General features: G+C 49.6%; 8 protein-coding genes and 1 long non-coding RNA gene across 19 annotated transcripts; 4 read left to right on the top strand and 5 right to left on the bottom strand.

The window, feature by feature from the left end:
* The first annotated feature begins 12,780 nt into the window (after window positions 1–12,780).
* Window positions 12,781–29,765, top strand: FOXH1 (forkhead box H1). Its single transcript, XM_026723173.2, has 3 exons — window positions 12,781–13,069; window positions 20,198–20,302; window positions 28,827–29,765. The coding sequence occupies exons 1-3, from the start codon at window positions 12,794–12,796 to the stop codon at window positions 29,763–29,765; spliced, it is 1,320 nt and encodes a 439-aa protein (XP_026578958.2). The 5' UTR covers window positions 12,781–12,793.
* Window positions 29,766–55,896: 26,131 nt separating this feature from the next.
* On the bottom strand, window positions 55,897–95,278 carry KIFC2 (kinesin family member C2). Its single transcript, XM_087931855.1, is given in 20 exon segments — window positions 55,897–57,129; window positions 59,182–59,411; window positions 62,239–62,368; window positions 62,866–62,989; window positions 64,247–64,380; window positions 65,150–65,254; window positions 66,799–66,939; window positions 66,942–66,997; window positions 71,549–71,642; window positions 73,724–73,872; window positions 74,767–74,914; window positions 76,705–76,881; window positions 78,820–79,017; window positions 80,124–80,261; window positions 81,182–81,247; window positions 82,946–83,133; window positions 85,479–85,734; window positions 88,304–88,446; window positions 89,300–89,390; window positions 94,875–95,278. Coding segments are annotated over 20 exon segments (2,814 nt in total). The 5' UTR covers window positions 94,992–95,278; the 3' UTR covers window positions 55,897–57,000.
* Window positions 95,279–98,949: 3,671 nt separating this feature from the next.
* Window positions 98,950–118,476, bottom strand: LOC113451793 (flap endonuclease 1-like). Of its 6 annotated transcripts, none has more exons than XR_015743342.1 (11): window positions 118,341–118,476; window positions 117,397–117,487; window positions 116,155–116,257; window positions 114,985–115,030; window positions 114,824–114,900; window positions 113,935–114,068; window positions 111,702–111,762; window positions 110,257–110,388; window positions 104,499–104,650; window positions 102,475–102,692; window positions 98,950–100,925 (listed from the first exon to the last, which is right to left on the bottom strand). XR_015743342.1 is itself a non-coding variant. In XM_087931879.1 (11 exons), the coding sequence occupies exons 1-11, from the start codon at window positions 118,420–118,422 to the stop codon at window positions 100,863–100,865; spliced, it is 1,095 nt and encodes a 364-aa protein (XP_087788005.1). In that variant the 5' UTR covers window positions 118,423–118,476; the 3' UTR covers window positions 98,950–100,862. The 6 variants fall into 6 exon arrangements, 5 of the variants coding, with proteins under 5 accessions (XP_087788005.1, XP_087788004.1, XP_087788008.1 ...); XM_087931879.1 differs by having other exon boundaries at window positions 102,475–102,628; XM_087931878.1 differs by having other exon boundaries at window positions 102,475–102,628; window positions 114,824–115,030.
* A 190-nt stretch (window positions 118,477–118,666) lies between these two features.
* TMEM276 (transmembrane protein 276) lies at window positions 118,667–122,490 on the top strand. 6 transcript variants are annotated; one of them, XM_087931885.1, is made up of 4 exons: window positions 118,667–118,868; window positions 118,987–119,239; window positions 119,734–119,839; window positions 119,985–122,490. In XM_087931885.1, exons 3-4 carry the CDS (start codon window positions 119,747–119,749, stop codon window positions 120,501–120,503), a joined length of 612 nt encoding a protein of 203 aa, XP_087788011.1. In that variant the 5' UTR covers window positions 118,667–118,868; window positions 118,987–119,239; window positions 119,734–119,746; the 3' UTR covers window positions 120,504–122,490. The 6 variants fall into 6 exon arrangements, with proteins under 6 accessions (XP_087788011.1, XP_087788013.1, XP_087788014.1 ...); XM_087931887.1 differs by having other exon boundaries at window positions 118,731–118,868; window positions 119,055–119,239; XM_087931888.1 differs by lacking the exon at window positions 118,987–119,239 and having other exon boundaries at window positions 118,734–118,868.
* LOC148126500 (uncharacterized) lies at window positions 122,123–123,602 on the bottom strand. Its single transcript, XR_015743343.1, has 2 exons — window positions 123,334–123,602; window positions 122,123–122,243 (listed from the first exon to the last, which is right to left on the bottom strand). It is a non-coding gene; the product is annotated as an uncharacterized LOC148126500 (long non-coding RNA).
* Window positions 123,603–125,367: 1,765 nt separating this feature from the next.
* ZFTRAF1 (zinc finger TRAF-type and ring finger containing 1) lies at window positions 125,368–147,304 on the top strand. The gene is made up of 4 exons (XM_026723175.2): window positions 125,368–126,018; window positions 137,024–137,262; window positions 138,414–138,625; window positions 141,642–147,304. Exons 2-4 carry the CDS (start codon window positions 137,042–137,044, stop codon window positions 142,031–142,033), a joined length of 825 nt encoding a protein of 274 aa, XP_026578960.2. The 5' UTR covers window positions 125,368–126,018; window positions 137,024–137,041; the 3' UTR covers window positions 142,034–147,304.
* Window positions 147,305–152,586: 5,282 nt separating this feature from the next.
* On the top strand, window positions 152,587–212,482 carry TONSL (tonsoku like, DNA repair protein). Its single transcript, XM_087931889.1, is given in 27 exon segments — window positions 152,587–152,630; window positions 154,695–154,790; window positions 157,991–158,133; window positions 161,259–161,442; window positions 162,514–162,643; window positions 163,638–163,809; window positions 164,950–165,064; window positions 165,902–166,050; window positions 167,837–167,989; window positions 169,474–169,599; window positions 171,597–171,792; window positions 174,225–174,286; window positions 175,119–175,208; window positions 178,530–178,602; window positions 190,587–190,750; window positions 193,423–193,546; window positions 195,504–195,813; window positions 195,815–196,166; window positions 198,848–198,918; window positions 200,510–200,666; window positions 201,283–201,361; window positions 204,294–204,595; window positions 206,447–206,618; window positions 208,373–208,551; window positions 208,690–208,763; window positions 210,272–210,405; window positions 211,536–212,482. Coding segments are annotated over 27 exon segments (4,023 nt in total). The 5' UTR covers window positions 152,587–152,608; the 3' UTR covers window positions 211,730–212,482.
* Window positions 212,481–220,739, bottom strand: VPS28 (VPS28 subunit of ESCRT-I). Its single transcript, XM_087928723.1, has 8 exons — window positions 220,070–220,739; window positions 219,928–219,961; window positions 218,247–218,336; window positions 215,193–215,298; window positions 214,969–215,070; window positions 214,778–214,831; window positions 213,822–213,913; window positions 212,481–213,016 (listed from the first exon to the last, which is right to left on the bottom strand). Exons 1-8 carry the CDS (start codon window positions 220,737–220,739, stop codon window positions 212,899–212,901), a joined length of 1,266 nt encoding a protein of 421 aa, XP_087784849.1. The 3' UTR covers window positions 212,481–212,898.
* Window positions 220,740–223,135: 2,396 nt separating this feature from the next.
* Window positions 223,136–266,405, bottom strand: EFR3A (EFR3 homolog A). Its single transcript, XM_087931866.1, is given in 24 exon segments — window positions 223,136–225,507; window positions 226,352–226,401; window positions 228,201–228,304; window positions 229,280–229,328; window positions 229,927–230,015; window positions 231,854–231,981; window positions 233,821–233,851; window positions 233,854–233,887; window positions 236,770–236,901; window positions 237,120–237,281; window positions 238,540–238,615; window positions 239,802–239,974; window positions 241,918–241,969; window positions 243,909–244,023; window positions 245,985–246,149; window positions 253,308–253,443; window positions 255,614–255,692; window positions 257,670–257,804; window positions 258,828–258,977; window positions 261,053–261,174; window positions 261,718–261,868; window positions 263,140–263,267; window positions 264,520–264,596; window positions 266,090–266,405. Coding segments are annotated over 24 exon segments (2,547 nt in total). The 5' UTR covers window positions 266,193–266,405; the 3' UTR covers window positions 223,136–225,401.
* Window positions 266,406–281,965: the final 15,560 nt, after the last annotated feature.

The following is a 281,965-nucleotide window of genomic DNA, read 5'->3' as shown; positions in this document are numbered from 1 at the left end:
GCCAGCCCTGCGAGGTAGGATTCATGAAGCCACGAAGGTCAGGACTAACAAATCTGAATGCGCTTCTCCCCTTCCTCCCTGCAAACTAAGGAGGGGTTTTATTTATTGATTTATATTTTCTTTAGTTTGTCAAGCATGTATGAGAAAACAAGAATAAGTATGAATATAGCATATAAACATAACACGTATAAACAGGTATAAGCAGTGGTGGGATTCAGCCAGTTCGCACCAATTTGGGAGAACTGGGTTGTTAACTTTCTGAGCAGTTTGGTGAACTGGTTGTTGGAAAAAATAATTAGGGCGGAGAACCGGTTGTTAAATGATGTGAATCCCACCACTGGGTATGTACATAATAAATGCGCACAAATAAAAGGGAATATTAGGACAGGGACGGTGAGCACGCTGGTGCACTTATGCATGCTGTCAACTAAAAAGATTCTCCTTGTGTCTTTTTAGCTGCCAGCAGAAAGGGAATTGGGCGGGGAACAGTGCATTCCTCAAATGCTTCAGATAATTGCTAGGCAGCCGAAGCTGTTGGCACGCAAGATTATTACTGGAGAGCAGCATGCTTGATGACTCTTGGCTATGGATGGGTCCCATTGGAGAATATACATCCAGGGAGCGGGAGGAAGACCAGGATCAAAGGGGAAATGAATGATGTATCTTAGTGTCGGCTGTACCCAGGTAACATCAACATGGTCACTCCTAAGAAATCAATTTTATTTTCTCTGAGAGATGTGGCTAGAGATGTAAGATTTGAACAGGGGTGGATTTGTTGGAATCCAGACATATGCCTGTTACAGGCCTCTTAGGAATGGGGCGAGGTTCATGGTGAAAGTTTTGGGGGTTTGAGGCTGTAACAACAGAGTCAGGAAGTCCAGATCCAGGCATTGACCACTCTGTTGCTGAAGTCGTGTTTCCTGCAATCAAGTTCGGAGCGGATTACTTTGAATTTGTATCTATTGTTTGCCTGTGCGTTGTTGTGGTGGAAAGCTGAAGTAGTCGCTGACAGGGAGGACGTTGTAGCAGACAAGTTTGTTTACTAAGCTTAAGTCAGACCGTAGGCGGCGTAGTTCTAAGTTATCGAGGTTTCTCTCAGACTTTAACCAGGTTACTTCCTATGCCAGATCATTTTCTCTGTGATTTGCTTAACAAGAGCAGCAAAAAATAAAATAAAAAACTCATTTAACAACGACTCTGTGCTTAGCCATGGAAATTCTGGGCCCCGTGATGGTTTTAAGTTAAGAATTACTTATAAGGACTATTTTTGTGCCAGGGTGTGATTTATTGCTTGACTGGCTGCCCTGAAGGACAACTCACAAATGCCCGAACTAGTCAGTCATTGGGTTCACGCAGGGGTGGGCTTCAAACGGTGTAACAACCGGTTCGTCGGAGAGAACTGGTTCATCTGAACCAGGCCAAACCAGTGGAATTCCACCCCTGGGTTCACACACCTTGCCCTAAACCAGGGGTCTCCAACCTTGGCTACTTTAAGACTGGTGGACTCCAACTCCCAGAATTCCTCAGCCAACCTTGGCCACTTTAAGACTGGTGGACTTCAACTCCCAGAATTCCGCAGCCAACCTTGGCCACTTTAAGACTGGTGGACTTCAACTCCCAGAATTCCTCAGCCAACCTTGGCTACTTTAAGACTGGTGGACTCCAACTCCCAGAATTCCGCAGCCAACCTTGGCCACTTTAAGACTGGTGGACTCCAATTCCCAGAATTCCTCAGCCAACCTTGGCTACTTTAAGACTGGTGGACTCCAACTCCCAGAATTCCTCAGCCAACCTTGGCCACTTTAAGACTGGTGGACTTCAACTCCCAGAATTCCTGGCTGGGGAATTGCTGGCTGGGGAATTCTGGGAGTTGAAGTCCACCCAGTCTTAAAGCGGCCAAGGTTGGAGACCCCTTCCCTGGTTTGACTGCCTTTCCTTAGCTCAGAATTATGGGAGTTGAAGTCCACCCATTTTAAACTTGGGCTCAGTTCGAAACCCGCTGCCTTCGCGCATCAGGGCCACGGGCGATGGGCAAAGTCAACCAACCACAGTGGTGTATGTGATACGTACCGTGATGAGTTCACACATGAAGTTAGGGTTTCCATGATGGCTTGTTCCTTAATCAGGCGGGGGGTGGGCAGAGTTTAGCTGACCCTGGCAGATCAAGGGATCGAAACAGGTGTATGGGAATGGGGAATCGCTTGGCACCACCAGGGCTGCCAGGAAAGTCCAAACAACTTCTCAGAAGAAACCTTGGAGGTTCCTCCTTGGATAGTTCACAGGAGTTGAGTTGAAATCAGAAGCAACGATGTGGTGGAAACTAAGCCTCCTAAGCATGTAAATTCCGGTTGTGTCTACCCACCGGAGCTGGGAGGTAGGGAATGTTATGGGCCTGTCTCTGAGGGAAGTCCATCTGGTGAGATACAGAAGAAGGGCCTTCTCCATGGTGGCTCCCTCCCTGTGGAACGTCATCCCTGCAGAGATAAGATTGTGAGCTCCTGGGTGCTCTCTGAGCTTGGTTGTTTTCTTGCAGACGTTTCATTACCAAACTAGGTAACCTCATCAGGGATGTTTCTTCCCTCCCTCTCCTTCCTTCCTTCCTTCCTTCCTTCCTTCCTTCCTTCCTTTCCCTTTCTCCTTCTTTCTTCCATCCCTACCTCCCATCTCTCCCTCCCCTTCCTTCCTTCCTTCCTTCCTTCCTTCCTTCCTTCCTTCCTTCCTTCCTTCCTTCCTCCCTTCCTCTCCTTCCTTCCTTCCTTCCTTCCTTCCTTCCTTCCTTCCTTCCTTCCTTCCTTCCTTCCTTCTTTCCTTCCTTCCTTCCTTCCCTTAATGCTCTCTGAGCTTGGTTGTTTTCTTGTAGATGTTTCATTACCAAACTAGGTAACATCATCAGGGATGTTTCTTCCCTCCCTCTCCTTCCTTCCTTCCTTCCTTCCTTCCTTCCTTCCTTCCTTCCTTCCTTCCCTTTCCCTTTCTCCTTCTTTCTTCCATCCCTACCTCCCATCTCTCCCTCCCTTCCTTCCTTCCTTCCTTCCTTCCTTCCTTCCTTCCTTCCTTCCTTCCTTCCTTCCTTCCTTCCTTCCTTCCTTCCCCTTAATGCACTTTGAGCTTGGTTGTTTTCTTGTAGACGTTTCATTACCCAACTAGGTAACATCATCAGGGAGGTTTCTTCCCTCCCTCCCTCCCTCCCTCCCTCCCACCTTCCTTCCTTCCTTCCTTCCTTCCTTCCTTCCTTCCTTCCTTCCTTCCTTCCTTCCTTCCTTTCCTTTCCTTTCCTTTCCTTTCCTTCCTTTCCTCTCCCTTTTCCTTTCCTTTCCTCTCCTTCCCGTCCTTCTCTTTGGTGCTCTCTGAGCTGGGTTGTTTTCTTGGAGACCTTTCATTACCCAGCTAGGTAACGTCACCAGTGCTAGCAGTGCTAGGAGATAAGATGGCCCCCACCTTGACCCTCATCCAAACAGGCCTGAAGGAGGCATGGTTTGACCAGTCTGTGGGGCCCGCCAGGAGTGACCTGGAGCCCATAAAGTCTTTGCGATGACAGTGTGGCCAGAGGCGGGAGGAGGTTGATGCGTTTTACATTTGGGGTTCTGTTTCTGCCCAGGCGTCCTCGTGAATTGAGTTGGGCGACCATACAAATCTTCTTAAATAAATAAAGGGATGAAAAGCGGAGGGGGCTTCGAGGAAGAGCCCTTGATGGCCCCTTGGAGACCCTCATTCCCAGCTGGCACAGCAGCCCAACACACCTGGGGACCCCTGAGCATCCGTGGCCAACTCGCCCAAAGAAGATCGCGCAATGACGTTGGGTCTCTGCTTGACTTGCTTTCAGATCTCTCCAGGTCCATCCGAGACCTCAGCCTTGGCAACTCCAGCCCAGCGGGCACCAAGTACGGCGCTGATCCCCACGGCCACCGCCTGGTTTACCGAGATCCCGGTGGGAAGCCCAAGAAAGCGGCAGAGGGCCACCAACCCCCGTGTTGCCCTCATGTGCGTTCCTCGCCCAGCCTGGGCATCGAGCGATCCTCCCTCTTCCGCCACAACGCTGCCGAAAAGTTGGACACCTTCTTCTCGGAAAAGCTCAAAGCTTGGGCGAGCGACACCGCCCGCCTCTCGGACACGGAGGGTGCCCAGGAAGAGACTCCCAGCTCCAATGTGGCCTGGAAGGCTGCCCAGAACGGACCTGCCAGCCACCACCCAAAACCTGGTGGACAGAATCCACGACGGGTGGCAGCCCATGGAAACCTGGTAGCGGAGCAGGTCAATAGTTCGCGTGATAATTACGACCCTGGGGGCAAGCGCTGGCTAAGATGCCCCAGGCACAGGGTGGTGGGCAAAGACAAAGCTTCAGATGGTTTCTCCCGCCAGCAGGAGGGCAGCCGGCTCTCCACAAGCGCCAGCAGCTCCGCCAGGATCCTGCCGCAGTGCCGCATCAGCCACGTCCAGCGCTGCCGAGCGTGCCAGGCTTTTAATCAGGACAAGCCGGCGGGCAAGGGGGGCATCTGGGCTCCACTGCAAGAGGAGGAGGGGGCCAGCACCAGCCTTTCCCCCCAAAAGGAGAGGCCGCGCCCACCTGGCCAGCCGCAGGTCCCCGACCGGATTGCCAAGGTGCAGCGCTGGCTGGGACAAACTCCCCTGGATCACCACACAGCCCCCAATCGCTGGCACGAGAAGCACAGAGACCCCAACCGGGCAGGACCAGGGGCCCGGGGGCAACGGCCTGTCTATGGTTGCCCAGCACACAGGAAAGGGGAGATGCGGCCCCAGGCCCCGGAGGCCACCAGAGACCACCAGAGTCAGGAGGTCCCTGCTGAAGCCAGGCACCTGAGGAAAAGCCACCACGAAGAAACTCCCAAGCCTCCTCCGGTGAGGATCCTGTCAGGGGTGGGCTGGGTGGGTGCGGCCATGGTGGGCATGGGCTAGTCAGTCTCCTGCACCATGGCAGTGAGGGGGTGTTTTGCTCTCCCCGGGCTCCAGAGGCTCTCTGGAGCAGTGGTCGCCAACCGGTGACCACTGGTGGTCGCTGAGAAAGTTTTGGTGGTCCACAGAGAAATGTCACCCCCAGAGCAATTAATCCAGGCTGCGCGGGAACAAGGCTGTGCCTCCCACATGGCCTGTGGGAACACAAGGCTTATGGTGCTTACACTGCGAACAACACGAGGTAGTGAGGGGAGGGGGAAAGGGTGGAGGGAGAATTTGCCCCATTCGCCCCACGTGCCTGGCCTGGCCACCGGGCTGCTTCTTTCCACTTCTTTCTTCTTCTGCTTTTAGCTGCATGCAAGGAAAGCAGCCAAAGTCTTTCTTTCTCTCCCCCAAACTCCGCCAGAAATGAATCTTTGGGACCCTGCAAGGCCTCCTCCTCCAAGAGGCTCCGCCGGCAAAGACCCATTTCTGGCGGAGTTTGGGGGAGAGAAAGAAAGACTTTTGCGGCTTCTGCTGCTTTCCTTGCATGAAGCCAAAAGTCTCTCCCTCTCTCTTTTTCTCCCCCTGAGAACGGAGCTGGAGACAGTCTCCTGCGATCCCAACTAAAGAACGATTGATCAGTAGGAAAACGGGGTGAGGGATTTTCCTGCAGACTTTTGGGGGGGATTTTCCCAGGGTCTCTGGTCCACAGGATTTAAAGGGATGAGTTTGATGGTCCCTGAGGTCCAAGGGGTTGGCGACCCCTGCTGTGGAGGCCAAAATCGGGCCCATTGCCGGCCTTCCAGAGCCTCCGGAAGGCCCATTTCTCTCCCTCCCTGAGCCTCCACGCAGGAGCTGCACTTACCTGGCACCCAAAATAGTCCACATCGAGACTCCTGGGGGGGCTCAGAGAGTTGGGCGGGGCCAGCCAGGGCTGGGATTTGCCGGTTTCTTGAACCGGTCTTTAAAACTAATAAAACTAGCTACCAGTTCGCATGAACCGGTGAGAACCGATAACAGCCCACCTCTGGTACCTGGAACTTCAGAGAAAACCGGGGAGTGGGGGTGTCTGGGTGTTGGCCATGTGACGGCACTATTTAGCGCGGAAGTGACTCCAGAGGGGAAGGGGGGCTTTCTCTCCTGGAAGGGGCTTTCCTCTGGGAAGTGGGGCGTTCTTGGCTCCGGGGTCCCTGCAACAAATGACGGTGGATCTCCATCTACAGGTGGTCCTCGACTTGCAACGGCCCATTTAGTGACCATTCAAAGTTATAACAGCGCTGATAAAAAGTGACTTACGACCTACGACCGTTGCGGCATCCGCGCGGTCACCTGATCCAAATTCAGCCGCTTGGCAACTGGCTCATACTTATGATGGTCGCAGGGTCCCAAGGTCATGCGATTCCCCTTTTGCGACCTGATGGGGGAGAAGCCGGATTCACTTAACGACCGGTGTTATTCATTTAACAATTGAAGGGATTCTCTTAATGACGGGGGCAGGAAAGATCATAAGATGGAGCAAAGCTCACTTAACCTCTGTCTCACTTGCCAAAGGAAATGTTTCAGTTCAGTTGTGGTCGTAAGTCGAGAACCACCTGTAAGAGATTCCTATGGAGTGTCGGAAAGAATTGGCTGCCAAAGAAAGCCAGGGTGTTCTGACCGAGGCTTCCCCAACAGCACGAAACCAAGTCCTCATCCCCATAAACCCTTTTTATTTAATTTACAATGCGTTTCCTCTCCAGCAAAGTCCCGGCCAACAGTCTCCCAATTACAGTTCCCAATTACAGACCTTTATCAGGCTTGGAGAACTGCCAGGCCGATCTCTTTCAGACGCCACAATACTTGGCAAGCATGCAGGGATGAACTAATGGTCGCCTGCAAAACCCCGCTCCCCATTTGGTCCTCTTTTATTCCCTCTGGGAGGGGCCATTTAACGTCCACCTGAGCCTTTACTCCCGAGTTGACCCTTGTTCCTTAATTGTTCCCTTCTTCTGGCAGCTCTGTGCATGAGCACACTGGGAACAGGCTCCAGCTGTTCTTCTTCCCTACTGATCTCCAGCTCCGAAGGCAGCTGATAACTGTCAGACAGCCCCGGCCCCATCTCTGTCTCTGATGCAGAGCCCTCGTCAGAGTCTTCCCCAGACTCCAGGACTGGCCCAGGTTCCTCCCCAACCTCCTCATTGTCCAAATCTGCCGCCAACTTTGCTGGCCACTCTCAAGCCACAACACAGATTGGTGCTCCCACGCAGGGACTGGGAATCGGGTTCAGGTGCCAAGAGAGAGTTTTTCTGACCCCGAATTAAGAGATGCCATCCTAAGGAGAGAGATGGCACCCCCACCAAGGGATGCCCACTTCTCCCCCAGGATTTGCCAACCCCGAGGCAGCGTCCTGCAACCTCTCCTCCTCTGCTCCCTCCCTACAGCCAACCACACGCCTCCTGCCCTGTGACGACACCAGCACCTCCCCGGCCACCTGCTCCTGCCTCTTCTGCGAACGGCAGCAACCCCGCGTCCAGCTGGTGTCCACCCAGGAAGGGCCGGACCTCTCAGCAGAGCAAGTGGCCGCCCGGCTGCAGGCCGAAAACCGGGTGCCCCGCATCGTGGAGGCCTTTGAGCGACGGTCGCTGCGGGAAGCCAAGATCGCCGAGCGGGAGAAGGCGCTCCAGGCCACCCTGCAGCAGGCGGTGGAGAGGAAGCCCCGGGCGCCCACGAGTCACGGGGACCTAAAGCGGGGGGCCTTGGCTAGAGCCCCCCTGAAAGCCCCAGCCTGTCCAGAGAAGAAGCGGGAGGAGCCTCTGCGGCGCAGGAAGGAAGGAGAGACGGTGGGAAAGCAACCCAGTTTTCTGGACAGGCTGCGAAGGCGGAGCTAGTGCTCGGGCGAAGAGAGCCACACCTGAGCGCGTGGCCAGGTGTGCGCAGGAGATTCTGTGCCTCGCCAGCAGCAGGAAGCTGCTGCCCCTGACAGAGCGGGGCGGGCCGGTCCTGTGCAAGGGGCAGAGGTGGCAGCAGGGTGGCGCAAGGACTGTCCCCTTGCCCGCATTCACTTGCCGTCCCAACCTCGATAGCTGCTGTCGCAGAACGCTACAGGGTGCGGATGGTGGAGAGAGCCACATGGCAGGGAGGGGGGCAGGTGCTGGTCTGCGGTGTGGACAAGAGGCCAGGGGGCAGCTGCCGGCACCTGGAAGCCCTGAGCTGGAAGCAGAATCTGCACCCCTCCCCACAGGTCTGCTTCTGGGCAGGAAGGGGGTGGCAGAGGCAGAGGGTGGGCGCCTGGGTGGGCAGGAAGGCCCTAGCCAAGCCCTGCAGAACGGATCTTCTCAAGGAAAAAAAGAATTGGCTTCAGGGTAGCCTGAAGAATAAATCTTGGTTATGATCCAGCCCGTGGTAACGTATTCCAAAGCTGAATCACTTGGCGCCTGGTGCTTGCTCTCAGCAAACCCCACTCCTGAGTAGCAGTGATGGCGTTCCCTAGATGGGTCACGAAACGTCTGCAAGAAAACAAACAAGCTCAGAAAGCAAGAAGGACCCCACACTTCTCCTCCTCCGATGTGGTTACCTAGAGGGGTCATGAAACGTCTGCAAGAAAACCACCAAGCTCAGAGAGCCACAAGGACCCCTCATTTCAACCCATATTCTCCTTTATTGATGCTTCCTGGTTCATCTCTGTGTCAGAGTGTTTGCAGTGGGACTACTATTGTGAAACAACCCAGGAGCAAAACACAGCACACACAGAGTCTTTTTTGTCTTTTAACAATGGTTTATATACACGACTACTATATACATACATATAGGTGGTAGGCAAATACCTGGCAAGCAATCAATCTTTATTACTCTGCACTGGAGAACCACAATGGAGTTAGAACACAAGGAGAGAGAGGTACTCCCTCTTGTGGCCTCATATATATAGGCAGCTTCTTAAAGTGGTAAAACCCTGTGGGGCCCATCCTCAGTCTTCAAGCGGCAATAACCACGCTGAGTGCATCAGCCTTACAACAGCTGGTCAGTTCTTAAATCTCAACACCTCGACACTCTGGTTAGTCCTTGACATACGTGATGGCAGCTGAATTTCAAAACCCATGGGTTCCCAACCTCCTTGGCCCACTACAAGCCGAGAACCCAGCCACAGGCCCAGGCACGTACGTGCGGTTCCACTTGCGCACACAGCAGGCAGAGGAGCCCAAGTGCATGACTCCAGTTGTGTGAGCGGTGGCCATTTGTGTGTGCAGAACCATCCTGTCCCCACCGCCCACCAGTCATTAAGATTGGAGAGCGACAACCATCACGGAGTCTCAATCATATGTCGTGATGTAGAGTGCAACAGGTCGATTTTACGACGCTGTTTTGCACCGGTCCAGAGGTAGGATTCAGCCAGTTTGGACCAGTTCTGGTAGTGGAACTTTTGAGTGGTTTGGAGAACCGGCCGATCCCCCCCTCCGACTGGCCCCGCCAAGCCCGTCTCTTCTCTGCCTCCCATTGAGTCCCAGCTGATCGGCTGGGTGTCCTTGGGTTGCCCTGCACAGGAGAACGGAGCTGGAAAGCAGGTCAGTGGGGTGGGGAGGGAAGGGGGATTTTGCAGTGACCTTCCCCTGCCACGCCCACCATGCCACACCCACGCCACACCCACCAAACCACGCCGACAGAACCACTCGTAAAAATTTTTGAATCCCACCACTGTACCGGTCACTACAAGAGCCCCTCCGTCATAAAACAAACCCTGCCATAGTTCAATGAATACCACGGTTGTTAAGCAAAGCAAGCCCTGAGTTCCCTGGGCCGCACTTGTGCAGAAGACCGATAGAAACTTCCACAAAAAGTGTTCTACAGGTAGTCCTCAACTTACAACGGTTCATTTAGCGACCTCCCAAAGTTCCAAAAATCCGATTTATGACCACTTTTCACACTGATGACCGGGGTCAAAATTCAGACCATTGGCCACTGACTTGTCTTTACGACGGTCTCAGCGTCCCCGGGATCACGTGATCCCCTTTTGCGACCTGCTGACAAACAAAGTCCATGGGGGGAAAACAGATTCACTTAACGACCGGGTTCCTCGCTGAACAACTGCAGTAACTCGCTTAATGATGGTGGCAGGAAAGGTCGTAAAACGAGGCCAAAGCTCACTTAACTCTCTCAGCAGCATATATTTTAGGCCCAGCTATGGCCATAAGTCGAAGACCACCTATGTCTACTTTACAAAACATAGTAGCAGCGTCCTCTAGTCGTTCAATGCGTTGTGGGAAGCTGTAAACAAGGGCTGAAGGTAGTCCTCAACTTATGACCACAAGGGAGCCCAAAACATCCGCTGCTAAGCAAGACGGTTGCTGTGGGTTTTGTCCCATGTTATGAACTCTCTTGCCCCGGTTGTTAAGTGAATCACTCCAGACGTTAAGTAAGTCACATGGTTGTTACGGGAATCTGGCCTCCCCTTTGACTTTGCTGGTCAAAAGGGGACCCCATGACCCCTCCCCTCCGGGACGCGGCACCCGTCGTAACTACGAGTCACTTGCCAAGCGCCTGAATTTTGATCCCATGACCCTGGGGAAGGCTGCAACGGTCATTAAGTGTGAAAAACGGTCCATCTCTCAAGTCATCTCTTTCGGTGCCATTATAACCCCCAGCGGTCACTAAATGGATCCAGGGCAGCCTGGCATTCGCACTAAGACGAGGGAGTTTTGTGGAGTCCCAAGCCAGAGAGCTTCGGGAGGAGCCCTTTGCAGCCTGGCCAGGTATTGGCCTGCAGCCCCACACCTGGGAGGCCCAGGTGAGAGGCTGCAGCCCAGAGGCTGCCCGAAGGAAGAGCACACCTGGAGCAGAGACAGGTGAGAGGGCCGGGGAAGCCAGTGGGAGGGGGGCATTAGGCCACACCTGGCTGGAAGGAGGGAGACGTGGCCTCCCCCTGGCCCTGGGTGGGGAGGGGTATTCCTGTCCCACCCAGGGCCCCTGGCAGCCAGACAAGCGTTTGAAGGCTCCCCGTGTGGATTGATGGGTTGCCTTGGCGTCTCTTCCTTGCAAAGCCCCCAAAATTTTCCCCTTGGGTGGCAGCTGCCAAGAGGTCCTTCCCTGCATGCCAGGCAGAGGACGATTCCCTTTCGGGGTTGGGGGGTGGGGGAGTGGGCCAGCAAGAAATGGGGAGGGGCTCCAACTGCAAAATGGAGAGGGGGGAGGGAGGGAGGAGGAAGGAGAAAGGAAGAGAAAGAGAGAAAGGAAGGAGAGCAAGAAGGAGAGAACGAAACAGAGAGAAAACAGGCCTTTTATTTATAAAATGCCCCTTCTTGCCGATTGAGTGGATGCGTCATAGTTCTTGCCATAGAATCGCCATAGAGTCCCATAAAAAGGACAATCTGACACCCCAAACATTGGGGGCAGCCAAAACAGAGCCAATGGGGACGGGGGAAGATTTCTCCAGATCCTGCCCAGCAGGGCCCAGCCAAGCCAGCTCTTCTGCCCACGGATGGAAAATGACGGACCGCAGCCAGAGAGAAAGCGGGGTGAGGGTGCTACAAAATGGGTCAAAACTCTTTTTGGGTGCCTGGTGGGGCACAGCTCTCTCTCTCTCTCCAGGCCCTTCCTGACAATTGAAGGGCTTCCTTAGTTGGTTGGTTGGTTGGTTGGTTGGTTGGCTGCCTGGCTGGTTGGTTGGTTGGTTGGTTGAGTGGATGCTGGTTGGTTGGTTGTCTGGCTGGCTGGTTGGTTGGTTGGTTGGTTGGTTGGTTGGTTGGTTGGTTGGTTGGTTGGCTGGCTGGCTGGCTGGCTGGATGGTTGGCTGGCTGGATGATTGGTTGGTTGGTTGGTTGGTTGGTTGGTTGGTTGGTTGGTTGTCTAGCTGGCTGGTTGTCTGGCTGGTTGGTTGTCTGGCTGGCTGGTTGTCTGGCTGGTTGGTTGTCTGGCTAGTTGTCTGGCTGGCTGGCTGGCTGGTTGGTTATCTGGCTGGCTGGTTGGTTGTTGGTCGGTCGGTTGGTTGGTTGGTTGTCTGGCTGGCTGGCTAGCTGGTTGGTTGGTTGGGATGATGTGCCATCAGGTTGAGGTTGGTTTTCTCCAGAAGGATCTGATCCCAGCCAGGTCCTCCAAAGGTGTAGCTGAGCCCACCTAATCTATCTTGTTAGCTGGTTGCTCCTTCCACCTTCCCCAGTATTAGGGACTTCTCACGGATCGTTCTCTAACCTTCATCACATCATATCCTCATAACCTTTATATCATATCATTATCTTCATCTTCATATTATCTTCATCATATCATTTTCATCTTCATATCATCATCTTCATATTATCTTCATCATATCATCATCTTCATATTATCTTCCTATCATTTTCATCTTCATATCATCATCATATCTTCATATTATCATTATATCATCTTCATATCATCATCATCATCATCACCATCTTCAGATCATCATCTTCATACTACCTTCATCATATCATCACCTTCCTCCTCCTCCTGCTCCCAGCCAGGAGAGGCCAAGCGGTAGCTGCAAGCAATGCAGCTTCTTCAGCCTCCTTGCCCAGGAGAGGGAGGGGTCCAAGTTTGGCCCAAAGGAGGCTTTGCCTGATATCTACCAGGACCCCCAACCCAGCTGGGCATAGCCTTGTCCTGGGGGTGGGGGGGGCATGCATGCTGAGCCCCTCCAGAGCAGAGGGCCCTCCTTCTGCCCAAGAAGAGGAGGAGGAGGAGGAGGGCTGGCCCTTTCCCCTCCGCTCACCCAGCCTGCCCCTCCTGCCCTGGCCCCTCCTTCCTGCTGCCCCCAGGGGGTCTGATGGGGTCCATCATCCGCATGAGAAAGGCCTGCATGGCCAGCCCCTTCCCCCTTCTCTCCCCCACCCACCCAACCAGGTTCCCAGCCAGAGCAGCCTCCTCGCTCTGAGACTGGACCTCAGAGCCCCGTGGCTGGGCCCCCTCCCCGGCCATGGACACCTGGACCTCCCTCCATTCTGGGCCTGGGGAGGGCAGCCTGGATCCCAGGGGTCCCCTCCTGGCTGTGGCCCAGATCCCCCCGCTGGACGAGGAGGGGCTGGAGGCGGCAGAGGGAGGGGACGAGGGCCCCGGGCAGGAGGGCCCCTCGGGTAGGAAAGGCAAGAAGAAGAAGAAGTACCACCGTCACCCCAAGCCCCCCTACACCTATCTGGCTATGATCGCCTTGGTCATCCAGGCCTCCCCGGAACGGAGGCTCACCTTGTCCCAGGTAAGGCTGAAGGAACCAGGAGGTGGGCTGGGGGCTTTTGTGAGTGGGGAGACCGGGGGGAGAGAGGACTCAATGCCTGCCCTTCTAGTGGGGTCCTGGGTGGCCCCTTGTCAACCTGGGTCCAGGGAGGGGGGTCCCCCAGGGAGGAGCCAGCGGAGGAAGAGCAGGGGTGCCCCCCATTTTAGGGCAGCCCAGGTCAAGGTAGCTTCCCTGGTGGGGCGGGGGTGGGGGTTGGGAGAGGGCAGAGGATGTGCCTGCCCTGCCTCCCCACCTCAGATAACCCAGGAAGGGAGGAGAGCCCCCCCCTCCTTATCTGGCTGGGCAGAGGGAGATTATCTGCAGCCTGTAATCCTCCCCGTAATCCATTATCTAGATCTGATCCGCAGGTCTTATCCAAGCATTATCCAAGCCTCCTCCCCAAAACACCAAAAGCCAAGGTTGTCTGGCTGGCTTTGTGTGTTTTGTGTGTGTGTGTGTGTGTGATTTCTGAATCTGCTGGGGGGGAGGGTGTCTCGGTCTGTCCCAAGAGTTTTATCCCAGCCTCTCCCTCTCCCACATAGTCCCCTTGGCTTGGAGGCCGAGAGACCCTGGATCCCTGGATCGGCCTTGCCCTCCTGAAGCCAGCCTGGTGGGATCCCTCCCCCGCCTCTCCCTCCCCAGGGCTGCTCTGCCCAGTGGGGTTGCATTCACCCCACAGCCCCCTCCCCATTGGACCAGTTTGTGGGTCTTCTCTTTGCAATTGGGGGCAGGGGTGGGTGGGGGAGAGGCCAGCCCCCCAACAAGGAAATGCTTGATCCTAAAATTTGCAAATAAAGGCACAAATTGAGCTGGGAACAGCTGCAGTCACTCTCTCTCTCCTTTCTTTTTCTTTCTTTCTTTCTTTCTTTCTTTCTTTCTTAACTTTCCTTCTCTCTTTCCTTCTCTCTCTTTCCTTCTCTCTCTTCTTCCTTCTCTTTTTCCTTCTCTCTTTCCTTCTCTCTTTCTTTCCTCTCTTTCCTTCTCTCTCTTTCCTTCTCTCTCTTTCTTTCCTTCTCTCTCTTTCCTTCTTTCTCTTTCTTTCCTTCTCTCTTTCCTTCTCTCTTTCTTTCCTCTCTTTCCTTCTCTCTTTTCTTCTCTCTCTTTCTTTCCTTCTCTCTTTCCTTCTCCCTTTCTTTCCTCTCTTTCCTTCTCTCTCTTCCTTCTCTCTCTTTCTTTCCTTCTCTCTTTCCTTCTCTTTCTTTCCTCTCTTTCCTTCTCTCTCTTCCTTCTCTCTCTTTCTTTCCTTCTCTCTTTCCTTCTCTCTTTCTTTCCTCTCTTTCCTTCTTTCTCTTTCTCTCTTTCTTTCCTTCTCTCCTTCTTTCTCCCTCTCCTTCTCTCTCTTTCTCCTTTCTCTTTCTTTCTCCAACTTTCCTTCTTTCTCTTTGTCTCTTTCCTTCTCTCTCTCTCTCTCTCTTCCTTCTCTTCCCCACCCCTCTCCTTCGACCTGAATCGGTTTAAGGGAGGACATCAAAGATGATAGGTCCAGGCTGGAAGGACAGAAGACCAAGGGGTGATCAGGGCTCAGGGTGCCTGGAGCTACATCCCACTGCCTCACTCTTGGGGCCACTGCAAGGCCAGAAGGTTTTGAAACGGGGGTCCTATTTTGGCCTTCCGGTCTCAGCTGCTTCTGGTTGGTTGTCTATTGTGGCACAGGCACACACACACACACACACTTTTCCCATGCACACACACCCCCCCCAAAGAATGAGAGAATGGGACATTTAAAGGGGCCCTCCTGATGGTCTGATTTTAATATGTGGGCAGGTAACCCAGATCCCCGAGTCTGGCGGGATCTAAGCAGACGGAAAGATTTATTATAGGTGGCAACTCCCGGCTGATCTCTGGCTGATCTCTTTGTTAAGCAGTTCTTAGTCCTGGGATGTTAGTCACGGAGGCGTCTGGGAACACCTTTGCCACCTATCAAACCTTAATAAAAGGCTAAATGTCTACGGAGGTTCCCCATCCTCCAGACCAGGGTTGCCCCCAAAAGGCCACTGGACTTTCTCACTTTTTTTCCTTGAAAAAAAGTTTCATCTTTCTTGGATGAGCAGGGAAAGTCCAGCGGCCTTTTAAAAGAACAGAATAAGAGGTGGAAGGGACCTTGGAGGTCTTCTAGTCCAGCCCCCTGCACCATTTCAGGCCAATTACTGTCCAGCCTCTTCCTCAAAACGTCCAGGGATGACGGAGCCCCCACGGCTTCTGGAGTCTGGCCGTCCCACCGGTTCACGGTCCTCACTGCAGGGAAATTCCTCGCGAGTTGCAGGTGGCTTCTCGCTTCGATTGGTTTCCACCCCTGGTCGCTTCTTCTCCTACCTTCTGGTTCTTTGTAGAATAATTTGACCCCCCTCTTCTTTGGAGCAGCCCCTCAAATACTAGAAGACCCCTACCATGTCCCCCCAAGTCCTTAGTTTCTCTAGACTGGCCAAACTCTAGTCCTGCCACCCTTCTTCCTATGTTTTTTTTAATCTCCAGGGTTTTCAATCATCTTAGTTGCTCTTCTTTACACTGTTTTTGAAATGCATCTCTGGGTTAATAAAAGCTCCCCCACACACACCCCAAAAAACCCCATGGCAAAACCACTTCCATCTGTCAGGCAGTTTGAAAACCCTGCAGGGATTCGTTGAACAGAGTTGCAAGGGACCTTGAAGGCCGTCTAGTCCAACCCCCTCTTTCAATGTCAGGAAAGTCCCTCCACTTGGGTATTCAGAAGGGGTCCCCCTGCACTTTCTCAGAAGTTAAGAGAAGAAAAGGAAGAATGCAGATGGTGGTTGGGGACGGGGGAAGGGGGAAAGTGTATTTAAAGGGGTTTTGCATATGCTGAAAGACCCCAGGGCCTGGGGAGGGGAGGGTGGGGGGAGGAAGCAGCCTTGGCAACTAGGAACAAATGCTAAGTTTGCATATTGGAGGAGCCCTGAAGCTCCCAAGGTGCCACCTGCCCTCCCGCTGTGAGCTGGCCTGGCTGAAAGGAGCAGAAAGGGGTGGGGGCTGAGTGGGGAGGGGGCTGCAGGCCAGTCTGATAGGAGCTGCCAACTTCTCCCTCCCACAATTAACACCTGAGCTGCCTCTGATCTTGGGTGAGGGGGGATTGGGGGGGGTTGATCCTCCCCCAGGTGAGTCAGGCCAGCTAGGGGCTTAGAGCCATCTTGGGGGTGGGGTGGGGGCTCTCACCGACTTCCCAGCCTCCTTGAGACTCTTTGCCAGAAAATTTTTCTAAGATTTTAATATTGTAAGCCACTTGCTGTGAGAGGGGTACCCAATAAATTAGATAGATAGATAGATAGATAGATAGATAGATAGATAGATAGATAGATAGATAGATAGATAGATAGATAGATATGATAGATAGATAGATAGATAGATAGATAGATAGATAGATAGATAGATAGATAGATAGATAGATAGATAGATAGATAGATAGATAGATAGATAGATAGATAGATAGATAGATAGATAGATATATAGATATAGATAGATAGATAGATAGATAGATAGATAGATAGATAGATAGATAGATAGATAGATAGATAGATAGATAGATCGATAGATGATAGATAGATAGATAGATAGATGATAGATAGATGATAGATAGATAGATAGATAGATAGATAGATAGATAGATAGATAGATAGATGATAGATAGATAGGCATAGATAGATAGATAGATGGATAGATAGATGATAGATAGATAGATAGATAGATAGATAGATAGATAGATAGATAGATAGATAGATAGATAGATAGATAATAGATTGATTGATTGATAGATAGATAGATGATAGATAGATAGATAGACAGATAGATAGATAGATAGATAGATAGATGATAGACAGACAGATGATAGATAGATAGATGAGAGATTGATGAGAAAGAATGATAATTGACAGATGATTGATAGATAGGTGATAGATTGACAGAGAGATACGATAGATTGACAGTTGATAGAGGGGCAGAGAGAGAGAGAGAAAGAAGAAAGAGAGTGGGGGAGAAAGATGAGAAGGAGACAGAGAGAGATATTACTTGGATGGAGAGACAGAGAGAGAGAGAGGTGTGAGACAGAGAAAGATGAGAAAGATGATAGATAGATGAGATGATAGATTGACAGATGGTAGATTGATGGATAGTTGACAAATTCACACACACATACACACAGGGGTGGGGGTGGGTGGGAGAGATGGCCTAAGGGTCAACAGCTGGCTCAGACCAGGGTTTTTTTTGGGGGTGGGGGCAATATTTGGCCTGCCTGCCAATTCAACCTCAGTTCCCCGCCCCCCCAAATGCAAAAGAGTCTGAGGAAGATCTGCAAAAGGTGCTAAGTGAAGTTTGCTTTGATGATCCAGTCAGGATCCCAAATGTGGGGAGGGGGGAGCCTCTCCAGACGGAGATGTTTGCAGCCCCCACCCCATTCCCTGATCCCAAGAGGTCCCCCCTCCCTCCCCCCCCAGAATTAAAAATAACTCCAAGGACTCCACCTTTCTTTCTTTTTTTAATTTTTTAAAATTAAATTTATACCCCCCCCATCTCGCAAACGAGCAACTCTGAGCACCATATCAAATAAATAGATAAAGAGGGAGGGGGAGAGAGATAGGGAGAGAGATGATAGATAGATAGATAGATAGATAGATAGATAGATAGATAGATAGATAGATATAGATAGATAATATAGATGATAGATATAGATAGATAGATAGATAGATAGATAGATAGATAGATAGATAGATAGATAGATAGATAGATGATAGATAGATAGATAGATAGAGATAGATAGATAGATAGATATATAGATAGATAGATAGATAGATAGATAGATAGATAGATAGATGATAGAAAGATAGATAGATGATAGATATACAGTTAGAGATAAATAGATACATTTATATATATATATAAACATTTATATATATGTGTGTGTGTGTGTGTTTGTATATATCTTAAGTTTTCGCGGGTACTTACATGTATGGTATTCAGCTTTGTTCGGGTATTTTCCCACGTCATTATAGTTGTGCTTTTAAAGTTGTAGCAACGTTTCAACAGTAAACGTCTGACTCACAGACGAACACAATACAGAAGCCTCTCCCCTCCTCCTCCCTTTAGCATTTTGGGCTTCTCAGCTTTGGTCTCACCAACAGATGGTCCTTGAACCTACAACGGTCCATTCAGCGACTGTTTCAAAGTTACTACGGCACTGAAAAAAGAGACTTATGACCATTTTTTCCCCACCCTTACGACGGTTGCAGCCTCCCCAATGGTCACCTGATTGAAATCCAGACGCTTGGTGAACAGACTCACAATTATGACGATTGCAGTGCCCAGGGTCACGTGACCAATTTTGGCCACCTTCGGATGCAGCAAAGTCCATGGGGAAGCCAGCTTCACTTAATGACCATGTGACTTATTTAACAACTGCACGGATGGCAAGAGAGGGCAAGCGTTTGCTGTTTAACAGACACCCCCAGATCTCTTTCGGGGGACAATGGCGGAGGTCCCGCCCCGCCACCTGTCATCTCTTCCAGAGTTTGCTCTGAGATCAGACGCCTCAAGCCAGGATATTCTTTAGATCAGGGGTCCCCAACCTTGGCCACTTTAAGCCTTGTGGACTTCAACTCCCAGAATTCCTGAGCTAACATGACTGGAGGAGGAGGAATTCTGGGAGTTGAAGTCCACAAGTCCTAAAGCTGTCAAGCTTGAAGTCTCCTGTTCTATCTTATATGCAGCTCTATCATTCCCCTCTATTGGAGTGGTTTCCTGTATCACATTGCCCCTCCAGGTTTCATCTCTATTGTTCCTGTGATGCATTTCCTGTTCTTGTATTACTCTAACACAAGGATCTTCAACCTTGGCAAGTTTAAGACTTGTGGACTTCAACTCCCAGAATTCCTGAGCTAACATGACTGGAGGAGGAGGAATTCTGGGAGTTGAAGTCCACAGGTCTTAAAGTGGCCAAGGTTCAGGACCTCTGCTCTAGCTGAAGAAGGATGGGATTGGAAATCCAGAGTATCTAGGGCAGGGGTCTCCAACCTTGGCAACTTTAAGCCGGGAGGACTTCAACTCCCAGAATTCCCCTTTCAGCTTTGCTGGATCTCAGAAAGTTAAGATGGGTGGACTTCAGTTCCCACAATTCCTCATGGATGGACTTCCAACTCCCAGAATTCCTCATGGATGGACTTCCAACTCCCACAATTCCCTGTTCAACTCTTCAGCTTTGCTGGCTGGGGAATTCTGGGAGTTGAAGTCCACAAGTCTTAAAAGTGGGCCAGGTTTGGAGACCTTTACCTTAGATTAGCGCTCCGCAACCTGTCCAGTTCGGCTGATGGGCAGTGGGGGTGGTATGGGGGGGGAGGAGAGGGTCCCCCAATGGGCCGAGCCACAGACTGAGGGTCGGGGGACCCATGCTTTAGATGCCAATGTGAAACAAACCGTGGTTTATTGCTTTGCTCTGTTCTGGAAATAAGCCATAATTTGTCACTTCTTTAACAAATCACAGCTAAGCCACAACTTAACCACAGCTTCGGGGAGACGTAGAGAACTGTCCTTCCCAACCAATTTTAGCCTTCCAGGCTCAAAAGAGTCCCAACATTTGCAGCCCCGGACCTGTTGCAGGCGAGAGGATGGAAAAGGTTTTAGTGGTTGAGGCATCAGGCTAGAAACCAAGCGGCTGGGAGTTCTAGTCCCGCCTTAGCCACGAAGGCCCTCTGGGTGACTTTGGGCCAATTACCAGGAGTCGATGAGTTCTAGTTTTGCCTTAGCCACGAAAGCCGGCTGGGCATTTGGGGGCCAGTCCTTCCATCTCTCCCCCTCTCTATTCCTCAGCCCAACCCACCTCACAGGGTTGTTGTGGGAGATGTAGGAGGGAGGAGGATTATTTCACTGCCTTAAGTGATGTATAAAAACAATAAAGGCGGGAACAAAATAAATTATTTTGGGAAAATAAACAAGCAACCCCAAATGCCCTTTTTGAGCAAAAGCCCTGCTAGCGGGTGGGGAACATAGCGTCCCCTCAAGGGAAAAGTTGGCTCAACTCCCAACCCCAACCAGAGTGGAACCCCCGATGTCCCCCCTGCCCGGCCAGTCTGCAGCCCACCTGGGCCCACCTGTCCTCCTCCTGCCTTTCAGATCATCAAGGAGATCAGCAACCTCTTCCCTTTCTTCAAAGAAGGCTACCAGGGCTGGAAGGACTCCATCAGGCACAACCTCTCGGCCAACGACTGCTTCCAGAAGGTGAGAGGACCTGGCTGAGGCTGCCTCCTTCCCCCTTCCCCTAATTCACTGTGTGAGGCCATACCACTCCCCACCTGCCAGGCAAGGCCCATCTCTGCCTCCTGCCTTCTGGATGCCCACTGAGTAGCTTTCTTGGAAGAGTCCACTTTTGATGGCGTGCCCCCTTCCCAGGCCCAGGCCTTGAGACCCTGGACTATCCCAGGCACCCTGGACAATCAGAAACTGCATCCTCCAAGAGACGGGCCTGGGTCAACCACAGAGCCGAGCTTGGAGAGGAGGTACAGGATAGGATTGAGCTGGGTTGTCAAGGTGAAGACGAACAGGAATCGACTCCATACAACACAACCCAGTGGAACATCTCTAGAAGAGAACAGTTGTCACTCAGTGTTGAAACAAGGGGTCCCTGGTGCTCTCTGAGCTTGGTAGTTTTCTTCCAGATGTTTCATGACCCAACTAGATAACATCATCAGTGCTAGAAGGGAGTGGGGTGTGTGGAGAGGAGGAGGAGGAGGTGGGCTGTGGGGTCCTTGGGGCTCTCTGGGCTTGGTGGTTTTCTTGCAGACTGTTCAGATATTCCCCGTTAGGAGAATGAGTGCACTCAGGGAAACGTAGTGAGAGTGATGTTGAATAACACATGACCAGCATACACTGAATAGTAAAATGTAGGTTTTACTTCCAGTAAACGGGTAAACAAAGTCCAATAAACAGTCCAAATCATACACGGTTAAAGCAGTTAGTATCAGTCCAGGGATAAACTAAAAACGAAGTCAAGTATTATAAACAAAGTTCAGTAAATGGAGTTTGCTAACAGTTGCAAAGACTCACAGCAATCCAAGCAGAATGCCGATCAGGCAAAATGGCAAAACAGGAAATGCAAGGAGAAAGAAACCAGGTTTTTGGCTCCATCTTATGGCCGTTGGAGGAACCTCAGCCAATTACAATTACAGCATTCTCTTAAAGATACAGTATTAAATTACTATCCTGGTTTATATATTTCCAACCCAACTGTTAGGTGACTATCATTCCTAACATTCTCCCCTTTGGGTAGGACAATATATAACTTTACAGTTTAAGTTCATATTTCTCACAGCAAGCGTATGTTTTACAGTGCCTTGGGTTTTCGTAAAATGATCTGCAATGTTATTTTCTGACATGTAGTACTCCCGTTTAATCATTTTACTTTGAACACATTGTCTCACATTTAGATATCTTAGATCGGTGTGTTTTGATCTTGTCTTTACAGCAAGATTGGAAGCCATCTGAATTGCTGATTGGTTGTCTTCCTACACAACAATAGGTTCCTTTACATTAATTCCCACATCTATCATTAGTTGTTTATAACAAACTAAATATGAACATAATAGAGGCAAAGATGAGGATTCAGCCTCCGTTGTTGATAAGCTTAGATATTTTTGTCGAATAGACCGCCATCCAATTAACACCTTTCCTAATAATATGACAGTATCTGACATTGATTTATGTGTAGATACGTCTGTAGCGAAACTTGCATCGGTATATGCAGTTAAACTTAGTTCATCCTTAGGCTCCAAATATAATGCATAATACATTGTTTGTTTAAGATATCTCAACACATGCTTAGCAGCTTGCCAGTGCCTTTCAGTAGGCTTAGTATTAAACCTGGCTAATTGGTTAACACCATATGCTATGTCTGGCCTTGACCAATTACTAAGATAAGATAAGCTACCAATTAAAGTTTAATAAATATCTTTATCAAAAACAGGACTTTGCACATCACTGTGGATAAACTCCTGGCTCATCGGTGTTTTAGCCAGTTTACAAAGTTCCATTTTAAAATTCTTTAGTAACTGGTTAATTTTATCTGCCTGTGAGATTTTGTAGCCTCCTTTAGTTTTATCTATTTTTAAACCAAGATATTGTTTAATCTCACCTAAATGTTTTATTTTAAATTTCTTCTTTAACAGTGAAATAATCTCAGTAGCTTCTTACTCAGTCTTAGTGATTAATGCTATGTCATCAGTGAACAATAGCAACAATGAAACTACACCATCACTTTCCTTTTTGAATAAACATGGATCAGCCATGACAGCTACAAAACCTATCTTAGTTAATTCCTTCACTATGCACTGGTTCCATTCATAGCCTGATTGCTTTAAGCCATAAAGACTCTTTTTTAATCTCCAGCAATCAGTTTTATTATCAGTTTTTATCGCCAAAGGCTTCTTTAAATATATAGTATGTTGCAACGGTGCATGAAGATATGCCGTCTCCACATCTAAATGGTTTATTGTGTGTTTATTTTTAGCTGCCCACACTAATGCTGCTCATAATGTGATAGCCTTTAGACTAGGTGCAAACACCTCATCATAGTTGTTGGCAGACTGATTGAACCCTTGTGCTACTAAGCTGGCTTTATGGGTAACAGTCCCATCTACACCTGTCTTAATTTTATAAATCCACTTACACCCTATGGCAGGGATGGGCAAACTTTTTGGCTCGGGGGCCTCATTGACTTTTAAAATTTGACAGACCGGCCGGGTCAGCACAAGATACGATACATATGAAAAACTGCATTTGTTAACAGTACATATCAAACATAAACAGAAAAAAGGTCCTTTTTTTCTTATAGGTCCTATAAGAATGTCAAGCAGGCCTTTGCTCTAGGGTACTTTCCAAGGGTGCCTAACTTTATCCCATTATCCCAAACTCTTCTTGCTGGGGATCATGGGCACTGTAGTTGAGATGCTTTGAAAATGCAGAAACCGCAAAATCCACCCCCTGTCAGTCAGTCAGACCCTACCTTGAACAGCGATCAAGAGAGGTTTTCCCCCAAGTAAGCACCCCTGGCGTAAACCCCATGCATTTTCACGGTTAGCATGGTCAAGCGGACGCTCTCACAAAACTGTTCATGGCTGGAAACAGAGCCCAGTCCACGAAGGGTGGGAATTGTGGAAATCTGAGCGCAATTCTCTCCAACGGTCCAGATTGACAGCGAAAGATTCTTTACGGAAGGGACAAAATGAACGTGCAGAGAATAGAGGTCATAGCGGCATATGACATCATCGGAGCTGTCACTACACACACATAAACATGTACACGAGAAATAACTAATGGTACTTTGGGGAGCTGGGTACCCCCAGATCTCCTCCCGAGCAGCCCTGCAAACACGCTCCCCAGCCAGCCACGGCAAGACCATTCCCCACCCCCCAACCCCCCACTCCCTTTGGCGTAAATAAAGGCAAGAGGTCGGTCGTCAGCCTGGGAGAACCAAGTAATACACCTCCCCTTGCAAAAACGGGGAGACCCAAAACACACACGCGAGCCCCAGATGTCAGATACCACCGCACCGGTCCTGGATATGGGAGAAATCTGCCCAGCAAGCACTGAAGCTGCTGCCCACCGCCCGGGCTCGATGCTCTCCAAGGATGGAGAGGCGGCACGCATCCGAGCCTGGACCCCCAACTTTGCCAGCATGGAAGGCAGGCAGCCAGCAAGGCAGGCAGACCCCATGAGGCTCCCAAGCCTGCCGCCCCGTCCGTCTGTCAGTCCGTCCCCGCCCGTAGTCACCCATGCCTGCCCGCTGCTCCATGGTTGCCAGGGGGTTCCCCCGTTGCCTTGGGCGCGCACCGGCTCCTCAAAGGGCAGCTGGTGAGTCTCTCTCCCTTTGGCCAGCAGGTGGACTGTCCTCCGTTCCCCTCTGCTGTTGGCCACCCCACTCAGCCGCCAAGCTGTCGTCCGGCCCGGATCTGTTGTTTCCCGGGTCCTGCTTGGGTGCTCCAACCGGGTGCCCCAATCTTTGGTGGGCCGGATTAAAAAGACCAATGGGCCGGATGTGGCCCATGGGCCGTGGTTTGCCCACCCCTGCTCTAGAAAAAGTGCAGAGAAGAGCGACCAGGATGATTGGAGGCTAAAACGTACGATGAACAGTTGCAGCAACTGGGCCTCGCTAATCTAGAGAAGAGAAGGACCAGGGGAGACAGGAGAGCAGCCTTCCAATATTTGAGGGGCTGCCCCAGAGATGAGGAAGGGGGTCAAGCTATTCTCCAAGGCACCTTTGAAGGCCGGACAAGGAACAATGGATTGAAACTGATCAAGGAGAGATTCAACCTGGAAATAAGGAGAAACTTTCTGACAGGGAGAACCATCAACCGATGGAACAGAAGTTGCCTTCAGAAGTTGTGGGAGCTTCATCCCTGGAAGGTTTCAAGGAGAGACTGGACTCCCATTCGTCAGAAATGGTGTAGGGTCTCCTGCTTGGGCGGGGGGTTGGACTAGATGACCTACAAGGTCCCTTCCAACTCTGATTATCTGTATCTGTATCTGGTTTGTGGTCAGTCTCCAGGCAGAAATGCTTTCCTAGGAGGAAATCCCGAAATCTTTCACATGCCCAGGCTAGAGCCAGGCCTTCTTTTTCTACCTGTGCATAGCGTTGTTCAGTTGGAGTGAGTGAACGTGACACATAAGCCACAGGCTTCCATTTATCTCCCCACTCTTGAAGAAGAGCGGCACCCAAGCCATATGACGATGCATCCGCTGACACTTTCGTCACTTTGTTCGGATCATACATGGCCGGCACCGGAGGGGAAGACAAAGCATCTTTCAATGTCTTAAATGCCCTGACCTGTTCCACATCCCAAACCCAACAGTTTTTCTTAGAAAGGAGATCACGAAGTGGCTTGTCTTTTTCTACCAACTTCCCCAACTGGCTTACCATGCCAAGAAAACTCCTCAGTTCGTTCACACTAGAAGGTTCCTTAATAGCTCTGATAGCCTCTGTTTTCCTTGGGTCAGGTCGTATCCCTGCAGATGACGTGACCCCAAAAGACCACCTCACTCCTGGAGAGTTCACACTTATCCACGTTCAGAGTGATTCCTGCCTTTTCCAGTTTTTTTAGCACTGTATGGAGTCGATTGTCATGTTCTTCTTGGTCCCGTCCCCACACCAGTAGATCATCAATGTGGCAAACTATACCTTCCAGCCCCTGTGTAACTTCTGCCATCATACATTGGAAATGTTCAGGCGCTGAGGCAATGCCAAATGGAAGATGGTTAAAAGTGGAACCGCCCAAAGGGTATAATGAATATGGTATACTTTTATTGCAGTCGACCCTTCCATTTACGAGAGTCCAGAATTTCTTTAACTTCAAAATGTTGTTCACCCTCAATCAGCAGTGGTACAGGAGGATCAGTTTGGGTTGGCCTCAGATTGGAAGTATGTTCAGGTTTTAACAAACTAACATGGAAGACCAGGTGAATACGTCGAAGAGTTTTTGGTAATTTCAATTGGACTGCCACGGGGTTTACAATCCTTTCAATCAAGAAAGAACCAACATACTTAGGACCAAGTTTCTTTGACTTTTGAGTAGTTTGTAGATATCTGGTGGGCAAGAAAACCTTGTCGCCTACTTGATATGGTTTTTGGGGAGTTCTCTTTTTGTCTGCAAACTTCTTATGAGCTTGATGCACATCATCTAATGCTTTACGAGTGACTGGCCAATTAAGTTTGAGTTGTGTTATCCATTCATCTAATGATTGAATGTTAGGCCTTTCATGAGGAAGTTCAGGTATGGGTACAAAATCTTGTCTTGATGCCACCTTGATTCATGGGGTGAATCCAGTACTGCTATGTACAGAATTGTTAAAAGCCACTTCAGCAAATGGCAATAGGTCAGCCCAATTGTCTTGCTGATAATTTATGTAACATCTAAGATATTGCTCTGAATCCTCCTTGGGGTTTTCAAAGAGAAAGGCACAGCATCGGGTTTTGAGCTTAATACAATAAGGTTGTCAAACCTCCCCTAGGCCGCTGCGTAACTTAGGGTAGCTTGACTTCAGGTTTCCCATGTCAATAGTGTCCACACGAACCAACAGACCAAGAGTTACAATAGCTGCTAGCAGTCCCAGCAAAGGCTTACTCAGGTTTTTGACCACATACACCTTCTCTGTAATTTGTTTTGCTCCTTTCTTTAGCCGTAGTTTGGCAAACCCCATCGCTTCCAGTGGCATTCTCCCTGGACCCAGTAGAGGTCTCTCTGCTTTTTTGCAGCACCGGCACTTGTGTGTTGTGAAAAATGTTGGCGAAATTCTTCTGTGAAACAACAGTGACGTCCGCTCCGGTATCCAACTTGAACGCGATGTCTTTATCCATCGTTCTGATTTCCACGGTCCACGGATCATCATGGGATGTCACAGAGCCAAGAAAGAAGCTTCTCTCCTCTTCCTCGCTTGCAAAACATACACGTTGATCGTGACCCTTTTCCCCACATGGATGGCATTTAGCATCCTCAGCAGGACATTCTTGTCGAGGGTGGAACGTGCCACCGCATTTGTGACACTGGGGGTCTTCAGCGTTTTTGTTCTGCCTGCTTTGAGGCTTCGCTCCATCGTTCTTTGATCTGCTGAATTTTGGCTTTTCTTTCTGATGCCTGCCTTTAAACAGTCTGTCCAAAGAGTTCACATCCTTTAGGTTTACAGCGCTAGCATCCCTTCTCAGTGTGGTTTGCTGTTTTTTAATCTCCTCTGATTGTCTTGCCATATGGATAGCTTTATCCAGGTCTGGGTCTTTTCCCATTGGCGTGCATTCTGATCGCCGTGTATCGACCAAGCCTACTACAATCCTGTCTCTGATGAGCTCGTCCTGTAGTGCTCCATAGTTACAGTGTTCTGCTAGTGCATGCAGCGCTGTGACAAATGCATCAACTGTCTCATGTGCTTCTTGTTCGCGCATATTAAATCTTGCACGCTCATACACAGTGTTCTTTTTTACTACAAAGAATGACTGAAAGCTGTCTCTTACTTTAGTACACCGACGCTGATCAGCTTCACCGAGCTTCAGGCCAGGCAGAACATCATCTGCTTCATCTCCCGTACAGTAAATCAAAGTGTTCACCTGATTTTCTTCGGAGTTTATTGCGAGGTTGCTTGCTTGCCTAAATCTCTCGAATCGCCGTATCCATTTTGTCCACACATTTGGTTTGGAGAAATCAAAGGGCTCTGGTGGTTGTGTGTTAAAAGTAGCGCTGGGTGTGCTAGCCAATCAACAGGTTCCATTTACCCTACTCCACACTCCCTTCTAGCACTGATGACGTTCCCTAGTTGGGTCATGAAACGTCTGCAAGAAAACCACCAAGCTCAGAGAGCACCAAGGACCCTCAGTCCTCCTCCTCCTCCTTCTCCTCACTTTCCTCCTCCTCTTTCTTTTCCTTCTCTTTCTCCTCCCTTCTAACCCTGATGACGTTCCCTAGTTGGGTCATGAAACGTCTGCAAGAAAGCCACCCAGCTCAGAGAGCACCAAGGAGCCCACAGTCCTCCTCCTCCTCCTCCTCCTCCTCCTCTCTTTCCTCCTCCTCTTTCTTTTCCTTCTCTTTCTCCTCCCTTCTAACCCTGATGACGTTCCCTAGTTGGGTCATGAAACGTCTGCAAGAAAGCCACCCAGCTCAGAGAGCACCAAGAACCCCACATTCCTCCTCCTCCTCCTCTCGGCAAACCCCTCCTCCTTTTTACCACTGAGGATGTCACTTAGCTGGGTCACGAAACGTCTGCAAGGAAGCCACCAAGGACCCAAAGCATCCACAGTGGAAGTTGGTGCTCCCAGAGTCTTGTGTGGCTCCTTCGCTCTCCGTTTCAGGAAAGCACTTAAAACTTGATGCCCGGTTGGGGTGTTTTCCAATCGATGGGCTGGAGAGTCCCTTTCAATAATGCTTTAGGGACAGGAGTGTCCTGCCCTGGCTACTTTAAGACTTGTGGACTTCAACTCCACTGGGAGTTAGAGTCCACAAGTCTTAAAGTAGCCAAGGCAATGGACACCCCCGTTTTAAGCCACCGCCAAGGGTCATCCCTCCAAACTCCTTTGACTGAGGTTCACTAAACGTTCCATATCATGTCAGTCTCATTGGACCCCAGTTCAGTGACGAAGGACTGGGAAATGACAGGTGGCCTCCAGTGTCCTCCTCCCACACCTACTAGGTCTAGGTTTGCTCATTCCCACTACCATCAGTGGCTCCTTACCTTCCCAACAGGTACAGTTGAGGACGGTGGCCAGGAGATCTTGGCCACCCATCCACCGGAACGCAACCAACCATGGACTTGGTAGGAAATCCAGAGATGTCTCTCCTTCTGGGACAGGCCTTCAGAAGATCCCCTTCCCTGTCATGCCCCTGTCAAGATCTGATTCGGAGGGGGAGGCCGAGCAGACAAGGAGTGGGAGTGTGGCTCCATTGGCTGTGGAAGAAGGGCACAGTCCAGCTGGGTAGAAGGGAAGGGAAGAGGTAGAACAAGGCAGAGGGAGTTCAGAGGAAGACCCAGCTCCACCCCGTCTTCATCCTAGGGCATGCAGGGAGGAATGGAGAAGGGAGCAATATGGGTTGCATGGCTTACAGGGGAGGAAAGGGCCCTGATACCCTTCATTAGCTGAAGGTAACCTGGACATTGGGGGGCAAAGTTGGAGATAATAAAGGGACTCTTCTTGCTTATCTGACTGTGTTGCCTTTGGGCCACGCCCCTTTGGGTCATCCTGCCCCCCCCTTTCCTCCTTCATCTCTTGCAGATCTTGAAAGACCCCGCCAAGCCCAAGGCCAAAGGAAACTTCTGGACCGTCGACGTGGACCTCATCCCCCCGGAAGCCCTGAAGCTGCAGAACACAGCGGTCTCCCGCCAAGAGGAGAGAACCTTCGCGGTGGACCTGGCTCCATTCGTCTACCATGGCTGGGCTTTCCAAGCCCCCCAGCCTCCCCTCAATGGGGCTGACCCAGAGGCGAGTGGGCTCCCAAGCAGCGAAGGGGGCCGCCAGAGCAGCCCCTTCAGCATCGATGCCTTGCTCCATGACTTCCAGGGGGTGGGTCTCTCAGGGAAAGCAAGGGCCGAGAGCCCCACAGCAGCCTCCAAAGTCTGGGGCACCATCCCCATCTTCCGGGTCTCCTCGGGTGCCCCCCTCCTCCCCTGGCAGGCCCCAGGCCCTCTGCCCATGCTCCGCTCCTTCTCGTCCTCCAGCAGCCCTGCCTCCCTCAGCTCCTTATCCCCCAACGAAGAGCCCAAAATGGCGGCCGGTGCCCCAATTTTGGCCAAGCGCCCCAGAATCCTCCAGCCGCCCCCCGAGACCAGTGATTCTGACTCCAGGGAGGGCACTCCACCCCCCGCTGCCCCATTCTGGGAGCAGCTCCCTACTTCCTACACCCCCTGTCTGGCTCCCAATGTGGTGGTGGCGGCACCTCAAAGCCACGGGCTGGCCTTCCCCCACAACCCAGCCTTCCCCGCTTACGGCCCCATGCCTTTCCCACACCCAGCCTACTGGGAGCTGATGCCCCGGTCCTCCCTGAGCCCAGGCTCCTCCTCCAGGGTGGACTTGGGCCTAGAAGAAGCCATGCCTCCCAACAAGACCGTCTTTGACGTCTGGATGAGCCATCCCATGGACATCGTCCACCCGGCCTTTCCCCAGAGAAGCCCTTCCCCCCAGAGCTCAGTCGTGACCCACTACAACCCCTCCTGAGGGCAGCCTTTGGCAAGAGGGGTGGATAGATGGTCAGACATGACAGCTAGGCTATTTGGCCAGCAATGACCACCCTATCTTCTTCTCGGCCTTTCAACTCCATAGGACAGGGGTCTCCAACCTTGGTCACTTTAAGACTGGTGGACTTCAACTCCCAGAATTCCTCCTCCACCAGTCAGGTTAGCTCAGGAATTCTGGGAGTTGAAGTCCACAAGTCTTAAACTTGCCAAGTGTGGGGACCCTTGGTTTAAAATATAAAGAGGCCTCTAGTCAGGGGTCTTCAACCTTGGCCACTTGAAACCTGGTGGATTTCAACTCCCAGAATTCTTGGAGTTGAAGTCCACCAGTCTTAAAGTGGCCAAGGTTGGAGACCCCTGTTCTAGCTAATCCAAGGAAGTTCTAGGTCAGAGGTCTCCAAACTTGGCCACTTTAAGAACTATGGACTTCAACTCCCAGAATTCTTCTTCCAGTCATGTAAGCTGAGGAATTCTGGGAGTTGAAGTCCACCAGTCTTAAACTTGCCAAGTTTGGGGACCCTGGTTTAAAATATAAAGGGGCCTCTAGTCAGGGGTCTCCAACCTTGGTCACTTGAAACCTGGTGGATTTCAACTCCCAGAATTCTGGGAGTTGAAGTCCACCAATCTTAAAGTGTCCAAGGTTGGAGACCCTGTTCTAGCAAGGAAGTTCTAGGTCAGAGGTCTCCAAACTTGGCCACTTTAAGAACTATGGACTTCAACTCCCAGAATTCTTCTTCCAGTCATGTAAGCTGAGGAATTCTGGGAGTTGAAGTCCACCAGTCTTAAACTTGCCAAGTTTGGGGACCCTTGGTTTAAAATATAAAGGGGCCTCTAGTCAGGGGTCTCCAACCTTGGTCACTTGAAACCTGGTGGATTTCAACTCCCAGAATTCTGGGAGTTGAAGTCCACCAATCTTAAAGTGTCCAAGGTTGGAGACCCCTGTTCTAGCAAGGAAGTTCTAGGTCAGAGGTCTCCAAACTTGGCCACTTTAAGAACTATGGACTTCAACTCCCAGAATTCTTCTTCCAGTCATGTAAGCTCAGGAATTCTGGGAGTTGAAGTCCATAGTTCTTAAAGTGGCCAAGTTTGGGGACCCCTGGCATAGAACAACCCAACAGTAACATAACAACCCAACCAGGACAACCCAATAGTTACATAAGAGCCCAACCAGGAGAAACCCATCCAGATGTTCCTGCTGTACCTCTTCAGGAGAACAGCAACCCTCGGTCCTTTGGACCAGCTATCTCCATCCGGAACCATCTTATCCACCATCCAGGTCATGGTTGTCCCCAAAGTCTTTTTCCAAAAGGCAACTCCTTGGTTTTCTTCCTGGAAAACATTTCACTTCTCATCAAAGAAGCTTCTTCAGTGCTGAGGACTGAATTCCAGGAGGAGAAGCCCACCAGATCTCCAAAGTTGCCAAGATTGGACACCCCTGGTTTAATCTATCATCCGCAAGACCAGGAAGCTGGTCTCCACCCATTGCCAGGATTCCAGGCTCGGGCCCAAAGTCACGGGTTCCAGGCTTTACCGAAGGCCAACAGGGAGGGAGCTAACTTGATCTCGGGGGAAGGGATGTTGGCAAGAGCCCTGCCAGCTGATCCTCCTCGATGGTACCCAGAGAACCCAAGAAGCGAAAGATGTCTCCAAGGAAACGGTCAAGAAAGCCCTTTGGGAGAACCAAATTCCGCTTTTCAAGAGGGGGCATCTCCCATAACCAATGCGAGAGGGAGAACCTGCTGGACCAGGTTCTGAGGACCCCCCGCACCCCGCAATAAAGCCAGAGGACCCCAGGAGGAGGAGGAGGAGGAGGGCTGGACCTTCCTCTTTGGATTGCTTGCTTGAGGTTGAAGGTTCAAACAATGGACCGGATGAGGACGAGTGCTTGGCTCTTCCACATCCTTCCTGCAGAGCTTCAGCATCCAGGGAAGAAATGCATTAATTGGAAGCTCCAAACTGGTGCAAAAAGCAGCGGTTACTGGTGCCGCTCGGCTTCGTGAGGGCTTCTGGGCGCAATTCAAGGTGCTGGTTTTCACCTTTATTGCCCTTCATGGCTTAGGATCGGGTTGCTTGAGGGACCGTCTCTTTGCCCAGTTGATTCTACCTGCCTTACCCAATTCGGCAGGAAGGGTCTTCTTTGGGTACCATCGACGAGGGAGGGTCAGCTGGCAGGAGCCTCAAAGGAGTCCCACGGAGATTCGATTTTCCGCCTCTCTCTTGGCCCCTCCTAAGGCCTGGAAAACTTTGTCCCCGAGTCTGGAGTTCTGGATATGAGTTAAACCCTGCCTCCTGGTCCTGTGGATGATAGGTTGAATCTGAAGTGGCCAAGATTGGACATCCTTGGGTTAGATTATGCCCAGTTGCTATACCTTTCTATCTCTATTGGTTTTTTTCATTGTGTTTTATGGTTCTTTCATTTTATTGTGAGCCACTTAAAGAGTCAGGCCAACCTAAAAGAGATGACTGCACCAATCAAGTCAATAAATAAAAACATCACTGTTAAAATGACTCTGCTCCTCGTTGTAAGTACTTCCATCATCTCAGAGAAACATCATCTCTGGGAGATGCCAGATTTTACACCACTTCCCTCCTGCCCCTGGAGAACCCGACTATATTCCCAGTAAGTCCTCAGGTTATAACCCTAATCTGGCCCAGGCTTTCCATTGCTAAGAGAAGCCGTCCTTAAGTGAAGCGCCACCTGACCACACAGCATTGCAACTACAGTTCCAACAAGTTATAAGTGCTCTATCCTGTTTTGAAGAAGAGACCGGACAACCATTGGTCTAGAAGGGTATAAAGACTGAGCCATGCTGGCTGGGGAATTCTGGGAGTTGAAATCCGGAAGTCTTAAAAGTTCCCAAGGTTGGACAGCCTTACCCTATACCGGGGGTCCTCAAACTTGGCAACTTTAAGACTAGTGGACTTCAACTCCCAGAATTCTCCATCCAGCTATGTTGGCTGGAGAATTCTGGGAGTTGAAGTCCACAAGTCTTAAAGTTGCCAAACAGATAGATAACAGATGATAGATAATCAGAGTTGGAAGGGACCTTGCAGGTTATCCAGTCCAACCCCCTGCCCAAGTGGGAGACCCTACACCATTTGTAACAGGTGGCAGTCCAATCTCTTCTTGAAAGCTTCCAGGGATGAAGCTCCCACAACTTCCGAAGGCAACTTCTGTTCCATGGGTTGATGGTTCTCACTGTCAGAAAGTTTCTCCTTATTTCCAGGTTGAATCTCTCCTGGATCAGTTTCCATCCATTGTTCCTTGTCTGGCCTTCGGGTGCCTTGGAGAATAGCTTGACCCCTTCCTCCTCTCCAGGACAGCCCCTCAAATATTGGAAGACTGTTATCCTGGCTCCCCTGGTCCTTCTCTTCACCAGACTAGCCAGGCCCAGTTCCTGCAACTGTTCATCGTAGGTTTTAGCCTCCAGTCCCCTCATCATCCTGGTTGCTCTTCTCTGTCCTTTTTCTACAGTCTCAACATCCAAGTTTGGAGAGCTCCGCCCTACCCCATTCTGGACCAGTGGTTGTCCAATTTTTCCTTAAAAACCTCCTTTGATGGAGTTCTCACAACTTCTGAAGGCCAACGGCGATGGCCTTCATCTCTTTTCTACCTTTTTCTATGATAAGGACCAGGAAAAAGAAATTAGAGGTAGTCCTCAGATTATGACCCTTTGAAGTTACGATGGTATTGAAAAAAAAACTGCCGTTGCATCCTCCTCTTGACCCTGTGATTGTAACTTAGGTGCATTTATGACAGCTGTCATGTCCCCCCACCAGCCACATTTTCCCGCTCTGTGCAATCTGCCCGTTTCAACTCCTTCCTCCCCCAACCTCTCTGCCCTTTTGGTCATCCTGCCCAAAATGGCTGAACTGGGAGCCCCTCAATTCTGCTGGTACCCCTTATCCTGACCACCCCTGTTCCCCGATCAGTGTGACAGGTGGCCTATAAATGTAATAAATATCTCTGACTACAACAATTGCTCTGGCTCCTTTCCTTTCCTCCTCAAGCGGGGGGCACGATGCTTTGGATGGAGGCCCCCGGAAGTCCCTGTTGCCTTGGCCACAGCTTCCCCTGGTCTTCTGTGAGGGCCAGACAGTCCTTGATCAGCCCTGATCCTGAATCCCAGAGGATTCCACGGGAGGGGGTGGAGGAGTTGTAAATAGGGGCTTCCTTCAACTCTTTCTCCCTCACACACCCTCCTTTCCCTCAGATAATTTACTCACTCCATCTAGGGAGATTCTCCATCCTTCAGGTCCACTTTTGTCCCCAAAAGTGAAGACGTTTCGTTTCTCATCCAAGAAGCTTCTTCAGCTCCTCTTCATCATCTGAAGAAGGTTCTTGGATGAGAAGCAAAATGTCTTCCAAGAAAAACAACAACAAGAAAAGTCCAGTTGCCTCTTGAAAAAAAAAAAAAAGGCAAAACAATTATAATAAAACCATATTTTTGTGACTGTCTGTAAGGTCCTTTCTTCTTCAAAACTATCGTCGGCGGTGCTTTTCTTTTATCTCTGCTTTGGGGGCCCTCGGCCTTAATTTTCTTAGAGGTGATCTATCTTTGGTTTAGCCAAATGTACAAAGGATTCCAATTGCTATAATAGGTTGAGGATTCTTTATTTTTTAATGCTTGGGTTAGTTTGTCCATTTCGGCGCATTGTAAAATTTTCTGAATAACCATAAGTTCAGTGGGGATAGAGGGTAGTTTCCAGCAAAATTAATAAAATTAATTAAATAAAATTAATAAAGTTTTTTCTAAAAAAAAAAAAAAAGAAAAAAAAGGCACTTTTGGGACAACCAGGACCTGGAGGACGGAGAATCTCCGTGGACATTTAGTGTTACCAGCTCAGCATTTCTCAGCCTGGGTGAGTTGAAGATGAGCAGACTTCAACTCCCAGAATTCCCCAGCCAGGACATGATTCCTGGGAGCTGAAGTCTGCCTGTCTCACATTTGTCAGGGTTGAGAAACACGGAAATGGCTGTAGGACAAAGAAAACACCTTCCCCTCTAAAAATAGAGGAACATAATAGAATAAAATAGAATTCTTTTATTGTCCAGGTGTGATTGGACACACAAGGAATTTGTCTTTGGTGCAAATGCTCTCAGTGTATATAAAAGAAAAGATACATTCGGCAAGAGTCAAGAATCATCAGGTACAACACTTAATGATAGTCACAGGGTACAATAAGCAATCAAATCAGATAGATATAGAAAACAAAAGAAAGAAAGAAAGAAAGAGAGAGAGAATAGAATAGAATAGAATAGAATAGAATAGAATAGAATAGAATAGAATAGAATAGAATAGAATAGAATAGAATTCTTTATTGGCCAAGTGTGATTGGACACACAAGGAATTTGTCTTGGTGCAAATGCTCTCAGTGTACACAAAAGAAGATACATTCATCAAGAGTCAAGAATCATCAAGGTGCAACACTTAATAATAATAGTCATAGGATACAAATAAGCAGTCAAATCATATTAGGAAATAGTCAATGTAAATCTTAAGGATACAAGCGACAAAGTTACAGTCATACAGTCACAAGTAGGAGGGGATGGGTGATAAGAAGTGATGAGAAGATTAATAGTAATAGTAGTGCAGATTTTGTAAATTGTTGGACAGTGTTGAGGGAATTATTTGTTTAGCAGAGTGATGGCTTTCGGGGGGAAACTGTCCTTGTGTCTAGTTCTGTGTGCAGGGCTCTATAGCGTCGTTTTGAGGGAAGGAGTTGAAACAGTTTCTGTCTGGGATGTGAGGGGTCTGTAGATATTTTCACAGCCCTCTTTTTGACTCGTGCAGGATATACAGGTCCTCCATGGAAGGCAGGTGGGTAGTAATTGTTTTTTCTGCAGTCCTAATTCCCCTCTGGAGTCTGTGTCTCTCCTGTTGGGTTGCAGAACCAAACCAGACAGTGATAGAGGTGCAGATGACAGACTCAATGATTCCTCTGTAGAACTGGATTAGCAGCTCCTTTTGGGCAGTTTGAGCTTCCTGAGTTGGCGCAGAAAGAACATTCTTTGTTGGGCTTTTTTGATGATGTTTTTTATGTTAGGGTGTCCATTTTAGTTCATGTGATATAGCAGAACCTAGAAATCTGAAGGTCTCTACTGTTGATACTGTGTTGTCTATTATTGTAAGAGGTGGTAGTATGGGAGGGTTTCTTCTAAAGTCTACCACCATTTCTACGGTTTTGAGTGTGTTCAGTTCCAGATTGTTCCGGTTACACCACAAGCTTAATTGTATATTCTCCTGTCTGTATGAAGATTCATCATTGTCTCGAATGAGACCAATCACTATTGTATCATCTGCAAACTTCAATATTTTAACAGAGGGATCGTTTGAGATACAGTCATTGGTATATAGGCAGAAGAGAATCAGTAACAAACTCTATATTTTTTGCAGATAAGATCTAGTTCCAATGTTCAGCTGAGTGCAGAGGCATCGTGGTCCAATTCTGGACGACTTTTCCATCAGTTCATTTGTGATGGAGACATTGCTTCCTTGTGATGATGGAGCCAACTGGACCGCTGACCTCTGCAGGGTGGAGGAGACACTAATTAAGATGGCCTAGGTGAGACCACGGATGGCTTGAGCAGCTTCCTCTCCACGCTGGAGGACTTTCCTGGCCCTTCTGTTCGGATTCCAAATTTTTTTTTACTACTGGTTCTGTTGGTGTGGTTTTTGGGGGGCGTGGTGTGGCTTATAAATAAATACAAATAATATAATGTAATGTAATGTAATATAATAAATATAATATAATATAATATAATATAATATAATATAATATAATATAATATAATATAATATACAATAAAATAATATAAAATAATATAATAAATATAATATAATATAATATAATATAATATAATATAATATAATATAATATAATATAATATACAATAAAATAATATAAAATAATATAAATATAAAATATAAACAAATAAAATAAATAAATACAATAAATAAATAAATAAATAAATAAATAAAACAAATAAATAAAATAAATACAATAAAATTAATAAATAAATACAATAAAAATAAATGCAAAATAAATGCAATCACTAAATAAAATAAACCACAAATAAACAAAATAAATAAAGGACAGGCAGGTACATGGGACAGACAGAACCTCTTGAGATGCCAAAGTGACATCTTGTGCGCCTGGGAGTTTTTTTTCTGCCAGTGGATCCCCCAAAAGAGAGTGTAGACCCCTGCAATCTTGTGGGTTGGACCTTTGCCCCACCTGCCCCAAAGCAGCCAACGAGAAGACCAGAAAACAGATCCAGGATGGACTCTGTGCCTCTTTGAGGGAGAAGGACCCCAGGGATCCTTCAAGGGATCCTGGATCACTCACTCCAGTCTGGATCCAACAAAATCGGACAATTCTCATGCTACCTTTAGCCTCGGGGTCCTTGGTGGTTTTCTAGCATACATTTCATTACTCAACTAGATCATATCAGTGGTAGAAGAGTGAGGGGGGAAGGAGGAGGAGGAGGAGGAGGAGAGGAGGAAGAGGAAGAGGAAGGAGGAAGGAGAAGAGGAGGAGGAAGATGAGGAAGGAGGAGGAGGAGAAGGAGAAAGAGGAAGAAGGAGGAAGGAGGGAGAAGAAGATCTATGGGGTCCTTGGTGCTCTCTGAACTTTGCTGTATTTCTTGCAGACATTTCATTAGCAAACTAGGTAATACCATCAGTAACCGTGGTTACCACCTCCCTTCCAGCACTGATGGTGTTCCCTAGTTGGGTCATGAAACCTCTGCAAGGAAACAACCAAGCTCAGAGAGCAGCAAGGACCTCTCACCCCTCCTCCTCCTCCTCCTCCCTGCAAATACCATTCCTTCCTAGCACTGATGATGTCACCTAGTTTGCTAATGAAATGTCTGCAAGGAAACAGCCAAGCCCAGAGAGCACCAAGGACTTCACAGCTCAAAGTTCCCTAAACTAGAGACTTCCCTAATTAAATAGTTCCCTAATCAAGGACCCATGAAAGGGAAACCAAGAAGTGGCAAAGCCTATTATACACAGACTGAGAGCAAACCCCACATCGATTAGCACTAATGAGGTTTCCGAGTTGGGTCACGAAACGGGTCTGGCACCCCACAGTCCTGCTCCTCCATCATCTCCTCCTCCTCCTCCTCTTCCCTCTCTCTCCTCCTCCTCCTCCTCTCCACGAATCCCACTCTCTTCTAGCACTGATACATTTACCTAGTTAGGTCATGAAATGTCTGCAACACAACCACCAAGCTCAGAGTGCACCAAGGACCCCATAGTCCTCCTCCTCCTCCTCCTTCTCCTCCTCCTCCTCCTCCCTTCTAGCACTGATGATGTTTGCTAGTTGGGTTATGAAATATCTGCAAGAAAACAACCCCAAGGACCCCACAGTCCTCCTCCTCCTCCTCTCTTCGGGTCACAAAACGTCTGCAAGAAAACCACCCAGCTCAGAGAGCCCCAAGGATCCCCCAGTTTGTCCTTCCTTCCTTCCTTCCTTCCTTCCTTCCTTCCTTCCTTCCTTCCTTCCTTCCTTCCTTCCTTCCTTCCTTCCTTCTCTCCCTCCCTCCCTCCCTCCCTCCCTCCCATTCTTTTCTCTCTGCAAACCCCACTCCCTGCTAACACTGATGATGTTCCCTAGTTGGGTCACGAAATGTCTGCAAGAAAACCACCCAGCTCAGAGAGCCCCATTTCCTCCCTGAACTACAAAAATTATCTTCTATTATCCCTAACCTCCTTTTTGGGGCGTGGGGGGCATAAAATTATGGAGGGGGGGGAAAGCCAGTCTCAGAGGCCTCTGGGGGACTGTTAGGGCTCTGGGCATCTGGCTCTGGTTCTGGCAGAAGGCAAATGGCAGCAGTGGGTGGGGCCTAGGAGGAGGGGGGGCACCTCCACAATGGTCCATAACCCCCCAAAATGGAAGCACCTCCCCGCCTTTCAATTCGGAGGAGGGGGCTGAAAAAAATTAAGCAAGGTCAGCTCAGCTGCTCCTCGACTTACAACCACAATTGAGTCCCAACGTTTCTGTTGCCAAGCGAAACATTTGTGAAGTGAATTCTGCTCTGTTTTACGACTTTCCTTGCCAGGGGTTGTTAAGTGAGTCACTGCGGTTAAGCTGTCAGAAGGTTGCCAAGGGGGATCATGTGACCCTGGGACTCTCTGCGCCCATCGTAAGTATGAGTCAGTTTGCCAAGCATGGGAATTTTGTCCACACGACCATGGGGGATGCTGCTGCAACGGGTTGTAAGTGTGAAACACGGTCGTAAGTCAAGTTTTTTTTTCAGTGACGTCACTTTGGTCACTAAATGAACTGTTGGAAGCCAAGGACTCTCTGAAGGACAAGTGAGAATTAAACTGGATTGGGAAAATTTACAATAAAAGTTACAAGAGAGGGCACTGTTGCGCCCCAAAACTCAGGAAATTCATTGCTTTTTTTTCTTAAAAAAGGACCTTTTTATACTCTAATAATGGTTTCTCCAGTACAGTATCTATTGAAAATCCCTCTTTGGGGAAATAATAAATATTTAAATGCAATCTCTAGCCTTCTCAAGGGTGAACATCCCATTTAAAAGACCTCTATGGCCACCTACTTTAAGCACAGCTCTGGGAGGCTACAGCTGCAATAAAATCACAAAACCCCAAAACATCACAAAACCTTAAAACAAAACTGGAAATCCAGGTCCTCCTTCATCCTCCCAGGGCACCTTTTCAGGTCTTGGGTGGCTGAATATATTCAGATTTAGCTTGGAAAAAGGTTGAGGAATTCTGGGAGCAGAAGTCCCCAAATCAACGCTGGCTGAGGAATTCTGGGAGCAGAAGAACCCAAATCCACGCTGGCTGAGGAATTCTGGGAGCAGAAGTCCCCAAATCCACGTTGGTTGAGGAATTCTGGGGGCAGAAGTCCCCAAATCCACGTTGGCTGAGGAATTCTGGGAGCAGAAGTCCCCAAATCCACGCTGGCTGAGGAATTCTGGGAGCAGAAGTCCCCAAATCCACGTTGGTTGAGGAATTCTGGGAGCAGAAGTCCCCAAATCCACGTTGGTTGAGGAATTCTGGGAGCTGAAGTCCCCAAATCCACGTTGGTTGAGGAATTCTGGGAGCTGAAGTCCCCATATCCACATTGGTTGAGGAATTCTGGGAGCAGAAGTCCCCAAATCCACGTTGGTTGAGGAATTCTGGGAGCAGAAGTCCCCAAATCCATGTTGGCTGAGGAATTCTGGGAGCAGAAGTCCCCAAATCCACGTTGGTTGAGGAATTCTGGGAGCAGAAGTCCCCAAATCCATGTTGGCTGAGGAATTCTGGGAGCAGAAGTCCCCAAATCCACGTTGGTTGAGGAATTCTGGGAGCAGAAGTCCCCAAATCCACGTTGGTTGAGGAATTCTGGGAGCTGAAGTCCCCAAATCCACGTTGGCTGAGGAATTCTGGGAGCTGAAGTCCCCAAATCCACGTTGGTTGAGGAATTCTGGGAGCTGAAGTCCCCAAATCCACGCTGGCTGAGGAATTCTGGGGCTGAAGTCCCCATATCCACGTTGGTTGAGGAATTCTGGGAGCAGAAGTCCCCAAATCCACGTTGGTTGAGGAATTCTGGGAGCAGAAGTCCCCAAATCCATGTTGGCTGAGGAATTCTGGGAGCAGAAATCCCCAAATCCACGCTGGCTGAGGAATTCTGGGAGCAGAAGTCCCCAAATCCACGCTGGCTGAGGAATTCTGGGAGCAGAAGTCCCCAAATCCACGTTGGTTGAGGAATTCTGGGAGCAGAATCCCCAAATCCACGCTGGTTGAGGAATTCTGGGAGCTGAAGTCCCCAAATCCACGCTGGCTGAGGAATTCTGGGAGCAGAAGTCCCCAAATCCACGTTGGTTGAGGAATTCTGGGAGCAGAATCCCCAAATCCACGCTGGTTGAGGAATTCTGGGAGCTGAAGTCCCCAAATCCACGTTGGTTGAGGAATTCTGGGAGCAGAATCCCCAAATCCACGCTGGCTGAGGAATTCTGGGAGCAGAAGTCCCCAAATCCACGCTGGCTGAGGAATTCTGGGAGCAGAAGTCCCCAAATCCACGTTGGTTGAGGAATTCTGGGAGCAGAATCCCCAAATCCACGCTGGTTGAGGAATTCTGGGAGCTGAAGTCCCCAAATCCACGCTGGCTGAGGAATTCTGGGAGCAGAAGTCCCCAAATCCATGTTGGTTGAGGAATTCTGGGAGCAGAAATCCCCAAATCCACGCTGGTTGAGGAATTCTGGGAGCTGAAGTCACCAAATCCACGCTGGCTGAGGAATTCTGGGAGCAGAAGTCACCAAATCCACGCTGGCTGAGGAATTCTGGGAGCAGAAGTCACCAAATCCACGCTGGCTGAGGAATTCTGGGAGCAGAAATCCCCAAATCCACGCTGGCTGAGGAATTCTGGGAGCAGAATCCCCAAATCCACGCTGGCTGAGGAATTCTGGGAGCAGAAGTCCCCAAATCCACGCTGGCTGAGGAATTCTGGGAGCAGAATCCCCAAATCCACGCTGGCTGAGGAATTCTGGGAGCAGAATCCCCAAATCCACGCTGGCTGAGGAATTCTGGGAGCAGAATCCCCAAATCCACGCTGGCTGAGGAATTCTGGGAGCAGAAGTCCCCAAATCCACGCTGGCTGAGGAATTCTGGGAGCAGAAGTCCCCAAATCCACGCTGGCTGAGGAATTCTGGGAGCAGAAGTCACCAAATCCACGCTGGCTGAGGAATTCTGGGAGCAGAATCCCCAAATCCATGCTGGCTGAGGAATTCTGGGAGCAGAATCCCCAAATCCACGCTGGCTGAGGAATTCTGGGAGCAGAAGTCCCCAAATCCACGCTGGCTGAGGAATTCTGGGAGCAGAAGTCCCCATATCCACGTTGGTTGAGGAATTCTGGGAGCTGAAGTCCCCAAATCCACGCTGGCTGAGGAATTCTGGGAGCAGAATCCCCAAATCCACGTTGGTTGAGGAATTCTGGGAGCAGAAGTCCCCAAATCCACGTTGGTTGAGGAATTCTGGGAGCAGAAGTCCCCAAATCCACGCTGGCTGAGGAATTCTGGGAGCAGAAGTCCCCAAATCCACGTTGGTTAAGGAATTCTCAGAGCAGAACTCCACAAAACCACGCTGGCTGAGGAATTCTGGGAGCAGAAGTCCCCAAATCCACGTTGGTTGAGGAATTCTGGGAGCTGAAGTCCCCAAATCCACGCTGGCTGAGGAATTCTGGGAGCTGAAGTCCCCAAATCCACGTTGGTTGAGGAATTCTGGGAGCAGAAGTCCCCAAATCCACGTTGGTTGAGGAATTCTGGGAGCTGAAGTCCCCAAATCCACGTTGGCTGAGGAATTCTGGGAGCTGAAGTCCCCAAATCCACGCTGGCTAAGGAATTCTGGGAGTTGAAGTCCCCAAATCCACGTTGGCTGAGGAATTCTGGGAGCAGAAGTCCCCAAATCCACGCTGGCTAAGGAATTCTGGGAGCTGAAGTCCCCAAATCCACGTTGGCTGAGGAATTCTGGGAGCAGAAGTCCCCAAATCCACGCTGGCTGAGGAATTCTGGGAGCAGAAGTCCCCAAATCCACGTTGGTTGAGGAATTCTGGGAGCAGAATCCCTAAATCCACGTTGGTTGAGGAATTCTGGGAGCTGAAGTCCCCAAATCCACGCTGGCTGAGGAATTCTGGGAGCTGAAGTCCCCAAACCCATGCTGGTTGAGGAATTCTGGGAGCTGAAGTCCCCAAATCCACGCTGGCTGAGGAATTCTGGGAGCAGAAGTCCCCAAATCCACGCTGGCTGAGGAATTCTGGGAGCTGAAGTCCCCAAATCCATGTTGGTTGAGGAATTCTGGGAGCAGAAGTCCCCAAATCCACGCTGGCTAAGGAATTCTGGGAGTTGAAGTCCACAACCATAAAGGGCCCATCGCCCCACAGCGCTCTTTTAGGGCAAAAGAAAAAATCTGGTCTTCTTTTTGCATTTCCAAGAGTCCCTTTCCAGATATAAATTAGTCTTCTGATATTTGGTTCACACACACACACACACACACACACACACACACACACACACACACACATACAGAGAGTATTGATAATTGTGATTGCATTTGTGTTGTCCTAAGGCACAACAGTTGTGTTGTTTTTTTTTTACAAACAACAGTGCCCGAGCCACAACTATTGTGATGGCTGTGTTTACACCAAGCATCTTAAGTCGTAGATGTGTTTGTGCACTGTGTGTCACCACAAAAAAGGAGACAACTTGCCAGGGGCCTATGTTTTGGAGTCCTCTTTGCGTCTTCTCCTGTTTTCTACACAAATAATTTCCAAATAACACAGGTGGTCCTCAACTTACAACAGTTCATGTAGTAGTGACCAGACTTGCAAAGGCACTGAAAAAAGTGACTTATGATGATTTTTCACACTTACAACGGTTGCATCACCACCCTAGTCACGTGGTTTGCATTCAGATGCTTGACAAGTGCTTCATATTTACAAGAGTTGCCGCATCCCCATGGCACATTTGAGACGCTTGGCAACTGGCATGTACTTATGACAGTTGCAGGTCATGTGATCAGCTTCTGAGAAGCACCATCCACGGGGGAAACCAGATTCATTTAACAACCGTGTTACTAGCTTAATAACAGTTGTGGTGCACTTAGCAACGCTGGCAAGAAAGGTGGAGAAATGGGGCAAAACCCGCCACAAATTTCTCACTTGGCAACGTAAATTGTGGTCATAAGTCAAGAACTACCTATATTTTACAAATGGTCAGCCCCTTGGAATAAAATAAGATAGAAAAGAGGGGCTGCAGGGGGACTGGGCTAGGCAGCCTCTGAGGTCCCCTTCCAGTTCTGTTTAGATTGGATTGATTGAATTCACAATTCAATCAAGTCCTTGAGCCCCGTTTAGACCGTTTCAATTGACCCAGGTGATTGTCATGGGAATCACACCTGATTTTTCAGTCTGGTTTTTGCCAGGTTCAATGGATCTCGCGGTTAAATGGATCACTCTGCTTGTTAAGTACGTTATGCGAACTCGCTAAGTATATTATGCGATCTTTATAAGGGGCAAAAATCAACTTCCTTCTTCACTGTTTAATGGAAACCGGCTGAGAAGATTGCAAAACTATAACCACCTGAGAGGGGGTTGCTGCGACAACCTTAAGGGCTTCAAGGACTTAGGGAGGAGCCCCTTTTTTCAGGGCTGTTGCAAACCTTGAGCAGCTGACAAATTAATGGTTACAAGCAGGCTGAGGACCTGGAAGCACCTCTCTTAAAGAGTCCCCAAAGGGGCTTTGTCCAAAAGGCCAACTGGACTTTCTGGGTTTTTAATTGTTCCCTGAAAATGTTTTGCTTCCCATCCAAGAAGCTTCAATCAATCAGAATAGACCTGGGTGGGGCCTTGGAGGTCTTCTAGTCCAACCCCTTGATGAAGCAGGAGACCCTATCCCATTTCAGACAAATGCCTGTCCACAGTCTCTTCTTTCAAACCTCCAGAGATGGATACAGGACCTGGAGCAGCCACCACTTCTGGAGTCAAGCCACTCCACTGGTTAAACTGGTTGCTTCTTTGGTGCTGGGATGAGAAGCGAAGTGTTTTCAAAGAAGGAAAAAAAAATTCCAGTTGCTTTTTTGGGAAAGCACCTTGGACTGGATGATGGAGAATCTCCATAGATTTCTCTCTTAGAGGCATCACCACTTCTGGTGGCAATCTGTCCCATTGGTGAGTAGTTAGGAAACACTTGGTTGTGGCCTGGCAGCAGACTCAGACAGTGAGGAGGAACCTGGGCCAATTCTGGAGTCTGGGGAAGGCTCTGCGTAGGAGGCAGAGGTGGGGCCAGGGCCGTCCGACAGTTATCAGCTGCCTTCGGAGTCAGAGATCAGTGGGGCAGAAGAACAGCTGGAGCCTGTTCCCAGGGTGCGCATGGGCAAAGCTGCCAGAAGGGAACAGCTGAGGAACAAGGGTCGACTTGGGAGTAAAGCCACAGGTGGCCGGTGAATGGCCCCTCCCATAGGCAATAAAAAGGAGCAAAAAGGGAGTGGGGTTTGAATTGAACAATTAGTTCAATTCATTGGGGGTGAAGATCTGTTCCTGACTTCTTGCCAAGTATTATCTGCTACAGTGTGGCGTTTGAAAGAGATCGGCCTGGCAGCTCTCCAAGCCTGAGAAAGGTCTGTAGTTGTGAAATCTCGTGAAAGACTGTTTGAGGGGACTTTGCTGGGGAGGAAATTCACTGTAAACTCAATAAAAGGGGTTCTATCGGGACGAGGAGTCGCCTTCATGCTGTTGGGGAACCTAGGTCAGAATGCACTTCCTGATGTCAGTCTGAAGTCTGCTTGTTTTTAAAATTATTGAAATCATTTGCTGACCAGTCTGCACTTTGACCCTCCTTTATAAGGCCCTGAAGCCACCAGGCCTGTGGGGGGAGTGCGATGGAACCCTATCAAGTGGCTTCATTGATTGATTGTTTTTGGGGGGTGGAGATTGTATTTAGTCTGTGTATATTGGGTTTTTATTGTAAGGAGGGGTCTCCAACCTTGGCCACTTTAAGCCTGGGGGACTTCAACTCCCAGAATTCCCCAGCCAGCACATACACATACATACATTATATACCCATACATATACATACACAAATATATGGTAATGTATAAACAAATATAACATCAATCATAACATATATTATCTTCCATCATAGTATTGATAATATATGTCAGAAATATTTACTCATCTGTTTTTCTTTCTCCTATAAACCATATTTCACCTAATTCCACTCCTCTAACCTCAATATCTGTCATTTAACCATTTATAGAACAGTTCTCATGAAATAGTCCAAATCATCTTTTCCTTTAATTTTTTAGGGTTAGCCTCTCCATCTCTGCACATTCTAGAATTTTTAAAATTATAATATCACCTGCAGAGGTTTCTGGGTTTTTCCAACATTGTGCACATGAGATCCTAGCTGCTGTTAGGATGTGTGGAACCAAATACGTGTCACCCTTATTGTAATTTCCTGGAATTGTGCCCAATAAAAATGTCTCAGGTTTCAGATCTATTTGTTGTCTTATCATAGTTTCCAGCCATGTTTGCATTTTCTTCCGGTATTGTTTGGCTTTTTGGGGCACCTCCGACTCTTCCAACCCTGCTTATTCAGCGAAGTTGGGTGAACTTCAACTCCCAGAATTCCCCTTCCACCCAACTTAACATGACCAAAGTAGGGAGGCTCCTGAGTTTGTGGAACTGTTATTGTGATTCAGTTGGTGCTTTGTGTGAATGTGTGTTCTTCCTTTCCATCGCCTCAGGCCAGCTTGTCCTACCCAAAGCGAAATAACCTCCTTCTGACCTGCCAGGTGGAGCCTCTCCCAACCAGCCATCAATGGCCGTTGATCGCCCCATTAGCGGCCTTTTTTTTTGTGTCCTTCTCTGGTGCTTAGCAGAAGAAAGGAAGGTAGCAGCTCAGCAGGGCAATCTACAAACAATGCAGCTCCAAGGAGGGGGACGGGTGAGGTCCAATAGTCAACCCCTTCTGCACTTCTTTCTCTTCCTGGAGGGGACCCCTCCTCCAACTTACACAGAATGGAGGCTGGCTTGCTACACAGAGGGGCTTCCTTGAGTAGGGCTGCCTTCCCTGGAGCTCCATTCACCATGCTCCTGGATTTTTTGGGGGGTGGGGGGGAGGTCTTTCAGATCAATCCAGGGTGCAAGTTGAGGCTACATTCAAGATCCAGCAGCACATTGATGTATCTTATTCATTACTGCTAGATCTATGGGTGTCATGGTCACTTCCCAGTTTTGAGCAAAAGAAATTCTTGCGGCGGTTATAATAGGTAATCTTAGATGTTGGTGTTTCTTATTCCACGTCGGTTCTAAGCAGAGCTAGCAAGAAAAGATCTCTGGATTGAACTTAATCTTTTGTTAACTCCTCTAACCATGTTTGAATTTGGAGCCAGTACTTTCGGACTCGGGGGTGAAGCCCACATCTCTTAAAGCTGCCAAGTTGGAAGACACCCCCCTGCGTTATAAAAGGGGGTATTAACATTTCACGTGATCTTGATGCTGTGGCTCTGTTAATGCAGCCTAGGATTATGTTGGCTTTTTTGGGGGGGGTGGGGGCAGCTGCAGCACACCTCTGGCTCCGATTTAAGGAAGCAAGGCCTTCCAGTGATAAATTGTTCTCAACTATCAGGAAATTCTCCTTTGATTCTCTCTTCAATGAGTTGCTGCTTGTCCTTCCCTTGGGTGCTTTGGGAAATATCTTCTACCCCCCTTTTCTTTGTGGCAGCCCCCCAAATATTGGAAGGCTGCTATCACGTCTCCCCGGGTCCTTCTCTTCCCTAGACCTACCCAGTTCCTGCAACCCAAGCTACCTGTCGGTTTAAGGAGAAGGCTGAGGGTTGGCCATAGTTTTCCTGTTTCAGGTGGCTGAAGAGAAGCAATTTCTTCAGCCTGCCCCCAACCTCCCGCCCCCCCACTGGCTTTTAGATGGGAACTGATAAAAATAAAAGCCCTGGAAGAGCTGTCTGGGGAGGGAGGGGCCCTCTTGAAGACACAATGTTATCTCAAGGGTGGAGGCAAGGGAAGGAAACTGCGCAGGAGCCACCAGATCTTAGCCAGGTGTGGGAAGCAAAACCTGGGAGCCGATCCCGCAGGTGATATAAAAGAATTTTCTTTCTTTCTTTTTTTTTTAAGCAAATTTTATGGATTTTTAACAACAAAGACACAAAACAAAACATCATTAAACGTTAAAAACACAAAACCTCTTTCCATTATAAATCTTTACAAGGCAGGTAACACGTTCTTTTATATCACCGTTCTTCTAATTTATCCCATTTCCATATAAACACGTAAATTCCCTTTAGAAAAGAATTCTTCCTTGGCCGAGTGCGATTGGACACACCAGGTATATTTGTCATTTGCAAGAGGGAATTTGTAAGCCAGGAAAGCAGTCTAAAAAGGGCCTAACTATCTCATATATATATCTATATACATACATACATACACACACACAGAGAGATAGAGATAGAGATAGAGATAGAGATAGAGATAGAGATAGAGAGAGAGAGAGAGAGAGAGAGAGAGAGAGAGAGAGAGAGACGGCGCGAGCAGTGCCTGGGATGGACAGGCCTGTGGCCAGAGGTCCGCACAGACCGGCAATAAGCTGGCCCCAGCTCAGCATCATGGGCTCTGCTGCACATCTTCCGGGCGAAGGTCCAGTGGAGATTCTCCACCCTCCACTTCCATCCAGGTACTTTTGCCCCCCTCAACTCCCCAAAAGGCAACTGGAATTTATTGGGGTTTTTATTTCTTCCCTTTGGAAAAAGGTTGAGTTTCTGATCCAAGAAGCTTCGGGATTTCTCCAGCACTGAAGCAGCTTCTTGGACGAGAAGCAAAACATTTTCAAAGGAAAGCCAGTTGGCTTTTTTAAAAAACAAACAAACACCCACCTTTGGGATTTTAACTGGGTAGACTGCTGCCTAACGGTTGGGAACGGAGAAATGTGCCAATTTGCCCTATTTTGGGGGGCTTTGGAACTTCTCCCAGCCTTTACTGGTTGAGTTGGCACCGTGCCAAACCGTGGTTTGTTTCATCACTGTCAAGCAGTCTAAAAAGCCAGGCGGCCTTTAATACCTCAAATGACCCTCTCTAGACTCTGTGGCTGGGTTCACACGACACCCTAAAGGCCAGATCAGCTGTGACATGCAAAGGCCAGGTAGTAAAAAAAGAAAAAAAAAATATTTGTAGGTCAGGGTTGAAATGAGGAGTCCTTGGGGCTCTGTGAGCTAGCAATGGTGATGCTGAACTTAGTCTGGGTCATGTCTGCAGGAAAACCACCATGCTCAGACAGCCCCAAAGGCCCCACAGTCTATCCCTCCTTCCTCCCCCACCCTATTTTTCCTTCCTTCCTTCCTTCCTTCCTTCCTTCCTTCCTTCCTTCCTTCCTTCCTTCCATGAAATGTGCAAGGAAACCAGGTTAAACTCAGCACCAAGGACCCCACAGTCCTTCCCTCCTTCCCTTCTCCCCTTTCCTTCCTTCCTCTCTGCAAACCCCGCTCCCTGCTAGCAATGGTGCTTAACCTAGTTTGGGCTATGAAACGCCTGCAAGAAAACCACCCAGCTCTGAGAGCCCCAAGGATCCCCCAGTTCTTCCTTCCTTCCTTCCCTTCCCTTCCCTTCCCTCTCCTTTCTCTCTGCAAACCCTGCTAGCAATGTTAACCTAGTTTAAATCATGAAATGTGCAAGGAAACCAGGTTAAACTAGGTTAAACCAGGTTAAACTCAGCACCAAGGACCCCACAGTCCTTCCCTCCTTCCTTCCTTCCTTCCCTTCCCCCCTTTCCTTCCTTCCTCTCTGCAAACCCCGCTCCCTGCTAGCAGTGGTGTTTAACCTAGTTTGGGCCAAGAAACGTCTGCAAGAAAACCACCCAGCTCAGAGAGCCCCAAGGATCCCCCAGTTCTTCCTTCCTTCCCTTCCCTCTTTCCTTCCTTCCTTCCTTCCTTCCTTCCTTCCTTCCTTCCTTCCTTCCTTCCTTCCTTCCTTCCTTCCTTCCTTCCTTCCTTCCTTCCCTTCCTTCCTCTCTTGCTAACCCAACTCCCTGCTGGCAATGATGATGTTAACCTAGTTTCAACCATGAAATGCGCAAGGAAGCCACCATGCTCAGACAGCCCCAAAGACCCCACAGTCCTTCCCTTCCTTTCCCTCCTTCCTTCCTCTCTGCAAACCCGGCTCCCCGTGGCGTTTAACCTAGTTTGGGCCATGTAACCTCTGCAAGGAAACCACCATTCTCAGGGAGCCCCAAGGACTCCCCGCCCCAAAGGCCCAGGGCGTTCTTATGCACCCCCACTTTTTCTCTGAACCGGGGAAGGCCAAAGAGCCAGGCTCTCAAAGAAGTGGAAAGGCTTAGGTGGGGTGGGGTTGGACTAGATGACCTATCAGGTCCCTTCCAACTCTGATTATCTGTTATTAGGAGGACTCTCTGCGAGGAGAGCCCCCTCCCCCATCCCACCCCCGCCAAACCTGGGCCACTTTGTGGGGGGGGGGAAAGGCGGGGGAAGCCACTTCCTGGCGGTGACCTGCCGCCCACTAATCCACAGCCCAGGGCGGTGGGCGCTGGGCTTTGGAGTTTCTCATTGGCTCTGCGGGGGGAGGGGGGAGGCCACGCCGCCCCTCGGCGCCTGGAGCCGCCCGGTCTGCCCCATCAGCATGAGAAAGCCGCCCCTCGCCCGCCCGCCCCCACCCCTGCCCATTATAACCCCCGCCCGACGGGGCGGCGGCGCTCTCCAGCCGGACCGGGGAACCATGCAGGAGGGCGACGGGGCCAGTCCTCCGGCCGGGCGACGGGGCAAGCGGAGGGCCGGGGGCTCCCCGGAGCGGCCTCCCCCGACGCGCCCCCGGCCCAAGAAGCGCTACAGCCGCCACGCCAAGCCCCCCTACAGCTACCTGGCCATGATCGCCCTGGTCATCACGGCCGCCCCGGGGAAGAAGCTGAAGCTCGCCCAGGTGAGCGGGACCCTCCCTGCCTGCCTTCCGGGGGGAGGCTGGAGGGGGCGGGAAGCCGCTTTGGGGGCCCCCATCCCCGCCCCCCAGGGCTGCCTCGCTTAGCGGCCGCTGGGGATGTCGGGGACGGGACCTGCTGCGGGCCGCATGCTGGACCGCGCCTCGCCCAGCCGCCCGTCCGTCCGTCCGCCTGCTCTTCATTGGCCATATTTGCAAGAGTTGGAAGGGACCTTGGAGGGTCATCTAGTCCAACCCCCTGTGCCCGCTCGGCTTTCGGCCGTCGAGGCTCGCCGGCGCCGCTCCTCCGCGCTTCCAGCCTCCCTCCTCCCCCCACCGGCGCTTTGGGGAGGGGGCTTCCTCGTGGGCTGCCAGGGCGCTGGACTCCCCTCCCGACGGCTCCGTCCGCTTGGTGGTTTCTTGAGAGAACTTTCTTGAAACGCCGCTTCTTCTCGCCCTGGCGACGGACGGAAGGCGCGGGCGGGGAAGGCAGCGGGCTTGGCTCCGCTTTTCTTTCCCTCCCCACCCACCCACCCCCGCCGGGAATCCTAGGGTTGGAAAGGGACCCTGGAGGTGGTCTAGTCCAACCCCTCCCCCCGCGCTCAAGCAGGAAGACCCTACCACCCCAGCGGTCTCCTCCAACCTTGGCCATTTTGAAGACTCGTGCTCTTCAACTCCCAGAGTCCCTCAGCCATCCTAGGGTTGGAAGGGGCCTCAGAGGTCCTCTAGCCAACCCCCCCTCCTCAAAACAGGAGACCCTACCCCAGCGGGTTTCCAACCTTGGCCATTTTGAAGACTCGTGGGCATCAACTCCCAGAGTCCCTCAGCCATCCTAGGGTTGGAAGGGACCTCAGAGGTCCTCTAGCCAACCCCCTCCTCAAAACAGGAGACCCTATACCAGCGGGGTTCCAACCGTGGCCACTTTTTAAAGACTTCAACTCCCACAATTCCACCGGTTGTAAAAGTGACTAAGGTCGGAGACCCCTGCCCTACACCATGCTGGCTGGCACAGGCGAGGATCCGGCCCTTGTCTCAGTGGACCCCTGAGGGCCACGGGGGTGGGGCATCCCTGCCCAGCCAGCAGTTCTAATACAGGGGGGGGGAGCTTTTTTTCTCCCCTCCCCCCCTTTTTCTCTCTTTCAGATTACCCGCCAGATCGGTGTGTTTTTCCCGTTCTTCCGAGATACTTACCACGGATGGAAGGATTCCATCAGGCACAACCTCTCTGCTAATGACTGCTTCCGGATGGTAACCAGGCATTCTGGGAGGGTGCCGGGTGGGGGTGCCGGGTGGGAAGGGGGCTTCCTCTTCAGAGAGGCTCTTCTCAGCCAGGTGGGCTCCCCTGCTGGGGGGGGGCATCTTTGGGGACTTCTGGGGAGGTTTTCCTGGGAAGGCTTCCATCCAGCGGTTGAAGTTTCTGGATCTCGGGAAAGTTAAGGTTGGGTGGACTTCGGTTCCCAGAATTCCCTGTTCAACTCTTCAGCTTTGCTGGCTGGGGAATTCTGGGAGTTGAAGTCCACCCCTCCGGACGCGTTCCTGAGATCCAGAAGGAAGGCTCTAGATTGGGGGTGTGGGGGGGGTCCCCAACCTTGGCCGCTTTAAGACTTGTGGACTTCAACTCCCAGAATTCTCCAGCCAGCAAAGCTGAAGAGTTGAACCGGGAATTCTGGGAACTGAAGTCCACCCCAAAACTTTCCCGAGATCCAGCAAAGCTGGCTGGGGAATTCTGGGAGTTGAAGTCCTCCCGGTTTAAAGTGGCCAAGGTTGGAGACCCCTGCCCTAGTTACTCTGGATTTCCAATCCTATCCTTCTTCAGCTAGCTCAGAGGTCTCCAAACTTGGCTACTTTAAGACTTCATCTCCCAGAATTCTCCAGCCAGCATAGCATAGCATAGCTGGCTGGAGAATTCTGGGAGTTGAAATCCACCAGCCTTAAAGTGGCTAAGTTTGGGGAACCCTTGAGCCTAGAGTAAGAACCTTGGGGTGGGGGCTGCCTCTCACAGAGACCCTGTCAACTTATAAAATATTTTTATGGTCTTTTCAGAGTTGCCAACAGAAAGGGAAGAAGGGGGAGCAGTGCGGCAGCTTGCAAACCGAACGCGCATTCCATAAATATTTTTCAAAGATAGTCACTAGGTGACTGAAGTGTCTGCCTTGCAAATATCTAACTGCAGAGCCTGATAGGTGATGACTCAGAGCTATGGATGTGTCCCATTGGAGAATATGAATTAGGATACACCCAGGGGGGGTGGGTGGGGGAAAAAATCAGGGTCAAGGGGGACAATGAATGATGGGCCTCAGAGAGTCGGCTGCACCCAGGCAGTGCCAGCATGTTTACTGTGTTTAATGTTTACATGTTTATCTTTAAGATTTGGAAGTCTTAAAAGTTTGAAACTCAGGATTTAAATGCGGGGGCGGGGGGACTGCCGGAGCCCTGACAGACCTTTCCCACCCCCACCCCAGGTGCTGAAGGATCCATCCAAACCCAAAGGGAAGGGGAACTACTGGACGGTAGACGTGGAACGGATCCCTGCCGGAGCGCTGAAGCTGCAGAACACGGCCATCTCCCGCCAAGGGGAAGTGACTTTCGCCCCCGACCTCAGCCCCTTCGTGCTGCAGGGACAACCCTACGTGCCTCCCGGTGGCGGCGCTACTGATGCTGATCCTCCGGACCCCCAGACGCCCCTCCCAGCCGAAGCCCACCACCTCATGAAAGAAGAGAGCCCCAAGCAGCCTCCCTGCAAGAAGGCCTTCACCATCAGCGCTCTGCTGAAGCCACCGAGCGAAGATGGCGGCGCTGAAGCCCGGCCCCGAGCGTGGACGGAGCCTCCGTCGGCTGCCTCCACCCTCCTCCTCTTCCTCCTCCTCCTCCTCTCGTGGAGGGTGGCCAAGGCCCCCCGCCAACCCTCCCCAGCTGCCCCCCACCTGCTGCACAGACTGTTTCCAGGTGCCCCTCTGGCACCCACATGGCACTTCGTCCCCGGCTGGGGGGGCCTTACCCCTGCCGACTTTCCTCACCATCCCAGCCTCGCTCAGCCTGCCCTGTTGCACTTTAGGGCCTGCTCCGTACGCCGGTTCTCCTTGCTGGAACTTGGTGGCGGGCCCCTGCCCACCCCACCCGTACCCAGGCCCCCCCACCGGCCCGGTGGAAGTCCAGCAAGCTGGCCACCTGCCGGACGCCTCCTGGCTAGCAACCCCTCTGCCTTGGGTAGTCCCCTTCCAACCTCTGCCCCCTCACCAGTACCCTTTCTGAGGCGGGGTGGGTGGGGGTCCCTATTCGAGGGAGGGGCTGGGCAGAGATTGCCCTGAATTGGAAGTGCACAAACCCGCTAATTTATTTAATTCTTGTTACGCCACAACTTCACAAGGTGGCTTTTTTTTCCTGGAGGGGGGGCTACCATCCCTGGTGTTGAGGGGGGGCTCCCCTTTCAATGGTTTTCCATGCCTGCACATAGAAACTTTTTATCACTGTCATCGTGGCGGCCGTTCACAAAGCCCACTATCCACGTCCCGGCCACGGTTCATGCTTTGCTCCGAAGGCACGTTGTTCCTGTGGGGGTGTGTGTGTGTCAGTCAAACGGGGATCTTGCCCACTGGTTACTTCCTGGGGAGGTGGGGGGGGGGACGCATTTTATAGCTGCTGGTTTGCAGTTCCGGTTGCAAGGATCAGCTTTTGATGGTGGGCGATTTCTGCCCGGTTTTCAAGGGCATGTTTGATATCGTTTATTAAATTAATAAACATTTTGCATTTCAAATACTGTTGCTCCCTTGTTTGGTTTTCCTCACTTCTTACAGGGTGCGCTTCAGCCAGAGCGCCATTCCATCATCTCTCTCCAGGTGGGAATCTGATATCGGGTGAAGCCACGATTAGGGTGAGGGGGTCCTTGGGGGCTCTTGAGCTTTTGAGGGTTTTCTTGCAGATGTTTCATGACCCAACTAGGTAACTTCGTCAGTGTTAGAAGGGGTGGGGGGTGAAGAGGAGCAGAGGAGGAGGAGGAATAATCGAGAAATAGGACAGGGAGGGGGGGTACTATGGGGTCCTTGGTACTCCTGGAGGTTGGTGGTTTTCTTGCGGGCGTTTTATGACCCAACTAGGGAACATCATCAGTGCTGGAAAGGAGAGGGGTTTTAGGAATGGTAGTGGTGATAATATAGGAGGAAGAGGAGCAGAACCGTGGGGTCCTTGGTGGTCTCTGAGCTTCTGGTGGTTTTTCTTGCAGGCGTTTCATGACCCAACTGGGTAACATCATCAGTGCTGGAAGAGAAGTGGGGTTTGTGGAGAGGAGGAGGAGGAGGACAGGAGGGGCCGAAAGGTCCCTGTTGCTCTCTGAGTTGGGAGATATTCTTGCAGACGTTTCATGACCCCACTAGGGAACATCATCAGGGATCAACTAGTTTGGGTCTCTACAAGCTCTGCAAGATTCTGCACCAAAATGGAAGGACACTTTGATCCTCACAGATGGATGAAGGGCTGCAAAAGTTGACTAGTTAGCAGAGATGCGAAATGGGCTGCTTTGATACAAGGGGAAAAAAAAACACAATTACTTTTGTTTCTACTTGGAAACCGCTTCTGGACTTTGTGCTTGAGGTGAAAAAAAAAAATACATATGAAACTTTGATTTGGGGTTTTACCGATTAGATGGGTTTGTTGTTATAAAAAGGACCAGTTTATATCACTCTGTAAAAGTAAAAAGTTGGAGTTTGATGGTATTATCTTATTTTGCTACACCAAAGGGAGTAGGAATTCCTTTTCCCTCCCTCCCCTGTTTTTCTTACTGTTTTCTTTTAGGTTCAGATTAACAAGAGTTGGAAGGGACCTTGTAGGTCATCTAGTCCAACCCCCCGGTCCAAGCGGGAGACCCTACACCATTTCTGACAGATGGCAGTCCAATCTCTTCTTGAAAGCCTCCAGTGATGAAGTTCCCACAACTTCTTTCTTTCTTTCTTTCTTTCTTTCTTTCTTTCTTTCTTTCTTTCTTTCTTTCTTTCTTTCTTTCTTTCTTTCTTTCTTTCTTTCTTTCTTTCTTTCCTTCCTTCCTTCTCTTTCCTTTCTTTCCTTCCTTTCTACCTTCCTTTCTACCTACCTACCTATCAGATTAACAAACTTGGAAGAGACCTTGTAGGTCATCTAGTCCAACCCCCAGCCCAAGTGGGAGACCCTACACCATTTCTGACAGAGGGCAGTCCAATCTCTCCTTGAAACTCTCAAGTGATGAAGCTCCCACAACCTCCAAAGGCAACTTCTGTTCCATGGATTGATTGTTCTCATTGTCAGAAAAATTCTCCTTATTTCCAGGTTGAATCTCTCCTTGTTCAGTTTCCATCCATTGTTCCTTGTCTGGCCTTCGGGGGCCTTGGAGAAGAGCTTGTATTTTTCTATTTTATATAATACGCCAACAAAAGAAAAAAACAAGCTCAAGAGAGCACGAAGGACCCCCCCCCCCCCTCATTTCAACCCTGCGCTCCAAATATTCCCCATTATTGGCTAACCTGATCGGGATGGATTGGGGCACAGCCACTTTCAGCTTAATTGCAAATGACGGTTGGAGCAAACCTACTTGTGTGTGAAGTGTGTGAGCCTGGCCAATGCCAGCGGCAGCACAAAAGGAGGGTATACACACACATCACACACACACACACACACACACACACAAAGATTGCCCACAAGGTGAGCTGGCAATACTGATTTATTGTCCTGAGCAGCGACAAAAGAGGTTTTCCCTTGGACAGGACACTGAGCCAGGAAAGGAAAGGAAGGGAAATTTTAAGGTCTCTTGACCCCCCACCCTCCACCCACCCCCCAGGCAGGGGGTTGGACTAGAAGACCTCCAAGATACCTTCGGGCTCTTGTGATTCAAACAAAACCACAATATATATTACAGGGATCATGGATAAAAAGGGGCCCACCGCAAATCGGGTCAGGCAGTTCCTGGCATCTGGGTGGGAAGCCTGGGCAGCCCTCTGATAAAAAGGATTTTTTGGGGGGTGGGGGTCCCCTCCCCCCCAAATGGGAGGGTGGGCCATCCCGCAGAGAGAAAAACCAGGCGGAGTTCCAAGGAATTGCAGTATAGACTCCTGGGTCTTAAGAGCAGGGGTCTCCAACCTTGGCAACTTTCATAGGATAACAAAGAGTTGGGAAGGACCTTGGAGGTCATCTAGCTCAACCCCCTGCTTGAGCAGGAGAGTCCGTTACAAAATAACGTTTAAGCCTGATGGACTTCAGAATTCCGGGCGTTGAAATCCACCAGGCTTAAAAAAAAGTGGCCAAGGTTGGAGGTCCCTGTCTTAAGAGGATGGGGGCTTGTACCAGCAATACCCCCAACACCTGCCCTTTAACCCTCGATGAACGCAAAGGAGATGCGAGGAGGAAGGCTGTGGATGATGGACTCCGAGTCCCATCTGGAGAGGAGAAACGAGGCCAGCGCTTAGTCCCAGGAACCTGGCTAGGAAAATGTAGCCCCCCCGACTCTCTTTATGCAATTGGGAAAGCCTGCCGGGGGTGGGGGGGTGGGTTGCTTGGCAAATGAGGAGGAGGGGGCTCTCAGGAAGGGGGCAAGCTAGCCACATGCGGGGGAGGGGGCAGCTTTCTCTGCCCTGGGGAGGGGAGGCGGAGGGGGGGGCTGTGAATAGGAGAACCAGGGCACCCCCAAGTCCTGGGACCCTCAAATATGCATTTCCAGACTTCCTTGGCAGGGCCTATTTGCCAAGGCAGCCCACCTGCCCGGTCCTTCCCCAAGAGGAGGGGACCTGCCAGAGGACCGGGGGGGTCAGGTCTCAGGTCTCGCGCTGCTGGTCCGAGGCCTTGACGCGACGGGAGGCCGGTCCCAGCTCCACTTGGCAGACCCGCTGGGCAAACTTGAGGGAGCAAATGGATTCGCCCACATTCTTCTCCAGGGGGCAAATCTGGAGGAAGGAAAAGGCAAAGAGGAGAAAGGCAGACCTGAAGGCTCTGGAGCCCCCACCCCCAAATATATATAAGACCGGTGGACTTCCCGTCCCAGAATTCCTGAGCTAAGATGACTGGAGGAGGGACTCCTGGGAGCGGAAGCCCACCAGTCTTCAAGGGGTCAAGTTTGAAGGCCCCCTGCGGCAGAGGTGGTGGTAGGTGCTGCATCACTGGAGGCTTTTAAGAAAAGACTCAAAGTCCCTCCAGAACTGAGTGGAATGGAATGGAATAGAATAGAAATACGGGAATAGAATAGAATAAGGAATAGAATAAGGAATAGAATAGAATGGAATGGAATGGAATATAGAATAGAATAGAATAGAATAGAATAGAATAGAATAGAATGGAATGGAATGGAATGGAATGGAATGGAATGGAATGGAAATACAGGAATAGAATAGAATAAGGAATAGAATAAGGAATAGAATAAGGAATAGAATAGAATGGAATGGAATGGAATAGAAATAGAATGGAATAGAATAGAATAGAATAGAATAGAATAGAATAGAATAGAATGGAATGGAATGGAATGGAATAGAAATACAGGAATAGAATAGAATAAGGAATAGAATAGAATGGAATGGAATGGAATAGAAATAGAATAGAATAGAATAGAATAGAATAGAATAGAATAGAATAGAATGGAATGGAATGGAATGGAATGGAATGGAATAGGACGGGACGGGACGGGACGGAATAGAATAGAATAGAATAAGGTATAGAATAGAGTAGAATAGAATAAGGAAGAATAGAATGGAATAGGATAGGATAGGATAGGATAGGATAGGATAGGACAGGACAGGACAGAATAGAATAAGGAACAGAACAGAATGGAATGGAATGGAATAGAATAAGGTATAGAATAGAATAGAATAGAATAGAATAGAATAGAATAGAATAGAATAGAATAGAATAGAATAGCAGAGTTGGAAGGGACTTTGGAGGTCTTCTAGTCCAACCCCCTGCTTAGGCCGGAAACCCTACACCACTTCTGACAAATGGTTATCCGATCTCTTCCTAAAAACTTCCAGTGTTGGAGCATTCACAACTTCTGGAGGCAGGTTGTTCCACTGGTTAATTTTTCTAAATGACAGGAAATTTCTTCTTAGTTCTATTTTGCTTCTCTCTTTGATGAGTTTCCACCTGTTGCTTCTTGTCCTTGTAGCTCAGGTGCTTTGGAGAAGAGCTTGACCCCCTTCCTCCTCCTCTGGGGCAGCCCCTCAAATGTTGGAAGGCTGCTCTCCTGTCTCCACTGGTCCTTCTCTTCCCTAGACTAGACATGTCTTCTGTCCATCCATGGTTTGCTCAGATTTCTTTCTTTCTTTCTTTCTTTCTTTCTTTCTTTCTTTCTTTCTTTCTTTCTTTCTTTCTTTCTTTCTTTCTTTCTTTCTTTCTTTCCTTCTTTCTCTTTCTTTCTTTCTTTCTCTCTCTCTTCTTTCTTTTTTTTCTTTTGCTTTAGAAAATAGCTTGACCCCTTCCTCCTCTCTGGGGCAGCCCCTCAAATATTGGAAGGCTGCTCTCCTGTCTCCCCTGGTCCTTCTCTTCCCTAGACCAGCCGGGCCCAGTTCCTGTAACCATCCATCGTGGATTTCAGCCTCCAGTCCCCTCATCCTCCTGGTTGCTCTTCTCTGCACTCTTTCCGGAGTCTCCACATCCTTTTTTACATCGTGGCTACCAAAACTGAACGCAGCACATTCCAAGTGTGGCCTCACCCTTACAAAAGTGGTATCAACCCTTCAGGTCATATCTTGATTCTCTTCCTCTGCTGGTGAAACCTAGGACTGTGTTGGCTTTTTTGGCAGCTGCAGCACACGTCTGGCTCCTATCTAAGGGATTGTCCCCCTAGGACCTCAAGATCCCTCTCACAGTTACTACCACTGAGCCAGGTACGACCTTTGCTGTACCTGAGCCAGGTACCACCTCTGCCGTCGTTGGTGAACTTTCAGCCAAGGGCCTTGGGCCCAGCCCTGTTACCTTTGGGGGGCCCCATCCCTGCCACCTGCCCTCACCTGCACCATCATGACTGTCTTGCTGCCCTTGCCCAGGGAGTCCTGCAACAGGTAGGTGAGCCTGGAGTTGCGGAAGGGCACGTGGGCCTGCTTCGTCCGCAGGGCCTGGATGACCTCTCCCAGGGCCAGCAGGGACCGGTTGATGCTCTGGGCTTCCTTCAGACGCTCCCCCTGCGCGCCAGACTTCCACACCCGTTCTGAGCCCGCCAGGTCCACCAGGTTGAGCTTCCCTGGAAGGACAAGGCGGTTGGTCAAGCTCTCCGGCACTGAAGGCGGTTCTGCATTGATCCAGGGTGAGGGCGCTTAAAAGAGCATTGGGTGGGGGCTTCAGCCTTCCCCCGATGGAAGTAGAGGCTCCGACAAATCCACCCTGTTCAAATCTCTCAGAGAAAACAAAAATGGATTTCTTAGGAGTGGCCGTGTCGGCGTTACCTGGGTGCAACCGACACTAAGATACACCACTCAATTCCCCCTTGACCCTGGTCTTCCTCCCACCCACCCCGGATGTGTATTCTCCAATGGGACCCATCCATAGCCAAGAGTCCTCAATCAGGCCTCTCTCCAGTAACAATCTTGTGCTTCTAAACTCCATGCTGGAGGTGGGAAAATAACGAAATTTTGACTGGGTTTTACAGATGAGAAGGATAGATCTTTAAGAGAAATGTTCTTATTATTAGGGAAAAGCAGAAAGCGGGGATTTGAGGGTAAGGCCTTATTCTTCCGCCACAGAGGGGGTCAATTCTACTTTGGTTTTTCTTTTCTTTACTTTTCCTCGTTTCTCTCTATCCTTTCCCTCTGCTCTCACTGCTCTTTTTATGTACTTGTGTGTTTTGCATTTTATAATCTATATATCTATAAAAGCAAAATGCCCCTCAGGCATCATCACAGAATCTCCAGAACCGTAAAAGCCTACAAACTTGAAATTTGGCCCGTAGGTTCCTCTTGGCTTCTAGGGGCTCACTGAGAAAGGATTTTTCCAAATGACCCTCAGAGCATTTAAAGTATTTCATATATATTTCATATATATATATATATATAAAATATATATATATATATATATATATATATATATATATATATATATATATATATATATATATATATATATATATATATGATCTTTGGTTGTTCGGGTTTTCTCCCGCGTAAGATTTGAAGTATCTAGGCAACGTTTCGATGAAGTCTCATTCATCATCTTCAGGCTTCTGTCTCCGGCTCTGTGCTTCTCAGAGTAATGTGAGATTGCAGCTGCTTCCTCCTTTTAACTGCCAGTGGGGGTGGGACTTGATTGGGTGGGGGCTTGGCTGTGTTCTGATTGGGTGGGGTGTGTTCTCATTGGTAGGGGTTTGGCTGTGTTCTGATTGGTTGGGGGTTAGCCGTGTTCTGATTGGTTGGAGGCGTGTTCTGTTCAGGTGGGGGCTTGGTTGTGCTCAGGTTAGTCTTAGTTGCTGGGGATTTGAGCTGGAGAGTTGTGATCTTGCTGTTTGGCTTCTAGTTCGTGGTCCTGCTGCATCTTCCTAGTGGGTGTCGATTTGCTTCATGTATGGCTCAGAGGGGTTTGAAGTGGGTAGTGATGCAGCTGCAGTGCAGCTTCTGGTCCATGGTCGTTTCTCATTTTCTGAATGGGTGGGAGTCTGTTTTCTACATGGAAGTGTGGTGGTGGCATCTTGTGTGGCTCTCGTGGGTGTGGGTCCGGTGTCCTTCTTCATGTTAGGTACTCGTCTGTTCATGAGGGCGGGTTTCCAAATGGCTGGAAGGCGGGAGGTGTCATCTCGTTTGTTCATGCTGTGTGGGCGTTTTTCTATCTCTATGGCTTCTCTGATTATTCTGCTGTTGAAGTGTTCGGTTTTGGCGATAGTTCTGGTATTTTTAAAATCAATTTCATGTCCTGTGGCTTTGAGGTGTTGGACCAGGGAAGAGGTCGTTTCTTCTTTTTGATTGAGTTCTTATGTTCTTCAATGCGTGCACTTATTCTTCTGTTGGTTTGTCCAATGTATGTGGTAGGGCAGGCAGTGCAGGATTTCGTATACTCCTTGGTTTTCTAATTCGATTTTGTCTTTGGGGTTTCTTAGGATGGTGGATATTTTTCTGTTTGTGCAGAATGCTGTTTTGATGTTGTGTTTTTGGAGGATCTTGCTAATTTTGTCTGTAGTGCCTTTTATATATGGGAGGAGGGCTTTACCGTTTTCTTGTTCTCTGTCTTGGATTTTGGTTGGGGTTTCTTTTTGGATTAGGTGGGTAATCTTCTTTCTTTGGAATCCATTGGCTGTAAGTACGTTGGTGAGAGTGTGTAGTTCGGTTTTTGGTGTTGTTCATCGGCTAAGCATTTTGTTCTGGAGATGAGTGTCTTGGCTACGGAATTGATCTGTGCTGGGTGGTGGTGTGAGAGTGCATGTAGATAGCGGTTAGTATGTGTTTTCTTCTGGTAGATGGTGTGTCCTAGGGAGCCATTGGATCTTTTGTATACCAAGACATCTAGGAAGGGAAGTTGATTGAGAAAACCCGAACAACCAAAGATCCACATATAAATACCCGCGAGAACCTCAGAAAACATATATATATATATATATATTTCCTATATTATTATTATTATTATTATTATTATTATTATTATTATTATTATTATTAACACACTCTGATGCTAAGGAGTTCTACTCCCCCTCCCCACCTGAAAAGAAATCTCTTCCAAAGGCAAAACACAAGCAGAGGAGTTTCAGTCTCAGTTTTACTTTCACAGCTTTAGTCCAGAACAGTTGAGCTAAGCCACGCCCAGGCTCCTTGCTGTCTCCTCCTTGCTCACACAGCAAATACTGTTTCCGTTTCCAAACAGCCCTCCACTCTCTCCCACACTGACAGGACGCTAGCCAGATGAATACCGACGGAAGCTGGTCGGCAGAGGAAGAATTTGTTCCCCTTTATTTTCCTCCCCCAAAACGAAGCCCGACCACATAGTTCCGCAGCGAAGCACCTGGGTATCCAGCTAGTACTTTATAACCAAATAAAAAAGTTTTTTTTTGGTGGTGGCGTGGGGGAGGGTGGGAAGGCGTCCACAGCTACCTGTGACTTTTGTGCCGCTGGTCAACTCAGTGCCCGTGAGCGTAAGTGTGAGCAGAGCGTGCGAACGGGAGCTGTGCGCGTTCATGTGGGTGGAGAAGGTCGTGCGGTTCCGTTTTCCCAGCTGGAGAATCTGAGACAGATACAGATGAACAGAGTTGGAAAGGGGCGCGGTGGCCGAGAGGTGGAGCTCTCTCCTCCAATCAGGAGGCCGTGAGTTCGATCAACGAGAATCTATCTGCCGAATATAACTCCTCCCTGGCGACAAGAAAGGCATCCGGCCAGTAAACACTCAGCCCCATTCAGTTGCCCGGACTCCGCCCCGATGCAAGGGATTATGGGGTCCTTAGAAGAGGATGATGATACAGATGAACAGAGTTGGGGCAGGTTATGCTGGCTGGGGAATTCTGGGAATTGAAGTCCACGGGTCTTAAGAGTTTCACAATTGGAGACCCCGGCACTAGACCAAAGTGGCTCACACCCGTCTGCCGTCCCAGGTGAGCTTTGGCATTGCCAAGTGAATTCCCACAACCCAGAACCTCACCTTCCCTGCCCACCCTGTGCTCACCATCGGACTGGCCGTGCCCGTCTCGCCGAACCGGTCCCCAAAACGGGATCCAGTCCGCCTACCTTCTGAATTTCGGAGAAGTTCTGGACTTCCACACTGGTGAGGCCCGGGACGTGAACCTGCCCGCTCCCATCGGGATGCAACCTGATGTCTAACTTCTCCTGAGGGTCCTTGGTCAGTAGATCTCTGGATGGGAGAGAGAAGAGAGAATGGGAGCAGGTAGCTCTCCTCCACCTTTTCCCAGAAGCCCCTGAAGGAGGCAGGAGGACCAGCAACGGGGGGAAACTCCTCAAGGAGAGAAGCAACCAGGAATTCAGGAGACACTTCCGGACAGTCAGAACAATTAACCAGGGGAACGGCTTGCCACTAGAAGTTGTGGCTGCTCCAGCACTGGAATGGATTGCTCCCTGGAGCTGAGGATTAGGGTTTTGCTTTAGTTGTGAAAAGCAGCTCGGTGACTTTGGGCCAATCACCAGGAGATGGGGAGTTCTAGTCCCGCCTTGGGCATGAAAGCCAGCTGGGTGACTTTGGGCCAATCACCAGGAGACGGGAGTTCTAGTCCCGCCTTGGGCATGAAAGTCAGCTGGGTGACTTTGGGCCAATCACCAGGAGATGGGAGTTCTAGTCCCGCCTTAGGCATGAAAGCCAGCTGGGTGACTTTGGGCCAATCACCAGGAGATGGGGAGTTCTAGTCCCGCCTTAGGCATGAAAGCCGGCTGGGTGACTTTGGGCCAATCACCAGGAGATCAGGAGTTCTAGTCCCGCCTTAGGCATGAAAGCCAGCTGGGTGACTTTGGGCCAATCACCAGGAAACTGGGAGTTCTAGTCCCGCCTTAGGCACTAAAGCCAGCTGGGTGACTTTGGGCCAATCACCAGGAGACTGGGAGTTCTAGTCCCGCCTTAGGCATGAAAGCCAGCTGGGTGACTTTGGGCCAATCACCAGGAGATGGGGAGTTCTAGTCCCGCCTTAGGCATGAAAGCCGGCTGGGTGACTTTGGGCCAATCACCAGGAAACTGGGAGTTCTAGTCCCGCCTTAGGCATGAAAGCCGGCTGGGTGACTTTGGACCAATCACCAGGAGACGGGCAGTTTTAGTCCCGCCTTAGGACGAAAGCCAGCTGGGTGACTTTGGACCAATCACCAGGAGACTGGGAGTTCTAGTCCCGCCTTAGGCACGAAAGCCAGCTGGGTGACTTTGGGCCAGTCAGTCTCTCCCAACCCACCTCGCAGGGTTGTTGTGGGGAAAACAGCAGGAGGAAGGAATAGTAGATACGTTCGCTGCCCTGAGTTACTCCTAAAGTAATAAAAAAGCGGGATGGAAATAAAATAGTATCTTTCAGGCCCTAAAGCTCTATAGGGCACGGAAGGAAAAATTAGGCCGACGGAGCTCTGGGTTGCCCTGAGCCTCCATCCTCCGGCAAGGGCGGGATCCTCCTCTGCTCACCTGATCGCCTCATTGTAGATCTCCACCATGGTCAGGTGGACGGAGAAGGTCCATGACTGAGCCTTCTTGGCCTCCATCTCCTGCTGGAGAGCCCTCAGGGCCCGCTGGTTGATCCCTGGATTCCCTGGGACCCCCTGGAAGGAAAGGAGAGTTTGGGAGCCTTTTTTTCCTCCCAGGGAGGGAGCCCTGAAGGGGGCGGGGAGGGGGGGGGGCATTTGTCTTCTGCAACCCCCTTCCTGTCTCCAGACTCTCATGAGGTCCTCGGGGCTCTCTGAGACTGGATGTTTTCTGGCAGACGTTTCATGACCCAGCTAGGTAACTTCAGCAGCGCTGGAAGGGAGGGGTTTGCAGGGAGGAGGAGGAGGAGGAAGAGGAGGAGGAAGAGGAGGAGGAGGAGGAGGGACTTGGGAGTCCTTGATGCTCTCTGAGCTTAGTGGTTTTCTTGTAGACGTCTCATTACCCAACTAGGTAACTTCATCAGGGCTGCAAGGGAATTGGGTTTGCAGGGAGGAGGAGGAGGAGGAGAAGGGGGGGGGAGGACTGGGGAGTCCTTGGTGCTTTGTGAGCTTCTTGGGTCATGAAACATCTCTTGAAGACGTCACGTAATCCAACTAGGGTACATCATCAGGGCTATAAGGGAGGTGGGGGGGTTGCTCCCTGTTTATTTACATTCGATAGGGAAAGCCTTGTGTATAATCAGAGAAAAAAAAAAACCCTGCTCCCTTCTAGCCCTCCTGATGATGTTCCCTAGTTGGGTCATGAAACGTCTGCAAGGAAACCTCCAGCTCTCCAAGGACCCCCCTTCCCCACCCCCCACCCCGGTTCAACCCTGAGCTACCAATTTCCTCCCTCAGCCCCCTGCCCCCCCCTGCCCCCCCTCCCCTCCGCTGGACGAGGCCTTACCTCCATGGTGTAGGTCTTGCCTGAGCCCGTCTGTCCGTAGGCGAAGATGCAAACGTTGTAGCCTTGCAGGCAGGACAGGACCACGGGCTCGATCTCCAGGAAGACCTGAAAGCGCAGGGAGGGGCTGGGGAGGGGCCTCCGCTGCCCCCCCCCCCCACGGCCGAGGGGAGGAGCTGCGGAGGAGGGGGGAGGGGGCAGCTGGGGGGGGCAGGCGAGCCCCGGGGCCCATCCGGAGTGGGGAGCAGAGAGGCGGAGCCAGAGCGAGGCTTAGTCCGGCCCCAGGGAGGGGTTGGGGGGTGACCTGAAACCAGGAAGGGTGTCACCCCCGCTGACCTGCCTCACACACACACACACACACACACACACACACACACACAGGGAAAATGAGAGAGTTGTGGCCTGCTCTCCTTAATGGGGAAAGTATCCCTTATATGCTGTTTTGTTTAGTTTCCCAGCACGATTAGGTTGATCGCTTATTTAGTATCCTATGACTATCACAAAGTGTTGTATCTTATGATTTACGACGAATGTGTTTGATGGCTATGATCCTGATTTGTCACTTATAGCTTTTATGTACAGCGAGAGCTTCTGCACCAAAGATAAATTCCTCGGGTGTCCAATCACACTTGGCCAATAAAGGATTCCACTCTATTCTCTTCTGTTCTGTTTTAATTTCTATTCTATTCTATTCTATTCTATTCTAATTTCTATTCTATTTTATTCCTGTATTTCTATTCTATTCTATTCTATTTCTAATTCTATTCTATTCTATTTCTATTCTATTCTATTCCTAATTTCTATTCCATTCCATTCCATTCCAGTCTGTTCTGTTCTGTTCTGTTCTGTTCCATTCCATTCTATTCTATTCTATTCTATTCTATTCTATTCTATTTTTCATTCCAATATTTATTCTGTTCTATTTTCTATTCTATTCTGTTCTATTTTCTATTCTATTCTATTCTATTCTATTCTATTCTATTCTGTTCTATTCTATTCTATTCTATTTCTAATTTCTATTCCATTCCATTCCATATTCTCTAATTATCTTCTCTATTCTATTCTATTCTATTCTATTCTATTCTATTCCATTCCATTCCATTCCATTCCATTCCAGTCTATTCTAGTCTATTCTATTCCTGTATTTCATTTCATTTCTATTCTATTCTATTTTCTATTCTATTCTATTCTATTCTATTCTATTCTATTCTATTCTATTCTCTATTCCTGTATTTCTATTCTATTCTATTCTAATTCTATTCTATTCTATTTCTAATTTCTATTCCATTCCATTCCATTCCATTCCATATTCTCTTCTCTTCTCTTCTCTTCTCTTCTCTTCTCTTCTCTTCTCTTCTCTTCTCTTCTATTTCTAATTTCTATTCCATTCCATTCCCTTCCATTCTAGGCTTTCGGAGTTCCTTGAGGCAGCCCCCCACCCACCCCGCCCCGAAAGGGGTCTCTCCAGTCTGAGGCCGGGCCTGATGGGACCTCCCCACACGTATGGACCTTCCCAGAGTTTCCACAGGGAGGTGCCGCCTCCCGCCATCCCGCGCCTTCCGTTCTGCCTGCCCAGTTGGGGACGGGGTTGTGGGTGGGTGAAGGGGGGGCCGTGCCTGAGTGGAGACCCTGGGCGATGGGGAGGGGCTCACCTCCTCCTGAGTGGCGCAGGGCGGGAAGACCTTGTCCAGCTTGAAGTGATGCTCCGTCCCCTTGTAGCTGGCGGTCAGGCAGCCGTCTTCAGCCAGGCTGGCTTCCACCCCGGAGACCCCGGGACCCCCAGCGACGGCTGCTGCGGCTGCTCCTTCTCCCCAGTCAGCGGCTTCAGGCGACACAGGACCCGGATGTTGCCTGAGGGATGGGGGAGGGAGGGGCTGTTCAGGCTCCCATCTGATCCCCCCCACATAGGAACGAGCCCCCCCCAATGCTTCCTCCCTGCACCTTCGGCTGCCTGTGGCAGGTGCAGCTCTCCCTGACTTTGCCGCCGCTTATGGTCGCCTCATCTCAGCTTCTGGAAGGGGAAAGGGGACCACCCGGATATCTCGGGGCAGCCAGCCAGGCTGGGAAGGCTCAAAGGGGGACTGCAGGGCCGCGTCTGGAGAACCACCGCCCCCATGGCGGGGCATCCTCCTTTGTTATGCTGCAGGGGGCCCCCAGCCTCTGCCTCTCTAACCCTGGGGTGAGGCCGTTGTAACTTCGAACGGTCACTAAATGAACTTCTGTAGGCAGAGAACTGCCTGCATTTTTTATTTATTGTGAGATGGGTGGCTAAGATAGATAGATAGATAGATAGATAGATAGATAGATAGATAGATAGATAGATAGATAGATAGATATAGACAGACAGATGGGGACGAACGGTCTGCCACCTCCAAGTGGTGTCCCCTGATGCGCCGAAGCCGCCAAACGCTGACCGTAACTGAGAGCAGACCCTCCGACGACAGGCCCACGCGACAGGCCGGCTGGAGTACTCAAATGCCGCATCAACATGGTGGAAACGCCCACTACAAAACACACGCTCCAATGCTACCGCTCGGGGAACCGACGGGCGCAGGAGACCATTGGCCTGCGCCAAAATCAACGAAATGGTCCACGCTGAAAGCACGGCGCACCTGCACCGTGTGAGAAAGCTATGGCGACCGCGTCCGGTCCGATGCGCACGGAGACTACCCGATCCGTGGTGAAAACGCAAGCGGGAACAGAGGACTGCCAGACGCTCAAGGTGGCCACCTGGAACGTGGATTCGCTGACTGGACGCCGACCGAGATCGTCAGGGCCATGCGGGACAGGAAGCTGGACATCTGCTGCCTCCAGGAAACTCGCTGGAAGGGCAACAAGGCTACGACTATAGACGGCTACAAGATCATATACACCAGCTGTAAGGAAAACCGCGCGGTGTAGCTGTGGTTGTCAGTCCAAGCTGGCAAAGTTCCGTCAGCAGAAGTTAAGCGCCTCCACAGAACGACTGATGATAATCGTCAGAGCGACCGAGAGGCAGCGCCTACACATCTTGTCTGCCTACGCCCTCAGACCGGATGTCACGAGGAGGAGAAGGATACCTTCTGGGAACTGCTCGACATCCAACTCAGGCAGATCCCACACGAAGACGACATCATCATCTCGGGCGACCTGAATGGTCATGTAGGGCGGGACAAAACGGGCACCAGTGCCACGGTGGGCACGGCACAGGCGATACGAATGAAAATGGCCAGAGGATCCTGGACTTTGCCGACTCCCATGATATGACCATCACGAATACCTGCTTCATTAGGGCGAGAATCTCAACTCCTCACCTACCATAGCAGAAACGGGAGCCACCACACACAGATCGATACATCATCGCATTTACGAAGAGCCGCTAAAAACGTGCTCAACGCCAAGGTGTACCTGCATTTAATCGAGCAGTCAGCACAGGCCGCTGATGGCGAAGATCAGGATCAGCAAGCCCAAGACCAGGATTGACAAAAGGAATGCAGACCAGCCACGAATCAAGTGGTGGAACCAGAAGAAGATGGCGACCCCTCATCAAACCGGAGCAGTTCCTGCAGATGGTCGACGGCCACAGGAAGCGTGGTCCATGCTGAAGAGCACTGTTCACACTGTCAAGTTGCCAACAGCTTGGTTGCACCAAGCCAGGACGGAGACGATCGAACGAGATACATGGCTCTGGACACCGGAAGTACAAGATGCCGTACACCTGAAGAAACGGCTCTACAAGGCCTTTCTTCAGGACAAGACCAGCGAGAAGCTCATGGTAACAAGGCGGCCAAAAAGGCAGCCAAGAAAGCAGTAGCGACAGCCAGAAGCTCCTACTACGATGACATCTACGAGAAGCTGAACACGCGAGAAGGCGAGAATGAGATCTCACCGCCTAGCCAAAAGCAGACACAGGAAGACCCTGGACATTGACCAGTTTCATGGGATCAACGCATTTAAAGGGGAAATTTGATCGCCAACCCCAGAGACGCTGCGGAGAGGTGGCGGCAATACTTCGAGAAGATCTCCACCGAGGAGTTCCCACACCCACGAACCCCGCGAGGTGACCCAGTTGAAGGCCCAGTCTCAGGCATTTATGCCAGCGAGGTCGCCGACGCCATCAAGGCCATGAAAAACAGTAAGGCAACAGGACCAGACGACATCCCTGCCGACTTCTGGAAAAAGGCACTACCGGCTCGGCATTGTGGCTGTGCGAGCTGTTCAACAACATCGCTCCACGGAAAAAGTGCCACACGACTGGTACCGCAGCACCACTGTTCCGATCTGAAGGGAAAGGGCAGCCCAGCGGACTGCTCCAACTACAGACCGGTCAGGTTACTGTCACACACTCATGAAGATCTTTGAACGCGCCCTGATAAGCGCATTCGGACATCGTCGACATCAGCGCCAACCAGGCTGGATTCATCAAGAACTGCGGCACCACCGACGCCATCTTCGGTGTGCGGATGCTGATGGAGGCTCACAGAGAGAAGAAAATCCCGCTCCACACCGCCTTCCTAGACTTGGAAAAGGCCTTCGACCGAGTCCTTGCACGGTCTCATCTGGTACGCACTGCGAGATCACGGCGTGCCTGAGCTGCTCGTACAATGGGTCCAACTCCTATACAGATGTCACAAAAGCCGTGTAAAAGCGGCAGCTGGGATATCAGAGGAGTTTAATATTACCGCCGGGCGCACACCAGGGCTCTGCTCTCTCACCACTGCTGTTCATTCTGGTGATGGACACAATTACACACGACCTGTACACGCCCGCCCCATGGACGCTGCTCTACGCCGATGATGTGTTCCTGGCCAACCTGTGCAAGGCTGAACTCGAGCACCGAGTCCAACAGTGGCACGACCGCCTCGAGCAGTTCGGGCCCGCTGAACCTAAAGAAGTCCGAATACCTGACCACTGACAATGAAATGACAGGCTCCATCCACGTGAACGGGCAGGAGCTACCGCGCGCTCCACCTTCAAGTACCTGGGAACTACTCTTGGGGAAGAAGGCCTATTACAAACTGAGGTGGCAGCCAGGATCAATGCAGCGTGGGGCAAATGGAAGTCCGTCACGGGCGTCCTCTGTGACAAGAAGATGCCGATGCGCCTGAAGGCGAAAATCTATAACTCTGTGGTGCGCCTGTGGCTACATATACGGCGCAGAGTGCTGGCCGACGCACCAAAGAAGTCAAAGCAGACTCCAGATAATGGAGATGCGAATGCTCGATGGTCGGTAGGCCTCACCCTACTCGATCGCGTCAGGAACGAAGAAGTGCGTAGATCGGTTCAACGCCGTGCCCATCCCCACGGTCATGAGGCAGTCCTGCCACGATGGTTCGCCACGTGAGCCGCGCCAAGGAAGAATCCATCATCAAATCTGTAATGAAGGTGACTGTCGGAGGAGCGAGACCGCTGGTAGACCTAAACAACGCTGGATGGACACGATCAAGGCCGATCTAGAGATCGCAAGGCAGACCCGACACGCGTGGCAGACAGAGAGGTGTGGAAGCAGTACTAAGACATTAGCGGACTCGCCGAGCGAGACAAACGCTGAAGAAAAAGAAGAAGAAGATATAGACAGACAGATAGATAGATAGAGATGGATAGAGATTATAGATAGAGAGATGATAGAGGGAGGATAGATAGATGATGGATGGATAGATAGGGAAGATATACATATCGAGAGAGGGAGGATAGAGAGAGAGGATAGACAGATAGACAGATAGACAGACAGACAGACAGACAGATAGATAGATAGATAGATAGAGATTATATATAGATGATAAATAGATAATAGATTATAGATATAATGATAGGTGATAGCTAGATATAGATAGATAGAGATAATGATAGATAGATGATAAGTAGAGAAGTAGATATAGATAAGATAGATAAAATATAGATAAGATATAGATGATAGATAAATAGATATATAGATATATAATGATAGATGATAGATAATGAGATAGATGATAGGTAGATAGATAGATAATGACAGAATAGAATAGATTGGTATAGAATGGAACGGAACAGAAGCTGGGAGGGACCTTGGAGGTCCTCTAGTCCAGCCGCCTGCTCACGCAGGAGAACCTGCGCTATTTCGGGTCAGGGGCTGTCCAGCCTCTTCTTAAGACCCTCCAGGGATGGAATCGCGCACCATGTCCGGAGGCGAGCTATTTATTTACTGATTGCATTTATACCCTGCCTTTATGGGGGGAGGAGAAAGCCCCTCTCCCCCACCCCCCCTCCGGCCACGTCGATCTGCCCCACCGGCCCTCGTCTCCAACGTCCCAGGGGGCGCTTCCTGTCCCTTCCAGGTCTCTGGCAGCCCCCAAAGGAGAGGCCAGGGTCTCCGTTTCCGAGGAAACCAAGCCGGGGAAAGCCCCCCTCCCATGCCCACGCCCCCCCCCATGCCCAGGTACCCACCTTTCAGCTCCAACAGCTGGTCGTGGTATTTCTTCCGAAGCTGCACCTCCCGCAGGTAACGCTCCTGCAGACCTTGGCTGCTCTGCGCCACTTCCTGATCACCGAGAACATCTGGAGGGGAGGGGGGAGAGTGAGGGGGAGGACAGCCCCCCAGGAGCCTCCAATCGCGGGGGGGTGGAGGGAGCATCAGCACCACTCCAAACAGAACAACAGAACAGACTTGGAGCTCAAGTATGAGACCCTACACCATTCGAGACAAGTGGCCGTCCAATCCCTTCTTTAAAAGCCTCCAGTGATGAAGCAGCAGCCACAACTTCCGGTGGCAGGCAGTTCCACTGTCCTCCGTGTTGGGAAATTCCTCCTTCATTCCAGGTTGCTTCTCTCCTGGGTTAGTTTCCATCCCTTGTTTCTTCTCCTGCCTGCTGGTGCTTTGGAGAATAGCTTGGCCCCCGCTCCCTCCTCCTCTCTGGGGCAGCCCCTCAAATATTGGGAGACCGCGATCCTGTTCACCCCTGGCCCTTCTCTTCCCTAGACCGGCCGGAGCCAAATCCTGCAGCCTTTCTTCGTCTGTTTGGGCCTCCGGCTCCCCAGTCGCCTCGGTTGCCTTTCCCTGAACTCTTTCCAGAGTCTCAGGATTGTTTTTTGTATCACGGGGATGATGGTTATTTTTTTACATTTCATCTCTTTTTTTTTACTTTTTTTTTTTAAAAAAATGTGTTTCCTCTTGGGGGTTTAAGCGCCAAAGGAGTATTTGGTGTCCTGCAAGGCGGCTCCTCTTTCTGCGGGTTCAGGGGTGTCAATTGTGTGGATTTTGGCCACCCCCAGTTGGATTTGGACAGCCACCCACCCGAGACCCCCCGCTTGGATTTTTTTTTTATCCGTCCTGGTTCCCTCCACCTCTTTTTCCTCTTTTTTCACCTCGCCATCCCTTCCTTCCTCTTTCCCTTCTCTATCACGATTAGTTTTTCCATCCCCCAAGCAGAGTCCAGCCACTGCCCCCTTGCAGAAGACGTATTAATGATGCTGATGATGAAGATAAATTATCAGACTTGAACACCCTGATTCTACCAAAAAAAACCACCCTACTTGGAACAGCTTTTATCCTCCAACGCTACCTGAACAGTTCCTTGGTTAGGATTCGAGCTGTTGAGCTACCAACCAGCCCCAAAGGCCGTGAATCTCACTAAAGATATAATAATAATAATAGTAATAATAATAATAATAATAATAATAATAATAATAATAATAATAATAATAATAATAATAATAATATCTGAACAGTTCCTAGGTCCTTGGTTAGGATTCGAGCTGATGAGCTACCAACCAGCCCCAAAGGCCGTGAATCTCACTAAAGATAATAATAATAATAATAATAATAATAATAATAATAATAATAATAATAATAATATCTGAACAGTTCCCAGGTCCTTGCTTAGGACTCAAGCTGTTGAGCTACCAAGCAGCCCCAAAGGCCGTGAATCTCACTAGATATAATAATAATAATAATAATAATAATAATAATAACAACAACAACAACAACAATAATAATAATAATAATAATAATAATATCTGAACAGTTCCCAGGTCCTTGCTTAGGACTCAAGCTGTTGAGCTACCAAGCAGCCCCAAAGGCCGTGAATCTCACTAGATATAATAATAATAATAATAATAATAATAATAATAATAATAATAATAATAATAATAATAATAATAATAATAATAATAATAATAATAATATCTGAACAGTTCCCAGGTCCTTGCTTAGGACTCAAGCTGTTGAGCTACCAACCAGCCCCAAAGGCCGTGAATCTCACCAAAGATTAACAACAACAACAGTACTTTATTGTCATTGTAGGTATATACAAAGTATACACATACAACAAAATTCACCTGACACCCAGAGACCAGACTCAACACGCAAAGACACATGACAATCCCCAAACACACCCCCACCTGCCCAAATCCCCTGCCTTCTAAAAACACACAAGCATCCACACAACAGACCAAGTAATACTGTCCAACAGCTCACTGATGGTGGTCCTTAAGAACATGGAGTCCCCTCGCCCCCTGTCCCCCCATCCCCCCAGCCATGAGACCAGAGCAGCCCATCTCAACCTTGGCATCCTGAAGGTGTGTGGACTTCAACTCCCAGAATTCCCCTGGCTGAGCCTCAACCCTGCATCCCAGTCTCACCTGCAGCTTGGCTTCCTCAATGGCGGCTTTGTAACAGTGGGCAAAACTCCCCATTTCCCCCTGGATGTTCCGGAAGTCCAATTGCAGCCCCTGGAGGAAGGGGCGGAGGGTGTGCAGGTGCTGTTTCATTCCTGGGGGGGGAAGGGGGAGAGACCAAAATGGAATGTGGGGGGGGGGGAGATGACTTTACAGGTCTGTGGGTTGCCCCAAGGAGCAAATTGCTCTCCGCAAACAGGGATCTTGTGATGACCCAAAAGGGCGTGGCCCAAAGGCAACCCGGTCAGATAAGCAAGGAGAGTCCCTTTATTGTCTCCAACTTTGCCCCCCAACGTCCAGGTTACCTTCTGGCTGGAGAGAAAAACTCTCCCAGGAACAGCCTTTAAGTGGAGGAAATTCAGTCCAAAAACATACTACACACAAACTGTAACTAAAAACCCACACAAACCGCGTTGACGTAATTAACTGGACAGGGCAGGAGAAGGAATTGCAGACTTGAAAGGCCAGCAAAACACACACACAATTGGGAAGACGCCAGGAACCCGGATAAGCCACGACGAGACCAGATAAATTCACGATTTCCTCCCAACAACTTACTGTGGGCAGCTTCCCTTTTAAAATGCTGTGTTCCTAGCTGCAGCTAATGAAGGGGATCAGGGCCCTTTCCTCCCCCGTAAGCCAAGCAACCCACGTTGCTCCCTTCTCCGTTCCTCCCTGCGGGCCCTAGGGTGAAGAGGGGGTGGGCCTGGGTCTTCCTCTGAATTTCCTCTCCCTTGTTCTACCTCTCCCCTGCTCTGCCCAGCCAGACTGTGCCCTTCCCCAGTTTCCTCCACAGCCGACGGAGCCATAATCCCGCTCCCTGTCAGCTGCTCAGCCTCCCTCTCCGAATCAGATTCTGACAGGGGCAGGACAGATCCTCTCAAGATGCTCGCAGGAGCTCTCTTTTCCCTGGAGAGGGGGAAGGAATCTACCCCCTGGTCCCCCTCTTCCTGTGGTGTGATATTACCCCCTAACCCCCCCCCCAATACCTTCCAGCTGCTTGCGTAGGGGCTGAGCCTGCTCCTCGGATGCCCGGGAAGCCTCCTGCACTGCCGCCTCCTTCTGCTCCTCCAGGTGCCGGATCTTGTGCTGCAGCTCCCGACGCAGCCCGGAGACCTCCTTCTCATAGGCAGAGATCTGTCAGGGAGAGAGGGCCCTTCAGGAGGGGCAGGGGCCACCGCCAGGGGCCAACCAGGCAAGTCCCACTTCTAAGAAGGCTGTTGGAATCCCCCTTCTGTCAGCCGCTTCCTTTTAAAAGAGGGGACGCCAAGCTTGGCGACTTTAAGGCTGGTAGACTTCAACTCCCAGAATTCCTCAGCCATGGCGACTTTAAAACTGGTGGACTTCAACTCCCAGAATTCCTCAGCCATGGCGACTTGTGGATTTCAACTCCCAGAAATCCCCATACCAACTTTAAGACTGGTAGACTTCAACTCCCAGAATTCCTTAGCCATGGCAACTTGTGGACTTCAACTCCCAGAATTCCTTAGCCATGGCAACTTGTGGACTTCAACTCCCAGAATTCCTTAGCCATGGCAACTTGTGGACTTCAACTCCCAGAATTCCCCAGCCAGCATGTCTGGCTGGGGAATTCTGGAAATTGAAGTCCACAAGTCTTAAGGTTGTAAGGTTGGACACCCCTGGATTACAGCAAACCTAGAGGTGGCTGAGGGATTCTGGGAGTTGAAGTCCGCAAGTCTTAAATCTTCCAAGTTTGGAGACCCTGTTCTAAAATGTCCTCCCCTTCCCCCCCTCAGCAAAATCCTTCTAGAATGTTCTGGAAGTTGTCTTCGCAAACTGCCCAACGCCCCACTGCGTTAATCTGTCACCCTCAAACTTCTCTGCTACCGATTTTTTCAGAGCTAACTGACGGCCAGGATATCGTGTAGCCGTTGTGCACCCCTCCAGAATGCAAGATCGGGCCGATTGGAACCCGGGGTCAGAAGGAGCTCTGACACGAGAACTGGGAGTGAACCTTGAGACCATCTAGTCCACCCCCACCCACCCCCTTACTCAGTGCAATACAGGTAGTCCTCGACTTACAACCTCAAACTGAGCCCCCAAATTCTGTAGCTAAAGTGAGAACACGGTTAAGAGAGTTTTGCCCCATTTTACGACCTTGCTTGGGGCCAGGGCACAGGCTGGCAGTCATCAGCTGTCTTCAGAGTCGGAGATCAGTGAGGCAGAAGAACAGCTGGAGCCTGTTCCTAGCCTATGCATGCACAGAGCTGCCCAAAGAAAAGAACAATTACGAACTAAGGGTTGACGTGGGAGTATGGCCACAGGTGGACGGTGAATGGCCCCTCCCATCAGGATTAAAAGAGGAGCGTAAGGGGAGGGGGCTTTTGCAGGAAACAATTCGTCCGCTGCAGCCGTGTGAAGATCTGTCTGTGCATCTCAAGAGACGCTTTGCTGAGTCCTTCCTTGTCAGCACTGCAGTTTGGAAATAGTTACTTGGCAGCTCTCCAGGCTAGATAAGGTCTGTGCTCCTAATCACACCCTGGAAAGACGGTTGGCCAGGCCTTTGGCGGACGGCGAATGCAAGAAATTCGCCTTCGTTTAAGAAAAGGGGTTTTGCCGGGACAAAGCGTCGGCTTCGTGCTTTTTGGGGTACGCCAAGGTCAGAACAGAAGGTCGCAAAAGGGAATCAAGGAACCCCCGGACACTGCAACCATCCTAAGTCCATGCCAGTTGACAAGCCTCCGAATTTTGATCATGTGGCCACAAGGACGCCCCAACGGCCATAGGTGTGAAAAATGGCCATCCGTCTCCTTTTTCAGTGCTGTTGTAACTTTCAACGGCCGCTAAGTGAATGGCCGTAAGTCGAGGACTACCTGTAGTGACGACCCCCCCCCCAAAGCACCCCTGGGGCTGGGCTGCCCCTTTTCTACTTGAGCCCATCCACCGCGGCCAAGCTTCGCCCGTACCTTGTGCCGGAGGGCAGAGGCCGCTCCCTCCGAATTCTGCAGCTGCTCGGCCAGCTGTTGGCACCGCTGGACCTGGGACGACAGCTGTTGCATCAGCGCCCGGTTCTGCGCCTCCGCATTGGCCAAAGCCTGCAGCGCCTGGGAGGAGGACTCCGCCTGCAGCCCTTTGTCCAGGTCCTGGGGCTGGGGTGGGGGGAAAGGTCAGCACAGGGCGTAAGGAGAGGGTCAAGGGGTCGCTCGGAGCCCCTCCCCTCCCCTGCCACCCACCCGCCCAGCGTGTCAGAATGGGGGTTTCCGCCTTCCCCATGGGTGGGTCCCTGCCATAGCGCGATCCTCCTCATCTCCCGTTCTTTAATCCTTCAGCCTCGAGGGAATTGTGGGTTGTGATTTGGCTTGGTTGTATTTTATGATTGTGATCATGGCTTTTCACTTGTCGCTTGTTTTGTCCACTGAGAGCTTATGCACCGGAGACAAATTCCTCAGGGGTCCACTTCTATCTGGCCAATAAAGAATTCTATTCTATTCTGTTTTATTCTACTCTATTCTGTTCTATTCTATTCTGTTCTGTTCTGTTCTTTATTCTAATTCTATTCCAATATTCCTATTCTATATTCCTGACACCTATTCTATTCTGCATTATATTTTTTCTATTCTTTATTCTATTCTTTATTCTATCCTATCCTATCCTATCCTATCCTATTCTATTTTATTCTATTGTTTCTTCTAATTCTGTTATATTCTTTATTCTATTCTATTTTATTCTCTATTATATTTTTATTCCTATTCTATTCTATTCTCTATTCTCTATTCTATTCTATTCTATTCTATTCTTTATCCTGTTCTATTTTTATTCTATTCTATTCTCTATTCTATTCTTACTCCTATTCTTTATTCTATTCTGCATTCTATTATATATTGTGTTTAATTTTATTTTTCTTTCAATGGTGTTGTCCAGTTTTACTTGTGGAAGAGCACCTCATTTCGTTGCACCCGCTTGCGAGTGTAATGACAAATAAATTCTTATGTCTTATGTCTTATATATATAGGATCCTATTATATATATAGGATCCTACGCATCCTACGCTGTATGCCAGTGAAGACTCAATTCTGCGAGGACTGTTGGAGGCTGAAGATCTGGCACCACCCAAGTTGGCAATGGCTCCACCCCCAGTCCTCCACCCCATGCCAATTTTTCCTGGGGGGTACTACAGCCTGCTGCAATGGGCCTGGTGTCCGGCAGTTACTCCAATTCAATCATGAGCCTTGAGCCACACTCCCAAAACTAAAGAGGATTTATTTGAAGGTAACATTCTATGTCCGGCACTAATCTGGGCGTAGCCAACTCTGAGATGTGTAATTCACTGTCACCCTTGATCCTGTTTTCCCCACAACCCCTCTGGGTGTATCATCCAACGAAAAAACATCCACAGCCAAGAGTCATCAATCATGCTCTCCAATTAAGATTTTTGCGCGGCGGAAGCTTCAGTCCTCTAATCAGTCTTTGAAGAAAATATGAATGGAATGTCCTTTCGATTCCACACTGCCGCTTTCTCTTTGAAATGCCCTCCCTTCTTTCTGTTGTCAACTATAAAACGTGTCTACAAAATGTTTTAGGAGTTGACACCCAGGACATCTCACACTGGCCAACTTATCACGGCCAACTCGCTGTGGGACAACTCATTGAGGGACAAGGGTTAGAGGTCTCCAAATTTGGCCACTTTAAGACTTGTGGATTTCAACTCCCGGAATTCTGGCTGGAGAAATTCGGGGAGTTGAAGTCCAGGAGTCTTAAAGTGGCCACGTTTGGGGGGCCCCCCCGAGTTAGATTAATATCGAAGAAATGGTGGAATAGAATCATTGAGGATGCAAAAGGAAGTGAAATTTGAATGACAGAAATTACAACACTTTTTAAAGTTATTTTTAAATACTTCCATTGAAGGGTTGAATTGTCCCAGCGAGTTGGCCACAGAACGTCGTCCCCCCACAAGTTGGCCAGGACGTATCGTCCCATTCTGTGCCGCAACCGGCCCCCTCCGGCGTATTTCCACGTGGAGATGGGGCCTGGCGTCTATGGCCACGAAGGGCCCCCCCACCCTCCACCCCGGCCACACTCACCTGGACCTCCGGAGGGGGGACCTTCTGGCTTTGCAGTGGGAGCCGGAGCCCACACAGCTGCTCGCTCAGCTGCCGCGCCTCTTCCTCCCTGCGCCACTGCAGCTGGTCCATGCGCCCCTCCAGGCGCATCAGCTCACCCACTTTCTGCTGCAGGCTGGCCTCCAGCTGCAAAACTTTGTGGTGGAGCGCCTCGTTTTCCTGCAAGGGACGACCAGGACATTATTTCTTTACTCGGCAGAGGGCGAAAATGTGAGGAAGCAGCAAGAATTGCGTGCGGAATTTGAGGAGTGGGAGCAGGGGGGGCGAGATACCGAGAGACAATGACCCATAATCCCCAAGGAGTTGCCAGTCTTTCTAACTCCGGGACCTATTTTCCTGGCTTAGCCAGCTCATTATTTTAAGAGCGGTCGTGGCCCAATGGTTAGAGTTGCAGGATTGCAGGCTGACTCTGCCCACTGCCAGCAGTTCGATCCTGGCTGGCTCAAGGTTGACTCAGCCATCTGTCCTTCCGAGGTTGATAAAATGAGGACCCAGATTGTTGGGGTGCAAGAGGCTGGCTCTATAAACTGCTTAGAGAGGGCTGGGAAGCCCTGTGGAGCAGTACGTAAGTCTAAGGATCCTTCCTTCCTTCCTTCCTTCCTTCCTTCCTTTTCTTTCTTTCTTCCTTCCTTCCTCCTTCCTTTCTTTCCTTCCTTCCTCTTCCCTCCTTCCTCCTCCTTCCCTCCCTCCCCTCCTTCCTTCCTCCTCCCTCCCTCCCTCCCTCCCTCCCTCCCTCCTTCCTTCCTTCCTTCCTTCCTTCCTTCCTTCCTTCCTTCCTTCCTTCCTTCCTTCCTTCCTTCCTTCTTTCCCTCCTTCCTTCTTTCCTTCCACTTAGAATGCAGTATTGCAGGCTAACTCTGCCCACCGCTAGGTCTTCAATTCTCACTGGCTCAATGCAAGAATGCAAAAAAACTCTGTAAACTGCTTAGAAAGGCTTGTAAAAGCACTGCGAAGCAGTATATAAGTGTAAGTGCTACTGCTATTGTTTTATCTGACAGCAGGACAGGGCAGGTCCATGACTCTTCACATGCTCAGAGACATGCGCTGTGGCAATGCCACCCTGTTAGCTCCCCGGGGCAAGACTGGGCATTTCTGCTCTCGTGGAAGGCACTTTTCCACAGAGATAACCCGAGTTTCCCCCAGCCCCGTTTGAGCCCACTGGGGAGGAGGAAAGCCACTCATAAGGGGGTTTGCCCCCCACCACAAGGCTGGATTTGGGGTGCTGGGCTGGCCCTTAGAAGGCAGGGGGCCGGGCGGGGGCTCACCGTGGCCATCAGAGCAGAGGGCTGGGCAGAGATGGCAGCCGCCTGTGCCAGGAGCCCCTGGGAAAGCTGCAGGCTGTGCTTGAGACCCTCGTTTTCCACGGTCAGGTTGTGGATCCGCTTCTCCGAGTCCGTCACACCCTGGGGGGGGCCAAAGAGGAGTTCAGTCAATCCGCCAGAAGAGAGCATGCCATGCCCTTGTTGGAGTCAGAGGAAGATCCAAGCCCGCCCACCCCACCTTCATCCTAGGGCACAGAGGGAGGAGGAACGGATAAGGGAGCAACATGGTTTACGAGAGAGGAAAGGGCCCTGATCCCCTTCAAGGGCTGCACCGGGGAAGACTGTTTAAAAGGGCAAACTGCGCATGGCAAAGTTGCTGGAAGCAATGCGCGCATTCTCTTTGTCGAGGCTTATCTGGGTTTTGATGTCCTCCCAACTGTGGGTGTGCTGCGTTATCGGTTGGAAGTCTGCAAATTATCATCCTGGCCTGCCTTGTTAATTACTTCAGCGTGGTTTGTGTTGTTGTTTTTTTTAAATTTCTAATTATCTTTACTTTGGGTTCGGAATGCATTTCTTCCCTTTGTAGACTGTTTTTTGGAAGAGTTTGACCTCCAGCCGAGGATAGCCGGACGTTGGGGGCCAAGTTGGAGGCATTAAAGGGAATTTATTCTACTTTGGTGACTTTGTTATTTTTGTGCCACACCCTTTTGGGTCGTCACAAACTGGAAGGGATCTATGGAGGTCTTCTAGTCCAGCTCCCTGCTCAAGAAGGAGACCCTAAGACCATTTCAGACAACCTCTTCTTGAAAACCTCCAGGGATGGAACAGCCACCACTTCTGGTGGCAAGTAGTTCCACGGATCGATTCTTCTCACCATTAGGAAGCTTCTTCTTAATTCCAGACTGCTTCTCTCCCTCATCCTGAGTTCCCTTCCTCGGCCTGGTTTTTTTTTGGAGGGGGAGGACGAGGAGAAACCCCACGACTCCTCCCCCATTACAGCACCTGCTGGGACCCTCCCCAGCCCTCCTGCCCCCCCGTCCCCCCCGTTTCCCCTTCCTCACCCTGCCCAGGCGGAGCTGCTCGCGTTCTTCCTCCTGCGCTTGGATCTGCTGCTTCAGGCCTTGGACCTGCCGGGAAAGGAGACCCCGGATAGTCACCCCTGTTCGAGGGAGCCCCCTCCTCCGTAGAGAGGACAACCCCAAGGGGCTCCACTCAAAGCTCTTCTCCCACAGACGAGACGATAGAAAATGGTTCAGTTTAGTGACCGTCGGAAGTTAGGGCGGCATTGAAAAAAGACACTTGTGACCAGAGGTGATCTTCCAAAATTTCAGCAAGGGGGGGTCTCGGCCCGGCTGTTGGGTGGGCGTGGCCATGGTGGGTGTGGCCTAGTCAGCCTCCTGCACCATGGCAGGGTTGAGAACCGCTTGCTGAAATTTTTCATCCTCCCCAGACTCCTGAGGCTTCCCTTGAGACTCCAATGGCTTCCCCAGACTCCCGAGGCTTCCCTTGAGACTCCAATGGCCTCCCCAGACTCCCGAGGCTTCCCTTGAGACTCCAATGGCCTCCCCAGACTCCCGAGGCTTCCCTTGAGACTCCAATGGCCTCCCCAGACTCCCGAGGCTCTCCGGAATCCGGAAACAGGCCCATTTCCGGCCTTCCCCAAAGTTCCCGAGGGCCCGTTTTTTGACCGCTCTGAGCTTCCGTGTGGGCCCTGCGCTTACCTGGCATCCAAAATGGGCCGCGTGGGGATTCCTGGGAGGAGCGGGGTAGGGTGGGCGGGGCCAGCCAGGCTTGGGATTTACCGGTTCACGGAACCGGTTATTAAAAAGGATAAAATTAGCTACCAGTCTGGGCAAACTAGGGCGAACCGGAAGCAGCCCACCCCTGCTTATGACCGTTTTTCACACTTACGACCATTGCAGCCTCCCTGTCATCACGTGATCAAAATTCAGATGCTCGACAACTGGCATGGACTTATGACGGTTGCAGCTTCCCCATCATCATATCCAAATGCAGATTATTATTGTTATTGTTATTGTCATCTTTATTGTCAGAGTACAACACGCCTGGACAATGGGGGGGTGAGATTCAAATTTTTTTACTACTGGTTCTGTGGGCGTGGCTCGGTGGGCGTGGCAGGGGAAGGATACTGTAAAATCTCCAGTCAGAGGTGGGATTTGCTGGTTCTCCAAACCACTCAAAATTTCCACTACCGGTTCTCCAGAACTGGTCAGAACTTTCTGAATACCACCCCTGATGTACAATGAGATTGGCTGAGCTCCCCTTCACGCACCCCCCCTACATGGAGAACAACCTGTAAATGGAACGGTCAGAAGGAGCCCTAGAGGTCTCCTAGTCCACCCCCTTGCTGAAGGAGGAGACCATGTGTCATGCCCCTGTCGGAGTCTGAATCCGAGGAGGAACAGCTGACAGGGAGAGGGAGTGGGGCTCCCTCAGCTGTGGAGGAAACTGGGGAAGGGCAAAGTCCGGCTGAGCAGAGCAGGGGAGAGGTAGAACAAGGGAGAGGGAGGAGTTCGGAGGAAGACCCAGGCCCACCCCCTCTTCATCCTAGGGCACGCAGGGAGGAACGGAGAAGGGAGCAACGTGGGTTGCGTGGCTTACGGGGGAGGAAAGGGCCCTGATTCCCTTCATTAGCCACACACATAAATTGCCGTGCCTCAGCTGTTTTACTCACGGGGGCTGCAGTGGAAGGTAAGTATTAGAGCTGAAAACAGGCGGTTTTGTCCCACCGGTTGAATCCCACCCCTGGCTGGGGGCCCGGACTCTGCTCCAGCGGCCACAGAGAGGGTGGGGGGGTCTCTCACCTGGTGGTGGAAGCTCCTGGACAGCTGTTGCTTCTCCCTCTCTTGCTCTTCGATCCTCTGCTGGAGACCCACCACCTCCTCAGCCAGCTGGCTCCGCTCTCCCTGGAGGGCGCTGATGGACTCCACCATCTGGTGCAGACCCCCGGGGGCCACGGGGCACAGTAGGCCAGTGGAGGGCAGCTTTGAGCCTAGACAGAGGAGAAGGGTTCTGCTCTGACCCAGGCTCCGTCAAACGTAATGAAACACCAACCTGTTTTCAAAGCCAAACCTCTTTTCATGCAACGCTGGGCATTACTTGCCTTCCCAGCCAGAACTAACCTGAAACAGTTGCCCAAGATAAGCACGCGCCTTTCAGTGCCGTGGAATGGTGCCAAAAAAACAGAAGTCCAATTCATTATAACATAAACCAACCAAAGTCCCAGAAAAACCGACCAGAGTAGAGAGCTTCAAGGCCTTGGAATCTAATTGAACTACTTTGCTTCCTGCAAAGGTTTCATCATTGAGGTCTGACTTTTATCCCTGAGGGGAGGAGCCATCTCCTCCCATCCTTACTCCCGAGTCGCCCCTTCTGCTCTTGCCTTCTAGCATCTCTGCGCATACGCCCACTGGGAACAGGCTCCCCTGGGTCCTCTGCCTCACTGCTGCCAGACTCCGGAGGCAGCACCCCACTCCCAGATGGTCCTGGCCCCATCCCTGCATCGGAGCCAGGACCCTCGTCCGAGTCCTCTCCAGACTCCCGGACTGGTTCCCTTTCGTCCTCACTGTCCGATTCCGCTGCCGTTTGCACCGGCTGCTCGCGAACCACAACAGGTTGCAGGAGAGACACAGGAAGGAGGGTGTGTGTGTGGAGGGGTTTAGCTAGGGGACCAAAGCTGAGCCTGGAACTCTGAACTGCCCAGTTTGGACCCCACTAAGGGCCACGGGGCTCCTGTCCATCCATCTCCCCCTCCCCAATAACATCTGGAGGAGGGCCAGCCCCTTCTGAGGGCACCTCGGAACAACAGAATAAAAGAATAACAGGGTTGGAAGGGACCTTGGAGGTCTTCTAGTCTAACCTTCTACTCAAGCAGGAAACTAGACCAAGTGTCTCCAACCTTGGCCGCTTTAAGACTCGTGGCGTTCAACGCCCGGAATTCCTCAGCTAGCCATGTTGGCTGTGGAATTGTGGGAGTTGAAGTCCCCAAGTCTTAAAGTTGCCAAGATTGGAGACCCCGCCCTTAAATCATTTCAGACAAATGGCTGTCCAATCTCTTCTACGAAAGTTCTCGTGTTGGAGCAGCCACAAACTTCTGGTGGCAAGCAGTTCCACTGGTTCACTGTCCTCACTGTCATGAAATTCCTCCTTAATTCCAGGTTGCTTCTCTCCTTGATGAGTTCCCCCTCCGTTGAATGTCTAAGGAGGTCCTCCGTCCTCCAGATCACGGTTGTCCCGAAGGTGGTATTTTTTTTTCAAGAGGCATCTGGACTTTCTGTTTAAAGATGTTTTGCTTCTCATCCAAGAAGCTTCTTCAGTTCTGAAGAAGCTTCTTGGATGAGAAACGCAACATCTTCAAAGAGAAAGCGGAAAGTCCAGCTGCCTGGACTTCCACCCTTTGCTTCTGGTCCCCTCAACTACTGGAATATTGCTATCATGTCCACCGCCTGGTCCTTCTTCTCACTAAGGTAGACTTACCCAATTCCTGCAACCGTTATTCACACACTTTAGCCTCCAGTCTACCGTACGACTGTAGAGTACAATATTGTACTGCCATATTGTACTGTACTGCTGTATAAGGTAAAGCTTAAAGGTTCCCCTCGCACATACATGCTGGACGTTTCCGGCTCACCTCCGTCACAAAGCCGAAGAACAGCCAGTGCTGTGTGAAGACGTCTCCGTGGTCATGTCGCTGGCATGACTAAACACCGAAGGCGCATGGAACACTGTCCCCTTCTCACCAAAGGTGGTGCCTATTTTTCTACTTGCATTTGTTTTCAACAGGCTTTCAAACTGCTCGGTTGGGAGAAGCTGGGACAAGGAACACGGGAGCTCACTCCATGGCGCGGCGCTGGGGATTCGAACCGCCGAACGGCCGACCTTCCTGATCGCTAAGCTCAGCGTCTTAGCCCTTGAGCCATCGGGTCCCTCGTACTACTGCGTAGTGCGATATGAATGCAATAGCGGGTTTTCAACTCAGTGGTATGGAATTGTGAAGGGTGTGTGTTTGTGTTTTATTTGGATCGTGCGCGTTGAAGGTGGCATTTAATTTCATTGCACGAGGTGCAAGGACAATAAGGTACCCTAAACTAAACTGAGCGGTCCCCTAATCCCCCCGGTTGCTCTTCTCCACACTATTTCTGGAGTCTCACCCTCTTTATTTATTTTTTTTAACATCGTGGTGACTGAAACCGGATGCAGGATTCCAAACGCAGCCTCCCCAAGGCCTTATAAAGTGGTACTACAACGTTACGTGGTCTTGATTCTGTCCCTCGGTTAACGTAACCAAGGATGGCGTTGCGGGCTTTGTGAGTGAACCGCTCCGAAAGGGCATCGCACCTGCTTGCACCTTCTCCAGGAGGCCCTGCTGCTCCAGGATGATGGTTTCCAGACTCTGGATGACGCTGAGCTTGTCCTTCACCCGCTGCTGGTAGGCCCTCTTCAGACCCCGCATCTGCCGGCGCCAACGGCTCTCCTGCCAGTGGAGGCGCGAACGGTACTCGCCGGCCTTCTCCTGCAGCTGCTGCAGATGGGAGTAACGCTCCAGGAAGGAGAAGAGCTGCAGCATCATTTGCACCAGGGGCGACTCCGGGGGCTGTGTGGGGAGGGGAGATGGGGGAGGGGGTCCCGCGGGGGGGGGGAGAGGGCAGCCGGCAGCCCAGAGCGGGTGGGAAGAGGGGAGAGCAAGGTTAGCCACGGGGTGGGCAGCGCCAGTTCTCCCCAGTCTCCCAGCTGGCTTTCATGCCTAAGGCAGAACTAGAATTCCCCAACTCCCGGTGATTGGGCCAAAATGACCCCACCTGGCTATTCGGTCTAAGGCGGGACTAGAATTCCCCATCTCCCGGTGATTGGGCCAATATGACCCACCTGGCTATTTGGTCTAAGGCGGGACTAGAATTCCCCATCTCCCGGTGATTGGGCCAATATGACCCACCTGGCTATTCCCGTCTAAGGCGGGACTAGAATTCCCAATCTCCCGGTGATCGGGCCAAAATGACCCACCTGGCTATTCCCGTCTAAGGCGGGACTAGAATTCCCAATCTCCCGGTGATTGGGCCAAAATGACCCACCTGGCTATTCCGTCTAAGGTGGGACTAGAATTCCCCATCTCCCGGTGATTGGGCCAAAATGACCCACCTGGCTATTCCCGTCTAAGGCGGGACTAGAATTCCCAATCTCCCGGTGATCGGGCCAAAATGACCCACCTGGCTATTCCGTCTAAGGCGGGACTAGAATTCCCAATCTCCCAGTGATCAGGCCAAAATGACCCACCTGGCTATTCCGTCTAAGGTGGGACTAGAATTCCCCATCTCCCGGTGATTGGGCCAAAATGACCCACCTGGCTATTCCGTCTAAGGCGGGACTAGAATTCCCCATCTCCCAGTGATCAGGCCAAAATGACCCACCTGGCTATTCCGTCTAAGGTGGGACTAGAATTCCCCATCTCCCGGTGATTGGGCCAAAATGACCCACCTGGCTATTCCGTCTAAGGTGGGACTAGAATTCCCCATCTCCCGGTGATTGGGCCAAAATGACCCACCTGGCTATTCCCGTCTAAGGCGGGACTAGAATTCCCAATCTCCCGGTGATCGGGCCAAAATGACCCACCTGGCTATTCCGTCTAAGGCGGGACTAGAATTCCCAATCTCCCAGTAATCAGGCCAAAATGACCCACCTGGCTATTCCGTCTAAGGTGGGACTAGAATTCCCCATCTCCCGGTGATTGGGCCAAAATGACCCACCTGGCTATTCCGTCTAAGGCGGGACTAGAATTCCCCATCTCCCAGTGATCAGGCCAAAATGACCCACCTGGCTATTCCGTCTAAGGTGGGACTAGAATTCCCCATCTCCCGGTGATTGGGCCAAAATGACCCACCTGGCTATTCCGTCTAAGGTGGGACTAGAATTCCCCATCTCCCGGTGATTGGGCCAAAATGACCCACCTGGCTATTCCGTCTAAGGCGGGACTAGAATTCCCAATCTCCCGGTGATCGGGCCAAAATGACCCACCTGGCTATTCCGTCTAAGGCGGGACTAGAATTCCCAATCTCCCAGTGATCAGGCCAAAATGACCCACCTGGCTATTCCGTCTAAGGTGGGACTAGAATTCCCCATCTCCCGGTGATTGGGCCAAAATGACCCACCTGGCTATTCCGTCTAAGGCGGGACTAGAATTCCCAATCTCCCGGTGATCGGGCCAAAATGACCCACCTGGCTATTCCGTCTAAGGCGGGACTAGAATTCCCAATCTCCCAGTGATCAGGCCAAAATGACCCACCTGGCTATTCCGTCTAAGGTGGGACTAGAATTCCCCATCTCCCGGTGATTGGGCCAAAATGACCCACCTGGCTATTCCGTCTAAGGCGGGACTAGAATTCCCAATCTCCCAGTGATCAGGCCAAAATGACCCACCTGGCTATTCCGTCTAAGGTGGGACTAGAATTCCCCATCTCCCGGTGATTGGGCCAAAATGACCCACCTGGCTATTCCGTCTAAGGCGGGACTAGAATTCCCCATCTCCCAGTGATCAGGCCAAAATGACCCACCTGGCTATTCCGTCTAAGGTGGGACTAGAATTCCCCATCTCCCGGTGATTGGGCCAAAATGACCCACCTGGCTATTCCGTCTAAGGCGGGACTAGAATTCCCAATCTCCCGGTGATCGGGCCAAAATGACCCACCTGGCTATTCCGTCTAAGGTGGGACTAGAATTCCCCATCTCCCGGTGATTGGGCCAAAATGACCCACCTGGCTATTCCCGTCTAAGGCGGGACTAGAATTCCCAATCTCCCGGTGATTGGGCCAAAGTCAGCCAGTCGGCTTTTGTGCCTAAGGTGAGACTAGAACTCCTGCCTCTGTATCAAGGGGGAAAGGAAGGTAGGGCCCAGTTCTGGCAGCCCCCCCCCCAAAAAAATCGCTATTGCTGCAGGTTGTGGCTCTCCTGAGGCCGCGGGTGAAATGTGCCCCTCCCCAGGACAGGCCTCTCCCCTTCCCTGCACCTGCCAGACCGGCACCCCCAGGGACGCCATCTTGATTCTCCTTCAGCAAGGAGGAGGCAGCAGCTGGACCGGGGTGGGGCAGCATTTCCTCCTCCCAGCCGAGGGGGCATTTCAGGCCCCCGCTGTTCTCCCCCCAGCCCCCCAAAGCCAGGAGAACGGGGGCAACCTGTTCACACAGCATCTCCCTCTCGGCCATGGCTGCCTGGCGCTTGAAGGCCAGGAACTCCGTCAGTGGGGTGGGGGCTTCCTCCCAGCCCGGGTCCTCCTTCTCCTCCTCGGAGGGGCTTCCTCGGTCGCTCTCGGAGCTGCCTGCCAAGGCCAAGAAGAAGGCCGGTGAGGGGGAGCTGCTGCCCCGGGCTGAAAGCCCCCCCCCTCCCCCAGGCCCCAGGCCCCTCCCCTCCCCCCTCCAGGCGCCAGCCCAATTGGCCAGGCTCAGCTTGGCAGAGAAGCTCGCTTGCTAGCAATAGAGGGGGAGGTGGCTCAGGGTGGAAATGGGGGGAGGGTCTCCTTTGGGGCTCTCTGAGCTTGGCGGTTTTCTTACAGACCTTTCGTGACCCAACTAGGGAACATCACTAGTGCTGGAAGAGAGAGGAGTTTGCAGGGAGGAATAAGAGGAGGAGGAGGAGGAGGAGGAAGAGGAGGACTGTGGGATCCTTCATGCTCTCTGAGCTGGGTTGTTTTCTTGCAGACCTTTCGTGACCCAACTAGGGAACATCATCAGTGCTAGAAGGGAGTTGGATTTGGAAGGGGGGAGGAGGAGGAGGAGGACTGTGGGGTCCTTCATGCTTTCTGAGCTTGGTGGCTTTCTTGCAGACCTTTCATGACCCAGCTACGTAACATCTTTGGTGCAACAGCATCAGCACTGATGATGTTACCTAGCTGGGTAATGAGACGTCTGCAAGAAAAGCTCAGAGAACACCCAGGACCCTTCATGCTCGCTTGGGACTGAACTGCAAAGCACACCAGCCCCCCCGCCCCCCTTTGCTTCCAGCGAGTGGCTTCCTAGACCGCCTTGGACTCTGTCCCTGCCCTAACCCTGGCAGTGCCCCTTGCCAGCCTCTGTGGCTGAGGGGGGGGGGGGAAGTGGCCCAGCTGCACCCCCCCCCTCTTGGGCTGAACCAGCCCCAGTGTGGGGGAGGGGCAGAGGTGAAGAGAAACCTACTGTCCACATCAGTCAGCTGCAACCATCGGTGGTTCGGTGTGGGCGCCTTGGGGGTGTCCTCGGGCAGCTCCTCCGAGAAAACTGTGCGGCCCTGGGGAGGCAGAGAAATGGGTGAGCCCCCTGGGGGGATCAGTGGGAATTCTCCCCGCTGGGTTCCTGCTTTGGAATAGAATAGAATAGAATGAAGAATAGAATAGAATAGAATAGAATAGAATAGAATAGAATAGAATAGAATAGAATAGAACAGAACAGAACAGAACAGAACAGAACAGAATAGAATAGAATAGAATAGAATAGAAACTGGAATATAGAATAGGAGTTGAGTAGAATAGCTTAGCACAGAACAGAATAGAATAATGGAATGAAGAATGGAGTAGAGTAGAATAAGAATAGAATAGAATAAGAATAAGAATAGAATAGAATAGAATAGAATAGAATAGAATAGAATAGAATAGAATAGAATAGAATAGAATAGAATAGAACAGAACAGAACAGAACAAAACAGATTAGAATAGAACAGAACAGAATAAGAATGGAATGGAATGGGATAGAATAGAATAGAATAGAATAGAATAGAATAGAATAGAATAGAATAGAATAGAATGGAATGGAATGGAATGGAATGGAACGGAACGGAACGGAACGGAACGGAACGGAACAGAACAGAATAGATTAGAACAGAACAGAATAGAATAGAACAGAACAGATTAGAATAGAACAGAACAGAACAAAAATAAAAGAATAGAACAGAACAGAACAGAATAGAACAGAAATAATAGAATAGACTAGAATAACTGGAAGGGAACTTGGAGATCATCTAGTCCAACCTCTTGCTCAAGCAAGGGACCCTATACCATTTCAAATAAGTGGCTGCCTAGTATTTCTTAAAAACCTCCAGTGCCGGAGCTCCCACAACTTCTGGTGGCAGGCAGTTCCCCTGGTTAATTGTTCTCACTGTCAGGCAGTTTCTCCATAGTTCTAAGTTGTTTCTCTCCTTGATGGGTTTCCACCCATCGTTTCTTATTCTGCCTTCGGGGGCTTTCCAGAATAGCTTGACCCCCCTCCTCTTCATGGCAAATTAGGAGCAGCCAAATCACAGCCTCCTGCCCCAGGTGCCCCAATGGAGCCGGGATTCAGCCCATTTAGGAGGTGCCAGCTGGCATATGCTACAATACCTGGTGCGCCCAACAAGGTCTGGCAGCCTTATATCCTGCCTTCGTAATTTTTACAAATAACCCAAGGAGGCAAGGAGACTTAACGGCCCTTGTTTTCCCCCCCACAACAACCACCCTGTGAGGTAGGTTGGGCCAAAAGAGAGTCATTGCTCTAAAGTCACCCAATTGCCTTTCAAGGCTCAGGTGGGACTACAACTCACAGTCTCCTAGTGATTGGCCCAAAGTCACCCAGCTGGCTTTTATACCTAAGGCAGGACTAGAACCCCTGCCTCTGTACCAAGGTTGAGTGAATGTGGCAGAAAAGGGAGAAAGGAAGGCAGGAGACTTGGCTTTTGTAGCCCCATCTCTCTTTGCAGGACTAGAACTCCCAATCTCCTGGTGATTGGCCCAAAGCCACCAAGCTGGTTTTCATACCTAAGGCAGGACTAGAACTCCCAATCTCCTGCTGATTGGCCAAAGTCACCCAGCTGGTTTTCCTGCCTAAGGTGGGACTAGAACTCCCGATCTCCTGGTGATTGGCCCAAAGTCACCCAGCCAGATTTCATGCCTAAGGCAGGACTAGAACTCACCATCTCCTGGTGATCGGTCCAAAGTCACCCAGCTGGTTCTCCTGCCTAAGGTGGAACTAGAACTCCCGATCTCCTGGTGATTGGCCCAAAGTCACCCAGCCAGATTTCATGCCTAAGGCGGGACTAGAACTCACCATCTCCTGGTGATTGGCCCAAAGTCACCCAGCTGGTTTTCCTGCCTAAGGTGGGACTAGAACTCCCAGTCTCCTGGTAATTGGCCCAAAGCCACCAAGCTGGTTTTCATACCTAAGGCAGAACTAGAACTCACCATCTCCTGGTTTCCAGCCTGCTGCCTTAACCCCTAGACCAACCTGGCTCTTTCAAATACGGCCTTTTCCTTCTCAGCCTTTTTGGGGTACTCAGGTGGGTCTTTGCAAATGCCATTTTAGGGGCTTCGACACTCAGCTGCACTGGCACCACATGATCTGGTGTGGCCCACTGGTGCCAGGCGCTTGGCTTGGTCCATTGCAACTCTGGCCAGGCTATTTGGCACTCCCAGGGGGCGGCTACAGAAGAGCCAACCTCCCCGCACCCCAGAATCTGAGCTCTGTGCCATGGCTCCCTGTTTGCTCTCCATCACGCACAGCCTCGCCCAGATGCACACAGGTGTGGCCTCCCTTGGGGGGGAGGAGCTGACCTGGGATAACCCCTTTCCCAGATGAGTGGTCCCTGGATCGGCCAGGTGCTGTGGCTCTGTTTCCACGGTGGCAGGTGCCATGGCAACCCCACCACTGAGGGTGGGGCTCTTTCCTGCCCACTTGCAATGCAAATCTATAGGCTGATGCACCTGCTAGAAGACAGGTGTGTAAGAGTTCTGTGCGTGTGAGAGAGAAAAAGAGATCGGGGCAGAGTCACCTGGGAGAACCACAAGCCATGGGCGTGTCCCAAGAGGAAGCAACACTCTGCCCATGCTCAGGGGCCCTCTCTTCTGCCAGGCAGGCTTAAAGTGGCCAAGGTTGGAGGCTCCTGCTGTAGAAGACGGTATTTCCAATATTAAGCGAAAATCAGGGGTATAATCTCAAACGGAGGGACGTTCAAAAGCCACCTTAGAAAGGATGACTTCACCGAAAGAGTAGAGGAACTTTGGAACCGACATCCAGCAGAGGTGGTGGGTGACTTATCAGCCCCTGAGTTTATAAACACAGGCCCCCCCATTCCAGAAAAACCGATCAACCTTCACAAAAATACAACAAAGCAATTGAATATAATAATGAGAAGAACAACAATAATAATAGCAATTAAACCACCAAATATCCATGCCCGGTGATCCCGAATCTTTGGGAAGGGCTCGAGGAGCGAAGAAAAATGCCAAATCCAGTCTAAACCTCTGGCTGAATATGCAACAAATCAAATGTTAATAATAATATTATTATTATTAACACGCTCTGACGCTTAGGAGTTCTACTGCCCCTCCCCACCTGGAAAGAAATCCCTTCCAAATGCAAAACACATGCAGAGGAGTTTCAGTCTCAGTTTTACTTTCACAGCTTTAGTCCAGAACAGTTGAGCTAAGCCACGCCCAGGCTCCTTGCTGTCTCCTCCTTGCTCACACAGCAAATACTGTTTCAGTTTCCAAACAGCCCTCAACTCTCTCTCACACACAGACAAGGACGCTAGCCGGATGAATGCCGACGGATGCTGGTAGGCAGAGGCAAAAAAAACTTCCCCCTTTATTTTCCTTCCCCAAAACTAAGCCCCACCACACAGTTTCGTAGCGAAGCACGGGGATCCAGCTAGTTGAAAAATAAAAATAAAAACATGAATAATTAAAAAGACACAAGCAAATTTTTTTAAAAAAGGAACACAAAAAAAACCCAACCAAACTCCCAGGGCAGACTTTATGGACCGCTTGGACTTTTCCTGGTGCCAGTTTTCGATACTTCTAGCTTTGTACCCTCGGTGCCACCCAGGCACGTAAACAGACCCCGGTCCTTGGAAGGAATCCATCCAAATGAGACACCGCTGAAAAAACTGGATTCTGGGGTGGGGGCAGCACTGAGATAGAGGGGTTGGGGGGGTGCACAGGACCAGCCATTCCCTCTCTCTTCCCCCACCCCTCAAATCTACCATCTGTTCTTCTTTCTAAGTAGGTTTCACGCCCGCATTAAAATCCCACCCACGTCGGTGGCTGGCAACCCACCCAGTGCATTTTTGGAAACGCTGCATTGCACACCCACAGAGAGCACTAAACTGCCGTTTTCTGGTTCGCACTTATCGCACGACGCCACAGCCTGACCAACCTTTTACCTGGCACGCTGGTATTTGGGGAGGGGGCTGCGACACGCAGAGGAAGCCTCACCTGCCTGCTCTACAGGAGAGAAACACATTGGGCCAATTTCACACACACACACACACACACACACATCCCGGGGGGGAATTTTAACAACCTTCCCCTGCTTTCCTGGGGGTGTGTGTGTGTTTGTTACTGATTTTTATTCTTTTAGATTGGTTGTTTTTTTAAAATTGTTTGCAAGCCGCCCAGAGTCCCTGAGAGTGAGTAGGCGGCCATATAAATATTTTAAATGAAGGGGCTTCAAATTGACAGCTTGAAGACTTGTGGACTTCAACTCCCAGAATTCCTGAGCTAACATGACTGGAGGAGGAGGGATTCTGGGAGTTGAAGTCCACCCGTCTTAAAGCTGTCACCTGCTATAGAGGGGCTACTTGCAATTAGAAAGGGGTGGGTGGGCTGCTGCTGTGCAAACCCCCCACAATCTATTTTGGGGGATGCATTTGAACAAGGGGAGCCTTTAAATGCAGCTATTCTGGCCTGGCAGGTGGGCTCAACCCCCCCACCCCCCCCCAATGCAGGAAAGGAGGCTATTCCACCTGCTATAACTTTTTCGTGTTTTGGTTTTATAAACAGGGATGAGTGTATACGTGATAAATGAATACGAATAAATGGGAAAAGCAGGACAGGGACGGTGGGCAGGGATGAGGAGGAGGAGGAGGAGGATTATCATTAGTAATAATATAATTATTATGTATTAAATTATTATTATTAATATTACATTTAATATTGATTATTTATTTTTATTATTATTATCTTACCATTATCATTAATAATATAATTAACAAAGAATTATTATCCATTTTATTATTATTGTTATTATTATTATTAACATGATTTATTTTTATTATTATTAGCTTATCATTATCATTAATAATAATATAATTAATTAATAAGGAATTATTATTTATTTATTACTATTATTATTGAGATTAATATTGATTATTGATTATTAGCTTATCATTATCATTAATAATAGTATAATTAATAAGGAATTATTATTTATTTATTTATTATTATTGCATTAATATCGATTATTGATTATTAGCCTATCATTATCATTGATAATAGTATAATTAATTAATAAGGAACTATTATTTATTTATTATTATTGCATTAATATCGATTATTGATTATTAATTATTATTCACAGTAATAAGCTATTGTATTGCTGGGGTCCCACCTTCCTCCTCCCCCAAATAAAGGAAAAAAAAGGCGGATTCCGATGCAAGGATGCTGGCGGGTCTCCGCCGGAGCTGGACCAGGCCGAGAGGGAGGGGCGCTGCCCGGCCTCGCTTGCCCACCCACCCCCCGGCCCTCTTCCAGGCCCTCGGAGCTGCGGCGCGGGCGGGCCGGGGATGCTCCAGCCCCGCGCTCGGTCCCGGGAGCCCGGAGCCCCTTCCCGGAGGGCAAGGAGGGTCCAGCCGGCCCCTCCTCGGGAGACCCCCCCCCAACCCCGGATGGAGCCCTGGCTAAAAGCGCTGGAAGAGCCCGCCGCCAGCCCCACCCCCGCTTCCTCCGGCCGGCGGAGCATCTCTTACCTCGGGGAGCCGCCGCGGCCGCCGCCCCCGCTTGCCGGCCTCCGCCTGGCCCTCCGCATCGCCCTTCTTGAAGAGCGCGTAGAAGACCAGCACCAGCAGCGAGTAGAAGGCGTACATGGGCGGCCCGGGGAGGGAGGGCAGCGGCCGCCGCAGCCGAAGCCTCAGCCGGAGAAGGAGGAGGAGGAGGAGAAGCGGCGGCGGCGGCGGCGGCGGCGCCCGCGAGGCGGAGGCGCTCCTCCCGGCAAGGTGGGGCGGGCGCAGCCGCTTCCGAAGGGCTCCGTGCCCGCCTGCGCGCGTGGGGAGGTGCGCGTCCGCGCCTGCCTTGTCTTCGGCTCCCTCCACGCTGCTCTGTGTGTGCCTGTGTGTGTGTGTGCGTGTCTGGGTCTCGGGGTCCGTGTGTGTGAGTGTGTGCGCGAGGCTGCGCGTGTGTCTGTGCGTCTTTCTGCGCGCCTCTCGCGTTCCGGGTTGCGCGCGGGGGTCTTCCCGCCTCGGTCCCTCTGGACTTCGCGTCCTCCTGTCTTTGGATCCGTCTCTCTCTGGATCTGGGTTTGTGGGTCGGTCTGTTGTGTGTCTATTTTGTGTGTGTGTGTGTGTGTGTGTGTGTGCACGAGTGTGTCTGTCTCCTGTATGGGAGTGTGGCTGTGAATTTTTGTCTCATATCTGTGTGTGTGTGTGTGTGTTTGTATCTCTCTATCTGGGTTTGTGTGTCTGTCTTGTGTGTGTGTGTGTCTGTCTGTATGCCTTTTGGTCTATCTGTCTACTGTGTATGTGTGCACAAGTGTGTGCCTATCTCCTGTGTGTGTGTGTGTGTATTTTTGTCTCATATCTCTGTGTGTGTGTTTTCATATCTGTCTGTGTCTATCTGTATCTGGGTTTGTGTGTCTGTGTGTCTATTTTGTGTGTGTGTGTGCACGAGTGTGTCTGTCTCCTGTATGTGTGGGTGTGTATTTTTGTCTCATATATTTATGTGTGTGTGTGTGTTTTCCTATGTTTCTGTCTCTCTGGATCTGGGTTTGTGGGTCTCTCTTGTGTGTGTGTGTGTGTGTCTGTCTGTATGCCTTTTGGTCTATCTGTCGTGTGTGTGTGTGTGTGTGTGTGCACAAGTGTGTGCCTATCTCCTGTGTGTTTGTTTGTGTGTGTATTTTTGTCTCATATCTCTGTGTATGTGTCTTTTCGTATCTGTCTCTGTGTCTCTCTGCATCTGGGTTTGTGTGTCTATTTTGTGTGTGTGTGTGTGTGTGTGTGTGCAAGAGTGTGTCTGTCTCCTGTATTTTATTTATTTATTTTTCTTTGGTTTGTCAGTTGCTTACAAGATAATAAGTATAAGTAAAATATACTTATTAGATAATAAGTATAAGATAATAAGTATAAGTATAGTTATGAATACATGGATCCATATAAGAAAAATAAAAAGAAACAATAGGACAGGGACGCGTCGGTGCACTTATGCCCTACAGGCCTCTTAGGAAAGGGGTGAGGTCAATAGGAGACAGTCTAAGGTTAAAGTTTTTGGAGTTTGGGGATGTGCGTGTGGGTGTGTATTTTTGTCTCATATATCTGTGTGTCTGTGTGTTTTCATAACTGTCTCTGTGTCTCTCTCTGTATCTGGGTTTGAGTGTCTGTCGTGTGTGTGTGTTTCCTGGACTTGTCTTGCCCCTGGGCAGCAGTTGAAAATCCAATACATTGATTGAAAAGCAATTAAAACCCACAACCTCCAAGCTAAATCCCAACGCCCTTCCCACGTGCAAATGCTCATCTGCCTTGGGGATGGAGGGAGCTTGCAGGGCCCATGATGACACACACACACACACACACACACACACACACACACACACACAGAGTTCAGGAGTTCAGCCACCCAATTAAGTCTTGGAAAGACAAAACAGGAAGGGAAAAATAGGCATCCATCTTGGACTTCCTTTCCCTGCCAGAAGGCCCCAGAGTCTAGGCACGCGCGCACACACACACACACACACACACACACACACACACACAGACAAGTGGCCTCAGGGACTTTTTTCATCTTTTTGGTAGCTTCATGCGTGACAGCAAGCGCGGAGTCTGCAGTGACAGGTTCGCGAGGATTCCCCAGAAGGGAATAAACAAATGGGAAAATATGCAGAGGATCTTTGGGCTTCTTCAGAAAAACACAGCCAAGCAAATCCTTTCCAACTGAGGCCCAGCCAGCATCTCAGGGGGGCCCCAAGATCTACTTACCTATCTATCTCCATCCAATCTGTCAATCAGAAAATACTGCTACCCTTCAAAAAGACCTCATCTATGTATCAGAACGGTCAAACAAATGGCAACTTCAAATCTCAACAAATAAATGCTCTGTCTTACATATTGGCAGAAAAAATCAGAAAATAAAATACAAGCTAAATAGTCAAGACCTTGTTGAGGATCCAAACTCTGTCAAGGATCTTGGAATACTCACCTCTAATGATCTAAGTGCTAGAGCCCACTGCAACTACATAGCCAAAAAGGCATTAAGGGTTGTTAACCTAATCTTATGTAGCTTTTTCTCTGGTAATATCACACTACTAACTAGAGCATACAAAACATTTGCTAGACCAATACTTGAATACAGCTGATCAGTCTGGAACCCTCATTACGTATCTGATATTAGCACAATTGAGAAAGTCTAGAAATATTTCACAAGAAGAGTTCTCCACTCCTCTACTCGTTGCAGAATACCTTATGCCACCAGACTTGAAATTTTACATCTAGAAAACCTTGAATTAGGCCGTCTTCGGTCTCATCTAAATATGGTATATAAAATCATACCTTGCAATGACTTACCTGTCAATGAATACTTCACCTTCAACCATAACAACACAAGAGCACACAATGGATACAAACTCAAGGTTAATCGCACCAAACTTGATTGCTGGAAATACTTCAGCAACGAAGTGGTCAATGTCTGGAATACTCTGACTCTGTGGTTTCTTCCCCAAACCCCCAAAACTTTAACCTTAGACTTTCTACTATTGACCTCACCCCTTTCCTAAGAGGTCTGTAAGGGGCGTGCATAAGTGCACCAACGTGCCTACCGTCCCTGTCCTATTGTTCCTTTTTATTTGTCTTATGTGTACCCATTTCATGTATTCATAACTATGTTTATACTTATACCTATTATCTTGTAAACGATTGACAAATAAATAAAAATCATCTACTTATCTCCATCCAATCTGTCAATCTATCTTGTCAATCATCTGTTGATCTATCATGTCAATCTATCTTTTGTGCCTTTCTATTGTCAATCTACCTGTCAATCATGTTGAACTATCATCTATGTATCTATTATTTGTGTATCAATTATCTGTGTATCTGTGTGTTGTCTCGCCTTTCCTCTTTCCCAAAAGATGAAAGAGTACAAACTCGCACAAACACAGGCAGGCAGGCTGGCTCGGACTTCAGAGTTAATTCTTTGGAACTGATAATATTCTGGGCACTCCAACACATCCTGTCTGCCAAGTCTGAACTGATAACAAATAAAGTTTTACTCACAGAAAATCACCAGGAAGTCCACAAAAAGAAATATTCACGAAGAAAATCTGAAGTAAGGTTAAACTTTGTCCCGTACAAAGTTTCAGGAGAAAACACACCCACTTTTATCCCCCGTGGGGTGTGGCTCAATGACTCAGCTCGCTCTCTGACCCCCCCACGCCTCCTACGTTGCAGCTCACATTTCTCCCTACGACGCTGCTTAGGATCTGCTGCTTAGGATCGAGCCAACACTCTTCCTCTTTACTCCCTGTCAGGGGCTGCTCCGATATGCCTTCCTCCTGATTAATCTCAGGCTGTTCCTCTCGGTTTTCTGATGGAATCTGAGGCATTGCCAGAGAGGAAGGTCCTGGGGAGGAAGGCATTCCCAGTTCCTCCTCATCATCTTCTAGGTCCTCTTCCTCCGACAGCATAGGCTCGGGAATCGGGGCCACAACATCTATGTATCTATCTCCTATCTGTCAATCTATCATTGCTCTATCTAGCCATCCGTCTCTATATCGCTGTCAAACTATGTCAATCCTTCCTTCTCTCCCTCCCTTCCGTGGGATCTAGAGACAAGACAAAATTAAATTTTTAAACATTAAATTTTATTAAAGAATGCTTACAGAGAACATAAAAAACAAACACCAAGTAATGCAAAGTGGAAAGGAAGAAATAATCTCAATGTGCAAACAGAAAGAATAATAATAATTTAAACAAATACAAAGAAGAGCTTCCAGTGGCATTTAAGTACAATTACAAAAAGATTTTTCACCAAATGATTATAAAAAAGCTCCACTTTTTTCTATTTTCTATTATTATTTTTTTAATAATCAAAGCTCAGTTGTGTTCATAAGTGCAGGACCACCTTACACATTCTAGAGAATTTCTGTGGTAACAAATATCAACAATGCATCCTTTTATAAAAAATATTTTTACGGTTAGGACATAATGTACATTTTAATCCTTTCAACCACGTATTTTCCCATTGTTCCCTTTGTATATTGTAACCAAGTTTTTAGTGCATTTTATCATGCATTCTTTCATTCGTTCTTCTGTTTCAAGTTTTAATAGAAGTTTATACATTTTAAAAATAACATACTCATCATTAGTACATAATTTTGCTTCCAACGTATGTTGCTCAAAACCCTAAAATATGTTATCCACCTTAAGTTTTTCTAACAATTTGACATTAAAAAAAAAAGTACTGACAAGAATATCCTTCTAGAGTTAAACCTTCCCTACATTTTATTTTACAACCCACTTGAGAAAATTCAAGTACCTCAGGATAAATTAGCCAATATATGTTTACTTATCATTTCTCTCGTCCACACAATACTTCTCGAATTAAAAGGCATAAAAGGTGTTTTGGGGCAAGAACCTTTATTTCTATTTATTCTACACTCTTAAAAATAGCCCCATCTCTCATAACCATTTTTAAAATCTACGTTGGCTTTGTCATACTGCAGGTTACAAAAATGACCCACCCAAATCTCCATTCATGACCTTCTAAACCCAGTAACTTTCTATTTCATAACTCAGGGACAAAAATAAATTTGATTTGGTATTTCGGTGCAACTCAAAATGATTATAACCAATATATATAACCTTGTCATCTATTTAGTAGTTTCCTCTTCCTGCCATGTTAAAAAAAAATGACAATTCAGGAGGAACTTTTAGGAGCAACCAGGCAGCCTCTTGGTTTCATTGCAAATCGAATATTGTTGGGACAAAGAAACGTGCAATCACGGGTGGTCCCAATTTTTAAAATAGGAAATCCAACCAACGGAAGTGTTTGCCTTCGGAAGTTGTGGGAGCTTCATCACTGGAAGCTTTCAAGGAAAGATTGGATTGACATCTGTCAAAAATGGTGTAGGGTCTCCTGCTTGGGTGGGAGGTTGGACTAGATGACCTTCAAGGTCCCTTCCAACTCTGTAAATCTGTAAAATATGTGCTGTTTTATCAGGTACCCAGTGAAGAAGCCAACAGGAAACAAAACCCTAATCTATGAACTACCAAGGAGAAAGCCACATCTCCATCAACACTGTCCTGGAAATCTACTATAGATAAAGGGAGCAACCTAACACCCCCACTTCCTTCTAGCACTGATGAGGTTCCCTAGCTGGGTTATGAAATGTCCACAAAAACCCCCCGCCAAGCTCAGAGGGCACCAAGGACCCCACAGTCTAACCCTGAGCTACAAATATTCTATTGAACCATGGTTAATTTGTAAGGCGGCATCAACCTTTTGGCACGATTTTGCTCAGCTGCAAGACGCTGGTTCGGATCAAAGCGATGCTCACATCGACAGTTGTGTGTGTGTGTGTGTGTGTGTGTGTGTGTTGAAGGAAAGCAGAGGATGCTCCTGGAACCTGATGAGGCATCCGACGCAAGGCAAAGGGAACCGATGGCGTTACCTAGTTCGGTCATGAAACGTCTAACAGGAAAACTACCAAGCTCAGACAGCACCGAGGGCCCCGCAAGGGAATAATGGCGCTTTCAAATCCCTGGGGCTGTTTCAGACAACTTTTGCTTCTTCCGGGCAGGTGGACAGGTGGGCACCTGTGTAGAAGAGGGAGGAGGGAAGGGGCGTTAGTGAACCAGGCAGGCAACCCGCTTGTATATAGGACGTAAGTAAGGTGAGAAAAGGCAGGCAGCGCTTCTGCAGATCTTGGGCAGGTCAGGCCCAGTGGCGGACGTCCAACATCATGCGACGCTCGGTGAGGGTTTACACTGAATGGCAGAGCAAGTGGCGTAGACCTGGGAGTCCCTTTGCCCAGGGCAGCTGGCACACTCCAAGCCTTCGCTTCCCGCTCTGGCATTCACTCACCGGGTCTCTAGCCAGTTCCCAAACCATCGGGGCACCTTTGTGCTTCTGGAAATGAGCGATCAGCACTGACTATCGCTTTCTCTCTCTCTTCATCCATCCATCCATCCATCCTTAACTCTCTCATCCTCTATCAATCCTTCCCTCTTTCCTCCATCCATCCTTTCTCTCCTCCATTTTTCTCTCTCCATCTTTCCATCCTGTCTTTCTCATCCATTTCTTTATCCATCCATCCATCTACCCATTCATCATTATCTCTCTTACATCTCTATCAATCCTTCCTTCCCTCCCCCTTTTCCTATCTGTCCTTCCTTTTCTCTTATTTCTCCATCTATCTATCCATCCCTTCTCTCATTCATTTTCTCTCTCCATCCATCCATTCATTCTCTTATCTTTTTCATTCTTTTTTCCCCTTGAGCCATCCGCTATCTCTTTCTCTCTATTCATCCATCTATTCATCCATCCATCCTTTCTCTCATCCATTTTTTCTCTCCATCTTTCCATCCTGTCTTTCTCTCATCCATTTCTTTATCCATCCATCCGTCTACCCATCCATCATTATCTCTCTCACCGTCTCTATCAATCCTTCCCTTCCCTCCCTCTCTCCATCCATCCCTTTTCTCATCCATTTTTTCTCTCCATCCATTCTCTATCTTTTTCCTTCATTTTTTTCTTTCTTGAGCCATCTGGTATCTCTTTCTCTCTATTCATCCATCTATTCATCCATCATTTCTCTCATCCTTTATCAATCCTTCCCTCTTTCCTCTTTTCTCCATCCATCCATCCTTTCTCTCATCCATTTTTCTCTCCATCTTTCCACCCTGTCTTTCTCTCATCCATTATTTTATCCACCTGTCTACCCATCCATCATTATCTCTCTCTCACCATCTGTATCAATCCTTCCCTCCTTCCCTCTCCCTTCTCCTCTATGTCCTTCCTTTTCTCCCTTATTTCTCTATCCATCCATCCTTTTTCTCTCATCCATTTTTTCTCTCTCCATCCATCCTCCACCTTTTTTCCTTCATTTTTTCTCTCTCTTGATCCACCTGCTATCTCTTTCTTTCTCGTCCATTTCTCTTTCTCGCTATTCATCCATCTATTCACCCATCACGATTTCTCTCTCATCATCTCTTATCAATCGTTCCCTCCCTCCCTCCTTTCTGTCTCTCTTCTTTCTCTATCCGTCCTCTATCTCATCCTGCCTTCCAATCTCTCTCTCTCTCTCTTTTTTGGAGGGAGAGATGGGCAAGTGGGTAGAACACTGTCCCTCTTCGTCTTCCTCACCTTGTTTGGACGTTTCTGGACCGGGAAGAAATCCTTCATGGTCTTGGCTGCCTTCTTTGGTCTGCCCTTGGCCTTGGTGACGGCCTCCCGGGCCTCCCTGAGCTTCTGGCGGGCAGCCCGCCACTTCTCCAGGCGCCCCCGAACCCGGCTCTCTCTGCGGAAGTTAGTTGACTCTACTTTATTGTCATTGCACCTCGTACCGTGAAATCCAACACCATCTTCAGTGCACATCATGACCATGAAAATATACACAAACCCACATCCTTCACACACCACACACTGAACGGAAAACCCCCTGATATTGCATTCATATTGCACTATACAGTAGAGTTCAACAGAGTTACTGCCCTGGGATAGAAGCTGTTTTTCAGCCCGTTTGTCCTTGTTTTTATTATTCGGTACCGGCTGCCAGATGGTAATAGTTCAAAAAAAAAGGCTTCCCAGGACGAGATGGATTTTGGAGGATGTTTTGAACTTCCTTAAGGCAGCGGGAGCTCTAAAGCTCTTCCAAAGAGGGGAGAGGGCAACCCATGATTTTCTGGGCAATGACTTTAACCCTCTGGAGTGGCTGTCCTATCTGCCCCAATTCCTAAAACCCCACTCTTTTCCAGCATTGATGACGTTCCCTAGTTGGGTCCCGAAACGTCTGCAAGGAAACAGCCCAGCTCGGAGAGCACCCAGGACCGCTGAGTTCCCATCCTGCTGGGGGTGGGTGGGAAGGAGCCCGTCACCCACGGCGTCTTCCTGACCGCCTCCTCGCCCAAATTTCCGACCCCAGAGGACCCCTCCCCAGAGCCCCAAAGCAGATGCCGACACGCTAAGACCAGTGGTGGCATTCTACTGGTTCGGCCCGGTTCACTTGAACCGGTAGTAAAATAAAATAAAAAATAAACGCTAGCTGGTCAGCCGAACCAGTATTTCCGATGAGCAACTGGCCGATGATCAGCTGTGCCGCGCGATTTAGACTAGCTAGAAAGCGGGAAATCGCTGGATTTCTTGCTTTCCAGCTTATCTAAATTGCGCGGCACAGCCGATTCCCTCCCCCACTTCAAAATGCTTTTTTTTTTTTTTCAATGCTTCCCTGAGGCCCCCTAGGCCAAAAACAGGGCGCGCAAGGTGCGTGTGTGTGTGTGTGTGTGTGCTGTGAAAGAAAAAAAAAGAGAAAGAAAGAGGGAGGGATGGGAGAAAGGAAGAGAAAAAGAAAAAAGAAAAGAAAGAAAGAAAGAAAGAAAGGGAGGGGATAAAGAGAAAGAAAAAGAAAAAAGAAAGGGAGGGAGGGGAGAAAGAAAAGAACGAAAGGGAGGGAGGAGAGAAAGAAAGAAGGAAAGAAAGAAAGAAAAGAAAAAGAAAGGGAAAGAAAAAGAAAAGAAAGAAAGAAAGGGAGAGAGGGGATAAAGAGAAAGAAAAAGAAAAAGAAAGGAAGGGAGAGAGAAAGAAAAAGAATGAAAGGGAGGAGGAAAGAAAGAAAGAAAGAAAGAAAGAAAGAAAGAAAGAAAGAAAGAAAGAAAGAAAGAAAGAAGAAAGAAAGAGAAAAAGGGAAAGAAAAAAGAAAAAGAAAGAAAGGGAGAGAGGGGATAAAGAGAAAGAAGAAAGAAAAAGAAAGGAAGGGAGAGGAGAGAAAAAAAGAACGAAAAGGAGGGAGGAGAGAAAGAAAGAAAGAAAGGGAAAGAAAAAAGTAAAAGAAAAAGAAAGGGAGTGAGGAGAGAAAGAGAAAGAAAAAAGAAAAAGAAAGGGAGGGAGGAAGGGAAAAAGGAGAGGAAGGAAGGACCACAAACCTTGGTACTAGATTCAGCTTCAGAGCATGGCAATCCAGTGCTGGAAGGTACCTGGAGGTCATCCAATCCAAACCCGTTCCAGAAAGTGAGTTTCTGTCTTTTGACCCCGCCTCCAGTCACATGACCATCAAACCACGCGCACAGAACCGGTAAAAAAACCTTTTTTTTGAATCCCACCACTGGCTAAGACCCAGAGCCACACCCTCTTGGGGGGGGACGGATGGACGGTGTCTCAAGGGGCCCACTCACTTCATGCACTTCTGGTGCGCCAGGAAGTTCACCAAGCCCTCCTCGTCCAGCTCCTTCCACTCCAGCAACGCCTGGCTCGGATCCGCCACTTCCGGCTGAAGAAAGAGCCGCCGCGTCTCCTCCAGGCGCCAGCCGTCCGGCACGGGATGGCTCTGCAAGGAGTGAAGTCCTGAGCACCAGCCGCCGCCTCTGCCCTGTTGCTTTAACGGGCCCTGGACCCCTGAGTTTGGAGGGTGCCCCGCCAAGGCCTTGCCCACATTCCTTGCGGGGCCTTTTCCAGCCCCCCCCCCTCCCCATAGAGGGAGCCCTCACTTGTTAAGTGACCCTTCACAGTTGCAACGTCACGGAAGAAAGGACTGTCAGGATTCCAGCAATCGCCCTAATCAAATCATGATCCTTGAGACAAACTCAAGGGCGACAGGCTGGCCCTGCCCTGGATGAAGCCAACTCTGGCCTACATCATTTACAGCCCCCTGGGACCCTGTTTCCCCCCCCCCCAGGGTGTGTCATCAATCAGATTCTCCAACTGAGCCCGTTCACAGGCTGGGTGTCATCAATCACGTTCTCCAATTAAATATATTTCCCCAGTCAAAAGCTCTGGTAGTTTAGTTACAGTCTTTTAAAGAGAAGAGTTGGAATGTATTTTTGCTTCCAAACTGCCGCGCGGCTCTTCCAGATTTCCTTCCTCTCCCCTCCTCCTGTTTCTATGGCAACTACTCAAACAGGCCTGGGAACCTTTTAGGAGTTGACAGACTGTTTTTCCACACTTCCGACCGCTGCGGCCTTCTCGTGGTCATGGGATCAACGTTCAGATGCTTGGCAACTGGCATGGACTGATGACAGTGGCAGGGTCCCGGGGTCATGTACTGCAGCAGCTCCAGGCACGCAGAAAATATTCCCTTGCTTCTTTAGACGCAACTCCAGAGAGGGCCAAATCCCCTAAGAGGTGTTGCCTTGGGCTGGACCTGGTGCTCTCTGAGCTGGGTTGTTTTCTTGCAGACGTTGCATGACCCAACTAGGTAAAGCCATCAGGGCTAGAAAGGAAGGGGGTTTACAGAGAGGAGGAGGAGGAAAAGAAAAGGAGGGAGGAGAAGGAAGAGGGAGGAGGAGGAAGGAGGAGGAGGAGAGGGAGGAGGAGGAGGAGGAGGAGGAGGAAGAGGGGGTAAGATCCTTGGTGCTCCGAGCTTGGTTGTTTTCTTGCAGATGTTTCATTAAGCAAACTAGGCGACCCCATCCATGCTAGGTGCAACCACCCAATAGCACTGAAAAGGTTACCTAGTTGGGGTAAGGAAACATCTACAAGAAAACCACCCGCCTCAGAGAGGACCGAGGACCAAGAGGAGCCAGGACAAACGAGAGGCGGTCAAGCTATTCTGCAAAGAAAACCCGCGAAGGCAGGACAAGAACCAACGGATGGAAACTCATCCAGGAGAGAAGCAACCCGGAATTAAGGAGAAACTTCTCGACAAGTGAGAAGAATTAACCGGTGGAACTCCTTCCCACCAGAAGTTGTGGGTGGGTTCCATCAGCGGAGGTTTTCAAGGAGACCGGACAGGCATTTGTCTGAAATGGTGCGTTATGATCTTCTGCCTAAGCAGGGGGCTGGTCTAGAAGACCTCCAAGCTCCCTTCCAGATCTTATGCTGATTCTGACCTCTCATTTTCAACCCGGAAGCTACAAATATTCTCCTTGGATTTGTTCGTGGTCAGAGTGGCATCACCGGGGTTTGTGGCAAACTCGGAGGAGCAGCCGTAAAGCCCGGCTGGACACGGAGGGGGCATTTCCAGGAGGGGTATTTGAGTGCATATTGTGTGCAAATAAAGGAAGGAGAAACCTCAAAAGAGAGACCCTCCCTGCACCCCCTTTCCCCAATCCCCTTATCCTAGACCCCCCACCTCTATCCCCTAATCCCATCAGAGCTTGGCATTGGGAGGCGCCCAGAGATAAAAACCACATTTACAAGCCGTTCAAGAGACTGTAAAAACACGAAGGGAGCCAGACAATAGCAGAACAACCCACTCCTGCAGCCAACACCCAGATAAGCAAGGGATTAGCACTGATGGTGTTACCTTGTCAGGTAACTGAAGGAACTTACACAACTTTGAAATCTTTGAAGGCCTTTGGATCACAGAGCCCTAACCAGGCGTTTCTCCCTTCCAGCAAGCTTTGTGGCTTTTCCCAAGGGTCAGAAAAACACTCTATTTACACCTAGGAGGATCTGCTGAGAAGCCCCTCTAAACTGCAAAACAAACAGACCCTGGGTTTTTTTTTCCACGCTCTCCCCCTTCCCGTCCAGGTTCCCCCCAACTCTTAATAGCATCCTTGTTCTGGTAAAAGTAGGGACCCTACCTCCACCCCTTTTGGATCTTTCTCCTCTGAGTCTACGCCGGGGGGGTCTCCAACCGTGGCAACTTTGAAGACCTGTTGGACTTCAACGCCCAGCATAGCCGGCTGAGGAATCCTGGGAGTTGAAGTCCACGAGTCTATTATTTTGTTTTAACGGTTAGAGGAAATTATTCAATGCAGGTTGGGGTGGTAAGCCCAGAATTATTTCTCCAGGGAATCATAAAAGACAAACTACCCCCCCAAAGATCCGATATCTGATTATACACAATATCTATGAAATATATGATTGACACCTCTTCTATTATAGAAATTTTTGTAAAAATTTTTTTTAAATATTTTGAATTTTGGTAAACTTTTAAATATTTTGATCTTCAATAAAATGTTTTTAAAATTAAAAAAAAAAAAGAAGTCCGCAAGTCTTAAAGTGGTCAAGGTTGGAGACCCCCTGGGTCTACGCCATCCTTTCAAGACCACCCTTGGCCAGGGGTTTGGGGGGGTGGGGGCAGGCCAGTGGGCAATGCTCGTATTGAGCTGTGGGGCAGCCTTAACATTTCTCCCTAAGGAGAAACTTCCTAACAGTGAGGACAGGGAACCAGTGGAACTGCTTGCTTCCAGAAGTTGTGGATGCTTCATTGCTGGAGGTTTTTGAGACTGGAAGGCCCCTTGTCTGAAATGGTCTAGGGCAGGGGGTCTCCGACCCTGGCAGCTTTAAGACTTGTGGACTTCAACTCCCGGAATTCTTCCTCCAGTCATGTTAGCTCAGGAATTCTGGGAGTTGAAGTCCACAAGTCTTAAACTAGCCCAAGTTTGAAGACCCTTGGTATAGGGTTTCTTGCCTGAACAGGAGGTTGGACTAGATGCAGGGGTTCCCAACCTTTTGGACCTCAGGGACCCCCCGAACTCATCCTTTTAAATCCCGTGGACCAAAGACCCCAGGAAAGTCCCCCCAAAATGTCTGCAGGAAAATTTGACACCCCGTTTTCCTACCAATCAACTGTTCTTTATTTGGGATCACAGGATACCGTCTCCAGCTCCGTTCTCAGGTGGGGAGAGAGAGAGAGAAAGAGAGAGGGAGAGACTTTTGGCTTCATGCAAGGAAAGCAGCAGAAGCCGCAGAAGTCTTTCTTTCTCTCCCCCAAACTCTGCCAGAAATGGGTCTTTGCCGGTCGGCGCAGCCTCTTGGAGCAGGAAGGCCTTGCAGGGTCCCCAAGGCTCATTTCTGGCGGAGTTTGGGGGAGAGAAAGAAAGACTTTGGCTACTTTCCTTGCGTGCAGCCAAAAGCAGAAGAAAGAAGCGGAAAGTAGCAGCCCGGTGGCCAGGCCAGGTGCAGGGTGCGAGTGAAGCAAGTTCCCCCTTCTACCCTTTTCCCCCCTCCTCTCACTCTCTTGTGTTGTTCACAATGCAAGCAGCACAGCCTTGTGTTCCCACGCAGCCTGGATTAATTGCTTTTGTGGAGGGGGGAAACATTTCTCTGCGGACCCACCGAAATTTTCTCGCGAACCACCAGTGGTCCCCAGCCCACTGGTTGGTGACCGCTGGACTAGAGGACCCCCAAGGTCCCTTCCAGCCACATGATTCCAAGATTATGACTGGACACAAATGGCATGGCCGAGAAGACCAAGCAGGACACACCAGGCAACGCACGTGCCAGCTTCTCTTACTCATCAACGCTGCTCCGCTTTGAACGGGGCCTTCGCAGAAACCTAAATCTCCCTGGAGGTTCTCCACCATCCAGGTCAGGGTTGCCCCAAAGGGGCTTAATTTTCCCCCAAAAAAGGGCAACTGGACTTTCCTTGAGTTTTCCTTGAAAGCATTTTTGCTTCTCATCCAAGAAGCTTCTTCAGTTCTGGCTGAATGATGGTGGCTGGTGAACGGAAGGAGCATTCTCAGAGAGAGTGCTAACAACCCGAGGACTGCATATGAATCCTTCCACTCACCCACGTCCCATTCAGAACCGGAGAAGCTTCCTGGATGAGAAGCAAAACATTTTCAGGAAGAAAACCAAGAAAAGTCCAGTTGCCTTTTTTGAGGGGGGGGAAGCACCTTCACAGCTGTTGTCAGGAAGAGCTGGCTCTACTGCCTGGCAACAGATTGGTGCCTTCGTTGACAAACAGAATAGAATAACAGAGCTGGAAGGGACCCTGGAGGTCTTCTAGTCCAACCCCCTGCCTCGGCAGGAAACCCTATACCTTTCTAGACAAATGGTTATCCAATCTCTTCTTAAACACGTCCAGTGATATGAAGCATCCTCTGGAGACAAACTGTCCCACTGATTAATTGTTCTCACTGTCAGCAAATTTCTCCTTCGTTCTAGGTTGCTTCTCTCCTTGATGAGTTTCCACCCGTGGCTTCTTCTCCTGCCTTCTGGTGCTTTGGAGAATAGCTTGACTCCCTCTTCTTTGGGGCAGCCCCTGAGATACTGAAAGGCTGCTCTCCTGTCTCCCCTGGTCCTTCTCTTCCCTAGACTAGCCAGGCCCAGTTCCTGTAACCGTCCATCGTATGTTTTAGCCTCCAGTCCCCTCTAATCATCTTTGTTGGTCTTCTCTGCACTCTTTCTACAGTCTCCACATCCTTTTTTACATCGTGGGGACCAAAACGGGATGCAGGATTCCAAGTTCCCTCCGTTGATGCAGCCTAAGATTGCATTGGCCTTTTTGGCGGCTGCCGCACACGGCTGGCTCCTATTTAAGTGATTGTCCATTAGGATGCCAAGATCCCTCTCACAGTTACGACTATTGAGCCAGGTACCATCTATGCTGCCTTCAGGAGCTTTGGAGAATAGCTTGACCCCCTCCTCCTCTCTGGGGCAGCCCCTCAGATATTGGAAGGCTGCTCTCCTGTCTCCCCTGGTCCTTCTCTTCCCTAGACCAGCCAGGCCCAGTTCCTGTAACCGTTAGTCTCCAGTCCCCTAATCCTCTTTGTTGGTCTTCTCTGCACGCTTCCCAGAGTCTCCACATCCTTTTTTACATCGTGGCGACCAAAAGTGGATGCAGGATTCCAAGTGTGGCCTCACCGAGGCCCTTATAAAGTGGTATGAACGCTTCACGTGATCTTGATTCTATCCCTCTCTGTTAATGCAACCTAGGATTGGGTTGGCTTTTTTGGCAGCTGCAGCACGTGGCTGGCTCATATTTAAGTAACTGTCCACTAGGACTCCAAGGTTCCTCTCTTGTAGTTACTACTATTGAGCCAGGTACCACCTAAGTTATACCTGTGCATTTGGGTTTTCTTGCCTAAATGCAAAACCTGACTTTTTTTCACCCCTGAATTTCATTTCTTAAGATAGCGCCCGATGAGCAAGTCTGTCCAGATCCTTCCGGATCTTAAGCAGCTGGCGTTGGGTGCGGGGAAAGAGCCTGTCGGTCTGCATAGGTTGGGGTGGAGGGCGGGGCAAGACGCGCCGGTCGGGTACCTTGCGGCTGGTGTTCCTCAGGACTTCCTCGATGCTTCCGTGCAGCTGCAGCAGCTTCAGCGCCTTCTTGGGGCCCAATCCTCGGATTTTGTGGCCATAGTCGCAGCCCAGAAGAATGCAGAGATCCACAAACTGGATCCGGCCGAGAGAGAGAGAGAGAAAGAGAGAGGTGGGGGGGAAGGGGAGAGAAAGGGGAGAGAGAGGAAGCAGAGAGAGAGAGAGAGAGAAAGAGACAGAGAAAAAGAAAAGAGAGAAAGCAGAGAGAGAGGAAGAGAGAGAGAGAAAAAGAGAGAGGGAGAAAGAGAGAGAGGGTGGGGGAGAGAGAGAAAGGGAGAGAGGAAGCAGAGAGAGAGAGAGAAAGAGAAAGAGGGAAGAGAGAGAGAGAGAAAAAGAGAGAAAAGAGAGAGGGAGAAAAAGAGAGAGGAGAAAGAGAGAGGTGGGGGAAGAGAGAGAAAGGGGAGAGAGAGGAAGCAGAGAGAGAGAGAAGAGAAAGAGAGAGAGAGAGAAAGAGAAAGCAGAGAGAGGGGGAAGAGAGAGAGAGAAAAGAGAGAGAAAAGAGAGAGAGAAAAAGAGAAAAGAGAGGGAGAAAAAGAGAGAGGAGAAAGAGAGAGGTGGGGGGAAGAGAGAGAAAAGGCGCGAGAGAGGAAGCAGAGAGAGAGAGAGAGAGACAGAGAAAGAGAGAGAAAGAGAAAGCAGAGAGAGAGAATGCAGAGAGAGGGGGAAGAGAGAGAGAAAAAGAGAGAGAGAGAGAAAAGAGAGAGGTGGGGGAAGAGAGAGGAAGGCGAGAGAGAGGAAGCAGAGAGAGAGAGAGAGAGAGAGACAGAGAAAGAGAGAAAAGCAGAGAGAGAATGTGGAGAGAGGGGGAAGAAGAGAGAGAAAAAGAGAGAGGGAGAAGAGAGAGAGAAAAAGAGAGAGGGAGAAAGAGAGGGTGGGAGAAGAGAGAGAAAGGGGAGAGAGGAAGCAGAGAAAGAGAGAAAACAGAGAGAGAGGGAGGGAGAGAGAGAGAGAGAGAGAGAATGGACACACATCACTTGATAAGAGGCAGAGGCCCCCTTCATTGAGGTTCCCCAGCATTCCTTCAGAAGGACTTTGGCACCGCCTTCTTCCAGTTTCATAGAACCCTAAGGCTGGAAGGGACCTTGGAGGTCTTCTAGTCCAACCCCCCAGCCCAAGGCAAGAGGCCTTATACTAGCCCAGACAAATTGTTATCCGGTATAGTTTCGAAAACCTCCACTCAGGGAGCATCCACGATTCTGGGAGACAAACTAACCCAGATTAAACCGCAGCCCAGTGTCTGGAGAGGGTGTGTGTGTGTGTGTGTTTCTGTCCCTAAGGAGCCCCAGTTCTGCTGGGCTTCCAAATCCAGGCAAGGGTGGAGGGCAAATGCTGAAAAGCTGGAGGCCAAATTAAGGCCCGTTGCCCACACCTGGCACTGCCCCCCTCACCTGCTCCTGTGTCATCCTCAGCTTTTGCAGGACGGTGGGCAAGGAGATCTCTTCCAGGTGCCTGGGGTGGGGGAAAAAGAACCAATGGAGGTCAAATAATTAATCTAACTCATCGATTTAAAAAAACTAATTAACTTATAAGACTATAAACAGCATTCCATGGGCATATAGCTATGCCAACCACTGTGAATCGGAGTTTTAACAGCGCCCCCCTAGAGTCAGATTTCAGTGGCAGGAGAAAGCATTACCTTTAAAAAAATAATAATAATAATAAACAGATTTAAGCGTCCAGGTAAATTTGAAACAAAATTTTGCAATTAATTATAAAGAATCTCTCTGGTAGGAAACCTGCTTGGGGGGTGTTTTCCCCTAAAAAGAGAGGAACAGTTTTTTAAAAACTAGAGGGAAACGACAGTTTTTAATTAAAACAGAAAAATAGAAAACCCCCCCATTTAACAGGTATAGTTCAGAGGTCTCCAAACTTGGCAACTTTAAGGCTTGTGGACTTTAACTTCCAGCTGGCTGGAGAGTTCTGGGAGTTGAACTCCACAAGCCTTAAAGCTGCCAAGTTTGGAGACCTCTGAACTATAAGAGTGACACAGGATATTCTAACATTGGAAATATTGAGGGATGCGTTTGAAAAATAGAATCGCGAGTTAATATCAACAATGTCAATAGTGATCTTTGCTTCTTTGGATAGATTTATGTCCGAAAGGTATTTTGGAAGAAATAACAGAAGAGGAACAAGTTTTATCCAGGAAAAAAAAAACATTGCAGAACTGACACCACCAAAAGTAGATTTACAAAGGACAGGCTGCAAGAATGACAAGTTTCGTTGGACATACACAAGAGATCAGTGAATGCTTTAATAATCAAGAGAATTAAATAATAAACCAAGAGAGCGACGGGACAATTCCTTTATATTAAATTGACAAAAGCAGTTCGTTAAAACTTGGTTTAGTCTCATGAGAAGAAAATAGAAAGAAATCTCCTACTTGATTGGATTAAAAAAAAACTACCTTAAGACTTTTTGGGAAGTTAAAGGAAGGAATATAAAGCTGGTTATTTGATCAAAATTAAAATAGATATATTGTTATTTCAGGCAAACCTTTTGCTGACACCAGGACTGGTGCTTTATGGATATTGTTTGTACGGAAGAGATGGGACGAAAAGATAATTGGCTATAGATGTAGGTATAAAGTTACTATAATTATTTACGCATATAGTCACCTCTTCATATATTTATTTTCTTTTTATTTACTACATTCTTACCTTTTTAAAAACCTTTTCTCTACTGCTTTTTTTCCTTTGAACTCCTTTTTTAGCTTGCATTAATTCTTAGTATTGCCATGATAATCTTTAATAATACTTTATTTTTAAAGAGGTTTCTTTTTTCACATTTCCCCAAAGGGGCAGAGCATCTGTTAGGAATTGCTATTCGGCTCTTGATCAATCCTAGATTGGAGGGCTGAGGCAAGGTTAGCACATCAGGCTGGAAGGGGCCTCTGAGGTCATCTAACCCAACCCGTGTTCAAGGTAGATGCCTTTTTTCTTCCTCCGGGGTGTCGGGTGTGATTGTGCAGCAATCAGATTTTCTGGTTGTTGCTTTCAACTTGCCTCTGCCAAGTCAGGTCAGAAAGGTACTTTACACAAGGGGTGTGCAACCTTGGCCACTTGAAGAACTGTGGACTTCAACGCCCAGAATTCCTCAGCCAGCATAGCTGGCTGAGGAATTCTGGGCGTTGAAGTCCACCAGCAGTTCTACATTTACAGAGACTATATTACCTTATTCTCTAGGGCAGGGGTCTCCAACCTTGGCCGCTTTAAGACTGGTGGGCTTCAACTCCCAGAATTCCTCCTCCTCCAGTCATGTTAGCTCGGGAATTCTGGGAGTGGAAGTCCACAAGTCTTAAACTGGCCAAGGTTGAAGATCCTTATGTTAGAGTAATAAAAAAACAGGAAATGCATCACAGGAACAATAGAGATGAAACCTGGAGGGGCAATGTGATACAGGAAACCACTCCAACAGAGGGGAATGATAGAGCTGCATATAAGATAGAACAGGAGACTTCAAGCTTGACAGCTTTAGGACTTGTGGACTTCAACTCCCAGAATTCTTCCTCCTCCGGTCATGTTAGCTCAGGAATTCTGGGAGTTGAAGTCCACGAGTCTTAAACTGGCCAAGGTTGAAGACCCTTGCCTTAGGGCTAAGCTCACACCCGTTAACACTCACCTCTTCCTCACGCCAAGATGCCGCAGGAGGCGCACGGCCCCAAAGGGCAGGGCGTCCATGTCTTCCGTGGCTGCACACCAGGCGTGCCCAGATTTCACCAGGGCAGCACAGGTGGCTTCTGCCTCTGCAGCAGCCTAAGTCACCCACCCAGGGGAAGAAGGGAAACGTCCTGTCAGGTGGAGGTCGAAACGATGGCCTCAGATCAAGAAAGCAAGCCTGCGGGGCAGGAGGGGCGTTCTGGTTCCAGTGCAGACGTTTCATGACCCAAATAGGTAACATCATCAGGGCTAGAAGGTGTGTGTGTGTGGGGGGGTATGCTCTCTTTGTATACGGTTGGTGGGAGTGAGTCCTGCAAGCCACCTGTAATCATACCAGAAGGCAAACCACACCTTTGCAGCCCCGATGATGTTACCTAGCTGGGTCTTGAAACGTCTGCAAGAAAACCCCCAAGCTCAGAGCACCAGGGACCCCATAGTCCTCCCCCACTCCTCTTCTTCTTCCTTCTCCTTCCTCTTCCTCCTCCTCCTTTCCAGGACTGATGTTGTTACCTAGCTGGGTCTTGAAACATCTGCAAGAAAACCCCCCAAGCTCAGAGAGCACCAAGGACCCCACGGTCTTCCTCCTCCTCTTTCTCCTCCTGCTGTCCAAAATATAACACTGATGATGTTACCTAGCTGGGTCATGAAATGTCTATCCTCATCCCTCCCCTCAAATCCCACTCCCCTTCTAGCACTGATGATGTTGCCTAGTTGGGTCTCGAAACATCCGCCCTCCTCCTGCTCCCAGCTTCAACTGGGGGGAGGCCAAAACAGCGTCCCACCCCCGTCCCCCCAAAGCAAGGCTGTGCTCCCTTCGATGTCTATGAATGAGAGGCCAGCCAGGCTGTTACCTGGATGTAAGGAACTCCCAGGAGGGTCAAGAGCGTCTCGGAGTCTCGTCTTGGGGGCCACGCTGGGACATCAGACTCTGGAAGGAAGGAAGACCCAGGTGAGAGCTGGAATCCTGGAGACCCAACAGCCCCCCCCCCCAAGAAGGGAGTCTTGTCTTTACCTGCAGTGCCCTTCCTGGCTCCAGAGAGGGAGGCCCGTTTGGCTAGCTGCGAGGGAAAAGCGGGACGGAGTGATTTCCTAATAAAGGAGGACATTTGAAGCCCAGGATTTGAACTGGGGGGGCCCTTCACGCTCTCTGAGCTGGTTTTTCCAGCCCCGGCAGATGTTTCACGAGCTAACTATGTAATACCATCAGGGTTAGAAGGGAGGAGGCTTTGGAGAGAGGAGAAAGGAGGAGGAGGAGGACTGTGGGGTCCTTGGTGCTCTCGAGTTTGGTTCCCCCCTTGCAGATGTTTCACTACCCAACTAGGTAGCATCATCAGTGCTAAAAGGGAGCGGGGTTTGTGGAGAGGGAGGAGGGGAGGGGAGGAGGAGAAGGAGAGAAGCAGTAGAGGAGGAGGAGGAGGAGGAGGAGGAGGAGGAGGAGGAGGAGGAGGAGGAAGAAGAGGAGGAGGAGGAGGAGGAGAAGGAAGGAGGAGGAGGAGGAGAAAGGAAGATGAGAAGAAGAAGAAGAGGAGGAGGAGGAGGAGGAGGAGGAGGAGGAGGAGGAGGAGGAAGAGGAGGAGAGGAAGGAGGAGGAGGAGGAGAAGGAAGATGAGAAGAAGAAGAAGAGGAGGAGGAAGAGGAGGAGAGAGAAGAGGAAGAAGAAGAAGAGGAGGAGGAGGACGAGGAAGAGAAGGAAGAGGAAGAAGAAGAAGAGAAGAAGAAGAAGAAGAAGAAGAAGAAGAAGAAGAAGAAGAAGAAGAAGAAGAAGAAAAAAAGAAGACGAAGAAGAAAGAAGAAGAAGAAGAAGAGAGGACTCTGGGGTCCTTGGTGTTCTCTGAGCTTGGTGGTTTTTTGCAGACGTTTCATGACCCAACTAGGGAACCTCATCAGTGCTAGAAGGGTGTTGGGTTTGTGAAGAGGAGGAGGAGGAGGAGGAAGGGGGTGGTGGAAATGACAGTGGAATCCTCAGCTCCGTTGCTTCCTTGCAGACCCAAACTAGGTTACATCCTCTGTGGGAGCGACTTCCTTTGTCCGGCTTCCTGAACTCGGTCCCTAGGAGGGGGGCTTTGGGGGGGGGCTACCTGGCTTCCACCCAAGGCCAGGAGTTTCCCCAAAGAGCTGGCTCTCTTCCCACAGAGTTTATCGGGGCATCTTCCCGCCCCCCCAACACCAGAATCCTACACACCACCGGCTGCTTCAGCTCGGGGGGCTTCCCTTCGAAGACGAAGAGCGGCTTCAGGCCGTTTTCCAACAGGTGCAGCGTCCGGAAGAAGAGTCCCTGCAAGGAACTGGGAGGGAAGGGAAGAGGGTGAGTCCTTGACTTACGACCACCATTGAGCCCGACATTGCTGTTGCTAAGTGGAACGCGTGTTTAAGTGAGTTTTGTCCCATTTTATGGGCTTTTCTCGCCGTCATAAATATGAGGATTGCAAGACCACAGGGTGAGAAAAGGAAAACTTGGGCTTTGAATTATCTAGGCCTCAGAACGACAGCAAATAAAATGCTACATATTAAAGCAAGCCTCCCCCCACCCCCCAAAAAAACCTTTGGCATAACTGGCTGAGGAATTCTGGGAGCTGAAGTCCACAAGTCTTAAAAGTTGCCAAGTTTGGAGACCTCTGTATTAAAGCAGAAGTCAGCTAGAATGATCTTCTAAGGATTACGAAACATTGATCATCCCACGGAGCTGTTGCTATGAAATGTGATTGTGCAAAGTATGCAGTTTTGAAAACCGCAAGAAATAAGGAAGTGAAAGCAGCTGATGGAGAGAGGTTTGAGATGTCCGGGGTGTATGTGGAGAATGTCTGTCTGAAGGAAGGACAAGGAAGTAAGTTGTGAAACTGCATGCAGAAAAGCATCAAAATAATGTCTTGGGCTGAGTTCAGGACCACCAGCTGTAGCTATTCCTTGCTGGACTCAGCTATGTCATGGACCGCCTCGTGGCAATGGGGTATCGATAGAAGTTGTGTTACGAAGGCTTGTTCATGCTCCAAATTGCTCATGAAATAAACCTCTGAATCTTGACGTAAGAATTAGCAACAGCAACGGCACTTCTATACCACTTCACGGTGCTTTTACAGCCCTCTCTAAGCGGTTTACAGAGTCGGCCTCCGGCCCCCAACAATCTGGCTCCTCATTATTGTTTTTTTGGGTTGTCTGTGTTTATTGGGGTATTTTTATGACAATGTGGATGCTGCAACTGTCAAAGGTGTGAAAAACGGTCCTGAATTGCCTTTTTCTGTGGTGGTGCTGTAACTTAGGTCACTAAACGAACCATTGCAAGTCGAGGACACCTATCCGTGTGAGCCAGGCCACGAAAGGACCAGGCAGGGTCCCTGGTCAGCCAGCACATCCCAGGCAGAACCCCCCACTCCCACTGCTCCCAGGCTAGAGGAGGAGGAGGAGAGGCCTTTCCCCTCTTGCTCACCTGATGTTTTGCCCGTGGCGGTTGATCATCTGGGGCATCGCTGTGCGGAACTGATAAACGGCCACGGAGGCGTCCAGAGCGACCACCCGGTCTGAGCCACAGAGGAGGAAGAGGAGGAAGGCTGAGCAGGCTGGAGGGGAAGGGATCCTGCTGCCCACCCATCCTTTTCACCCGATCGGGCTCCACTGGCCCCAGCGCCCACCCAGCCTACTAGCAGAGTCGCCCCTCCCCTCCCAAGCCACCCTGGACTCTTGAGGGGACCCAAAGCACCCAAAGAGGCTTAGCAGCCCCAGAGTGATGCTAGGGCTCCCCGGGGCTCCCTTGGCGCTCTGTGCATGCTCATGGACTGAGGGCAGATGGGCCTTCCTTCTTTGCATGCTCGGGGACAGAGCACTTTTGCACTCTCTGCATGCTCGGGGACCCAGGGGAGAGAGAAAGAGAGAGGCCACTTTTGCACTCTCTGCATGCTCGGGGACCCAGGGGAGAGAGAAAGAGAGGCCACTTTTGCACTCTGTACAAGCTCAGGAATCAAGGGTGGATGGCCCCTCCCTTTGCACTCTGTGCATGCTCAGGGACTGAGGGCAAACAGGTCATTTTTGCACTCCGTGCATGCTCAGGGACTGAGGGTGGATGGCCCCTTTCTTTGCACTTTGTGCATGCTCAGAGACCAAGGGAGGACTGGTACTCTTTGCCCTCTGTGCATACTCAGTGACTGCGGACAGGCAGGTCACTTTTGCACTTAGTGCATGCTCAGGAACCGAGGTCAGGTGGGCCTTTTTTGCATGCTCGGGGAACGAGAGCAGATAGGTATTCTTTGCACTCCGTGCATGCTCAGGGACGGAGAGCAGGTGGGGCTTCTCTGCATGCTCAGGGACCGAGGGCGGATGGGTACTCTTTGCACTCTGTGCATGCTCAGGGACCGAGGGGGGCGGAGCGGTGCTCACCGCGGTACTCCTGGAGGGTGACGGGGCGCACGGCGTCCGGAGCCTCCTCTTTGATCAGCTCGGCCAACTTGACGATCCCCATCGCAGCGGGCGAGGGCGCCTCTGAGCACGTGCAAAGCGCCTCGGCGGATCCGTCCTTGCCGGGCTCTGCCCCGAGAGCCGAGCGGAGGAACCAAGGGCCCCGCAGGAGGTTTTGGACAACGGGCTCACCTCCCCGTCTGGAGCGGGGCCGCTGGTGGAAATGAGGGGGCAACCCCGCCCATCAACCGCGGCCAGCCGTGCGGGAGGCGCGACCCGCCCGCCCGAACACCCGGCATCGGGACAGGAGGCAGGGTTGCAAATCTGCGCATGCGCCGATGGGTCGGGCTTTTTTTTTTTTTTTTAACTCATCCGCGAAACTCTATGATTGCGCCCCGCCTCTCTGGCCGGCTGGCCGAGCGCTTCTCCCTCGATAGTGCCGCTCTAGCCTAGAAGAACTCTATGCGGGGCGCTCGGCGGACTCTTGGCTAGCTGAGGCGCTTCTGCTGGGTAAGGACGACGGGGGGGCGGCGGGGAGGGGGGCGGGCGCCGCTTGCCCGGGCGCGGGGGAGGGCCTCACCGTTGCTCCCGGGCCCCGATCGTATCCGGGACGTCAATTGCCTTGCAGGAAGCGGGGCCCTCTTGGAAGGGGTCCACAGAGGCCATCCATCCCATCCCACCCCTGCTTTGCCCCAGCGTTGCAGACCGAGGACTCCGGCTGAGCCCACCCAGGAAAGAGAGCAAGGCGTCTCTTCCACCGTCCGGCCGCGCTTCCCACGGAGGAAGGCTTGCCTGCAGGAAGCGGATCCCCCCAGGGGTCATCCATCCTACCCCTGCTTCGCGCAGCACTGCGGACAGAGGACTCCGGCTGAGCCCACCCGGTGAAAAGGGGCGGGGGGGAGGCGGTCTCTCCCACTGTCCGGCCGTGCTTCCACGGAGGAAGGCTTGCTTGCAGGAAGGGGGTCCTCACCTCAAGGCGCACCCAGAGACCATCCATCCCACCTCTGCTTTACGGACAGAGGACTCCGGCTGAGCCCACCCGGTGAAGAAGGACACACGGGGGTCTCTTCCATCTTCCTTGCTTGTAGGAAGGGTGCCCTACCCCCCAGGCCATCCTTCCCACCCCTGTTTTGCACACAGAAGAGTCCGGCTGAGCCCATGCGGTGAAGAGGGGCGGGGGGGTCTATTCCACCGTCTGCAGCCCCCAACCTTCTCCCACGCCTGTCCGCTGAGCCTTCCCTGCAAGCCTGCGGCAGGCTGCGTGTGCCCTTCGCTGCTCCTGCAGCCGCGCCTCCTCCCGGCTTGTCTAGAGGGCAGCTGGGGCATCGCAGCCTGCCCCGAAGTGGGGCCCAAATAACCCCCTTTTCTCTTGCAGAAGCTGCACCCTGATGCCCACCTGGCCAGAGCAGGGCCTGGCCACCTTCCTTGCCAACCTCCTGCTGCCCGCGGTCTGTCTGTACTCGGCCATTCGGACCTTCCAGGTAGGAAAGAGGTTGGTTGGTTGGCTGGGGAGGCAGCTGGGCCCCTGCCAAAGGTTTCCTGCTGGCTGCCAAGACCCCCCAGCTGGGGGAGTGGAGCAGCCCCACCCCGCAGCTCTGAAGCCCCCTTTGCTCTTTCTATCCGCAGATCAACCGGGGAGCTGCCGCCGGGTTTTTCCTCCAGGCCCTCGGGCCCCTCCTGGAAACCCTCCCCTGGCAAGGGGCCCGGCCCCCAGACCACAGCTGGCCCTGCACGGTGGTGGGGCTGCCGCTGCTGGCCTTTGGCTTCCACTGGCTGAATGGGGACTGCTTCACGGCCAACGTCCTCCTGGGAGGCGCCCTGATGCTGGCTGGCGGCTGGGGCTACTTCACCGAAGACGGCAAGGCCATGGTGGTCCATTCGGTCATCTCTGTGGTCACCATCACCATCTTCATCGTCTCCGTCTTCACCGGAAGCACCGACGGGGTGGTGGGCAGCCTCCTGCTGGCGGCGGCCGGCCTGCTGCCGGGAAGTGGGCTGTGGCCCCTGCTGGCCCCGAAGGAGACCGATGCCTTCCTCCGCGGTCTCATGGCAGCCGCCAACCTGGCCCTGTGCCGGGCTCTCCAACTGCAGTATCTGGAACTGGGCAACAGCTATAGGGAGTGGCTGCCTATAGTAGCTTCTTGATGGGGGGAAGCCTGGGTCCTGGGGGGTGGGCACCAATCTAAGCGGCCCCAAGAGTCCAGTTGGATCAATAGGAAGTGCAGGGCAGAACTCCAAAGGCTCTAGTGCCCATTTCCAGAATTGCAAGGGATTAACAGATCAACAGAGTTGGAAGGGACCTTGGAGGTCATCTAGTCCAACCCCCTGCTCTGGCAAAAAAACCCTATATACCATTTCTGACAGATGGCAGTCCAGATTCTTCTTGATAGCCTCCAGGGATGAAGCTCCCACAACTTCCGAAGGCAACTTCTGTTCCATGGGTGGATTGTTCTCCCTGTCAGAAAGTTTCTCATTTCCAAGTTGAATCTCTTCTTATTCAGTTTCCATCCATTATTCCTTGTCTGGCCTTCGGGTGCCTTGGAGAATAGCTTGACTCCCTTCCTCTTATCCTTGGCAGCCCCTCAAATATTGGAAGGCTGCTCTCCTGTCTCCCCTGGTCTTTCTCTTCCCTAGACCAGCCAGGCCCAGTTCCTGCAACAGTTCATTGTATGTTTCAGTCTCCAGTCCCCTCATCATCCTGGTTGCTCTTCTCTGCACTTTTTCTAGAGTCTCAGCATCTTTTTTATAGTGTGGTGACCAAAACTGGATGCAGGACTCTAGGTGTGGCCTTACTAAGGCTTTATAGAGTGGTATTAGTACCTTACTTGATCTGGACTGTATCCCTCTGTCAATGCAGCTTAGGATTGAGTTGTCTTTTTTGGCTGCTGCTGCTGCACACGGCTGGCTCCCATTTAGCTGGTTGTCCACTAAGACTCCGAGATCCTTCTCCCAGTTCCTGCTATTGAGCCTGGTTTCACCCAGTCTATATGTGTCCTTTTGGTTTTTCTTGCCTAAGTGGAGGACTTCACTTTTCTCTACGTTGAATTTCTACATTGATTCTTGTAGTCAGCCAGAGGAATCTGCTCTCGCTCCGATGGCTGCCTGAACCATTGCCAGGGTGGCACTTCAATGGTGGCAGTTCTGCATGTGAACACATGCCAGGCATAGTGACTAACATGCCAGCCCTGCATTTTCCACCCAGGAGCCCCTTCAAAACAGGAAGTGAGCAGGCCAAGATCTCTCTCTCTCTCCCCCCAGCTCTGCCCACCAATGAAAAGCTGCCCCCTCACCCTTCCAGGGCGCTTGCTAAGGGAATCTGATATACCTGGAATCTAAAGGCATCTTTTCTCAACTCCAAAATAAGACTGGGATGTGTTGTGGCTCCAGAGTGCAACAAACTATGCTTAAATATGTACCGTAATAAATTTGATACCCCAGGTGGTGTGAAGTTCTGGGGGTTGAGTCCTCTGTAATTGTCCTGTTTGCTTTCATTGGTGACCAGAAGCAGGAAGTTGGGCTGGCTAGTGGAAGTGGTTGGCCTACATTTTTAGGTGTTTGCGTCCTGCCTTTATTATTTTTATAATTGACTCGAGGAGGCTGAGCCTAGCATTTCCTTCCTCCCATTTTCCCCACAACAACCCTTGGAGAGAGAGAAAGAGAGGGGGACAATCACTCAGCTGGCTTTCATGGCTAAGAACGGGACTGGAATTCACGTCTCCTGGTTTGTAACCTGGGACCTCCACAACTAGACCTGAATGGCTACCTCATACTCAAGTTACTGATTTATTTCCTGAGTTGTTAGCACAGAGTGACCGGATTTCTGCTTTCCATCGTACATGCCAATTATGGAGTTTACTGTCACCAGATGTGGAGATAACCAGCAATCTGTTAAGGAAGCAGCAGCTGTCAAACCAAGGGAAGATTTCAGTACTGGAGTAGACATAACAAGAAAGAAAAGGACAGGATACTCCTCTGACAACCATAGATTTCAAAGTGGACTCATTTGTTTATTTGCTTAACACGTTTCTGTACCACCACAGTCAAGGGTTGTCTTACACATAACAGATAGAAATTAAAACCTCTGTGATGGGAATAAAATAACCACAAATGCAATAAACAACACACTATTAAACTCCCTTTGCTGGTTGGGGAATTCTGGGAGTCGAAATTCACGTGCCTTAAAGTTGCCAAGGTTGGGTAATCCTAACTTTAATTAAAGACCAGATATGGTGGCAAACATTTAGCCATTCCATTACCAGAACCAGGCCTAATAGATGGCCACAGATTATTTTAATTATTTCCCTCTCTCATGGCTGCTTTTATAACATCCCTAATCAGATCTCTTCAGGATATTAAGTTAACCTATCTTCTGTCTTGCTACAATACGCCCATCCTTAAACTCATCCATGCCAAGAGATTGGGCAAGCCGAACATCCTGTGATGTAAATTGTTTTCAAACCTTTACTGGCCTCCGATGAAGCACGTGGTGTAAACAGAGACCTTGTTTTGGTTTTATAGGAGGTGGTTTCCTTGTTTATTTTTGTTTTTAATCAAGCCTGGCTTTGGTCTGGCCTCCCTAAGGAAGAGTATAAAAACAAAACACAGAAATAATTTGGCCAGATCAGTCTTTCCTGAATGACTGTCCTACATGAAGGAAGATACAAAGACTGGTTGTAAAATGGGATGAAACTCAACAACTGTCTTGCTTAGCAACTGAGGTTCTGAGCTCAGTCATGGTTGAGGAGGCTGTAATGTTATTCCTTTTATTTTACTCTGCTCAAAAAGAGTTGGAAGTTTAATGCTTTCTCTTTCTTTGTTTACCCTTTTTCCCAAATTTTTCCCTTTTCCCCTTCCGTACTGCCTTTATTTTCACTTGCATTTTAAGTTGGGTAAGTTTAATTATATACAGAGAGAGACAAAGGGGGCCCTACAGATCAGCAGGTAAAACCAGCTATGCTACTCGAAGTTTACTCACCCTGGCACAGCCGCACCCGCTTGCTCGCTTGGGCCTCTCCTGAGGGTGGGAAGCCAAAGCGCTCAAAACACCTGGCTGTTTGCCCAGTTCCATTGCAATGCTAGGAACTTTTTCGAGGAAACTTGAGAAGCCCGAGAAAAACACCAAACACCCCGGAATAAAAGTAAATAGCTTGTTTTAGGTCAGCGTCCCTTTGAAGTGGAAGCTGCTCTCAAGACAGGTGTGGCTGCAGAGGGACGCTGACCTCAGCAGTCCCTTTGCAGGGCGTGGTTGAAGGAATATAACTCTGGGCTGCTAAGGCAGCTGCCCCACTTCAGGGATGGGGGGGGCAAGAGATTGTTTTCTTGAAACCTTCCCTTGTTTTAATTTTGCTATTAAGAGGGAGGGGGATTGGCAGAGGAGAAAACAGCCCTTCCTTCCGTGAAAAGAAGGGCTAAGGCCAACAAAGTGTCAGAAACTTTGGGGCAAGACTGGCTATGCGTGTCTAGCAGGAGGGAGCAGCTGAAAATCCATCAGTCGTAAGGGAGGCATTCAGCAGATGTATGCCTTGGTCAAAGCCCCTGACTCAGGAATGGCTCAAGAATTATGAAAGTGAATCAGAATAGAGCTGGAAGGGACCTTGGAGGTCTTCTAGTCCAGCCCCCCTGCTCAAGCAGGAGACCCTATACAATTTCAGACAAATGACTCTTCTTTAAAAACCTCCAGTGACGGGAGTTGATAAAAATAGGATCACCAATGTCCGATGATGGATATGGCATAAGTAGTGATAGAGGCTTCTGGTGGCAGGCTGTTCCACTGGTTCATTGTCCTCACTGTTAGGAACTTCCTCAATTCCAGGTTGCTTCTCTCCTGGATTAGTTTCCACCCATTGCTTCTTCTCCTGCCTTTCAGGGGCTTTGGGAATTAGGAATTAACCAGTGGAATAGCTTGCCTTTAGAAGTTGTGGGTGCTGGAGAGTTTTCAGAATAGAAAGGGAAGGGGCCGTGGAGGCCTTCTAGTCCAGCCCCCTGCTTTAGTAAAAAAAAAACAAACCCTATACTATTTCAGACAAGGGACTATCCAGTCTCTTCTTAAAACCCTCCAGTGTTGGAGCATCCATAACTTCTGGAGGCAACTTCCGTTCCACTGGTTAATCGTCCTCACAGTCAGAAATATTGTCCCTATTTCTAGGTTGCTGCTCTCCTTGGTTAGTTTCCGTACGGCGTTTCTTGTCCTGCCTTTGGAATTCCACAGATCCCGAAATTGCCCAACTCTGATCTATGCATAGGTAGTCCTCAATTACGACCACCATTGAGCCCAACATTTCCACTGCTAAGCAAGACCGTCGTTAAGTGAATTTAACCCCATGGTACAACTTTTCGTGCCACAGTTGTTAATGCCAGTCACCAACATGGTTAAGTGAATCTGGCTTTCTCGTTTTGTGTTTCCTTGTCAGAAGGTCGCAAAATGGGACCCCAGGACAATACAAACCGGCATAAGTTCATGCCAGTTGCCAAGCGTGTGAATTTTGATCCCGTGATCTTGGGGATGCTGCAATGGTCTCTACTGTGGGGAAAAACGGGTCCCTAGTCACATTTTTCAGTGCTGTTGTAACTCGGAACAGTCACTAAACTACAGGAAAGACCTGTAATTGCTAAGCAGTTAAACTTAATGGCAGCGCATAATCATTGCTCTCCCCGCCCAAATGGCCACCTGTGCTACCTGGCCAGCGGGAACGACTAGGCAGCCTCAATCAGCCCCAGGTGAGGCGCGCTCTCATTCGCCTCGCTCCGGCAGGACGGCCGAGAAGAGCGGGCGCCCCAGGATTGGAATTACCTGGCGGGCGCCCGGTTGGGCATCGCCGCTGGGCGGCCACCTGGCCTTACCTGCGCCCCTCCCTCCGAGGCGGCCTCGCCCCCCGCCGCGGATAGGCTGCCGCTGCTTTGGGCTTGCCCCGCCATTCGTCTCCCTCCTCTCCTCCTCCCGCCCCGGGCCCCGCCCTCGAAGAGCGCTAATAGGCGGGTCTTTAAAAGGGTAAACGCTGAGCAGCCGCGCGCCCTGTCCGTTTCCGGCTGCGCGTAGAGATTGGAAGAGGAGGCTGTTTGTCTCGCTGGCTCACGCGTTGCCGTGCGCGGTGCTATTGACGGAGGGGGTAGGAGCGTCGGGCGTGAGCGGCCGCCGGGGATTGGCTGAGCGAGGCTGGAGGGGGCGTGACCCGACGGCGCCCGCCCGCCGCCTGCCTGGGGAAGGAGCCAAACCAAGATGGCGGCGCCTGAGGCGGCCGGACCGGGGCTGACCACCGCGGGCTGAAGCAGCGCCCGAGCCAGAGCATGATGTCGGGGCCGGACGAGCGGGAGCCCGGCAGCGGGGTGGTGGCGGCGGCCGGCGTGGCGGCAGCCGCGGGGCCGCTGGTGCTGGGGGACGCGGTGGCAGCCGCGGTGGGCCCGGGCCCTGAGGAGCCGGGGCCCCGCTCGGGGGCGGCGGGGCGGGCGGGGGGGCGGCGGCGGCGGCGGCGGCGGCCGGCAGGGCCAGCCCGAGCCCGGCGGTGACCGAGACTCCGACGGGCCGCCTAAGAAGCGGCTCAAGCTGCCCGGCGGGGCCGAGGGCGGCGCGAGCGGCGGCGGCGGCGTGAAGCTGGAGGAGCGGCTCTACTCGGTGCTGTGCTGCACGGTGTGCCTCGACCTGCCCAAGGCCTCCGTCTATCAGGTGCGGGCCGCCTCTCCCTGGGGTGGGTCGGAGAGGAGGAGGAGGGTCTTCCCGCTGCAGATTTGGGGGGGGGGCGGCCCAGTCCCGGAGGGAAGGGAGGACGAGCTCTTCAAACCCCCTTCCCCCAAAAACAGAGGGGCGACGCTCACACACACACCCCTCACCTGGGCTGCATGGCTGGGAATGATGGGCAGGTACGCCTTTTGGGGGAGGGGCCTCTGTAAGGGATGGGGGGTGTCTCTGCAAGCAAAGTCTGTCATGCATGTCCCGTCCCCCCAAATTGTAAGAGCCTGAAGGGATACCTGGAAAAGGTGCTTTCCTGCCCTGGGGTCTCCAACCAAGAACTTTAAGACTTGGGACTTCAACTCCCAGCATTCCCGCCAGCAAAGCTGGCGGGGAATGCTGGGAGTTGAAGTCCCCAAGTCTTAAAGTTGTCAAGTTTTGAGGCGCCTGCTCTATGAAATAGCATCCTATACATCCATGGACCTGTAGATATCCCCAGTCATTCAAATCATGCTTGTCCCAAAGGTGCTTATTTCAAGAGGTAACTAGACTTTCTGGTTTGTTTTTTTTTCCTTTTCTTGAAGCCGTTTCATTTCTCATACAAGAATCTTCTTCAGCTGTGACCTCTTAACTGGATAGTGGGAGGGAATGGAAGGATTTATATTCCTTGCAGACAGGTGGTCCCTTGCATCCTTTTTTTTTAGAGAGTTGTTGAGGTTTATCTGGGTCCTCGGAGTCACCTGAGTGGTGCTAATGGTTCCTGTGGTCTGCAATATTTTTTTTTTCCTTCTGGAAATCCGTTCCTACTCCCACACCATTCGAAGGGTGTTCATCCCAAATTGCATAGCTGAAACTCCAGAGGAAAAATGGCAGACTACAGGAACCATTTGCACCACTCTGGGGACGCCGAGGACACATATAAACCTCCAAGTGGCCTCAACTACTCTCAGAAAGGATGCAAATGACCAGCTGCCTGCAAGGAGTATCAATCCTTTTGTTCCCCACCATCCAGTCACAGCTGAAGAAGCTTCTGGGATGAGAAGCAAAAGGTCTTCAAAGAAAAAACTTAAGGCCAGCTTCTTTCTGAAAAAAGCACCTGTGGGATGCCCCATAGATGGCTGTTTTTAGAAATAATGGAGCAATTGCAGGAATGAGTCTTTTACGTTTCTTTTTCTTGGGGTGGAGGGTTGCAGTCACTTGTGTGATAAAGGTAAGTTAATGCTGGCTTTTTGAACGGAAAGCAAGGAAAGAGAAGGATAGGGACACCTTTTTTGGGCTGGGAGGGAAGGTTTGCAGTAACCAATGTGATAAAGGTAAGTGAAGAATGGTATGGTGTGCTGCCTTTTTGAACAAATAAGCAAGAAAGAGGATAGGTTTGCCGGGAGATGTATTAAAGGTGTCCCTTTCGCCCTAGGGTGACTCCCTTATGTTTTTTACAGGTATATGTATACAATATGCTGTCCTTTGCATAAAGGTAGAAAACAAATTTTCTAGGTTGTCTCTTGCCCCTCCCACCTTCTGTTAGTCTTCCCCTTTGTCTGCTCATCAGGTGTGGTTCTTATCTTAACATCTCCCTGTTGGGTCTTTTTCCTCAGTTTTTGTAGCACAGCCCTATAAGGTTTTCCTGATGGTGCCTTATTTTGAAAGACAGTGTTGTGGGGAAAGAAATGATTCTGGGGGTTTCTTTTTCCTTCTATCAATATTTAAAATTGTAAGAAGGCGGCTTTCCATAATAAACAAGAATAAGCTACTGCACGTGTCGGTGTTCTATAGTGGGATTTAGGCATGTTATTTATTGCTTTTATAAAAATGGGGTTCAAATCCATCCTTTATAATTGGATAGCAGACTTAGACCACCCAGTGCATTTACTGGTCTTAGGAGTCACTGGGGCGTTACCTTTTCTGCTTTTTCTTTTTATAATTGTCCATAAGAATGTTTTACATATTGATGTCTCTGCATAAAGATGTAAACTGTAACCAGGCACCTTAATTATTACAGGAAAGTATTGGTTCTGAGGGAAGGATGGGGGTGCAGGAAAGAAAGGAGGAACTTACGTAGCCAGTACATTGATAGGTTGGGTTCACAAAGATTACTTGTTGTTGGCAAACATTTGTTGAACAGGTATGCTTCTCTCCCTGTTAATTAAGGTGTTCTTAATAATACTTTGCTGTTATTTTTTTTCAACAACTAGATGTTCAGATAAAACTGGACTAACACAGGAGTTTGAACCTTTTCCGCCCAGTCCCATTTATTTCTTTTACTAAATGTAAATGTTAAAGACTTTTGGGTTTGGAACTTGCACAATCATTACAAAAATGAACAGGGAGAAGTCTGAAGTTGCTTTCTAGTATGAAACGAAGAGAGGCCACAAAGAAGCACAGACCTCTTTTAACACTCAGAGTCTATGACAGGGCAAGCAAGCATTTTTCCAATTCGTAGTAAATCTCCAGACTTAAAAAAGCATGTTTTAGTTTTTCCAGGCTATCGGATGAATCAAAATGGTTGGCATCAGTTTTTGTCTCTGTTCTGGCATGAAAGAGTTCTGCAAGGTGTAGCATAAGGTGTGTCAATCAAGCTGCATCCCCTTCTTACTTTTCCAGATTGTTCTTTGGAGCAGTCTTTCTTGCTTTTGTTTTTGGCTTGAGTGGGAGCACTAAGTCCTTGCGTGTCCAATCGCACTTGGCCAATAAAGAATGCTATTCTATTTCTCTTTCCAGTTCCTGTGATCATTTTAGGCCAAAGAAGCCCCCCGAAAAAGGCTCTTTGGACAAGGCAGCCAAGCAAACAAGCCCACAGTTAAATGGACTTTTGTCTGGTTATGCTTTAATGATTCCTTTCCTGGGAGAGGGAAGAATGGCCATCTGTTTTCTCTTCCTCCTCAGTTCCAGCTTTAAATGTTCGTTTACATTTAATTGATATATAAGGGATGGGGGGTGCTGAATTCAGCCACGTTGTGTGACCATGTCACAGTGGCACATAATCTGTGTTGGTTAAATCTCTACATGTGAAGGTCATGACCATGGTTGTGTGGCACCTGAAATCTCCGTGTATTTTCTGTCTGTTGCATAGAATTGTGCCATCATCATGAAACGATAGTGAAGTACACAGATAATTAAATGGTGGGCTAATGAAATTATTTGCAGTAATAAAACCTCTGCCCTCGGAATTTGGGGATGCTTGCCCTCTTGCCTAAGACCACGTAGAAGAACTCCAAAGCAAGGGGTCCCCAAACGAGGCCACTTTTAAGACTTCTGAACTTCGGTTCCCAGAATTCCCCAGCCAGCCACCCTTGAAAGATCTTAAAATTGCCACGTTTGGAGAGTCCTGCTCTAAAGTAGTAACAGGCTTAACAGTTCCATGGTTGTGCATGCTTCTGCCTTCTGTGGTATTTCCAGGTGCAAGGTCCTGTTCATATAGAAGTTAAGCCAGGATTGGAGTCCCAAACAATAGTTCCTGCTTGCCCTTTTCTTTTTCTTTGCCTGGATAGGAGGAGCCTAACAAACCTGGTTAGTGTGGCCAGTAAGGAGATGTGGCATATTTGTGGCATCGAGGGTTGTTAGTTTTCACTCCCCCCAGGATTCCAATTATCCTACTGATTAAAAAAAATGCTTTGAACTGTTTGGAAAAGCATGGTACGCCTTCATTATAGAGCAGAGGTCTCCAAACTTGGCAACTTTAAGACGGGTGGACTTCAACTCCCAGAATTCTCTAGCCAGCAGAGCTGTCTACTTGAAGCCTTGAGGACTTCCAGAATTCCCCAGCCAGCTATGATGGGAATTGAAGTCCACCTGTCCTAAGAGTTGCCAAGTTTGGAGGCTCCTGCTGTAGGGTTCTCTGGTGCCACCAAGTTCCACAGAGAAGAAGGCCCCATTTGATGGAGCTGCCATACAGGCCCTTGATGGAACAGGATGGTTTCCAGGGGGTTGCATGGGGGATTTTTAGAATGGGTGACAAGGCAAAGTTTGCCCTAAAGACCTGAAATAGTAGCTTTGCTTTGGATACAATTGCCGCCTTCGCTGACTTTCCCATCGGAATAATGACCGGCTGAAAGATGCCTTAAGACCCTTCTTGTAAAGATTAAGAGAGGAGGGGATTCAGTTTTCTGCAGAGCCCCAGAGAACGAAGCAAACCCAAGGGGGGGTGCCTAAAGCGCCAGTGGCATAGGATAATAAACCTCATTAGTAACACCTAAGACCTCTGCTATGGCAATAAGGCAAAATATCACGATTTCTCCAGATTGTTCTGTGGATAAATTGTGGTCCAGTGACTCTTTTCAAAATAATCTATACCCCACTGGACAAAAATGGGCAGGACGACCATTTAGGGCAGGGGTCTCCAACCTAGTTACACACAACGAGCCCCGGGACAACTACTCATGAGACCACCAGTGCAACATATCCGGCTTTCCTGGGCAACCGGGCAGCATCATTTGTGAGTCGCAGTCAGGGCTTGGGGTTTGGAGATCTCTTTTCTGCTATCTCTTTAAGTGAGGGAATTGCCTGGGTGTGTGTGTGTGTGTGTGTGTGTGCGTGCGTGTGTGCGCCCCCTCCCACTTGTCTCCAACCTTGGCCAGCTTTGCTGGCTGGGGAATTGTGGGAGTTGAAGTCCTCCAGGCTTAAAGTCGCCAAGATTGGAGACCCGTGATCTAGGGGGCCCCTGAGAGGGATTTTCCAGACCCCTTGAGCAGAAACACATGGGGCTTGGCACCTGCTGGGCAGGTGATCAGATGGTCCTGGCTCCATCCTGTAACATTATTTGGGGTGCCTTGGATCTTGTGGGGCTTGAGGAAGCTTCCTGATTGGTGACGGCCTGGCAGGTAGGGAGGCAATGAGAAGAAGTAGATCCAAGCAGCGGCAAATGTGTTTTTTTAGGAAGGGTATGTAACCCCTTCTTTGCAAGTGGCGGTGAGGCACCCTTTTCTCAAGAAGCCATTGCTTAACCCAAATGTACTAGACAATTGTGAACCTGTCTCTAACCCCCCCCCCCCCTTTTGGTTGTGGAGAAAGTTAGTTAGGCTGCAATTGCAGACAACCTTGGAGGAAAAGTTAATCCGTTAAGTTAAGCCCTGCAAGCAGGCCTTTTCAGCCACTTAATCCCCCCCCCTCCTTCTGCAAAAGCGTACCCCCGATATGTCATTCACCCCTTCCTTTCTGGCTTTTAGGAAGCCGGTGAAAACCTTATTCCCACCAAGCCAAGGGTTGTGAGTTTGGATTCCCTTTTATTATTGTTAACGTTATTATTTAGGACTTCCAATTCCATAGGAGTATTTCCAGTTGCTGTTTTTAACCGATTGTTTGGGTTTTAATCTCAAATGTACAGGGGGGAGGGGGGAAATTGTACACTACTTAGAATTGCAGACTGGAGCCGCTTATTTACCCAATAAATAATTGCTTTAATTGTTTAAAGTACTCACTGCTTTCCTTGTTGGGACTCAGAAGTGATTTTTCAGAACTTTAGTAAAATTAGTTGATCTTGGTTTAAAATCTGTAGAACTGAAGAAGTGAGAGTGATTTTCTCTTCAATGCTTTAAGAATAGAAATTTGAACAGATCAAGGGCTGGTATAAATTGAGCCATTGTTCTACTTGCTGTGTTTGCTACTCAATAAATAGGATAAGTACAATCAGGAAAAGCCTTGGTGGAAAAGACTTTTGCTGGCTGTTGGTCATGAAGAAGATGGGCCTACAGTACAACAGAATGTAAGGTGACTTCTGCTTTTTCTGGGGCCACAATTTTTCTCAAAACTACAAAAAAGCATAGTGCGTTTTTCTTATCAAGAAATGTGGCTGCCCCTTTGGAAATAATCGTTAAATAAACACGGAAAAGAGACTGTATTCTGTATCCAGACGGAAAAGACCACACACCATAAGTCTGTCTGGATCTTTCTTAACAACTTGTGATATTTCCTTATCTCTGAAAACATCCTGGGGAGAAAATAGAAGTTTGACCTCTTCCTCTTTTTCCCCTCTGTAGTATTAAAATACTATGGCTTGATAAAGGCTAGTTTTACGAATTAATAATTCTTAACCTGAAATTTCAGGGATCTAGAAAACGTGATCTGCAGCATCGTTGAAGCAATTTGATTCTGGACTCCCTCTGGAAAATGGCTGATCTCGAGTCCAGCTGTGCTCTGGCTCCTAATAGCAATAGCACTTAGACTTATATATGGCTTTACAACGTTTTACAGCCTCTCTAAGTCGTTTACAGAGTTGATAATAATAACCTTTTGTAGGCAGTGACAACCAGTTAATTTGGTGAATCTGGATGGGTAACAGAATAACAGTTGGAAAGGGACCTTGGGGTTCCCAACCCCCTGCCCAAGGCAGAAGCCCCTACACCATTTCAGACAAATGCTTGTTTAATCTTTTCTTAAAACCCTCCGGTGCTGGAGCACCCACAACTTCCAGAGGCAAGCCATTCCACTGATTAATATGTTCTAGCTGTCGGGAAATTCCTCCTAATTTCTAAGTTGGCTCTCTCTCCTTGGTAAGTTTCTGTCCCATCGTTTCTTGTCCTGCCTTCAGGTGCTTGTAATGCCAGCCCTTTCTTTTTAGGGACCATTTCATCAATTGGACAAACTCCCCTGAAGTGACAGCTGGGTGAACAAATATTTCATATAACAAGAGGCCGGCAACGATTATACCGAGCCATGCTTTTGAGGCTTGAAAATCTCCCACAAGGAATTTTTATCTACTTATTTTTCCCAGGGGGTTTCAACATCTGTTGGCAATAATGAGCAGGACCTTCCCCTGCGGTGTCCCTCCTATCTTGGGTGGAGGTGAAGGTGTTTGAATCGGAAAGCCACAAAGGAAAACAGTGTGATAATTGGGTAAAGAGGAAGTTCTCTTACTGATCCGGGAGCTATCAGAGTACAGATAAGGGGGCGTTTAAAACAGCAGCTGCTTTGATTGTAGAATTGGGGGGAGCTTCAGGGGAAACGGAGGGAGGTGTCTGAGCTTCCTTGGAGTTGCAGTCGGTTATTATTTTTAAACTCTGACCTACAATGAAAGGGATTATATCTTTATTATGCAACTGTGATTTAAAAGAAGCGCTAGCGCAGCACAGCTCATCCCCTGCTTGCAACCACAATCGAGCCCAAAGTTTATGGTGCTGAGTGAGACATTTGTTAAGTGATTTTTGTCCCACTTCACAGCCTTTCCTGCCACCGTTAAGTGAATCACCGCGGTTGAGTAACATGGTTGTTAAGCGAATCTGGCTTTCCTATTGAGTTTGCTCGCCAGAAGTTCGCTAAAGGGGGATCACGGGACACTGCGGCCGTCGTAAGTATGAGCCGGTTACCAAGTGTCTGAATTTTGATCATGTGACCGTGGGGTGCTGCAACGGTCATAAGTGTGGAAAATGGCCATAGGTCCCTTTTTTCGGTGCCGGTTTCGACCACTAAATGAACTGTTGTAAATCAAGAACCGCCTGTAACATAAGGAGATGAACGGCAGGTGGGCCAAAAGTCTGAAATGCCATAAACATTCAGGAAAGGCTGCCCTTTCCAAAGAGCTGGGAATCCTAAATAGCCGCCTTGCAGCAGATGGAAATCAAGATGGGGATCGAGATGTTCAACTCTGGAAATTGAAAATCTTTCCGGGGTGTGTGTGAATCTCTTCCACGACACCCCCCAAGAATGTGCGTGGATGTAATCCGCAGGAGTCGGCTTTAATTTGAGGGTGACTTTAGAAAAAAAAGCAAGGATGGATCGTTTTGGGCAGCCAAAGAAGCACCCATTGTAGCCTATTCAGCCGGATCGAGCAGAACACAGCTGGAAGGGACCTTGGAGGTCTTCTAGTCCAGCCCCCCTGCTCAAGCAGGAGACCATTTCAGACAAGGGGCTGTGTCCGATCTCTTCTCAAAAGCCTCCCTGGTGGCCAGCTGTTCCACTGGCTAATGGTCCTCCCTGTCATCAAATTCGTTCTCCGTTCCGGGTTGCTTCTCCCCCTGGATTAGTTTCCATCCATCGTTTCTCTTGTCTTGCGTTCTGGTGCTTTGGAAAATAAGTTGATCCCACCCTCCACTTTGTGGCAGCCCCTCAAATACTGGACCACGGCCATCCTGTCTCCCTTAATTCCTTCTTTCCTCTAGTCTAGCCATCTAGCCATACAGGATCATCTGTAGTTATTCGTATACCTGGGTAGGGAGCATTTTATAATATTAGTATAGTCTATATCAGGGGTCTCCAACCTTGGCCACTTTAAGCCTGGAGGACTTCAACTCCCAGAATTCCTGAGCCAGCAATGCAGGCCTGGCTGAGGAATTCTGGGAGTTGAAGTCCTCCAGGCTTAAAGTGGCCAAGGTTGGAGACCCCTGGTCTATATATCAGGCTGGGCAACGGTGGCCCCTTTACAACCTCTGGACCTCAACTCCCAGAATTCCTGAGCCAGCAATGCAGGCCTGGCTGAGGAATTCTGGGAGCTGAAGTCCACAGGTTGCAAACGGGCCACCGTTGCCCGCCCCAGGTCTATGCTTGCCTTTCAGCCAAAACGTACAACTCGGACTACACCGTTGGAAGAGCCTTGAAACCCCACTGAAACACAAGCGAGAGAAGGCGAAGCTAAAACAGTGCTTGGGTGTGCCTTCCTTTTACTCTCCCACGGTGTAATGGGGTGACGTACCTGGAATCCCCACAGGGATCCGTGCAACTCTGACCTGGAAACAAATGCCACGGTGGTGGAGAGTTCTCTTGAGACGAACTGGTCCCCCAAATGTTTCTTTTCAATCTTTTAATTCCTATAGGGCTACCCCAAATTGCCCAGGACGAGGGACAAAACTGCGTTTGCATGGCCTCCTTTGTCACAGTAGGTTCTCCTGCTTGAAAGAGAGGGCGGCTGGACTAGAAGGCCTCGCAAGATCCCTTCCGTCTTAGCGATTCTGTTATCCAGTTGGTGGCTAAAAGTTTAAAACAATAAGTTATTGGAGGGTTTTTAGAAGAAATTGGACAACCTTTTGTCTGAAATATAGAGTTTTCTGCTTCAGCAGGGGCTTGGACGAGGATTGATGGATTAATTATCTTACTGTTTGCTAAGATCAATTACGAACTCACTAAAATGAAAATGAACTCCCATTTCTTAGTCCCTCCCCCTGAAGAAAACGACCCATTTATTCTTTCTGTTTCTTTTTTTGTTTTCAACTAGTTAGTTGGTTTTAACTATTATGTCCGATAGTTGGCAACTTTCTAGGCAAGGCCTCCCCATGCTACCTGTCAATCACTGCTTCTTTCAGTTGTTGGCTTTGTATCAGGATTTGATGGTATGAAGCCAGCGTGTTCGTTGCTTGCACCTTCTTCTTCTTCTTTCACTAACCATTCTTAGCATCGTTGCCTTGTCCCATGAATTTGCATGCATAACACGGCCAAAGTAAATCAGACGTGGTCTTATGATGTTAGCTTCTAACGATATGTCTGGTTTTGCACCATTGAACACCTCCCTGTTGGTTGTTTTGGCTGCCCACGGTATAGGCAGTAATTTGCACTAACGCTCCGGTTCAAAGGCATCAATTCATGCTTCTTCAATCAGCCGTTCTTAATGCCCGACTCTCACACCCATACATCATTATAGGGAAGACCGTTGCTCTAACTAGTCTGCTTTCGTATCTTTTTTTTTTTTTACCCAGTTAGTAATCCTTAAAAGTACAGGTCAAACCGTTTGGAAAATCCATGCATGTTGTGTTTGAGGGTGCCAGTTCCATCCATTTGCCGATTTGACCCCTTTCTTCTGCCTTGCTACAGACAGCTCAGTTCGTACCCTGTGTAAAGCTCGAAGGTTTCTCCCCCCATCCCACCCCAGTGCTCATGACTTTCTACTTAAACAGCAGGATATAAGTGATTTTGGCTGCTCTTGAAAAACTGATAGTTAAATGGAAGACCCAGCGGAGCTACAGGCTAGAAAGCGAGGTTGGAAAAGCATTGTAGAAGAAGACATTAGTAAATCATTTCAGTATTGTCCACCAGAAGGCTACCTGGATGTATCCATGAAGCCAGGAGTTGGGCTTGATTCAAAAGGTGATAGATCAGTCTTTGAAGGTGGACCGTTGAGCCTTCCCTGGGTAATTTTGATTCATTTTCACCTGTTGAGTCATAGTAACTCAGAGATTGGGATGCCTTTCCTGGACTTTTTCCTACCTTGAAAGTGACCAGTGGTTTTCATCATATAAGGCAGAGGTCTCCAACCTTGGCAACTTTAAGACTTGTGGACTTCAACTCCCAGAGTTCCTCAGCCAGCAAAGCTACACAGCAAAGCTGGCTGAGGAACTCTGGGACTTGAAGCCCACAAGTCTTGAAGTTGCCAAGGTTGGAGGCCCCTGGTATAAGGGCCTCAAAATAACGTTCCATCGTCATCTGTCTTGTGTGTGATTTGTAAAAAAAAAAATATCTCCCCTTCTTCAGTTCCTGGAGAGGCTGAGCAAAGGCCTTCAGAGTTGATATAGTGCTGCTCCAGTGCCCGTTTTTGAGGGGGGGGGGAACCCTGGATTCTGACCTCTTGAGTTTACATGGGCTCTGGGTTGAAAGCAAGAATGTGGAATGTGATCAGTAAATGCCTAGGCAGAGGTGGGCAGAATTGTCAATTATTTCTCTGTTCGTGCTGTTTCTTACTGGAAGAGGCACCATCATCTTTTCGTAACTCTCTTCAGAGATGTAAATAAGGCCATTATCAAACAAATGCAGCTTTAAAATGCCAGCACCGGAGAGGTCTTTGGTGGTCTCTGAGCTTGGGGGGCTTTCTTGCAGAAGCTTCATTACCCAAACTAGGGGACATAGTCACCGATGATTGACCTAATTCAGCCATGAAACATCTGCAAGAAAACCAACCAAGCACCAAGGACCCCTCATGCCGACCCTGAGCTACAAATCTTCTCCTTCATCAATGCCAGCACCTGCCTGAGAAGGGGGGGTAGGGATGAACCGTTTGAAGGTAGCGAAAACGCAGGTGTGTTTCCGTGCTGTCTCTTGGAGAAGACCTCTGAGGTTCTGCTTTTCCTCCCATCCTTCCCCCCCACAGTGTACAAATGGTCACTTGATGTGTGCGGGATGTTTCATCCACCTGCTGGCCGATGCCCGGCTGAAGGAGGAGCAGGCTACCTGTCCCAACTGCCGCTGCGAGATCAGCAAGAGCCTTTGCTGCCGAAACCTGGCGGTGGAAAAAGCCGTGAGCGAACTACCCTCAGAGTGTGGCTTCTGCATGAGGCAGTTCCCTCGTTCTCTTCTGGAGAGGCACCAGAAAGAAGAATGTCAGGACAGGTAAATGGCCCAGGTTGCTTTTTACAATGGTGCAAAAAAGGAGGGAGGGAGGGAGAGGGAGAGAGAACGAGAACTACTCGAGCTGCCTTTGCCGTTCTGCTAGGGTGGAAGAATGCAGCTCCCGGGATTCCCAGCTAGTCTGGGGGGGGGAGGGGGGGTGACCCTGTCCCTTGGGATTCTGGGAAAGTGGAGCTCTGCCCTGGAATAACAGGAAGGTCCTGGAGTGCTGGTGGAAAGGACATCCGTGCCCAGGGAGCTGCTCAGAGGTGAACTGTAGGGTGGGTGTTGCCGGGTGTGGTGTGTTTGATAAAGAAAGAGATCAAGATAGTTAAATTGAGATAGAGCATAATTAAAATTAAAACCTTCCCATGTTATACTCTCAATACAGGGGTCTCCAAATATGGCAGAGCCCTGTATTATGGCTGAGGAATTCTGGGAATTGAAGTCTAAAAATCTTGCCAAGTTTGGACCCCTGTTCTAATAGTATCTTTCTTGATTATGTCAATAAGGGGAGCAGCCATGGGCTAATCAGAGGTTTCTTGCAAGTTTTTCCTAATTTACGCTAGTGAATGTGTCAACCGTTACTCTTCCCCTCATTAGAAAAGAATTTGAAAATTCTCCCGTCCCTATGGTCACACCCCATGAAGGCTCTGAAAAGAGAGGGCAAAGTTGGTCAGCTCTTTTGCTGATGGTTCTTTTAAATGGGGAGCCTAAGAGCTTTCCAACAGCAGTCTTTAGTCGATGCTAGAGGCCACCCATCGAAACCGGCAACGGGTTCAGGACAGACGAGAGAGAGATTGGCTTTGTGTAACGTATACCAGATTGAAAGGGGAAGGTGCGCGTAGGAATGTAGTGATCCTGGATTTAGAGGCTCTACGAATAAAATCATTTATTCCACAGCGACAAATACTCTCTTCCTTTCTTGGTCCTTTCTGTTTAGTTTAAATGAACGTTTGGCTCTTATCCGTGGTAGGATTAGACGGCCATGTCGTTTCTTTTCATGGAACAAATTTTCTCCCGGGCAAACGACGGAAGTCTCTGGCGTTGGTGCCTCCGGGCATTGCCCTGTCCCGGTTCTGGCCCCCTGCGTTCTCCATCGTGCGGCCTTTTCTTCCCGCTCATCGTAGGCCTGCCCCGCTTTCCATCTGCAGGGTGACTCAGTGCAAGTACAAGCGGATTGGGTGCCCGTGGCAGGGCCCTTACCACGAACTCACCGTCCACGAAGCGGAGTGCACCCACCCCACCAAGACAGGGAACGAGCTAATGGAGATCCTGGATGAAATGGACCAAACGCATAAAAGGGAAATGCAGCTCTACAACAGCATCTTCGGCCTGCTCAGCTTCGAGAAGATCGGTTACACAGGTAATGACTGGGGACGCAAGCCCTGACGGGGGGCGGGGGGCGGGGGTGACGCTCGTGCGTTCGGTTTTTCTCCTCCCGCCTCATTTCGGTGGTTAATCTGTGGATTAACTTATTTCTCTTACCTAACATGCAGCAACTGTGGTTCAGAAGAGTGAGGCTTTGCTGGCCAGACAGGGCTGCTACCCCAAATGTTGATTCCTGGAGATTTCCCTCTGGTTGGCTTGAGAATCCCAATGTTTAGGGGTTGCACATCCTTAACGGCACATATTGCACCAAGAGACCCAGGAGGGAATTGTGGAGGGTGTGTGTGTGTGGAATGGCAAATTCTGTGTGTCCAATTGAGGCCACTCAAGGAGAACCAGGAGGACCTTGGGTGTTTTTCCTTCGGCTGATCACGCCCCTGCAGCACTGGTGAGACGGGGAAGAAGGATCGTTCCTTAATGCAGGTAAGATGGGGCAGTCAGAGATGGACGACAGAAGAAGAAGAAGAAGAAGAAGAAGAAGAAGAAGAAAAAAAAGACTTAACGATGACAATCAACGCGGTTCTGCTCCTTTCTCTCTTTCTGTGCCTACTTAAATACTGAGTTTTCTCTCGTTTGGAATTCTGCTGTTTTTAATAGTGTGCATCCGGTAGCTTTGTGCCAAAAGCATTTTTCTTTCGGGGCGAAAATATTCTAGCATTTCTAGCTTCATTCAGTCGGGTGAGTGTTCCGTAGGCATTCTGAAAGTTTGCAGTGGCCTGTCATTTCCTGGTATGAAAAAAAAAATATGTTCCTGGGTTTCGTGACCCAGCCCACAAAAGCTCTGCCTGCGTTTCGTGTCAGAAATGTACGTGCACCAGGTGGGGAAGGAGGAAGCCGTGTCGGTTTAATTTGCCTCCACAGGTAAGCTTGGGACTCTCCTCCTCCGAATCTCCCAAGGAGGCTCGACGCAGGTTCCGCAGAACTGCATGGAAAAGGCTCTGTAAATGGCTGTGGGGTTTCTTGAGGGAAATAGATGCTGAAATCTTTCCTTTCCTTTCCCTGTAAATATTCACGTTTCCTACAGAAAGAGTCTCCTTGGATATAATCCGCTCTCGGACCCAAGCAAGGCCGGAGCCTCAGAGAACCCCTGAGGGTGTTTCTTAGCCCAGTTTAAGGTGCTTAGAGGTTAGGAAAGAAACAATATGGAGTCCAGGGGAGCAGGAAGGAATTTCACCATCTCTCCCTCTCTCTCTCTCTCTCTCTCTCTCTGAAACCTACTTGATCCTAGAGCTGGCACTGGTTTTGGGGGGGCTTGGGGGTGTGGGGGGTGGGAAGCGCTCCAAGGAGGACATCCTGGTCCTGTCAGATTTGGACTCCCCGAGGACCCGGCTCTCCAGCAGCGCCCAGCAGCGCCCACGGGGTAGCGCTGAGGGGCCGGGGAGGGTTGGTGGAGCAGGGTGCAGCCTGCCCAGGTTGAAAGTCGGAAGCAGGGGGCGTCCCCCAAACCCCGCGGCCCCTCTGCCTGTGAGAGAAGAGAGGCGCAGACCCCCCCTCTGCTTAGGAAAGAGACGGGCCTCTAGCTGGCCAGGTGGTGCTGCTGCTGCTGCTTTAACACGGAGAGAACGAAAGTGCTGATTGTGTGGCTTGAATAACTCCCATCACCTCCTTTGTCCAGGTTTCGCTGCCGTGCCCTCCTAACGGTCCTCTGGAAACACCGACGAAGCCAAACTTGCCCACAGAGGTGCCCCCCCGTCCCTGAGTTTTGTGTGGCCGGGAGAGAACTCCATTGGTTTGGGACACCAAAGACTTTTAAAAAAATTTACCGGGCCAACAATCTCGATTATAAACTCGAATCGCGCAAAACGCTCGGTGGACTCTCGGGGCTTTTAAGAGACTGACTTTTGACACACCGGACTGGGCTAAACCAATTTTTTTATTTATTTATTTTTTACTTTGGGGTGGGGCGGGCTGGTGGGGGGGTCTAAAAACTTGAGTCTTCGAAATGATTTGGTGTACTGTTCTTTGACTTCATGTATCCCACCCCCAGGCTGTTCTGCCCTCCTGTTTAAAACAAACACACACAAAAGAGCCGCCTAGTTTGGTTTTGCTTGTTGACGATGCCTGACTCTGCCTTCTCAACTGTGTATTGTGAATAGCATAATAAAATAAAGGTGCCACCTCCCCTGACTTGTCTGATTTGGTTTTTCTGCATGACCTCACTTGGTCTGGGATATCCCTTAAGGGCTCCAGAGCCGTCCGCCCGGTTCCCTCGGGGAGCCAACCCCTTGGCTGCCCTCGGCTCTCCCAAGAAACCTCGCGTGGACGCTGGAAGAGGCCTCCAAGCTGCTCTCCCGGAAGGCCTGGCCCCGGCGGTGACGTCCCGGGCCCTGGCGAACATGCTGGCGGTTGGTGGCCGTGGAGGCCGGCCACCTAGGTATAGCCCCGAGGCTGCAGGCCCTTGGATGCAAAGAGTCGGATGAGGCCGGAAGACCGAAGAGCGCTTCTGCCCGTCTGGAGAAGGCAGGGTGGCAGCCCATCCTGCACCTGGACCTCACCTGTCCCCGAGTCTCGGGTTGGCTTCTGGTCACGTGGCCAAGGGCCTTCTTCCGTGGCGGAGGCCCCGTGGCTGCTTCCCTCTGCTGTGCTTGGATTGACCACCTCCGAGCTTCTCCGTGGCTTCTCTCTTCCCCCCCAGTCTTGAGCCACGATGAAACTACTACTGTTGTTACTGTTGTTGTTGTTGTGGGTTTTGCCGTGATAAGACCTATTGATTTTTATCTGCTTTTCTCCTCCTCCTCCTCCCCCCCACCAGCCAAATTGCTCCTGCCCCTCCCTAGCTCTGAATGGCCACCCTCACCCTTGTCTCCTGCCCAAGAAGGCCACGCGCGCAGTAGCCACACAGGTAACTCGAACTTTGTTTCTTCCTGCTTCCGGTTCCTCTGGTGTAATTGTGTTTCTCCTTTTTGTTTTTCTGTCTCTCTTCCCCGCCCCCCCCTCCTCCTCCTCCTCCCCAAATGCCCCACCGCCACCCCCCCTTTCTCGCTGTCTTGCAGAAGTCCAGTTTCGTCCGTACCGGACCGACGACTTCATCACTCGCCTTTACTACGAGACGCCCAGGTTTACCGTGCTGAACCAGACGTGGGTCTTGAAGGCCCGGGTGAACGACTCGGAGCGCAACCCCAACCTGTCGTGTAAGCGCACCCTCTCTTTCCAGCTCATCCTGAAGAGCAAAGTCAGCGCGCCCATGGAGTGCTCCTTCCTGCTGCTCAAGGGACCCTACGACGATGTGAAGATCAACCCTGTCATCTATCACTTCGCCTTCTCCAACGAGAACAACGAGACGGAGTACATGCCGCTCCCCATCATAGACTCTGTGGAGTGTAACAAACTCCTGGCCGCCAAGAACATCAACCTGCGTCTGTTTATATTCCAGATACAGAAGTAAGCATGTTAAGCTAACCTGGGAGAGTGACCGAGAGAGAGAGAGAGAGAGAGAGAGAGAGAGAGAGAGAGAGAAAGAGAGAGGAAAGGGGAGGCAGAGAGCACTCACCACTGAACCAGAGTTACCTCGTACGGCTGCCTCGGCCGCGTTCCACTTCCACGATTATCCGATTATTTTGACACAAAGAGGACGTTTTTGCATGTGGGGCAGGTGAACCGTAGTCGCTGCCTTCTTTGACGCTCCCCGTTTGTGCCCTCTCTCCCCCCAAAAAGGCAACCGGGAGTTAGCTTGATGCAGGGTACATAGGAGGCCTGGGGGGGGGCGTGTCTCAAGGGGCTCTACTAGTCAATACATTGTGAAAAGGCCACATCTGTCTCATGGTTGTGTGTGTGTGAGCTCCATGACGGGGTGTCCCTGTTTGGGGAGCGAGGGGGGTGGGGGGGCGAAGGAGGCCTCCTGTCCTTCCCCTATCCTCCTTCCATCCTGGCTGGGTGTCCTCCGGCCCAAGTATTACGTAGTGTCTGGAAATGCTGGTCAGATCTCGTTGCATCTGGAGGAAAAAGGGGGTGCGTGGGGAGGGGGAATTCTCCGGTTAGACAGCTTCAGGGACCCCCTAAGAACAGGGAGGAGACGGGGCGGGGGGCGTTGTTGCCAGCCAGGCTCTTAACTTGGAGCGCGTGCGAGGCTCTGCCCAAGCGGCGGGGAAGAACAAGCAGAGCAAAGCACCCCAAACGTCCACGAATGTTATCAGTCTAGAGGGGTTCTCCCCCTCGCCCCCCTCCCCAGCTTTTCCCCCCTGTGGCTGAGCTGCTGACTGCTTCCCATAAAGTCTGCTTTCTGGGGGGGGCAGCGAGAGAGAGGCGGGGGGGGGTGTCCTGCTCAACGGTTGGTCCCTTCTGGCAGGAAGCAGCCCCCTCCAAGTGGCTTGAGTTGCACTTCCCAAGAGCACCCAGGGACCCCTTCCGGGGGGGTGTTTCCGGACACCGTCCTCTTTGGTTTCGCTCCCAGTGCCCCCCAGCCCAGCGACCCCTCCTCCCCGGGCTAAGAAGCGGCATCTTCAACCGACCCAAATCAGTTCTTCTTCTCGGAATGCAGGGTGATGATTTCTTTTGTCCGTTTTTTGGGGGGAGCTTTCCCGGTATTTTGAAACAAACCCGTGTGCAAAATGAGTTCACAGGCTCTTCTATAGTAATTATGCAATTTTACAGTGTGATTTTATGTACCTTTAAAGAAGAAGAAGAAGAAGAAGAAAAAAACTATATATAAATATATAAATATATATATATATATATATCGCAAGTTTACGGATGAGGACAGTGGAAGACATTCACCAAATTTCAGTGAGATCTACAGGGATATTTGCTTCTTGCTCTGAAAAGCCCATTTTGACATGGGAACCGGTGGTGGATGACCCTCTAAAGTAGTTAATGTATCATGAGAAATACGTTGATCGTGCTATCAATCTTTCTTTCTTTTTTTCCTTCTAAACCCTGAACCTGGCATAACCCCCCCCCTTCACGTTTTTGTTTTGTTTTAAAGGAAGCTTGTGACCGCAGTTAACACTTTGTATGAAACTAATTGGATCAGGTATGTTGTACGCACACGTGAAACGTGCGTGTGCGTGTGTGGGGGGGCTGTCCTCCCTGCAACTGGCAGAGAATAACGGGGCACGTTTTTTCTCTCCTCATCCCTTCCTCTTCCTCCTTTCTCCTCCTACCTCCTGGCTGTCATCTGACTTTAGAAAAGCCCACGACAGCCTTCGAATCCTGGGCAACTCCCGGTTGCTTCTAGGCTGGCTCTTTTTGTTTGTTTGGTTTTTTTTTGCGAAAGCTGGTTTGGCTGACCTACACAACTTCTGAATTCAGCACGGCTGGTCAGAAATCCTGCCCTGATTTGGTTGGGTTGGAGACGAGCCTGAATCCAGTGGTAATACGACAGAATAAGCATCTTTTTATGGCTTCTGGACTTCAACTCCCAGAATTCCTGAGCCAACCAGCACGTCTGACTCAGGAATTCTGGGAATTGAAGCCCACAGGTTGTAAAAAGGGCGATCGCTACCCTGCCCCTGTGATGGAAAGTTGGGGAGGTCTTCACCGGAACGCCTCTGTGGGGGGGATGTTCCAGTTAATAGTTCTGCCCACAGCTGGGCTTGGGGGTAAAAATCCTTGTTTTGAAAAGTGGGTGAATAAGCCCGGCTGGAATCGGCAGAGGAAGAACTGTCAGTCCTAAGACATTATTCTTCCCGTTGGTGAAGGTTCCCAGGCAGGAATTCCCCAAAAGCCCCCCCCCCAGATCTACTGGCCTCAGGCCGCTCTCGCTCTCAAGGTGCGGTGGGTGACCTTTGACCAGGAACCACCTCTTGATCTCTGCAGGAGGTTTCTGAAGGACTCCCCCCTTCCTCCAGCTGGCACGTCCCTAGGGTTCCTTAGCCTCTTGGCCAAGATCGAGGGGGAAATACCCGTTCTGCCTGGGGACTGGCACTTCTTGACTGCCCGCAGGCTGCAGGATCACTCTTTGAAGAGCAGCGCACTTAAGTTAATCTCGATTGCACACTTTATTTCATTAGCACCCAGGATTAGCATCTCCTTCACCTTTGAAGGTAGGGCAAGGAAGAGCTGTCCTCTCCACTCTGGTACAATCTAAAGGCTCCCCCACCCACAAAAAGCCCATTTGACACTTGGGGGGGGGGCGTGTGTAAAAGAAAGTTCCGGAGCCCCCCGCTTTCCATGCTGCTCGCTTTTCTCTCTGACCTCGGCAAAAAGGCAGGGCCCAATCTGCCTTGTTTTTTTTGCAGCCAGTCCAGGGGATTTTTTTTTTAAAAAAAAGAGGAATTCATTTTAAGAGAAGAAGCTGGCTGTGTTTTTCCCAGGAACAAAAGAGTTCTCTCGAAGTTTCCCGTGTGGGAGGCGAAGTTAAGATTCCTGTCCAGCAACCTGTCAGATCTTGCTGGGTCTGCGCATCCCTTCTTCCCGTTGAGAAAGTACAGGGCGGAGGAAGAGGAGGAAGAGGAAGAGGAGGAAGAAGAAGCTACCCCGAGGAAATGCTAGTGGGATGCACTTCCGTCTCCAAGGCCAGGCCCAGGTTTAGAAAGGACATAGTCGAGAGTTGGACTTAAGTGGCAGACTTTCCAGAGGAAAAAAGGAGTGGGCCTTTACATTTAGAGCAGGGGTATGCAGTTATGGCAACTTTTAAGGCTTGGGGACTTCAACTCCCAGAATTCCTGAGCCAGCCAAGCCAAAGTTGCCATAACTGCATTCTGGAAGTCCCCAAGTCGTAAAGTTGTCACAGTTGCTCAGCCCTGGCTAAGAGCATGTGAGAAGAAGGTGCCGTTAGTATCTTTGGAGTAAGCAACGTTTCAACTTGCATTCTAGGAGTCCTTTGCAGGAATCTAGCCTTATTTTTTTCCTTCTTCTTTTTGCCTTTCCCGACTTTCTGAATACATCAGGGAGTCTGAAAGTGTTTTCAGGCGCTGATCCCTTTCGTGGTCCAGGCCCACACGCATTTTAGACCGTGTCAGCCCTCCTTGGAAATGGCTTAATCCAAAGGCCTTCAAACTTGGCAGTTTTTAAGACTGGTGGACTTCAACTCCCAGAATTCCCGAGCTAACATGACTGGAGGAGGAGGAATTCTGGGAGTGGAAGTCCACAGATCTTAAACCTTGCCAAGTTTGAAGACCCCTGGCTTGGTCTGTATTCCCAAGTAGTCAGGCGTAGGCTTTATCCTGGCCCGTTCAACCTTCTTGGCCCCAGCCTGGTGAGAATGGCAGTCCAGTGTCTTCGGCAGGTGCCAGGTTGGAGCAAAGTATTAGCAGAGGTTTGTGAGTGTGTAGCCCCCTGGAGGTGTGTGCCTCTGTTGTCTTTCCCATCCTGCTCCGTGCAGGGCTACAAGACTTCTGGCTTTAAAAATGTCCTTTAATCCCTGGCAGATTTTTGGCAGTAGGGGTGGGTGGGGGTTGTAATTATTTCAGTGCAGCCTGTCCTGTTTTTTGGGGGGAAACCTAGCACTGATGTGCTTTCCTTTTCTGCAGTGTCAGGTCATTGTTGGGGGCGTACAGGTGTGTGTGTGTGGGGGGGTTACAGGTGACTCTTACCCTTTGCAGCTTCTCTTTCATTATCACTTTTTGTTCTTCTCAAGATCAGCGCTAGCTAAAGCCCTCGGCCCAACTCCCAAAGACCTGAAGAATCTTGGCTTGGGCTCTAGACCAAGGAGTTTTCCAACTTGGCAACTTTTAAGGCTGGTGGACTTCAACTCCCAAGAATTCCTGAGCTAACCTGACTGGAGGAGGAGGAATTCCGGAAGTCTGAAGTCCATAAAGTCTTAAGGCCGCCAAGGTTGGCCGCCCTTGCTTAGAGAGAGAAGAACAAGCCCCTTTAAAGGCACAATAGACACCTCGGAGGACCCAGAACTCACCAAGCCTTGTCGGAAGTGGGCGCCCGGGCGAATCCCCGTCCAGCTAAAGGTTATCACTGCCAACATTTTCGTTTTGTTTTAAAACCTTCATTCTCATCCCTCTCTCCTTCCGCCGTCTCCCTTCTCTGGGACTCTGTCCGACTTCTGCTTTGGTAGCTGAGCCTTACCTGTCTAGTTCCGGCTAGACGTCGAAAAGATTGTAGCCTGCTTCTCCCCCCTCCCCACCTCACCCCCGCCGGGCACCAAGACGTCCGTGGAGGGCCACGAAAAAAGAAAAAAACAGGGGGGAACCCCCCCCCCCCACATCCTCCTTTACAGTATTCACCGTGGGTAATTTATTTAACTAGTGAATGTAGCGTCTGAACTAATTTAAAACTAACGGCTTGTTTGCAAGGTTGTCTGTCCTTCGTGCTCGGCTCAGATTCCACAATTTGTGTTCCTGGTTTGGGGGTGTGCAAGGCGGGGGGGGGGGATCTTTGGGGTTCAGAACCCAGCTAGGGGATCCATGCTTGGGGAAGGAGAGAAGTGGGGTTTTTTTTCTATCGTAGGGCTGGCTGTCAGCCTGACCCCCCCCTCACCTCCAGGACGCTAAGGAGAGGTGGGGGCAGAATAGCAGAGGGAGGGGCACAGCCTTCACCCCCCCCCTTCCCCTTGGGAGCCTGACCATCACTTCTCCTGCTTCCTTTTGTCTGCCATGTGTCCTATCCACCCCCAAATCCTTGTGAGCACTATACCTAAATGGCTCTTTAAAAATGAGGAATGGTTTTAATGTCGTTTGGGAATGAGTTCTTTTGTTCTTTTGTGGTCTGCGTTTCAAGTTTCTGTATGTAATGTAGTTAAAAAAAAATAATAATTGCCAAACCACACTGTCTCCGTGTGTGTGTGAGAGAGAAAGAGAGAGAGAGAGAATGAGTGACTGGTCAGCATGCAGGGCCTTTCCAAGGTGGGCTGTCGGAGAACCATCTCCTCAGGAGGGAAAAGCCCCTTTCCTTTTTTTTTAATAAAATAAAAATCCCCTTCCTGTTTACCCCTGGTGACGTCCCCTAGTTGGGTCACGAAACGTCTGCAGGGAAGACAACCCAGATCAGAGAGCACCCAGGACCCCACCGTCCTCCTCCTCTCCCTTCTAGCACGGATGACGTTCCCTAATTGGGTCATGAAACGTTTGCAAGAAAACCACCGAGCTCAGAGAGAACACCAAGGACCCCACAGTCTGTTCTGACCCACGCCCTTTTCCGACAAATCAAACACAATCCAAAAGGAACAGAAACCTCGTAATGCTTTTACAAAAAGAATTAGCCGTGATGAGCACAAGCCATGCCAAATTGTGCGAGACTTGCCAAAAGATAACAGACAAGAAATAATTTGCAAAATAAGAATCTTCAAATACAACCTCAGAATACTGGAATATCCACGAGGCTGGAGTTTCAAAACGTCTTTGCCTTCTGCAAAGAAGATTCATTTCACGGCTTGCTTTTATCTTCTTGAAGGAGGGGCCATTACCTTGCAGCCTTACTCCCGAGTCACCTGTGCTGCTGCGAGCAACCCTGTGTGCACACACACTTGGCACAGGCTCCTTGGGAACCTCCTCATTGATGCTGCCAGCCCCCACAATCTCTGAAGGCAGCAGTCCACTCCCTAGTGGTCCCGGCCCCTCATCTGAGTCCTCGCGCTCCTCAGCCGTCCGCACCTGCTGCCGGCTAACCACAACACAGTCCTCCTCTTCCTCTCCCTTCTAGAACGGATGATGTTCCCTAGTTGGGTCACAAAACATCTGTAAGTACAACCCCCAAGAGCACCAAGGACCCCACATTCCTTCTCCTCCTCCTCTGCAAACCCCTCCTCCTTTCTACCACTGAGGATGTCACTTAGCTGGGTCACGAAACGTCTGCAAGGAAGCCACCAAGCACCGAAAGCATCCACAGTGGAAGTTGGTGCTCCCAGAGTCTTGTGTGGCTCCTTCGCTCTCCGTTTCAGGAAAGCGCTTAAAACTTGATGCCCGGTTGGGGTGTTTTCCAATCGTGTCCAGTTTGGCAACTTTAAGACTCGTGGACTTCAACTCCCAGAATTCTGGGGGGTTGAAGTCCACAGGTTTCAAAGTTAGATTGGATACCCCTGACCCAAACTGAGCCCAATACAAAACCTGCGCCCCAGTGTTTCCCTGACCCCCATCCATATTCCTCAATCCTCCCCCACCAGACATGCTTTTGAGACCTTCAGCATTTTGCCCCAATATTTCTACTGCTCTACCTGGGGTTTTCCGGGAGGGGAAGGACCCACCTGGGAAGCGACCCCCTTGGGATATGAAACCCCCCTGGCCACACCCTCTTCATCCCATCCTACCTGTTGCTTAAAGAAATCCCTTGCAGAGCCTGGGAATGCAGCCGACCTCTTCAGAGCCATGGATTATCCTCTGCCTAAAAGTGGGGTTTTTTTTGGGGGGGGGGGGCAATGCAGTAACCCCTAAACTTGGTTCAGGCTGCTGCTGGCCCCAAGGACCCCAGTGGGGGGTGGGCACCTGACAGGCCCCCGCTTAGTGGCCGGGCACGCCACCAAGGAGACGAGGTTTGTGGGCATTGAAATGAGTCTGGGGGGAATCCCAACCAAAGAGAAACGTCTTCGCAGGCAGTCCTCGACTTAACAACGGCTGTTTTAGTGACTGTCCAAAGTCACAGTGTCCCTGAAAAAAAAAAAAAAAACAGGAATGATCATTTTTCACACTTACAACCTCCCTGTGGTCACCTGATCAAAATCCAAAGGCTTGGCAGCTGGCATGTACTGACAACAGTTGCAGGTCCCACGATCCCGTTTTTGCGACCTTCCAACAAGCGAAGTCAACGGGGGAGCCAGATTCACTTAACGACCGGGTTACTCGCTTAGCAGCAGCAAGGACTCACTCAAACACCTGTGGCGAGAAAAGTCATCAAAGGGGGCAAAACTCACATAACCAACCTCTCGCTTAACAACAACAGACATTTTGGGCGTAAGTTGAGGACTATCTGTACCTTGGGATTTTTTTTTCCTTCTCTTTTTTTCCATCAATTTTTATTTTGTTCAACAGATTAAAATCCAAAACGAGACAAAACCAAAACAAAACTTTGAAAATGGGGATTTAAAAGAAAGACCCCCCCCCAAAAAAGTTGAACGCTGGCAAATCTACTGCAACAATAGCTCCATCTCCGCCTTGCAAAACAGGCCCAAAATTTATAAGCCTCTTTCTGCTTTGAGATTCTGACTCTGGTTTAGAGAGCAGCCCTATAAGTAAAAACGACAACCAAACAACCTTCCTTGAATACAAATTGGAAATGAAAGAAATGCCACCCGGTGGAAACAACCCCCTAACCCCAGTGTGGATCCCATCTCTCTGAAGAAAACCTGTGATGATCCTTCCTCTTCCCCCTCCTTCACCCCCCCCACCCCATATGGCTACCTTCCCAATGAGGATTCTGGCAGGGAGCCAGCTCACCTGAGGTTTGTGATCCCCCCTGGGAAGAGGGTCCCTATGAAAAACGGCCCTTTTGTCATCCCCGAGTTCCTTCTGCAGCCGTTTCCAACCTGGATTCGTTTCACGCAACATCGGGTGCTGGCTTAAAGCAGGGGTCTCCAAACTTGGCCACTTTTAGGAGTTGAAGTTGGAGTTGAAGTCCACAAGTCTTAAAGTGGCCAAGTTTGGAGACCCCTGGCTTAAAGGAAACGGCAGGCGATGGGCGAACGTCAGCCCCATGGAGCCTCCAGGGTTAATAATAACAGAATAAGAGAGTTGGAAGGGACTTTGTAGGTCATCTAGTCCCACCCCCTGCTCAAGCTGGTGACCTTATATCATTCTGGACAAGTGGCTATCCAGTCTCCTCTTGAAAGCTTCCCCTGTTGAAACGTTCACGACTTCTATCCACCTGCCTTTCGTTTATATCACCTCTCATCTTTCTACCATCTACCTATCTTAGAGAACACACGATGGTTGCAACCAGGTGGGCCACAGGATATGCTCAGAAAGGGTGGAAAAGCAACACCGTGCATATAAATCCTGCAAACTGGGATTCCTCCCTGTCCTGTGGAAAAAACCCACCTTGGTTGCCAGTGAGATGCGCTCGTTACATTTGGCTCCCTTTTTCATTGCAAGCCTGGGCCGCCTCCTTTCTCCATTACTGAAATAAAGGGGTCCAGGGTGGTTGGAAGAGAAGGGGGTGGGGAAAAGAGCAGGAACTTTATGACCTGAGCTCCTGGGAATTCTGGGAGTGGAAGTCCAAGAGATTGTAAAGCTGCCCACCCGTGGCCTAGAAACGGGTTGGACTAGAAAATAAACGGCTTGTTTATAGAATTCCTATTCCTGGAACGGAAAATAAAATTTCTAAATATTTCTCGGTTCAAACCTCTCGCGTGCCCTGATGATCACACTTGCATTATGGCAAACCTTCAACAGCAAAATGTACTGGATAGACAATTGGAACAGAGCTGGAAGGGACCTCGGAGGTCTTCTAGTCCAACCCCCCTGCTCGAGCAGGAGACCCTAAGCCATTTCAGACAAGTTTTTTTTCTTTAAAAAAAACCTTTCACTGGAGGCTTTTAAGAAGAGGCCAGAGAGCCATTTTTCTGAAATGGTGCAGGGTGTCCTGCTTGAGCAATGGGGTTGGGCTAGAAGACCTCTGAGGTCCCTCTTCCAACTCTGGAGATATTCTAGATTGCATAACGAGGAGCCGAGCTTAACTGGAGATGGACTGCCTAAGACTTTCCGGCTCTCATCTGAACCACAGCTCTGGGCTGCTCTACCCATTTCCCTGCAGGGTTGGGATGCCCACGCAACCCCTGTGGCCGAAGCACTGAGACCTCCAATCCGAATAGAGCTGGAAGAGACCACACACACAACTACACAACCCCAAACAATTTGAGACAAATGGCTGTCCCAGTCTATTCTTGAAAGTTGTGGAGCACCCACAACTTTCTGGAGGCAAGTTGTTCTGTCGGGAAATATCTCTTAAAATTTCAGGTTGGATTGAGTCATAGAATAACAGGGTTGGAAGGGGCCTTGGAGGTCATCTAGTTCACCCCCCTGCTCGAGCAGGAAAGTCTAGTCCAAATATTACCCTCTACCTAGGATCGAACTCACAGCCTCCTGAGTATGAGGAGAGCACTCCAACTCTAGGCCACCGGAGCTGATCTCTATAATGATACTCCACCCCACTGCTCTGGAATAAAATAACAGAACAACAGAGTTGGAAGGGACCTTGAAGGTCCTCTAGTCCGACCCCCTGCTCTGGCAGGAGATGCTATATTATTTCAGAGAAATGGCTCTCCAGTCTCTTCTTTAAACCCCCCCCCAGTGATGAAGAAGCACCCACAACTTCTGGTGGCAAGCTGTCCCACTGGTTAATTGTCCTCACTATTAGCAAGGTTGCTTCTCTCCTTGATGGGTTTCCATCCGCTGCTTTTTGTCCTGCCTTCCGGGGCTTTGGAGAATAAGTTGACTCCCTCTTCTTTGGGGCAGCCCCTCAAATCTTGGAAGGCTGCTGTGATGTCACCCCTGGCCCTTCTTTTCATTAGACTAGGCCTATGCCCAGCTCCTCCATGCCAGACCCTCCTCTGCAGGTGGGGGGGACATAGCTGGGAGGGGGGGTTTAAAGAAGCGACGTGTGCCTCCCCAGATTTGGAACAGGGCTGGCACGACCCTCTGGTGCAATGCAGAGCCCCTCCCCTCTGAAATAGTATATGGGTGTTCCTGCTTGAGCAGCGGGCTGGACTAGAAGACCTCCAGATGTCCCTTCTAGCTCAGTCATACTATTCCATTCCCTTCCCCCCACATCCTGCCCACTAGGGCATTTGCAGGAGAAAGGGGCACCAGAGCAGGCGGACTTCCCGGGGAGTTAGCCAAATGTTTGTCAATCGGGCCGCTTTTTAAGATGGGTGGACTTCAACTCCCAGAATTCCCCAGCCAGCAAAGCTGGCTGGGGAATTCTGGGAATTGAAGTCCACGCCAAGTGGCCGACTCTGCCGCGCTCTGTTTTCCCTCCTACGGCCCTCCCCTCCGGGGAGAGGGGCGTGACCCCCGTCGAGGCGGAGTCCTCTCGCGATTGGGCGACCTCCAGCCAATGACGAACGGACGCCCTCTTCCGGGCGGCCAATCGCGGGACGAGCGGGAATTTGGCGCGCGGCGGGCGACGCAAGAGCGCCGGAATGGGCGACCGGGAAGTGAGGCGTGAGTAGTTCTTGGGGGTGGGGAGGGGGCGTTACTACAAATCCCATCCTCCGCGGCCGTCACCCACCCACCCACTCACCCCGATTCCCCCACTTTCTCCCGTCCCGGCCGCGCGGGACCCATCCTCCACGGCCAGCGGGCCGCCCCGGATGATGGGAGCTGGAGTCCCTGGCCGCTGCAGGGTCGGGTGAGAAGCGGGGGGCCAAGCCTCGCAAAAGGGCGCCCTCCTTTTGGGGGCGGGCTTGGGAAGGAGGTAGGTTCCACGGGGGGGAGCTTCTCCCCCAGAGGTCCTCTAGTCGGGCCCCCGCGGGTGGATTTCACCCCCGCCCCTTTTCCCGGGAAGCTTCGGGTCGCCTTCGAGGGCGGAGCGGGGACGGGGTGGTGAAGAAAGGAGCCAGAAAAGAGCTGCGGATGGCGGGACTGTTGCAGGGATCAAAGCGGGTGGGGGCACCAGTGGGGGAGCGGCTGGACTGGGGAAGGCTGGACGGGGCGGGGGTGCAGGGGCGGCGGCCTGAACTGGGGGCAGTTAGATTGGCGGGGCTGGACGGAGCCCCAAACTGGAGGGGCTGGACTGGGGAGGGCAGGTGGACTGGGAGGCTGGACTGGGGTGGCTGGGGGGTGGTTGGACTGGGGGGCTAGACAGGGGCCCAAACTGGGGGGCGGTTGGACTGGAGGGGCTGGACTGGGGAGGGCAGGTGGACTGGGGGGCTGGACTGGGGAGGGCAGGTGGACTGGGAGGCTGGACTGGGGCGGCTGGGGGGTGGTTGGACTGGGGGGGCTAGACAGGGTCCCAAACTGGGGGCGGTTGGACTGGAGGGGCTGGACTAGGGAGGGCAGGTGGACTGGGCAGCAGGGGGTGGTTGGACTGGGGCCCAAACTGGGGGGTGGGCTGTACTGTGGGAGGAGCGGGGGGGTGGTTGGACTGGGGGGCTAGACAGGGGCCCAAACAGGGGGCGGTTGGACTGGAGGGGCTGGACTGGGGAGGGCAGGTGGACTGGGAGGCTGGACTGGGGCGGCTGGGGGGTGGTTGGACTGGGGGGCTAGACAGGGGCCCAAACTGGGGCGGTTGGACTGGAGGGGCTGGACTGGGGAGGGCAGGTGGACTGGGCAGCAGTGGGGGTGGTTGGACTGGGGCCCAAACTGGGAGGGTGGGCTGGACTGTGGGAGGAGCGGGGTGGGGTGGTTGGACTGGGGGGGGCTGGACGGGGGCCCAAACTGGGGGGACTGGACTGGGGAGATGGGGCTGGACGGTGGGGTGGTGGATCTTGGGAGGGCTGGCCTCAGTGGGGGACTGGACTGAGGGGGCTGGACTGCTGGTGGACTGCAGCCCCTGGACACCCCTCAGCCCCTGGGGGTGGGTCACGGTGGCAGCCCCCCCTCCGCAGTCTTTTCTGCCTTCTTCCCAGGAGGTTGGGTGGCTAATAGATCCGCCCAGTGCTTGAATGTAAAACGTGCCCCAGATTAAAACGTTTATTTAGCCAATACATGGATAGCAGTAGTCATATACAAAAAGTATAATAAAATATAAAAGAGCCGTCATTCTATAACTGAAGGCCGCAAACATATCCGCCTCCTATTTTCCTCACAATAACAACCCTGTGAGGTGGTTTGAGCTGAGAGAAGGTGCTTTGGCTTTCATGCCTAGGCTGGGTTTTGGCTCATAGTAATCCTTGCAATTGGCCCAAAGTCACCTAGCTTTCATGCCTAAGGCGGGACTAAAACTCCCCGTCTCCTGATGATTGGCGCAAAGTCACCCAGTAAGCTTTTGTGCCTAAGGCAGGACTAGAACTCACTGTCTCCTGGTGATTGGCCCAAAGTCACCCAGTCCGCTTTTGTGCCGAAGGCAGGACTAGAACTCACTGTCTCCTGATGATTGGCCCAAAGTCACCCGGTAAGTTTTTGTGCCTAAGGAGGGACTAGAACTCCCATCTCCTGATGATTGGCCCAAAGTCCACCCAGTCCTGACTAAGGCGGGATTTGAACTCGGGATCTCCTGCTTTCTTGCCTGCCTCATCCTTTAAATCCTGTGCTGAGATTCACGCTTCTCCTCTCCGTATCCTTCAGAGATCCAGAAGAGCAAGGAGAAGGCGCAGCGGAAGGGGGATCAGAAGGAAGAAGCCGCTCTCTGCAACCAGCTCGGAGAGATTTTAGCCCGTCATGGTGAGCGTCCCGGGGGGGCTCCTTTGCATATTTTAAAAATAAATAAAAAATATGACGTTAACAAGTTTTGTGACATCCATCTCATCCATTTCTATCTTTTGTGCCTATTTACCGTATTTCCCCATGTATAAGCCACCCCTTTTTTCCAAAATTTTCAAGCCCAAAAAGTAGGGGGTGGCATATACAAAGCAGGTACACTTTTTATACGTGAAAAATGCATAAAATAATAAAGTAGGAATAAACTGGTTTTCCAGCAGTATGCTATACTTTTTGTAAAAATTGTAAGTGATGATACGAGTGCGAGTGCGAGTACGCGATAGAAATGCATACGCTAGGCATCGGCCTGAATGCTTCGTTCCTACTCGTTCCGATCGTGTGATTGCTAGCGTCGCCCGCACCGCTTTCGGCGTCATGACCGAAGTTGTAGATCTGAAGCGTTGCGGACGACTTTCGTCTGAAGCTTTTCTGTTCGCGCCCGTCTGGACGCCCGACCGGGCTTGGCGGCGACCGTCAGTCGACCTGCCGGCGATCGCGGGGCAGAGCGGTGTTGCAGCACCGTCGGTTTTTTCGTGCGACTTGCAAGATTGTACACAGTATTAGTTACTGTGTTATTTTGAAAATTCTAAAATGGCTGAAAAATGAAGAGACAAGCCTACACTGCAAGCTTTAAGTTAAAAGTCATTAAGTTTGCCAAAGAATTTGGTAATCATGCAGCTGAGCGGGAATTTGGACCTCCACCAGATCGGAGGGCAATCATCAGATGGAGAAAGCAGGAAGAGAAACTTGAAAAATGCCAAGGATGAAAAAGGCATGTCGTGGAAAGTCTGCCAAGTGGCCACATTTGGAGAAGGAATTGAAGACATGGATAGTTGAGCAACGTCAACATGGTGTAGTTATTACAACCAAGATGATTTTGCAAGAAGCCAAAAGAATAGCAAGAGAAAAAGAAGTTGAAAACTTTACTGGTTCAGCAAATTGGTGTTATCGCTTCATGAAGAGAGAGAAGCTGTCAATGAGGACTCGCACCAGACTTGCTCAAAGAATGCCTGAAGATTATGAAGCAAAAATAGTGGAGTTTCATAAGTTCATCATCAACCTTAGAAAGCACTGGAATTACGATGTTTCTCAAATTTATAATATGGATGAAACTCCAGTCACATTTGACTGTCCAAGCAACAGAACAGTCGATCTGAAAGGTGCCAAGACAGTTTCCATAAAGACAACTGGAAATGAGAAGAACAGATACACTGTCGTCTTGGGTTGTGCTGCTGATGGAACCAAGCTAAATCCAATGTTGATTTTTAAGAGGAAGACTTTCCCTAAAGAAGAAATTCACAACGGAATACTTCTTCACATGCATGAGAAAGGCTGGATGGATACTGATGGTATGCAAATTTGGTTCAAGAAGATATTTGGATGCTGACCAGGAGCTCTGCTTAAGAAACCGGCTTTGCTTGTCTTCGATTCCTTCAGGGGACACTTGACTGAGGATGTTAAGAAGATTGCCGAGACTATGAAAACCCAACTTGCGGTTATTCCAGGTGGCCTGACTTGTCAGCTTCAGCCCCTTGATGTTTCCATTAATAAAGCTTTTAAGGTGGCACTACGAGAAGAATGGAACCACTACATGACGACGACAGCAGGAGACAATCTTACCAAAACTGGTCGACTGAAGAAACCATCAATTGGAGAAGTTTGAAGTGGGTAAAGAAGGCTTGGGACAGTGTGAAGATCGAGATCATTGTCAAAGCCTTTAAAAAATGTGGAATATCTAATTCTCTTGATGGTTCAGAAGATCATTTGATATATGAAGATGATGATGAAGATGACACAGAGGAAGAAGAAGAACTGTTAGCTAAATTAGATGCCAATAATATTGAAGAAGGCGTGGAATGTGATGGAGCAGATAGTGATGATGAGTGTATGAGTGATTATTATGAATCTTGAATTTTGTTTCTTTGTAAATTTTCTTTCTTCATAACTTGTTTCTCTAATAAAATATTTTTCAAAACTTCACAGTCCAAAAATTGGGGGGTGGCTTATACAAAGGGGTGCTTATACATGGGGAAATACGGTACAAATATATACAATTGTGTGTGAATATATACATTTAATCTATAAGTTGCTTATTTTTAATTCTTTCATTTTCTGTCTTCATTCGATCCAATTATACCATTTCCCCCAAATTCTACAGTATTCAGGCTCCTCTTTCTCTTGTACCATTAAAGTCAGTTTGTCCATTTCAGCACGTGCCATTATTTTTTGAATAATCAGTCCATCCGAGGGTATACAGTTAGTGCTTCCAGCATTGAGCATAAGCTATTCTAGCAGCTGTTAAGATGTGTAATACAATATATTTGACTTTCGGTTTGAAGGGCTTCGGCGACAGACAGAAATCCGCGATCGTGCGTGGTTTCTGCCTGGGCTCGCCGCTGGAGCGCCCCGAACCGGTTGGCTTCGGGGCTAAGCCACCCCATAGAGGTGGTGAAGAAGGGGAAGACAGATAAAAAATATAATGATTTGAATTGAGATGAAATAAGTACAATAAAATTGAGGAAATTAAAAGAGGGGAGAAGCCATGTAGAAAATCTAAAATTGTAAATAAGATATGGAATAGAATATAACAATGAGCATGAACCTGAATTTGTGTCTGTACGAAGAAATGTAACCTGGGGTTATGCTGCTTCCAAAAAAGATGTTTTAATTGTATTTCTTTTCTTTTTGGGAAAACTCAAATAAAATTTAGAAAAAAAAAGAAAAAAGATGTGTAATACAATATATTTTATATTTTTTCCCCCGCATTTCTATTTAAAGCACCCACGATTTCTGAAGGCAAGACCAATTAATTGTCCTCACTGTGGGGAAGTTTCTCCTTAATTTCAGGTTGCTTCTCTTCTTGTTCCTTTCCATCCGTTGCTTTTTGTCCTGCCTTCAGGTGTTTTGGAGAATAAATTTATCCCCTCTCCTTCGTGTCAGCCCCTCAAATACTGGGACACGGCTTTCATGTCATCCCTAGTCGTCCTCTTCTGAACTTTTACAGAATACAGAATGACAAAGAGTTGGAAGGGACCCTGGAGGTCTCCTAGTCCAACCCCAGGGAGCAGACCGTATACAGTTTCAGGCAAATGGCTGTCCGGTCTCCCCTGGAAAACCTCCCGTGACAGAATACATTTAGCAGGGTTCCTTCCTCTGCCCCGCAGGACGCTTCCAGGAGGCCCTTGACGAGCACCGGCTGGAGCTGCAGCTCCTGGAGAGCGTGGAGGATGTCATCGGCTGTGCGGTCGCTCACCGGAAAATTGGGGAGTGCTTGGCTGAGCTGGAGAGCTATGAAGCTGCCCTGAAGGTAGGAAAGCTGGGAGGGGGGAGTGAGCACCGAGTGGAAGGGCCCTCCAGGCGTTGCAGGTCCTCGACTTACGTTCAGAGCTACGACAGACCTTTCAAAAGATGCTTGTGACCGGTTGCAAAGTCCCTGCCCGCCCCCTGGTCACATGACCTCCCACATGATCATGTGACTGCATTTCAGGCACTGGGCGTCCAGCCAGCCTGCCGTTACATTTATTCATCCATCAATTCATTTACTTGTTCATTGATCCGATTTCTGTCGCCGCCTATCTCAGCAAATGATGCTGGATGGCTATAGAATAGAATAGAAGGATAGGATAGGGTAGAATAAATTTAAAAATATGGATGGAATGGAATAGAATAGGAATAGAATTCTTGATTGGCCAAGTGTGATTGGACACACAAGGAATTTGTCTTGGTGCAAATGTACATAAAAGATACATTCGTCAAGAATCATAAGGTACAACACTTAATAATAGTCACAGGGTACAATAAGCAATCAAATCAGATAGATAGATAGATAGATAGATAGATAGATAGATAGATAGATAGATAGATGAAAGAATAGAATAGAATAGAATTGAATTGAATAGAATTGAATAGAATTGAATTGAATTCTTTATTGGCCAAGTGTGATTGGACACACAAGGAATTTGTCTTGGTGCAAATGCTCTCAGTGTACATAGAAGAAAAGATTCATTCGTCCAGAGTCAAGAATCATCAGGTGCAAGAGTGATAGGGCACAATAAGGAAGCAAATCATACTAGGAAACAGTCAATATAAATCATAAGGATACAAGCGACAAAGTTACAGTCATGCATTCACAAGTGGGAGGAGATGGGCAATAAGGATTAATGAGAAGATTAACAGTAATAGTAGTGCAGGCTTTGTAAATAGTTGGACAGTGTTGTGGAAATTGCTTGTTTAGCAGAGGGATGGCGTTCGGGGACAACTGTCCTTGTGTCTAGTTGTTCTGGTGTGCAGGGCTCTATAGCGTCGTTTTGAGGGAAGGAGTTGAATACAATACAATGCAGAGGAGAAGAGAACGCAGAATAGAATAGAAATAGAGAAGAGAATGCAGAAGAGAATAGAATAGGATAGAAATAGAATAAGGAGAAAATAATATTCTTTATTGGCCATGTGTGATTGGAGACACAAGGAATTTGTCTCCGGTGCATAGGCTCTCAGTGCACATAAAAGCAACTAATGATAAATTATGATCATAATCATAAAATACAATCGTTGTAAATCATAAGGTACAACCCTGGATACTTAAAGGGATAATAAATAAAAGCAACACAATCATAAAAGGATACTAAATAACCCACACAAATCGTAAGATATACTGTAAACAATAAAGCTACTGTCATAAGATGCTAAAGGAATAGATAACAGGAAAGATGAAAAAGGATAAGAAGGAATACAGCCTTACTAGGTGGTCTGACATCCCAGGGCATAAGGCAGGGTCGTGGGAATTAGTTGCTTAGCAGAGGGATGGCGTGGGGGGCAGGAAAACACTAGAAATCAAAGCATCCCACAGACACATGAGGACAATTTACATTTTTGCCGAAAACCCAATGTTTATGGTTTTTGGCAAAAAAAAATTCCCCATAGCGAAGAACGAGTGCTTAATGACCGCCACTAAAAAAAGTCATAAAATCGTGTCAGTCATCACACAGTGACTTGCTTTACAATCATTACGAGGCTGTATTGTGGTTGCAAGTCAAGGACTGCCTGTACTCAGAGCCAGTGGAAATTTGAGATGGACTAGCACCAGGCCACAGTTGGTGGATTGTGATTTTAGTATAGTTGGACCATGTGTAATTGACAGGCTGGATTTTATCCTAGGTCTGACCTGTTATTTATTATTTCATTCTGGAATTTTTAATGGTATACTGTGTTTCCCCCAAAATAAGACCCTGTCTTATTTTTATTTATTTTTTTGCGACCCAAAAAGGAACCAGGTCTTATTTTGGGGGGATGCCATCCACTGACTAACCTCACTTGCGCACATCACCCCCGGCCTCCTCTTTGCTGTCAGAGGCCCTCAGGAACTTCTGTGGCTGGCAAGGTTTTCCGGAAGGCCCCTGTGGCCGATAACAGAGCTCTGGATCGATCCTGAGCTTTGTTATCCGTTCCAGAGGCCTTCAGGAAAGCCTGACCAGCCTTGCTGGCTGCAGAAGAAATGGGCCGGCTAGGCAGGTGTTGGGGTGTGCGAGGCCTGGCTACACCTGTCCACAGGTAAGCAGTAGGGCAGCTCCACACTCCCCCCATCCCCACCCTAGCTTAATTTTACCCATCCACTCTGGAGTGGGCAGGATCTTAATTAGGGCTTATTTTGGGCATATGTGTAAAAATCAAGCTAGGTGTTCTGACCGAGGCTTCCTGAGACTGTCATTAAACAGACGCTTATTTCAAACAACTCTCTTTTTATTTCAACGGCTAGGAATTGTGTTCATTCCCAGCCTGTAATGAGTCCCAAACAGTCCCTCGAGATAAGCACCCACCTTTCTCTCCTTTGAATGGCTGCCAACAACTCAAGTGCCAAATTAACTGTAAAAAGCCAACCAAAGTACAAAGTCCACACAGAGCTTCAAGGTTTAATCCGAACAGAGCAATTGACTTTGCTTCCTGCAAAGGTTCCTGTCCCTTTGCTCCTCCTTGATGTCTTATGAGAGGGGCCAATCACTTCCAAGCCTTACTCCCGAGTTGCCCCTTTTGTCTCAACTATTCTTGCCTTCTGGCAGCTCTGCGCAAGCGCTCACTGGGAACAGGCTCCCTCTGCTCCTCTGCCTTGCTGCTGTCAGATTGTGGGGGCTCTGGAGTTGGCACATAACTCCTAGGTGGCCCCGGTCCCATCTCTGCGTCAGACACAGATCCCTCCTCCGAGACCTCCCCCAAACTCCAGGACTGGCCCATGTTCCTCCCCACTGTCCGACTGTGCCACAACACGAGGACTTACTTTCCGGGTAGGTCCTATTTTCAGGGGAACAATATTTACTGGGTGTTTTTAATTCGTTGCGGTCTCTGGTCCCTGACTTGTCATCAACTGAACTGAATGGGCTGGACCAGGGCCGGGCGTTGTGTTGAGGTCAGCCTCCCCTCCTCCGTCTCTCTCCCCCCCAGCACCAGCGCCGCCACCTGGAACTGGCCCGCACCGTCTCCAACGCGGTGGAGCAGCAGAGGGCTTGGGCCACCATCGGCCGCACCTACATGTTCATGGCCGAGAGCGGCCAGCTGGAGGAGGCCCTGCAGGAGGCTGAGAAAGCCTTCATGAAGAGCTTGGCTATTCTGGACGAGGAGCTGGAAGGTACCCTGGGTGGAGAGAGGTGGGGGAGGCCTCCCGGGGCACCGTGGGTTGGTACCCCCCCCTGCTGAAGGGGGAAGGAGGTCTTTGGGGCTGAAGACTTTCCTACTCTCTTGGAGGCTTCCTGAGTTGGGGTACAAATGAAAGGAACCAGGGAGAATGAGGCAATTGGAGTTGGAGTCCATCACCGGGGCCAAAAGCTTATTCTTCCAAGACTTTGGGGTCCGGATGGAAGCTTCTTTTTCTCTCCAGAAGGAGTGCCCTGGGGCTACCCTACACATTGTACAGACAGAGAAGAAAATTCGTAGTTCAGGGTTGTAGGGAGGGGATCCTTGGGGGTCTCTCTGAGCTGGGTGGTTTTCTTGCAGACGTTTCATGACCCGACTAGGGAACCTCATCAGAGCTAGAAGGGAGGGGGATTTGCAGAGAGGGAGGGAGGGAGGAGGAGGAGAATGACTGGAGAGTCCTTGGTGCTCTCTGTGCTGGGTGGTTTTCTGGCAGATGTTTAATGACCCGACTAGGGAACAACATCAGTGCTAGAAGGGAGAGGGATTTGCAGAGAGGAGGGGAGCGGGAGGGGAAGGAGGAGAAGAGGAAGAAGAAGAAAGGAGGAAGAAAAGGAGGAGGAGGAGGAGGAAGAAGAAGAAGAAGAAGAAGAAGAAGAAGAAGAAGAAGAAGAAGAAGAAGAAGAAGAAGAAGAAGAAGAAGAAGAAGAAGAAGAAGAAGAAGAAGAAGAAGAAGAAGAAGAAGAAGTAGTAGTAGTAGTAGTAGTAGTAGTAGTAGTAGTAGTAGTAGTCCTTGCCGAGCTTGGTGGTTTTCTTGCAGACGTTTCATGACCCAACTAGGGAACCTCATCAGTGCTAGAAGGGTGGGGGGTTGCGGTTGGAGAAGGAGAATAGGAAGGAAGGGAGGAAGGAGAGAAAACGAGAGTCCTTTAGCACTGATGATGTTCCCTAGTTGGGTCATGAAACATCTGCAAGAAAACAACAGAGAGAGAGAGAAGAGAGAGGAGAGAGGAAAGAGGGAGGGAGGGAGAGAGAGAGGATCCTGCAAACCCTTTTCTCCTCCTTGCAGGGCAGGTGCCGCAGCGGGAGGAGAGCGAGATGAGGTCCCGGCTCTACCTGAACCTTGGCTTGATCTATGACAGCCTGAAGAACCCAGCCATGCGCACCTCCTACATCAAGAAGAGCATCTACATCTCGGAGTAAGGGGGCCCTGGGGGGAGGTGTCCCTCTTCTCCCTGCTCCACCAGGGTCACCTGGGGGTTTGGGGGGGGGGCAGGAGGCGGCAGGGTTGTGCTGGCTAAGGAATTCTGGGAGGTGCTCCACAAGTCTTAAAGGGGTCAAGGTAGGAGACCCCTGGACTAGAAGGCCTCCAAACTCCCTTCCAACCCCATTACGGGTCGTCCTTCCTTCCTTCCTTCCTTCCTTCTTCTCTCTTTTCTTTCTCTCATTCTCTTTCTTTTTCTCCCTTTCTTTCTCCTTCATTGTCCCTCTCTTTCCTTCCTTCCCTCTCTTTTCTTCCTTCCTTCCTTTCTTATTCTCTTTTCTTTTCTTTCTCCCTCATTCTCTCTCTTTTTTCCTCTTATTTTTCTTTCTCATTCTCTTTCTCGCTTTCTTTTCTTTCTCATTCCCTCTTTTTCTTTCTTTCTTTCTTTCTTTCTTTCTTTCTTTCTTTCTTTCTTTCTTTCTTTCTTTCTTTCTTTCTTTCTTTCTTTCTTTCCTTCCTTCCTGGCTTCCTTTCTTTTTCTCTGTCTTCTTTCTTTCTTCCTTACTTTCTTTATGTCTCTCCCTCCTTTTCTCTTTCCTTTTTTTCTTTTTATCTCTTTTCTCTCATTCTTTCCTTTCTCTCTCTCTCTTCCTCTGTCTCTTTTCTCCTTTCTTTCTCTCTCCTTTCCTTTTTCTCTCTCTCTTTTTCTCTCACTTTTTCTTTCTTTCTCTCTCCTTTATATTTCACACGTTTCTGAACTGCCGATCTCCTTTGAAGTCGGTTTCCGGACAGTTTACAATGAAACATCGAAATACAAAACAGCGTATAAATAATAAAACGTTAGCGTTGACATTTCAGTTCTAATCCTTGGACTCTGGAGATAAGCTGGGGTGTGTGTGTGTGTGAAGGGGCTCCTTGCGGGCAGCCACCCTTGACCCCTCCGGCAGGGCCTTGCCAAGGTGCCCACTGTCGTCCCTTCCGCCTCCTAGGCAGGCCCACCTGTCGGAAGACCTCTTCCGAGCCTACTTCAACCTGGGCAACATCCACCTGCGGGAGAAGGAGCATTCGCAGGCCATGCGCTGCCTGGAGCGCGCCCGGGAGTGCGCCGGCAAGATGAAAGAGAAGTACATGGAGAGCGAGTGTTACGCCAGCATTGCCCAGGTAAGAGAGTCGCCTTGAGAAGGGCGGGGGGCCTCACCTGTACCCCAATAATGCCAAGATCCTCTGCCGTCTTGCTTTGCACAAGCCTGGCTGAATCCCTAAACTTTGGCCACTTCTAGACTCGTGGACTTCAACTCCCAGACTTCCCCAGCCAGCGAATGCGAGATGATTGATAAATAGATGAGAGAGAGAGATAATAGATGACAGATTAGATAGATACATAGATAGATGAAAGACATGATTGATAAATAGATGAGAGAGAGAGATGATAGAGATGATTGATAGATAGGAGACAGATGTTTTATTGATAGATGAGAGAGATGATAGATGACAGATTAAATAGATACATAGATGAGAGAGATATGATTGATAGATGAGATACGATTTATTGATAGATGATAGACAGATGAGAGAGATAATAGATGACAGATTAGATAGATACATAGATGAGAGAGAGATGATTGATAGATGATAAAGAGAGATAATGGATGACAGATTAGATACATAGATGAGAGAGAGATGATAAATGACAAGATAGATAGAAAGATAAGAAATAATAAAATTATGCATATACCCAAATACTCACATATACGACACGGAGAAACGACACAGTCTAGTTCGGATGTCTACATGTACACAGCCATAAAAATGATTCTTGCCAGTTGTGGATGCTGCATCACTGGAGGTTTCCTTTTCTTTCCTTTTTATAAAGTTTTTATTTTTAAAACATACATCAATATCATTTCATGGACACTGGAGTTTTTTCAAGAAGCGATTGGACATCCATCCGTTTGGAGTGATGTAGGGGCTCCTGCTTGGGAAAAGGGGTTGGACTAGAAGTCCTCCAAGGTGCCTTCCCACTCTGTTGTTCTGTTAATCAACCAGCGGAACCTCTTGCCTGCAGAAGTTCTGGGTTCTCCATGACTAGAGATTTTCAAGAAGAGATTGGACCACGATTTGACAGGGATGGTATAAGGTCTCCAGCCTTGGACAGGAGGGTTGGCGTAGGAGACCCCTTTCAGGGCTAGGATTCTATCTTCTTTTGAGTACAAGGGTAGCCATTTCCTGAGTGGGGCTCCTGGCCTGCCCTGGGTGGGGAGGAGAGGGCAGTCTCTGACCTTTGCCCTTGATCGCCCGCAGGTGCTGCTGGGTCTGGGGGATTTCGTAGCCGCCAAACGGTCCCTGAAGAAGGCCTACCGCCTGGGCTCCTGGCAGCCCCAGCAGCGGGACAGCATTGGCCGCAACCTGCGCTACGGTGAGTGCTGGTGTCTGTGGGTCTGGCCTCTGCTGTTGGTGCTGTGGCCTGTTGGCCTCCAGCAGTCGAATCAGAGGAGGAGGAGGAGGAAGAGGAGGCGTGGGAGTCAGGGTCAGCATCAAGGCAACCTGAGAGCTCCGAGGGGGGAGTGGAGCTGGCAGAGAGAGAGAGAGAAAGAAGCAGAAAGAGAAAGAAGAGAGAGAGAGAGAGAGAGCCCTGGGCCATCTGTCAGCCCTCAAATGTCAACAGTCCCCAGGTCTGGAGGTGGCTGATGAGGAAGAGAAGGAACAGCCGGGTCCAGTGCCTGATTTGTGGATGTGCAGAAGGCAGAGGAGAGGAGAGCAGTGGAAATCTATGAGCCGGTCCTTGGGACGAAAGAGCCACCGCTGCTAGCGAAGCCCCACCCTAGCTCTGGGGATACAAGGCAGGGGGTGGAGATGAATAGATAGGCAGACAACTACTCATCTTCCGGCCCTACAGACTTGTTAGCCTGCGGTGAGAGGAACTTTTTGCCGAGGAGAGGAGAGCAGTGGAAATCTAGGGGCCGGTCCTTGGGACGGAAGAGCCACCGCTGCTAGCGAAGCCCCACCCCAGCTCTGGGGATACAAGGCAGGGGGTGGAGATGAATAGATGTGGCAGACAACTACTCATCTTCCGGATGGACAAACTTGTTAGCCTGCGTTGAGAGAGAAACTTTTTGCCGGGGCTCCTAATTAAAGGAATCTTTTAAGTTCACGTCAGAGGGTTTGCCGCGTTCGGGGAGCTGGGTCAGAACAATGGGGTTAGAGGCTGGCCCCTGCCCCTCACCACTCTGGTGTGATTCTCCCTGCCTGGCAGCCACGAAGGTGAGTCGCTTGCAAGAAGCCCTGGAGGAGGCAGAGGCCACCGGCGACCTGGGGGCCGCCCTGGGACTCTCGGAGCAACTGGGGGACCTTTTCTGCAAGGTGGGCGAGTATCGGCGGGCTGCGGAGGCCTACGAGAAGCAGGTACGGCCCAGATGTCCAGGGGGGCAAAGTGGTGGAGGAATGGGGAGGTGGGAAGGGAAAGAGTCCAGCTGCCCCCGATTCTGACCCTCAGCTCAGCTGCTTCTCTCTTGATGGTTTGTGGGGGTGGGGAGGTCAGCCTCAGAGTTGCCCCTGAGCCGCCCAGTCACCCCCAGTCTTCCCAGTTGGGGCCAGCTGGTCCCTTCCTCCTTAGTATCGGGCAGTTCAAGGCAGCAGCCAGTGCTAGTATATTGGTCATCGGATTGTCCACTCATAAAACATTCCTAGGCCTGTTTTAGTCGTTGGCATTAAAAAGCGGGGTGCGGGAAGGAAATCTGGAAGAGGAGTTCAAAGCAAAAGTCCGTTCCAACTCTTCTCTTTAAAAGATTGTAACTAAACTACCGGAGCTTTTGCCCGGGAATAGATTTAATTGGAGAACGTGATTGGATGACACCCAGCCTATGAACGGGCTCAGTTGGAGAATCTGATTTATGACACAGCCGGGAGGGGGAGGGGGTGGAAAACAGGGTCCCAGGGGGCTGTAAATGACGTAGGCCAGAATTGGCTTCATACAGGGCAGGGCCAGTGGGTCGCCTCTAAGGAATCCTTTGAAGGTTTTTGAAGTTGGGCTCGAGAATCGTGATTTAATTTGGGCGATTGCTGGAATCCTGACACTGATCTAGAACCAAGTGCCTTGATTGCCAAAGCTGGACAGAAGCAGGAAGTCCGATCAAAATCAGAAGAGGCCCCTGCTCAGCAATAAAGGAACACACACACACACACACACACACACACACACGTCTCCCAGATGCCAGACTGGAGCCACCCTGGGGCTGAGGGTCTTCCTCCACTCACAGCCCCCTCTCCACAGCCTCTTGTAGCCAATGTGGGGAACGGGGGAGGGAAAGAAAGAGAGACAGGAGGAGCCATGTTGGAATCATTGCTTGTGGATTGATTGTCTTTCTGTCATGTCGTCTATATGTATCTCTCTCCCCCCCCCCCCCAAGGTAGGTAGGTAGGTAGGTAGATACAGATGGATCTTCTCACACCGAATTCCCCCCCCTCCCCTGCGGCCTCCCCTTTTTTTACGTGAACATTTTGTAATTCAGAGGAAACCCCCTTGGGGAAAAAATATCTATCGTATCTCTATCATCTATCTCTACCTACCTACCATCTATATTTATCATCAGTCCCTCTACCTCTTTCTCTCTCCATCTCTACCTACCTACCTACCTACCTACCTATCTCCATCTACCTACCTACCTACCTACCTTTCTATATCTACCTACCTATCTATCTACCTTATCTCTCTCTCTCTCTCTCTATCTATCTATCTATCTATGTCTGTCTGTCTGTCTGTCTGTCTGTCTATCTATCTATCTATCTATCTATCTATCTATCTATCTATCTATCTCTATCTACCTATCTCTCTCTCTATATATATATCTATCTATCTATCTAGCTCTATACCTATCTAGCTCTATATCTATCTATCTATCTATCTATCTATCTATCTATCTATCTATCTATCTATCTATCTATCTATCTATCTATCTATCTATCTATCTATCTGATTTGATTGCCCACCTACCCATGGAGCGTATCACGGAATTTTAAATTATATAATTTTAAAATTATAAAAAATAATAAAAATTCAGAAGAGGTGGGGTCAATGATGACAGCTTGGCCACTTGGTTGGGCAGAGGGAGGGGAGCGTGGCTGATGGAAAGACTCGGGTCTCTTTCTGGAAGATATCCAGGACCCAACATGGTGGGGGGAACTTTTTCAGCTGGGCCACGCCCAGGCCCTAGGGCGGACAGAGCAGGAACTGGCTGTGATTCACGTCTCTTTGGCCGCCACCTACGGGGACCTCAAGGACCACGTCCGAGCAGTGCAGCATTACCAGGCAGAACTGGCCCTGCGGCGTGGGAACCCCCTGGAGGTAATGGGGGAGAGAGCCGAGGGGAGGAGTGGGGACCGTCTGCAGGATATTTTCCAGCCCAGGCAATTCCCGTTGCTGAGACAGTAGCATCATGGAGGGAGAATTTGAGCTAAATTACAGGGGTCTCTGATCTTGGCTACTTTAAGACGTGTGGATTTCAACTCCCAGAAATCAATTCATTTCTGAGAGTTGAAGTCCACAAGTCTTAAAGTGGCCAAGGTTGGATACCCCTGAGTTAAAAGACCATTTAAAGTTGTGCAGTGGTTAGGATGCAGTACTGCAGGCAGACTCTGCCGGCTGCCAACAGTTCGATCCTAACCGGCTCACGATTGACTTTCATCTTTTCAGGGTGGGTAAAATGAGAACCCAGATTGTTGGGGTCCAGAGGCTGATTCTGTAAACTGCTTAGATGGGGCTGTGAAGCACTGTAAAGCGATATATAAGTCTTAAGTGCTGTTGCTAAGTGGGAAGGAAGGAAAGGGAAGGAAGGAAGGAAGGAAGGAAGGAGGTGAGGGGAGGGGAGGGAAGGGAAGGGAAGGAAGGAAGGAAGGAAGGAAGGAAGGAAGGAAGGAAGGAAGGAAGGAAGGAAGGAAGGAAGGGCCATGATGGTGCAGTGGCTAGAATACAGTATTGCAGGCTGACTCTGCCCACTGCCAGCAGTTTGATTCTCAGTGGCTCAAGGTTAACTCAGACTTCCATCCTTCCGAAGTGGAGCTTGCTTCCTTCCCTCCCCCCTTCCTTCCTCCCTCTTTCCTTCCTTGCTTGTTTCTAAAGGTCGACTCAGCCTCCCGTCCTTCCGAGGTGGTAAAATGAGGACCCCGATGGTTGGGGGGCAAGAGGCTGACTTTGCAAACTGCTTAGAGAGGGCTGTAAAAGCACTGTGCAGTGGTATATAAATTTTTGCTCTTCCTTCCTTCCTCCCTCCCTCCCTCCCTTCCCTCCCTCCCTCCCTCCCTCCCTCCCTCCCTCCCTCCTCCTTCCTTCCTTCCTTCCTTCCTTCCTTCCTTCCTTCCTTCCTTCCTTCCTTCCTTCCTTCCTTGTTTTAAAGGTTGACTCAGCCTTCCGTCCTTCCAAGATGGTGGAATTGAGGATCCAGATTGTTGGGGACAAGGCTGACTCTGTAAAACACTTAGAGAGGGATGGAAAGCACTGTGAAGTGGTATATAAGTCTAAGTGCTAGTGCTAAGTTGGAAAGATGGAAGGAAGGAAAGATGGAAGGAAGGAGAAGAAAGAAAGAGACGTGGTGGCACAGTGGTGAGAATGCAGTATTGCAGGCTGAGTCTGCCCACTGCCAGGAGTTTGATCCTGAGTGGCTCCAGGTCGACTCAGCCTTCTGTCCTTCCGAGGTCATAAAATGAGGAGCCAGATTGTTGGGGGCCGGAGGCTGACTCCAAACCACTTAGAGGGGGCTGGAAAGCACCGTGAAGCAGTATATAAGCCTAGGTGCTGTTGCTATTAAGCCTGCTCTGTTCTGCCCATGCCAGGAGGGCAAGACCTGGCTGAACATCGCCCTGGCCAAGGAAGAGGCTGGCAAGAGCTACCCGGAGTTGGAGCCCTGTTTTCAAGCTGCTCTGGAGGCCGCACAAAAGGCCGGCGACCACAAACTGGAGGTGAGCGGGGTTGTTCGTTGTTTGCAAAAGGCACTTTTGGTCTTGGCGGTTTTGCAAAAGAAAAGGGGCCCCCGAAACAGGAAAGGATCGCGCTCCAAAAGGCCACCGGACATGCTTCAGGGTTGGGATTCTACGGTTCGAAGCAGTTCCGTAGAACCGGTTGTTACGATTCTGTGCAGTTTGGAGAACCGGCAAATCGTGTCCCTGGCTGGCCCCTCCCCTCTCTCACCCAGTCAGTCCTTATCAACATCGCTGACTGCGTTCTCCCCCGCCCAGTCACTGCTTAAAGTTTTTCCTTTTTTTTCCCCTCCCTGACAATCAGCTGTTCCGATGATCAGCTGTGCCCAGATCCCTCTCGCTGTCTTACTGCTTTGCCCAGGAGGCTTCCCTGAGGCCCAGGAGCCCCCCTCACCCCAAAATGGGGGTTTGCTGCAAAAAGAAGAAGCCACACCCATCTAGTCACATGGCCACACTGACCTAGCCATGTCCACAGGACTAATTGTTAACAAAATTTGAATCCCAGCCCTGACATGCTTGAAAACGTTTTGCTTCTCATCCAAGAAGCATCCAGTTTTGGTCACCACACTATTAAAAAAGAGATTGAGACTCTGGAAATGTGCAGAGAAGAGCAACCAGGATGATGAGGGGACTGGAGGCTCAAACATACGATGAATAGTTGCAGGAACTGGCCCTGGCTAGTCTGTTGAAGAGAAGAACCAGGGGAGACAGGAGAGCATCTTCCAATATCTGAGGGGCTGCCACGGATAGGAGGAGGGGGTCAGCTATTTTCCAAGGCTCCCGAAGGCCAGACAAGGAATAATAATGGATGGAAACTGAACAAGGGGAGAGATTCAACCTGGAAATAAGGAGAAACTTCCTTCAGAAGTTGTGGGAGCTTCATCCCTGGAAGCTTTCAAGAAGAGACTGGACTGCCCTCTGTCAGAAAAGGTGTAAAGTCTCTTGCTTGGGCAGGGGGTTGGACTAGATGACCTACAAGGTCCCTTCCAACTCTGTTAACCTGGTAGGTAGGTAGGTAGGTAGGTAGGTAGGTAGGTAGGTAGGTAGAACAAAGAGAGGGGGGAAGGAAGGGAGAGAGAGACAGAGAGAGTGGGTTCAGCCTAGAATCCTGACATGGTCAACGCCTCTCTTGAATTCCGTTCACTCCGATCTATCGCTGAGCAGCCGCTAAAATTCCTGCGCAGAGGCCGGTGAGGGTCGAAGCCTTTTTGCTGCAGTGTGCCGAAAGCGCGTGCATGCCAGCACCACAATGCAATGCGCCCCGCCCCCCCGCATGCAACACCCTCGCCCCGCCCCCTTACCTGCACTGCACATATGTGCGGCCTCGCAGCTGATTTTCGGTCCATTTTGAGCCCGTTTTCGCTCACCCAGAGGCTCAAGGGAAGCCTCTGCAGCCTCGGGAGGCCGACAAACGGGCCTTCCGGAAATACTGGAAGTGCCGAAACGGGCCCCTTTTTCGCCCCCCCCCCGAGGCTGCAGAGGCTTCCCTCAAGCCTCCAGGAGGGCGAAAGCGGCTTCAAACGGGCCGAAAACTAAGCCCGTTTTGTCACTTCCTGTTTTGGGGGAAATACCGGAAGTGATGAAACGGGCCTAGTTTTTGGCCTGCAAAGCCTGCAGAAGCCTTCCTCAAGCCTCTGGGAGGCCGAAAAATCAGCTGTGAGGCGCAGTGCAGGTAAGGGGGCGGAGCGGGAGGGTTGGGGAATTGCACGCACATGCGTAGGGGACATGAAGGGGCACATTGCTTTCTGGGCACTGGCACGCAAGCACGAGTGTACAAGCGCATGCACAATTTTAGGCACAGGAGCCCCAAAAGGTTTGCCAACGTTGCCCTATGGCAACTCGAGAGCAGGTCAGAGGACGCTTCGTGAGAGTTGACGTTATGTTTGGAGAATGCTGCTCTATGCTTCGTTGTCCACTTGACCTGGCTCAGTATTGACAGCTGCCCTTCAAAACGATCACACCGACTGTTTTTTGGCCAGCTTCAGATCCTGCGGCATCTCCAAGCCTCCCAGCAGAGATGTGGCTGCCCCGCGGTGGTCACGGCGGAGACATCGGCCCGTCTGCAGGCGCTCTGCGCCTCCCATGACCGTCAGTCGGACGGGGAGAGCAGCGAGGAAGAGGAGCTGCACAACAGCCAGGCCTTGGAGGCCAGTGACCCGGAGCTCTCCGAGAGTGGTGAGAGCCTCATGGGTGGCGTGCGGGAAGACGGTTCTTTTGGTCCTGGGCAAGCAGCTCAGTCTTCTATGTATGGCCACCATTGAGCCCAGTTTTTCTAAAGTAAGTTTTGCCTAGCTTTTTATGACCTTCCTTGCCACGGTTGTTAAGTGAACCACTGTAGATGTTAAGTGAGTCGCACGGCCGTTAAGCGAATCCGGCTTCCCTCTTGACTTTGCTTGGCAGAAGGTCACAAAAGGGGATCTCGTGACTCTGGGACCATCATAAATAGGAGTCAGTTGTGCCAAACGCCTGAATTTCGATCGCGGGGATGCTGCACCGGTCATAAGTGTGAATTTTTTTCCCCCCAGTGCCATTGGTAACTTCAAACGGTCACTGAATGAATTATTGTAAGTTGAAGACTTATCTGTAAGGAGTCCAGTTTTTAATGTCTCGCCATTCCGGGTGGGCATTGGTCAAAGGGCAGGCTGCGATTTTCCTGGCTTGTCCAAACGGTCACAATTAGAATTCTTTAGAATTAGAATAATTCTTTATTGGCCAGGTGTGATTGGGCACACAAGGAGTTTGTCTTTGATGCAGAAGCTCTCCGTGTACATCAAAAAATAAATTCATCAAGAATGTAATTAACGTGTCAGGATTCCAGCAATCGCCCTAATTAAATCACGATTCTCAAGCCCAACTTCAAAAACCTTCAAAGGATTCATTAGAGGCGACCCACTGGCCCTGCCCTGTATGAAGCCAACTCTGGCCTACGTCATTTACAACCCCTGGGACCCTGTTTCTCCCCCTCCACCCCCCGGGTGTGTCATAAATCAGATTCTCCAACTGAGCCCGTTCACAGGCTGGGTGTCATCCAATCACGTTCTCCAATTAAATATATTCGCTGGCAAAAGCTCTGGTAGTTTAGTTACAGCCTTTTAAAGAGAAGAGTTGGAATGTACTTTTGCTTTGCTGCACTGCTCTTCCAGAATGCCTTCCTCTCCACCCCACCCCACCCTTTTTTTTTAATGGCAACTACTAAAACAGGCCTAGGAATGTTTTACGAGTTGACATTCGGCTCCTCTCACTTCTTAACGGTATAAAGCCAAAACGAATTGAGTGCAGATGTACAGTTTAGGGTTGCAAACGTCCCCCTAGACTTGGCTGGATTTTCTGTATGGAATCTTGCCGTAAGGCGATCGGCCTGGATGTTCCTCCTCTTTACCCAAGAGGCCTCCGATAACGGGTAGCCCTTCCCCTTGATGAAGTATTGGAGTTGTCTCCTGTGCCATCTCGAATCGGGGATTTGTGAGTTCCAGCGGAAGGAGGAAGGCAGGAAGGAGGAGGCCACCTTAATCCAGGTTAGCCCAGGCTCTCCCCGGTCAGTCTAAAGGCAACCGGGCAACGGCCTGTGCCAGGGAAAAGCCTATCCCTTTCCAATGACAGCTCTGTAGTCCTGGCTGTGTTCCTGGAGTCTGTCCTTGACTGAGGAAGCCAGGAAGACGTTCCCACACAACCACGCTCGGAAATGCCAGGATGGGGAGCCACCAAACAAGACGTGGTTTCATCCCCGTGGCATTTCCTGCATCCACCCTCTCTTGGTGTCTACGGAGATTCTCTGTCATCCAAGTCCTGGTTGTCCCAAAGGTGCTTTTTTCTCTTTCTTCCCTCAAGAGGCAACTGGGCTTTTCTGGGTTTCCTTTGAAGACGTTTCCCTTCTCATCCAGGAAGCTTCTTCAGCTCTGATTGGATGGTGGGGAATGGAAGGATTTATACTTGCAGAAAGCTGGTCATTTGCGTTCTTTTTAGAGAGTCATTGAGGCCACTTGGAGGTTTATCTATGCCCTCATAGTTACCCGAGTGGTGCAAATGGGTGTGGAGCCTTCTTGGAACTGCGGAAAGGACTCAGTTGTAGACTGGAGATAGATGACGTCATATCCCTCCCCCTCTGTTGAGGGAGGGATGTTCAGTTTGGACATAGTGTAGATGGCCTCTTTGACCTCTTTTTCACACCGGAGGACACAGATAAGCCCCCAAGTGGCCTCAACGACCCTCTAAAAGGATGCAAATGACCAATTCTGTCTGCAAGGAATATCAAGCCTTCCGTTCCCCACCGTCCAGTCAGAGCTGAAGAAGCTTCTTGGATGAGAAGCGAAACATCTTCAAAAGAAAAAAACTAGAGAGTCCAGTTACCTCTGGGGGGGGGGGAAGCACCTCTGGGGCAACCCTCTCTTGGGTTTGTCTGAAAAACAGCCCCCAAACACAACCACTAGCGGAGACCAGGATGACGTGAGAAGATGTCGTATAAGAGAGAGACACGGAGATTGTGTGGAGCGGCATTTGCAGGGGCTTGAGAGGGTCTCTGCCTTTGAGCCTTCTGGGGGCGGGGGGATCCACCCAGGAGGATGTTGGAGCCCCGATTGCTTCCACTGACCCCCTTGTTTCTCTTCCAGACGAAGAGGAGGACATGGAAGGCTACAGCAAAACAGTCCCTGGACGGCGCAGAGTCAGTAAGGTGAGCCCAGAAACTTTGATTAGGTGGGGTGGGCTTCAGGTGTGAAAGATCTCCCCCCACCCACCATGTGAAGGTCCAATTAAGCTGACTTATCCCTCGACCGCCTATGTCTGTGATGGTGAACCTATGGCGCGCGTGCCACAGGTGGCACGCAGAGCCATTTGTACAGGCAGGCGAGCTCCAGCCTAACTTACCTGCACTGCGCATGCGCGCACCTCCCAGCTGATTTCGGCCCGTTTGAAGCCGCTTTCACCTTCCTGGAGGCTCGAGGAAGCCTCTGCAGCCTCGGGAGGCCGAAAACGGGCCCATTTCGGCACTTCCAGTATTTCCGGAAGGCCCGTTTGTCGGCCTCCCGAGGCTGCAGAGGTTTCCCTGGAGCCTCTGGGAGAGCGAAAACAGGCTCAAAATGGACCGAAAATCAGCTGCGAGGCCGCACATATGTGCAGTGCAGGTAAGGGGGCGGGGGGAGGGTGTTGCATGCGCAGGGGGGCGGAGCGCATTGCATTGTGGTGCCGGCATGCACACGCTTTTTTCGGCACACCGCAGCAAAAAGGCTTCGCCCTCACCGGCCTCTGCGCAGGAATTTTAGCAGCAGCTGCTCAGCAACAGATCGGAGTGAACGGAATTCAAGGGAGGCGGTGACCATGTCAGGATTCTAGGCTGAATCCTCGTTTGACTCCGCCCCAAGGGACTCGGCCATCCCTTCTCCTCCTACCGTGGGCTGCTCCTTTGACCCCTGGGCTTTGGGCTGGCGTGGCAGGCGGGCGCTTGTTATTCCCGCGGAAGGGATAACACGTGGCATTGGCGGGGTGGGGACTCTTTTTTTCCCCAGTGGAACCAGCGCAACGACAAGGGCGAGACTCTGCTGCACCGCGCCTGCATCGAAGGGAATCTGCGCCAGGTCCAGTATTTCCTGGAGAAGGTCAGTCTGCGGTGGGCGGGGGTGGGCCACTCATTTTCCTGAGAGGGGGAGGTCACACGAGAAATCGGGACGGTTGTGAACGGCCGAACCAATGAGCCGAACTTAATTCTGCCACCAGTTTATTTAGATTTTATGTATGTGTGTAACGTATGGGCACACTTTTGAGAGCAGGCAACATTTTCATTTTTAATGTGTGCCAGTGTGCCCACAGTAAAAAATGACAATGAAGGTTTGTTTATCTATCCATCTATCTACCTACCTATCTATCTATCTTTATGTATCTGTCTATTATTTATCTGTCTTATCTCTATCTTTGTCTATCATCTATCACCTATCTGTTTATCATTTATCTATTTTATCTATACCTACCTACCTACCTTATCTATCAATCTTATCTCTCTATCATCTATCTATATCTATCTAATCTATCTTATCTCTATATCTATCATCTACCTACCTACCTATTATATATCTACCTACCTATTATATATCTACCTTATCTCTCTCTATATATCTATCACCTCTCTGTCTATCTGTTTATCGTTTATCTATTTTATCTACCTACCTATTATCTATCTAATATCTATATCTTTATCTACCTATTATCCATCTATATTACCTACCTACCTAGTATCAATCTATCTTATCTATCTCTTATCTCTATCTCTATATCTCTCTATTTTATCTATATCTACCTACTTATTATCTTATTTCTATCATCTATATATCTAATTTATTTTATCTCTATATCATCTATCATCTGTCTATCAAACTACCTACTTATTATCTAATTTCTATATCTTTATCTATCACCTATCTCTATCTGTTTATCATTTATCTATATCTATCTTATCTCTGTGCTATCATTTATCTACCTACCTATATCTATCTTATCTCTGTATCTGTCATTTATCTACCTATCTATATCTATCTTATCTCTGTATCTGTCATTTTACCTATCTATATCTACCTGTCTGTCTGTCTGTCTGTCTGTCTGTCTATCTATCTATCTATCTATCTATCTATCTATCTTATCTTATCTTATCTCTGTATCTATCATTTATCTACCTACCCATCTATCTACAGTATCTATATCTGTCTGTCTATCTTATCTCAGTATCATTTATCTACCTACCTACCTATCTACAGTATCTCTATCTAATCTAATCTAATCTAATCTAATCTAATCTAATCTATTTTACCTCTATTATATCTATTTTATTTTCTAAGTCCCAGTGGACCTCAGGCAGGCTGGGCCAGGGCAGGCAAAGGCGCCTGATGTGTCCCGAGGTCCATAAAATACCCAGGTCCGGTTTTGGACTTGCAGGAAAGAGGGCCGAGGGAATGTGGGGGAGGGGAGCCCCATGCTTGATGTCAGGTGGGAGGGGCCTGTTTCCCTTCTGGGGCACCCCAGCTTCGTGTCCAGTTCAAGCCAAAATCTTTTGCCTTCGCCTAGACTGGAGAAGCATGAGAGTTGGTGGGAGGACAGGTGCCAGCGTGAAGGAACAGCCCGTTTTTCCCCTAAGCTCACACTTCACAGTTGACCAAAACAATTCTTCAAATGACCAACCTGTAGCGCAGAGTTGTCCAACCTTGGCCACTTTTAAGACCTGTGGACTTCAACTCCCAGAATTCCCCAGGCAGCCAGCATTCTAACAAAATGCATTTTCAGTCTTTGCGGGCGTTGCCGATTAGGGCAGGTGTGTGCAACCTTGCAACTTTTTTAAAAAAAAACATTTTTATTGTACATTTTTTCATTATTTATTTATTTATTTTATTTGTCAATTGTTTACAAGATAATAAGTATAAGTGTATACATAATTATGAATACATGAAATGGGTACATATAAGAAAAATAAAAGAAAAATAAAAGAAACAATAGGACAGGGACGGTAGGCACATTGGTGCGCTTATGCACGCCCCTTACAGGCCTCTTAGGAAAGGGTGAGGTCAATAGTAGACAGTCTAAGGTTAAAGTTTTGGGGTTTGGGGAAGAAACTACAGAGTCGGGTAGAGTATTCCAGACATTGACCACTCTGTTCCTGAAGTCGCATTTCCTGCAATCAAGTTTGGTGCGGTTAACCTTGAGTTTGTATCTGTTGTGTGCTCTTGTGTTGTTATGGTTGAAGCTGAAGTATTCATTGACAGGTAGGACATTGCAATGTATGATTTTATATACCATGCTTAAATCAGACCGAAGACGGCGTAATTCAAGGTTTTCTAGTTCTAGAATTTCAAGTCTGGTGGCATAAGGTATTCTACAACGAGTAGAGGAGTGGAGAACTCTTCTTGTGAAATATTTCTGGACTTTCTCAATTGTGCTAATATCAGATACGTAATGTGGGTTCCAGACTGATGAGCTGTATTCGAGTATTGGTCTAGCAAATGTTTTGTAAGCTCTAGTTAGTAGTGTGATATTACCAGAGAAAAAGCTACGTAAGATTAGGTTAACAACTCTTAATGCCTTTTTGGCTATGTAGTTGCAGTGGGCTCTAGCACTTAGATCATTAGAGGTGAGTATTCCAAGGTCCTTGACAGAGCTTGGATCATCATTATTGTTTATTGATTATCATTATTGTTTATTGATTATTGTTTATTGATTATTGTTCATCGTATTTTACAACTTCAGTGTACTGAGTCTATCAGGTCCTTTTTTTTGTTTTTACATCACAGTTTACATCCTGATTGTAACTGTCATACGGTATAATCTCTTTTGACTACATAATGTTGTACATCATGATTATAACTATCATTTTCTTATTTATGCCATAATACGCTATTACATTTATCACTGTGTGCATTTTTAATTATATTCACATACAATCCAATAGTGATATTGCCTTACATCATTTGTTCTTATCATATTTCATTATTACTGTATTGATTTCTATTCTGTTAATCTTTTTTTCATTGTTATACACTAATCTCTGTACTTATTGTTTAACCAATTATACAATACATCCCACCTTGCAACTTTTAAGAGGTGGACTTCCAACTCCCAGAATTCCCCAGCCAGCTTAGCTGGCTGGGGAATTCTGGGAGTTGGAAGTCCACAGATCGTTAAGTTCCTGAAGTTGGACATCTCTGATTTAGAATTAATATTCAGAAAGGAGGCTGTGAAATTCCTGCATAAGGAACCTTTTCCCTTCCTGCTTCCAAGTTAGTCAGAACTGGGCCTCCCCGCTTGGAAGGAGAAATGAAATTAAAACCTACGAGAAGAGTTTCCAACAGAGCGATAGTGCAAACTCGGATTGAATTTTTTAAAAAGGTCCTTTTTTTTTTGCCCAAACCTTCAAACTTCCTTTCCTCTTTCTGTGCCAGGAGCATCCAGTAAATCCCCGGGATTATTGCGGATGGACCCCTCTTCACGAGGCCTGCAACCATGGGCACCTGGGTAAGCGGAGACTGAAAACCGGGGAGGGGGTTCTGGACAAGAAGCAACCGATGGAAACTCATCAAGGAGAGAAGCAATATTGAATTAAGGAGGAATTTCCTGACAGGGAGGGCAATTAACCAGTGGAACACCTGGCCACCAGAAGTTGTGGCTGCTCCAACACTGAAGGTTTTTAAGACTGGACGACCGTTTGTCTGAAATGGTCTAGCGCAGGGGTCTTCAAACTTGACAGCTTGAAGACTTGTGGACTTCAACTCCCAGAATTCCTCCTCCAGAATTCCTCCTCCTCCAGTCATGTTAGCTCAGGAATTCTGGGAGTTGAAGTCCACAAGTCTTACACTCGCCAAGTTTGAAGAGCCTTGGTATAGGGCCCTGAGGTGGCACACAGAGCCATTGGTGCCGGCACGCCAGCTGCAGGCAAACGTATCTCACTGCGCATGCGTGCCTCACAGCTGATTTTCGCGGGTTTTTCGGCCTTCCAGAGGCTCGAGAGCTTCTGCAGAGCTTTGCAGGCGAAAACTAGCCTCATTTCATCACTTCTGGTATTTTCGGAAAAACGGGAAGTGGCGAAACAGGCCTAGTTTTCGGCCTGCAGAAGCCTGCAGAAGCCTTCCTTTGGGAGGCCGAAAAAGGCCTCAAACCAGCTGAAAATCAGCTGTGAGGCACAGTGCAGGTAATGGGGTGGGGGCGGTTGCAAGCGATGCGTAGGGGGTGTGGGGGGCGCATGTGCATTGCCTTCAGGGTGCTGGCACATGAGCGTGCCAGCACGTGCACAATTTTTGGCATAGTAGCCCCAAAAGGTTAACCACCACTGGTATGGGGTCTCCTGCTTAAGCAGGAGGTTGGACTAGAGGACCTCCAAGGTCCCTTCCAATTCTTGTTTTCTGTCCTTTTGATGGAAACTAACCAAGAAGAGAAGCAACCCGGAATTAAGGAGGAATTTCCCAACGGTGAGGACAATTAACCAGCGGAACAGCTGGCCACCAGCATTTTGGGTGCCCCAACGCTGCAGGTTATTAACAAGAGGTTGGACAGCCGTTGGTCTGAAACGGTGTAGGGGTTTCCTGCTTGAGCAGGGGTTGGACTAGAAGACCTCCAAGGTCCCCCTTCCAATTCTTTAATATTGCCATTTTGATGGAAACCCAGTCAAGGAGAGAAGCCACTGAAAATTAAGGGGAAACTCCATAAGAGTGGAGGACAATTAACCAGTGGAACAGCTGGCCTCCAGAAATTGTGGGTGAGTAGGCAGCCACCGGTATGAAACGGTATATAAGATTTCCTGGCTGGACTAGAAGACCTCCGAGGTGCCCTCCAACCCTGTTATTCCGTACGGAGGACAGTGTTGGGACGCGAACTTCCTTGCCTCCTCCAGAGACCGTCCGCTTGCTGTTGGACCACGGCGCCAGCATCGATGACCCCGGGGGCCCGGGCTGCGAGGGCATCACCCCCTTGCACGACGCCCTCAACTGCGGCCACTTCGAGGTGGCCGAGCTCCTCATCCAGAGAGGCGCCTCGGTGCTGCTGCCATGCAATGCCAAGGTGAGGAGGCCCCGGGGGCGGTGGGTGGGTGGGTTGCTGAGGGGGAGATCACGGGTGGGCAAGCGTGAGTGTGTCAGGAGTGGCGCGGCTTTGTTTGAGAGCGATGACCAGCCAGAGGTCAGGAGAAGGTGGGGACTTCAATACCCAGAGTTCCTCAGCCAGCAAAGCTCTTAAAGTGGCCAAGATTGAGGGGCTGAAGAACTCTGGGAGTTGAAGTCCACAAGCCTTAAAGGGCCAAGCTTGGAGATCCCTGGTCTAGCCACCAGCGCCTGAGGTTCTTTTTCTTCGCCATACGGCCGTCCTGGCCTTGCTAATCTCTCTGCCCTTTGCTGGTTTACTTGTTTTATTGTATTTATTTTATTTTAATTTATTATATGATTTCAATGTAATTTATTTTGATGTGTGCATGTAGATGATGTACACTCTCTGGAGAGCAGACAACCTCATTTAGTGTTGGCCAGAGCGGTCACAGTAAAAAAACCCAAAAAAGTCACTAAAAGTAATCTAATTTTTATCCTGCATTGATTATTTTTATAAAGCAACTCTTCCTTCCTATTTTCTCCACAACCACGACAACCCTGTGAGGTAGGCAGGGAGGGCTGAGAAAGAATAATTGCCCCAAAGTCACCCAGATAGTTTTATGCCTAAGGCGGGACTAGAACTCCTTGCCTCCTGGGGATTGGTCCAAAGTCACCCACCTACTTTCATGGCTAAGGCGGGACTAGAACTCCTTGCCTCCTGGGGATTGGTCCAAAGTCACCCACCTACTTTCATGGCTAAGGTGGGACTAGAACTCCTTGTCTCCTGGGGATTGAAAGTCTACTTTCATGGCTAAGGCGGGACTAGAACTCCTTGCCTCCTGGGATTGGTCCAAAGTCACCCACCTACCTTAAGGTGGGACTAGAACCTTGTCTCCCTGGTGATTGGTCAAAAGTCACCCAGCTGTCTTTCATGGCTAAGGTGGGACTAGAACTCCTTGTCTCCTGGGGATTGGTCAAAAGTCACCCAGCTGTCTTTCATGCCTAAGGCGGGACTAGAACTCCTTGTCTCCTGGTGATTGGTCAAAAGCCACCCACCTACTTTCATGGCTAAGGTGGGACTAGAACTCCTTGTCTCCTGGTGATTGGTCAAAAGTCACCCAGCTGTCTTTCATGCCTAAGGCGGGACTAGAAATCCTTGTCTCCTGGGGATTGGTCAAAAGTCACCCAGCTGTCTTTCATGGCTAAGGTGGGACTAGAACTCTTTGTCTCCTGGTGATTGGTCCAAAGTCACCCAGCTGTCTTTCATATAAGGTGGGACTAGAACTCCTTGTCTCCTGGTGATTGGTCAAAAGTCACCCAGCTGTCTTTCATGGCTAAGGTGGGACTAGAACTCCTTGTCTCCTGGTGATTGGTCAAAAAGTCACCCAGCTGTCTTTCATGCCTAAGGCGGGACTAGAATCCTTGTCTCCTGGGGATTGGTCAAAAGTCACCCACCTACTTTCATGGCTAAGGTGGGACTAGAATCCCTTGTCTCCTGGGGATTGGTCAAAAGTCACCCAGCTGTCTTTCATGCCTACAAGTAGGGACTAGAAATCCTTGTCTCCTGGGGATTGGTCAAAAGTCACCCACCCTACTTTCATGGCTAAGGTGGGACTAGAACTCCTTGTTTCCTGGTGATTGGTCAAAAGTCACCCAGCTGTCTTTCATGGCTAAGGCGGGACTAGAACTCCTTGTCTCCTGGTGATTGGTCCAAAGTCACCCACCTACTTTCATGGCTAAGGTGGGACTAGAACTCCTTGTCTCCCTGGTGATTGGTCAAAAAGTCACCCAGCTGTCTTTCATGGCTAAGGCGGACTAGAACTCCTTGCTCTCCTGGCATTGGTCCAAAGTCACCCACCTACTTTCATGGCTAAGGTGGGACTAGGAACTCCTTGTCTCCTGGTGATTGGTCAAAGTCACCCAGCTGTCTTTCATGCCTAAGGCGGGACTAGAAATCCTTGTCTCCTGGGGATTGGTCAAAAGTCACCCAGCTGCCTGCTTTCATGGCTAAGGTGGGACTAGAACTCCTTGTCTCCTGGTGATTGGTCAAAAGTCACCCACCTACTTTCATGGCTAAGGCGGGACTAGAACTCCCTTTGCCTCCTGGGGATTGGTCCAAAGTCACCCACCTACTTTCATGGCTAAGGCATGGGACTAGAACTCCTTGTCTCCTGTTGATTGGTTCTAAGTCACCCAGCTGTCTTTCACGCCTAAAGCGGGACTAGAACTCACTATCTCCTAGTAATTGGCCCAAAGTCTCCCAGCTGCTTTCATATCTAAGGCAAAACTAAAACTCACTGATTCCTGGTGATTGGCCAAAAAGTCACCCAGCTTTCATGCCGAACACAGGTCTAGAACTCACCACTTCTTTTCAAGCCTGGCGCCTCTCCCCACGCAACCAAACTTGCTCTCTTGGACATTCCTTGAAGTCCTCTCAACTCTAAAGTCCCTTTCAAAGTGATGGGTTGGGACCCTTTCCTTCTCCCACCCCCCCAGCCAATGGATACACAGCCATCTTGGTGGGGGGGTCTCCTCCTGGGCGGTCCAGTCCCTCCTCCGAAGCCCTGTTCTCTCTGCAGCCTGGTGGAGAAGTAATTTCCTTGCTGAAGGCCCCCCGTGTGTTTTCTGCTCCTTCAGGGCCTGAGCCCCCTGGGGACCCTCCAAGCTTGGGTGCAGCTCTCGGCTGAAGGATCTTGACCTGAGAGACCCACCAGCAGTGCAGAGCCATGGAGAGCTTGCTACGGAAGACCATGGCGGAACAGGGTGAGGCTCGCCCAGGAGGGTGGTGGGAGGGAGGGGCAGGGGGTTGCTGCAGGCCAGGAGCCAGCCATGCTTGGGGGTGGGACACGCTCCAAGGAGAAGACCATCCTTGCAGTGAGGAGAACTCGTAGAGGCTGGCATCTCAGCCTGTTTGCCTGCTTCCTTTTTTACACCCGGCTCTCCTAACCTTGGACACTCTGCGGACGCTTCCAGTCCCAGAATTCCCAGCCAGCCATGGGGAATTCTGGGAGTTGAAGTCCATCTGTCTTAAAAGTTGCCAAGTTTAGGGACCCCCCGCTTTAGCAAAACAGATGTTGTAGCCCACCGGCAGAGCTACTGCAACCTCAGACAGTGGGGAGGAGCATGGGTCAATCCTGGAATTTGGGGGAAGGCTCTGGCGAGGACTCTGCGTCCCAGAGGCAGGGCCATCGGACGGTTATCAGCTGCCTTCAAAGCCGGAGATCAGTGGGAAGAAGAACAGCTGGAGCCTGTTCCCAGGGTGGTCATGCACAGAGCTGCCAGAAGAAGGAACAATTAAGGAACAAGGGCCAATTGGGAGTAAAGGCTCAGGTGGACTTAAATGGCCCTTCCCAGAGGGAATAAAGAGGAGCAAAAGGGGAGGGGATTTGCAGGAGGCAATTAGTTCATCCCTGCATGCTTGCCATGTATTGTGCGTCTGAAAGAGATCGGCCTGGCAGTTCTCCAAGCCTGATAAAGGTCTGTAATTGGGAGCTTTCTTGAAAAAAGCAGTTGGCCAGGACTTTGCTGGAGAGGAAACTCATTGAGATAGAGAGATGTTGGTGCGTTGTGCAACAAGGTCACCTTAGTGTCAAAGATTGGGGGTTAGGGACTTCATCCTTACTCTGGAGTTGTGTTGGAGGGCCGTGCAACGGGGGAGGCTCAGCCAATCCCATTGTACCGTGGTTGTACCCTGGACAAAGAAAAAAATAATGTAAATCAAATAAAAGGGGTTTATCCGCACGAGGACTCAGCTTTCGCTCTGTTGGGGGAGAAAGCCTGGGTCAGAACATCAGGAGGACGGCTGCGTCTACCAAGACGCCTGGCTGCTATCCCTCAGGCCCTGGTTGCCCCTCAAATCGGGGCTCGCAATCTCTTCTTCAGACCTCAGGACCCCCCAAACTCATCCTTTTAATCCCACAGACCCTGGAAAATCCCCAAAAAAAATCTGCAGGAAATTCCCACCTCCGGGCCTTCTCGATGATTGTTCTTTACTTGGTAGATCGCAGATATTTTCTCAGTTCTGGTTCTCAGTGGGAAAAGACAGAGAGAGAGGGCAGAGACTTTGGCTTCATGCAAGAGAAAGCGGCAGAAATCGCAAAGTCTTTCTTTTCCCCCAAACTCCGCCAGAAAGAGTCTTTGTGAGCCTCTTGGAGCAGGAGGCCTTGCAGGCTCCCAAAGGGTCTCATCTCTGGCGGAGTTTGGGGATAGAAAGAAAGACTTTGGCTGCTTTCCTGCGATGCAGCCAAAAGCAGAAGAAGAAAGAAGCAGAAAGAAGCAGCCGGTGCCAGGCCAGTGTGTGGGGCGAGTGGGGCAAGTTCCCCACTCCTCCCTTCCCCCATCCCCTCACTCCTCGTATGTTGTTCACAATGCAAACGGGCACTTAAGCCTTGTGTTCCCACGGCCATGTGGGCGGAGCAGCCTTGTGTTCCCCCCACGCAGCCTGGATTATTTGCTTTGGGGGCGGGGGACATTTCTCTGCAGACCACCCAAAATGTTCTCGACGGACCTGCCAATGGTCCCCAGCCCACTGGTTGCTGACCACTGCCCTAAATGATAGGCAGCTCCCCCTCGCACCCCAAAAGAAAGCAGCAGCTGTGAAAGAGGCAGTTGACCCCCTCTTCCCTGTCCTGGAGCTTCTCGGAGACCCTCGGGCTGTGTGGGCCCCTTTGTCTTGACCCCAACTCCCCTTGCAGGTTCCCGGCCCCCGCCTCCCGCGGAGGAGAGACCCCCAGCCAGCTCTTGACGCAGAGCTCTCCTGAGCCCCAAGCACCCTGTTCTCTGAGCCCCTCTCCGAAGTCCCCAGGCGCCCGCACTGCTCCAACCAGAGGCGGATTGAGGACTACATGGCCCCTCTGAGGCCGGGTCAAGAAGAAACAGCGGCTATTGGGCCAGACCCTGGTGGGGAGGCAAGGCCAGCCCCCTGCAGACTACCAGGCCGCTATGTGGGCTGGGCAGTGCCCCCTCCGCCTCCTCCCAGCCCCCAGCGGCACAAGGGACCCCCAGACCGGCTCTCATCCCAGCCGACGAGTACGTGGGAGACGATTGGCTGGAGGACGACCTGGCGCCGGGCATGGGGTCTCCTCGCAAAGGTTCCCGCCGGAGCCCAGCCGGAGTTTGGGGGGTCCGGGTCCAGAGGTTGTGTGGAGCGGCAATTGCAGGGGCTTGAGAGGGTCTCTGCCTTGAGCCTTCTTGGGGGTGGGGATCCACCCAGGAGGATGTTGAGCCTGATTGCTTCCACTGACCCCCTTGTTTCTCTTCCAGATGAAGAGGAGGACATGGAAGGCTACAGCAAAACAGTCCCTGGACGGCGCAGAGTCAGTAAGGTGAGCCCAGAAACTTTGATTAGGTGGGGTGGGCTTCAGGTGTGAAAGATCTCCCCCCCGCCATGTGAAGGTCCAATTAAGCTGACTTATCCCTTGACCGCCTATACCTGTGATGGTGAACCTATGGCACGCGTGCCACAGGTGGCACGCAGAGCCATTTGTACAGGCAGGCGAGCTCCAGCCTAACTTACCTGCACTGCACATGCGCACCCTCCCAGCTGATTTCGGCCGACGTTTGAAGCCGCTTTCAGCCCTCCTGGAGGCTCGAGGGAAGCCTCTGCAGCCTCGGGGGCGAAAAACAGGCCCATTTCAGCACTTCCGTATTTCCGGAAGGCCCACGTTTTCGACCTCCCGAGGCTGCAGAGGCTTCCTCGAGCCTCTGGGAGAGCGAAAACAGGCTCAAAATGGACTGAAAATCAGCTGCGAGGCCGCGCATATGTGCAGTGCAGGTAAGGGAAGCGGCGAGGGTGTTGCATCGCGCGGGGGGCAGGGCGCATTGCGATTGTGGTGCCGGCATGCACTGCGCTTTTTGGCACACACTGCAGCAAAAGGCCGCCCTCACTGGCCTCTGCGCAGGAATTTTAGCAGCGGCTGCTCAGCGATAGATCGGAGTGAACGGAATCCAAGGGAGACGGTGACCATGTCAGGATTCTAGGCTGAATCCTCGTTTGGCTCACCCAAGGGACTCGGCCATCCCTTCTACCGTGGGCTGCTCCTTTGACCCCTGGGCTTTGGGCTGGCGTGGCAGGCGGGCGCTTGTTATTCCCGCGGAAGGGATAACACGTGGCATTGGCGGAGTGGGGAACTCTTTTTCCCAGTGGAACCAGCGCAACGACAGAGGCGAGACTCTGCTGCACCGCGCCTGCATCGAAGGGAATGTGCGCCAGGTCCAGTATTTCCTGGAAGGTCAGTCTGTGGTGGGTGGGGGGATGGGCCACTCATTTTCCCAGAGGGAGGTCACCTGAGAAACTGGGACGGTTGTGTAGACGGCCGAACCAATAGGCGAACTTAATTCTGCCACCAGTTTATTTAGATTTTATGTATGTGTGGCATGTGGGCGCACTTTTGAGAGCAGGCAACATTTTCATTTTTAATGTGTGCCAGTGTGCCCACAGTATAAAAAAAGACAATGAAGGTTTGTTTATCTATCCATCTATCTACCTACCTATCTATCTATCTATCTTTATGTATCTGTCTATTATTTATCTGTCTTATCTCTATATCTATCTTTGTCTATCATCTATCACCTATCTGTTTATCATTTATCTATTATCTATACCTACCTACCTACCTTATCTATCTTTATCTCTCTATCATCTATCTATATATATCTAATCTATATCTTATCTCTATATCTATCATCTACCTACCTACCTATACTTACCTACCTATTATATATCTACGTTATCTCTATCTCTATATCTATCACCTCTCTGTCTATCCGTTTATCATTTATCCATTTTATCGACCTACCTATTATCTATCTAATATCTATATCTTTATCTACCTATTATCCATCTATATTACCTACCTACCTAGTATCAATCTATCTTATCTATCTCTTATCTCTATCTCTATATCTATTTTATCTATATCTACCTACTATTATCTATCTTATTTCTATCATCTATATATCTAATTTATCTTATCTCTATATCATCTATCATCTGTCTATCAAACTACTACCTACTTATTATCTAATTTCTATATCTTTATCTATCACCTATCTCTGTCTGTTTATCATTTATCTATATCTATCTTATCTCTGTATCTGTCATTTATCTACCTATCTATATCTATCTTATCTCTGTATCTGTCATTTATCTACCTATCTATATCTATCTTATCTCTGTATCTGTCATTTTACCTATCTATATCTACCTATCTATCTATCTATCTGTCTATCTATCTATCTATCTATCTATCTATCTATCTATCTCTATCTTATCTATCTCTGTATCTATCATTTATCTACCTACCTACCCATCTACAGTATATCTATATCTGTCTGTCTATCTTATCTCAGTATCATTTATCTACCTACCTACCTATCTACAGTATCTCTATCTAATCTAATCTAATCTAATCCTAATCTAATCTAATCTATTTTACCTCTATTATACCTATTTTATTTTCTAAGTCCCAGTGGACCTCAGGCAGGCTGGGCCAGGGCAGGCAAAGGCACCTGATGTGTCCCGAGGGTCCATAAAATACCCAGGTCCGGTTTTGGGCTTGCAGGAAAGAGGGCCGAGGAATGTGGGGAGGGGAGCCCCATGCTTGATGGCAGGTGGGAGGGCCTGTTTCCCTTCTGGGGCACCCCAGCTTCGTGTCCAGTTCAAGTCAAAATCTTTTGCCTTCGCCTAGACTGGAGAAGCATGAGAGTTGGTGGGAGGACAGGTGCCAGCGTGAAGGAACAGCCCGTTTTCCCTAAGCTCACACTTCACAGTTGACCAAAACAATTCTTCAAATGACCAACCTGTAGCGCAGAGTTGTCCAACCTTAGCCACTTTTAAGACCTGTGGACTTCAACTCCCAGAATTCCCCAGGCAGTGTTCTAACAAAATGCATTTCAGTCTTCTTGGCGTTGCCGAGCATTCTAACAAAAAAAACATGCATTTTTTCAGTCAATTGTTTACAAGATAATAAGTATAAGTGTATACATAATTATGAATACATGAAATGGGTACATATAAGAAAAATAAAAAGAAAAATAAAAGTAGGACAGGGACGGTAGGCACATTGGTGCAACTTAAGGCCTCTTAGGAAAGGGGTGAGGTCAATAGTTCTAAGGTTAAAGTTTTGGGGTTTGGGGAAGAAACTACATCGGGTTATTCAGACATTGATCTGTTCACAGTATTTCCTGCAATCAAGTTTGGTGCGGTTAACAGTTTGTATCTGTTGTGTGCTCTTGTGTTGTTATGGTTGAAGCAAGTATTCTGAGTCTATCAGGTCCTTTTTTTGGCATAAGGTTTCTGAGTGAGGAGTGAAACTCTTTGAAATTTCTGGACTTTATTGTCTAATATCAGATTTTGTTGACATCACAGTTACATCCTGATTGTAACTGTCATCATTTGTTTATTTTATCATTTGTATAATCTCTTTTGACTACATAATGTTGTACATCATGATTATAACTATCATTTTCTTATTTATGCCATAATACGCTATTACATTTATCACTGTGTGCATTTTTAATTATATTCACATACAATCCAATAGTGATATTGCCTTACATCATTTGTTCTTATCATATTTCATTATTACTGTATTGATTTCTATTTTGTTAATCTTTTTTTCATTATTAAACACTAATCTCTGTACTTATTGTTTAACCAATTATACAATACACCCCACCTTGCAACTTTTAAGAGGTGGACTTCCAACTCCCAGAATTCCCCAGCCAGCTTAGCTGGCTGGGGAATCTGGGAATTGGAAGTCCACAGATCGTTAAGGACATCTCTGATTTAGAATTAATATTCAGAAAGGAGGCTGTGAAATTCCTGCAGAGCAAACCTTTTCCCTTCCTGCTTCCAAGTTAGTCAGAACTGGGCCTCCCCGCTTGGAAGGAGAAATGAAATTAAAACCTACGAGAAGAGTTTCCAACAGAGCGATAGTGCAAACTCGGATTGAATTTTTTAAAAAGGTCCTTTTTTTTTTGCCCAAACCTTCAGACTTCCTTTCCTCTTTCTGTGCCAGGAGCATCCAGTAAATCCCCGGGATTATTGCGGATGGACCCCTCTTCACGAGGCCTGCAACCATGGGCACCTGGGTAAGCGGAGACTGAAAACCGGGGAGTGGGTTCTGGACAAGAAGCAACCGATGGAAACTCATCAAGGAGAGAAGCAATATGGAATTAAGGAGGAATTTCCTGACAGGGAGGACAATTAACCAGTGGAACACCTTGCCACCAGAAGTTGTCGCTGCTCCAACACTGAAGGTTTTTAAGACTGGACGACCGTTTGTCTGAAATGGTCTAGCGCAGGGGTCTTCAAACTTGACAGCTTGAAGACTTGTGGACTTCAACTCCCAGAATTCCTCCTCCTCCGGTCATGTTAGCTCAGGAATTCTGGGAGTTGAAGTCCACAAGTCTTAAACACTTGCCAAGTTTGAAGAGCCTTGGTATAGGGCCCTGAGGTGGCACACAGAGCCATTGGTGCCGGCACGCCAGCTGCAGGCAGACTTACCTCACTGCGCATGCGTGTGCCTCACAGCTGATTTTCGGCGGGTTTTTCGGCTTTCCAGAGGCTTGAGGAAGGCTTCTGCAGGCTTTGCAGGCCGAAAACTAGCCTCATTTCATCACTTCCGGTATTTTCGGAAAAATGGGAAGTGGCGAAACAGGCCTAGTTTTCGGCCTGCAGAAGCCTTCCTTTGGGGGGCCGAAAAAGGCCTCAAACCAGCTGAAAATCAGCTGTGAGGCACAGTGCAGGTAATGGGGTGGGGGGTTGCAAGCGCATGCGTAGGGGGTGTGGGGGGGCGCGCATTGCCTTCAGGGTGCTGGCACATGAGCGTGCAAGCGCGTGCACAATTTTTGGCATAGGAGCCCCAAAAGGTTAACCACCACTGGTATAGAGGTTGGACTAGAGGACCTCCAAGGACCCTTCCAATTCTTTTATTCTGTCCTTTTGATGGAAACTAACCAAGAAGAGAAGCAACCTGGAATTAAGGAGGAATTTCCCAATGGTGAGGACAATTAACCAGCGGAACAGCTGGCCACCAGCATTTTGGGTGCCCCAACGCTGCAGGTTATTAAGAAGAGGTTGGACAGCCGTTGGTCTGAAACGGTGTAGGGGTTTCCTGCTTGAGCAGGGGTTGGACTAGAAGACCTCCAAGGTCCCTCTTCCAATTCTTTAATATTGCCATTTTGATGGAAACCCAGTCAAGGAGAGAAGCCACTGAAAATTAAGGGAAACTCCCTAAGAGTGGAGGACAATTAACCAGTGGAACAGCTGGCCTCCAGAAATGGTGGGTGAGTGGGCAGCCACCGGTATGAAATGGTATATAAGATTTCCTGGCTGGACTAGAAGACCTCTGAGGTGCCCTCCGACGATGTTATTCCGTACGGAGGACAGTGTTGGGACGCGAACTTCCTTGCCTCCTCCAGAGACCGTCCGCTTGCTGTTGGACCACGGCGCCAGCATCGATGACCCCGGGGGCCCGGGCTGCGAGGGCATCACCCCCTTGCACGACGCCCTCAACTGCGGCCACTTCGAGGTGGCCGAGCTCCTCATCCAGAGAGGCGCCTCGGTGCTGCTGCGCAATGCCAAGGTGAGGAGGCCCCGGGGGGGAGGGGTTGCTGGGGGGGGGAGGGCACGGGTGGGCAAGCATGAGTGTGTCAGGAGTGGCGCGGCTTTGTTTGAGAGCGATGACCAGCCAGGGGTCTGGAGAAGGTGGGGACTTCAATACCCAGAGTTCCTCAGCCAGCAAAGCTCTTAAAGTGGCCAAGATTGGAGGGGCTGAAGAACTCTGGGAGTTGAAGTCCACAAGCCTTAAAGGGGCCAAGCTTGGAGATCCCTGGTCTAGGCCACCAGCGCCTGGAGGTTCTTCTTCGTCATACGGCCGTCCTCGGCCTTGCTAATCTCTCTCTGCCCCTTTGCTGGTTTACTTGTTTTATTGTATTTATTTTATTTTAATTTATTATATGATTTCAATGTAATTTATTTTGATGTGTGCATGTAGATGTACACTCTCTGGAGAGCAGACAACCTCATTTAGTGTTGGCCAGAGCGGTCACAGTAAAAAAACCCAAAAAAGTCACTAAAAGTAATCTAATTTTTATCCTGCATTGATTATTTTTATAAAGCAACTCTTCCTTCCTATTTTCTCCACAACCACAACAACCCTGTGAGGTAGGCGGGGAGGGCTGAGAAAGAATAATTGCCCCAAAGTCACCCACCTACTTTCATGGCTAAGGTGGGACTAGAACTCCTTGTCTCCTGGTGATTGGTCAAAAGTCACCCAGCTGTCTTTCATGCCTAAGGCGGGACTAGAAATCCTTGTCTCCTGGGGATTGGTCAAAAGTCACCCACCTACTTTCATGGCTAAGGTGGGACTAGAACTCCTTGTCTCCTGGTGATTGGTCAAAAGTCACCCAGCTGTCTTTCATGCCTAAGGCGGGACTAGAAATCCTTGTCTCCTGGTGATTGGTCAAAAGTCACCCAGCTGTCTTTCATGCCTAAGGCGGGACTAGAAATCCTTGTCTCCTGGGGATTGGTCAAAAGTCACCCACCTACTTTCATGGCTAAGGTGGGACTAGAACTCCTTGTCTCCTGGTGATTGGTCAAAAGTCACCCAGCTGTCTTTCATGCCTAAGGCGGGACTAGAAATCCTTGTCTCCTGGTGATTGGTCAAAAGTCACCCAGCTGTCTTTCATGGCTAAGGTGGGACTAGAACTCTTTGTCTCCTGGTGATTGGTCAAAAGTCACCCACCTACTTTCATGGCTAAGGCGGGACTAGAACTCCTTGCCTCCTGGGGATTGGTCCAAAGTCACCCACCTACTTTCATGGCTAAGGCGGGACTAGAACTCCTTGTCTCCTGGGATTGGTCCAAAGTCACCCACCTACTTTCATGGCTAAGGCGGGACTAGAATTCCTTGCCTCCTGGGATTGGTCCAAAGTCACCCACCTACTTTCATGGCTAAGGCGGGACTAGAACTCCTTGCCTCCTGGTGATTGGTCCAAAGTCACCCACCTACTTTCATGGCTAAGGTGGGACTAGAACTCCTTGCCTCCTGGGGATTGGTCCAAAGTCACCCACCTACTTTCATGGCTAAGGTGGGACTAGAACTCCTTGCCTCCTGGTGATTGGTCAAAAGTCACCCACCTACTTTCATGGCTAAGGTGGGACTAGAACTCCTTGTCTCCTGGTGATTGGTCAAAAGTCACCCAGCTGTCTTTCATGCCTAAGGCGGGACTAGAAATCCTTGTCTCCTGGGGATTGGTCAAAAGTCACCCACCTACTTTCATGGCTAAGGCAGGACTAGAACTCCTTGCCTCCTGGTGATTGGTCCAAAGTCACCCACCTACTTTCATGGCTAAGGTGGGACTAGAACTCCTTGTCTCCTGGTGATTGGTCAAAAGTCACCCAGCTGTCTTTCATGGCTAAGGCGGGACTAGAACTCCTTGTCTCCTGGGGATTGGTCAAAAGTCACCCACCTACTTTCATGGCTAAGGTGGGACTAGAACTCCTTGTCTCCTGGTGATTGGTCAAAAGTCACCCAGCTGTCTTTCATGCCTAAGGCGGGACTAGAAATCCTTGTCTCCTGGTGATTGGTCAAAAGTCACCCAGCTGTCTTTCATGGCTAAGGTGGGACTAGAACTCTTTGTCTCCTGGTGATTGGTCAAAAGTCACCCACCTACTTTCATGGCTAAGGCGGGACTAGAACTCCTTGCCTCCTGGGGATTGGTCCAAAGTCACCCACCTACTTTCATGGCTAAGGCGGGACTAGAACTCCTTGTCTCCTGTTGATTGGTTCTAAGTCACCCAGCTGTCTTTCACGCCTAAAGCGGGACTAGAACTCACTATCTCCTGGTAATTGGCCCAAAGTCTCCCAGCTGCTTTCATATCTAAGGCAAAACTAAAACTCACTGATTCCTGGTGATTGGCCGAAAGTCACCCAGCTTTCATGCCGAACACAGGTCTAGAACTCACCACTTCCTGCTTTCAAGCCTGGCGCCTTCCCCACGCAACCAAACTTGCTCTCTTGGACGTTCCTTGAAGTCCTCTCAACTCTAAAGTCCCTTTCAAAGTGATGGGTTGGGACCCTTTCCTTCTCCCCACCCCCCCAGCCAATGGATACACAGCCATCTTGGTGGGGGGGGGGGTCTCCTCCTTTGGGCCGGTCAGTCCCCTCCTCCGAAGCCCTGTTCTCTCTGCAGCCTGGTGGAGAAGTAATTTCCCTTGCTGAAGCCCCCCCCCCGTGTGTTTTCTGCTCCTTCAGGGCCTGAGCCCCCTGGGGACCCTCCAAGCTTGGGTGCAGCTCTACGGGAAGGATCTTGACCTGGAGACCCACCAGCAGTGCAGAGCCATGGAGAGCTTGCTACGGAAGACCATGGCGGAACAGGGTGAGGCTCCGCCCAGGAGGGTGGTGGGAGGGAGGGGCAGGGGGTTGCTGCAGGCCAGGAGCCAGCCATGCTTGGGGGGGGTGGGGGCGGGGTGGGACACGATCCAAGGAGAAGACCATCCTTGCAGTGAGAACTCGTAGAGAGCTGGCATCTCAGCCTGTTTGCCTGCTTCCTTTTACACCCGGGCTCTCCCTAACCTTGGACACTTGCGGACGTTCAAGTCCCAGAATTCCCCAGCCAGCCATGGGGAATTCTGGGAGTTGAAGTCCATCTGTCTTAAAAGTTGCCAAAGTTTAGGGACCCCCGTTTTAGCAAAACAGATGTTGTGGCCCACCGGCAGAGCTACCAGCAGACTCAGACAGTGGGGAGGAGCATGGGTCAATCCTGGAATTTGGGGAAGGCTCTGACGAGGACTCTGCGTCAGAGGCAGGGCCATCGGACGGTTATCAGCTGCCTTCAAAGCCGGAGATCAGTGGGGAAGAAGAACAGCTGGAGCCTGTTCCCAGGGTGGTCATGCACAGAGCTGCCAGAAGAAGGGAATAGCTGAGGAACACGGGCCAACTCGGGAGTAAAGCCACAGGTGGACGGTGAATGGCCCCTCCCAGAGGGAATAAAAGAGGACCAAATGGGGAGCAGGGTTTTGCAGGAGGCAATTAGTTCATCCCTGCATGCTTGCCATGTATTGTGGCGTTTGAAAGAGATCGGCCTGGCAGTTCTCCAAGCCTGATAAAGGTCTGTAATTGGGAGCTTTCTTGAAAGATGGTTGGCCGGGACTTTGCTGGAGAGGAAGCTCATTGGAGATAGAGAGATGTTGGCGCGTTGTGCAACAAGGTCACCTTAGTGTCAAAAGATTGGGGCTGGGTTAGGGACTTCTGTCCCTACTCTGAGTTGTGTTGGAGGGCCGTGCACGAAGGGAGGCTCAGCCAATCCCATTGTACACGTGTTGTACTCTGACAAAGAAAGGAAATAATAATGTAAATCAAATAAAAGGGGTTTATCTGCACGAGGACTCCGCTTCGTTCTGTTGGGGTTGAGAAAGCCGAGGTCAGAACATCAGAGGAGGACGGCTGGGTCACCAAGAGCGCCTGGCTGCTATCCCTCAGGCCCTGGCTGCCCCCTAAATCGGGGGTCGCCAATCTCTTGGACCTCAGGGACCCCCAAACTCATCCTTTTAAATCCCACAGACCCTGGGAAAATCCCCCCAAAAAAATCTGCAGGAAATTCCCCCACCCCGTTTTCCTACCGATCGATCGTTCTTTACTTGGGATCGCAGGATACTGTCTCCAGCTCCGTTCTCAGTGGGAAAGACAGAGAGAGAGGGAGAGACTTTTGGCTTCATGCAAGGAAAGCAGCAGAAGCCGCAAAAGTCTTTCTTTCTTTCTCTCCCCCAAACTCTGCCAGAAATGAGTCTTTGTAGGACTTGTCGCACCGGCGCAGCCTCTCGGAGCAGGAGGCCTTGCAGGGTCCCCAAGACTCATTTCTGGCAGAGTTTGGGGGAGAGAAAGAAAGACTTTGGCTGCTTTCCTTGCGTGCAGCCAAAAGCAGAAGAAGAAAGAAGCAGCCAGGCCAGGCACGTGGGGTGAGTGGGGCAAGTCCCCCCTCCGCCCTTCCCCCCCCCCTCACTCCCTCGTGTTGTGCGCAATGCAAGCGACGCAAGCCTTGTGTTCCCACGGGCCATGTGGGCAGAGCAGCCTTGTGTTCCCACGCAGCCTGGATTATTTGCTTTGGGGGCGGGGGACATTTCTCTGCAGACCACCCAAATGTTCTCGCGGACCACCAATGGTCCCCAGCCCACTGGTTGGTGACCACTGCCCTAAATGATAGGCAGCTCCCCCCGCACCCCAAAAGAGCAGCCGCTGTGGAAAGAGGCAGTTGACCCCCTCTTCCCTGTCCTGGAGCTTCTCGGAGACCCTCGGGCTGTGTGGGCCCCTTTGTCTTGACCCCAACTCCCTTGCAGGTTCCCGGCCCCCGCCTCCCCGAGGAGAGACCCCCAGCCAGCTCTTCGACGCAGAGCTCTCCGAGCCCCAAGCACCCTGTTCTCTGAGCCCCTCTCCGAAGTCCCCAGGCGCCCGGCAGCACCAACCAGAGGCGGACGAGGACTACATGGCCCCTCTGAGGCCGGTCAAGAAGAAACAGCGGCTATTGGGCCAGACCCTGGTGGGGGAGGCAAGGCCAGCCCCCCCTGCAGACTACCAGGCCGCTATGCTTGGGCTGGGCAGTGCCCCCCTCCGCCTCCCTCCCAGCCCCCAGCGGCACAAGGGACCCCCGACCGGCTCTGATCCCAGCCGAGGAGTACGTGGGAGACGACTGGCTGGAAGACGACCTGGCGCCGGGCATGGGGTCTCGCAAAAGGTCCCGCCGGAGCCCAGCCGGAGTTTGGGGGTCCGGGTCAGAGGACAGCGAAGGGGGGCCTCCTTGCCAGCCCCCTGAGACTACCAAGAAGAGGAGGAGACCAGCCCGCCAGACTCGCCTCACTCTAGACCGGGCCTTGCTGGGGAGGAGCCGAGGGGCCGGCCCACCACCCAGAGCGGAGCCCGCCGGGGAGCCCAGCAGCCTTCTGGAAGGAGCCGGCGGCAGCCCCACTTGGCGGGGAGACAGCCCACCCTCGGGTGCCGTGCAGGTGAGATTTGGGGCTGAGCACCAGGGGTGGGTTTCGGGGTGTTTTTACCCCGGGTTCTGTGGGCGTGGCTTGGTGGGGGTGCACTTTGCACGCCCTCAGAGGGTTTGCTACTAACCACCTCCTGCAATCCTGCAGTCTCCCTGTGTCTCTCAGGATTCCAGCAGTTCCCCGTCCTGTCCCCCTTTAAATCTTGAGTCTTGAGCCAAACTTCTAAAACTTCCAAAGGATTTATTGAGAGTGAACGTGCCAGCACTGCCTGGGTGCAGCCGACTCTGAGGCACCTAACTCATTGTCACCCTTGACCCTGGTTTTACCCCCATCCCCCCTGGGTGTATCCTAATTTATATTCTCCAATGGGACACACCCATAGCCCAGAGTCGTCCATCATGCTTTCCAGATGCAGCAGAAATTTCCGTCACCTAGTTAACTATCTTTGAAAACTATTGATGGAATGCACTTTCAATTTCCAAGCTGCCGCACTGCTCTTTCAAAACCCTTTCCTCTCCACTCCCTTTCTGTTGGCAACTCTAAAAGGATCGTAGAAATATTTTATGAGTTGACAAGGGGCGGCTTTCATACATTTTTTTTTAAACCCCCGGTTCTGTTGGGCATGGCTGGTTGGGTGTGTTTACTCCTGCAATCCTGCACTCTCCCTGTGTCTTCAACAACTGTTGTGTGGCAATACAGCTGTGCCGCGCAGAGCAGCTGAGGTTGAAAAGCAAGTCATAAAAGTCAGAATAGAACCGGGGCGGTTGGGAGGGCCCAGCGGCTGATCGTTGGAGCGAACTGGTTCGCTCACGGATGATTGTCGGAACTACCAGTTCAGCCGAATCGGGCCAAGCTGGTACAACACCATCACTGCTGAGCACACACACACACACACACACACACAGTCCCCATCCTGACCTGGTCAGCTTCCTCAGATTGTATTTGCACAATATTGGGGAAAGGAGAACGCTCCCATTGGATGAGGAGGGAATTAGGAAGAGAACTAGACTGTGCAGAGATGGATAGATTGGTATTAAAAATAAAGAAGAAAGAAACCCCGGAATATTACCTGACCTAGAAAAGATTTTTAGGAGTGGGTAGAGCAGGGGTCTCCAACCTTGGTCACTTTAAGACTGGTGGACTTCAACTCCCAGAATTCAATTCAATTCTGAGAGTTCAGAATTGTCCACCAGTCTTAAAAGTAGCCAAGGTTGGAGACGGACCCCTGAGTTAAAAAAAATCATTTAAAGTTGTGCAGTGGTTAGAATGCGGTACTGCAGGCAGACTCTGCCGGCTGCCAACAGTTCGATCCTAACCGGCTCACGATTGACTTTCATCTTTTCAGGGTGGGTAAAATGAGAACTCAGATTGTTGGGGTCCAGAGGCTGACTCTGTAAACTGCTCAGAGGGGGCTGGGAAGCACTGTAAAGCGATATATAAGTCTTAAGTGCTGTTGCTAAGTAGGAAGGAAGGAAGGAAGGAAGGAAGGAAGGAAGGAAGGAAGGAAGGAAGGAAGGAAGGAAGGAAGGAAGGAAGGAAGGAAGGAAGGAAGGAAGGAAGGAAGGAAGGAAGGAAGGAAGGGAATTGGAAGGAAGGAAGGAAGGGAACAGGAAGGAAGGAAGGAAGGAAGAAGGAAGGAAGGAAGGAAGGGAGGGAGGAAGGAAGGAAGGGGTGGAAGGAAGGAAGGAAGGAAGGAAGGAAGGAAGGAAGGAAGGAAGGAAGGAAGGAGAGGGAGGGAGGGAGGGAGGAAGGGAGGGAGGAAGGAAGGAAGGAAGGAAGGAAGGAAGGAAGGAAGGAAGGAAGGAAGGAAGGGCCATGATGGTGCAGTGGCTAGAATACAGTATTGCAGGCTGACTCTGCCCACTGCCAGCAGTTTGATTCTCAGTGGCTCAAGGTTAACTCAGTTTTCTATCCTTCCGAAGTGGAGCTTGCTTCCTTCCCTCCCCCCTTTTCTCCCTCCCTCCCTCCCTCCCTCTCTTCCTTGCTTGCTTCTAAAGGTTGATTTAGCCTTCTATCCTTCTGAGGTTGGTAAAATTAGGACCCAAAATTGTTGTGGGGGGCAAGAGACTGACTTTGTAAACTGCTTAGAGAGGGCTGTAAAAGCACTGAGAAAGCGGTATATAAGTCTAAGCGCTATTGCTAAGTAAGGTAGGTAGGTAGGAAGGAGGGAGGGAAGGAAGGAAGGAAGGAAGGAACGAAGGAAGGAAAGTGGAACAGTAGTTAGAATGCAGTATTGCAGGCTGACTCTGCCCACTGCCGGCAGTTCGATTCTCACTAGCTCAAGGTTGACTCAGACTTCCATTATGAGAATGAGAATTCTGGGAGTTGAAGTCCACAAGACTTAAAGTTGCCAAGGTTGGAGACCTAGAGATAAGAGGTAGAAATGAGGCGAAGAAAGATTATTGTTTATGTAAGAATTAGATATAAAGAGGGTTTATAATTATAAACATGTCAGATACAATTAACGGAATTAGAAATGAGAGAAATCTAGTTAAAATAATTCTGTTACATCATTACTATTAGTGTTATTCGTATAAAAATTAATATCTCTGATTGTTTGCTTTGTACTTTTTCGTAAATGATATGCCCTGACAATACACAGCCTTCAAAATGTTTAGGAATTAAAATTAAACATATACTGGGGGCGACGGGGAAAAAACTTCCTCAACCTCTGCTCTCCCCTCCCTATGCAGTTGTCATCGCCGCCTGTCCGGGTGCGAGTGCGAGTTCAGGACAGCGTCTTCCTGATTCCAGTGCCACAAAGGTAAGGGGGGAGCAGGGAACATCTGGCCAGCCGACTCAGGCTGGGTCACGGCAGTCCCAGCCAGTCTTCCCACTGGCCTCCCACCAGCCGGAATGGGACAACTTGCTATGGCCAACTTGCCATGGGACAATTCAATTTAATTGTTTAAAGTCATATAGAATAGAAGAAAAGACAAAAGAGTCGAATCAAGTCGAGTCAAATACAGGAATAAGGATAAGAATAAGAATAAAAATAAGAATAGAATAGAATAGAAATAGAAATAGGGATAGGGATAGGGATAGGGATAAGAATATAGGGATAGGAATAAGAATTAGAATGGAATGGAATAGAATATAGGAATAAGAACAGGAGAGAATAGAAATAGAATAGAATAGAAATAGAATAGAAACAACAGAAACAGAACAGAACAGAATAGAATAGAAATAGACTGTAGGGATGGGAATAAGAATTAGAATTGGAATGGAATAGAATATAGGAATAAGAACAGGAGAGAATAGAATAGAATAGAATAGGAATAGAAATAGAAGTAGAGAATAGAATAGAAATAGAATAGAATATAGGGATAGGAATAAGAATTAGAATTAGAATGGAATGGAATAGAATATAGGAATAAGAACAGGAGAGAATAGAATAGAAATAGAATAGAATAGAGTAGAATAGAATATAGGAATTAGAATAAGAAATAGAATAGAATAAGGGATAGGACAGGATAGTTCGGTAGTTCGAATAATCACCAGACCCCAGGTTGACTCAGCCGTCCGTCCTTCCAAGGCGGGTAAACTGAGGACCCAGATGGTTGGGGGCAGAGGCTGACTCTGTAAACCCCCTTAGAGAGGGCTGTGAAAGCCCTGGTAAGCAATATAGAAGTCTAAGTGCTATTCCTATTGCTAAGTGGGAAGGAAAGAAGGAAAGGAAAGGAAAGGAAAGGGGACGGGAGGAGGGGACAGGAAAGAAGGCAAGGAAAGAAGAAGAAAGAAGTAAAGGAGAGGGGAGGAGAGAGGAAAGAAGGAAAGGAAAGAGGGAAGGAAGGAGAGGGGAGGAAGGAAAGAAGGAGAGGAAAGGAGAGGAGTGGAAAGGAAAGAGTAAAGGAAAAGAAAGGAAAAAGGAAAGGAAAAAAAGGAAGGGAAAGGAAAAAGGACCATGCTGGTGCAGTGGTTAGAGTGTAGTATTGCCGGCTGACTGCTCACTGCCAGCAGTTTGATCCTGACCGGCTCCAGGTTGACTCAGACTTCGGTCCTTCGAGGGTCGATGAAACGAGGACCCCGATTTGTTGGGGGGGGCTGACTCTGTAAACCCCTTTTTAAGAGTTGGCTGCGAAGCGGGATATCAATGCAGGTGCTGTTGCTAAGTGCTATAAGTCTTGAATGAGGGGGCGCCATCTCAGATTCCCCAGGGAGGGAGGGAGGGTCTCTTAACACACACCCCCCCCACACACACACTTTCTCTTGGCATAGCTGGCTATTAGGTGGGGCTGGGAAGCCCAGTGGCTGACCCCAGGCGAGAAGCATAGGTGTGCGTGCGTGCGTGCGTGTGGGTGTGTCTCTTTCTCCGAGAGCCTCTTGCTTACCGGCCTCCTTCCTCTTCCTCGCAGCGAGGGCGAGAGCCGGCCGGTTGCGTGGCTGGCCAAGCAGGCCTCTCAGCGCTACTACCAGACCTGTGGCCTCCTGCCCCACCTGACCCTCCAGAAGGAGGGGGCCCTGCTGGCTCCGCAGGACAGCATCCTGGATGTCCTGCAAAGCAACGAGGAGGTGAGTGGCGGCCCCTGGGGGGAGGCGTGTAAAGGACTGGGGGTCCTCCCACAGGTTGTAAGGACGTAGCAGGGGGCTAGCGGGGGGTCAGGATTCCGTCAGTCCCCCCCTCATTTAAATCCTGAGTCTTGAGCCAAACTTCAAATGGATTTATTAGTAGTAAACATGTCCGGCATTGCCTGGGTGTAGCTGGCTCTTGACACCCAGCGTTCATTGTCACCCTTGACCGTGGTTTTCCCCCTGGGGGTCTATCCTCATTCCTATCCTCCAATGGGACACCTCCGTAGCCCAGAGTCGTCCATCATGCTCTCCAGTTCGAAGTTTGCCAAGGCAGAAACTTCGGTCACCTAGTGGACTATCTTTGAAATCATGTATGGAATGCGCGTTCGGTTTGCAAACGGCCGCACTGCTCCCCCACCCTCCCTTTCTGTTGGCAACTCTCAAAAGACCAGAGAAATATTTTTATGAGTTGACACCAGTTGACGCAACGTGGCGGCAGAGGTTCAGGGCTTCTGAACGGGGGGGTGCGGGTCCCAGGGGAACCCAGCTCCTGGGGAGGGGGCTGTTCCTTCCCCTTCCAAGCCAGCTGACCCACCGCTCTCCTTGTCTGTCTCAGGTCTTGGCTGAAGTCCAGTCCTGGGACCTGCCGCCCCTCCTGGAGCGATACCGCAAGGCCTGCCGGACCCTGGCGGTGGGTAAGCAGCCAGCCTGCCCCTGCACGGGTGCTCTCTCTTCCTCCTCCTCGTCACCATCCTCTTTTAACCACCCCATAATCCCTTGCATTGGGGCGGAGTCTGGGCAGCTGAACCAAACCGGTGCTGAGTGTTTTACTGTCCGGATGCCCTTCCTGTTACCAGGGCGGAGTTTTGTTCAGCTGACATATTCTCACTGTGCCCAGAGAGAGAAATATCTGCCTCTAACTAGGGTCGAACTCACAGCCTCCAGACTGTGAGGCCAGAGCTCCGACCTCTAGGCCAATGCGCCACTCCACATTGCGCACTCTCTTGATATATTTATTCCTGCCAGGAGCATCCTTATGAAAACTAGAACCCTGGGCCGTATCTAACAAAATGAAATTCAAGGGAGAGACAAGGAAAGTCCTACACTTAGGCAAGAAAAACCAAAAGTGCACATACAGACTGGGTGAAACCAGGTTCAATAGCAGGAACTGGGAGAGGGATCTTGGAGTTTTAGTAGACAAGCAGCTAAATAGGAGCCAGCTGTGTGCAGCAGCAGCCAAAATAGCTAATGCAATCCTAAGCTGCATTAACAGAGGGATACAATCCAGATCAAGGGAGGTACTAATCCCACTCTATAAAGCCTTAGTAAGGCCACACCTAGAGTACTGCATCCAGTTTTGGTCACCACACTATAAAAAAGAGGTTGAGACTCTAGAAAGAGTGCAGAGAAGAGCAACCAGGATAATTAGGGGTCTGGAATCTAAAAGATACGACAGACGGTTGCAGGAACTGGGCCTGGCTAGTCGAGGGAAGAGAAGGACCAGGGGAGACAGGAGAGCATCTTCCAATAATTTGAGGGGCTGCCCCAGAGAGGAGGAGGAAGGGGGTCAAGCTATTCTCCAAGGCACCTTTGAAGGCCAGACAAGGAACAATGGATGGAAACCGGTCAAGGAGAAATTCAACCTGGAAATAAGGAGAAACTTTCTGACAGTGAGAACAACCAACCCCTGGAACAGAAGTTGCCTTCGGAAGTTGTGGGAGCTTCATCCCTGGAAATTTTCAAGAAGAGACTGGACTTCCCTCTGTCAGAAATGGTGCAGGGTCTCCTGCTTGGGCAGGGGGTTGGACTAGATGACCTACAGGGTCCCTTCCAACTCTGATTATCTGTTATCTGTTAAAACCTTTTGCGCAGCTGTGAGTACAAACCTAGGAACACAACATTTTTAAGAGCCTAGTTTCAGCGGCGGATGCCCCGAAGGATGGTGAGGCCATGTTTGAACAGCCACAAAGCGGATGGTTTTAAGTCAAGGACTCCCTGCACGGAGTGAAAACCAAGCGTTGATTTCCTCACCTCTAACTAGGGCTTATCTCGTGTTCCTTCTGGGGTCCAGGGTTAAGCCAAGTGACCCTTCTAGGCTAGAGAAAATGGGCCCACAGACCAGCTGTGAGTGCATTCTGCTCGGATGGACCTTGTCAAAGGCTTGTGTTGGACGTCAGAGCCTCAGCGGCTCTCGGAGCACAGTTGTTTCCTCGCAGGCATTTCATGACCGAACTAGGTAACATCATCAGTGCTGGAAGGTTTGTGTTGGGAGGCTTCCAAGCACTGGCACTGGGATCTAGTTTGGTAGTGAAACATTTGCAAGAAAACAGCCAAGTTCAGAGAGCACCAAAGGATCCTACAGTCGCCTCCTCCTCCTCTTCTTCTCCTCTTCCTCCACAACCCTCCCTCCCTTCTAGCCCTGATGATGTTCCCTAGTTGGCTCACGAAACGTCTGCATGAAAGCCACCCCGCTTAGAGAGTACCAGGGGCTCCTCCGTCCAACCTTGAGCTGCAAATGTTCTCCTTTATCGGTACTACCCAAAGGAGCCTTTTGCAAGACCCACCGCAAAGCCTCCGCCACACTTCCAAACCCCTCCCCCTGTTCCGTGAAACTCCTCCACGATCAGACCATGGCCTGGTTTGCAAGCCACACTGAGCAGTAGTTTAATTAAGAGGAATGGAATGGAATGGAATAGAATAGAGAATAGAATAGAATAGAGAATAGAATAAATAGAATAGATTATGGAATATAGAATAAATAATAGAATAGAATATGGAATATAGAATAAATAATAGGATAGAATATGGAATATAGAATAGAATATGGAATATAGAATAGAACAGAATAGAATAGAGAATAGAATGGAATGGAATAGAACAGAACAGAACAGAACAGAACAGAATAGAATATGGAATATAGAATAAATAATAGAATAGAATATGGAATATAGAATAGAATAGAATAGGAGTATGGAATATAGAATAAATAATAGAATAGAATATGGAATATAGAATAGAATAGAGAATGGAATAGAATAGAATAGAATAGAATAGAATATGGAATATAGAATAAATAATAGAATAGAATATGGAATATAGAATAGGAGTATGGAATATAGAATAAATAATAGAATAGAATATGGAATATAGAATAGAATAGAGAATAGAATAGAGTATGGAATATAGAATAAATAATAGAATAGAATATGGAATATAGAATAGAACAGAATAGAATAGAATAGAATAGAGAATAGAATAGAGTATGGAATATAGAATAAATAATAGAATAGAATATGAAATATAGAATATAACAGAATACAGAATAGAATAGGAATAGGAATAGAAAATATGGAATGGAACAGAGTAGAGTAGAACTAAACTCAATACAAGAGAACAGAACAAAACAGGATAGGATAGGATAGATTGGAATGGAATGGAATTCAACGGAATTTTATTGGCCAACTGGGAGTGGACCCACAAGGAATCTGTCTTGGTGCAGAGGCTCCCCATGTCCCTCAAAAGAAAAGATACCCCCGTCAACCTCCCAATGAACCCCAGCGGGGGCTCCTCCTCCCCGCCAGCGACCCCTCTAACCGGGGCCCTTTCCTCCCCCCCTCTGGCCTGCAGGAGAACTCCCGCTGCTGGGGAAGCTCTTGGAGCGCCAGGCGTCGTCCTCGTCCTTCAGCGCCTCCGGCACAGCCCTGGGCCAGCGCCAGCTGCTCCCTCTCCTGCGGGCCCTCAAACTGCAGGCTTCCCTCCGCCAGCTGTGCCTCTCTGGGACCGGGCTGGGGGACGACTCGGCCGAGGAGCTCCAGGCCACGCTGTGCACCATCCCTGGGCTGAAGGGCCTGGATCTCTCGGCCAACCGGCTGGGCCCCGACGGGCTGCAGAAGTTGGTTGTGGGCCTCCCCGGCTCCTTGGCCTTCCAGGTAGGAGGGGAGTGACGGGCGGTGAGCAAGGCGGAGCCTGCATTTCATTTAACGCTTTCCGTTCCTCAACGGTCAGCTGTAGCCTGGGGGTCGCCAACCTCTTGGACCTCAGGGACCACCAAACTTCTAATTTTAAATCCCAGAGACCCTGGGAAAATCCCCCAAAAAGTCTGCAGGAAAATCCCCACCCTATTTTCGTACCGATCGATCGTTCTTTATTTGGGATTGCAGGATATCACCTCCAGCTCCGTTCTCAGTGAGAGAGAGAGAGACTTTTGGCTCCGTGCAAGGAAAACAGCAGAAGCCGCAGAAGTCTTTCTTTCTCTCCCCAAAACTCTGCCATAAATGAATCTTTGTGAGACTTCTCATGCATGCGCAGCCTCTCGGAGCAGGAGGCCTTGCAGGGTCCCCAAGACTCATTTCTGGAGGAGTTTGGGGGAGAGAAAGAAAGACTTTGGCTGCTTTCCTTGCGTGCAGCCAAAAGCAGAAGAAGGAAGAAGCGGAAAGAAGCAGGCCAGGCGTGTGGGGCGAGTTTCCCCCCTCCGCCCTTTTCCCTTCCCCATACTACCCCGTGTAGTTTGCAATGCAAGCGACGCAAGCCTTGTGTTCCCGCGGGCCATGTGGACGGTGCAGCCTTGTGTTCCTGCGCAGCCTGGATTCATTGTTTTTTTTGTGGGGGGGACATTTCTCTGGGGCCCAGCGACATTTTCTCACGGACCAACAATGGTCCCCGGCCCACCGGTTGGCGACCCCTTGGGCTCAGCGCTAAGGAGGGAAGGAAGGGAATCAAGGAAAAGGGAAGTTGAAGGAAAAGGTCCCTGGAGATTATCCACCCTCCGGATTGTCCCAAAGGTGTTCTTTTTTTCTCCCCAAAAAAAGCAACTGGATTTCCTTGGGTTTTGCCTTGAAGGCGTTTTGCTTCTCCTCCAGGAAGACGTAGAACTGGACCGAACTGGAGAACCGCAGAAGGTTCCTGGGTCAGAAGCCAGATGAACAAGAGAGTCCAGTTGCCTTTTGGGAAAAGCAACACTGGGGAGTCAGTGCCCTGTTTCCTTCTCGCCTTTGAGAAGATGGATGAATGAGGAGGGAGGAGAGGGAGGGAGAAAAGGCGTGGGGAAGAGGGGAAGGAAGGAAGGGAAGAAAGGAAAGGGAGGGAGGGAAGGAAGGAAGGAAGGAATGAAGGAAGGAAGGAAGGAAGGAAGAAGGAAGGAAGGAAGGGAAGGGGAGGGAGGAAGGAAGGAGGAAAGGAAGGAGGAGGAAGGAAAGGAAGGGAAGGGAAGGGAAGGAAGGGAAAGAAGGAAGGAAGGAGGAAAGGAAGGGAAAGAAGGAAGGGAAGGGAGGAAAGGGAGGGAGGAAGGAAGGGAAAGAAGGAAGGAAGGGAAGGAAGGAAGGAAAGGAAGGAAGGAAGGGAAGGAGGAAAGAAAGGAAGGAAGGGAAGGAAAGGAGGAGGGAAGGGAAGGGAGGAAGGAAAGGAAAGGGAGGAAGGAAGGAAGGAAAGGAAAGGGAGGAAGGAAGGAAGGAAGGAAGGGAAGGAAAAGGAAGGAGAAGGGAAGGGAGGGAGGGAGAAAGGAAGACACCACTGATGATAATGAAACGCCTGCAAGAAAAGAACCAAGCTCAGTGAGCACCAAAGACCAGGAAGGGAGGGACGGAGGGACATCACTGATGATGTTACCTAGTTGGGTCATGAAACGCCTGCAAGGCCTCGGAGAGCACCCGGGACTCCCCAGGTCAACCCCGGCCTTCAAAAGATCCCATCGGCGGTGATTTGGGGGCCTCCACCTTTCCCGACCCCTCCGGTTCCTTGTGCTCGGCTGCCCCTTCACCCTCTTTTCCCTCGTCCCCCCCCAGAACTTGGAAGAGCTGGACCTGAGCTTGAACCCCTTGGGGGACGGCAGCGCCCCATCTCTGGCCTCGCTGCTCCAGGCTTGCCCCGTCTTGGGCAGCCTCCGATTGCAAGCCTGCCGCCTTGGCGCCACTTTCCCGGAGCCTCACTCTCTCCTGCTGGGCAGGGCCTTGAAAGGTAGGAAGAAGGGGGGTCAGGGGTGGGGGTGGGGGGGTTCAGGGACCCTTCTGGCTGCCCAAAGACAAGGCAGGGGGAGAAAGCGAGGCCTTCCGGGGGTGTCAACCAGGCCACTTTGGCCTCCAACCTTGGCCACTTAAGACTTGCGGACTTCAACTCCCAGAATTCCCCAGCCAGCTTTGCTCTAATGCAGGGGGGTCTCGTAGCTCGGCCACTTTAAGCCCCGGGGGGGATTCTGGGAGTTGAAGTCCTGCAGGCTTAAAAGTAGCCAAGGTAGCCAAACCCCTGATTTAGACTTAAAAGAAGAAAGATTTCTGTTTAGGGATACTGCCCCCCCTCAAAAAAAAAAGGGGGGGTGGATAAAAGAGAACCTACACTTAACATGACATGTTTTCGACAGCCGCGAGGATCACATTTGCACAACCCTGGAAAAACGAGGCAAATCCCACAGATGTAAATATAATTTTTTAAAAAAATATTGGATTGTGAGGAAAATGGATGGGTGAACATTGAAGGCAAAGGACAAAAAGAGACATAATAGTTTTTAACTTGGGATTTGTTTTATCAATGGCTAGATAAAAAAGGTAGAAATTAGAAGTTGGAAGAATACCATTATATCCAAGTAAAGAAGATTATTATTACTATTATCTTCTATCTATGTAAAAGCGAAATTACCCCTCACGCATCATCACAAAATCTCCAGAACCTGTAAAGCCTGCAAACTTGAAATTGGGCCCGTATGTTTTCTCTTGGCTTCTAGGGGCTCACTAGGAAAGGATTTTTCACAATGACCACCAGAGCATTCAGAGTATTTCCTATATTATTATTATTAACACGCTCTGATGCTAAGGAGTTCTACTCCCCCTCCCCACCTGAAAAAAAATCTCTTCTAAATGCAAAACCCAAGCAGAGGAGAGTAGTTGCAGTTTTAGTTTCACAGCCCCAAGCAGCTTTAGTACAGAACAGTTGAGCTAAGCCACGCCCAGGCTCCTTGCTGCCTCCTCCTTGCTCACACAGCAAATACTCTTTCAGTTTCCAAACAGCCCTCCATTCTCACGCACTGTCAGGACACTAGCCGGATGAACACCGACGGATGCTGGTAGACAGAGGAAGAATTTTTTTCCCCCCGTTATTTTCCTCCCTACAAAAACTAAGCCTGACCACATATTTTACCACACGAGTATCCAGCGAGTTATGTCTATGTGAATGCACTCAGACAATACACTCTTTATTAAGCACTCCTATATGTTAAAGAAAAATGGATAAATTTAAAAAGAAACAACAATTCCAGGAGTTTTGCTTGAGGGCCAGGGGACAACGAGCCCCTCCTGAAGCTAAAAAAAATCTAGCAATGGTGCGGCCCCTCGCTACTCCACTCTCCTCCCTTCTCCTCCCTCACGTTCTCCCCCTCAAACATCTGGCCAGCTGTTCTCCAAGGCTGTGCAGTGGCCCAGAGGGAGAGCCTCTCGCCTCACCGTTGGGAGGCTGTGAGTTCGATCCTGGGTAGAGGCTGGTATTTGGACTAGACCTGGGATGGCGAACCTGCGGCAGGCGTGCCAGGAGCCGCTCTTCCCAGTTGGCTGGTGCTCCCCCGCGCACACCTGCCTTCGCATTTCGGCACTCGGTGCCCAAAAGGTTTCGCCCACACTGGGATAGACTCTCCTGCTTATGCGAGGGGTGGGGCTGGACTAGATGGCCTCCCAAGCCCGCCCTCCTTCCCAACTCTTTGTTATCCCTACGTTTCCCCCTCGCAGGAGCTGTGCACCTCAAGAGGCTCAGTCTGTCCCACAATGCCCTGAGCTCCCGGGGGCTCGGGGTGGTGCTGGAAAGCCTGCCCTTCGAATCGCTGACCCATCTGGAGGTGGGCTCCCTGGAACCCAGACCGGGGGACCGGCCACAGCTGAGGGACACCCTGGTCAGATACCTGAGGCAGGTGGGTGGTCTCCGATGGCCAAGATGGGGCGGGGGTGTGTGGCCTGGGGCTGTGGGTGGGGGTGGGGAGAAGATCAAAGGGGCACGGGGACCCTCCCTCCCAGACTCCAATTCTGCCCCTTGGTGCTTCTCGGGACAGGAAGGCTGCGCCTTGACCCACCTGGGACTCTCTGGGAATCACCTGGACGACCAGGAGGTATCCGAGCTAGCCAGGTAAGGAGGCGGCGTCTAGAGAAAGCAGCCCTGGTCTCCTTGGCTTGGAGGCCTTGGGTGGGGTCACAGGGACCCTCTCCCCCCCCGAGGATGTCCGGAGGACAGCTGGACTCCTGGCCGGTTCTGTTGGTCCTCCTCGTGGCCATCCAGCAGGGGATGATGGACTCTGCGCTGTTGGGCCTCTGAAAATTGGGGTCGGGGGGCAAAAAGGGCTCCCCAATGGATGGAAACTCATCAGGGAGAGAAGCGAGCTGGAATTAAGGAGGAAGGCGCTTCCTGACAGTGAGGAGAATGAACCAGGGGAACGACCTGCCACTAGAAGTTCTGGGGTGCTCCATCATCACTGGAGGTTTCTAAGAAGAGCCTGGACAGTCACTTGGCTGAAATGGTGTAGGGTCCCCTGCTTGAGCAGCGGGCTGGACTAGATGACCTCCCAGGTCCCTTCCAGCTTCTGTTCTGTTCTATACTATTCCAATATTTACTCCATTCCATTCTGTTCTATATTCTACTCTCTATTCTATTCTCTTTTCTATTCTATCCTATTCTATATTCTATTCTGTTCTATTTTCTATTCCATTCTATTTTATTTTATATTCTATTGTTCATTCCATTATTCTATTCTCTATTCTATTCTATTCTCTATTCTATTCTCTATTCTATTCTATTCTATTCTATTCTATTCTCTATTCTATTCTATTCTCTATTCTATTCTCTATTCTATTCTATTCTCTATTCTATTCTATTCTCTATTCTAATCTATTCTATTTTCTATTCTATCTATTCTATTCTATTTCTATTCTGTTTTCTATTCTATTCTATTTTCTGTTCTATTCTATATTCTATTGTGTTTTCTATTCTATTCTTCATTCCATTACTCTATTCTATTCTTTTTCTATTTTCTATTCTTCTATTCTCTATTCTTCTATTCTATTTTCTATTCTATTCTATTCTATTCTATTCTATTCTATTCTATTCTATTCTATTCTATCCTATCCTATCCTATCCTATCCTATCCTATTCTATTCTCTATTCTATTGTGTTTTCTATTGCGTTTTCTATTCTGTTCTTCATTCCATTCCATTACTCTATCCTATTCTTTTCTATTTTCTATTCTATTTCTATTCTTCTATTCTATTCTATATTAATTTCCTACTTCTATTATTTCTATTTCTACTCTATTCTCAGCAGCTGGAACCCAAAGCAAGCAAGTCCTCCTAGGTGGGAGGAGTGGGGTCTCCCAGTTGTGGGTGGAGGTTGGTGGAATTGTGGGTTCGGGGAGCTCTGCAGACAACCCCCCCCCCCGCGCCAGGCCCTTGTCTGGAATGGTATGTAGGGGAGTGTTTAGCAGGCTGGGGAATTCTGGGAATTGAAGCCCACCCAGTTGGGAAACCCAGGTATAGGATTTCCTTCCTGAGCAGGCGGTTGGACTAGAAGACCTCCGAAGTCCCTTCCGATTCAGGGCTTCTGTTACCCACATCCACCACTCAAGAGGTTGTTACTCTCCACAGGAGCCTCCTCGCTTGCCCGTCCTTAGCCTCGCTGGACCTGTCCGCAAACCCGGCCATCAGCATCCTCTGTCTCCGGACACTGTTGGTCACCCTGGAGGAGCGGAAGCGGGGACTCCAGTCCCTTAACCTGGCCGGTGAGCTTGCCGGGGATTTCTGCAGCCGCTTGTCCCCTGAACCAGGGCGTGACTTTTGCTCTGGAGTTTAGTGCATGTCATATGATGGGTAACTCCGGCCTCTATCTACTCTGAGGGGGGTCCTTGGTGCTGTCTGAACTGGGTTGTTTTCTTGCAGATGTTTCATTACTGGTCAGAGTGTCTACAGCGTGACTATGATTGTGAGAGCCGCCAGCAAGGGTGGGATCCGACAGGGTTAACTACCAGCTAGGTCATTTACGAGGTTCGGTGATTTACGATGCGCTTCCCTGCGCCTGTAAATCGTCATCAGCACGCTGCGTGCAGAGAAGCCGCCTTTCAAAAAGGCCTTTTTTCCTGCTTTTTTAAATTGCAGCTGGGCCTCGCACGGCAGCTGAAGTTGAAAAAAAATCCCGAAATAAAGGTCAGGTAGAAGCCCGGGTGGGCAAAACATCAGCGGACATAGAACCCGCGTAAGATTGGAAGTATCTAGGCAACGTTTCGATGAAGTCTCATTCATCATCTTCAGGCTTCTGTCTTCGGCTCTGTGCTTCTCAGAGTGATGTGAGATTGCAGCTGCTTCTTTTAACTGCTAGTGGGAGCACAACCAAGCCCCCACCTGAACAGAACACGCCTCCAGCCAATCAGAACACGGCCAACCCCCCAACCAATCAGAACACAGTCAAACCCCCTACCAATGAGAACACACCCCCACCCAATCAGAAAACAGCCAAGCCCCCACCCAATCAAGTCCCACCCCACTAGCAGTTAAAAGGAAGAAGCAGCTGCAATCTCACATCACTCTGAGAAGCACAGAGCAGAAGACACAAGCCTGAAGATGATGAATGAGACTTCATCGAAACGTTGCCTAGATACTTCGAATCTTACGCGGGAGAAAACCCGAACAACCAAAGATCCATATATATATGTATACACACACACACACACACATACATACATACATACTTATGACAAGTTGCTCAGAGTCACTCAATAGTGAGATAGGTGATAACTTAATACAGATACATAAATTGAACCCCCCTGGCTGCCTAATGGGGAGAGACTGGAAGTTCCCAGGTGATGCCACTAACAGGCTGCCTCTTCCCCCCCACCCCATCCTCCATTTTCCCTAGGCTGTGCTATCCGTGGCCCCTTGGAGACCGCCACGTGGACGAAGCTCTCCTCCCTGGTGGGTCAGCTGCAACTCTGCAGCCGGTTGCTAAGCAGGAGCGACCAGCGGGACGTGGCCCAGCTCTGGCGCACCCCGGCCAACGCCTCCCTTCAGTCCGTCACCCGCCACCACAAACTCTTCTGCCAGAGCCTGTAGCCCCCGAAGAGGATGGGAGGACCGAGGGGGGGGGTCCGGGAGACCCCGGCTGCCTTGCCACTCGACACCATCCCGCCACGGAGGGATCCCGGTGGCAAAGAATGGGAATAGCGCAGCCGACGCGAGAGGAGATCCCCACCAGTCGAAGACGGGCTGTGCGGGGCCGCCAATCCAAGACTCGTACCGTGGAGAATTTTTGTGCCTGCGGAGAGGATTTGGGGGGGGGGGAACAAAAGCCCCCTCACACACACCCCCCGTGGACGAAGCTGCTCTTTTTAACTAACCACTCTCATCGTTCTGACCTCCTGCGATGAACTGTCCCGTATTTATTGAATGCCACTGTGTCTCTGGCATGGGCTGTAAGTAGCGCCGGGGTGGGCTGGAGGCCCCCCTTTTAACCTGGGGATGGGGGGGAGGAGGAAGGTAAAACGATATTTGCAACCTTGAGAAGAGGAAGAGGGATAGTAAACAACCTCTTGAATAAATTCGGTATCGTCATCCTCTTCAAAGGACCCCATAATCCGTTGCATTGGGGTGGAGTCTGGCAACTGAATGGAGCGGAGTGTTTTACTGGCCGAATGCCCTTCTTATCGCCAGTGTGGAGTTTTATACTTGGCAGATAATATTCCCACGGTGTCCGCAGAGAGAAATATCTAGCCTCTACCTGGGAATCAAGCTCACAGCCTCCCGATGGCGAGGCCAGAGCTCCAACCTCTGGGCCGCCGCTTGGAATAAATCGGATATATGCCCGTTTTTAATTGTAGAAAGGTTTTTATTTGCTTCAGACCCACAAAATGTTTGCCTCTCCGAGGCGAAAGCAAAACCCAAATAAATACACATAACCCACCCCCACCCCACCCCAAATCTACTACTGCTCCCCAATTCCAGGCTGCAAAAGGAGGGGCTGGTCCAATGCCGCCCACCCCGTAGTGAAAATACCTGCAACGTGACCCACGCAACGAGAGGGCTTCTCTCTCTCTCTCCAATGGAAGGGAAACGCGAGCCTTTGCGGTCGACTCTTCCCCACCCCCAGCGGCCTTTGGAACCCGGGTGCAAACGCGTGGCGGAGCCCCCCCCCCCCACTCGCCCCCCCCAGGGGCGCCGCCCTGTTGCATTTCCCCCTCTGGAGGGACGGGCACCCCGGGGGCTCTCGGCCACGCTTGGCGGCCTCACGAGTGTAGGAAGCGGTTGAAGGCGTTGTAGGCCGACTCCAAGTCGAAGAGCATCTGGCGCACCTGGGAATCGTCCAGCTCGTCCGAAGCCGACATGCCACTCAGGGTCTGCAGCCTGGAGGGAAGCGGATCTTGGTCACAAGAGGGGGACCCCTCCCCCCTGCTCGGCCCACCCCAGGAGGGGGAAGGAAACGAATCCCATTAATGCCAGGCGATCCAACAGCCCGGGAAAGGGCTGCTCCTACCAAGACCGGCAGGGTGAGAGACGGGCGTATCAACGAGAGAGCGAATCCCACTCCTTCCTAGCGCTGATGTCGTTACCTAGCTGGGTCATGAAAGGTCTGCCCAAAAGACAAGAGGCTGGGAGAGCACCAAGCACCCCCCAGTCATCACCTTCTCCATTCGGCCACCCCGCTCCCTCCTAGCCCTGATGAGGCTACCTAGTCGGGTCGTGAAAGGTCTGCAAGGAAACCACCACGCCGGAAGAGGCCCCGAGAGCCCCCCCAGTCCTCGATCTCCTTTCCCTCCTGCCTAGCACGGAGGAGGCTACCTAGCTGGGTCATGAAACGTCTGCAAGGAAACCACCAGGCTCAAGAGAGCACCAAGGACCCCACAGTTGTTGTCACCTACTTTCTCTTCCTCTTCCTCCTCCCTGTAAACCCAACTGATGCTGTTCCCTAGTTGGGTCGTGAAACGTCTGCAAGGAAAGCACCACGCTGGAAGAGCACTGAGGGGCCCCACAGGGAGAAAAGAATTGGCTTTCCTTTCTGCACGCACACACACACACACACACACACCCCGGGCTGTGGCCAGTCCCCCCACCAATCTGTCCCCACCAACGGGACACAAGGGCAGAAGCTGGCAAGGGTCTCCTTGGCACGAGCCTTTCTACCACCCCACCCCCCGGAAGAGGAGCTCACCATTGGCTCACTTTCTGCCTCCCCTCGAAGTCGGGGGGCAAATGGCTCATCCGGTTCATGGTTTCCATCAACTCCCGAAGGTCTGGCTGGATCTGGAGGGGCGGAAGGAAAGAGGGGGGCGGTTTCCCCCGGCTCGGTTTCTGGGTTATTTCTGGGGAGGGAGGGAGGGAGGGAGGAGGGGGGGAGGAGAAGAAAAATGGGAGGAAACGATGGGCGAGAGGAAGGAAGGAGGGAGGGGGAAAGGAAAAAGGGGAGAGGAAGGAAGGAGGGAGGGAGGAGGAGGGGAGAGAGGAAAAGGAAGGGAGGAGAGGGAGGGAAAGGAAGGAAGATGATATGGGAGGGAGGAATGGAAAGGGAGGGAGGGTGGGGGAAACAAGGAAGGGAGAAGGAAGGAAAGGAGAGAAGGCAAGAGGAAAAGGGAGGGAGGGGAGAGGAAGATGATGGGTATGGGAGGGAGGAGTGGGAAGAGAAAGGGAAGAGAGAGGAAGGGAAAGGAAAAGAGAGAGAAAGGAAGGGTGAGAGGGCAAGAGGAAAAGGGAGAGAGGGGAGGGGGAAAGGATGGGAAGGGAAAGGGAGGGAGGGAGGGGGAAACAAGGAAGGGAGAAGGAAGGAGAGAGGAGAAGAGGAAAAGAGAGAGGGGAGAGGATGATGGATATGGGGGGAGGAGTGAGAAGAGAGAAAGGGAGGGAGGAGGGAGAGGAAAAGGAAAAAAGGAGAGAAAGGGAGGGAGGGCGAGAGGAAAAGGGAGGGAGGGGGAAAGGAAGGAAGATGATATCCGAGGGAGGGAAGAGATTGGATCGGAGAAAAGGTGTACAGACCTTCCTTGAACGTGTGCAGAGGTGCAACCCTTTGCCAGCCGTCACCTGTGGTTCACAGGTGTGCTCTCTCCCCCTCCCCAAAGAGGCCACCTGTGTGGCCAAGAACGCCCTCCTCCTCCTCCTCCTCCCTTTGCTCACCTCATCCATCGCCCGGATCTCCAAGCGCAGCTTGTCCATCACGGTGATAAAGAGCTGGGTGGGAGGGAGGGAGAGAGAGGGGGGCGAGGCCCAGTCAGCCACCCAGCCAGGCCAGAGGCCCCTTGTGGAGTGTGACCCCCCACCATCCTCAGGTGGGGTCTCTCCAGCCCCCCCCCCGCCCCCAAACCTACCGACACGATGTCCGCGATGCAACGGTTGAGGTTGCCCTTGTCGTCTTTGATGGTGATGGGCCGGTCTTCCTTGATCCTCTCCATGGCTAGCGGGCAGTCCAGCTGGGAAGTGGGGGGTGACAAGAGGGCCAATTCTTACAAAATTCCCCCTCCCTCCAAAAGGGGGCCTGCGATTGGCTAACCCTCCCCCCCTCCCCCCATCGTTTCCAAATTTGCTTCCTTACCCGGAACCGGCGGCAAAAGTCGTCGATGGAGTTGATCTCCAACCCCTGCACCTGCTTGAAGGCGGCCTTGTATTGCACCAGGAGGCGGGAGCAGGCGGCCGTGTACCTGGACGGAAGGGAGGGAGACGCCGTTATCCGAGGCCGAAGGGGTGGGGCGGGGGCGGCACGGCGAAACGCGCGAGAGGCACACAAAACGCCGCTTCCCTTCCCGGCAAAGGGGGCGCCTGTTGATCTACTCGCGGCGGCATGCTTTCAAACTGCCGAGGGGGGCGGGCGAGGCCGAGGCGAGGATGGGCGCTCGACCGTTGGGCGGTGCTGGGGTCTCGAACCCAGGCCCCGGCAGCTTTAACTGCTGAGCCATCGTGCCTTTCCCTTTGGCAAAGCGGAGGGGTCTTTTATTCGTTTAAAACAAGAGGTCTCCAAAGTTGGCCACTTTAAGACTTGGGGACTTCAACTCCCAGAATTCTCCAGCCAGCTGGCTGGAGAATTCTGGGAGTTGAAGTCCCCAAGTCTTAAAGTGGCCAAGTTTTTTTCAGAGTTTTGGCGTTAATTCAGCGCCAGAAAAAATAAACAGAGGTGGATGATGCTTCATTTAACATCTTTAGAAGCGTAACAAGTAGATTTTACAAACCCCTTTGTAGATTTCTCCAACCTGGAGCAAACTCAGACAGAAACACGTTGCAAGTTCAGAGCAGAGCTCCAGCCTTCAGCAAGCAAGCTAGTTTCTCTTTTACTTTCGTTCAGCGGTGGCAAGCAAGACGAGAGGAGCCGTTTCATATTCAATAGACTCAAGCGCTCCACAGCGCTTGACGGAGCCACGCCTACGCTCTTTCTAGTTTCAGTTTCCAAACAGCCGTCCTTGGCTGACTTAGCTGCTATGCCTATTCATTGGCTGACTTTGTTAGCTCTATTCCAGTTCATGAATATGACTCTGACAAAGTTTGGGGGACCTCTTGATTTAAAACATTGATTTTGGCCACCCATTTTCACCCCCCCCCCCCGGCCCCCCCCCCCCCCCCCCCCCCCCCCCCCCCCCCCCCCCGGGCCCCCCCCCCCCCCCCCCCCCCCCCCCCCCCCCCCCCCCCCCCCCCCCCCCCCAAAAAAAACCCCCCTGAGCAATGGAGCTGTGAGCGCCCTCAAGAATACGTCTGCATTTTTCCAGAACAGGCTTATTAGAAGGACACGGGAAGAAGCTGAATGGAGATTTATTCGGATGGTTGCGGAGAGTAGAAGATATGCTGGTGGTTTGCCAGTTATTTTGTAAAACTTCTTTCGTTTGATTTAATTGTGAAACGGCTGCTTTCTGTTTTGTTCCTTTGAATTTTGAAGGGGAGTCATAACATGTTTTATTGCCTATGCTTGCTTGCTTACTGCGCAGATTATATGTGCTTTTTGCACCTATAGCTTCAGATCTAATATTCCTTCCGATGCTACCGCTTTAATTTCCAGTAAAAGTCCCTTTTCTCTATAACCATGGAGTCTTAAGGTCGTCTTTCTTGAATTTTGAATAGAGCCTCACCTAACATTCTACAAAGATCTGAAGCAACGGGTGCGAAAATATAGGAAAGTTACCCTGGGCAGCTTCCAATTCTATGTTTCGAAAGCATAAAATCACTTTTAAAAACTTTAAAAGAGGACCAAACAAAACATGTTATCTATTTGTTATGTACAGTCTTGGGCCTCCTCAGCAGTGCCTGGTGATCAACTTAAGTTTGCACAGATAGTCCTTGACTTACAATCGTTCCGTTTAGTGGCCGTTTGAAATTACAACGCTCTGAAAAAAAAAAACCCACGACTTATGGTTCTTCATTCTCGGGGCATTCATAGCACCCTCCACGGTCAAAATTTGGATGCTTGATAATCAGCACATACAGGTTGTCAACTCATTAAAATATTTCTCTGGTCTTTTGAGAGTGGCCAACAGAAAGGGAAGAGGGTGAGCAGTGTGGCAGCTTGCAAACCGAACGCGCATTCCATAAATGTTTTCAAAGATAGTCACTAGGTGACTGAAGTTTCTGCCTTGGCAAACTTCTAACTGGAGAGCATGATGGATGACTCTGGGCTATGGATTCTTCCCATTGGAGAATACAAATTAGGATACACCCAGGGAATGTGGGAAAAACCAGGGTCAAGGATGACAATGAATGATGTGTCTCAGACTCAGCTACACTCAGGCAGTGCCCGACGTGTTAACTCCCAATAAATCCTTTGGAAGTTTGGCTCGAGACTCAGGATTTAAATGGAGTTAAGTGCCAGAATCCTGACACAGGTGGCCTTCCACTTACAAGTTCATTTAGCGACTCTCCGTAGTTACACCGTCACTGAAAAAAAGCGACTTACGACCATTTTTCACACTTACGACTGTTGCATGGTCACCTGGTCAAAATTCAGGGCCTTGGCAACGGACTCGTAGTCATAACGGTCGGTGTCCCGGGGTCGTGCGATCGATCCCGTTTTTGTGACCTCCTGATGGAAAGGCCAGATTCTCTTAACGACCGTGTTACGAACTTCACAAATGCAAAAAATTCCCTTTAACGACTGTGGCAAGGTAGGTTGTAAAAAGGGGGGAAAAACTCACTTAAGCAACAGAAACATTGGGTCGTAAGTTGAGGACTACCTATATTGCTGCAGATGGGGCAGGCTGACAAGAATACATCCGGGTACCTGGAAGTATAAATGGTCCATCACAGATCATGGTCTAGGGCAAGGAGTCTTCAAACGTGGCCACTTTAAGGCTTGTGGACTTCAACACCCAGAATCCCTGAGCTAACATGACTGGAGGAGGAGGAATTCTGGGAGTTGAAGCCCACAAGCCTTAAAGTGGCCACGTTCGGGGACCCCTGCCTCAAAGAGATAAACCAAGGGTCTTCAAACGTGGCCACTTTAAGGCTTGTGGGCTTCAACTACATGACCGGAGGAGGAATCCTGGGTGTCCACTAGTCTTAAAAGTTCTCCAGTTTGAAGACCCCAGGTCTCGGGTCTTCTGCTTGAGCAGGGGTGAGGTTGGGCTAGGAGACCTCCAAGGTCCCACCTGCCCCTGCCATTCCCACTTACTCGTTGGGGTTGACGCAGTCCTTGATGTAGGCCTTCTCCAGGGCCTGCATGGTCTTCACCACAGCAAACAGCTCGGCCATGTTGTCATACCTGAAACCCAGAGGGGTAAATTGGGACCGCTTTGGCTATGCAAGGTTTGGCCTTCCAAAGTGGGACAGATGTCCGTTCCCCCCGCCCCGCCTTCCTTGGCTGCTCTGCCCACTGGGAAGCTGCCCCTCCCCCAGTTGCAAACATTAATTGCCAAATTAATTGCAGGGAGCCCTCTGACCTCCAGCGGCTCCCCACGAGGAGATGCCTGAAAATCTGCATAGGCCGCAGGAGTCCCCAAACTTCGCCACTTTAAGACTTGTGGGCTTCAACCGCCAGAATTCCCCAGCCAGGGTTGGAGACCTCTGGCACAGGGGATCATTGGGGGGGGGGGGCACACGGAGTTATGGATGGCAGGATGGGACTTAAAAACGTATATAAATGCTTCCCAGTTCTGTCTAAGAGCTTTAGAGAGTCAGCCTATGGCCTCCAACAATCTGGGCCCTCATTTTACTGAGGAAGGAAGGAAGGAAGAAAACGCAAATGAAGGAACAAAAAAAATATATAAGAAAGAGAAAAGAAAAAGAAAAGAAAAGGACAGAAAGAGAGACAGAGAAACAGAAAGAAAGAGAGGGAAAGAAAGGGAGAGAGAGAGAGAGAGAGAGAGAGAGAGAGAGAGAGAGAGAGAGAAAGAAAGAAAGAAAGAAAGAAAGAAAGAAAGAAAGAAAGAAAGAAAGAAAGAAAGAAAGAAAGAAAGAAAGAAAAGAAAAGGACAGAAAGAGAGACAGCGAAACAGAAAGAAAGAGGGGGAAAGAAAGGGAAGAGAGAGAGAGAGAGAGAAAGAAAGAAAGAAAAAGAAAGAAAGAAAGAAAGAAAGAAAGAAAGGCTAAGAAAGAAAGAAACAGAGAGGCTAAGAAAGAAAGAAACTGGAAGAAAGAGAGAAACAGAGAGAGGGAAAGAAAGGAAGAAAGAAAGAGAAAGAAAGAAACAAAGGGAAAGAGAGAAACAGAGAGGCTAAGAAAGAAAGAAACTGGAAGAAAGAAAGGGGAAAGAAAGGGAAGAAAGAAAGAGAAAGAAAGAAAGGGAAAGAAAGGGAAGAAAGAAAGAGAAAGAAAGAAAGAAAGAAAGAAAGGGAAAGAGAGAAACAGAGCGGCTAAGAAAGAAAAACTGGAAGAAAGAGAGGGAAAGAAAGAAAGGGAGAAACAGAAAGAGAGGAAAAGACAAAGAAAGAAAAAGAGAAAAAGGGAAAGAGAAACAAAGAAAAAGAAAGGGACAGAAAAAGAGAGAGAAACAGAAAGAGGGGAAGAGAAAGGGAAAGAAATAAAGAGAAAAAGAAAAAAGGGAGAGAAAGAGAGAGTTAAGAAAGAAGGAAACAGGAAGAAAGTGGGAAAGAAAAAGGGAAAGGGAAAGAAAGCAAGAAGGAAAGAAAGACAAAGAAAGGGAAAGAGAAACAGAGAGAGAGAGAGAGAGAAAGAAAGAGAGAGAGAGAGAGAAGAAAGGAAGGAAAGAGAAAGAAAGAAACAAAGAGAGAAAGAAAGAAAGACAGAAAGAAGAAAAGGAAGGAAAGAGAAAGAAAGAAAGAACAAGAGAAAGAACAAGGAAAGGAAGGAAGGAAAGAGCAAGAAAGGCAAGAGACAAAAGAGGCACCACTCACTTCTCCTGTTCTCGGGCGTTCTTGTACAGCTTGACTTCCTGCAAGGAAAAGAAGCTCAGGACCCTCGGGGGGTGCGAGGGGGGCACTATGGGGGGCTACAGAGGACCCACGCAGACCCCACCTCCACCCCTTTTCCCCCGACTTGCCTCGTAGAGTTCCTGCTTGTTCCCGGGGCTGGAAGCGAGAGAGGAGACAGGAGAGGTGAGGGTCGCCCCGGAGCCTCGCGCCCCCCCATTTCGAGCCCCCTCCGCCCCCCCGAGCCTCACCTCCCATGGCGGCGTTGGCGGGGATCCCGTGGAACATCCTCCCTCCCGGAAGAGCGGCGCCTCTCCTCGGCCGGTCGGCTGGCCGGGTCTGCCCCGCTTCCCCTCCCTCCGCTCGGCGCTCGATTGGGCAGGCCGGGGCGGGAGCTGCGCGCGCACCTCGGCCCGCCCCCTCGACAGCTGCGCAAGGGCAGAGGGAGGCGTCGCGCGAGAGCTTCCGGGTTCCTCTCGGGGGCGGGGCTGCGTGGAAGGAAGAGCCCCTCCCCTCACGCCGCGAATACGATTCGCCCGCCCAAGGCGGCGTCGACTTTCATTGGGGCACCCTTGAGACCCAGCGGGAGTTGGAGGCGGGGGGGCGCTCGCAAGGCCGGGGAGGGAGAAAAGCGAGAGGAGGCGCGGAGGCCGAAGTAAAAGCGGAGCCGCGGTTTCACCTCCCGGAGGAGAAAAGCGGGGCCGGTGGGAACGGGATACGGGGGGGGGTGGGAGAAGCGGCGGGTCTCGTGCCCGTCCGTGTATCTCCGGCACGCCCACTTCCGGTCCTGCTACCATAGACGCGGTTAGAGCGGTCAGCTTCCGGGTGCTTGTCGCGGTGCATGTCGGGAAAACGCGGGCTTTATTTGTGAGGCGAATTGAGAGGAGCGTTCCGTCAGAAACGGGTCGAGGCCTCGTTTCCCGCGCATTTTCGTTGCTTTCTCCGAGGCGGCTCCGTGAGGCGCCGGGCCGCTTTCGGGGCTGCCGGAGCGCGCCGGGAAGGGCCTCTCGGGCCCCTCGCAAGCCGGGAAGCGCGAAATTGCGACTGTTTTTTTCCTCTCTTCGGGCAGACGGGGGAGCCTCTTGACCGGCCCAGCCGGCTCCGCAGCCCCCCGCAAGGCCTCAGCCCGCGTGGAAGGAGCGTTTGGGGTGAAGGACGACAAAGCCTATCATCCCCGGTGGGCGGAATAAAGCCCTTTCGCTTATAAATGATATAGATCATAACTGAAAAGGAGAGAGGAGGGCCAGCTTTATGTCTTTGTCTGCCTAAGAAGTAAACTCCCTGCTCTTTGGCCACAGGTGGGCTTTGGCCTTGCTCCCTTTTATTGTTATTTAATAATATTTTATTATTTTTCTCTTTCTGCGCTCTTGATCTCAGCACAGGCAGTCCTCAACGGCCACAACTGAGACCAGAATTTCTATTGTTAAGCAAGGCAGTCATTAAGTGAGTCAGGCCTCGTTTCATCTGCCAGGGATGTTCTTGTAGCTGTTAAGTGAATCGTGCGGTCATTAAACAGATCCTGCTTCCCTCATTTGCTGGTCAGAAGCTGGCTGGGAAGGAAGGAAGGAAGGTCCTGAATGGCGATCGCCTGACCCTGGGATGCTGCAGCCCTCATAAATGCATCCAAGCAGCCAAATTTTAATGGTGTTGGTCACGAGGATGCTGCATGCGTTGTAAGGGTGAGGACCGGTTGCAAGTCCCTTTTTTCCCCAGTGCCATTGTAACCTCAAATGGCCACTAAACAAATGGCTGTAAGTTGGGGACTCACTGCCCGCTGCTTGTCTTGGGCTGCAGAGCTTGGCATTTGTTTGACTTGCAGGCTGGGATTGTCTGAAAGCTCTGGGTGGCAAGAAACCATTCCTACACACACACACACACACACACACACACATATACACACCTTGCCCTGCCCCATGGCAGCACTCTCCATGATTTCTAGATCAGAAATGATGGAAGTTGTAGTCCAATGCCTCTGGTGGGCTTGGCACTGGAACAAGGGGGACAAGAGAGGGTGCTGCTATATATAAATTGGGGAGGGGTGTCTTTGAATAGAATAGAATTCTTTATTGGCCAAGGGTAATTGGACACACAAGGAATTTGTCTTGGTGTAAATACTCTCAGTATACATAAAGAAAAGGCACATTCGTTAAGAATCAAGAATCATAACGTAGGACACTTAATGATAGTCATAGGGTACAATAAGCAATCAAATCAGATAGAAAGGAAAGGAATAGAATAGAATTATTTATTGGCCATGTGTGATTGGACACACAAGGAATTCGTCTTGGTGCAAATGCTCTCAGTGTACATAAAAGAAAAGATACATTCGTCCAGAATCATCAGGTACAACACTTAATGATAGTCATAGGGTACAATAAGCAATCAAATCAGATAGATGGAAAGGAATAGAATAGAATAGAATTCTTTATTGGCCCAGTGTGATTGGACACACAAGGAATTTGTCTTGGTACAAATGCTCTCAGTGTACATGAAAGAAAAAAATATTTTCATCAAGAATCATAAGGTGGAACACTTAATGATAGTCATAGGGTACACTAAGCAATCAGGTATGTAGGCAGATAGAGAGGTAGGTAAGTAGGAAGACGAGAATAGAATCCTTTATTGGACACACAAGGAATTTGTCTTGGTGCAAATACTCTCAGTGGACATAAAAGATAACATTTGTCAAGAATCATAAGTTCACTCAGGTTGCCAGCAGGGCTGAAAATGAGGGTCAAACATTTGGATGCAAAGCAAGTATTGTGTCCAAGGACATTTTTCTTACACCTGGAAACTATATTATTAACTCCATTTTTTATGGCAGGCCAAGGCTATGGAGCAGAATAGCAAGCCCCATGGACGTGACTGGAGAAAGGGGACAATATATGACTCCACCCCCCACCCACGTTTGGTATTTTAAAAAGGAGCATTAAGTGGCCTTGAACAGCTTTGCAGACTCAAAAGAAAGGGAACAGGGTCAGTGGGGAGGGGGTGTAGTTTGCCCATCCCTCTTGCACTTTCTCTCAAAAGGCAAATGCATCAGTTGACTTAAATTGACAATTATTTCCATTACCTAAATTATTGATTAAATGTCAGTCATCTTTTAATGACCCCCATAATCTCCTGAGGGATGGAGTCTAATTATTAGTTAAATGTCAATAAAAGCCTTAAAATAGGAGAGAGAAAAACCATATTTTGTGATTCTTCCTTTATGCAAATTTTATTGCTTACAAGTGTATTTGCACAGTGTTCTTACATTTAACCGAACAGCTTGTTACAGAGAGTGCAGAAATCTACTGAAGCATCGGTGAAACAGACAATTCGGTTATTAACGAGTCTCTTCTGCGGTGGAGCAATTTTCACTTTTGCGTTTTAAAACGCCAACGGAAAGCCATACATTCTTTCAAATGGAACAGCCGAAATGTTAAGGAACGGGCCTACTTAAAACTACCAGCAGGACTTTTGAGGGACAAAAATCATTCGAGCGACACCAACACGAGCGCGGGCGAATCAAGCACACGGGCCTTTCGCATCGGATGTTTCTGGAGCAGGAGGGATGGTTGCAGAACCGGCAACGTGGCTTCGTGGGCTTCCTGGGATCACCGTCTACACAGGAGGCTGGCGCTTTTCCAGGCCAGCGTAACGCGCCACACAAGGGGTGCTTTCAGACCCAGGAGACAAGCCTGTCCTCACAAGCCGACGGCTTCCCTTTTTTGCACGTTTCCCCCCCCGCTAAACGCTACGCAGCCACAAGAGTTGTGGAAATGTCGCAGTTCAACAACAAAAAGATGGAGGCAGCCCAGCAGATGAGGCATGAAAGGCTAAGGTGTCTGTTGCATGCAGAGCATTGGGGGGGAAGCGGCTGGACGGACAGCAGGACCAGTCACAGGCGGCATGGGGTGAACACGGCAGCGCACTTGGCCTTCCCTTCGGGGCTGGCGCATAAGCAGCCACACTTTGGAAAAAGACAAGAGGGGCCTTCCCTTGGCCTTTTGCTCTTCGGGAAGACACCCCTCGGATGACATCAGACGCCCACACAGCTTACCTTCCAAAACCAAAAAGGGGGAGCTAAGGGTGCCAAGGGAGGGGGGGCCCCGGGCATCCTGTGAGGGGCGCTGCCTCCCGTCTGAGCAGGCTGGAGCAGCTGCAATCCCAGGGGGATGCTGCACCAGAGAGGTGGTTTCGTCCTCCTCTTAAGAGCTGTGATTGCGCTGTCAAACTGAAAAAGAGGCCTTGGTTACCGTGAGTACGTCCGGAGCTCGGCTCTTTTAACAGGCTGGCCAGATTTCTTTTTAAAAAAATAAAATAAAATTCCCAAGACTTCTCCCCAATTTGTATCCCCGGGGCCGAACCTCTATCAATCACACCCCACCCCCTTAGCAAACTGGCAACTATGGTACAGGTTAAATTGCCAAAGCTTGCCAGCTATTTATTGAGCTGTTGAAGTTATTGGTAGGATGGGCTAAACACTTAAAATCCACCCCGTTGTGTAATGTGTGTTAATAAAAAGGCATCAGAAACTGGGAATATCTTGAGCGGGACGCCTTGAGGAGAGAAACGGCGGTTGGCAGGTGGAAAAAAAGGGGGGAGCAGGTACATTACAATAAAAATACTAAGTTGCCTACGGGCGCCATCCATATTTTTTGTTTTTCAGTTAATAAAATATCACTATCACCACTATATTACAGAGAGAAATAGATCATAGAATAACCAACTCTTCTATTACAATTTCAGAAATGTGTTTTTAAAAACCCTCTCGTTTTAAAATGCCCTTATTAATAACCTTGTGCTATACTAAATATATACTATATATATTTATATCATCTATATACCACTGTGCAGTAAAAATAAACTCCCTCAAAGTATGGACCGTAGACTAGACTTTTTTTTTAAGACATGAAAAAATACTGCAGGCTTTTAAAGCTCAAAATGAGGCTTTTTTTTATCACAACAGTGCACGTGACAACTATTTGCAGAAGCGTAGAATTTTTGAGAAAGCAACTATGGTTCGGATTTAACTATTGTGGGCACATGCCAGTTCTTCAACGTGGCCTAGTATTTAGCATCATCCTTTAGTTAATGATAGCAAGGTTTCCACTTTGTATTGTTTTAAGGTGCTCAAGATTTACGTTACGAAAAAGTTTTGGATAGGAGCCAGCCCAGAACTTCTAGACAAAGTGGAACTATAAACCTAAGCACGCCCTTATTTCCAAACCATGAAACCAGCTGCCCCAAAATAAACCGTCTTCCGCTTTTCAGTTTTCTTCGCAACCGCTTTGAGAATAGCGTGTACAAAATAAAAGATATTTCAGGTGCAATCCCAGCCTAGCTGCCCTTCGAGTTCATGGCCGTGTTTGAAAACTCGGTTAAATTGTGGCAAAGAGTGAAGAGAGTTAGGAACTCCTTCTGGGCTTTACACAGTGTGTGCTCTAGGACTACAATAATTCCCAGCAGAGCCCTCAATACACACAAAGATCCGGAAACTTCATCTCATAGACGGGAACAGATTGGTAATGGGGGCAGCCGGCGGTGATGGTCAAGGTCCCCGAAGGGCTGGGAGGGGGCCTGTAAAGAGAAAGACCTCGCGGTTATACAAGGCGGACATTCAGCTGGACGTTCTGTCTTTCGGGCTGGCTTGGGACCCTGACTTTTTTTTAATGAAGTCAGATCCGGAACGGCTTCAACTGAGGGAATGTATTTCTTCCTAAATTGTCATTTCTATTATTTTCTGACGGCTACTGGAGACAGTTTGCGAACAAATAATATTTGAACGGTGAACAGTACATGGTGGGAAAGCAATCAAAGCCAACGGAGACTTAAGACAAACGCTGGTTAATCGAGCGACTATCACTGAGAATCAACATCGCAACAAAATATTACAGGTAGTCCTTGCTTAGCGACAGCGGTTGGGACTGGCGACTCCATTACTAAGTGAAACAGTTGTAAAGGGAAACCTCCTGTGACCTTGTTTGACTGATGAAACTGCAGTTGTTATTAAATGAATCGCCAATTGGTCGTGAAACACCATGTCAATGGAGCATGATTTATGACTTCCCGCAGGCTTCCCCAATGACCGCTTGTCAGAAAATTGCTAATGTAACCGCAACATTCTGCAAACCGTCATAAACTCACGCCAGTTGCGAGGCGCCCAAATTGCGATTGTGCGACTGGGGCTGTTGCAACCGTTGTTAAATGTAAAAAGCAGTCCTAAGTCAACTTTTTTTTTTCAGGTAAGTCCTCAACTTACAACAGTCACTAAAGGAACTGTTGTAAGTTGAGGACTTACCTGAACTGTCCTTTGGTCACCCCTGAATTTCCAACACCCTTTGACTTCGTGACTGCTGCCAAGTGCCCGTCCTCCCAATTTTCCCTGCCAAAATCCAACTAGGCCTTCGGCATTTCCCCTTACCGGATGGTGAGCTCCAGGATCTGAGCCAGTCGGTCATGGAGGAGGTTCGCCTGGAGAGAAAACGGACCCTGTGAGATCGGGTGAGGATCGAGGCGAGATTCCTTTCGGTGGGACAACCCGCCTCCTAGAGTTGTGGGTGCTCCGCCACTGGAGTTCTTCAAGAATAGACTGGACACTTGTTTATTGGGGATGGTATAAGGACTTGTGCTCTGGGCAGGGGGTTGGACTAGAAGACCTCCAATGTCCCCCTTCCAGCCCTAGGATTCTGTTGTTGTTCTTAGAATCATAATGATGTAGGTCTAACGAAGAGAAGGACCAGGGGAGGCATGATAGCAGTGTTTGAGCATTTGAGGAGGTTACCCCAAAGAAGAGGGGGTTCAAATATTCTTCAAAGCACCTGAAGGCAATAAGAAACGATGGATGGAAACTCCTCCAGGAGAGAAGCAACCTGGAACTAAGGAGGAACTTTCAGACAGGGAGGACAATTAACCAGTGGAACAGCTGGACTCCAGAAATGGTAGGCGCTTCTTCACTGGAGGCTTTTAAGAGGAGATTGGACAACCGGAATGGTTGAGGGTCTCCTTGTGGTTTGCCGGCAGCCGGTGCAGACCGCAACAGAATCGGACAGTCGGGAAGAGAGGGGACCAGTCAGGGAGTCTGGAAAGGACTTGGACAAGGGTCCTGCGTCTGAGGCGGGATGGCGCCATGACCATCTGGGAGTCGGGTGCTGACTCTGGAGCCTCCGGAGTCTGGCAGCAGTGAGGCAGAGGACCCAGGGGAGCCTGTTCCCAGTGTGTGTATGCACAGAGCTGCTAGAAGGCGAGAGCAGCTGAGACGAAAGGAGCCACTGGGGAGTAGGGCTGGGAGGTGATGGCCCCTCCCATAAGAGATAAAAGTCAGACCTAGAGGACGAGACCTTTGCAGGAAGCAAAGTAGCTTGACTGCTTCCAAGTCCTCTTTGAAGCTCTGTGTACTTTGGTTGGTTTTTTTCTCGTACTTCGGTTGGTTTCTTGTTCATTGGATGCTTCTGTTATTGGCAGCACTTCACAGAACTGAAAGGTGGGTGCTTATCTCGGGGGACTGTTTAGCTCTGGCAGGAAAGCAATTCCCATCATTGCAATTAAATAGGTTTTGCTTTTAAAACAAGTTTGTGATTAATTACGATTTACGAAGCCCATGATTTATGAAGCTTAAGTGGAGGGTTGGGCTAGAAGACCTCCAAGGTCCCTTCCAACGCTGTTATTCTGTATCCTATCCTGTATTCTTTTCTTGAGGCATCCGATATCCCAGATTATCCCCCACTGAAGGCCGCTGAGGATGCTGGGAAAATCCCCTCTGGGAGCAAAATGGTCTGGCACCGCGGCCTTCTCCTCTCTTCCTACTCCTTCCAAGGAGAGAAGGCAAAGTTTTGCTCACCAGCTACAACCCTTTTCCTACCACATCAGGCAGAAATCTTTTAGCAGGGAGTTTCTTACTCCGCCTACTTCAATCTGACAACCTACTCGATGCCAGTTCCTATCTACAAGAGCGACAGCGCCTTCCTCACACTTTGCACACTCCTTTGCCCTAATCTCACACACTTCACTGTACAGAATAAAACACGACAACGCAAAGTCTCCTTTGCACCAGGTGGTTCCTCCCAGCCCTCGTAGGAGGAGGTGGTACCATGAGCCCTGCAAGCAGAGAAGGGAGGCCCTCGGTCACCCCAGCTTATCTCGTGCTGTGGGCTCCTCCCCGCTCTCCGAAGTAGACCCTCCAGCTGCCTCGCAAGGCTATCTGGGCGTCACCAAACGGGCGTGTGTGTGTGTGTGTGTTCTCGGTTGCAGAAGACGTTGCTTGCTCCGCTCACCTTGGTCTCGCACTGTGCCGCAATCTCTTCGAAGGGAGCTTTCTGAAACTTCTCAATGACCAGGCGTCTCTTTTCCTTCTCCTGCTCTTCAAGGCCGGTGTTATCTTGGGAAGCGGGTGATTTAAAAATAAAGATATGGAGAAAGGGACGGAGGAAGAGAAGAGAAGAGTAAAAGGAAGGCCCCGTTCCCACCCCACGCCGTGAGGCGGCTTCCCGAAACGCCCTGGTTGAAGCAGCCAGCCTGGGACCCCACCTCAGCCTGGCTGGCTATGCCAGAGAGACCACACGGGTCTCCTTGAGAGTAAAAGCACCGGTGGCCTCTTGCCCCCCCCACCCAAGAATTCGGGGACATTTAGCATTGCGTCATATCTGAATAAATGGGCATTTCTGAGTTCCTCCCTTTAGGCACCAGGCTGCATTTTGCTACGCCATACGAAATAAATGAGGGGAAAAAAAACTTAATTAGGGAACAATACTTCAAAAGAAAAGCTTGTTCCAGTTGGAGAAATATTAATTCAGACTCTTTAGTAGATGGACCTGATCCAATTTGGAGTCTAATTTGTCTCATCATCAATATTAACTACGCAGTGCGGTCGTATTTTCACAACCCAAAGGTGTTTTTTTTGCAAAAGACAATTCGAGTCTCTTGGTTATTTTCCTGGAAAACGTTTCGCTTGTCATCTGAGAAGATTCTTCAACTCAACTTTCCTGGGTTTTTTTGCTCCCTTGAAAATATTTCGCTTCTCACCCGAGAAGCTTCTTCAGTTCTTCAGAATATACAACTATGTGACTTCAGAACTGAAGAAGCTTCTCGGGTGAGAAGCGAAACCTTTTCAGGGAAAATCACCAAGAAAATCTTGTTGTCTTGTGGAAAAAGCATCTTTGGACAGCCATGACCTGGATGACTGACAATCTCCAGAGATATTCCTGATTGTTTAACTGAGGAGATCCAATCCATAGTAGCAAGGATTAATGACTACATTATTCAGGGAGAAAATTGCTGCTGGTTAAAAGTACGATATAACAAGGAATGGTGGGGGTAGGATAGATATTTTACTATATGATGTGATGCATTTTACCTATTGCCTTCTTCAGTGCTTCAAAGGTAATTTCCTCCGTGCTGTTGACCTGAAGGGGAGAGGGGAGAAATATTTTGCTTAAATTCACCAACAGTTGAACAAAAAGGAAAATAAAATAATTTATTGTGTTTTAGAGAGCGAACTGTAAGGAGGAAACTACGAATTAAGCCACCTGGAAGCCATTAGATGCCTGAGAGGGCCTGCAAGGAGACTCAATAATATTTTTGAGCTCTGTCAGAAAATGTGGGGAAACAACCCCCAAAACTTGGGGAATGCCTGGAATCTGTTCTTTCTGTCAGAGGGGAGGATACAAAGGGTTGACCAAAAGAATATTCAAGCAATCACCAGGAGACAGTGAGTTCTAATCCCACCTGAGGCATGAAAGTTGGCGGGGTGACTTTGGACCAGATGGAAGGATAGGCGCAACTGATAGGGTTAAGGTGAGATCACTTAGGACAGGGCCCTCCAAACTTGGCAACTTGAAAACCTGTGGACTTCAACTCCCAGAATTCTGGGCATTGCCTTCCCCCGTTGAATTCTGGGAGTTGAAGTCCATAAGGCACCAAGCTTGGAGAGTCCTAGCCTTAAAGGAACAAGATGAAAAGCTTTTGCAAAGCTGCACAATGTCCATGATCAAAGGGACGTACCTTATCTTCTGCACCGTTTCCAGGAAGGAGGTCCACCTGAATGGACACGGTGTCCACGATACTCTTCCTTCGTGACAGCCGGTCCTCATCTGTAGGCATAACATCAGAAATGCTCATATTTCTCATTGTGGGTGATATAAATTACAGTATACAGTATGATAATTTAGGCATGGATGGAGGGAGATAGATGAATGATGGATGGATGGAGATAGATGAATAATAGATATAGACCAAGGTCTTCAAACTTGGCAAGTTTAAGACTTGTGGACTTCCAACTCCCAGAATTCCTGAGCTAACATGACTGGAGGAGGAATTCTGGGAGTGGAAGTCCACACATCTTAAAGCTGTTTGAAGACCCCTGATATAGATGATAGATAGATAGATAGATAGATAGATAGATAGATAGATAGATAGATGGATGGATGGATAGATAGATAGATAGATAGATAGATAGATAGATAGATAGATAGACAGACAGGATAGGATAAGATAAGATAAGATAAGATAAGATAAGATAAGATATAGACAGATAATGGGTGGATGGATGATAGGTGAAAGAAAGACAGACAGAAAGAAAACGAAAGAAAGAAAGAAAGAAAGAAAAAAGAAAGAAAGAAAAAGGAAGGATATAGATGATGGATGGATGGATGGAGATAGATGAATGATAGAGATAGGTGAATGATAGATAATGGATGGATGGAGATAGATGAATGATAGATGATGGATGGATGGATATAGATGAATAATAGAGGTAGATGAATGATGGATGGATGGGTGGATGGATGATAGGTGAAAGATAGGTAGGTAGGTAGGTTTCAGGAATTAGGAATATGAAGAAAACCTGTAGAGAGCTCAGTTAAGTGCTTGACTTATGACTGTTCACTTAGTAATCATTCCAACTTCTGACAGACCTATCTGGGAGGTACGTATCACCTGGATTTGAAGTTGTAATGGTCACCACTTCCCCCAGTCACATGACTGCACTCCGTACGCCTGGCAACCAGGCGCATTTATGTCCATTTACAGTGTCCCACGGTCACTAATAGTTGACAAAAGTCTGCATAGTGTTTATGTCCATTTCGGGGCACCACCATGCCCCTGGCAAACCCTTGGAGGAGGAGGAGGAGCACGACGACTTCGGAGTCCTTGCTGCTCTCTGAGCTTGGAGGATTTCTTGCAGACGTTTCATTACCAAGCTAGATAACCTCATCAGCTAAAAGGGAGTGGGATTTGCGAGGAGGAGGAGGCGGAGGAGGAGGAGAATAATGACAACGACAACGACTGTGGGGTCCTTGGTGCTCTCTGAGTTTGGTGGGTTTCTTGCAGACGTTTCATTACCCAACTAGGAAACGTCATCAGTGCTAAAAGGGGTGAGGATTGCAGAGGGGGAGAGGAGAGGATGATCATTCTTACAAGATTTTGTAGCCTTTGCTGTCTGGGGAATTCTGGGAGTTGAAGTCCGCCAGTCTTAAAGTGGCCAAGGTTGGAGACCCCTGATTTAAGATGAATGGACTTCAACTCAGCATGCTAGCAGGGGAATTCTGGGACTTGAAGTCCTCCAGGGCTTAAAGTGGCCAAGGCTGGAGAGCCCTGGTCTGGTGGGAAAACATAACAGCTTGCTTCCTCTCCCAATGGCTACCCGGGGGAAACAACAGGTGTGCAAGAGAGAAGCAAGGAGTCTCCGGATGCCCTCTGGAACAGCCCACAAGGTATTTCCAACAGGGCGGCAAGGATGGCCGACCGTCGGCCTTCAAGATCCAGGAGACCCAGGCGCGCTGGGAGTTGTAGTTCAGCAACCTCTCCGCTCAGCCACAAACGGCCCACGGCAAACGGAAGCACTTTCATCCGACCTACTCGACAATCCAGGGCCCCAAACCGAGTCACCCCAGCCTCCGCTGGAAGGCCCTTCCCACCCCAAGAGCCTCACCTGTCACCTGGGGCACGTAAGGCACCGACAGCCTTTCCGCGCTGTAGCCGCTGCCGCCTAAGGATTCCACGATCTTGTGAGTCAGGAAGAACAAGCTCTTGTCGTCCTTATCAAAGTTCAGGGGAATGCTGTAAAAAAATAAAAATAGATTGATCGACGTGAGTAAATGGACATTAGCAATTAGAGAGCAAGAAGACAAGGAGTATTAAAAAAATTGGGGATTTATTTTATCAATGGCTAGATAAGAAAATAGGGAAATAAAATATAATACAATATAAATATTATAACGTAGTAAAGATAAGACAATGTAATACGTTATAATTGATTACAATGAAATGAATATTATGAACTGGGATATGTAAAATTTGAGATAGGCTCAAAAAGGATGATGAAAGTCTAATAAGGAGTTAACATAATATGCATATTTATATAATATGAATTTTAATAATGCATCTAGAAGGGAAAGACTGTCGATATTGTGCACAAAAGGTATATACCGACCCACTGTATAACGGAAAGATGGTTTTATGTTTTGTGTGTATGTTGGTATTTGTTTATGTTTGTTGTTAAAAAAAAAATGGAGGAAAAAAATACATTGATCGAAAGGAAAGGGGAAACCAATGAGATTGTGAGTGGATCTCTAACAAAACAGAGCTGGAAGGGACCTCAGAGGTCTTCCAGTCCAGCCCCCTGCTCAAGCGGGAGACCCTTGCTAGACTATTTCAGACGAATGATTATCCAGTCTCCTCTTAAATACCTCCAGTGATGGGATACCCACAACTTCTAGAGGGGCTGCCCTAGAGAGGAGGAAGGGGTCAAGCTATTCTCCAAAGCAGGGGTCTCTTTGCTGTAGCTTTGCTGGCTGAGGAACTCTGGGAGTTGAAGTCCACAAGTCTTCAAGTTGCCAAGGTTGGAGACCCCTGCTCCAAAGCACCCGAAGGCCAGAAAAGGAACAATGGATGGAAACTGAACGAGGAGAGATTCAACCTGGAAATAAGGAGCAATTTTCTGACAGTGAGAACGATCAACTAATGGAACAGAAGTTGCCTTCGGAAGTTGTGGGAGCTTCATCACTAGAAGCTTTCAAGAAGAGACTGGACTGCCATCTGTCAGGAATGGAGTAGGGTCTCCTGTTTGGGCAGGGGGTTGGACTAGATGACCTACAAGGTCCCTTCCAACTCTGCTAATCTATAAGGCCAATCAAATCTAACATCAGATTTGGTAAAAATGCTACAGGTTCTTCTTTAGGATGTCATAATAAAAATGAAACTGCTATACTGCGTCGCTTGTACTGCACTTCTAGCACGGATGATGTTAACTAGCTGGGTATGTCAAGCCACGTAGTAAGGCTGCACTACTATTATCCTTCTCATCTTTCCTGTTACTTGTTCCTTTAGCATCTTATCATGATAATTTTGTTCTTTGTTATCTTATGATTAACGATGATTGCTTTTATTCAGAATCCTGTGACTTACTGAGTGTTGCATCTTATGATTTATGATGATGGCATTTTATGATTATGACTTATGACTTGTTGCTTCTCTGTATACTTGAGAGATTCTGCACCGGAGACAAATTCCTTGTGTGTGTCCAGTCACATTTGGCCAATAATCTCCTCTCCTTCCATCTTTTTTTTTTCCTTCCTTCCTTCCTTCCTTCCTTCCTTTTTTCCTCCTTTCCTCCTTTTTTTCCCCTTCCTCCCTCCCTTTATCCTCCCTTCCTCCCCCTCCTTCCCTCCCTTCCTTTTTCGTCCTTCCCTCCTTCCTTTTTCCTTCTTTCCTCCCTCCCTTTTTCCTTCTTTCCTTCCTCTCTCCTCTCCCCATCCTACCCTACCGTACCCTATGAAACATCTGCAAGAAAGCCACCCGGCTTCGAGAGCGCCAAGGACCCCAAAGTCCAACGCTTGGCAACGAAGATTCTCTTCCAAAGTCTCACTTCCTTTATCGGCCCAACCCCAAAATGGTTACCTGCACTTGTCTCGGAGGATGGTTTCTGGCAAAAGTAGGGCGCTTCCACTGTTCTGGTTTCAATCACCTGCGAAAACCGCGGGAGCAAAAAAATAAAAAAAGCCCTTTTCAGACTGGAAACATTTTGGCTGGCAGAGAAGGCCGGGCTGAAATGCCCTGCTGGCATAGGCAGCTGGGTTACCATCCCAAGGAGCATGGGTTATGGGGCTGCCCAGTTCCCCAAAGACCTCGAAATGGGCTCGGCGAGTTTTGCCCCACTTTACGACTTGTCCTGCCACCATCGTTTAGGGCATCGGTGCCATTGTTAAGCCTGTCACGCGGCTTCCCTCCTGGATTCTCCTCGTCAGGAGGTCGCCAACCCTTGACCCCGGGCACAGTGCGACCGTCATAAAGTACGAGTCAGTTGCCAAACGCCTATATTTTGATCAAGGGATCCGTGGGGATGGCTGCGACGGTTGTAACTCTGGAAAATGGCCCCCAATCACTTTTTTTTCCTGTGCCGTTATAACTCACTAAATGAACTGCTGTAAGTCAAGGACTTGTCTGTAACTCCTTTCTGGAAGGCCAGGAGGGTGGGATCTGCCTCTCCTCCAAGGGGGAGAATATTCCAGAGGGTGGGGGCAAGGGCAGAGGAGGCTCTCTTCCTTCCGTGTTTCCCCAAAAATAAGACACCAGGTCTTATTTTTGGGGGATATCCTTCACTGACTAACCTCGCTTGCGCGCGACGCCGCCGGCCTCCTTCCGGAAGTCCTTCTTCTGTGGCTGGCCCGGCTTTCCTGAAGGCCTCTGCAGCCGATAAAAGAGCTCAGGATCGATCCAGAGCTTTGTTCTCAGCTCCAGAGGCCTTCAGGATAAGCCTGGCCGGTCTTGCCGGCTGCAGAAGAAATGGGCCGCTGAGGCAGGTGTCAGGGGGTGCGAGGCCTGGCTACACCTGTCCAAAGGTAAGTACTCGGGCAGCTCCACCCCATCCCCATCATAGCTTAATATTTAAGAGTGGATGGGGTCGGGATCTTAGGGCTTATTTGGGGGGGGAATAGGGCTTATATTGGGGCGCATGTGTAAAAAAAATCAAGCTAGGACTTACTTTTGGGGTAGGTCGTATTTTGGGGGAAACAGGGTATGTCACACACACACACACACACACACACGCACCTTGTTGGGGTTTTTTAACTGACAGGTTCTGTAAACCACGCTCCCTATCTGACTGGGTGGGGCAGGCCAAGGTGATCAGACGAAGGAGTAGGTATTACTATGTAGGTAGCCTGGCCTTGTGCCGCCTGGGGCTTTATATACGACACCAGCCACCCCATGAATTAAACCCAGAAGGAAACAGGCGCCCCAATGCGGTTCGTGCATCAAAATGTTTGTCCCAAAGGGTCTTTTTTTTTTTTTTTTCAAGAGGCAACTGGACTTTGGGTTTTTTTCTTCGAAGACGTTTCGCTTCTCATCCCAGAAGCTTCTTCAGCTCTGACTGGATGGAGGGGAACGGAAGGATTGACACTCCTTGCAAACAGAGCTGGTCATTTGGGTCCTTTTTAGAATCCATAAGGCCACTTGGTGGTTTGTCTGTGTCCTCAGGGTCACCCGAGTGGTGCAAATGAGTGTGGAGTCCTTTCAACAGGTCCAAAAAAAAAAAGCTTCACACCCATTTGCACCACTCAGGTGACCCTGAGGACACAGACAAACCTCCAAGTGGCCTCAATGACCCTTTAGAAGGATGCAAATGACCAGCTGCATCTGCAAGGAATATGAACCCCTGCATTCCTCACCGTCCTGTCAAGAGTTGAAGAAGCTTCTTGGATGAGAAGCAAAACATCTTACAGATGATCAGAGTTGGAAGGGGCCTTATAGGTCATCTAGTCCAACCCCCCGCCCAAGCAAGAGACCCTACACCATTTCTGACATATGGGAGTCCAATTTCTTCCTGAAAGCCTCCACTGATAAAGCTCCCACAACTTCTGAGGGCAACTTCTGTTCCAGGGGTTGGTTGTTCTCCCTGTCAGAAAACTCCTCCTTATTTCCAGGTTGAATCTCTCCTTGGTCAGTTTCCATCTATTATTGTTCCTTGTCTGGCCTTTCGGGTGCCTTGCAAAATAGTCTTCCAAGAAAAATGAAGTCCAGTTGCCTCTTGGAAAACAAAGTCCACCTTTGAGACAGCCATGGCCTGGATGATGAGAATCTCTGTCAAGCCCCCGTTAGAATCTGACTCAGAAGGAGAGGAGTAACAGCCGACAGGGAGTGGGAGTGGGGCTCTGGAGGTTGTGGAGGAGGCTGGGGAAGGGCAGAGGCCGGCTGGGCAGTCAGAGGAAGACCCAGGCCCATCCCCTCTCCATCCTAGGGCACTGCAGGGAGGAGAGGATAAGGGAGAAACGTGAATGGCATGGTCTATGGGGGAGGAAGAGGCCCTGATCCCCTTCATGGGCTGCAGCTGTGAGGACTGTTTAAAAGGGCAAACTGCGCATGGCCCAGTGCTGCGTGAAATAATTCTAGTCTGTCTGTTCTTATCTGAGTTCTGGCGTCCTTCCCGGTGTGTGTATTTTGATATCTGTGGACGTCTTCAAGCCCTTATCCTGCCTGGTCTCCTTAATGGCTTCAGTGTGGTTTGTGTCGTTTTTTCTATTTATAATATATACGTATTTTGAGTTTGAACGGCATTTCTTCCTTTTCGCAACTGTTTGTGGGGGAGTTTTTTTCTCCAGTCAATGACAATCGGACCTTTGAAGCCAAGTGGAAGGAATTGAAGGGACTTCACCTGTTTTTGTGACTTTGTTGCTTTTGTATCCCACCCTGGGTCCTCACCACCTCCCAAGTGTGACAGGGGCACCCCAAACGGCTCGCCGCCTGCTGCGCTGCCCCCCACCACCACCACGCCCCGAAACGTTCCAAGGAAGAAGAAACCCCAAAGGAATGAAGAGCTCAAGGGACAAACGATGACTTGGGCCGCCCCACCTTGCTAATGTGCTGGCAGAAGGCCGGGATCGCGATCATCTGGCTCAGAAAGTTGAGGTACGCGGCCACCAGCCCCATGATGCTGCACCGGTTGAACATCGGCAGGTTGTCCTCGTTGAGGATGGCGATGTCCTTGCGGGGGAGGGGGGGGAAAAAGGGGGGAAGGGAATCAAAACGCACCTTGGGAGCGTTTCCAGGTAGGCAGGTGGGCACTGTGGCCTGCATCTTATTTTTATTTATTTTTTTATTTAGATATTCTGCTGCACCTCTCACTGCCCCCTAAGGGGGGGGTCTCTCCTCCCCCCACCGGGCCTGGCCTTCCTCCCTTGGACCCCCCCCCCCCAGGATACCTGCAGAGCGATGGCCAGGCGGATGAGGTCGGTGACCACTTCCTCGTTGGCCAGCTCGATGGTGATCAGGGCCAGAGACGTGTAGAGCAGCTCAAAATTCTTGTGCACGTTGTCGACTTCTTTGCAGCCCAAGTAGACGTGCCGGTACAGCTGTTGGCCGTGCTGAGTGGAAGGAAGGAAAGAAAGGGGCCCAGTGCAGCATGTGGGGGTACATTGATGCTAAAAAGCAGGGTGGGGGGTTGGTTCCTCCCCCCCCCCTCCTCTACTCCTTTCCTTCCTCCCTCCCTCCCTCCTTTCCTTCCTTCTCTCCATTCCTCCCTCCTGTTCTTCCTTCCTTCTCCCTCCCGCCCTCCTTCTTTTCCCTTCCTCCCTCCTGTTCATCCCTCCTTTTCCCTCCCTCCTTCCTTTCCTTCTTTCCTTCTCCCTCCCTCTCCATTCCTCCTTCCTGTTCTTCCTTCTCCCCTCCCACCCTCCTTCTTTCCTTTTCCCTCCCTCCCTCCTGTTCATCCCTCCTTTTCCCTCCCTCCCTCCTTCCCTTCCTTCCTTCTTTCCTTCTACCTCCCTCTCTCATTCCTCCTTCCTGTTCTTCCTTCCTTCTCCCTCCTTTCTTTCCTTTTCCCTCCCTCCCTCCTGTTCATCCCTCCTTTTCCCTCCCTCCCTCCTTCCCTTCCTTCCTTTCTACCTCCCTCTCTCCATTCCTCTACCTGTTCTCCCTCCCTCTTTACTTTCTTCCCTCCCTCCTCCTTTCCTTTTACCTCTCTCCCTCCATTCCTCCCTCCTATTATTTCTTCCTTCTCCCCCTTTCTTCTTTCCTTCTCACACTGACTCTATTTCTCCCTCCTTTTCTCCCTCCCTCCCACCCCTTCTTCCTTCCATCCTCCTTCCCTCTCTCCCTTCCCCTCTTCCTTCTTTCTTCCCTCCCTCCCTTTTCTATAGCTGCCCACCTTAATCAATCACTCTGGGCAGCTTACAATTCCCAAAGTATAAAAACAATGAAAGCAATAAAAAGCATTGAAAAACAATTTTAAAAAAATATCCCAAATAAATATACACAGCAGCCAAGATAATTTGTCCAGGTAGCGGTGAAGCCAGGCAACAGGGCCCAAATCCATTTAGGGGCCCCAGGGCTTGGGGAACAGAGCCAGGCCTTTTAAGTGTCACAAAGTGCCCAGAAGGGAGAATATTCCACCCAGGGGAGCCATGGCAGGAAAGGCCCATCCTCCACTTCCTGCCACCTGACACAATTTGACATGCGAGGCTTAATCGGCTAGATCTCCAAGCGTGGCCCCTTTAAGGCTTGTGGACTTCGCTGTCTGGGGGATTCTGGGAGTTGAAGTCCACGAGTCTTAAAGGGGCCACGCTTGGAGATCCCTGCGCTGGTCTGAATTTGAACGGAAGTCTCTTAAAAGTGGGCGTTTACCTTCTTCATAAAGCTCACATCTTGCCGGGAAATTTTGTCTCGCTTTATCTTCAGATCAGACACGTCCGGGATGATTCTAGAAGGGGGAGGTGGAAATAGACTCGTTTCTCATGGAAACAACAACTGACAACGACAACGACCAACTTGCAATCCTGGAAACCCTACCCCACTTCTTACAGATGACAGTCCAGTCTCATCTGTCTGTCTGTCTGTCTATCTATCTATCTCTATGTATCTATATATATCTATCTACCTATCTCTATGTATCTATATCTATCTATCTATCTATCTATCTATCTATCTATCTATCTATCTATCTCTATCTATCTATCTATCTATCTATCTCTATGTCTATCTATATCTATCTATCTATCTATCTATCTATCTATCTATCTATCTATCTATCTATTTATATCTATCTATCTATCTATCTATCTATCTATCTATCTATCTATATCTATCTATCTATATGTATCTATCTATCTATCTATCTATCTATCTATCTATCTATCTATCTATCTATCTATCTACCTATCTCTATGTATCTATATCTATATATCTATCTATTTATCTATCTATATCTATATCTATATCTAGCTATCTAGCTATCTATCTATTTATCTATCTATATGTATATCTATATCTATCTATCTATCTATCTATCTATCTATCATCTATCTATCTATCTCTATCTATCTATCTATCTATCTATCTATATCTATCTATCTATATGTATCTATCTATCTATCTATCTATCTATCTATCTATCTATCTATCTATCTATCTATATCTATCTATCTTTATCTATCTATCTATCTATCTATCTATCTATCTATCTATCTATCTAATCTATATCTATCTGTCAATCATCCATCTATCATCTGTCTGTCTCTCTATCTTCACACCGTCAAACAGAATAACAGACTTGGAGATCATCTAGTCCAACCCCCCGCCCAAGCGGGAGACCCTACACCGTTCCTGACAGTTGGCCATCCAGCCTCTTCTTGAAAGCCTCCAGGGATGATGAAGCTCCCACAACTTCCGAGGGCAACTTCTTTTCTATCTGTTGAATGTCCTCATTGTCAGAAAGTTACTCCTCATTTCCAGGTTGAATCTCTCCTTGTTCAGTTTCCATCCAGTCTTCCTTGTCTGACCTTCAGGTGCTTTGGAGAATAGCTTGACCCCCCTTCCTTCCTCTCCTAACCTCTCAAATTTCGTTCACTTCCCCGCTTCAGCTACCCCGAGGCCAGGACCACCCTTACCGTATCCCTCGAAGCTTGGCTCTGTTGTCGTGCCGGTCAATCAGGTTGTGTAGGATCTCCAAGACCAGCTGCCGCAGTTCGGAGTCCTCCATGAGGGAGGTGGAGAGCAGAGGGTCCAGGAAAGGCGCCGAGAGGACCGAGGCGATGCTCTTGGCGTTGTAGCCAGAGGTCACCTGCCGAGGAGGCCCGCAAAAAAAACAAAAAACAAGCAAGATCCCCAATTTGTCCTGCATAGGCACGGCTGGCAGCCGCTTGCATGGGGCCAAAGCAGGGGTCTCCAATCTTGGCCCCTTTAAAAAGACTTGTGGGCTTCAGCTCCCAGAATTCCTCAGCCAGCAAAGCAGAGAATTGGAATAAAATGCAGTCAATTTGAGATGGATGTCAAAGACAAGGAAATTAAATTTCGGGGTCCCCCCTGCAATCTACCCCAAACAGTCCTACAAATGCATTTTGCCCATCCAAAGTTTGCTAAAGGGAGACTCAACATTTTTTACTACCTGTTCGGTGGGCGTGGCTTGGTGGGCGTGGCAGGGGAAGGATATACTGCAAAAAAAAACCTTCCCTCCCCACCCCACTGACCTGCTTTCCAGCTCCGTTCTCCTGTGCAGGGCAACCAAAGGACACCCAGCCCATCAGCTGGGACTCCATTGGAATTTCCGCTACCAGTTCTCTAGAACCGGTCAGAACCGGATGAATGCCACCTCTGGGATTCAGGTGTCCCCCTGGGGCATTGCAACCGTCATGAGTCCCTGCCAGTTGCCGAGCATCTGAATTTTGATCCTGTGACGGTGGGGACTCTGCCGAGGTTGTAAGTGTGAAAAACGGTGCCATTGTAACTTTGCACACTAAGTGAGCAGTTATAAGTCAAGGAACTACCTGTACGACAAAGGGATGCTGAACGACAGGGCTTCGTTCACAGGTAAAGGGCCTTTGTCACCCTTGCCTTCCGAAGGCTACCCTAGAAATCATCAGCTGCGCACTGCAAGGTCGGGGGATGCTGGGAGTTGTAGTCGGTGATCAGGAAATCAACGTGATGGTCATCTGCCATCCCTTTGATCCGGCAGAATTGGCACATCGAGTGTGGCCGGATCCTCTAAACAGGCTCTTCAAACCTGGCCCCTTTAAGATGAGTGGACTTCAACTCCCAGAATTCCCCAGCCAGCTGAAGTCCGCTTGTCTTAAAGGGGCCACGTGTGGAGATCCCTGATCTAACAGGACAGACGTCAGGTTTCCAATAGACGCCCTCATTAATTCATGAGCCTCGAGCCAAGTTTCAAAAGAAATCCGATCCTTTATTACGTTCCCAAGTGCAGTCGGCTCTGCCCCACGTAATTTACTGCCTACCTATGACCCTGTTTCCCCTGCTTCCTCCCAGGGTGCGTCATCAATCACATTCTCCAACAAAGCATTTTCCCAGGCTGTGGGAAAGTCACTTCTCCCGGCCGGCTCTGGTAACCTGGGATCCAATCTGGAGAAAGGAATACGTGGAATGTGCTTTCTGGTCGTGGTAATTGAGCTCCTCCACCAGTTCTTTCCCCCGCACCCTTCTACCTATGGCAACTGGAGAGCAGGCCAGGAATGCCTTACGAGTTGACAACTGGAATCCTTGCTGTTAGGGATTAAGGGAGTGTCAACTCCTAAAAAACATTTCTATGCCTGCTTTGGAGTTGCCATGAACAGAAGGGGGAGATTCGAAAGAGCAACGCAGCAGTTTGGCACCGAAAGCGCGCTCCGTTCTCATCTCGCAAAGATTGCAACTTAAGCGCCTGGAAATTCCTGCTACGCAAATCTCTAATTGGAGAACGTGATGGATGACTTTCGGCTAGGAACGTGTTTCGTTGCACGAATTAGGATACCCCCAGAGGGGTGGAGGTGAAAACCAGGGTCGAGGGTGACAGTGAATGACGGGATCTCAGAATCAGCTTCACGCAGGTCGTGCCGACATGTCCGCTCCTTATCAATCCTTGGAAGTTTTTTGAAGCTTGGCTCGAGGATCATGATTCAATGAGGGCAACGGACGGCACCCTGACAGGGAGCTGGAAGCCCCTCTGGAGAAGCTGCCCCCCCCAAACTCAGCACCTCATCCCACGCCTCCAATCCCAGAATCCCCTCTTACCATCAGCAACGACCGTAGCAGCATGATTTGAATCCGCCTTGTTCCCAAATCCCTGTGAGAACAGAAAGAGCGAAGAAAATATTATACCCTGGAAGAAAACAGGGGGGGGGAAATCCAAGGCTGCAGCTTGTTGTCAGGTTTCCAAGTGATGAAATTCATTTAAAAAGAAGAAAACAAAGTCCATCTTCCGAGACAATTTCTTTTATTTAAATCAGGGGTGTCCAACCTTGGTAACGTTAAGCCTGGAGGACTTCAACTCCCAGAATTCCCCAGCCAGCCAAGCTGGCTGGGAATTCTGGGAGTTGAAGTCCTCCAGGCTTAACGTTACTGGTTGGACACCCTGATTTAAATACTTCTATTGGGGAATGTGACTTTGGGGGGCTGTTTCTAACTTTTAATATTGTGGGGTAGTTCCGGGTTGTGTCTGATCCGGAATTACCACCACGGACTTTGCCCATTGGACGTTTTCCTAAATAAAATAAATTGCCTTGGAAGACGGACTTTGTTTTCTTCTTTTTAAATGGATTTCATCACTTGGAAACCTGACACATGTCAGTCAGGGCTGGGGCCGACAGCATTCGTGGCTGGAAAACCATCCAGGGTGGGACAAGAACGCCGTCAATCTGGGGACCCCAACCTCGCCGGTCCCAGTCGGCAGAAGCAAAATACACCCCGAAGGATCTTGCTTGCAAAAGCCGTCTGTGGACCTTTCAGAACAGGGAGGGGAAGGGGCTGCAGAGAGGAGGAGGGGAAGGGGGAGGACTCTGGGGCGCTAGGCAGTCTCTCAGGTTTGGCTGTTTCCTTGCAGACGTTTCATCACCCAACTAGCTAACATCATCAGCACTAGGAGGGAGGAGGGGTTGTGGAGTTGAGGAGGAGGAGGAGGACTCACTGAGCTGGGTGGTTTTCTTGCAGACGTTTCATGACCCATCTAGGTAACACCATCAGGGCTAGAAGGGAATTTGCACCTTCTCCCACTGATGATGTTAGCTTGTTGGGGCATGAAACGCCTGCAAGAAAATATCCAAGGTTAGAGAACACCCAGGACTCCACAACAGTCATTCTCCTCCTTTTCTTCCTCCTCTTCCCCCCTCCTTTCTACAAATCTAGCACTGATGATATTGCCTAGTTGGGTCATGAAACATCTGCAAGGAAACTACCAAGCCCAGAGAGCACCAAGGACTCCCCACCCTAGTTTCAACCATGGCCTAAAAGATTGTCCCATATTAGTCCAGGCATCCTAACAATTCATACAAACAGTGGTGCTCTTAAGCAATTAGCAACAGAACCTACATTTCTATATCACCCACACTGTACAACACTCACTAAGCAGTTTTATAAGAGCCTCTTGCCCCCAGCAACCTGGGTCCTCATTTTATGGACTTGGAAGGATGGAAGGCTGAGTCAACCTTGAGCCAGCCAGGATCAAACTCCTAGCAGTGGGCAAAGTTAGCCTCCAATACTGCACTCTAACCACTGCGCCACCAGAGCCCTTCCTTCCCTTCCCTCCCTTCCTTCCCTTTCCTTCTTTTCTTCCTTCCTTCCCTTCTTTCCTTCCCTTCCTTTTCTTCCTCCCTCCTTCCCTTTCTTTCCTTCCTTTCCTTCCTTCCTTCCCCTCCTTTTCTTCCTCCCTCCTTCCCTTCTTTTCTTCCTTCATTTCTTTCCTTTTCTTCCTTCCTTTCCTTCCTTCCCACTTAGCAATAGCCCTTAGATTTGTATAGCGCTTCACAGTGCTTTCCAGCCCTCTCTAAGCCACGTACAGAGTTCAGCCTATTGCCCCCCCCCCCCCCCACAAACAATCTGGGTCCTCATTTTACCAACCCCGGAAGGATGGAAGGCTGAGTCAACCTTTGACGATTGAACCGCTGACAGTGGGCAGAGTCAGCCTGCAATACTGCACTCCAACCATTACACACACACCCCTCAAGGCTCCTCCTATTATTAATACCAGACTGCAGAAAGGAAACCAGGACAAGGAGGTCGACACGAACCCGAGCTCGCTGGTGTCCAAGGTCTGGGAGGTCACCCCAAAGACAGGGACTTTCCCCATGATAAACATCATGATCTCTGACCGCTGGTAATCTGGCAGGTTGCTTCCGAAGAAACCTGCAAGCAGAAAATTTTATCTTTACCGACCAAGAAATAGTATCCATCTATTTCAAGCCATTTAGCTCTCATCAGCCAGCCTTACCCCTTCTCTGGGATTCGAACCAGGGCTGCTTGCGCATTAGGCAGAGGGATATTAAGACAAAAAAATGGTTTCTTGTGAAAGCGACTGCCTACGAAGGCTCCAGGACGGGCTGAAAGCCCATAATTTGGGTAGGCCAGGTTGCCCTGATAGAGAAAAAAAACACCTACTAGCTACTCCAAAGACGGGGAATAGCAACAGCATTTAAACTTATCTACCGCTTCCCGGTGCTTTCCCTTCCTCTCTGAGCGGTTTGCAGAGTCAGCCTCTGCCCCCCAATCATCTGGGTCCTCGTTTTACACACCTCGGAAAGAGGGAAGGCTGAGTCGATCTTTAATGCAAGAATAGCGGCAAGGAATTTTTCCACATCTCATCAAATCATTGGACCACTTTTTAGAACGGCCACTTTAAGACGGGTGGACTACAACTCCCAGAATTCCCCAGGCCAGAAATATTTCAAGGTTTGGACACAAGGTTTGCAGAATCCTCGTCCCGGCTATAACATTCGTCCGTTTGACTGAATTAAACAGCAGTCATACAGAGGAAAAACTAGAGGGGACCCTTATTATTATTATTATTATTATTATTATTATTATTAATAATAATAATAATAATAATAATAATAATAATAATAATAATAATCACACAGTCAGCCAGATGTTCAAACTGGGTTTGGCATTTTTGTCTACCTCTCAAGTCCCCACCAAGGACCTGGGATAGGCCAATCTGGATGTTTGATGCTGTTACAGATATCGCCGCAGGATGGAAGCGGTTCCAAGTCAAGCTGCCTTCTGCAATTGACCGATGGCGAATGTGTCAATGCCAGTGATGGTGTTCAAGTGGGTGCTCCAGTTGTTTTGGGACTGCGCCTAAGGCCATAGTCGTTCTATTTCTATTTGTAGATCTTCGTATTTTGCTATCTTCTCCCGTTCTTTCTCTTCCCTTCCGCTCTCTCCAGGCATTGCCACATCCATTATCTAGTCTTTTTGTTTTTTGTCTTTCTTATCGACAACGGTTAAGTCCGGGGTGTTGTGTGGCAGGTGCCTGTCTGCCTGGATGCGGAAGCCCCAGAGCAATTTAACGTCTTCATGTTCTGTGACTTTTTCTATTATTATTATAATCGTTATTGTTGTTGTTGTTATTTTGCACCAAAGGGATGAAAAGGTATCAGAGTCGATTCATGAACTGGAACAGAGCTTCGTAACCAGGTCGGCCAACGAGAGATGAATTGGGAGCTGAAACTTTAAGAGAGAATCTTGGGCCTGGTTTATCTTTGTTCTGTGCTCAGCTCTAAAGTGAAATAGAAACCAACTTGCTTCCTTGCTGAAGACTAGAGTTAAGGTCTGGACCTGTAACATTTATTTATTTATTTATTTTTATTTGTCAATTGCTTACAAGATAATAGGTATAAGTAAAAATATACTTATGAATACATGAAATGGGTACATATAAGAAAAATAAAAAGAAACAATAGGACAGGGACGGTAGGCACGTTGGTGCGCTTATGCACGTCCCCTACAGACCTCTTGGGAAAGGGGTGAGGTCCATAGTAGACAATCTAAGGTTAAAGTTTTGGGGGTTTGGGGAAGAAACCACAGAGTCAGGTAGAGGATTCCAGACATTGACCACTCTGTTGCTGAAGTTGTATTTCCTGCAATCAAGTCTGCTTCTGTTTGAGTTTGCTCCATGTTGGAGGAATCTACAACTGGTACTGTAAAATTGACTTCATGTGTTTATAAAGAAGTTAACGGAGCCTCAGCCATCTGTGTTTACTTTCCTGGTGCTGAATTTACGCTGCCAAACTCTGAACAAAAGGTACCGTATATTAAAAAAAAAGTAAAAATAAAACACCAGGTGAGATTCCACCCTGCACACTCACCGATGGTTTGAATGATGGCATTCTGGACGATCCGCTCATCGTTGTCCTTAGTGGGGGCAGAGGAGGCAGCGTGGCTGTGATCTCCCCTCGTGTTGCCCAGTTCGAAATCCACACTCAGGCTCAGGTGCTTCAGCAGGGTGTTGAACACCTCCAGGACGGTGGGTCCTGCCCAACGAAAGCGTGGTTAAAAATATTTTCATTTTTATTGCTTTTAGAAATAACTCAAACCCGACACCGTTGTCTTCTTCCCTATTTTCTCCGCAACAACAACAACCCCGTGAGACGGGTTGGGACGAAAGAGGGCGACTGGCCCAGAATCAACCAGCCGGATTTCATGTCGAAGGCGGGACTAGAACTCACCATCTCCCAGCCATTGGCCCAGATCACTCTCAGATTATGATCGCTTGAATGCCTAAGGTAGGACTAGAACTCCCTGTCTCCTAGTGATTGGTTCTAAGCCTAGCGGTTAAGGCATCGGGCAAGGAAGCAGGTGGCCGTGAGTTCAAATCCTGCCTTAGGCCTGAAAGCCAACTGGGTGACGTGGAGTCAATCACCAGGTGACTGGGAGTTCTAGTCCCGTCTTAGACATGGAAGCCAGCTGAGAGACTGTCCAGTCCCTCCCTCTCTCTCTCTCCCTCTCTCTCTCTCTCAGTCCAACCCACCTCACTTCTTCGTAGCCAGCTTCCACGGCTAAGGAGGGACGAGAACTCAGGGGCCCCCCACTTTTTAGCCTTGTGTTTTAACTCAAACCAAACAGAGGTCAGAGCCCCAAACCCCGGTCCCTCCTGGCACTGATAATGTTTCCTAGTTGGGTCGTGAAACCTATCGAAAAGAAAAGAAAACCCCACATCAAACACAGAGAGCATCAAAGAAATCACATCCCTGTGGAGATTTCCTGTCATCCAGGTTATGACAGTCACAAAGATGTTTTTTTTTTTTTTCAAGAGGCAACTGGACTTTTCTGGGTTTTTTCTTTGAAGACATTTCGCTTCTCATCCAGGAAGCTTCTTCAGTTCTGACTGGATGGAGGGGAATGGGAGGATTTATACTCCTTGCAGACAGCTGGTCATTTGCATCCTTTTAGAGAGGCATTGAGGTCACCTGAGTGGTGCCTCCAAGTGGCCTCAACGGCTCTATAAAAAGGAGGCAAATGACCAGCTGCCTGCAAGGAGTATCAATTCTTCTATCCTCCACCATCCGGTCAGAGCTGAAGAAGCTTCTGGGATGAGAAGCGAAACGTTTTCAAAGAAAAACCAAGAAAGTCTCTTGAAAACAAAAAACACCTTTGGGACAAAAAAGCCACAGTTCAACCCTCAACCACAAATATTCCCTTGGTGCCCTGCAAATTTCCTGACGTTTTCCCAAGGCTACGAGAGGAGGGGTCGGCCTAAGGTTACCCAGTGAATTTTGGGCCAGAGCCTGGCTCTGAACCTCCAACCCAGGCTGGCCTCCTGGACAAGCCCAGTCAGTTCTCCATTTCCAGAGGTGCCTTCCACAGCTGACTCACCCAAATGGCCCTTTTGCCTAGGGCAGAACCCGCACTCGAGTCTTCCCATCCCACGTTTGGCAGCTTACTCACTAGACAAACCGGCTCTGTGAGCCCCGGGCATCAAATCAATCACCTCTGTAAGTCAAAACGTGACTCAATCCATCCCTGCCAAAAACTCCTCATTGATCAAACCTCTTTGTGTCCGCTTGCGCGAAAGTTGACTTGCGGGGCTTGTTATGAACCCAAGACGGGTTTTTCTAACTTTAATACAAAAAAGCGAGACTATCTGTATTTTCTAGCTCTTCCGAGGTAGAAAATACAGATAGTCCTCGACTTACTCGTTTAGTGACCGTGTGAAGTTACAACAGCACTGAGAAAAATAAGCTATGACCATTTTTCACCCTTATCTCAGACTCAGCTTGCTGTCCGGATTCCAGCCCTCACCCTAATTAAATCCTGAGCCTCGGGCCAAACTTCAAAAAAACTTGAAAGATTTGATCAGGAGCGACATGCTGGCGTGATCCGTATGAAGCCGAATCTGAAATTTTATGTAATTTACGATCCCCTGTGACCCTGTTTCCCCCATCCCACACCTCTGGGTGTATCATAATTCATATTGTCCAACGAAACACATTCACGGGCTAGGTGTCATCAATCACATTCTCCAACAGAGGATTTTCCCGCCCAGATTACCCGGTCGCCTAAGTTACAATCTCTGTAAGAGAAGCTTGGAATGTCCATTTGCCGTCTGCTCCTTCAGGGGTTTCTTTCGTGTGGCAATTTGGAAGCCGGCCTAGGAATGTTTTACAAGTTGACACATACCACCGTTGCAGCACCCTTGTGGTCACGTGATCAAAATTTAGAGGCGACTGACTAGTATTTGTCCCAGGGTCATGTTAGTCGTATGCGATCCCTTTCCCATAAGCCAGGTCAACGGGGGAAACCAAATTCAGTTCACAACAACTGCAGCCATACAGGTCATCAAAACTCAACCAATATCTTGCTTAGCAACCTACATTTTTCACCTCAATCGTGGTCGTAGGTCGAGGACAAACGTGTACGAACTACCAAACGGACGCACAATTTGGGATGGTGTGTGGAAGAGACAAGGCAAGGAAACACTGCCTAGACTAGAGAATGGTCAGATAAAAGAGGATTTAGCTTAATAACAAGAGAAGCTGCTCAGACTGCAAAACAGACGGCGGGAGATTGGCACTCTCAGACCTGCAAGATTCTGTTAACGTAACCTGAAGGGAACAGTAACAATAAAGGAAGAAATGTAGTAGAATATATTATAGCGTTAAGTAGAGACTTACTCTGTAAGCGTTTGTTATCTTGCTGTTGTAAAAAAAAGATTTCCTTAACCTTTCACTTGTTGTAAAACGATTATAAACACCTGCCTGCAATCAGCTACATCCCTCTTCTATTAAGACACCTGATTCTCCCACCTGAATCCACCTGATACATTTCACCCCAGCATTACACACACACACAGACACAAGCAAGGTAGCCTACCTCTCTGGGAATGTAATTACCTCCATTCGGAGGAATCCACACCATTGAAGTATGCTCTTAATAGCCTCCTTAAGTGGTCAATTGTGATCAGTTAGGAGGACAATAAGAGAAGAGATAATGAAAGATAAACATTGCCAAAGCGGGGCCTGTCTTTTGCAGGAAATATGTAAATCTAAGCCAGAGAGTTTTACAGTGCAGTTACTCAACTTCTAAGGATCTTAAAGGTATAAGAAGGACAGAACATCTTTCTGTATTTTGTAGAACTTTCCTCCCGTGTCTCTTGTGATGTTCTAGGAAGATCTTATCCAGATCTTTGACTTTGATCAAGGAATAAAGTCTGCTCTCTTTTGATTTGCAAGCCTTCGTTTAAGTCTTTGTTTTGGTTCATTTTTGGCTTAAGCAAACTGCCAGACCTTACATCTCTTTACAATAGAAGTGGGGTTAGTCCATTTGGGTTGTGTTTCCTGCCTGGTTTACCTGAGAAGGCTAACGAAGCGACAGTTCTAGGTTTCCTTTTAAAAACAGATAAAAAAGAAAATGAGGAACATCATGAAAGAACATCTTCAGAACCCAGAATCTTGTTGCCATCACCGTATACGATCTCTTGCAGTTAGATAACCCCCCCAATTAAAATTGTCTGTGGCAAGGCTCTTCAACCTTGGCAAGTTTAAAACTTGTGGACTTCAATTCCCAGAATCCCTGAGCTAACATGACTGGGAGGAGGAGGAATTCTGGGAGTTGAAGTCCACAAGTCTTAAAGCTGTCAGGTTAGAAGACCCCCGGTCTATGGAGATTTCGGCTTTTCACACCCATTTGCACAACTCAGGTGACCCCCGAAGACCCCTGGGATAAACCTCCAAGTGGCCTCAACGACTCTTTAAAAAAGGATGCAAGTGACCAGACACCTGCAAGGAGCGTCAATTCTTCCCCTCCCCACCACCATCCAGTCAGAGCGGAGGAAGCTTCTTGAATGAGATGAGAAACATCTTCAAAGGAAAAACCAGGAAGTCCAGTTGCCACTTGGGAAAAGAAAAAAAAAAGCCCCTTTGGGACCCTATTAAAAATGTTCCGTGAAACAGTTAAGAGCAGAAGACGGGAGAAATCATTCATAATTCGGAACCAGTTTTAATTTATATATATAAAAGCAAAATACCCCTCATGTATCATCACAAAAACTCCAGAACAGTAAAGCCTACAGACTTGAAATTTGGCCTGTATGTTCCTCTTGGCTTCTAGGGGCTCACTAAGAAAGGTGACCATCAGAGCATTTAGAGTATTTCCATTATTATTATTATTATTATTATTATTATTAGGATTATTAGGATTATTAGGATTATTAGGATTATTAGGATTATTAACACGCTCTGATGCTAAGGAGTTCTACTCCCCCTCCCCACCTGAAAAGAAATCTCTTCCAAATGCAAAACACAAGCAGAGGAGTTTCGGTTTTGGTTTTACTTTCACAGCTTTAGTCCAGAACAGTTGAGCTAAGCCACGGCCAGGCTCCTTGCTGTCTCCTTGCTCACACACTCTTCCAGTTTCCAAACAGCCCTCCACGCTCTCACACACTGACAGGACGCTAGCCAGGTGAACACCGATGGATGCTGGTAAGCAGAGGCAGAATTATTTTCCTCCCTTATTTTCCTCCCCAAAAAACTAATCCCCACCACATAGTTTCGTAGCAAAGCACGGGGATCCGGCTAGTTTTGAAATAAAAGAAAGGACAAGGGGCGGAAAAAAAAACCAACCAGCTGGATTAGCAAGTATATTTTCTGCCTTACGTAGCAGGAACCACTGAACAACACTCCTCCTTTTTGCTCTGGGGAAAATCCTCACCATCTGGGTCTTCTCTCTTGACTTCCTGGCACCGTTTGCCATCCTGGGCTGCCATTTTAGGGCCCGATTCTGTTTCCTGCCGACATCCACGCTTCTTTCTCTCTGCTCCCAAGGTCTCTCTCTCTCAATTCGGGATCCTGCCAACTCCCGACTGCCAGAGCTCAGCTAAGGTGAGCCAGCAGATCCTGGATCTCATCCCCAGCTTAATTATCTCTAATTAGCCCTTCCGTGCTGTGATTTTCCCCTGAACCATCCCTGACATTTGTGTCCCGACAGCCTCTAATAATAATATGGTCCCATCACGTTCTTGCTTACGCGAGTAATTTCCTGTCTCACTTCCCTGACGTAGCAACTTTAGCCCCCATTAGCACTTATTCTGCCCAGGGAGGAACAGCAGAGACAGAGCTCGGCTAATGGCCAACAACTGAGCCCAAAATTTAGGTTGCTAAGTGAGACACATTGGCTGAGGGTTCTTGACCCGCTTTATGATCTTTCAAAGCAACCTAGAACTAAGGAGGAATTTCCTGACCGTGAGAACAATGAATCGGTGGAACCGCTTGCCACTAGAAGTTGTGGATGCTCCAACACTGGAAGTTTTTAAGAAGAGACTGGACAGACATTTTTCTGAAATGGTGTAGGGTTTCCTGCCTAAGCAGGGGGTTGGACTAGAAGATCTTCAAGGTCCCTTCCAGCTCTGTTATTCTATTTCTATTCTTATTCCTATATTCTATTCTATTCCTATCCTTTCTTATTCTATTCATTCTTATTCTATTTCAAGTCCATTCCATATTCTATTCTATTCTTCATTCCATTATTCTGTTCCATTCCATTATTCTAGTCTATTATTTGATTCTCGGTATTCTATTTTGTCTATTCTATTCTATTCTATTCTATTCTATTCTATTCTATTCTATTCTATTCTATTCTATTCTTCATTTCTATTCTATTCTTCTATTTTATTTTTTGATTCTCTGAATTCTGTATTGTTCTGTTCTACTCTGTTATTTTATTCGATTTTCTGTTCAATTTTATTTTTTATATTTTTTTACTAATATTTTAATTAAAGATATTTCATCGTTTTATATCACTTTTCCAATCTTTGCAGCACTCTAGCATCAGTAATACTCATATATACACATCAATCACATTCCTTTTTCTTCCTGTAACTATATACATTGCCATTAAGTTTAAGGTACCTCTTAAGTTACCTTCATATTTAATCTTTACTTCTATTTTCTAACCATTTATACCATGTGTCCCAGACACAAATAATATTCTGTTTCTCCTCTTTCTTTTAATTCTAATGTTAGCCTGTCTATTTCTGCACAATTCTATTCTATTCTATTCTATTCTATTCTATTCTATTCTATTCTATTCTATTCTCTATTCTATTCTTGCCCCAGTTGTGATTTAACCTGGTTGTTAGGTGAAATCCAACTCTCCCCATTGACTTTGCTTGTCAGGAAGTCGCACATGGTGATCACATGATCCCCGGAGTCTCAAGTGCCTGAATTTTGTTCATGGGACCAGGGGACCACGCAACAACAGTTGCAAATGTAAAAAGCGGTCCTAAGTCCCTTTTTTCAATGCTGTTGTAACTGAACAGTCGAACAGCCACTAAATGAATGGCTGTAAGTCAAGGACTACCTATCCACAGGAAGAAGCCACATATCCAAGGGCACATTCCTAACAACCAGCCAGCTGTTGTAGCCTGTGGGCCACCAGTCTCTCCAGCAGCTGAATCAGAGGAGGAGGAGGAGGAGGAAGAGTGGGAGTCAGGATCAGCATCAAGGCCACCTGAGAGCTCCGAGGGGGAAGAGGGAACGGAGCTGGCAGAGAGAGAAGAAGAGAGAGAGAGAGAGAGAGAGGTGGGGCCTGGACCATCCATCAGCCCTTAGATGGAGAGTCTACAGCCTCCAGGCTGATGAGGAAGAGAAAGAACAGCTGGGTCCAGTGCCTGACGCTCAGATGCACAGAAGGCAGAGGAGAGGAGAGCAGTGGAAATCTATGGGCCGGTCCTTGGGACGGAAGAGCCACGGCTGCTAGCGAAGCCCCACCTGAGCTCTGGGGATGCAAGGCAGGGGGCGGAGATTAATAGGTGTGGCAGGCAACTATTCATCTTCCAGCCAGACAGACTTGTTAGCCTGCGGTGAGAGAGAAACTTTTCGCCGAGGAGAGGAGAGCAGTGGAAATCTAGGGGCCAGTCCTCGGGACGGAAGAGCAACCGCTGCTAGCAAAGCCCCATTCTAACTCTGGGGATAAAAGGCAGAGATGAATAGATGCGGCAGACAACTACTCATCTACCTGCTGGACTGACTTGTTAGCTTGCGGTGAGAGAGAAACTTTTTGCCGGGGCTCCTAATTAAAGGAATCTTTTGAGTTCACATCAGAGGGTCCGTAGTGTTTGGGGATCTGGGTGAGAACCCCAGCCTTTTGTGTCCCTCTCCCAAAACTGCACGCCAGGCAGAGCTGACTGGACTCACCGATGGATCCCTTGGCCGCGATGGCCACCGCCTCCAGCAGGACTTGGATGATCCCAGCTCGGACGCGGGGCGAGTCTCGCTTGCAGCTGTCCAGGTGTGCCAGGATCTCCTGTATCACGTGGTGGGAGTATTGGGCCTTGGAAGGAAAACAGAAAGGACACACCATTGGCACCTCTTCCGGGGTAGTAATCAAGACAAAGTCCTCCCCCCGCCTCCAAGGAAGGCAAAGGAAATTTTTGTGCTGCTAAGTCCAAATGGAAACTGAAGAACAGGTTTGGGGCGTCGCAGGAAACGAAGAGGAACCGCTGCAAAGTCAAAGGAATGATTTCTAAAGCAGTGTTGGTCAACTTTGGCCCCTTGAAGATGGGTGCACTTCCACTCCCAGCATTCCCCAGCCAGCGTCTTTAAGATGGGGGGACTTCAACTCCCAGAATCCCCAGCCAGCATGCTTTGAGATGGGTGGATTTCAACTCCCAGAATCCCCCAGCCAGCATCTTTAAGATGGGGGGGACTTCAACTCCCAGAATCCCCCAGCCAGCATCTTTAAGATGGGGGACTTCAACTCCCAGAATCCCCAGCCAGCATCTTTAAGATGGGGGACTTCAACTCCCAGAATCCCCCAGCCAGCATCTTTAAGATGGGGGGACTTCAACTCCCAGAATCCCCAGCCAGCATCTTTAAGATGGGGGGACTTCAACTCCCAGAATCCCCAGCCAGTGTCTTTAAGATGGGGGACTTCAACTCCCAGAATCCCCAGCCAGCATGCTTTGAGATGGATGGATTTCAACTCCCACAATTCCCCTAGCTAGCATGCTTTAAGAGGGTTGGACTTCAACTCCCAGAATCCCCCAGCCAGCATCTTTAAGATGGGGGGGACTTCAACTCCCAGAATTCCCCAGCCAGCGTCTTTAAGTTGGGGGACTTCAACTCCCAGAATCCCCCAGCCAGCAACTTTAAGATGGGGGGACTTCAACTCCCAGAATCCCCCAGCCAGCATCTTTAAGATGGGGGGATTTCAGTGCTGGCTGGGGAATTCTGGGAGTTGAAATCCACCCACCTTCAAGGCACCAAGTTTGACCAACACTGCTTTAAAGACTCACAACCACAACTGAGCCCAGTTTGTTAAACGTTTCCATTTGTTAAGCGAGACATTCATTAAGGGAGTATTGCCCAGTGTTACGACCTCTCTTCCACCGCTGTTAAGTGAATCCTTGATATTGTTACGTTACTAACACAGCTGTTAAATGAATTTGGCTTCCCCACGGACTCCGCTTGTGAGAAGGACGCAAAAGGCAATCATACAACCCCCTGGGACAATGCAACCGTCATAAGTCCATGCCAGTTGCCAAGCCTCTGAATTTCGATCACGTGATTATGGGGGGGGAGGGGAATGCTGCAACGGTTGTGTGAAAAATGGTCATAAGTCACTTCTTTCAGTGCTGTTGTAACTCTGATCACTAAATGAACGGTTGTAATTCAAGGACTAGCTGTAGGTCAAGGCATGAAAGAAAGCTCAGTTTTCAGTGGCTAATAAAAAGCAGGAAAGCTTTAGTAGTAAAAGGAATGATATCTAGAACATGATCGGTATAAAAACAACACTGAAATACTGAATAATTTTATAATGAAAGATTCTAATTCAACAAAATGTGTGGATTATTATTAGAAGCTTGTCAAACGTAAATATGTTGAATATTATTTTATTGGTATTAAAATGTGATTAGAAAGGGAATACTTCTAAATATAACAGTGGCACAATTAAGAATTAGAAAGGGGACAAACGATGGAAGATTATAATTCAATATAAATATGTGTGTCACTGTTAGAAACTCTGTAAGTCTGTTAAATACAACAAATATGATTATTAATGTTTTTTAGAGTAAAAGGAGTGATATTTGGAATATGGAGATTGGCATTAAAAATAACATACCGAAAGACCGAATAATCAAATCATGAAAGATTATAATTCAACAAAATATGTGCATTATTACTAAAACTATATAAGATTGTCAACTGTAGTAAATGTGAAGAATATTATTTTATTTGTACTAAAATGTAAGACACTCAGGTGCCACACTGTTCACACAACCATGTGTTTGTAAAAATGTTTTAAAAAACCTAATTAGGAGGAGGAGGAGGACGGACACAACGACACACGGACACAAACACACACACACACACACACTCACTCTCACACACACACACACTCAAAGATGGCGTTAGCCATAAAAAATTTTTCACACCAGTGAAAGTGCCCTCCGGCTGCAAAGAAGGCCTTAATTACCTGGGCTTGAATAGGGCAGACTTACCTGGATGGAGTACATGATGATTTTAAAGCAATGGACGGCAAATTCATTTGGGTCCCATAGTTTGTGATGGCCTAAATGTCTGTTCAAAACAAATGATTTGTCTGTCAGTGCTACGGTGCGCACTGATGACGTTACCTAGTTGGGTCATGAAACGTCTGTAAGAAATGAAGCTCAGAGAGCACCAAGGACCCCTCAGTCTCCCTCCTCCCCCCCCTTCCTCTTCCTTCCTCCTCCTCCTTCTCCTCCTCTTCCTCTTCTTCTTTCTCTGCCCTTTTCCTTCACCTCTTTCTTCCTCCTCTTCCTCCCCTTCTTTCCTCCACCTCTTTCTTCCTCCTCCTCCTCGTCCTCCTCCCGTTCCTCCTTCTCTTCCTCTTTCCAAACTCCATTCCCTTCTAAGACTGATGACGTTACCTAGTTGGGTCATGAAACGTCTGTAAGAAACCAAGCTCAGAGAGCGCCAAGGACCCTTCAGTCTCCCTCCTCCCCCCACCCTTCCTCTTCCTTCCTCTTCTTCCTTTCTCCTCCCCTTCCTCCCACTTTCTTCCTCCTCCTCCTCCTCTACCTTCCTCCTCCTCCTCCTCCTTCCTCTTCTTCCTTTCTCCTCCCCTTCCTCCACCTCTTTCTTCCTCCTCCTCCTCCTCTACCTTCCTCCTCCTCCTCTTCCTTCCTCTTCTTCCTTTCTCCTCCCCTTCCTCCACCTCTTTCTTCCTCCTCCTCCTCGTCCCTCCTCCCGCTCCTCCTTCTCTTCCTCTTTCCAAACTCCATTCCCTTCTAAGACTGATGACGCTACCTAGTTGGGTCATGAAACGCCTGTAAGAAACCAAGCTCAGAGAGCGCCAAGGACCCTTCAGTCTCCCTCCTCCCCCCACCCTTCCTCTTCCTTCCTCTTCTTCCTTTCTCCTCCCCCTTCCTCCCACTTTCTTCCTCCTCCTCCTCCTCTACCTTCCTCCTCCTCCTCCTCTACCTTCCTCCTCCTCCTCTTCCTTCCTCTTCTTCCTTTCTCCTCCCCTTCCTCCACCTCTTTTTCTTCCTCCTCCTCCTCGTCCTCCTCCCCGTTCCTCCTTCTCTTCCTCTTTCCAAACTCCATTCCCTTCTAAGACTGATGACGTTACCTAGTTGGGTCATGAAACGCCTGTAAGAAACCAAGCTCAGAGAGCGCCAAGGACCCTTCAGTCTCCCTCCTCCCCCACCCTTCCTCTTCCTTCCTCTTCTTCCTTTCTCCTCCCCTTCCTCCCCTTTCTTCCTCCTCCTCCTCCTCTACCTTCCTCCTCCTCCTCCTCCTTCCTCTTCTTCCTTTCTCCTCCCCCTTCCTCCACCTCTTTCTTCTCCTCTACCTTCCTCCTCCTCCTCTTCCTTCCTCTTCTTCCTTTCTCCTCCCCTTCCTCCACCTCTTTCTTCCTCCTCCTCCTCGTCCTCCTCCCGTTCCTCCTTTTCTTCCTCTTTCCAAACTCCATTCCCTTCTAGCACTGATGACATTACCTAGTTGGGTCATGAAACGTCTTTAAGAAAACAAGCTCAGAGACTGCCAAGGACCCTTCGGTCTCCCTCCTCCTCCCCCTTCCTCTTCCTTCCTCTTCTTCCTTTCTCCTCCCCTTTCCTCCACCTCTTTCTTCCTCCTCCTCCTCCTCCTCCTTCTCTACCTTCCTCCTCCTCCTCCTCCTCCCATTCCTCCTCCTCCTTCTCTTCCCGAAATCCATTCCCTTCTAGCACTGATGATGCTACCTAGTTGGGTCATGAAACATCTGCAAGGAAACCACCAAGCTCAGAGCGCACCCAGGAGCCCTCCCTTAATTCGGGTCCTTCCAATGCCGACTCCAGAGGGAAAGTTAAACAGGGAGGGGCGAGGCTGCATAGTCCGTGGCCAGGTTCTCTTCCCCACTCTGCTTTTAGTTCTTTCCATGAGCCAGTCCAGTTTGCAAACGTGGACTGACACAGAATGAAGCAGACATCAGAAGGACTTGGCAGGAGCCCTTGGGTCAGGGGCTGCAGCTGTCCTGCCCCGCTTATCTCTCAACTCCTAGCAAAACCCCCGAAGATTCTGGAGGATCCCACTTACGCAAAGACCGGCCTGACGGCGTTGCTCATGTTCCCGTAGGTTGCACGGGCCAGCAGTTCTCGGAAGCAGTTCTCGGCCAAGACAGCAGGATTCTCCTCTTTCTCGCCCGATGGAGAAGCCGGTGGTCCAATTCGACTGGGAGGAAAAGAGATGCGGCTGGGAGAGGAATGCCAAGCTTGGCAGAGATGCTGAGGGCTACCAGCACTCCCGAAGGAAACATCTGGCTTCCTTGAGCCTCTTTCCTTCTTGGCTGCTCTGTGCTCACAGCTGCTGCCCCTTTGGAAACCTCAACACTGCTCAACATTGGTCATTATAGGTCAACCGAGGTTAGCACTGCTCAACAGTGGTCACCATTGGTCAACAAAGATTAAACAAAATCAACATCGGTCAATGAAAGGCAACAGAGGTCAACCAAGGTCAATAGTGATCAACCAAGATCAACAGTGGTGAACATTGGTCAGTTGAGATGAAGAGAGTTCAACAGTGGTCAACATTAGTCAATGGTGGGCAACTGAGGTCAACAGTGGTCAAATATTGGTCAACTGAGGTCAACCAAAATCAACAGTGGTCATCATTGGTCCACAAAGTCAACCAAACTATAACTATAAATTATAGCTATCTCGCAAAGTATGAATGAATAAAATCATAGTCAAATGATTGTTTAATAGTGATATTAGGGTATATAAATTTTGATTGATAATACGAGTTATTATGTAATGTAACTGTAATTGAGACTACGAAATGGATGCACAAAAAATTGGTAAACCAACCGACACACTGTTTGTATATTTATGAAAGAAGGCTGGATATTTTTATGTTTTGTTTGTTTTGTTTGTCTTTAAAAACTAATAAAATTGTTTAAAAAAAAAAAGTCAACCAAACTCAATACGAGTCAATGAAGGTCAACCAAGGTCAAAAGTGATCCAAAGTGGTCAACCAAGGTCAACAGTGGCCAATTGAGATGAAAAGAGTTTGACAGTGGTTAATGTTAGTCAACTGAGGTCAACAGTGGTCTGTACTGGTCAACAGTGGTCAACCCGAGCTCAACAGTGGTCAACAGAACTCATGATTAATCAACATTGGTCAACTGAGGTCAACCAAGGTCATGGGGAAGCTCAAAGGGGGAAGAAGACACAGCCTTCCTCAAGGCAGACATACCCCTCAAGGTCTTCCGTCTTCTGCATGTTGAAAAGCAGGGAGGGGACGATCTTGTCCATGTGTTGAGGCTCCCAGATGGTGGCCCGGAGCTCATCGTTCACAGTCTTCCTCACCACTCCCTGGATGCCCCTGATGCCGGCGATCCGGATCCTTGCGGGAAGAGGCAGACATGTTAGGCAACTCAAGGGAACGGGGGAATGGGTGACCAATTGCCCTGCCAGCCCCATTTCCAAATCAAATCCTATGCAGGCAGACGGGGAGGGGGGTCTGGTGAAGTGATATGAGGGGGAGGACGGACAGAAAACATGCCAAGAGAAGTCACTACATTTGCTGCTCCTTGACTTACGTGTAGCAATTAAGTTACTAGCCCTCTTTCTTTTTATTGCTCAAGCTGCCGCTTACAGAAACCAAAAAAAGAGGATTGGAAGGGACTTTGGAGGTCTTCTAGTCCAACAACCGCCTTCTCAAGCAGGAGACCCCTGTACCATTCCAGACAAATGGCTGTCCAGTCTTTACTTAAAGACCTGTGGTGGTGCTGCGACGACCCAGAGCGTAACACAAACGTAACAAAATCCAACACGTAAATAAATGTCCTTCAGTGCCTCCAACTTGGCCCCAATATTCAATAATTCTCAGTGGGAGATAAAACTTATTCAAAAATAGTCTTCAAAAGAGAGCAATACAGTCCGAACTTAATGAGCAGATAGAGGTGAAATAAAAAATCAAAACAAACCACAATGAAGGAATTTCCACAATGGAGCAGGATAAATATTTATCCAATTCACAAGGCAGAGTCTGTTGGAAGGACGCCAACCAAGATAACTTCAGACCAAAATTAAACACGCTTTGTTTCCAGCGTTTGCCAGTACGCAGGTCCAAACTCCTATTCCGTTGTCACACCTGCAGCCCATGAAGAGGATCAGGGCCCTTTCCTTCCCCATAGACCACACCACTCACGTTTCTCCCTTATCCGCTCCTCCTTACGTGCCCTAGGATGAAGAGGGGATGGGCCTGGGTCCTCCTCTGACTGCTCAGCCGGCCTCTGCCCTTCCCCAGCCTCCTCCGCAACCTCCGGAGCCACACTTCCACTCCCTGTTCAGCGGTTCCTCCTCTCCCTCAGAGTCCGTCTCCGCCAGGGGCCTGACAGGTGCAGTGGTTAGAATGCAGTGCTGCAGGCTAACTTGGCTCACATTGCCAGGAGTTCGAATCCCTCAATCCCGACTGACTCAAGGTTGACTTGGCCTTTTGTCCTTCCAAGGTCCGTAAAAGGAGGAGCCAGATTGTTGGAGGCCAGAGGTTTGACTCTGCAAACCTCTTAAGAACTAAGGAGAAACTTCCTAAGAGTGAGGACAATTAACCAGTGGAACAGGAGTTGCCTTCAGAAGTTCTGGCTGCTCCATCCCTGGAGGCTTTTAAGAAGAGACGGGACGTTTGTCTGAAATGGTATATAGTCTCCTGCCTGGGCAGGGGGCTGGACTAGAAGACCTCCAAGGTCCCTTCCAACTCTGTTATTTTATTCTATTCTGTTTTATTCTGTTCTTCTATTCTATTCTTTTATTCTGATCTGTTCTGTATAGCAGGTGGATATGCATAAATATATATACCATATTGTGTGTGCGTGCATGTGCGTGTGTGCGTGCAGGGAAAAAAGCGATCCTTTTTATCTAAAAAGGGATAAAACCGTGTTTGGCTGAGATTCAGTGGAGAGAGATTCTTGTTTCTCTAACTTAAGAAACAATCGGAACAACTCACAACTCATTCACAACCACGCTGTCAGGATTCCAGCAATCGCCCTAATGAAGTCATGATCCTCGAGCCCAACTTCAAAAAACTTGAAAGGATTCATTAGAGGCGACATGCTGGCCCTGCCCTGGATGAAGCCAACTCTGGCCTACGTCATTTACAGTCCCTCTGACCCTTTTTTCCCTCCTCCTCCCCTCCCGGGTGTGTCATAAATCAGATTCTCCAACTGAGCCCATTCACGGGCTGGGTGTCATCCATCATGTTCTCCAATTAAATACATTTAGTGGGCAAAAGCTCCGGTAGTTTAGTTACAGTCTTTTAAAGATAAAGAGTTGGAATGTACTTCCGCTTTCCAACTGCTCCTTTGCTCTTCCAGATTTCCTTCCTCCCCCTTCCCCATGTTTTTATGGCAACTACTAAAACAGGCCTAGGAATGTTTTAGGAGTAGTTGACACACGCACGCATGCACGCACGCAACTTACTCGTTCCGTATTTCCGGATCGTCGTGGCAGGAGTGGCACATGGCACTGAAGCGGGAGACGAAGAAGTCGTAGCGGCGGTGATAGGACGGCGTGTCCTCCTCAATGTTTGCAAACTTGACAAACTGCAAGGAAGGAGGAAAAGACGAGGCCGGCCGCCGGGTTAGGATCAGAGCAACGACAAGGCTGGTTTGGACTTGAAGTGACGGTTTGTGTCGCTCATGTTTTGGACTGAATTTCCTCCACTTAAAGGCTGTCCCTGGGAGAGTTTTTTTTCTCCAGCCAGAAGGTAGCTTGGACAACGGGGGCCAAGTTGGAGGCGTTAAAGGGACTTTCCTTGCTTACCTGACCGGGTTGCCTTTGTGCCACGCCCCTTTGGGTCGTCACAGGCAACGTTTTAAGACTTGTGGACTCCAACTCCCAGAGTTCCTCAGGCAGCTCTGCCAAAGTTGCCAAGCTTGGAGAGTCGGAGGAACTCTGGGAGTTGAAGTCCAGAAGTCTTAAAAGGTGCCACGGTTGGGGACCCGGGTACTTGGGGAGGGGGCGGGATTTGGGAAAGAAAAGCTGCTGGCTGCATGGTCCCACTTTTCCCCTGTTTCTCCCCGTTCCTCCACTGCTCCCGCCGGCCGGATCGAAGCCCCGAGGCCCAAAGCGGAGGGGTCACTTACCGAGTTGGTCCCCAGGACTTGCAGCTGGGGGTCTCCGGACTCCAGCAGTTTGGCCACCATGTGCAGGAAGCTCTCCACGAAGGGCTTGATGCTCTGCGAGTGGCAGGCCATGAGCAGCTGGTCCAGAGCCTCCATGGCAATGAAGACGTAGCTGGGCAGCAGGAGGAGGAAGAGGAGGAGGAGGAGGAGGAGGAGTGAGAAAGAGACGCTCTGGACCCATCTTGCAGCCTGGCCAGCAAGGGCCTCGTCCACCGGGCCTGCCTGGGGCTGGCTTTGCGCCCAAAGGGCAGGCTCCGTTTCCTCCTTGGACAAAAGGGGTCCCAAAAGAGAGAGAGAAGAAAGGAGATTCCCCACCCCCACCCCCTCAAAAGACGACGGGGAAAGCCGTAAGGTTTTCGACTCGGGCAGGGGGCTGGACTGGAAGACCTCCAAGGGTCCCTTCCATCCCTATGTTTGTATGACTCTGTGACCTTGGGGTTGGACTAGAAGATCTCCAAGGTCCCTTCCAAGGTCCCTTTCCCCCATGTTTCTATGATCTTGGGCAGCAGGATTGGACTAAAGACCTCCCAGATCCCTTCCATCCCGTGTTTCTATGACCTTGGAGTTGGATTAGATGCCCCCTAATGACCCTTCCAGCCCCATGTTTCTATGATCTTGGGCAGCAGGATTGGACTAGAAGACCTCCGAGGGCCCTTCCATCCCTATGTTTCTATGACCTTGGAGTTGGATTAGATGCCCTTTAATGACCCTTCCAGCCCCATGTTTCTACGATCTTGGGCAGCGGGATTGGACTAGAAGACCTCCAAGGGCCCTTCCATCCCTATGATTCTATGACCTTGGAGTTGGATTAGATGCCCCCTAATGACCCTTCCAGCCCCATGTTTCTATGATCTTGGGCAGCAGGATTGGACTAAAAGACCTCCCAGATCCCTTCCATCCCCGTGTTTCTATGACCTTGGAGTTGGATTAGATGCCCCCTAATGACCCTTCCAGCCCCATGTTTCTATGATCTTGGGCAGCAGGATTGGACTAGAAGACCTCCGAGGGCCCTTCCATCCCTATGTTTCTGCGACTCTATAGATGCCCTCTAAGGACCCTTCCAGCCCCATGTTTCAATAAATCTTGGGCAGGGGGGTGGACTAGAAGACCTCTAAGGACCCTCCCAGCCCCATGTTTCTAAGATCTTGGGCAAGGGTTTGGACTAGAAGACCTCCAAGGGCCCTTCCATCCCTATGTTTCTGCGACTCTATGATCTTGGGGTTGGACTAGATGCCCTCTAAGGACCCTTCCAGCCCCATGTTTCAATAAATCTTGGGCAGGGGGCTGGGCTAGAAGACCCCCGGGTTCCCTTCAGGGCCTTGGTGCTGAAGGCCGCCCTGGCAGGGAGGGGAGGGGCCTGGGGCGCCCATAGCGGCCTCTCACCCGTAGCGATGGCGGACGACATCCCGGCTCAGCCTTTCCGCCAGGTAGGCGCCAATCCGGTCCAGCTTCTCCGGGGCCGAGACGGCGTAGAAGGTCAGCTTCTCCATGTCCGATTTGACCAGGCCATCCTGGGGGTCCGAGGGGACAAGCGGGTGGGCCGGGCAGCCGTGGGGAGCTTCCCCCTTGACCGCTCCCGTTGGGGGCAGCCTCGGCCTCGACACCCCACCCCCAAAGGGGCAGGCACAGCGGGGGTGGTCAGCCTGAGGCCACTTTAAGTGGGATCTCTGGTGAAAGTCCCCCCCAGAGAGATGGGGAGGGGGAGGCAACAGGAGGAGAACAGCCTGGGGGCTCCTGGAGGTTTTGGAAAAGGGAGGGAGGGGAGGAGGAGGAGGAAGGGAATGGGAAAGCAAGCGAGGAGGGAGGGAAGGAGGGAGGGAAGAGGGGAAGGGGAGGGAAAGAGAGGGAGGGAGGAAGGGAGAGGGAGGGAGGGAGAAAGAGGGGAAGGAATGGGAAAGCAAGGAAGGGAAGGAAGGAGAAAGGAAGAAAGGAAGGAAGGAAGGAAGGGAGGAAGGAAGGAATAGGGGAAGGGGGTAAAAGAGGGAGGGAGGGAGAGGGAGGGGAAGGAATGGGAAAGCAAGCGAGGGAGGGAGGGAGGGAAGGAAGAGGGGAAGGGGAGGGAAAGAGAGGGAGGAGGGAGGGAGAGGGAGGGAGAAAGAGTGGAGGGGAAGGAATGGGAAAGGGAAAGAAGGAGAAAGGAAGAAACGAAGGGGAGGAGGAAGGAAGGAATAGGGGAAGGGGGTAAAAGAGGGAGGGAGGGAGAGGGAGGGGAAGGAATGGGAAAGCAAGGGAGGGAGGGAGGAAGAGGAGAAGGGGAGGGAAAGAGAGGGAGGGAGGGAGGGAGAAAGAGGGGAAGGGGAAGAGAGAGGGAGGGAAGGAGGGAGAGAGGAAGGGATGGGAAAGCAAGGGAGGAAGAAAGAGGGGAAGGGGAGGAAGGGAGGGAGGGGCCTGACCCCCATGCTAGAGAACCTTCCAGGCTCCTGTATCGAAGCAGGAGGGGAAGCGGCTCCTTCGCCCTCAGCCCTTAAGAACAGACTCTGAAAGGCGGTTGAGCACCTGGCCACAAGTCACCTGTCCCTAGCCTTTTTAAAAAGGGGGGACTGCAATTCCCAGCATCCACAGCGCCAATGGGAGGGGGGAAAGGTCCCACGTCTTCCCAGCGTAGAGACTCAGCCAAGGGGAGCAGCCCAAGGAACCAAACCTGCCAGGTGCCCGTCTTGCCCAAAGGAAAACCTGGCAGGGCAGGGCTCTGCCCGATGCCCAGGCACTCCCACCCCACGTCCCAACCGCCTAGCGACAGAGACCCCCCCCTCCCCCACTTACTTTGGGGTCCTCGGGGAAGATATTGTCCACCAGGCGCTTGTATCGCGGGCGCAGGGCAGCGCAGCAGCAGCAGACTCCTGCGGGAGACACGGGTGGTGAGAAGGGAGACAGCCGGGGAAGGAGAGGCCTGTACCTTAGCCGTCTGCAACTCGGAGGAGACCCATGTTCTTTGCAAGTTTACAAGGTGGAGTAGCGGGGCGGCGGGGCAGCCTGTTGTGGTTAGCCGGCAGCAGGTGTGGACAGCCGAGGAGAGCGAGGACTCAGGTGAGGGGCCGGGACCGTCAGGGAGTGGACTGCTGCCTTCAGAGATGGTGGGGGCTGGCAGCAGCGATGAGGAGGTTCCCGAGGAGCCTGTGCCAACTCCAGGTGCGTGCAGGGTTGCTAAAGGAAAGAGCAGCTGCAGCAGCACCGACGACTCAGGAGTAAGGCTTCAAGGTGATGGCCCCTCCTTCAAGAAGATAAAAGCTACCTGTGAAGAGAGCGTTCTTTGCAGGAAGCAAAGACGTTTTGAAACTTCAGCCTTGTGGACATTGCAGTATCTTAAGTTCGTATTTGAAGACGTGTTGTAAAATATTTCTAGGTAACCTTATCTGTTATTCTTGGCAGCCTTGCAGTGTTTTGGCGAGGCCTATGCTTATCAAAGTTAATTACTTTGCAGCAGCCTTTTAACCGGGGTCATTTCGAAAAATCCTTTCTTAGTGAGTCCATAGAAGCCAAGAGGAACATATGGCCAAATTTCACATTTGTAGGCTTTATGGTTCTGGAGATTTTGTGGTGATGTGTGAGTGGTATTTTGCCTAGATAGATGGATGGATGGATGGATGGATGGATGGATGGATGGATGGATGGATGGATGGATAGATAGATAGATAGATAGATAGATAGATAGATAGATAGACAGACAGACAGACAGACAGACAGACAGATAGATATATAGATATAGATATAGATATAGATATAGATATAGATAGATAGATAGATAGATAGATAGATAGATAGATAGATAGATAGATAGATAGATAGATATAAATATATAGAGATATAGAAAAATATAAATAATATTTAAATATATAAATATATATATATAGAGAGAGAGAGATGGATATAGAGATAGAGATAGAGATATTGATATTGATATATAGTTAGGTTATAAAGTTGTGATTATTATTCTTGTAAAGGGGCTCCACAAGGTCTCATTCTTATATCTTTAATCGTACAGGATAAGCTACACGAAGTAAAAAGAAGGCAATTGAACAGACCCCAAATACTTTGAACCAAATTGTTATCTGGATTCTTCATCACCACCGAGAAGGAAGTCTATTATATCTGTGCATTCAGGTTAAGACAGTGAAATTTACATCCATGTTAGGATCATTCCCAGCGGTTGCAAACTTGTACGGTGGCAGCAGCGTTTATTCCAATAACATACACTGACATGACAAAACCCTAACCACAGCAAACACCAAGAGGAAACTGCACAAAAGTCAGCATCCGTTTTGCGCATCGCTGCTTTGGAAGAACCTGATCTCCCGTCAGGGACTCGAAGGGAGGAAGGGAACGTGCCACCTACCAAAACAGGCGCAGGGCCCCGGTTCCCAGGCGGGGTTGTAGTCATAAGACCTATCCGGCTCGGCTACGGGAACAGCCACATAGGTCCTCATCCTCGCCAGCATGGGTCACTCAGCCTTGTGGCTGCCTCTGACTCTCCCGTGCCCTTCCAGCCTGCGCTGCGCACCACTGAATTCCGACACCGGCGTTCAATCCGGATTGGATATCCACACCCCCGATGTTTCCCAGAGCACGTGCAAGGATTCTGTTAATAATTCAGGACCCTGGAAAGTGGAGACCAGCCGGTGTCCTGTTGGCCTCGTCCTTCTCGTCTGCGCACTTTGCAGCGTGACTCACAACTGGAGCAACGGTGTCACTCCGGAGAGGGGGGGAAAAAAAACCGCAGGCAGGGACGCAGCGTTTACTCGGCGTGAACAACAAAAGCTTTCCAACAAGTCGAAACACATCCTGCGAGCCGCTTGAGAAGGAAGGTCATGGCTGAAACCTCTAATCATCATTAGTTGTTGTACCTCCTCCAAAGAGCGGCTTGGCTTTGCTGTGGCAACAGAGGTGAGTGCGATGGCCTCCACGGGGATGCAAGCTTTCGGCCTCAAAAGGTTTGGGTTTCTTACGGCCCCTTTATTTTATTTTATTAACTTATTTATTTTGGCCAAGTTCGGTTAATTTGCCCAGGAGCACCCCGTGTATTTGCAGAGCAACGCGATATAATCATAAGTCCTCGGGAAGTCGAAAGGTAGACAAAACTGCCAATTCCACTCTGAACATCTGGCTGACTTGATGGCAAACCATTAACAACAACAACTTGGAGCACCGTTTGAACATCAGTGGAATTGACAAATTTCCCCATCGGTCAATTGCAAAAGGCAGTTTCACTCGGAAGAGCTTCCATCTTGCGGTGATAACCGCAACCCCATCAAACAACCACACCTGTCTCTCCCAGGTCCTCGGGAAAGTCTCGAGAGGTAGACAAAAATGCAGATCCCGTCTCAACATCCGGCTGGCTGTGCAAAGAACCCTAACAGCAATAACTGGAGCACCACTTGAACGCCATTGACACATTCTCCATCGGTCAATTGCAAAAGGCGGCTTGACTTGGAACAGCTTAACATCCTGTGATGAGATCTGTAACATCATCACACCTGCCTAACCCCGAGGAGGGATTCAATAGCCAATAGCCAATAGCGCTTAGACTTATATCTCGCTTCTCTCTTCAGCGGTTTACAAATATCGGCCTATTGTCCTCAAGAATTAGGGACCTCATTTTACTGACCGGAAGGATGGAAAGCGGAGTCAACCTTGAGTCGGTCAGGATTGAACTGCTGGCTGTGGGCAGGGTTAATCCACCCGATAGCCAGATTAAAAAAATGCCGAATCCAATCTGAACATCTGGCTGACTGTGCAAACCAAGCAACAGAGCGACACACGCAAAGGGTTGCTTTGATCCGTAGGATGCGCACAGGTTCTTTTATAATCTTGAGGGAGATTCTTGTACCCTGAAGCTTCCCTGCCGCGAAGCATTTGCAAAGTCAACTTTAACCAAATATCCCTCTACAAAAGCTCTGGAGAAGATTCTTCTGGCCCGAAAGATTTGGGCCAAGGGCTCACATCCTGTTGGAAAGAGGGCCCTTCCGACCGTACGGAGGAGCTCACGGCATCATACAAGCCGTCAACAAACTGGGTTCAACTCTAATCCGACCCCAGCTTCTACAAGTCTCCACACTTTTGTAGAATTGTCTCCGCTCTGCATCTGACGCGCTACTGCCCTTCACCTGCTCTGGAGGGTTCCAGCTGCCCTTCCTGTTGCCAATGCGGAGTTTTCTTTTGGCGGATATATTCTCATCGTGCCGAGAGAGAGAGAAATACCTGCCTCTACCCAGGATCGAACTCATAGCCTCCGGACTGTGAGGCAAGAACTCCACCTCTAGGCCACCAAACCGCTTCGTCCAAGGACAGGAATGCCTATTTTATAACGAGAAGCCCGTCCACGGGTCTCTAGTTGGAGCCAAGCAAGAGAGGCGACAAAAAGGCCAGCGGAATCCGGTTCACGCAAGGCCCGGCGTTGTAAAACTTCAAGGGGGAACCAACGTTTCCTCCTCAGAAAACCTCTCGGGAACATGGCGGTCCAAAGCCTCCCTGTCAAAGTCCCTCTGGGCCACTGCGAGGGGGGAAAAGCTACCGTTCACATCAAAACAGCGACTTTTCCTTGGCAAAAATAATAATAATAATAATAATAAGTTTTGGAAAAGGAAAGATGCTCACTTGCCTCCAGAAGCTGTAAATACTCCAACACTGGAAGTTTTTAAGAAGAGATTGGAGAGCCACTTGTCTGAAGGGGTTATAGGGTTTCCTGCCTAGGCAGGGGGTTGGACTAGAAGACCTCAAAGGTCCCTTCCAGCTCTGTTATTCTATTCTTTTCTATTCGCTATTCTATTCTCTATTTATCCTTTTCCATTCTTTTCCATTCTATTCTCTATTCTATTCTCTATTCTGTTCTATTCTATATTTATTCTCTGTTCTATTTTTATTCTTTTCTATTCTATTCTCTATTCTTTTCCACTCTATTTTCTATTCTTTTCTATTCTCTATTCTATTCTCTATTTATTCTCTATTCTATTCTATTTATTCTCTATTCTATTCTATTTATTCTTTTCTTTTCTATTCTATTTATTCTTTTCTATTCTATTCTCTATTCTTTTCCATTCTATTTTCTATTCTTTTCTATTCTCTATTCTATTCTATTTTTATTCTCTATTCTATTCATCCTTTTCTATTCTATTCTCTATTCTTTTCTTTTCTATTCTCTGTTCTTTTCCACTTTATTTCCTATTCTTTTCTATTCTCTATTCTCTATTCTATTCTATTTTTATTCTCTATTCTATTCTATTTATTCTTTTCTTTTCTATTCGCTATTCTTTTCTATTTTTATTCTCTATTCTTTTCTTTTCTATTCTCTGTTCTTTTCCACTTTATTTCCTATTCTTTTCTATTCTCTATTATTCTATTCTGAGACGCTAAAAGCAAATGAGCGCAGGCAGGTGTAGCCGAAGCGCCTGCTCCGAAGTCTCCATACGGTGATGAACTCCCTTCACTGAAATTTTGAATTGGGCGCCCGCTTCTTTTCTCGGGTGGAAAATGTGCCTCAATCTCCCCTGCTTTTATCACATCAAAAGAAGGGAGTCCCCTGTATTTGAACCATAAACATCCACATAATTCAACCGTCCATTCCGCCTGCAAGCTTTCTCTGGCGTTGCAGAGACTGACTGGAAATTACAGCATGGGAACATTTTCCCCTCAGGGATTGTTTTAGCTGCCAAGCAAATAAAAATTGTTAATACCTTTTCCGGGTTATAATTACCCAGATTCTGGCGGTTTCAGTGGGCATGAATCCAGAGATTTAGCTTCAGGAATAACCACCGTATTTCTCCTCAACCCCATCGTTTTTGCCAGGAGCTTAGAAGAGCCCATGCGCATAATTATTAATAGAATTCTGTATACTCACGTCCTGGCATTATTAATCAGTCATTCGGCCTCTATTTCCCACATGCTGATAATCTGCAAGAAAGAAAAGAAGAAGAAAAAAGAGACGTCAGAATCGTTTCACTGGTAACTGATAGCTTTACCATCAATTACGGAGAGTCCTCAACTTACAACGGTTCGCTTAGTGTCCGTTCGAAGTGACAAAGGCACCGTGGGGGGAAAAAAATTGACTTCGCAGCACCTCCGCGGTCACGTGATCAAACTACAGAGGCTTGGAAACTGGCATGTACTTATGACGGTTGAGTGTCCCAGGATTACCGCGTTTCCCCCAAAATAAGACCCTGTCTTATATATATATATTTTTGGCCACCCAAAAAAGGCACCAGGTCTTATTTTGGGGGGATGACATCCAGTGACTAGCCTCACTTGTGTGCATCGCACCTGGCCTCATTTTCGCTGTCGGAGGCCTTCAGGAACCTCTTCTTCTGCGGCCGGCTTTCCTGAAGGCCTCTGCAGCGGGTAACAGAGCTTTGGATCGATCCTGAGATTTGTTATCCGCTCCAGAGGGCTTCAGGAAAGCCTGGCCAGCCTTGCTGGCTGCAGAAAAAATGGGCCGGCAAGGCAGGTATCGGGGTGTGCCGGGGTGGCTACACCTGTCCACAGGTAAGTACGGCAGCTCCACTCCATCCCCACTATAGCTTAATATTTACCCGTCCACTCTGAAGTGGGGGAGATCTTAATTAGGGCTTATTTTGGGGGGTAGGGCTTATATTGGGCACACGTGTAAAAAAAATCAAGATAGGACTTACTTTCAAGGTAGGTCCTATTTTGGGGAAACAGGGTGTGTGATCCTCTTTTGTGATCCTCTGACAAGCAAAGTCATTGGGGAAGCCAGATTACTTAACAAACCATGAATCATGGTTTCCCCGTTGCCTTTGCTTGTCAGAAGGTCGTGACCTCGGGACACTCAACCATCAGAAGTACATGCCAGTTTCCAAGCCTCTGAAGTGTGCGATCACGTGACCATCAGGCTACTGCAGGTGTAAAAACCGGTCATAGCTTTTTTTTTTTCAGTGTTGTTGTAACTTTGGTCACTAAACCAATAATTGTAAATTTGAGGACCGCTAACTAATATACACTGCTCAAAAAAAAAAAGGGAACACAAAAATAAGACATCCTAGATCTGAATGAATGAAATATTCTTATGAAATACTTTGTTCATTACATAGTTGAATGTGCTGACAACAAAATCACACAAAAATTATCAATGGAAATCAAATTGAGCAACCCGTGGAGGTCTGGATTTGGAGTGACACTCAAAATTAAAGTGGAAAAAAACACTACAGGCTGATCCAACTTTGATGTAATGTCCTTAAAACAAGTCAGAATGAGGCTCAGTAGTGTGTGTGGCCTCCACCTGCCTGTATGACCTCCCTACAACACCTGGGCAGGCTCCTGATGAGGTGGCGGATAGTCTCCTGAGGGATCTCCTCCCACACCTGGACTAAAGCACCCCCCAACTCCTGGACAGTCTGTGGTGCAACGTGGCATTGGTGGATGCAGCGAGACGTGATGTCCCAGATGTGCTCAATTGGATTCAGGTCTGGGGAACGGGCGGGCCAGTCCATAGCATCAATGCCTTCGTCTTGCAGGAACTGCTGACACACTCCGGCCACATGAGGTCTAGCATTGTTGTGCATTAGGAGGAACCCAGGGCCAACCGCACCAGCATATGGTCTCACAAGGGGTCTGAGGACCTCATCTCGGTACCTAGTGGCAGTCAGGCTACCTCTGGCGAGCACATGGAGGACTGTGCGGCCCCCTAAAGAAATGCCAACCCACCCCATTACTGACCCACTGCCAAACCGGTCATGCTGGAGGATGTTGCAGGCAGCAGAACGTTCTCCACGGCGACTCCGTCACATGTGCTCAGTGTGAACCTGCTTTCATCTGTGAAGAGCACAGGGCGCCAGTGGAGAATTTGCTAATCTTGGTGTTCTCTGGAAAATGCCAAACGTCCTGCACGGTGTTGGGCTGTAAGCACAACCCCCTGTGGACGTCGGGCCCTCATACCACCCTCATGGAATCTGTTTCTGACTGTTTGAGCAGCCACATGCACATTTGTGGCCAGCTGGAGGTCATTTTGCAGGGCTCTGGCAGTGCTCCTCCTGTCCCTCCTTGCACAAAGGCAGAGGTAGCGGTCCTGATGCTGGGTTGTTGCCCTCCTACGGCCTCCTCCATGTCTCCTGATGTTCTGGCCTGTCTCCTGGTGGTGCCTCCATGCCCTGGACACTACGCTGACAGACACAGCAAACCTTCTTGCCACAGCTTGCATTGATGTGCTATCCTGGATGAGCTGCACTACCTGAGCCACTTGTGTGGGTTGTAACTCCGTCTCAGACTACCACTAGAGTGAAAGCACCGCCAGCATTCAAAAGTGGCCAAACCATCAGCCAGAAAGCATAGAAACTGAGAAGTGGTCTGTGGTCACCACCTGCAGAACCACTCCTTTATTGGGGATGTCTTGCTACCTGCCTATGCTTTCCACCTGTTGTCTATTCCATTTGCACAACAGCTTGTGACACGGATTGTCAATCAGTGTTGCTACCTAAGTGGACAGTTTGATTTCACAGAACTGTGATTGACTTGGAGTTACATTGGGTTGTTTAAGTGTTCCCTTTATTTTTTTGAGCAGGGCATAATTTAAATTTATTTAAATATATATTTTAAAAAATGAAAAAAAAAATATACTTGCAAATTCTGAAATAGAACATGCTGAGATCTAAAGTCACGAGTCTCAAAGAGTAATTTTGCCGGCTAAAAATAAAGAAACAAAAGGAGAACATCAAAGTGGGTTAGGAAATAGGAGACCTCAGTGCTGTGCACGAACTTGAGCTGCTAATTTCTATGTGCCACTGCTTTTTAAAAAAAACATCCCAAAGTGCTTGTGAGAAGTGTATTGTCTGGGTCAATACGCTTTACACACAATTCTGATAATGATAGTACCATTTATATATATATATATATATATATATATATATATATATATATATATATATATATATATATATATATATTATCTTTGGTTGTTGGTTTTCCGCGTAAGATTTGAAGTATCTAGGCAACGCTTCGATGAAGTCTCATTCATCATCTTCAGGTTCTGTCTCCAGCTCTGTGCTTCTCAGAGTGATGGAGATTGCAGCTGCTTCCTCCCAACAACAAAGATCTACATATAAATACCGCAAGAACCTCAGAAAACATATATATATAGCGAAATGTTGCTACAACTTTAAAAGCACAACTACAATGACGTGGGAAAATACCCGAACAAAGCCGAATGCCATACACACACACACACACATATATATATAGATACATACATACATACACATACACACACACACACACACACATATATATATATATAAAAGCAAAATGCCCCTCACGCATCATCACAAAATCTCCAGAACCTTAAATCCTACAAACTTGAAATTTGGCACGTATGTTCCTCTTGGCTTCTAGATGCTCGCTAAGAAAAGATTTTTCAAAATGATCCTCAGAGCATTAGTATTTCGTATATTATTATTATTATTATTAACACGCTCTGATGCTAAGGAGTTCTATTCCCCCTCCCCACCTGAAAAAAACAAATCTCTTCCAAATGCTTTAGTCCAGAACAGTTGAGCTAAGCCACGCCCAGGCTCCTTGCTGTCTCCTTCTTGCTCACACAGCAAATACTCTTTCAGATCCCAAACAGCCCTCCACTCTCTCACACACTGACAGGACGCTAGCGAGATGAACACTGATGGATGCTGGTAGGTAGAGGCAGAATTTCCCCCCCCTCTTATTTTCCTCCCCAAAAACTAAGCCCGGCCACATCGTTTCCTACAGAAGCACGGGTACACAGCTTGTTATTAGATATAAGAGCTACTCTCAATACTTCTACAGCTGGATCAGGGCCGTCCAACCTTGGCCCCCTTTAAGACCCCTGGACCTCAACTCCCAGAATTCCCCAGCCAGCACAAGAGTTGGTTTCCAAACTTTTCCTTACCAGGCTAAATAACACCTTCTGCAGAATTGAGGGGGTGTCGGTGGTGTTCTTCTGCTTATCAGGGCTTCGTGCGGTCTGTGGACCTGGTGATGGGGAAGCCACATCAGGTGAGACTGTTCTAATGGGTCAGGTATGGGTTGGGTCAGGCGAGGGTCTTGCAATGGGTCAGGTTTGAGTTACCTCAGGTGAGGGTCCTGGGTCTTGGGATGGGGAGGTCAGGTCAGGTGAGGGTCACATCAGGTGAGGGTCTTTGATGGGCCAGACCTACGGAATTACCTAGCCTGATACTGAAACCTTCAGACGGCAACCACGGCCTCATCGTCCTACACGGGTTGGGATGCTACCGGTTCGGCTCGGTTCTATAGATCCGGTAGCTCTTGAAGAGCATCAGACAACGACCCGCTTCGTTGTCTGCTGCTCTGTTTGGCTCGGCTCTGGGCTGTTCTTGATTTCCTGATTTTTCAACCTCAGCTGCTTTGCGCGGCACAGCTGAGGTTGAAAAAGCAGGAAAGAAAGGGATTTTCAAACGCTGCGCACTCGCGCACTGCGCTTGTTGGCTGTCCAGGTGGCATGACTGAGCGGGTTTTTTTGCAAATGGTCTACACGTGCACGCAAAATGCACTCTCACCAGGGGTGGGAATTCTACCTGCCGGAGAACTGGCAAATCACGCCACTGGCTGGCCCTGCCCTGCCCACCCACTCCTTACATGGCATGCACACCATCAAAGTCACCCGCTAAGTTGCTAGTTTTCCTTTTTTTCCGCCCCGACCATCAGCTGTTCTGCTGTGCTGGGAGATTTAGATTAGCTACAAAGCAGGAAATTGTTGGATTTCTTGCTTTCGAGCTAATCTAAAAGCAGAGCTGAGCCTGAAGCTTCTATTATTCAGTGCAGACTCAGGTAGCAGATGGCAGAAACACAGATCTCCGAGTGAATCTGTGATTCTGTGAACAACTCAATCTTGCCTGCCTGCTCTGCCTGATTTTGGGTAAAAGTTGCTCTTTTTTTTAAATAAAAAATTCAATATTTACCTACATGGCGTGTTGTGAGTTAACTTTGTGAGTCTGGTTGCTAGCAAATCTTATGAGTTTGCTTGCAAGCCAATTTTATGTGACAGACTCAGGTAGCCGATGGCAGAAAGATAGATCTCTGAATGAACCTGTGATTCTGCAAGCAACTCACTCTGCCTGCCTGCTTTGCCTGATTTTGGATAAAAGTTGCTCTTTTTTAATAAAAAAAAATCAATATTACATATTTATATTATTTACATACAAGCCACGCCCAGCCAGTTACATGACCACCAATCCACACCCACAAATTAGGCCACACCCACAGAACCAGTTAAGAAATTTGAATCCCACCCCTGATCCTACACCTGAGTTGTCAAAAGATTTATTAGGATCAACATACCGGAATTAACCTAAACTCAGCCAACTCTGGCGTACATAATTTATAGTTACCTGTGACCCTGTTTCCCCCCCGCCCTCTGGGTGTGTCATAAATCAAATACTCCAATGAAGCACGTTCACCGGGCTGGGTGTCATCAATCACATTCTCCAATGGAGGATTTTTGTGTGGGCAGTAAGCTCCGGTAGCCTGGCTACAATCTTTGAAAGATAAGCGTGGAATGTACTTCTGGTTTTAAACTGCCAAGGGCTACTCCTTCAGATTTGTCTACTCCCTTGTTTACGGCAACTTGAAAACAGGCATAGGAATGTTTTACGAGTTGACACGAGCTAGAGATATTCCCCACTATGGCAAACCATCAAAGCTGGCACATGCCGGAGCATAGAAAGACCCCAAAGGAACAGCGCAAGATTGGAAGATGTGGGAAAAAAAAAACCCTGGCCCAGAGAATCGCCAAGAATCAGACAGGACTGAATGGATCTCGTCCTCCTCTTCCTCCTCCTCCTCCTCCTCTCTCACCAATATCACCAGAGGTGACTTGCAACGGAACTGAATGGAAATGGCAGGTGTGCAACGCATAGAATTCAGGCCAGACTCTCATTTGAAAAGGATCTGCCCGGCCTCAGTTTTGACTCACCACCTTTTCCAGATTTAATTTAATTTTTTTCCCCTCCAGCTGATAGGGGAAAATAAAATACGCCATCCTTTCATGGAAAACTTTCAAAAAAAAAAAAAAAGCCCAAACCGAGCTTACATTTTATTTTTATTTTATTTTTCCATGTTCCATGCAGCCGGGAGGGAGAGAGAAAGACAGACAGGAGCTTCTGTACCTTTTAAAAGTCTCGTTCTTTAAGACCTGCATAATAAAACTGCTATGAGGGATCAATTAGAGAAGGCCTGGCATGAAACGGTTCTGCAAAACGAGCGACGGGTTAATCCTGCTGCATCAGTGCTGAATCTGGATCGCGGAGTCCCTTTTTAAATAGCCCTTTAACCTCCTATGCAGAAAAAGGACCAGCTTTCAAATAGCAGACACAGATATTCCTTGAGTATTGCCGGCTTTGAGCTCTCAAGGATGGTGTAATTTACTTTAATTTTGTGTATTTTATGTTGCTCTCAGCTTTCAGAAATTACCATTGCAATTTATCTTTTCCGTGCTGGTCTTGGACCATAAATAAGGATTTGATTCTAGTCCTTTAATGGGGACGGCGTACAGTTGCCATCCTCGACTGGCTCTTTGTCACGATTTTCCAGAATAGTCAGGAAACCGAGAAAGGGGAACGTCTGCAGCTCAGGGTTGAAACGAAGGGCGCTTGGGGATGAGGCTGGTGGCTTCCTTGCAGGCGTCTCGTGACCCAAATTAGGTGACATCTGCAGGGACGGACGTTACCTAACTTGGGTCATGGAACTTCTCCAAGAAAAGCACCAAGCTTGGAGAAAAAACCATGGATGGATGGATGGATGGATGGATGGATGGTCAATGATAACGTTACCTGGTTGGGTAATGAAGTGTCTCTAAGGAAACAACCAAGCTCAGAGAGAGGAAGGAAGAGAGGAAGAGAGGAAGGAAGGAAGGAAGGAAGGAAGGAAGGGACAATGATACCTAGTTTGGTAATGAAATGTCTGTAAGAAAACAACCAAGCTTAGAGAGCGGAAGGAAGAGAGGAAGGAGGGAGGGAGAAGAAGAGCGGAAGGAAGGAAGAGAGGAAGGAGAGGGGAAAGAAGGACAGAGGAAAGAAAGGAGAGAGAAGAAGAAAGGGAGGGAGGAAGAAAAAAGGAAGGAAGGAAGGAAGGAAGGAAGGAAGGAAGGAAGGAAAGAAGAAAGGAAGGAAGGAGAAGAAGAGCGGAAGGAAGGAAGAGAGGAAGGAGAGGGGAAAGAAGGACAGAGGAAAGAAAGGAGAGAGAAGAAGAAAGGGAGGGAGGAAGAAAAGGAAGGAAGGAAGGAAGGAAGGAAGGAAGGAAGGAAGGAAGGAAAGAAGAAAGGAAGGAAGGAGAAGAAGAACGGAAGGAAGGAAGAGAGGAAGGAGAGGGGAAAGAAGGACAGAGGAAAGAAAGGAGAGAGAAGAAGAAAGGGAGGGAGGAGAAGGAAAGAGAGGGAGGGAGGAAAGAGAAGGGAGGAGAGAGGAAGGAAGGAGAGAGGGAGGAGGAGAGAAGAAGGGAGGGAGGGAGGAAGGAGCAGAGGAAGGAAGGGAGGAAGGAGGAGAGAGGGAGGGAGGAAAGAGAAGGGAGGAGAGAGGAAGGAAGGAGAGAGGGAGGGAGGGAGGAGAGAAGAAGGGAGGGAGGGAGGAAGGAGCAGAGGAAGGAAGGGAGGAAGGAGGAGGGAGAAGAGAAGGAGGAGAGAGAGAGGGAGGAAAGAGAAAGAAGGAGGAGAGAGGAAGGAAGGGAGGGGCAGAGGAAGAAAGGGAGGAAGGAGAGGAAAGGAGGAAGGAGAGAGGAAGGAAGGAGAGAGGAAGGAAGGAGAGAAGAGAAGAAGGGAGGGAGGGAGGAAGGAGCAGAGGAAGGAAGGGAGGAAGGAGGAGGGAGAAGAGAAGGAGGAGAGAGAGAGGGAGGAAAGAGAAAGAAGGAGGAGAGAGAGGAAGGAAGGGAGGGGCAGAGGAAGAAAGGGAGGAAGGAGAGGAAAGGAGGAAGGAGAGAGGAAGGAAGGAGAGAGGAAGGAAGGAGAGAAGAGAAGAAGGGAGGGAGGAAGGAAGGAGGAGAGAGGAAGGAAGGAGAGAGGGAGGGAGAGAGAAGAGAAGAAGGGAGGGAGGAAGGAAGGAGGAGAGAGGGAGGGAGGAAAGAGAAGAGAAGGGAGGAGAGAGAGAGGGAGGAGAGAGAAAGAAGGAGGAGAGAGGAAGGAAGGGAGGGGCAGAGGAGGAAAGGGGAGGAAGGAGAGAGGAAAGGAGGAAGGAGAGAGGAAGGAAGGAGAGAGGAAGGAAGGAGAGAGGGAGGGAGAGAGAAGAGAAGAAGGGAGGGAGGAAGGAAGGAGGAGAGAGGAGGGAGGAAAGAGAAGAGAAGGGAGGAGAGAGGAAGGAAGGAAGGGGGAGACGGGGGGAGAGATGATGGAAGGAGAGAAGAAGGGAGGGAGGGAGGGAGGGAAGGAAGGAAGGAAGGGAGGGAGGGAGGGAGGGAGGGAAGGGTCACGGATGGGATTACCTACTTGGGACCCATGAAACCCTCCAAGAACCAAGCCGCGGTTTCTGAGAAAACTTAGCGCTCCACTTTCAGGGATGCTTCAGCCCCAGGAGGGGCTCCCTGGCATTTCCGAGGCGCTTCCTAAGGTGCCTTGGGGGCTGCACACTGCCCAGCCCTCCTGCAGTCATCGCCCGACGGGTCCCCGGGCTGTGCCAGGATTGCATAAGGCGCCTTAGAGTGACCAGCCCTGGAGGGACTCTCTTGGTGAACCATCCTCCGGTGAGTGCGCCCCCCCCCCCCCAGAAGAGCGCCCCGACCGTTGACTCCCAATGCCGGGTCTTAGGCACCCCCTGAGCCGGGTGCTTTTTGCAGGCCTTTCATGACCTGGCTAGAAGGGAGAGGAGGAGGGAGGAGGAGGAGGAGGAGGAGGAGGAGGAGGAGGAGGAGGAGGAGGAGGGAGGAGGACTGTGGGCTCCTCGGGGCTCTCTGAGTTCGGTGGTTTTCTTGCAGATGTTTCACGACCCAACTAGGGAACATCGTCAGTGCTAGAAGGGAGGGGGTTTTGCAGGGAGGGAGGGAGGAAGGGAGGAAGAGGAGGAGGAGGAAGGGAGGAGGAGGAGGAGGAAGGGGAGGAGGAGGGGGAGGAGGAAGAGGAGAATGACTGGGGAGTCCTTGGTGCTCTCTCTGCTGGGTGGTTTTTTTGCAGACGTTTCACGACCCAACTAGGGAACATCGTCAGGGCTAGAAGGGAGGGGGATTTGCAGAGAGGGGAGGGAGGAGGAGGAGGAAGACAATGACTGGGGAGTCCTTGGTGCTGTCTCTGCTGGGTGGTTTTTTTTGCAGACGTTTCACAACCCAACTAGGGAACATCATCAGTGCACATGGTTACACTCTGCGTTCTAACACTGATGATGTCACCTACTTGGGCAATGAACCATCTGCAAGAAAAATGAGTGCACCACGGACCCCACAATCCTCCTCATCCTCCTCTTCCCCCTCCCTCCCTCCTCTCTGCAAACCCCTCTACCTTCCAGCCCTGACGTTGTTCCCTAGTTGGGTCCTGAAAGGTCTGCAAGGAAACCGCCCAGCTCAGAGAGCCCCGAGGACCCCACAGTTCCACCTTCAGCCTGGAGGAGCAGGGGCCGTTTGGAGCAGGCAGGCAAATGAATGGGGTGGGGGGCTGCACAAGCCCCTCCCTTGCAGAGACCAGCACCTTCTGCACACAGAATTGGTGAGGGGGGGAGAGAGACCCCCTTCTAGGGCTTGCAAGGGACAGAACGACATCCTGAGAGGAGAGGCAAGATCAAAGCTCAGAGGAGTAAGACTTTATCCTTGGATTCATCCCGGTTTTCCTCCGGCCCAGCAGCGTCTCTCTCTGCCCCCCCTCTCTATTGGCTGGCCTGGAGTGCTGGATTTCCTGGGGGGTCAGGAAGGGAGGGGGGAGGGGAGGGAAGGGGAGCGGCTGGTCCTCCTCCCGGGACCCTCCATCTGCGTCCTCATTTCATTTTATTCACTGATGAGATGGATATATTTTACATGTGAGTCTCGGTGGCGCAGGGGCTGAGACCGCAAGACTGCGGGGCTCCTTCCGCTGCCAACCGGCTGCCTCCAATCGAGCAGTTCGAATCCCACCAGGCTCCAGGTTGACTCAGCCTTCCGTCCGTCCTTCCGAGGTGGGTCAAAGGAGGACCCAGATGGTTGGGGGGGCAGAGGCTGACTCTGTAAACCCCCTTAGAGAGGGCCGTGAAAGAACGGGGAAGGGGTATAGAAGTCTAAGGGCTAGTGCCAAATGGGAAGGAAGGAAGGAAGGAAGGAAGGAAGGAAGGAAGGAAGGGCATTGGAAGGAAGGAGGGAGGAAGGAAGGGAGGGTGGGAGGGAAAGGAAGGACAGGGAGGGAGGGGGGGAGGGAGGGAGGAAAAGGACGGAGGGAAGCAAATAGGGAAGGAAGGGGGGGAAGAAGGAAGGGAATTGGAATAAAAGGAAGGAAGGAACAAGAGGGAGGAGGGAGGAAGGAAGGAAGGAAGGAAGGAAGGAAGGAAGGAAGGAAGGAAGGAAGGAAGGAAGGAAGGAAGGAAAGGACAGGGGGGGGGAGGGAGGGAGGAAAAGGAAAGGACGGAGGGAAGCAAATAGGGAAGGAAGGGGGGAAGAAGGAAAGGAATTGGAATAAAAGGAAGGAAGGAACAAGAGGGGGAGGGAGGGGAGGAAGGAAGGAAGGACCATGGTGGCCCAGTGCTTAGAAAGCAGGATTGCAGGCTGACTCTGCCCACTGCCAGCAGTTCGACCCTGACCGGTTCAAGGTTGACTCAGCCTTCCGTCCTTCCGAGGTCATAAAATGAGGACACAGATGGTTGGGGGGGGCAGAGGCTTAGAGAGGGCTGTAAAAAGCACGGTGAAGCGGTATATAAGTCTAAGGGCTGTTACTATATGCTCCCCCCACCCCCACCCCCCCAAAATAAGCAAAAGCAACCCAACGTGACAATGTTGCGCTCTTAGGCTGCAATAAGAAAAGCCTGAAAAAATCCTCACTCCGGATTCTAAGCGGGAAGGGAGGGAGGGAGGAAGGAGGAACCGATCCGGAGTAAGGGGGAGGGGTGGGGGGCGAGGGAAAGGAAGCGGGCAACCGCCGCTTTCGAGTCAGGGGGCTCCGTTGGGACCCCCGCCCCCCTCCCGCGCCCAGGCGACCCCCCAGCCAGAACAGGCCCCTCTCAAGAGACCCCTCCCCACCCAAAGGTGCAGACTGCCCCCCCCTCTCTCTGGCTGCTCCCCGCCCCCTTTTCTGCGGCAAGAGCCCCCCTCCAAACGCCGCCTTCGCCAACCGGGCGCCCTCCGGATTGGGGGCTGGGGGTCCCCCCTTTAAACTGCTTGGGTGGGGAGGGTGGCGAGGAGGGTCCCTTCTGGGGAGGTCTTGGCTCTCGGTGCCCCCCAGCGCCCCCCCGCCAGCCGCCGCGGACTCACCCAGCGCCCGGACGCCGCAAGCGAAGCGGCCGCAGCGGCAGAAGCACCGCCGCCATCTTGGGCTGCCGCGCGGTGCATTGTGGGCGTGGTAGTTCTGCGCGCCCGGGGAGGGAGGGGCCACCCCGCCTGCCCCCTCTCTCTCTCTCTCTCTCTCTCTCTCTCTATCGCGCATGTGCGCGCAGGACGCGGGTTTGGAGAGTCGTCGGGAACTGCGCTGCTTGACACCCTCCCCGCGTGTCTCTGCCTCTCCCTGGGAGTTTGGGGTCCCTTTCCGGGGTCTTTGGCCCGGCCCGGCCCGGCCCAACCCAGCCCAGCAAAAGTGCTGGTGGGACGCTGGGCGGTGGGGAGCCCGGGAGGATCCCCCGCTCCCCAAAATTGCAAATCGGGGCAGGGGCCAAACCGTGCAGGAGCAAAGGGGGAGCATTATTCCAAGAACCCGGAGACTCCCCCCCAGCCCCCCCCCCAACCCAAATGATGGTATGATTAATCATGTTGCGGTTGAGATTAAATAATTTCATGATTTGCTCAAAAGTGGAAACGAGACGAGGCTCCCTCGGACGTAACGGTATATAAGAAAAATCCTTCACATGCGCAGAGGTGGATAGGTTAACTATGGAGTTAAAAGGCAGAGAAGAAATGGAATACTGTGTAAGATCTGGAGTGGATGATACCAGTGGTTAGAGAACAGCCGTAAAGAAGAATATTGTAGGAGGTGTAGTAAAATGAGGAAGTGTTGTATATATATTTGTAAATATTGTTATCAGTTAAAAGTAGGAAACAACTATACAACATAATAGAACAGTAACAATTATGTCAATATCAGCAAATACGGAACCTGAATGCTGTAATGAGTGTAAACATGGTGTTTTAATAGTAA

Source organism: Pseudonaja textilis, chromosome 3 (genome assembly GCF_049901715.1).
Source record: "Pseudonaja textilis isolate UNSWEBS1 chromosome 3, rPseTex1.2, whole genome shotgun sequence".
Lineage (NCBI taxonomy): Eukaryota > Metazoa > Chordata > Lepidosauria > Squamata > Elapidae > Pseudonaja > Pseudonaja textilis.
The sequence above is the reverse complement of the archived record's forward strand: the minus strand, read 5'-3'. Positions and strand labels throughout refer to the sequence as shown.

Coding starts and splice junctions, on each gene's coding strand:
- ZFTRAF1 (XM_026723175.2), top strand. CDS start 137,042: ATGTGTGCGGGATGTTTCATCCACCTGCTGGCCGATGCCCGGCTGAAG. Junction 137,263..138,413: donor AAAGAAGAATGTCAGGACAG/GTAAATGGCCCA, acceptor TTCCATCTGCAG/GGTGACTCAGTGCAAGTACA. Junction 138,626..141,641: donor CGAGAAGATCGGTTACACAG/GTAATGACTGGG, acceptor GCTGTCTTGCAG/AAGTCCAGTTTCGTCCGTAC.
- FOXH1 (XM_026723173.2), top strand. CDS start 12,794: ATGGACACCTGGACCTCCCTCCATTCTGGGCCTGGGGAGGGCAGCCTG. Junction 13,070..20,197: donor GGAGGCTCACCTTGTCCCAG/GTAAGGCTGAAG, acceptor CCTGCCTTTCAG/ATCATCAAGGAGATCAGCAA. Junction 20,303..28,826: donor CCAACGACTGCTTCCAGAAG/GTGAGAGGACCT, acceptor CATCTCTTGCAG/ATCTTGAAAGACCCCGCCAA.
- TMEM276 (XM_087931883.1), top strand. Junction 119,840..119,984: donor CGGCCATTCGGACCTTCCAG/GTAGGAAAGAGG, acceptor TTCTATCCGCAG/ATCAACCGGGGAGCTGCCGC.
- LOC113451793 (XM_087931878.1), bottom strand. CDS start 118,422: ATGGGGATCGTCAAGTTGGCCGAGCTGATCAAAGAGGAGGCTCCGGAC. Junction 115,031..116,154: donor CCGAGCTGAAGCAGCCGGTG/GTGTGTAGGATT, acceptor TTTCCCTCGCAG/CTAGCCAAACGGGCCTCCCT. Junction 102,629..104,498: donor GCGCACCAGAAGTGCATGAA/GTGAGTGGGCCC, acceptor TAACTTCCGCAG/AGAGAGCCGGGTTCGGGGGC.
- VPS28 (XM_087928723.1), bottom strand. CDS start 220,739: ATGGTAGCAGGACCGGAAGTGGGCGTGCCGGAGATACACGGACGGGCA. Junction 215,299..218,246: donor GACTGCGTCAACCCCAACGA/GTAAGTGGGAAT, acceptor CCTTCCGTCCAG/GTACACGGCCGCCTGCTCCC. Junction 215,071..215,192: donor ACTTTTGCCGCCGGTTCCGG/GTAAGGAAGCAA, acceptor CCCACTTCCCAG/CTGGACTGCCCGCTAGCCAT.